Source organism: Artemia sp. Qi Xiang Cuo, chromosome 6, assembly GCF_049724085.1.
Source record: "Artemia sp. Qi Xiang Cuo chromosome 6, ASM4972408v1, whole genome shotgun sequence".
NCBI lineage: Eukaryota > Metazoa > Arthropoda > Branchiopoda > Anostraca > Artemiidae > Artemia > Artemia sp. Qi Xiang Cuo.
In genome coordinates this window covers 82502970-82791327 of record NC_142799.1, presented here as the reverse complement: position 1 = coordinate 82791327, position 288358 = coordinate 82502970, and the positions used below count along the sequence as shown (strand labels likewise).

Here is a 288358-nt window from a genome sequence, read left to right as displayed (position 1 = left end):
AAAATATTCTTAAGCACGATAAAAATATATTACTTTAGAAACAAATTTGGGCTATATATTTGCATAGTAGGAGGTGAGGGTAAAGTACAGTGGATCTGCATGCAAAATTTGTTTGCTATCATTATTTGGTACTTGTGCATAATTCCCACCCACCGCTGCATACTGTATCAAGGAAACAAGAGACGAAACCCGCCAAACGGGTATTTCAATAGAGGAATGGAATGCAAAGCGTGGTTTTCATTGCGTTTACGATATTTGAACTGTTGCTTTTTGGGGTTTAGGGGGGGGGGATGGTACCTAGGTACCCTAGGAAGGTCCCTAGGGGTAAGGTTACGTATTTAGTATCTGCTCTGCCTTACGCCACCCCCACCCCCGAATGTGCAATCATATAGCGCAAATTTGTTTCTAAACTATTATATATTCATCCTATTTTATTATATTTCATTAGCATTATCCAAACTTAACTTCTTTTGTGGGCCCGTATAATGCACAAGTACCCATTGTTTTGATATTAGGAAGTAAGAATTGTTTTCTAACTTCACACTGTCCAAATACTTTACCCCCATCCCTCCACCCCATAATGTGCAAATTTATAGCCCAAATTATATATTTCTCGTCTATCCTGTCACTTCTCTTTGTCTTTTCTCGTGCTAAGTCGAAAGAAACAAGCGAAAGAAACCGGTTTACAGTGCATCAATGCATGAACAACTTGAGCGGTAGGGAGTATATCATATAAGTGCTCTTAGTTGTCGCCACCATGATCATGACTACGAGCTTAAGACTGGATGAAGAACAAAGTATGCATATCGTAGTCTTATATCGATTTGGAGAGAAGTTGAAAAAATTGGAGAATTTTGAAGGATTTTGGCATTGAACACGGGGATTTCTAAAGGTTTTCTCCAGCTTCTCGTGAATTTTGAAGTAAACACTAATTTGAGGTGTTTGGCACAAGGCTTTATTTCAAACATGCGTGTAGTGGGAATAGAGGACCCTTACAAAGAGATTTACTGGATATTGATATTCTCTTTGTACAAGGGCTGGTTTATGTAAAAAAAAAAAAAAAAAAAAAATAAATAAATAAATAAATAAAATAAAAGAATTAGAATACTCCAAACACTGAAAAACGCGATTTTTTGGGATCTTTTATATGTTTGTTCTTTTGTTTTGGTTTTTTGTGAGCAGAGCCGGCCCGGATCGAATAGGTACGGGCCCCGATTGGATTCGTTTAATGGTGCTTTCCATATTTTAATATTTACATGAAATTCAAATTCAGCATATATATATATATATATATATATATATATATATATATATATATATATATATATATATATATATATATATATATATATATATATATATATATATATATATATATATTATATAAAGGGTTTATTTGAAAAGTATTTGAACAACTCTACAGAAAGTATTGTTTCAATACTTGTAAAATGGGTTTCAATCTTTTCATGCATATTAACAAGGTTATTATATAGAAAGTGTTTGGGCATAATATCATTAATGCAGTATTCCTTAAAGTTGATTCTAAGCAAAATTTGGGTTGAGACCTCGGAAAGATGTAGGATCCTTCCCGCCTCTTTTCCAAAGAATTATTAGTTTTTAGCCTGGAAAATTTTTCTCCAGAAACAACGCTTACTGGGATTGTTAAGCATATTTTGAACTTTTTCTGTTTGTTTTGATGGAAGTGCGGGGCCCAATTGAGCTCAATCGTTCGAATCACCCTTCAAACCGGCCCTGGAACAGAGTATGCTTTAGAAGGAAATAAATTAGCAAAGAACAACACAATCTTAGTACCCTCTATCAAGTACAATCTTTGCTCATAAAATAAAAATCCATTAAGATTTATATAAAGGGTTTATTTCAAAAGTATTTGAGCAACTCTGTAGAAAATATTGTTTTGACACTTGTAAAATGGATTTCATCTGTTTCATGAATCTAAACAAGGATAATAAATAGATACTATTTGTGTATAATATCATTATTGGTTAAAGCTGATTCTAATTAAAATTTGGGTCGAGTCCTCGGAAAGAGGTCGAACCCTTTTCAATTCTTTTCCGAAGAATTATAGGAAAGAGTCGAGAAACAGCTATCTTACAGCAAGTTTCGCCTCTTATTGTAATTAAATAAAAAAAACAAGTTTTTTAAACTGAAAGTAAGGAGCAACATCAAAACTTCAAACGAACAGAAATTATTCCGTACATGAAAGGGGCTGTCCCCTCCTCACCGCCTCGCTCTTTATGCTAAAGTTTTTCATTATTTAAAAAAAAGTAGAGTTGTGAGAAAGACAAACTTTAGCGTAAAGAGCGAGGCGTTGAGGAGGGGACAGCCTCTTTCATATACAGAATAATTTCTGTTCGTTTTAAGTTTTAATGTCGTTCCTTACTTTCAGTTAAAAAAAATTGTTTTTTTTTATTTAATTTTAGAACATTTTTGAAATAATACAGGTTTCGATCTTGGCTCACATTAAATGAATAATTAAAACAAAAATTTCATATTAATTTACTTTTATTTGGTTAAATGGCTTTCTCGAAACTCGTTTAATTTTATTTGCGAACGTTTTTATTAGTAATAAATATACGTAACTTACGAATTAAATTACGTAACAAACTTCTATATTCATATATTTTTAATACGCATATCGGGGGGTTCGCCCCCTAGTCAATACCTGGCTCTTTAAGCAAAATTTCGAATTTTGTTCCAATTCTTTAAAAATGACCACTTAATAACAAAGGCCGTTAATTATTATAAATAGCTCTTATGAAAGTACTAAGAAATCTTTGGCTTAAACAGCGAGACATTGACTAGGGGGTAAACCCAATCATATATATAATATTTTCTGTTCATTTAAAGTTTTGATGTTGCTGCTATTGCAGTTGAAAAACTTGTTTTTTAATATTTAATTTCGGATTTTTTTTTAAATAATGCTGGGAAGTCCGGCGTCCGCTTCATAGCAATGTCCCTTCCCCCATGAAAACTTCCCTCATGGAAAGATCCTCCCATATAACCCCCGACCCACCCCCTCTCCCCCCCACTACCAGGAAAAAATCTTCCCTGAAAACGTCTGTATACTTCCCAATAACCAATACTATATGTTAACATTGGGTAAATTTCATAAATTTCAGCCCTCCCCCCGGGAACTTCGGAGGATTAAGTCATCCTCAAAGACATAGTTATCATATTTTTCAACCATACTGAACAAAATGGCTATCTCAAAATTTTGATCGGGTGACTTTGGGAAAAAAATTAGCGTAGTAGGGGGCCTACTTGCCCTCCATTTTTTGGTCACTACAAAAGGGTACTATAAGTTTTAATTTCCTTTCCAATGAGCCCTCCCATAACACTCTAGGACCACTGGGTCGATTCAATCACCCCTGGGGAAAAAAAAACAAAAAAAAAAAAAAAAACAACAAATAAACACGCACTCGTGATCTTTCTTCTGACAAAAAATGTAAAATTCCACATTTTTGTAGATAGGAGCTTGAAACCTCTAAAGTAGGGTTCTCTTATACGCGGAATATGATGGTGTGATTGTCATTAAGGTTCTATAACTTTTAGGGGGTCTTTCCCCCTTTTTACGAAAATCAGCCAAATTTTTTCAGGCGCGTAACTTTTGAAGGGTAGGATTAAACTTGATGAAACTTAAATATTTGAAATCAGCATTAAAATCAGATTCTTTTGACGTATCTATTTGCATCAAAATACCGTTTTCTAGAGTTTCGGTTACCATTGAGCCGGGTCGCTCCTTACTTACAGTTCGTTACCACGAACTGTTTGATCATTATTTTTGCTGTGAAATACATCTCTGGCGTACTGTACTTTAGGGTGTAGAATCATGTAAATTTTGAATTTGAAGGTAAAGGAAAATTAAGACCCATAGTTAACGATTGTTGCATCCCGTTAAGCTTTCAGTAAAGCAGAGGTTATGCTTTAGCTTAAATACCTGGATTTATTTTAATACATTATTGGAATTAGCTTCTCTTTCTTTTAAGTTTTTGCTCCTTAATTTTATGTGAAAAACTTGTTTTATTTAATTTCCGTCCAGTTTGATTAATTTCAAGCTCTATAAGCTCTGGATATACCACCTAGAAACAATCATGCCGTAACTGACAACTCTCTTTACATATTAAATTCACAACGCCATGATGGAAGTATGGCCCTTTAAGTTTTATAGCACCATAGCACCGGGAAAATTTAAAATTTCAAAGTAGTTAGTTAACCATAATCCTATTTGTAGGTAATAGGAGACCAGTTGTTGCTGCAAGTCAATATGGATCAAGTTATGGCTCGGGAGGAGGCTACGGATTGAACACAGGTAAATTGAAAAGCAAGCCGTTTTTACGGACTCATCTCCTACAAAATTCTTGCTAAGAATTATTTTCAAGCCAGTCAATTATGCAGAAACTTTTGAAGAAGGGAGCAAATAAATAAAGACAAATTTTTTGAGAAATCCATAATAATCGTAACCATCTTGAAATTTGTAGAATCTAGGTCTTAAGCTGCCCCTCTTCTGCTTATGTACCACTTCTGAAGAATTCAAAATATCTGCTGTGCCTATCACTAGCTACTACCCTTTATAAACGTTAACCACGAGTTAAAAACATATAGGTAGTAATACTAATTAACAAAAATATCTTTCATTTGCTAATGGTATCGTTACCAAGAGGTGCCAATCGAGTTGTCACCAGGCTGATGAGCTTGTTTGGTGTTAAATAGATTCTTTACAGGTAACAATACGATTTTCGACCCTAACACTCCACAGACAGGGTTGCCAACTTTTTGGTCAATGAATATGTCTTTTGAGCATCCAAAAATGTGTCCTTTTTAGCCAAATTATATCCATATTTTGTCTGTAATATGTCCCTCTTGAAATCTCAGAAGCTAGTTTTTTTACGACTTGTAAACCTCGTTCAATGATCAGTTAACATCGAATATAATGAAAACGAAAAAGATCCATTTAGTTCACTCATAAAAAATGAACTAGTGTGAAAGCGCAAAAGTCATAAAAACATGTCAACAGTAAAAAACTAATTGCCGGAGCTTAAAGCTCATCTTCCTACGAATACAATCCAGGAGTCAAGCGACGTTGCGGAGTGCCAGGTAAGCTGGGTTGCCCTTCAATCAGAGGGGTGACATCCCCAAAGTCATAATTACTGGACCTTTGAACAATGCTGAACAAAATAGATGTCTGCAACTTTTGATTGGATGCTGGCTTTCGGAGCTAATAGGCGCGGGGGGGGGGTGGTTGCCCTCAAATAACTTTTTACTTTTATAAAGGGCACTCAACTTCAATCAAATGAGTCCCATCTGAATTTTATACGACTACCCTTTCCATAAAACCTTATATGCCCCTGGGGCATAACTTACAATTCTTACCCCAGGGCTCTAATGGGTTGTGTAAACACTAAGGGCATTGTTATAAGTTCCTTGGACCATTTTTAACAAAATTTATGTCTCAAAATTTCTGTTCGACGCATCGAAGGAAATGGATATGTGTGGGGAGAGGGGTGGCTCCGCCCCTCTCCACCAAGGGTGGAAGGGGGTGAGGCTTACTCCAAGGGTGGCACGGTCCTTGTGTTTCAAGAATCGCTCTTTAAAAAATAGTAGACAAAAAGTCGAACATTAGTATAGAGAGGGGGTTATTGAGCAGGGAGTAGACCCCGTCATATACGGAATAATTTCTGTACGTTTTAAGTTTTAATGTCACTCCTTACTTTCGGTAGAAAAAACTAGTTCTTTTTTTTATTTCTGATCGTAAATTCAGAAAATCCCAGGAAATCCACCCCCTCTGTGGAAAATTTCCCCTCGAAAAATTTTTCTATATAAAGTTCCTCCCATTTAAAATTCTCCCGCCGGGAAATCACCCCCGGACAATTCCATTACTGCTGCGAATCCTTCCCAGAAATTTTTTGCTTACGATTCTGACTGAAAAATACTCCTTACCATACTTTTATTTGAAGAAAAACTTATATTCATTTAGTTTCTAATCCTTTTTAAGGTCATTGGGGAATATCCCTGTTTTGAAAATACACCCCTCTGAAAAGCTTACCCCCCAGAAATTTTTCATGGAGGATTTCTTCGGGGGATAATTCCCCCATGGGAATTTCTCCCGTGGAAATCCCACCCCCCAAAAAAAAATCCCAAGAGAATTCCAACTGCGCTAAAAACTTCCCCTTGAGAGTTCCCTCAGAGTGTCTCTACATGTACAATGGGATCAACAACGAGAAAAAAAGACAAATAACTAACATACTGTCTTCAAATTCTGGTAAATTCTCCCCATGTAAAATTTCCTCTGAAAAGTTCACCCCCAGGAACTTCCATCCCAATGGCAAATTCTCCCCATAGACAATCCATCCCTAGAAGATCTCCTTCATCCCTTGGGAAATGTTGGTATACTTCCCTATAACAAATACTATACGTAAACAATGAGCAAATTACATAACTTGCGGCCCTTCCTCTTGTGGTTCTGAGGGGTCATGTTATCTACAAAGACATATCTATTGTACCTTTCAACAATACTGAACAAAATGGCTATCTGTAAATTTTGATCAGACCAATTTCAGGAAAAAAAGGCGTGGGATATTGTCTAGCTGTCCTTCAATTTTTTGGTCACTTAAAAAAGACAGTAGATCTTTTAATTTTCGTTTGAACAAGCCCTCTTGCTAAATTCTAGTACCATTGGTTCGATATGATCACCCCTGGAAAAAGCAACAACAACAAATAAACACGAATCCGTGGTGCTTCTTCTGGCAAACACTATAAAATTTCATTTTTATAGATAGGAGCTTGGAATCTCTACAGTAGGGTTCTCTGATGGCGTGACTTCCATTGAAATAATTTTACTTTTATGGGGTGTTTTTCACCTTTTTCGAAAATTTTCTCAGGCCCACTAATGGGTAACACTGTACTTAAAAAATATTATATATTTGGAATCAGCACAATAAGCTAATTTTTGGTACATCTTTTGATATCAAAATTGATTCCAGATCATCAAGAATCTAAATTTTTTTTTGCTAACTTTTCATTTTCAGTTAGTAATACTTGATAAATATGTAGATGTTTATGCCTGACTATTGGAAGCCGGAAGCGATTGTTGACTAAAAAGGTGCCTGCTTGACTGTTATATTAACTTTAGCGTAAAAGCAAGGATAAATAAAATCGTTTACAGATTATAGAATACAAACTTGTAAAGAATTTCAAGAGTATCTGCAGATATTTGTCTGCGGGAAAGATCAAGCAGCTCCGAAAAAAAATAACATTGGTAAAAAATTAGTAGAAAGTAAGCAGTTAAGTAAATTTAGTGCTAGACAAGTAGTTTTAATACTGATATGGTGAAAAATTACATTTTTTTTTTTTTACAAAAATATGTATCCAGCAGGGAAATATTCTATTTAATGTCATAAATTTGTAAAATATGTCCCTTTTATGTCTCAAATTTCTAAGATATGTCCCCTTTTTTGCCCTATTATGTCATTGTGTCCCGGCACACAGGAATATGTCCATTGGACATAAAATATGTCCAGTTGGCAACCCTGTCCACAGAGCATGATTGCGTTACGCTTATGAATCCTATTCATGAAGTCGCTGATTCAAGCGAAATCCAACGAGGATGTGTTTTGGTACGCATGACGTTTTCCACAGTTTAAGTTATAAAATATTCTTTTTATGTGTAAAATGTCTCATGTTGTATTAAGAAAATCTACATATCTCTTGTTTTAATTGCATTTCGCTGGAAATGTATGGTTATGGATCTCCTGATCACGGCCAAGGTTTCTTAAATGTATTTCTTCTTTTTACAATATTAAATGAAAAAAATATTTTTTTCAACGCTAAATAAGGAGTAACATTAAAACTTAAAAAGAACAGAAATTATTACGTCTATGAGGGGGTTTGTCCCCTCGTCAATACGAGGGGACAAATATATTTATTTATTTTTTAAATATAATATATTTTATTTTTTAATATTTTTATATAATAAATTTCTTATATTTTTATATTAATAATATATTTTTAATACCTATATTAGGGGGGACTCTTTACACTAAAGTTTCACTTTTGGTCCCAATTCTCTGAGAACGACTTCTGAAAACAATTGCCGTTTAATTAGGATTAAGTAAAAAAAAAATTTTTCCAAAAAATAGTTTTTTAAAATAAAATTAAATAACGCAATTAAACCAAAAATTAGCAAAAATAAAAAAAAAATCTACCAAGCGTGAAACTACCACAAAACAGCATCGATAAATAAATGAAACCCAGAACAAACAGAAATTACAATGAATAACCGAGTCAAACTCAAAACGAGCAGAAATTAACATAAGTTGGGTTCAAAACCCCTATGCTTTCCCAAGGCCAGAACAAAATATGCACTTTACTAAAAAAAAATGTAAATTTTTTTACTGTTATAAGTTTAATAAATAAAAGAATATTAACATTTTGATTACTAAATATCAGTATATGCATATTAAGCTGACCATGCACATTCATTTGTATTTTTTTTAGTAAAGTGCAAATTATGTTCTGACCTTGGGAAGGCATAGGGGTTTTGAGCACAACTTGTGCTAGTTTCTGTTTGTTTTGAGTTTGACTCGGTTATTTATTGTAATTTCTGTTTGTTTTGGGTTTCATTTGATGCTGATTTGTGGTAGTTTCACGCTTGGTAGATTATTTGATTTTATTTTTGCTCATTTTTTGTTTAATGGAGTTCTTTGCTTTTCTTTGAAAAACTTATTTTGTCGAAAAAGTTTTTTTTTAAATTAATTTCTGTTCGTTTTATGTTGACATAGTCTTTTCAGAAAAAAAGAAAATAATACTTTAAATCTTTTCGTTTTTTTAAAGAATTTATAGATTGGCCTGCTATTTGAATGCTGAAGAAAAATTTTCAGCAATTTTTAACAACATATGCCGTTTTAAAAATCTAGACACAAATAGATGTGTTTAATTTTGTCTCATACATTCTCTAGTTGAAATGAAATGGAAAACTTTATACCATTCGCAAAAGAATCTGTTTACTTTCTTTGATAGATTGGATACACTTACGCTATTTTGATTTGGCTAAATTTTAAGAGCAGAAGCAGCCCCGAAAGTTTTTTATTGTTTAAAAAAATAAGATTTGTAAGAAAGTTAAACTTTAGCGTAAAGAGCGAGGCGTTGAGGAGGGGACAGCCCCTTTCATATACGGAATAATTTCTGTTCGTTTTAAGTTTTAACGTCGCTCCTTACTTTCAGTTAAAAAAAAACTTGTTTTTTTTATTTAACTTTTGAACGTTTTTGAATTAATGCAGGTTTTGATTTTGGGTCACCGTATATGAATAATTAAAACAAAATATGTATATTAATTTTACTTTTATTTAGTTCTTTCTCGAAACTTGTTTAATTTTATTTCCGAACGTTTTTATTAGTAATAAATATACGTAACTTACGAATTAACTTACGTAACGAACATCTATATTTATATAATTTTAATACCTATATTAGGGGGCTTACCCCGTTGTCAATACCTCACTCTTTAAGCTAAAGTTCGAATTTTGGTCCAATTCTTTAAAACTAACCCTTAATCACAAAGGCCGTTATTTAGAATAAATAGCTCTTATGAAAGTACTCAATAATCTTTGGCTTCAAGACCGAGGTATTGACTAGGGAGTGAACCCAATCATACACGTAATATTTTCTGTTCGTTTTAAGTTTTCATGTTACTCCTTATTTTCAGTTGGAAAACTTGTTTTTTTATATTTAATTTCTGATCTTTTTTTAAATAATGCTGGGAAATCCGGCGCCCCCTTCATAGCAATGTCCCTTCCCCCATGAAAACTTCCTTCGTGGAAAAATCTTCCCACATAATCCCCGACCCACCCACCCCTTACTACCAGAAAAAATCCCCCCTGAAAACGTCTGTATACTTCCTAAGTACTATATGTTAACATTAGGTAAAGTTCATAACTTTCAGCCCTCCCCCCGGGGACTTCGGGGGATTAAGTCATCCTAGAAGACATAGTTATCATATTTTCAACCATGCTGAGGAAAATGAATGGCTATCTCAAAATTTTGATTAGGCGACTTTGGGAAAAAAATGAGCGTGGGAGGGGTTCTAGTTGCCCTCCGTTTTTTGTCACTTAAAAAGGGCACTAGAACTTTTAATTTCCGTTCCAGTGAGTCTTCCCACGATATTCTAGGACCTTTAGGTTAATACGATCACCCCTGGAAATAAAAAAAAAAAAAAAAAAAAAAAAAAAAAAAACACACGTCCGTGATCTTTCTTCTGGCAAAAAATGTAAAATTCCACATTTTTGTAAAGAGGAGCTGATACGTCTACAGTAGGGTTCCTCCAACCTCTACAGTAGGGTTCTCTGATACGCTGAATATGATGGTGTGATTTTCATAAAGGTTCTATAATTTTTAGGGGGTCTTTCCCCATTTTTCGAAAATCAGCCAAATTTTCTCAGGAGCGTAACTTTTAATGGGTAGGACTAAACTTGCTGAAAGTTATATATTTGAATTCAGCATTGAAATCTGATTCTTTGATGTATCCATTGGTATCAAAAACCCGTTTTCTAGAGTTTCGGTTACCATTGAGCCGGATCACTCCTTACTTACAGTTCGTTACCACGAACTGTTTGAAAATGTCAAGCCTTCCAATCACATTAGACTATTGAAAAGGGCACTATGCTTTTCAATTTCCAATCGAATGGGCCCTTTTTGAGTTTTTACGACAACACTTCCTATCAACCCCTTATATGCCCCCTGAGTATAAATTACAACCCTTACCCTAAGGGCTGTGAGGGTGGTTGTAATCGTTTAAGACCTAATTTCTCCAAATTTTTATTAGATGTGTTTTTAAAAATGGTAGGCGTGAGAGGGGCGTTAGTCTTTCTCCAATCACTTAAACTATTAAAAAAGGGACTAGCCCTTTCAATTTCTAATCAAATGAGCCCTTTTGAAGTTCCTACGACAACGCTCTCAATAAAAAACCTTATATACCCCCAGGGGATAATTTACAACCCTCGCCCTGAGGCCTGGGGGGTTGTTATCCTCAAAGACCTAATTTCCAGAACTTTCTACTACGTTGAACAAAATGGCTATCTGAAAATTTTGATTGGATGTGTTTGGGGGAATGGCGAGCGTGGGAGGGGGGTTAGTTACCCTCCAATCACTTTCAATTATTAACAAGGACACTAGCTCTCTCAATTTCCAATTGAATAAGCCCCTTTTGAAGTTTTTACGACATCTCTATCATTAAAAACCTTATATGCCCCCAGGGCATAACTTACAACCTTTGCCCTGGGGACTCTGGGGGGGGGGGGGTTTGTAATCCTTAAAAACATAATTTCCATAACTTTCAACTACGTTGAACAAAATGGCTATCTCTAAACTTTGATTGAATGTGGTTGGGGAAATGGTGGGCGTGAAAGGAGGTTAATTATTCTCCACTCAATTTCGACTATTAAAAAGGGCAGTTTCAATTTCCAATCAAATGAGCCCCTCTTGAAATTTCTACAACAACTTTCTATATAAACCTTATTTTTTCCAGAGCTTAACTTACAACCCTTGCCCTGAGGGTTTTGGGGGATGGGTTATTATCCTTAAAGACCTAATTTCCAAAACTATCAACTACGTTGAATATAATGGCTATCTAAAAATTTTGATTGGATGTGTTTGGGGAAAAGGTGGGCGTGAGAGGGGGGTTAGGGTTCCTGAAATCAATTTCGAGACTAGTGAAAAGTGAATTAGAACTGTTATTTTCAAATCAAATCAGCCGTTTTTCAAGTTTAGACGACAAAGATTTCAATAAAAACCTTATATCCCCCCAGGGTATAACTTATAACCCTTGCCCTGAAGACTGTAATTGTCCTGCTCAAAGGCATAATTTCCTGAACTTTAAACTGCGTAGAACAAAATGGCTATCTAAAAAATTTTGACTGGATATGTTTTGGGCAATGGTGGGCGTGGAAAGGGTGTTAATTGCCTTCCAATCACTTTCGACTATTAAAAAGGGCACTAGCCATTTGAATTTCCAATTTAATGAGCCCTTTTTTGAATTTTCTACGACGATGGGTTCTATAAAAACCTTATATACCCCCAGGGCTTAACTTACAACCCTTACCCTGAGGGCTATGGGGGAGACACCTCCTCAAAAAATATAATTTCTATCTGGAAATCAACTACGCTGAACAAAATGGCTATCTTAAAATTTTGATCGGATGTGTTCGGAGGAATGATGGGCGTGGGAGGGGCTAGTTGCCCTTCAATCACTTTCGACAATTAAAAAGGGGCACTAGCCCTTTGAATTTCCAATCGACTGAGCCTTTTTTGAAGTTTCTACGACAACGCCTTCTATAAAAACCTTATATACCCCAGGGCATAACTTACAACCCTTGCCCTGAAGACTGTTAGGGAGTGTTCTCCTCAAAAACATAATTTCTATCTGGAAATCAACCACGCTGAACAAAATGGCTATCTCAAAATTTGGATTGGATGTGTTTCGGGAAATGGTGGGCGTGGAAGGGGTATTACTTGCCTTCTTATCACTTTCGACTATTAAAAAGGGCACAAGGCACTCCAATTTCAAATTGTATGAGACCTATTCGAAGTTTCTACGACAACTTCTTCGATACGCAGTGCCCTGCTCTAAAGGAAAAAAAGTAATAAATGATACATTGTGCTAACATCTTTTATATATGCCCTCAGGGCATAACTTAAAATCCTTGCCCCGAGAGTTGTAGTGGAGTGTCCTCCTCAAAAATATATTTTCTATCTGGAAATAAACCACGCTGAAGAAAATGGCTATCTCAAAATTTTAAGTGGATGTGTTTGGGTGAATGATTGGCGTTGTGAGGATAGCTGCCGTACAATCAAATTTAATTAATATCAAGACATTAGCCGTTTGAATTTCACATCGAATGTGTCTTTTTTGAACCTTCTAAGACAACGCCTTCTATAAGAACCTTATATAGTTATGCCCCCAGGGCATAACTTAAAACTCTTGCCCTAAGGGTTGTTGGGGAGTGTCCTCCTCCAAAAGATATTTTCTATCTGGAAATCAACTACGCTGAACAAAATGGCTATCTCAAAATTTTGATTGGATGTGTTTGCAGGAATAATGGGCTTGGGGGGGGGGGCTAGTCACCCTCCAATCACTTTCGACTATTAAAAAGGGCAATAGCCACTCCAATTTCCAATCGAATGAGCCCTTTTTTTAGTTTCTACGACAACTCCTTCGATACGAAGTGCCCGGGTATGGAGGGAAAAAAAAACATTGTGCCCACATCATTCTTTATTTAGGCAGCGCTATCGTGCTGCCTATGATAAGAAGATTTTTTACAATTTCTATAACATTTTAGTGTGGAGAGTGACGTACTGAGTAGAGGATAACCCCCTCACACGCAGAATAATTTCTTTTCGTTTTAAGTTCTAATATTATTCCTTACCTTCTGTTTTTTGTGTTGTTTTTTTTTTCATTTAATTTCTGATCATCTTTCAAGTAATGCCAGAAAATCTAGCTTCCCCACCATGAAAATTCCCTCTCCTCACGCGAAACTCCTTAATGGAAAGTTTCTTCCATTTAAAATGCCCTCCGGACAATCCCATCCTCACTGAAAATTTTCCCCGTAAAATTTCTTACGTACGATTCCGCCTCAAAAATTTTCCTTAGCATACTTTCATTTGAAAAAGACTTTAAGTGCCTCCATGGTGAGGCACTTAGCAAAGAGCGATCTGGCTATCCATTTTTTTTTTTTTTTTTTTTTTTTTACCGGTCACTTCGTGTAAAAGACCTGTTCGTTGAAACCTATGAAAGGGCTCATTCAGTTGGAAACCAAAATTTTTAATGTCCCTTTTTAAGACTCGAAAGTGATTTGTAATGATGAAACAGGATGGTGAAAATTGACAGGTTTAAATAAAGCTTAATAGGTACATAAATGTAGAGGCAAATCTCGGTGCATTCACGGCCATAGAACTTTGCGTGAGGTCATTATTATATTCTTTGGTATATTAATGGATAAGAATCTTCCTTTAAAGAGCCATATTCTAGTTCTTCATACCTATGTCTCTCGAGATGTTCGAGTTTTAAAAAGTAGAAACACTTTTCTAATGGGTCAACTCTAGGAAAAAAAAATTATTACTAGGGAAGTATACCCCTTCCTCATCCATACCTACACCTCATGGTTGCAGAAACTTAGGAGGGTACTCATTAGATCAGACACTGAGAGTTCTAGTCCTTTTTTTATAAGTCGAAAGTGATTGGAAACCGACCAGCCGTGGGATGAGGGGGGTTAGTATTTTCCAAGGAGTATTTTTTAAGGAGATCTTGCACGAGAGAGTATTTTCCGTGGGAGGGGGATTTTACGGATGGTATTTTCCGGGGGTATTTTCTGCGGTGTTTTCGGGGAGGAGGGTCCTTGGAGAGGCGGGGGTATAAAGACGGCCAGCAATTGAAATTTGATCTTTGATAAACAATATAACATGATATATTCAGCACTAGTTGGGCGTAGAGGGCCCTAGATCCTCCTTTTCCTTGCAGATTGGACAAGAATATATACCTTTCTTCTCCTTCTTTCTCCAAGTGTCACAAAATTACCCCTTGATAACCTACCTTGTATCCACCCCACGAACCCCCATCTTGTCTTAAGGTCCTCTCCTCATGCCTGCTTGACCTCTACCTCAGCACCAAAAGACGCTACCTTCATCTGACTGTTTCTAATAACTGTATTTCTTATTTTTGCAGTACTATCTATACTATCTATGCTAGAAATAGAGTCTACTGCTCCTGCTCTGCTTACCCCCTGATTTCAAACTCCTGATACGCCAAAATTATTGGAGGAGATGGTTTAATTCGTATTTACGCTTTGTTTTGAAAAGCAATACACTTAATGAATTTTTTTCCGAAGCATTAGTGTAAAAAACAATAATTGGATTTAAAGAGTCGGGTTTGAGGGGGCGATAGCCCAGAAAGTATTTACGTTAACCAAAGGTATGCTACTAAGAACGAACAGAAACTAAAGTAAAAAAAGTTTTTTAAGTAAAAATAAAGAGCGTAACTATTTAAGCATGAATCTGTAACTTAAAACGCTCAATAGTAGCCTACTGATAACCTTGTGTGTGTTTTCGAAAAACTGGCCAGTACCGTACCTTCCTAGTTGTTTGAGCCTTTAAATCCTTTTTTGTATTAAGATGTCCAATTACAATGATTAAATTTGTCTTGGAATATACTTAAAGTTTGTTTTGAGAAAATGCTTCAAAGTAACATTTATATATTAAATTTTTGTCATCAAATTAAAAATTGTACTTATACATGTGGCTACTTGTGGGCCTGTCCACAGCACAAATGTGATCACAACCCCATCCCCTAATAGAGAATCTGAACATCTCCGAAGATCCTATTTGGGAAAAATATTATGGGATGCTACAATTTGATTAATCATTTTGAAAAAAAAAAAAAAAAAAAAAAAAAAAAAAAAAAACCTACAGCATTGTCTTGCCCTAAGTAGAAAATTATTTAGTCACTTAAATTAATTTTAAGTGATGGAATCACAAATTCAATGTAAAAAGAAAACTGCTTATTAGAATTCTAAAAGAACGTTGAATATCAAAGCACTAAGGATACAGTTCTATCCTGGCTGGACAGAATTGTATCCCAGTATGTATCAACTATGTATAAATCCTATCCCTAGTGTCAAATAAGTATCAGGGTTGCCAACTATCGCTCTCTCGTGTTTTTTGTAGTACTTTTTACCTCATTTTACTCTTCTCACTCGAGTGACGGGGAAAATAACTCTTTTTCTGATTGCAAGTTGAAATCACTATTTTTCATTCTTTTACGGAAACTTCGAAATTCAAATTAAATTATTCGAGTCAAAGAATACAACTGCTCATCGGTATTTTGTGCCCAGCCCGTACCTTGCCCCAGCCATCCGATTACCTTTCTGGCGTTTTCGTTTAAGAAGAAGAAGGTTAAATTATCAAGTGCAGAATCAAATTATCCACCGTCTTGGCATCTTATATAAATATTAAAGCATCTATTCTTCTCGATAATTGAAAAAGCGATTATGCCACCTTACTGAAGGAAGGTGAAGCAAAAGCAATAACAGGAATACAACTTTTGTAAGGTCTTTCTTGTTACTGTCAAAGCGATAAAATTTGCAAAAACGTTCTGCACCAGCCAGAAACACACCCAATGCTGTCAAAATGACCGAAAAAAAGATAAATTGTGTTAAATTTTTGTATTAGCCATATTGACCTCTGACAAGTTAAACATTGACAGCTAAGTATCGACAGAGATTTATGTTGGGTAAACGAAAACAAATCAAAAATTTTGAGATAAAAGTATGATATAAAAATAACATGAAGCCATACTTAAACATTGGATTTTTCTATATAGTGAAGAACTAAATATCCATTAAAATAATGTACAGGTACGGATTTATTTGCTGCAGAGCCTCAGATGGTTGGCTGAGTGCTACAGGCCCTTAGGCTATTAATTAATATGGTTTGTATTTCTGTTGTAAAAAAGTAAAACAAAGTAAACTTAAACTAAACTTAATTTAAATTTAAAATAAAATTAAAGATTTTCTTTTGTTCTACCCTTGCCAGTTCAGGACACTAAAAACACCAGGCTTTACTCTTCGCGAAATTGAAAAAAAAAGAAGTTTTATCTTTGTTCGTCTTTCAAACCAACGAATTGTATAAATACTCATAAAACAACCAATAATGCATTACGCGAAGGTTATAGAATCTCTTACTGCCTTGAGGATGGAGCAAAATATATAAAATTATACTAATAAGGATTTTAGTATAAGCTTTCGTTTAGAAAAATATATTTTTAAATAATAGAAGTCTCGTAAGTACTTTTAAACGAACATGCAGTTTTTCTTTCTATTTCTTTTTCTTACCAATACTAAAAAAGAACTTTGCTTTCAGGTGGTCTCGGAGGATCAGGGTATGGTACAGGATACGGCAGCAGTGGCTACGGTGCGGGCTATGGCAACAGTGGCTATGGTTTAGGCTATGGCAGTACTGGTTATGGCAATACAGGCTTTGGTCAAGGTTTGCTTCAGACAAGCCAAGTCAGTGGTTTAGGCGGGGGACTAGGCCAAGGCCTTGGCAGCTATGGTGGTACCAGTGGATATGGTGGTACCAGTGAATATGGTGGTCTTGGAGGCTATGGTGGGGCTGGAGGCTACGGTAGTGCTGGAGGATATGGTGGTGTTGGAGGCTATGGTAGCTCTGGATATGGTAGTACTTATGGAAGTGGCTATGGCACTGGCTATGGTTCTCAAAACGGACTAGGATATCAGCCAGGATCAGGGTATGGTACAGGATACGGCAGCAGTGGCTACGGTGCGGGCTATGGCAACAGTGGCTATGGTTTAGGCTATGGCAGTACTGGTTATGGCAATACAGGCTTTGGTCAAGGAATCAGTGATCAATCATACCAATCATGCCTTAGTTTGCTTCAGACAAGCCAAGTCAGTGGTTTAGGCGGGGGACTAGGCCAAGGCCTTGGCAGCTATGGTGGTACCAGTGGATATGGTGGTACCAGTGAATATGGTGGTCTTGGAGGCTATGGTGGGGCTGGAGGCTACGGTAGTGCTGGAGGATATGGTGGTGTTGGAGGCTATGGTAGCTCTGGATATGGTAGTACTTATGGAAGTGGCTATGGCACTGGCTATGGTTCTCAAAACGGACTAGGATATCAGCCAGGTCAAGGATATGGAGGAGCAAATGTGCAATTTACAAATATTGGACCAAATGGACGACCAGCACTTGCTTATGAGGCCCCGGGAATATCGATTTATCTTAGGGAAAAGAAGAAGGAGAATGGATCACCGAAAGAACTTGAAAAACCTAAAGAGTCGGAAACGAAGAAAGAATAGAACTTGCATGCTATTTATATATTTAATATTGTTATAAACTATTTTAAAAATGTTTTAAAGAATACAAACAATTTTAAAATACCGCGTTTTAGTAAATAATTTTTTTTTTTTTGCTTTGATGTTCTTATATTTGAAAACAGGAGATTTTGCTTCAATACTTTAAGACGGATGTTCAAGGTTGTACTGTATTTTTGTTTGAATTTCCTCCGAGGGATCATGGCACAGGGGAGGATCCAGGATTTTTTTAGGAGGGGGGGGAGCACAAAATAGGTTGATCCGATAAAAATTGTTTAGGGGGGCCGCAAAATAGGTTGATCCGATAAACTTGCGTTAGGAGCAAGTTTAATTAACGCACACTTGGGTTAATTAAGTAAATTACACTTCTTTAGACTACGCTAGGGGGCATGTGCTCCCCCCTAGATCTGCCACTGTCATCGCATCGAACTATTGGAATATAATACCTTGTAGGGACTCGTTTGAACGGAAGGTCAAAGTTCTAGTACCTGATTAAAAAGTAAAAGAGACTAACCTACAGAGAAGAACCATATATCCACTGGTTTGTGCTGAAAGACCAAAATACCTTTTATTATCCAAATTGCCAAATTGCCAGCAATGCCATTTGCCAAATTGCCTTTGCAATTGATTAATGCCAAATTGCCAGCAATAAAATTCTAAGATGGCCAATCAGCTATGAATTATAGCCATCTAAACATGGGTCCGTTTCAGGTCGTGTCACAAAAAGGTTTAGACTATTCTATTTTTGCCACAAAACAAAACTTGATATCAAGCCAAATACTATCCAGTATCAGAGCGCGTACTTTCACGGGGTGTGGCATTCCCGGAGTATTGGTGACAAATATACAGTGTTGCATATTTGCAAATTATTTATTAGAGAAAAGTTTGTATATTTTTCCTTAAGAAAGGACCTGTCCAAGTTCTTAAAAGGTTCCTTTTAGCCCCCCCCCCCTCCCCAAAATACCAGTTTCCAACTTCCACCAGGTTAATGTAAAAGGGGACATAATCTTTAATATCCTCTCATTGGAAATATTATATTTATTATTTTGCTTGCAATATGGATACTTTTGGTTAATTAATTTAAAAACAAAATTCCACAAAATAAGTTTATCAACGAAAAGTAAAGAACTCCAATAAACAAAAAATGAGCAAAAATAAAATCAAATAATCTTCCAAGCGTAAAACTACCACAAATCAGCTACGAACAGGAATTACAATAATTAACCGAGTCAAACTCAAAACGAGCAGAAATTAACATAAGTTGGGCCCAAAACCCCTATGCCTTCCCAAGAACAGAACAAAATTTGCACTTTACTGAAAAAATATAAATGTTTTTACTTCTATAACTTTAATAAATCAAATAATATTAACATTTTGATTACTAAATATCAGTATATGTATATTAAACTGACAATGCAGATTCATTTGTATTTTTTCAGTAAAGTGCAAATTTTGTTCTGGCCTTGGGAAGGCATAGGGGTTTTGCGCCTAACATATGTTAATTTCTGCTCGTTGACTCGGTTAGTTATTGTAATTTCTGTTCGTTTTTGGTTTTATTGATTCGCCGATTCAAATTTGTTACAATTTCATACTTGGTAGGTTATTTGATCTTAGGTTTGTACTTGGTTGCTTTTACGAGAGTCCCTTACTTTTCTTTGAAAAATTTAATATATGGAGATTTTGTTTTAAATTAATTTATGTTCATTTAGTATTGACATAGTCTTTTCAGGGACAAACAGAATAATACTTTAAATCTTTTCGTTTTATAAGACTTTATAGTTTGGCCAGCTATTTGTATGCTGGAGAAAACTTTTCAGCAATTTTTAACAACATACTCCCTTTTAAAAATCTGGACACAAATAGTACTGTTTAATTTAGTTTCATACCTCCTCTAGTTGACCTGGAATGGAAAACTTGATACCCTTCGCAAAAAAATCTGTTTACTTTCTTTTATAGCTTTGATACACTTACGCTATTAGTAGATTGTACATATGGAATTTGCTTACTGCCATAGCAATTTCTATACTATTTGCTTGCCTGTATAGGAATTGGGTCATTGACTTACCAAGGCCAACCAGACAGGTTTCTGGTGGGTATAGTCTGGTTTGGTGGGCATAGTCTGGTTTGGTGGCTATAATCTGGTTTGGTGGGTTTTATCTGGTTTGGTGGGTATAGTCTGGTTTGGTGGGTATAGTCTGGTTTGATTTTTCAAAGAGAGTGAGTATTACACTTTACTTTTTTGTTTCCAGGGGTAATTAGTGATTGGATAATTTTTTTTACCTGTGTAAAAATAATGTGATAATAGACAGTGAAGTTACCAGAAAACTAAAAAGGTCATTGGCAAAAAATATCACAATGGAATATAAGCATGAATTAACGAAATACAAAGCACCAGCAAACATTAATGCCATTAATCAAACAGTCAATGAACAAAATAATACCAAAGACAAAAAGCATATTGAGCCTGTTGAAGAGACACCAGTAAAAATTGTTTATGACTCAAAATGGAATAATGACTATTCTACTGATTACGAACTAGGAGAAGACAATAGCTACAATATCAAGAGAGAACATGGTGAACTATTTTATGGAACAGATTCAAAATGTTTAAAGTTAATCATTGATATTAATAATGTATCATAATATATTTTTTGTATTAATATTCTACATAGAATTATTTCATTAAAAATATTAAATTGTTATGTGTTCATTATTTTTAGAGTAAGCTAAGCTAGCAAATCAAACGTTTAGAATCTCTATTAAAACATTGGAGATGTAAGAAAAGGAATTTGCATACATCTATTGTCAGACACATGGGATAACATTGACAAAATCTAGGTGTGAGAATGAATAAATTCATTATCAACATCCTTTATCGGATATGTCGGATAAAATTGATCAAATATAAGTGTCAGAGTGAATAATTTTTTTTATCAACATCCTTTGTCAGATACATCAAATAAAATTGACAAAATCTAAATTTCAGAATGAATAAATGCTTTAACAACATCCTTTATCGAATATGTCGGATAAAATTGACATAATCTAAGTATCAGAGTGACTAAATTCTATATCAACATCCTTTTCTAGGATACATAGGATAAAATTGACAAATTCTAAGTGTTAGAGTGAATAATTTTTTTTATCAACATCCTTTAGCAGATACATCGGATAAAATTGACAAAATCTAAATTTCAGAATGAATAAATTCATTAGCAACATCCTTTGTCGGATATGTCGGATAGAATTGATAAAATCTGAGTATCAGAGTGAATATTTTTTTTAACAACATCCTTTGCTAGATACATCAAATAAAATTGATAAAATAAAAGTGCCAGAGTGAATAAATTTTTTTTATTATCAACATTCTTTGTCAGATACATCAAATAAAATTGACAAAATCTAAATTTAAGAATAAATAAATTCTTTAACAACATCCTTTATCGGATATGTCGGATAAAATTGACAAAATCTAAGTGTCAGAGTGAATAAATTTTTTTTATCAACATCCTTTTCTGGGATACATAGGATAAAATTTACAAAATCTGAATTTCAGAATGAATAAATTCATTATCAACATCCTTTGTCGGATATGTCGGATAAAATTGACAAAATCTAAATTTAATAATGAATAAATCTTATAACAATATCCTTAATCGGATATGTCGGATAAAAGTGACAAAATCTAAGTATCAGAGTGACTAAATTCAATACCAACATCCTTTTCTCAGACACATAGGATAAAGTTGGCAAATTCTAGGTGTCAGTGTTAATACATTTTCTTATCAACATCTTTTGTCATATACATCAAATAAAATTGACAAAATCTAAATTTCAGAGTGAATAAATTCAATATCAACATCCTTTATCGGATATGTCGGATAAAATTGACAAAATGTACGTGTCAGAGTGAATAATTTTTTTTTTCAACATCCTTTTTCAGATACATCAAATAAAATTGACAAAATCTAAATATCAGAATGAATTAATGCTTTAAAAAGATCCTTTATCGGATATGTCGGATAAAATTGACAAAATCTAAGTATCAGAGTGACTAAATTCTACATCGACATCCTTTTCTCAGATAAATAGGATAAAATTGACAAATTCTGAGTGTTAGAGGGAATAAATTTTTTTATCAACATCCTTTGGCAGATACATCGGATAAAATTGACAAAATCTAAATTTCAGAATGAATAAATTCATTATCAACATCCTTTGTCAGATATGTCGGATAGAATTGACAAAATCTAAGTATCAGAGTGAATATTTTTTTGAACAACATCCTTTGCCAGATACATCGAATAAAATTGATAAAATAAAAGAGCTAGAGTGAATAATTTTTTTTATTATCAACATTCTTTGTCAGATACATCAAATAAAATTGACAAAATCTAAATTTCAGAATAAATAAATGCTTTAACAACATCCTTTATCGGATATGTCGGATAAAATTGACAAAATCTAAGTGTCAGAGTGAATGAATTTTTTTTATCAACATCCTTTTCTCGGATACATAGGATAAAATTGACAAAATCTGAATTTCAGAATGAATAAATTCATTATCAACATCCATTGTCGGATATGTCGGATAAAATTGACAAAATATAAATTTCAGAATGAATAAATGCTATAACAAAATCCTTAAGTATCAGAGCGACTAAATTCTATATCAACATCCTTTTCTCAGACACATAGGATAAAATTGACAAATTCTAAGTGTAAGTGGGAATACATTTTTTTTTATCAACATCCTTTGTTAGATACATCAAATAAAATTGACAAAATCTAAATTTCAGAGTGAATAAATTCATTATCAACATCCTTTATCGGATATGTCGGATAAAATTGACAAAGTACAAGTGTCAGAGTGAATAAATCTTTTCTATCAAAATCCTTTGTCATATACATAAAGTAAAATTGAAAAAATCTAACTTTCAGAATGAATAAATGCTTTAACAAAATCCTTTATCTGATATGACGGATAAAATTGACAAAATCTAAGTATCAGAGTGACTAAATTCTATATCAACATCTCTTTCTCAGATACATAGGATAAAATTGACAAATTCTAAGTGTTAGAGTGAATAAATTTTTCATCAACATCCTTTGGCAGATACATCGGATAAAATTGACAAAATCTAAATTTCAGAATGAATAAATTCATTATCAACACCCTTTTTCGGATATGTCGGATAGAATTGAAAAAATCTAAGTATCAGAGTGAATATTTTTTTTTAACAACATCCTTTGTCAGATAAATCAAATAAAATTGACAAAATCTAAATTTCAGAATGAATAACTGCTTTAACAACATCCTTTATCAGATATGTCGGGTAAAATTGACATAACCTAAATTTCAGAATAAATAAATGCTTTAACAACATCCTTTATCGGATATGTCGGATAAAATTGACAAAATCTAAGTGTCAGAGTGAATAATTTTTTTTTTACGTGCGCGCACGTAACCTCGTCTAAATTAACCTTAAAAAATGAAATAAAGCTATGTCGACTTTGCATGTCTCTCTCACTATGTATGCGCCGTCGTGGTGTACACTCAATGTCTTTACAAGAGGTGACTTCAAGAAAGAGTTGTATTCATCGGGGGTGCACCTACGATCATGTAGACTGTCGTAAAACGATTCAATGCAAGGAATAGTTTCCTCGGCGAATCTCGACATGGAACAATAACGCCGGAGGGGGGGGCATTCCTGTCGACTTTTGGAGGGTGTTTCCCCATTTTTCGATAATCAGGCAATTTTATCAAGCTCTTTTCTCAAGCTCATAGCTTTTGACTGACAACACTAACATCAAAACTTAAAAACGGTCAGAAATAGAGGCTGTTTCCAAAGATTTAGAATAAGAAAAAAATTGTCAGGTGTGGGGCTCGAACCCACGACCTCGTATGGGGACCAGATCCTAAGTCTAGCGCCACTCAACCAACCTGACTTGTAAACAATTCTTGATCATATTCATATTGTAATTCAGTTTCATTGGTAAATTTCAGAATTGAGCTAACTTTTTTCTCTTCTTTAAGAAAATTCAGAAGTGAATTTGAACATTTTGCACTTTTCTAGTTTTTTTTATTTAATCTATTAATGGGCCTAACAATTTAGGCTCTACATAAATCCTTTTACAGAAGGTATTTAGTCAAATCACAAGACATGATGAAATAAAAAAAAGTACATAAGAAAAAAATTGTCAGGTGTGGGGTTCGAACCCATGACCCTGTATGGGGACCAGATCTTAAGTCTAGCGCCTTAACCACTCGGCCAACCTGACTTGTAAACAATTCCTGATCATATTCATATTGTAATTGAGTTTCATTATGTATGTGTCGTCTCTTTGTGTGTGCTGTCTCTGTGTGTTTGTCGTCTCTCTCTGTGTGTGTGTGTGTGAGTGTTTGTGTGTTGTCACTCTATGTGTGTCGTCTCTGTGTGTTTGTCGTCTCTGTGAGTTTGTCCTCTCTATGTGCAAGTCGTCACTTTGTGTGTGTCGTCTCTCTGTGTGTGTGTGCGTGTCGTCTCTGCGTGTGTGTCGTCTCTGTGTGTGTGTGTCGTCTCTCTGTGTGTACCGTCTCTGTGTGGGTGTCGTCTTTCTGTGTGTCTGTTGTCACTGTGTGTGTGTGTGTGTGTGTGTGTGTGTGTGTGTGTGTGTGTGTGTGTGTGTGTGTGTGTGTGTGTGTGTGTGTGTGTGTGTGTGTGTGTGTGTGTGTGTGTGTGTGTGTGTGTGTGTGTGTGTGTGTGTGTGTGTGTGTGTGTGTGTGTGTGTGTGTGTGTGTGTGTGTGTGTGTGTGTGTGTGTGTGTGTGTGTGTGTGTGTGTGTGTGTGTGTGTGTGTGTGTGTGTGTGTGTGTGTGTGTGTGTGTGTGTGTGTGTGTGTGTGTGTGTGTGTGTGTGTGTGTGTGTGTGTGTGTGTGTGTGTGTGTGTGTGTGTGTGTGTGTGTGTGTGTGTGTGTGTGTGTGTGTGTGTGTGTGTGTGTGTGTGTGTGTGTGTGTGTGTGTGTGTGTGTGTGTGTGTGTGTGTGTGTGTGTGTGTGTGTGTGTGTGTGTGTGTGTGTGTGTGTGTGTGTGTGTGTGTGTGTGTGTGTGTGTGTGTGTGTGTGTGTGTGTGTGTGTGTGTGTGTGTGTGTGTGTGTGTGTGTGTGTGTGTGTGTGTGTGTGTGTGTGTGTGTGTGTGTGTGTGTGTGTGTGTGTGTGTGTGTGTGTGTGTGTGTGTGTGTGTGTGTGTGTGTGTGTGTGTGTGTGTGTGTGTGTGTGTGTGTGTGTGTGTGTGTGTGTGTGTGTGTGTGTGTGTGTGTGTTTGTCCTCTCTATGTGTGAGTCGTCTCTTTGTGTCTGTCGTCTCTGTGTGTTTGTCGTCTCTGTGTGTGTTTGTGTGTGTGTGTGTGTCGTCTCTGTGTGTGTGTGTCGTCTCTGTGTGTGTGTCGTCTCTGTGTGGGTGTCGTCTCTGTGCATGTGTCGTCTCTTTGTATGTTTCATATCTGTGTGTGTTTGTTGTCTTTTATTCGATATATCTGGCAAAGGATGTTGTTAAAAAAAATATTCACTCTGATACTTAGATTTTGTCAATTTTATCTGACATATCCGACAAAGGATGTTGTTAAAGCATTTATTTATTCTGAAATTTATAATTTGTCAATTTTATCCGATGTATCTGCCAAAGGATGTTGATAAGAAAATTATTGACTCTAACACTTAGAATTTGTCAATTTTATCCTATGTATCTGAAAAAAGGATGTTGATATAGAATTTAGTCACTTTGATACTTAGATTTTGTCAATTTTATCCGACATATCCGATAAGTATCCGAGAAAAGGATGTTGATAAAAAAAATTTATTCACTCTGTCACTTAGATTTTGTCAATTTTATCTGACATATCCGATAAAGGATGTTGTTAAAGCATTTATTTATATTGAAATTTATATTTTGTCAATTTTATTTGATGTATCTGACAAAGGATGTTGATAATAAAAAAAATTAATCACTCTGGCACTTATATTTTATCTGACATATCCAACAAAGGATGTTGATAATGAATTTATTCATTCTGAAATTTGGATTTTGTAAATTTTATCCGATGTATCTGCCAAAGGATGTTGATAAAAAAAAATTTATTCACTCTGACAGTTAGATTTTGTCAATTTTATCCGACATATCCGATAAAGGATGTTGTTAAAGCATTTATTTATTCTGAAATTTCAGTTTTGTCAATTTTATCCTACAAATCCGATTGAGTATACTTATAACGAATTTGTTAATTATTAAATTTACATTTTTCAAATTGTATTCTATATTTCTGAAAAAAGATTTTTTTAAAAAAAAAATATTCACTATTATACTTATATTTTCTCAATTTTATCTAACATATCAGAAACAGGATTCTGATAAAGCATTTTTTAATTCCGAAATTAAAATTTTGTTAATTTTATCCGATGTATCTACCAAAGGATGTTGATAAAGAAATTTATTCACTCTAACACTTAGAATTTGTCAATTTTATCCCATGTATCTGAGAAAAGGATGTTGATATAGAATTTAGTCACTCTGATACTTAGATTATGTCAATTTTATCCGATATATCCTATAAAGGATGTTGTTAATGCATTTATTCATTCTGAAATTTAGATTTTGTCAATTTTATTTGATGTATCTGACAATGGATGTTGATAAAAAAAATTATTCACTCTGACACTTATATTTTGTCAATTTTATCAGACATATCCGATAAAGGATGTTGATAATGAATTTATTCACTCTGAAATTTAGATTTTGTCAATTTTATTTTATGTATCTAACAAAGGATGTTGATAAAAAAAATGTATTCACACTGACACTTAGAATTTGTCAATTTTATCCTATGTGTCTGAAAAAAGGATGTTGATATAGAATTTAGTCGCTCTGATACTTAGATTTTGTCAATTTTATCCGACATATCCGATTAAGTATATTGTTATAGCATTTATTCATTCTGAAATTTAGATTTTGTCAATTTTATCCGACAAAGGATGTTGATAATGAATTTATTCATTCTGAAATTCAGATTTTGTCAATTTTATCCTTTGTATCCGAGAAAAGGATGTTGATAAAAATATTTATTCACTCTGACACTTAGATTTTGTCAATTTTATCCGACATATCCGATAAAGGATGTTGTTAAAGCATTTATTTATTCTGAAATTTGATGTATCTGATGTATACATCAACTTTATTTGATGTATCTGACAAAGAATGTTGATAATAAAAAAAATTATTCACTCTGGCACTTTTATTTTATCAATTTTATTCGATGTATCTGGCAAAGGATGTTGTTAAAAAAAATTTCACTCTGATACTTAGGTTTTATCAATTCTATCCAACATATCCGACAAAGGATGTTGATAATGAATTTATTCATTCTGAAATTTAGATTTTGTCAATTTCATCCGATGTATCTGCTAAAGGATGTTGATAAAAAAAAATTATTCACTTAAAAACTGCGAATTTTCCAACTTTATCTTTTATTTCCGAGGAAAGGAGTTTGATCTTTAATTTAGCCACTCTGACGGTTAGGTCTTGTCAATTTTGGCCGTCGTGTCTGATGAGAAGTTATTTTAAAGCAATCATTCCTTCTGAAAATTCGGTTTTGTCAATTTTTTTTATGTATCTGACAAAGGATGTTGGTAAAAAAATTATTCACTCTGACACTTATATTTTATCAATTTTATCCGACATATCCAATAAAGGATGTTGATAATGAATTTATTCATTCTGATACCTAGATTTTGTCAATGTTATCCCATGTGTCTGACAATAGATGTATGCAAATTCCTTTTCTTACATCTCCAATGTTTTAATAGAGATTCTAAACGTTTGATATGCTAGCTTAGCTTACTCTAAAAATAATGAAAACATAACAATGTAATATTATTAATGAAATAATGCTATGTAGAATATTAATACAAAAAATATATTATGATACATTATTAATATCAATGATTAACTTTGGACATTTTGAATCTGTTCAATAAAATAGTTCACCATGTTTTCTCTTGATATTGTAGCTATTGTCTTCTCTTAGTTCGTAATCAGTAGAATAATCATTATTCCATTTTCAGTCATACACAATTTTTACTGGTGTCTCATCAATAGGCTCAACATTCCTTTCTTGTTTGGTATAATTTGGTTTATTGACTGTTTGATCAATGGCAGTAACGTTTGCTGGTGATTTGTTTTTCGTCGATTCATTTTTATGTTCCATAGTGATATTTTCTGACAATGCCCTTTTTATTTTTCTGGCAATTTCTATTATCACATTATTTTTACACAGGTAACAGTTTCGGCACGTAGACAAGATATGGTTTACGATATTAGTAGAAGAGTGGGCCTTTCTTTTATTGACCTTCCGTTGAATGCTAATACCCGAAAGCTGACGTTTGGATGTATCAGTAGGTAATGTGTTACCTGCACCAGTAGTAAGGAGTTGTTCTCTATCATCAAATATTATTTTTATGTTGTCATTCTCTTTGAGTACAATCATCTCTGGAGATCTCAATCTCGCATAACCACCAACATAAGAGTTGAATTTTTTCGGTATTCCAAAGAAATTTAATTCCTTACTGTCATGACAATGCATGCATACATTTCCAATAGTGTTTCCACTTGTACTTGTTTCATAGTTTAAATACTTCTCCTTGTCGACAATCAATGCTACAATAAAACTGTCATGTGAACACAATTTATTAAAATGCTCCATCTTCACTTTTTTTTAAGATATGACTAATGTGTTTATTGTTCCACTGCGTAAAAAATGCTGATTTAATACATGCAATAGACTAGGTAGTGTCGATAACCGGACATAGAATACCAGTGAGGAAGCCAAATCGTGTCTCTGACCAATCATAGTGAACAATTGTTAGAGCAGTAAGCATATTTTGTCATTTTATGATACGTAAAAAAATAAATTAAAAAATAAATAAAGTTGAATAATTTCGAAGTTTAACAAAAAATAGTTTGTTTTTATGAAAAAAATATTGTATTAGAACCATCAGTCTCATCATTATGAGTATCCAAAACTGGACTTAAGTTTCACATTTGACCTAGATAATTGTATTTTCAATAATTTTCATACAAAAAACTAGTGTTTACGGTTAAAAACCCTTATAGGCTCTGATTTTACGGAAATAGTTTTATTTTTCGATCCAAAAATAGACTTAAGTTTCAAATTTGAACCAGAGAATTGCATTTTCCATAATTTTCGTACAAAAAAATAGAGTTTACGGTCAAAAACCCTTATTAGCTCAGATTTTACAGAAATAGTTTATTTTTCGATCCATAACTGGACTTAAGTTTCACATTTGAAGCAGAGAATTGTATTTTTCATAATGTTCTTACAAGAAACTAGAGTTTACGGTCAAAAACCCTTATTAGCACAGATTTTACGGAAATAGTTCTCACCAATCAAGTTATCAAAAAATATTTGAATATATTAAGTTATAGGCAATACTGGTTTAGAAAAACTAGAATAGTAATTTAAGTTTGTTTCATCTGATTCGAAGACATGTAAAAAAAAAAGTTGAAGAAAATATATAATGTTAAAAAAAAAAAAAAAGAGGGGAGGGATGCCAAAAAGTTGGAGAGAGGGGGCGCCCTTCGAGTTTGGGGATAAGGGACCTTTGGGGAGTTGATGTCTCTGCTGGTTAGAGTCGTTGGTGCTTATGATACATTATTGTTAGTACTCACATACAACTTACCACATTATTTTAAAAGATTTCTAAGGTTTGTTATGAATTTAATTATTAAAATTCTTTTCTTACCATCTACATATCTCTTAGTATCAAATTTTTAGTATATTAAAACGTTAGACCATATTTTAAATTGACAACACTATTCAAACACCACTTGTGTATTATACGGAACATGTCGGAGAGGTAAAGCTAGGTCAACTCACAATGTCATTCTATCGTCGTTAGCCATTTTCATAGACTGATGTTGTTTCAAATTTATAACAAATTACCTGAGTTAACAACCCCTTCGGGGTTATCTTAACTGCTAATCAGTTTAATCCTTTTTTTTCTCCACCTTCATACAATCCAATCACTAATTAGAATCAATCACACTCCTATTATTCAAAACATTAATATTCCACCTCAAATACCTCATTCTTTCAAATTTTCAACTTGATATGCGTAGCCTATTGGCAGGAACCAATGGGGGAATCCTCGCTCGTAATTGCTAATCACCTTAACCCTTTTATTCATCGTCAAGTACATGCTCCAAAAATATTTTATTCAGAGATTTCACGTTAAAAAATTATCCAATCACTAATTACCCCTGGAAACAAAAAAGTAAAGTGTAATACTCGCTCTCTTTGAAAAACCAAACCAGACTATACCCACCAAACCAGACTATACCCACCAAACCAGATTATACCCACCAAACCAGACTATGCCCACCAAACCAGACTATGCCCACCAAACCAGACTATACCCACCAGAAACCTGTCTGGTTGGCCTTGGTAAGTCAATGACCCAATTCCTATACAGGCAAGCAAATAGTATAGAAATTGCTATGGCAGCAAGCAAATTCCATATGTACAATATACTGCTATTTTGATTTGGTTAAATTTTAATAACAGAAATGGGAGGGTGGGAGTGGAAAGGGGATTATTTGCCCTCAAATCACTTTCGACTATTAAAAAGGGCATCAGTCCTATCTATTTTCAATCAAATGAGCCCTTTTTGAAGTTACCACGACAACTCCTTCGATACAAAGTACCCTGGTCTAAACAACAAAAAATAATACATTATACCCACTTCGATCTTTACTATAAAAATGTCAAGCCTTCCAATCACTTTCGACTATTAAAAAGGGCACTAGGCCTTTCGATTTCCAATCGAAAGAGCCCTTTTTGAAACAACAATGCTTTTTATAAACACCTTATATGCCCCAGGGCATAAATTATAACCCTTACCCTAAGGTCTGTTAGGGTGGTTGTCATCCTCAAAGACCTAATTTCAAGAACTTTCAACTACGTTAAACAGAATGGCTATCTCAAAATTCAAATTGGATGTGTTTGGGGAAATGGTAGGCGTGAGAGGGGTGTTAGTCACCTTCTAAAAATGGATATCTAAAAATTTTGATTGGATGTTTTTGGGGAAAAGATGAGCGTGAGAGGGGGGTATTTGCCCTAAAATCACTTTTCACTATTAAAAGGGTACTGTCCCTTTGAATTGCAAATCAAATGAGCCCTTTTTCAAGTTTCTACGACAAATATTTCAATAAAAAACCTTATATACCCCCAGGGCATAACTTATAATTCTTGCCCTGAGGGTTTTGGGGGAGTGTACTCCTCAAATATATATTTTCTATCTGGAAATCAACTACGCTGAACAAAGTGGCTATCTCAAAGTTTTTATTGGATGTTTTTGGGGGAATGATGGGCGTGGGGGGGGGGGATAGTTGCCCTCCAATCAGTTTCGACTATTAAAAAGGGCACAAGCCCTTTGAATTTCCAGTCGAATGAGCTTTTTTGAAGTTTCTACGACAGCGCTTTTGAAGTTTATGCTGAACAAAATGGCCATCTTAAAATTTGGATTGGATGTGTTTGGGGAAATGATGGGCAAATCATTTCAAAAGCTACGAATGAGCTTTTGAAGTTTATGCTGAACAAAATGGCCATCTTAAAATTTGGATTGGATGTGTTTGGGGAAATGATGGGCGTGGGGGGGGGGGGGGGCTAGGTGCCCTCCAAACAATTTAGACAATTAAAAAGGGAACTAGAACTCTCAATTTCCAATCGAATGAGCCCCTTGTGAAGTTTCTACGACGACCCCTTCCATATGAAGGGCCCTGCTCTAAAGGAAAAAAAATAATAAATAGTACATTATGCCAACATCGTTCTTATATGCCCTCAGGGCATATCTTAAATCCATTTCCCTGAGTGTTGTGGGAGTGTTCTCCTAAAACATATTTTCTCCCTGGGAATCAACTACGCTGAGCAAAATGGCTATCTCAGAATTGTGATTGGATGTGTTTGGGGTTATGACGGGCGTGTAGGGGGGCTAGCTGCCCTCCAATCACTTTCGACTATTAAAACAGGCACTGTTCCTTTGAATTTCCAATAAAATGATCCTTTTTTGAAGTTTCTACGATAACGCCTTCTATAAAATCCTGATATGCCCCCAAGGCATAACTTAAAACCCTTGCCCTGAGGATTGTGTGGGAGTGTCCTCCTCAAAAACATATTTTCTATATGGAAATCAACTACGCTGAACAAAATGGCTATCTCAAACTTTTGATTGAATGTGTTTGGGGGAATGATGTGCGTGAGGAGGGGGGCTAGTTGCCCTCCAACCACTTTCGACTATTAAAAAGGCCACTAGCCCTTTGAATTTCTAATCGAATGAGCCTTTTGCCTCAGGGCAAGGGCTGTGAGTTATATGATTTATCCATTATTTACATATAGTATATGTTATAAAGAAAGGTGGGAATGTTTGACCTTTACTTTCCAAAACGACGAAGGTCATTCAGGTGAGCCTTTCAGAGAATTAATTAAAAAAAAACTTTTTGCACAAAATAAGTTTTTCAAAGAAAAGTAAAGAACTCCATTAAACAAATTGAGCAAAAAAAAATCAAATAATCTACCAAGCTCGAAACTACCACAAATCAGCATCGATAAATAAATGAAACCCAACACGAACAGAAATTACAATTAATAACCGATTCAAATTCAAAACGAGCAGAAATTAACATAAGTTGGGCGCAAAACCCATATGGCTTCCCAAGGCCAGAACAATATTTGCACTTTACTGAAAAAAAAATATAAATGTTTTTACTTTTATAACTTTAATAAATCAAATAATTTTAACATTTTGATTTCTAAATATCAGTATATGTATATTATACTGACAATACACATTCATTTGTATTTTGTCAGTAAAGCGCAAATTTTGTTCCGGCCTTGGGAAGGCATAGAGGTTTTGCGCCCAACTTATGTTAATTTCTGCTCGTTTTGAGTTTGACTCGGCTATTTATTGTAATTTCTGTTCGTTTTGGGTTTCATTTATTTATCGATGCTGATTTGTGGTAGTTTAGAGCTTGGTAGATTATTTGATTTTATTTTTGCTCATTTTTTGTTTAATAGAGTTCTTTACTTTTCTTTCAAAAACTTATTTTGATGAAAAAGTTTTTTTTAATTAATTTCTGTTCGTTTTATATTGACATAGTCTTTTCAGGGAAAAAGAAAATAACGCTTTAAATTTTTTCGTTTTTTAAGACTTTATAGTTTGGCCCGCTATTTCTATGCTGGAGAAACATTTTCAGCAATTTTTAACAAAATACACCCTTTTAAAAAAATTTTAAAAATTCAGTTTAAAAAACTTGTTTTTTTTTTTATTTAATAGCCCTAGAGAGCGGTACTGAACCAAATCTTTCGTATAGCCTATTGTTTGAAATACGGTCAGTCAGTCGGGTAACCAGAACAATCCTTAAGCAATTTCTCTGGAAAACATCTAGCAAATCTTCATCCACTTTTCGGAGAGCCCATGCTTCAGAGCCATATTTGATCACTGTCATCGCTGTAGATTCTAATATTCTAATCTTGGTTTGCAGACTTATCTTCCTATTTTTCCAATTTTTTTTTACTGTGAAAAAACACCCTCAGCCTTGGCTATTCTACTTTTGACATCTTCACTGCTCCAACCATCTTTACTAATAATACTACAAAGGTAAGTTAAGCTGTGCAACTGATCAATGTTTTCATTGCCCAACTTCACCTTTTCATCTCCACTTATTCCCAGCCTTAGTGACTTAGTCTTCTTAACATTAATTTCCAAACCTATTCTAGCACCCTGAACTCACAAAACCTCTAAAACTTCATTCAATTTGCTCACACTTTCATCTAAGATCCTTAAATCATCAGCATAATCTAAGTCCAGGAGACTTTTTCCTCCCCATTTGATTCCGTGGTCTACCAATGCCTTTCCTGTGCTCCTTAAGACAAAGTCCATCAAAATAATCCGTATAAAGGGGGATAGAATACAAGCCTGCTTAACTCCTGATTTAATACAAAACCAGCTGCTTACCTCATTTCCTACCTTAACCACACCAGTGTTATTGTCGTATATAGTACTAATCACTTTAATGTATTTGTCTGGTATACCATACAAGGATAAAACCTTTACTAAAGCTCTTCTATGAACAGAATCGAACGCTTTCTCATAATCTATAGAACTGAGGACCAAAGGTGTTTGAAAACTCAGGCACTTCTCAATTATTAACCTAAGAGTGAAAATTAGGCTGGCACATCCTCTACCTTTTCTAAAACCGCACTGTTCTTCTCTTAAAATTTGTCTACGTCACCTCTTAGTCTAAAAAGTATCATATTACTAAGTAATTTACTACCTACAGAGACTAGACTAATCCCTCGATAATTACCACACTCACTTTTATCACCTTTCTTATAAAGTGGATTAATTAAAGTTTTCCTAAAATCGTTAGGTACTTCCCCTTTTTCAAAAATCATATTCATAATCTTCAATAACTTAGTTCTAACCTCAGAGCCACCATATTTAAGAAACTCATTTACCACCTTATCAGCACCCGGAGCCTTATTAATTTTTAGTCCTTTTAGTACTGTCGCTAATTCCTCCTCACAAAACAAATCTTCCTTCACATCCAAGGTATCACAAACTTTTTCATTTTCCTCTATATCACTTCCTTCACATTTATCTCGGTTAAGCAAATTCTCAAAATGTTCGGCCCATCTCTCCTTAGTTTTTTCCCTATCGCTAATTGCGGCCCCATTCCTATCTTTAACTGGGCCAAGTCCGCATTGACTACTCCCTCTCAATTTGTTAACATACCAGTACAATATTTTACTATTATGCCGTCTTGCTGCATCTTCTAGATCCTCGGCATTTTCATCCATGGCCTCCATTTCACACCTCCTTAGCTCATATTTTAGTGCTTTCTTCACTTTCTTTACATTCCTTTTGTTTTAATATGATCTTTCACCAAGGTATTTCTTGTACAAGTCCTTTCTTCTTTCTATGAAACATAAAGCTTTTCACATTTTAATGAAAAAGTCCTGGAAAAGCAGTCATGCAGTGTTTAGTAGTAGCGGGCGAGAAATTAATAATAATAGAAAAAAATATGAATACAAATTTTGAACCAGAAGAAAGATCTTAGAAAACCTGAGCAGAGCAATAGATGGCACCTACAATTTACATTCTCTTGTCCAAACTCATATTTGATTTTGATCTTAACATTTTCTCTCCTCTAAATAAAAGAATCAAATAGGCAAACCGGGAAACAATAGAAATAAGGAGTAGGCCTATATATTCCTAAAAGTATCCGCCGGCTCCTATTACACTATCGCTAATATTCTTAGCTGCAGTTCTAGCTTTCTTTCCTAAGACACCTTCTGCAACTTCACAAATTATTTTCCTAAAATTATTCCAACCATCTTCCACATTATCAAATTTTAAACTCTCAAGTTTAGTAAATATACTACTAACTGAAATGGTACACAACTTAGTGTACTTGAAGCCGTGCATTAGCCATTCAAGCAGCTATCCACATTCTTGTAATGTGCCCAAAAAGGCTGCATGTATCATATCAAATTGAAACAAAAAATTCAAGAACATGAAAGAAAAAGAAAATTTTGTAGAGGTGGAAGAAAAGATTTTCTTGTATGACTAAGGTTTTGATCTAGGCGGGCAGAAAGTAAATAAAAATAATCACCAGATCGTCCAAAATTATCTACAGCAGGAGTCAGGGAATGCTTTTGAACCCTGAACTGCGGTAGTTGACTTGACTAAAAACAATAGTTATGACCTTATTTCAGTTCAAAACCTGAGCAATAAAAGCAAACACATGCAAATTTCTAGAAGAATATTACATTTTAGCTACAAGAACACTTAGATTTATTATCTAACTGATTATTTAGAAGTTTATTTAAGAAGCTAGCCCTCCTAACTTTTTTTCAAGTAGGCTACGTCTAAAAAGAAAATTTAAAACCAACGTTTTAAATGTTTAAAGGCTATAGGTTAAGTTATGGTAATTTCTAAATGAAGTGAAAGTGATCAGAAGATTGTGAGGGGCTGCGCGCGTGTGAATTTTCTGGCTTCATTCCTTTCGATTGAAATTCACTCTCTCGTTAATTTTCACTCGCTCGAATTGTTGTCAGTTGACAATCTTGCTATGCTTACATTTTTCGTTGTGTCGTTGATGGATATTTTTAAAAATAATTCTTAAAGGTTATGCTAGGAGATTTCAAAGTTAGTATTTTAGAAACTAATCATAATAAGACCCTAACACTCATAATAGAGTGTTAGCACACCTAATATATCGAGGACTGAAAGTATATAAGCAAATAGCTTAAATTACAAAATCATTTTTTTTATTCACGCCAATTCACAAAAATATAGGGCGAGGTCTCCCATATATGAAAAATATAGGAAAAATATATTCTCCAATGTTTTCTTGTCAAGATGCAAAAAAAGAATTATCAGGCGGTGGGCATAATTGTTCGATTTTTTAGAAAAGATACAAAAAAGGGTATTTTTCAAATATAGGGGGACCATTCCCCACCCCCACTCCACTTAATTACCATACCTTAATTCTCGTCGGTTCAAAAAACCGTGACTTCGGTTACATACTTTTGATACCACATAGTTAAAATCATTGCTGAAAAAATATATCTTAAGGCGTTGTACGAAGTGGTTTTGCCATATGTTGATATAGGAGCAAATCACACAGACTTCTGAAATTATGACTAAAATATATGTCTCCCGTATAAGCCAATTTTTTTTATGTTAAAGAAGCTAATCTTATTCCTTTCATAAAATTGTGCAACATTTTTAAAAGGTTAATGACACTATTTTTTCTACGCAAAAAAAAAGAAAAAAAGTGTCGTAAGCAAAAGACAATTACAGATTTTAAGAGCACAAAAGCCACAAAATCAAATGCCAAAACAAAAAAAATTTCAACAAAATACCAATGACGTAATAATTGATGAAGATGGGAAAATCCGTTGTTCTAAGCAAACGATTAATGGGTTTTTGTGGTAAGATGCTACGGTTGATCGGGAAAATTATTCAAAAGTTAATAAATAAATAAACATGCACGAATATAATCAAATTCAGTGTTCAAAGAGTAATAAGATGAAGAAGTTTGTTTTATTAAGCCTAGTAGCCACTGTGATAAGTGGTAAGATTTGAATTTTTCCAATTCTTTATAGATATTTCGAATTAAAAGGTTAATCAATCACAATTCTTATATGTTGGCAATTTTCACATTGAAATATTGTTGAAAAATATTTAAACACAAAATTTTATTATCTACCATTTTCAGTTTTATTCTTCTATATGCTCATAAACTTTCCATAATATTGAAACGAGGAAAAGGAAAATCTTAGAAAATTAGGGCTTTCAGGTATATTCAGACTCAGAAGAGGTCCACGGGGGCCAAAATTGCTCTTATTTGGGAGTCCTAAGTGCTTCAAATGGCGACCCTCAAGAATAATTATTTAAGTGAAGCCGTTTATTCCTCTAATATTCTCCTGGGAAAGCTGTAGTTTTTTTTAGATTTTTGGTGTTTTTTACTTCACACTTTATCTCTTTCTTTATTTTTTTTTTCGTTAAATTCTGCGCATTAAATGTGATTTATAAATACCATATTGCCTTATTCCTCCAATTTTAATTTTTATTTTTTATTTTTTATTTTTTTTTTTTTATTATTATTATTATTATTATTAAGCGACCTTTCATTTTATTAACGAAAATCACAGTTTAAACTTTTCCTAATTAGACCCTTTAATATTGGGTCCATGTTCCATTTTGGTAGACTATTAGCTTATTTCATACAATTTTAAATAATTTTTATTTCTTGTAATAAGCATTGGTACATTTTCTTGGCTTTTATGGCTCTTTTATAGTGTTTTTTTTTTACTTTTTTCTGCAAGATTTTTTAGAGGTCTATAACGAATCAATGTTTGAAATGGATTTCTTAATTTTTAGTCAATTAGAAAGAAGAGGGTGGATGAGAGAGTAGGCCCGCTCTCCAGCTCTATCCAATAAAATCAAGTATTTACTCTTTCCACCTCCATCCCCCCCAAAAAAAGTCAATCAGACTCGGTCCACAATCGATGAGTTTTCACTCTTCTGTTAGTAACCTAAAGCTCAAGTGTATATCTCTTATTGCATATTATTTTCTGTTGCATTCATATGTTGACTCAAACCACCATTTGCAAAAAAGAAAAAAAAAAAAAATACAGAAAAATCACTATCTTCTTACTGGAATAAATAGTGTATAATCTGAGCGGTACAGAAGCCAAACTGAATAAATACAACTTTGTATAGTTTGTTGTTTTTTTATGTCAAGTTACTTGATCTACTTTAACCTTCTGTTCCAAATAATGATTAAAAATACAAAAAAACATGAATAGATTAATTTTGTAATTAGCTCAAAATAATAATAATGACTGAATATACTTAATTCTATAAACTCAAACAAAATCTAAACAAGACAAAATCCATAATCAAATAACACTAGAGCCCTCCCCCTACCAACTTTTATTTTATTACTGGTAACTTTCACTTAATAAATTTGGTTTCAATTGGTTAGTATGTTGCGCTTTGACACACTTTTGACGGTACTTACTCGTGTTCAATGTCGCTATGCACATCCCCTTCTACAAGGATTAAAATTAACATAATAATTTATCAATACAAATATTATTTAAGCATAACTGAATCATTGGACGATTTCATCTAATTCTTTTCCAGGAATTAAATCTAATGATAGTAAGATATCTCAATAGACGTGTGTAGTATTTTATACACAAAACTCATTAAAAACTCAGAAAAACTTTTTTCTGGTAAAAAAAAGTTTGCTCTTAAAGTTTACACTTTTTTCACAAGTGTGGTAGAGGGGGGAAAAATACTTTGACAAATTTTCATCCGAGTGGGCATTGTTTGTATTTTGTAAGGGAATCACTTCATGGGAGGAAAGGCCGTACCCAGAGGGGAGGTTAGGGGTTTGACCCCCCCCCCCCCAAAAAAAAAAATGTTTGTTTGACTCGCAAAAACATAAAAGAAATGGAAATAAACACATTTTGTATGCGTTTTTTGAGGTTTGTTTTGTGTACGAAAAAAAAATCTTTGAGTAAAACCGCCTCCGAAAAAAAAATCCTGGGTACGGCCTTGATGGGAGGAATTGGGAGCAAAGCCTTTTGGAACCAACGATACTTATGAGCAGCAAAAAAAGCTTCCCATAGTTGATTTACCATATACATTATTTATTTACCATATTCTTTATGTAAGTACAGTATTGCAATTTTAGGCATTCTTTCATTTAAGCTCTCTAAAAACAATATTTCTTGAAGAAAAAACAAACAGATACAAACTTTATTTTATTCTCATGTTGAATCCACGAGAACTACTTTCTCTGGTTTGTCTTTTTTTCTTTTTTTTTCTTTTTTTTCTTTTTTTTGTCTTTTTACTGTCAAGAATGTTATTGCTGGTAGGCTCCTGGAAGTGAGGAATTTAAAGCAAGAATTTCTGCAGAAGAATTTTTCCTATTTTACTTTTGGATTTAGTTCACCAAGTTGAATAGAATATATAGTGTTTTTGCTGGTTAACTATATTTTTGACTTAGCAGACTGGGAAACACAAAGCAAAACACTTGATAAACAATCTAACAGAGCTAGCCATCAGTTTTTATGATTTTATTTACCGTTCTGTAGAAAAAATATACTTGAAAATTGCCTAAATGCCCAGAAAAAATTAAATTTTTCAACTTATGTTTTATTTTTATCATCAGAACCCAAAAAGCTTTCGCTTATCGCTGAAACATTGTTCTGAGGAAGCAACTAAAATAGATTTAATTATGACTAAGTTGCCATGAAAGGCGAATATTACTCCTGTGTGAACATTATTGTAACCTAAAATTACTTATCTGATCTTGTGCTTGCGAAACAAAAATTGTTTTATTTTGATTTTCAACTGTAGCTGAGTTTGCTCCAAGATCTCGTCGAGAAGATTCTAAGCTAGCATTTGGTGAAGAGGATAAAAATGCTGGATTGCCTCTAGTGCATGAAGAAGCAGATGAAAAATGGAGAAGTAAGAAACTTTTTGCTCTTATCATATATTTATAGCAAAGTAGGGGCTAATATGCCATGGAGGGTCAGTGTGGACTTCAAAACTAGCAGGATATTATGATTAGCTTTAGATATGACAAAAATGATCGGCTGTACCAGCTGTAATGATGGTGTTGCGGCCTAAAACGGCCGCATTTGTCCAGCAAGACAAATTACATCATCACGAATAAAAGTTGCAAATCTCTTCATTTAGAATTTATTCTAGACCAATTTTGTCTGTCAGTATTTCTATATTTCCGGTAAAAAGTATGTTATTAAGTGTTAAATGGTCTAAGAAATGGAAAAACTGTATAGCAAACTTGTTGTTGATAGCCTTGACAAACAAACACATATTAGCACCAGCATAATATTTCTGGTAGATATTTCTGGTAAAAATGGCGAACAAAAAGTCATAATGTTGGCCATATGCCTTGTTGGTGTTAAAAGGGATATTCATAATAATTACAGCATCAAGAACAAAAGTAGCAATATTTTTCATTTAAGAATTTATTCTAGACTAATTTTGCTCTTCATAATGTTTTCATGACATATATTTATTTGCTGTTAATCTTCTTATTGGCATAATTTTATCTGGTGTTAGTTAATGATCAATTCAAAATAAGTGCTGATAAAATTTTTCAAAAAAAAATAAAGACCCATGTTAATATCTAAAACGAGCAGAAATTGAGTGATATAGCAATTCAAACTACAAATGAATAGAAAGTGAATAAATGTAAGACGAACATAAATTAAGACGAATGATCACATTAAACATATTACTAACATATGATGCTCCGGAAGAATAAATAAATCCTAAAAGAAACAGAAATTCAAATGAATAACCAAGCCAAACTTTCAACAAAGAGAAATTACCACAAATGAGAGTAGAGGTACCACCACACCTTCTAAAGGCCAGAGTGGGATTTGTGCACTATGAAAATGATTTTTTATCTCTAGTAGTATGTTTTTTATTTGCCACAGAGTCAACAACAGCAAAACGACAAAATAATATCATATGGCAAATCAAGGTCCATAAATCAAAACTACCACAAGTAGAAGTGGGGCTACCTCCCACTCTTGTGCTATCTGAACAGTTTAAGTGTCATTCGCACTTTACGGAAAAATATATATATATATATATATATATATATATATATATATATATATATATATATATATATATATATATATATATATATATATATATATATATATATATATATATATATATATATATATATATATATATATATATATATATATATATATATATATATATATATATATATATATATATATATATATATATATATATATATATATATATGTATATATATATATATATATATATATATATATATATATATATATATATATATATATATATATATATATATATATATATATATATATTGGATGGCAAAGTTATTATTAGTCAAAACATCGGCGACAACAACAGTCACGATAACATCACAGAAGAGACCTAGTGAATATAGAATGATTGTTTCCTAAGAGCAAGGAAAAGGATAGAAGTTTCGAGCCGACCAGACAAATTTTTTTTTTGCCTATTTAAAGCTCCATTTTGGTATATTAGGTTCCCCTTGAACCAAGGACTTATGGTTTCAATTTTTAAACTGATCAGGGACAAAAAAATTTTAGGCTCATTCTTGGGCCACCTAGTGCCCTCCACTCTCAAACCAATTATGTATTTATTTCGGCTCAACGATCCCTGAAAGTTCCAGCGTAATCGGGAACTAAAGATCAAACATGCCCCCTCTCATTTTCGACTATAAAACTTATGTTAAAATAAAAGTTAATTTGCATTATATACGGCATTGGCTCCAGGGATGAGAGGAGGTTCTTGCCATACCTGGAACCCTACTTTTTGTTTTGTTTTTTTAACAATTTTGAGCAAAATGATTATTCCAAAATTTTTATCTTATGGTCTCAAGGGCTACGGGTGGGGGTAGTGAATAAAAGGCACGATTAGAAAACTGGCTGTCCTCCAATCATTTTCAACCCTTATAAAATGCCACTAGAATGTTCAATTCCTAATCAAATGAGTCCCTTTTACGTTTTTACGACTATTCCTTCCATATTCAGTGATTCGGGGGGGGGGGGGGAGATGATGCAGAGGAAGCACAATTAAGGCCCTTGGCTATAGGCTACGCTAGAGCGTTGCCTCTAGCAGAATTCCGATTTAGACTAAATTGAAGTTTTCTCTAAATTCAATGAGTAATTTTCATTATCCTAAGATATCCTAAACTTAAGATATCGTAAGGTATACGATATCCTAAGACGTTGATCTCCTCGTTTCTTTTAACTTCTAGTTCTTAATTTTTGGTGAAAGATAATCCAAAATTATTATCTCTTGCTTGCGGTACTCTTGTCGTTAATAACCAAATTGCATCAACGAATAAAAAACCCAGTGTGGTTTGCGGTTTCATGGAACAGAATCAAGGAATTGCCGTTGAATTAAAAGCAATAAAAAGGACTGGCAGAGTACCAGGGACTACAATTGTGAAAGATGATTTTGTGTTGCAATTCTACTCTTTAGTAACCTGCTGAACCAATGATACTAATATACCTTAACAGCACAAACACCCCAGCAACGCGTCAGGCTGAAATCATCAAGGATCTTCAACCCTTGATGCCCGTAGAATTTGTTTCCTAGTTTTGGTTTTGTATCCCCGACAATCTAGAATTTATTTACGAATTGTTTATTTTTATCTTTCATGAAAGTCCAGTTATTTGGGAAAGAATGTTTTTTTTTTTTTTTTTTTTTTTTTTTTTTTTTTTTTTTTTTTAGGCAGTCAATATACTGTAAATACCTCTTTTTTGCCACTATATTTTTGTGTAAGGTAAGAATAAATATAACAATGAAACTTTTAAGTGGAAACTTGTAAACTTATTTAGAAATAAACAAACCAGGAAAAAAAAAGATTGGATCATTCTCGCTATTATACGGACACTCTGTGTTTTGAAAATAACAGGAAAAAACACATATTTGAGGTTAGAGGAGTAGTCTGAGTAACACTGAGGCTTATACTTTACACTCTAAGTAAAACAACAGAAATAAATTAGGGCTTGTACGGTTATGTCCTTAGATACTACTCAATCATTAAAATAAGAAGAAAAGCTCTCTTAGGAATCTCCCTTCAACATTTTTATTTTCACGAACATAAGACCCCTGCGCTCAGGGCTAGAACGTGGGGAGGGATAAATCTTCCGGTATTACCGAATGGTCATTTAATATATATTCGACAAACTGATTCAATCTTTAGATCCACACATCAAAGTATCTTTTTTCGTAGAAGATATCTCAACAACATAGGAGCAACAACCTCCGACATAAAATCGGATTACTTCCCAAACTTATAATTTAGGCAAGAGAATAAAGGTCTTTCAAAAGAGTAAAAAACTTCCTATTCGTCTGCTCTGGGTACAAAAAGAACTGCATTGAAAAAGACAGAATGTAAAAAGAACAAATAATTGGGAGGATTGATAAAAACACAACTAAGGAAAAACTCCCAAAAAATCAGCAAAAAGTAATTGATGAAAATGAATACAAGGAAACCGAAATTTGAAATTAAAAGCCACTAAAAAAAAATTCATGGAGCTATAGTTTAATATTACTTCTTTACCACAGTTATACTAATAGCTGCAAGCTAGTAAAGATTAAACCGTGGCCCATAGTAAATGAAAGTTTAAAGACGCGTCCTGCAAAAAAAAACAACATTCTAGTGAGAAAAGTATTTCATCTAAAGCTGATTAAGTAATGGTAACTATTATCTTTTGGGTTGTCTCAATATTAAGTTTTATTGTTATAATAAAACAAATGTATCTAAATAAAAAAAAACACTTAAAAGTCCTCAAAAATTGATATGTGCCATTGGAATCAATAACAAAAAAAAACTACTGACTGGAAGCTTTCAGTCCCCATTTTGACATCCAGGGAATAAAACTGGTATTCTGTGCATCAATGATGTCTTTTTATCTTCATTATTTTCCTGCAGTGCTAGTGGGGTACAGCGCTGTACAGTGCAGCGCTGTACAGAGCTGTTTAATGGCTTATCTGAAAGCTAATGTTTATATCCACGTGCTTGCTTTTTATAAAATTACCATGATAATATCATTAAATAGTACCATTTGACAACCAGAAATGCACTTTTTAGTGTCATTTCCAAATAAAGCACAAAGAACAGTAAAAAGGATAACAATAAAATCTCCAGGGTTGAAAAACCGTTATCGGTGGCTTAAAATACCTCCTCTTGAATACTCCTCCTTACAAATGAAAAAATGGTCTTCATTCAAAATTGATTCGGAAATAATAACTATTATTTATGTTTGTCATAACAATAGAAGTTGATCCCGAAAATATTTTTTAAGGAATTTGGAAAAGCGCTTAAACACAGATGTCACTTTTTTCTGTTTTATTTCTCAAGCACAAGCGGGGAGCTGGAGTGTTGTAGAGAGCTGAGCTGTTTCAGACCTCATTTGAAAGTTATTGCTTACATCTGCTTGCTTTGTAATTATATTTCCTGACAACGCAATCACACAATGTTATATGACAATAAAAATGGGACTTGTTGTATCCCATTTGGGGAGGTACCATTGATATTTTCACTGTTAAAACTTAACCTCCTTACCTCCTCCTTGAATGAAACACCCTCCCAGTCCCCTTAGCAACTGAAGTTGCTAAGTTGCAACTCAGTTGCTGAAGTTGTTTACTCAGTTCCTGAAGTTGTTGACTTAAAACCAAAAATTTAAAGCTGTTTTTTTATGTTTATCACAACATTAATTAAAGTTAAAAGGGTACCACTAGGATCAACTTGGCCGAAAATCCTCAACCCGAGGTTTCCATCCCATTAAGAAAATTGCATGGCGTTAAAAATGTAGTGACACCTGTGGAATATCTATAAGCATAACAATACCCAAAAATATAAAAATATACCCAAAAAATAATACACCAAATGGAGGGGAAATTCTGGAAATGTGATTCTCTTCACTCATTCGTCCAATCAATTATTTGATGTTAGTTTTCAAAAGAAAACTAAAATGAGGTGCGTGCATTAAATGGCGAGAAATAGTGGCAATTAACTTGAGGAATGCGACATTCAGGTAGCCAAAATTATCATGGAGTTTAAAAAAGACAAGGACTCTGAAAACAAAACTGATTGTTTGAACTCATTTAGTGGAAACTCATACAACCATACACATATATATAAATACAAATATATGTATATATATATATATATATATATATATATATATATATATATATATATATATATATATATATATATATATATATATATATATATATATATATATATATATATATATATATATATATATATATATATATATTTATATATATATATATATATATATATATATATATATATATATATATATATATATATATATATATATATATATATATATATATATATATATATATATATATATATATATATATATATATATATATATATATATATATATATATATATATATATATATATATATATATATATATATATATATATATATATATATATATATATATATATATATATATATGGTGGTTTGTTCTAGGTGTCTCCCCCCCCCTCTCCTGGAAAATATCCCGGAAATATCCCCCGAGGAAAATACCCTCCTGAAAATATACCCCTTGAAAACACCCCCTCCCACTGAAATTACCCCCAGAAAATACCCCTCCCCGCGGAAAATATCCCCCGGAAAATACATCATCGCTGACAGGAGATTATTCCAAAAAATCTATTCTACACTAAAAATTCCCCCAGATAATCCCCCCTGCAGAAAACCCCCTTGAAAAATTTTCGTATGTTTTCTAATAATAAATAACATCTGTAAGAGATGAACAAATTACGAAACTTAAAAAGGCACTTAAACTTCTACCATGGGGTTCTCTGATTGTTTCGTAGTTTGGGAGGGATGGTATACCTCAAAGGGTGCATTTTAATGCCAAAATATCTCAGCTCTCATTGAGTCACCAGATAAATACAGAATTAGCATGGGTGCCCATCTGGGGGGGGGCAGTGGGGGGCTTCAGCCTCCCTGGATGAATGATACTGCCTTATATTTTATATTTTTGTTTTCATAATTCTATTTCACAGCACCAGAATATATATATATATATATATATATATATATATATATATATATATATATATATATATATATATATATATATATATATATATATATATATATATATATATCTTTCAAAGTTATGAAAGACCCGTATTTCAGTTTTTAATGAGAAAGATCATATGCAATTATACAATTTTTGTTAGTTGAGGCTGCAAAAAAAAAAAAAAAAAAATACACATGGGTAAAAAATCAGCAAAATAAGCTAAAACCTATGAAGCCAAACAGCTTAAAAAGATTTAGCTGTCGTTTGAAGTTGTACTTGTAGTTGTTCTGGGAATCGAAAATTTCTTAACGTTTTAGTGACGGACGAAAAGTCTTGTTTAAATATATCGAATTGTTTTTCACTGTTTAAGGTGGCAACACTGAAAAAAATTTGGTACAGCCCTAAAAAAATTCAAAATTATAAAACAATCAAAAGAAAAATCTTTGAAAATCAGTGTTTCAGAATTCAAGGTATGAAATGATCTAATTCTTTTTTGTGTGTATTTAGACTTTATGGTTAGAAAACGGTAACATGGTAACATATTTTATTAGCTTCAGCAAAGAAATAGTAATTTATTTTGCATAAAATATAAAATTCCCAGGGCTTAAAAATCAAAAATGATATCTGAAAGAATTCCCCTTATTCTAATTATAATTCCAATTTTACTGACATATGTACCTATATACAGACAGATAGATAAACAAATTTATTAATAGAACTCGCAAGGCAGTGTTTAAAGTCATTGGTGGCATGAATTAACAAAGAAACCGCTAAAACAGAATAATTTTAAAGCTCAAACTTCAGGCCAAGATTTCTATTCTAAACTTTGTCACATATAAGTCTTTAAAAGGTCATTTTGAGGAGTTTCCGGATTCCACATCAAAATAAACATAATAATATGCGTATGAAGTAGAAAATGTTTTCAGTTCATAGATCTTCATGTTAATACTGTTATTACCAAGACCGCATCCAGAGGGAGGGGAGCTAGGAGATTTGAACCCCCATTCCCCTGAATTTTTTTCCGAAACGTAAAACGTAACAAAATTAAATATAAACAATTTTTGTGCGTTTTTAGAAGTTTTTTTTACCCCCCCCCTGAAAAAATCCTTTTGTAAGTCCCCCCCCCATGCAAGAAATCCTGGAAAAGACCCTGGTCAATACCACACACGTTTCCCGGGAATTTTAATAGCACATTGACAAATATATCTCTTGGTGCTCAAAGAGGTAACAAACAAATCCTACAATAGATAATTTCAGTTTTTAATTCCAGTTTTCAACGGTTTCATCAGTTCATGGTAACGAACTATAAGTAAGGAGTGTTCATAAAAACAGATACATCAAAAGAATCCTATTTCACTGCTTATTCAAAATACATAAAATTCATCAACTTTAATGTTACCCATCAAAAATTACGAGCCTGAAAGTTTTGCCAAATTTTCGAAGGAGGGGGAAACATTCTCAAAACATCGAGCGATCTTAATGAAAATCACTATCAGATTCAGCATATCCAAGAACCCTAATGTAGAGGTTTCAAGCTCCCGTATTCAAAAATGTGGAATCTTGCTTTTTTTAAACAGAAGAAAAATTACGGATGCGAGTTTATTTATTTATTTTTCATTGATATTTTTTTGTAATTATTTCTCAGTGGTGATCTTATCAAACCAGTGATCCTAGAAGACTGGGAACGGGCTCATTTGATCGCAAATCAAACGTTCTAGTGCCCTCTTTAAGTGACTAAAATAGCGGAGAATAGCTAGACCCCCTCCCATGCACCCTTTTCCCTAAAGCCGTCGGATCAAAGTCCCCAGGGGAAGAGATGCAGGTTATTAACCTTGCCCAGTGTCTACATATAGTATTGGTTATCGGGAAGTATACAGATTTGGAGGGGGGACTTTCAGGTTGGAGGAGTGGTTTCATGGGAGGATCTTTTTATGGAGGAATTTTCCCGGGGGAAGGGAATTTTCCATGGAGGGGGAGCTAGATTCCCTAGCATTACTTAAAAAACGATAATAAACCAGTTTTTTTTTTTTATTTAGTCACATAACAGAGGCGCTGCTTTTAGGATATTTTGTGACTCTAGAACTTTTAAACCGAACAGCCATCAGTGAAATTCAGTTTTTGTTCTTGATACCGTCTTAAAATTTTACATAGGACACATGAGAGCCAATAATCAAACAGTTCGTGGTAACGAACTGTAAGTAAGGAGTGACCTGGCTCAATAGTAACCGAAACTCTAAAACACGAGACTTTGATACCAATAGATACATCAAAAGAATCAGATTTTAATACAGATTTCAAATATATAAGTTTTATTAAGTTTAGTCTTACCCATCAAAAGTTACGCGCCTGAAAAATGTGGCTGATTTTCGAAAAAAGGGGGAGAGACCCCCTAAAAGCTATAGAACCTTAATGAAAATCAAACTATCAGATTTAGCGTACCTGAGTGCCCTGCTGTAGAAGTTTTAAGCTTCCATCTACAAAAATGTAGGACTTCGTGTTTTTTTGCCAGAAGAAAGATCACGGATACGTGTTTATTTGTTTTTTTGTTGTTTTTCCCAGGGGTGATCGTATCGACCCAGTTTTACAAGAATATCGTGGGAGGGCTCATTCGAACGGAAATTAAAAGTTCTAGTGCCCATTTAAGTGACCAAAAAATGGAGGGCAACTAGGCCCCCTCCCACGCTCATTTTTTCCCAAAATCACCCGATCAAAATTTCGAGATAGCCATTCTGTTCAGCATGGTCAAAGATAAAATAAATAAGTCTTTTAGGATGACTTTATCCCCCAAAGTACCCGGGGGGAGGGCTGAAATTTATGAACTTTACCCAATGTTTACATATAGTATTGGTTATTGGGAAGTATACAGACGTTTTCAAGGGGAATTTTTTCTGATAGTGGGGGGGGGCTGGGAGCTATATGAGAGGATCTTTACAGGGAGGACGTTTTCATGGGGGAAGGGACATTGCTATGAAGGGTTCGCCGGATTTCCCAGCATTATTAAAAAAACGTTCAGAAATTAAATAAAAAATAAACAAGTTTTTCAACTGAAAGTAAGGAGCAACATCAAAATTTAAAACGAACAGAAATTATTAAGAATATGATTGGGTTCGCCCCCTAGTTAAAGCCTCGCTCTTTAAGCCAAATACTTCTTAGTACTTTCATAAGAGCTATTTATTCTAATTAACGGTCTTTGTGATTAAGGGGTTATTTTTAAAGAATTGGAACAAAACTCGAACTTTAGCGTAGGGTGCGAGGTATTGACTAGGGGGCGAACACCCTAATATACGTATTAAAAATATATGGATATAGAATTTCGTTACGTAAGTTAATTCGTAAGCTACATGTATTTACTACTAATGAAAACGTTCGTAAATAAAATTAAACAACTTTCGAAAAAGACATTTAACCAAATAAAAGTAAAATTATTATTCATGTACGGTGAGCCAAAGTCAAAACCTCCATTAATTCAAAAACTTTCAAAAATTAAACATAAAAAAACAAGTTTTTCTAACTGAAAGTAAGGAGCAACATTAAAACTTAAAACGAGCAGAAATTATTCCATATATGAAAGGGGCTGTCCCCTCCTCAACGCCTCGTTCTTTACGCTAAAGTTAGACAATTTCTCACAACTCTATTCTTTAAAACAATAAAATACTTTAGCGTAAAGAGCGAGGCATTGAGGAGGGGACAGCCCCTTTCATATACGGACTAATTTCTGTTCGTTTTAAGTTTTAATGTTGATCCTTACTTTCAGTTAGAGAAACTTGTTTTTTTTATTTAATGTTTTAAAAAGACATGTTCATTAAATGCCCCTGACTCTGAAGTTACTATCCAAACAATAGTTTTGTTGAAATTAATGAAATCAATTGTGTAAAATTTTTTTGAAACCAATGAAACTAAAGCATCCTTTTACCATTGGAGTTTTAGAAATATCTCCCTTTCTCATTGATTTCAAATTTTTGAAACCTACTCTATCAAAATTCCCCAATTTTTGTTCCCAACCCTAGAACAATTAACTAAATTTGGCATCCTAGACATCTATGAAATATTTTTATTTTTCAATCAGCTATTTTTCTAGCGGGCTACCAAAGTGGATTTGGAAATGGACTTCAAAGTGGATTTGGAAATGGACTCCAAAGTGGATACGGAAATGGACTCCTAAATGGTTATTACAATGGGATTGGGCAAACCGGTCTTGGCTATGGTGGCATTTCTAGTGGGTATGGCAATGGCTTTAACCAAGGTTTTGGCTATGGTTACCAGCCTGGATCTGGATTTGGAGGAGCAAACGGACAGTATAGCAACCTAAGTCCTCTTCGTAGACCCTCTCAGAGCTATAACTCATACGGTTTAAATGTTGATTTAAGGCAAAAAGAAGCAAAAAACAGAAACCTCAACTCGCCTGCGGGGGATGTCACAGAAAGTAAGTTTTACTGTATATTGAAAGGCACTGAATTTGATGACTGTTTCTTTTTCACATTAGACCCATTTCAAAAATAATATTTAACCTTACTATTCTGACTGCATTGATAATAATTTCGTGACGATACTAATATTACCAATGGATCGTTAAGTTAAAGTAGCAATGAAATTATTCATGTGAAACTTTTTTCTCGGAAACCTTGATATAATCCTAAAATATTAATTTCTATTCCACTTTTTTATGCAAACAAACAGGTCATATTTTCTTCTCTTTTTTTACTGTATCTAATATAAGAAGTGAGTTAAGCTTGACATGCTTTATGTCTCAAAAAGCTGGACATACAACGCTGTTTTAAGGACACGTTAATCACGTCGCTTTTAACCTTTTTATAGTTTTAAATAACAGCATTGGGGTATTAAATACATTGTAATTTGTTTTTACATTATTGTTAAAATTAAAGTATCACTAACGTTGTTCGAGTAGCTTCTCTAACCTGAGCAAATATTGGCAACTAATTTAACGATTAAAATTTTCATTACATATAGATGGAAATCAGAATCTTGACATCAAAATCTGAAAAATTGTCTAAGAAAATACCAGTAACACTGCTACTACTAAGCACTCACTGCTGTAACAAGCGTCCTGAGGCTAACACAGCTACGATACTACTATAGTACTCCAAAAAATTAATCGCAGCGTCAATTGACCATAGGTTAACACAGCTGCACACGATTCTTCTCAACCCTGATCTATCCAAAGCTTCACTCTCCAATAAACTTAAAAAAAATGTCAAATCTTTTTTAAGACATCTTCTCAACCCATATATATATATATATATATATATATATATATATATATATATATATATATATATATATATATATATATATCTCTCTCTCTCTCTCTATATATATATATATATATATATATATATATATATATATATATATATATATATATATATATATATATATATATATATATATATATATATATATATATATATATATATATATATATATATATATATTTATATATATATATATATATATATATATATATATATATATATATATATATATATATATATATATATATATATATATATATATATATATATATATATATATATATATGTGTGTGTGTGTGTGTGTTTGTGTGTGTGTATATCAAATGTGCCTTGATTCTATGTGCAGTCCCTAGGTCGTTTGCCCTAGGTATTGTGTCTAACGTCTTGAAGAAGGGAAAAATCGTAACCTCTGCTCTAGCTATAGGCCTATAACAGTTTCTAGTACATTAAGCAAAGTGTTAGAGAGACTTCTGTTACCTGAGCTGTTACGAAAGTGTAAAATTGACAATCGACAATTCGGGTTCCGTCGCCACCTCGGTTGTGCATTTGCACATCGCCTTCTTACGCGTATAGTATCGAAAGCTCAGAATCAATCACGGACTCTTTTAATTTGTGCAGTAGATGTGTCCGCGGCGTTCGATTCGGTAATTCATTCAAAGTTAATTTTGAACCTGCTGCACCAAGGTGTGAACCCACATGTAGCGGCCGTCCTATGGCACTGGTATTAGAGTAGCCTTATCCGTGTTAAGTTGAGTAGTGAACTCCTGTCGAAACCGATTAAGCTTCAACGGGGACTGCGTCAAGGGTCGGTTTTAAGCCCTGTACTCTTCAATTCACTAACCTCGTCGGTAACAAAAAAGATTAACGGTGGTTTTAACACTGAATGTATGGATGTGAGCCTACTGAGCACGCAGACGACATATTACTGGTGAGCACATCGCTTTGTAACCTTCAAGCTAATATCGATCTCCTAAGTCGAGGTTATACTAATATTGGTCTGGTTATTAACCCTGCTAAAACAGAATTTCTTGTATTTGAACCCCCGCGTGCGCCGTCTGAAGTTGCCCGTCGCGAGGCTACCCGTGTTACCGTTGCAGGGCAAGTAGTACTTCCAAGCCGCAAGTTGAAGTACCTAGGTATCACGTATGGAAGCGACCTCAGAAGCTCGCGTGCTCTTTTGTTGACCAGGTTCTGTCGGGTTTTCGGTCTGGGTATGCTAAACTTGCAGCCCTGAAGTTTAAATTTAATAAGCATATCCTTGCTAGGTTGTATCGTGCCGTCGCTCTTCCCTTTGCTCACTACATCTCACCCGTTTGGTATTGGCTATCGAATTCGGATATGTTGCGAATCCGTTCGGGCTTTTGCAAATATTTAAAGTTTCTGCTTGGTCTGCCACTTTACCTCCGTAACACTGGTCTGCTAGAAAAGTATCATATACCTGATCCTGCTGAGTTCATGCCGAATTTTGAAAAACAAGCCTCGTGAAACACAGGGCACTATTATTTGATTTCCCAGCGACTTTCTTGCTTGATAGTTGAAGTGTGATTTGTTTGTATTTAGTAGATTATCATGTTCGGTTGATTTGTTTTCGTCTTTATTTTCTCTTTCTTTTGTTTTGCTCCGCTTCTTCATGCTTCTTTTATAGCGGGTTTGTAATAAATTATTATTATTATTATATATATATATATATATATATATATATATATATATATATATATATATATATATATATATATATATATATATATATATATATATATATATATATATATATATATATATATATATATATATAAGTGCGCCGCATAGGAAACAGCTCGGCTTTTAAACTGTGCTTTCAAAGCGAATTGGACTATGCAATAGAAGCAGGATTCAAAATAGACTTCGACCACTTCCGTCTCGAGAAATATGTATTTATGCCTAAAAGGTGTTACCGATGTCAACAGTTTGGGCATATAGCGAAGATCTGCGGAAATGACGAGAAGTATTTCAAGTGGGGAGAGTCACATGCCTCAAGTCCACTTTCACCATGTACAAGGCAAATCAAATGGTCAAACTGCGGGAAACCCGGTCACGTGCCTTCAAGCTTAAAGTGTGAAATTGTGAGAAGTTTCATGTCGAAACAATATATATATATATATATATATATATATATATATATATATATATATATATATATATATATATATATATATATATATATATATATATATATATATATATATATATATATATATATATATATTTATACAGGATATATATATATATATATATTATACTGTTTATACAGGAACTCAAAAAAGTAAGCTACACTCCTCCGCATCAGTTCGGCTTCAAGCGAGGAACTGGATGTGCTGATGCCTTAACAGTGGTTGCTAATGTATTGATAGATGCCGAATCTTCTGGAGAGAGACTTTTTTTTGGCAGGACACGACATTAGACGTGCATTCGACTCTCTAATCCATGCTGCGATGCTTTTGAAGGCCGGTAAACGTGGGTTGAATCTAGCTGTCATTCGTTCTCTCAGGAATCTGTATTCTAGATTACGGATCCCACTGAAGGTACCTCCTGACAAGGGTCCATTCCGCGAACCCGACTAGTTCCAGTCAAGAAAGGAGCGCGTCAAAGAGCAGTCACCTCTTCCGACCTTTTCAATAACTATGTCCTTGATGCACAAGACCAATGTTCATCTTCTCTGATTCTGTCATCTGCTAACTTGTCTTTGGTATGTTACGCGGACGACATTCTGAATCTTAGCCAAACCCTTCAGTGGACAATTGATATCTTTAAAATCCTTGAAGCCGAATATCTAAAAGTTGGACTTCAGTTCAACTCTTCAAAATCGGAAATCGTCCTATTCAATTGGAAAACTGATTTTTGTGCTCCTACCATTGCCCTTGGTTCTAGCTCTGTCCAGCCACTGGATCACCTCATTTATCTAGGTTTACCCATAGGTTCGTCTATTCGTCACACCCGAAAACTTCTCCTCGAACAGCTTAAACGACGAATTTCAGCGTCTTACGCTTCAGTTGTATCGTGCAAACTCCGATTCAACCGGCTGCTTCTAGCAAGCTTGTATAACGTCATCGCTCTTCTTCACACTTTTTTATGCCACGCCCTTCAGGAAACTTCTCACTAAAACTGACCAGAATATGATCAGAGCGATGTATTTTCGTTTTGCGAAGTATTTGCTTCGTCTACCTCCGTGGTATAGGAATTCGTATGTAATTGAAAATTTTAAAGTCGCAGACCCTGACGTCGCCGTCGCTAGACGAATAGCGAAGCATAATAGAAAAATACACCAAAATCTACACGAATGGTCCCATCTGCTCATTCAGTGAATCAGTGATTCGTTTTCTTTGTTGGTTCAGTTTGTTATAATTTGTGTCTTCTTTTTATTTTTTCTTTTAAGTGTTCCGTCTTGTTGTATGTTGATTTGACGGGTTTTTCAATAAATAATATATATATATATATATATATATATATATATATATATATATATATATATATATATATATATATATATATATATATATATATATATATGTGTGTGTGTGTATACATATATGTAGTATCGGAAGCACGGCGGTTTAGCCAGCGGGCCCCGGCACTCGGCACGCGGTAGACTTCCATATATGGATTGTCATTGTCGCCTGTCTTCTAACCTCGACAACTTGAGCCTTTTCTTGATGTCATGACATCACTACAGGTTCGATACAACCACCTGAGAAAAATAAGAATTTTTTCTTAATGTTGTGACTTATTTAGATCGCTTTATGACCAGAAATATCAATTTGTCAGTTTCAGGAAGACAAAAACTATGTAGCCGACTTCGAGGCCAGGCTCCGTCATGGCTAAGCGACAGGCTTTCTAAACTGGTTTTCATTGTCACTGATCTTGTAACCGCAGGCAATTTGAGCCTCTTCTAAATGTCATGGCGTCAACAAAGGCTCGATACAACCACCCTGGGAAAAATACAAATTCTTCCTTAAAGCTCTGACTCTTTCAGATCGTTTTAGTGGCCAGAAATGTCAATATTCTAATTAAGAGAAAAAAAATATGTACCCGATTTCGAAACCGGGCCCCGGCACTCGGCATGTGGTAGGCTTGTTTATTTTGGTCTTCGCTGGAAGTAGCAACCTTTAAACGAGTCAGCTTTGCTTGCCGCTGTGTCCTCGGGAAAATGGAGGGCTCCCCGGAAACACATAGAACGTTTATGGGTCCCAGTAAGTTGCATTAAACAATTGCGTTGTCTATGACATCTTTGTAGGTTTGAACTGGGTTTTTCGCCACATTTTGTTGACGTCGAAGACTCTGATAGCGTTGTTCTTCTAACTTAATGTTTTTTTCTTCTTCACTTTCAACTCGTTCTGATTTTTGCTGTTGCTTGTCTACTAGGAGTACAATTCCTTCTTCTTCACTCCATTTGTGACACTTTTTGGTGCTAGTTTTTTCTCGATCGCTAGTCATTCTCGCTACCACTTATCTTTTAACCGCATATCTCCTTGTTCTCGCTGTGGCATATCTTTTAGCTGCATATTTCTTTGTTCTTCACTTTTGTTTTTGAGTAGTTTTAATTCTTGTTGCCGCTTATCTTCGAACCGCATGTTTCGTTGTTCTTCACTTTTGTTGTTGCCACGTTGTAATTGTTGCTAAAGGAAGTATTTTGACTGTATATACTTGTTCTTCATTTTCATTGATCAGTACTTTATACATTTTTTAAATACACTTTATCTTAGCTGCTCGTATTGGTCTTGTCAAGATTGATGGTCTAGGTTATTCATTTATCCTGTAGACATTATTAAACTACTTAAAATGCCTTTTGTAAATAGACTAATTACACTTATTATTTTATACTGAGCTATGCTCCTTTTTTAATAAGTAACTTATGCGTCATAGATATAAAAACGATGCGTTCACTCCTGGGGGGGGGGGATGGAGGCGATGTAATTTATTTTTTGAAATGTACTCATTTTTTTTTCTTGCCAAGTAATTACCTCTAAAACATAATATGATTTTTCTTGTCAATCATATGTTTCTTGTGTAATTTTGCCAACATCATAGACACTAAAAACGATAAAACCACTATCGAGGCAAATATCACGTATGTATGCTTTTCGAATGTATTCATAAATATAACGTAACTCTCATAAATCTTTTTTTTTTCCCAGATAAAGGGTCTAACGAATTTTCTCAAACTTCTGCCCAATATAGGTTGTTTTTTAGGCTAAAATATCCCGGGATACAAATTTTTCAGAAAAAATATGGAGTCGTTTTCGGGAAAAATAAATACAAAATTATTGATCGGTTTAAAAGATATTATTTGTTCTTCATAATTAATGAGGGCAGACGTTAAATCTGTAATCATCCGATTATTCATTCATTCAATCTATCCAAAGCGCTTCTCATACTAAGTTTGAAAACATGAACCTAAGACACTTTTTTATGCCCAGTTACCCTTCAATATCTCCGTAAGAGAATCTTTTGACCGACACACCGATAAATGACGTAAAACTATGCGATGCTTTGTAACTACTAGTTTTGTTGTATATATGGTGGATAATTACAGCTATTTCTTATGGATTCTATGTATGTGTAGGGACGACTGGTATAGTGCATGTAAGTTTGTCATCTGAGAATAAAAGGCAAAAGAAATACACTTTCATTAATTATAAGAATTTTTACCCGATAACACCTCAGCCCTCCTAGTAGCCCTTACCTCCCTCTCTCTCTCCTTTCCCTTTCTCTCTGCTTTAGAAATTTTTAACTGCACTCACGACCCCATTTGGTGCCGGTAAGCATATGGGTGTTATAATTTACGCTAGGCAGACAAAAATATTTCTGTAGTAAGACTAGGTCTAAATAGCACAGCACATATATTACTTGCTTTGTCCAAAAATGTTCTTTGGGTCGAAGGGGGAATAATATTTCAAGTCCTCCTTCATAATATATGATGCTAATTATATACCTCTGTATATAAGTTTATCAAGCCTTAAAAGAGTAAACTTATGGAGTTAGATTAATTGTTTCTACTAGCCTTTCACTTTGCAAAGGCTATGTGCATCTTCAGGACAAATGAACTGTATAAACTGCCTGTGTAACCTAACTAGGAAGTCAAATATGAAAACTCCGTAAATATTTCACATTCTTTCATAGCGTCAAACTTGTATCAACTTGTAGCAAAATTAAAACCTAAAACGAACAGAAATTATTCCGTATATGGAAGAGGCTGTCCCCTCATCAGCGCCTCGCTCTTTACGCTAAAGTTTTTATTGTTTAAAAAAATAAAGTTGTCAAACAAAGTCAAACTTTCGCGTAAAGTGGCGCTGAGGCGGGGACAGCCCCTTCCATATACGGAATAATTTCTGTTCATTTTAAGTTTTAATGTTGCTCCTTACTTTCAGTTAAAAAAACTTGTTTTTTTATCTAATTTTTGAACGTTTTTGAATTAATGCAGGTTTGGATTCCGCTCACCGTACAAGAACAATTAAAACAAAATTTGCATATTAATTTTACTTTTATTTGGTTAAATGGCTTCCTCGAAAGTTATTAAATTTTATTTACGAATATGTTATTTTTGTTTTTATTAGTAATAAATATATGTAACTTACGAATTAACTTACGTAACGAACTCTTTTAATACGTATATTAGGAGGTTCGCCCTCTAGTTAATACCTCGCTCTTTGCGCTAAAGTTCAAATTTTGTTCCAATTCTTTAAAAATGACCCCTTAATCACAAAGGCCGTTAATTAGAATAAATAGCTCTTATGAAAGTACAAAAAAAATCTCTGGCTTAAAGAAAAAGATATTGACTAGGGGGCGAACCCAATCATATACGTAATAATTTCTGTTCGTTTTAAGTTTTGTTGTTGCTCCTTACTTTCAGTTGAAAAACTTGTTTTTCTATTTAATTTCTGATCGTTTTTAAATAATGCTTGGAAATCCGGCGCCCCCTTCATAACAATTTCCCTTCCCCCAGTGAAAACTTCCTTCATGGAAAGATCCGCCCACATAACCCCCGACCCCCCACTACCAGAAAAAATCCCCCCTGAAAACGTATGTATACTTCCCAATAACCATTACTATATGTAAACATTGGGTAAAAGTTCATAACTTTCAGCCCTCCCCCCGGGGGCTTTGGGGGATTAAGTCATCCTAAAAGACATATTTATTATAATTTCGACCATGCTGAACAAAATGGCTATCTCAAAATTTTTGATAAGGTGACTTTGGGAAAAAAATGAGCGTGGGAGGGGGCCTAGTTGCCCTCCATTTTTTAGTCACTTAAAAAGGGCACTAGAACTTTTAATTTCCGTTCAAATGCGCCCTCCCACGATATTGGGTCAATACGATCACCCATGGATAAAAAAAAAATAAAATAAATAAATAGATAAATAAAAACAAAAATAAAATAAACACGCATCCGTGATCTTTCTTCTGGCAAAAAATACAAAATTCCACATTTTTGCTGATAGGAGCTTGAAACCTCTACAATAGGGTTCTCTGGTACGCTGAATCTGATGGTGTGATTTTCATTAAGGTTCTATACCTTTTAGAGGGTGTTTCCCCCTTTTTTCGAAAATCAGGCAAATTTTCCCAGGCGCGTAACTTTTGATGGGTGAGACTAAACTTGATGAAACTGATATATTTCAAATCAGCATTAAAATTTGATTCTTTTTATGTATCTATCGGTATCAAAATTATGTTTTTTAGAGTTTCGGTTACTATTGAGCCGGGTCGCTCCTTACTTACAGTTCGTTACCACGAACTGTTTGATTACCTATCATCTTTTCAACCTCTTTATTTATACCTAACCCATTATTCCACATTTCCCCCATTCCACCATCTTATAAAATACTCTTTACCCGGTCCTGCGGTGAACTCCCTAATTGTTGTAAGTATGGATGAGAGTGTGGGACACGTGATGTATGAGTGTGTAGAATTGAGTGATTTGAGAAATGAAGCGTATGGAAAGTGTAGGTTTGATGAGAGATGGCTGGTGAATATAATGCGGGATGAATGTTTCGCAACTGTTAAAAACTTAGGATGATTTCTCAGAATGGAGCACAGAAGCAGATTTTTCTGATTTGTGTTTTCCTTTATTTATGTTATGTTCATGTAATGTGGATTATTTAAATGTAAATTTTCTTTTTGGTTTTGTATTGCCATGATCCTAGGGCTCTTAGCGCAGTAAAACTGAAGTGCTTACTATGGTTTTTCTCTAATCTTGAATTGATTTGACTATTCATTAAATAGCTTTTTGCCTTTCTATGGGCCACAATTAATGCTTTGCGCCACAAAATGGCCGAAACCTTTACTTAACTGTGGTATAATCTATTTTGCTCCTTAAAAAGAGCACTCTAATTTCCAATTTTGGTTGGAATGATCCTCTCTGTCTATACTCTAGGACCATTTGTTCGATAATATCATCCCTGAAAAAAAGCCGAAAAAAACGAATCAACAAATGAATACCTGTCCGTGATAAATCCAACATCATTATTTTCGCTGAACAAAATTTACCATCTTGGGTCAAAACTTACCTTTTAACTCATGAAAAATTCTGTTAAAGCGACAAATAAAAGTTTGGAGAATGCTAATGAGCAGCATAGAACCTCAAATGATATTTTAAGTCTCTTAACACCCATCATGCATATGACAGAAATTTATATTTATTTTTAAAAATAAATTTTGTGATCTAAAATAAAAACTTTAAAAAACCAATGAAAAAAGCTGAGAATTGAGAAATATGCTCAAGTTTTCACCCACATACAGTAGATTCAGAAGCTTCTGGAGTAGCTAAGAACGGGTGAAACTTTTTCACGGTTAATTTTCGAAGACGGTAAGGTGCCATACTCTTTGCTTCGAAAAAAGCTAGGTTGGTAACGCTATAGCACAGGAGAGTTACGTTGTGCCTACGTTTGGAAAACAATGCAATAGCAAACCCTCGCACGGAAAAGCATTTCCCCCAAACTTCACTCCCCATCTACATTCCGGCCGCCTAAAACTGTTTCCGAACCCATTTCTATTTTGTCCTCCATTCGCTGTTTTACCTCCAGATATGAAAAACCTTTGTTCCTTTCACTAAAGAAAAACAAAAATATCCAGCTAGTTTCTTTTTTTTTGGACGATGGTACATGCAAGATTTTTGGTATTTATTTATATGTTTTGGTCCCCCTCCCTTTTAGTCTTCCTTTTAACAGTTTTTTTTCTGTTTAGTTTGACCAGTTTTTACCTTTTTAAGCGACATTTTCCAGTTCAATTATCGACTGACGAATGATTGTTCATTCTGATTTTTTTTCGTTATCGTTTTAGCATTCTTTGCCGATTTTCGTTTTTTTTTATATTTTGACTCCAAAATTCGGGCATTCCGGGCTTGTGACAGTTATTAAAAAATATATCTTATCTTACTAAACTGAATTTAAATTTTTCTTGTTTGATTGTCCTATGGTGGTGCAATGGGTTTGGTTTTAGCTTCGACAGAGGCTACGGGGCCGAAATTTCAAACTCAGCTGTACCAACCGACTGCAGGGCCCACTCAGGGACCTGATTAGTCAAAATGTGTCATTAATCCACAAACATCTAAGTGATTTCTACTGAATACTGATCAATATATTTCAGGCACTCGTCGACGAAGAAAAGCACCAAAGGGAAAAGCGATCGAAGCAGTGATTTCCTTTCCAAAGGAGCTTGGAAAGGAGAAACAAGGTAAACTGCTCTAAATCAATCAACATCTTCATGTATAGTAAGTAAGTAAGTAAGTATGACGGCACTAGACCCCTATGGTCCTCACCGGCGATACTCATCTCCGTTTCTTGTCCTTTCAGCTATGAAGTGTAATGGAGGGCTGGGGGCCAGCCATCCTGTACTTTCGCATACCGTTACTGCTTACTTTCCTCAGATTTCTCCAGGTACCCATTTAGAGCTGGGTTGACTCTGGCTAAGCTTACAGAGTCAAACCACTGACCCACGTCCCAAACCCAAGAAACTGGCCTCGCCAGGGAATGAACCCGAGCCCCTTGGGACAGAGAACTCTCAACCCAGCGCATGTCCACTTAGCCAGGACGGCTCTTCTTCATGAGCTACAAGACAAAAAAAAATCCGAAAGCCACCGTCCAGTGTTCCAAAAGACAAAACAAATGTGTAAATTTTCATTGATATTACTTTAATTCTCGACACTGCTTGTGTTTGCTGAAGAGAAGCATCTAGAAAATACTGACAATAATGGGAGGCGCTCTTTTTTAAAAACCGGCTTGAAAGAATCAGCAAAATTTCTTAATTCTAACTCTATATAACTCTTCATGTTTTTCTAACTCTATAAAGAATAAAATCCAAAAAAGTGAATAATGAAATTTAAAGTTACATAAGAGATTGAGCCAGCGAACGTCGACAGAGTTTGCCTAAAACTAAAGAGAGTACGTCACAATTACCAATCTTCAGCAAGCTCTAAAACCTCCGTAGTCTTTTTTTAGCTTCAGTAAAAGAGTGAATCAAGCAATTACGACTAAATTTACTCAGAAGCAAAACGAAATTTGCCAATACCTCCCAATTTCACAAAACCTTCCAGTTAACAAATTTCTTTAAAGGACATACATAACGCAGCGTACTTGTCTAAAATGTGGTGAAAATGAGTTTGGGCTGGGTCACTTCCTCCTGCGATGCCGGCGGCTTTCTCATATAAGGGGGGAGGTTTTGAAAGAGGGTAATGATTGGCTACTTCGGGGGATTTTGAGTTTGGATTCACCACAAACGGTAGTTGGTGTGGTGAATCTTCTTTTCATGATCTTCTTTTCAAGAAAATACACGGAAGGGTTGAATCCACAAATTTTTAAGGTCTAAAAAAAATTAGTACGAAGAGCGAGGTATTGGATGGGGGAACCCCCTCGTATACGTAAAAATTTCTGCTAGTTTTAAGTTTTAATGTTGTTGTTTACTTTCAGTAGAAAAAATTGTTTTTTTTATATTCTGATCTTTTTTAAGTAATTCCGGGAATTCCGGCTCCCCCTCCATGGAAAATTCCCTTCCCCCACATAAAATTTCTCAATAGAAGGATCCTCCCGCGTATTATTTTAATTAATTGCGGTATTTGCTACAACCTTTAAATTAGCGGCAGTGAAGCTTCTGTTCAAATATGAATTATAGACAGATGAAGATTCAGACCTTTCACGACCTTCATGTCAAACGTCATCAAAAAATGATCTTGGAGTCTAATACAAGATCAAAATATCAAAGTAAGCCTGTAGGGACTTTTACGCCCCTGTCTAGTATAAAAAAATATCACATTGAGACACCTTGTTTTTAATATTACTACAACTACTACTACTAATAATAACTCACCGCAGCACCAAGCCACCTGAGGCCATCACAGCTACGCAAACTCCTCCTCCATCCCAATCTATTTAAAGCCTCCCTTTTTACACCCGCCAACGAAGTTACCATTTCCTTTAAATCTTTCTTTATGACGTCATCCCACCCCAGACGAGGACAACCTGCTTTCCGTTTAGCCCTAGACGATTGGCCGAAAAGAACAATCTTCGGCAATCTGTCATCCTTCATCCGCAAAACGTGCCCTAGCCACCTCAACCTTTCTTTCATTATAGCCCTAGAGAGCGGTATTGAACCACATTTTTCGTATAGTCTATATTGGAAATTAATTAAAAAAAACTTGCCTAAAAATAATTTTTTAAAATAAAAGTAATGGACATTTTAAAATTAAGCTCTGTAGATACAAATACCTGTTAAAATTTAAAATAAAGACGACCAGAAATTACTATTAAAGAATGAATGAAACCGAAAACGAACATAAATTAAATAAACAATCATAGGAAAAACCATACCACAAATAATAATATAAATAAACAAATAGATCTTAACCAGATTAATTCTTATATTTAATATGAAAATCTAGCTTAAAAGTAAAATAAGTATTTTGCTATTAAAGTAAAAATGAAAATTAAAACGTACAGAAATTAAATAAACAATCCATGCAAACAAAACATACAATATATATAAATGTAAATGAATAAATAAATCTTAAAACGAGTGAAACTTAAATTGAATATGCAAATCTAGTTTGAATCGAATAAAGATAACTACAAACAAGAGTTTGGGTATCGTCTCACTGCAGGGGCCTAAAACCTACTGCGTCATTGGCGCTTTACTGAAAACAATTCTTTAAAATATTTTCACTTTTGTAACTTTAAGAAATCTAAAATTAATTCAGATTTTAGGGAATAAATATCAGCTCATGTATATTAAATTGACAATGCACATTCTTTTTCAGTAAGCTCATTTGAATTTGTTTTCAGTAAAGTACAAATTATGTTTTTACTTTTAGAAAGAATAAGGGTTTTGAACCCTACTCACATCAATTTATGCTCATTAATATAAGATCTATTTCAATTTTGATTCTGTTCGAGTTTCATTTATTTATTGATACTGATTAGGGGTAATTGTATGCTTGGTAGATTATATGATAGTCCGGACGCCATGTGTTGAAAGTATGAATCACAACGGAATGAGGCTGCTACGAGAATTAGTCTACCCTCTACCCCCCTAAATTGACCATGCGGGTTCAAAAATACCAATGGCACATGCTTCCGAGTGGTGTAATCCTCCGAAACTTGACAGTTTATCATATTTTAGTGTTTCATATAAGAAAATACATGTTCTACAAAGTTTGAGGTGCAGTTTTCCGCTCAAATAGAAATGCCTAGAAGCCATAAAATGTTTTCATAACAAACTAACACGATTAGTTAAAAAAAATGGCACAGTTAAAAAAAAAATGGCGAAACTTGAGTCTTGAACAGTCTTGGAAAGTATAAACAAAATCAAATTCAATATTAGATATATAATGATATTAATTGTTGAAAGATCCATCAGTTCAAGATTTTTTTTCACTGTAATTCTTATTTTCGTTTTCAATGCTGTAAGAACTGGAAAAATAATAAATTTGTAATGTACGAGTAATTTGTTTTCAGTGAAGCACCAATGACGCAGAGGGCTTTAGGTTTTTACAGTTAAAGAAGGGGGCAATATCCAAATTTTGCTTGTAGCGAAACTTTATTTGTCTTGACCAATCTTGAAAAGAACTAATAAATTAAACTGAATATTTGATGCATAATGATATTAATTGCTAAAAGGTTATCAGTTCAAAATTTTATTGTAATTTTAATATTCAATTTCAATATTAAATACAAAAGAAAACATTTGTAACATAATTCATTTTCAGTAAAGCGCCAATGACGCAGTAGCTTTTAGGCTTCTGCAGAGAGACGATACACAAACTCTTGTTTGTAGTTATTTTTATTCGATTCAAACTTGATTTGCATATTCAATTTAAGTTTCACTCGTTTTAAGATTTATTTATTCATTGACATTAATATATATTGTATGTTTTGTTCGCATTGATTGTTTATTTAATTTCTGTTCGTTTTAAGTTTCATTTATACTTTAATAGCAAAATATTTGTTTTCGTTTTAAGCTCGATTTTCATATTCAATCTAAGCATTAATTGCTTTAAGATTTATTTATTCATTTATATTGTTACTTAATGTATGTTTTGCTATTATTGTTTATATAATTTCTGTTCGTTTTGGGCTTCATTTATTCCTTAATAGTAATTTCTAGTCATTTTAAGTTTGAATTTTAACAGGTATTTGTATCTCCTGAGCTTAAGTTTAAAGTGGCCTTTATTTTTCTTTGAAAAACTTATTTTTCGGAAAGTTTTTTTTAAATTGATTTTTGTTCGTTTTTGATTGTAAAAAGCTTCAAGTTTTTTTTGGCATGGGAGGGGGGTGCATACTGTCCGATTATTCTTGACTTTAAAAAACAGATCTAGAACTTTCAATTTAAATCGAATGAGACTTTTATCAAAGTCTATACGATTACCTCTTTGATAAAAACCTTATATATGAACAATAGAGCTTGCCCAAGGACATAACTTACAACGCCTACTCCTGGGTCCTGGTGGGCTGTGTTGACACCGGAGTTTTTGTTATCAGATCTTTAAGTTACTTTAACATAATGTCCATCTCAAAATTTTTATCTGATGCAATGAGGGTATTTAGGAGAAAGTGGGGCTAGTTACTCTTCAATGTCTTGTTACTCTTAAAAGTGAACAATAACTTTCAATGTCCAATCAAACGAGCCATCTCTAAAGTTTATGCGAGCATCCTTCCATAAGAAATAATATGAAGGATTCGGAGAATCCTAAAATTACAACCCTTGCCCAGAGGGCTTTGGGGGAGTTGTAATCCTCAAAGACCTAATTTCCAGAACTTAAAACTACGTTTAATAGAATAGCTGTCTTAAAATTTTGATCGGATGTGTTTGGGGAAAAGGTGGGCGTGAGAGGAGGGTAAGTTGTCCTCAAATCACTTTCGACTATTACAAAGGGCACTAGCCCTTGGAATTTCCAATCGAATGAGCCTTTTTTGAAGTTTCTAGGACACCACCTTCTATAAAAAATCTTATATGCCCCCAGGGCATAACTTAAAACCCTTGCCCTGAGGGTTGTGGGAGATTGTCCTCCTCAAAAGCATATTTTCTATCTGGAAATCAACTACGCTGAACAAAATGGTTATCTCAAAATTTTGATTGGATGTGTTTGGGGGAATGATGGTCGTGGGGGGGGCTAGTTCCCCTCCAATCACTTTCGACTATTAAAAAGGGCACTAGCCGTTTGAATTTCCAATTGAATGTGCCTGTTTGAAGTTTCTACGACGACGCCTTCTATAAAAACCTTATAAGCCCCCAGGGCATAACTTAAAACTCTTGCCGAGGGGTTGTGGGGGAGTGTCCTCCTAAAAACATATTTTCTATTTGGAAATCAGCTACACTGAACAAAATGGCTGTGTTTGGGGAAATGATGGGCGTAGGGGGGGGGGGGAGGGCTAGTTGCCCTCCAATCACTTTTAAAAAGGGCACTATCCCTTTGAATTTCCAATCGAATGAACCTTTTTTGAAGTTTCTACGACAACGCCTTCTATAAAAACCTTATATGCCCCCAGGGAATATCTTAAAACCCTTGCCCTGAAGGTTCTGGGGGAGTGTCCTCCCAAAAACATATTTTTTATCTGGAAATCAGCTACACTGAACAAAATGGCTATCTCAAAAGTTTGATTGGATGTGTTTGGGGAAATGATGGGCGTAGGGGGGGCCAACTACCCTCCAATCACTTTCGACTATTAAAAAGGGCACTAGCCCTTTAATTTCCAATCGAATGAGCCTGTTTTGAAGTTTCTACGATAACGCCTTTTATAAAACCCTTAAATGCTCCCAGGGAATAACTTAAAACCTTTGCCCTGAGGGTTGTGGGGGAGTGTCCTCCTCAAAAATATATTTTCAATCTGGAAATCAACTACGCTGAACAAAAATGGCTATCTCAAAATTTTGATTGGATGTGTTTGGGGGACTGTTGGGCGTAGGGACGGGGGGGGGGGGCTAGTTGCACTCCAATCACTTTTGACTATTGAAAAGGACACTATCCCTTTGAATTTCCAATCGAATGAACCTTTTTTGAAGTTCCCACGACAACACCTTCTATAAATAACGCCTTATATAAAACCTTATATGCCCCGCGGTTATAACTTAAAACCCTTGCCCCTAAGGATCTGGGGGAGTGTCATCCTCAAAAAAGTATTTCCTATCTGGAAATCAACTGCGATGAAAAATATGGCTATCTCAGAATTCTTATAGGATGGGTTTGGGGAACTGAAGAGCGGCGGGGGGGGGGGGCTCGTTACACTCCACTCACTGTGGACTCTCAAAAAGGGCACTAGCCCTTTAATTTCGAATCGATTGAGCCTGTTTTTAAGTTTCTATGACAACACCTTCTATAAAAACCTTATATGACCCCAGGGCATAACTTAAAACCCTTGCCCTGAGGGTTGTAGGGGAATGTCCTCCTAAAAAATATATTTTTTTATATGGAAATCAACTACGCTGAACAAAATGGCTATCTGAAAATTTTGATTGGATGTGTTTGGGGAAATAATGGGCGTGGGGGGGGGGGAGGGGGCTAGTTACACTCCAATCACTTTCGACTATTAAAAAGGGCACTAGCCGTTTAATTTCCAGTCGAATGAGCATATTTTGAAGTTTCTACGACAACGCCTTCTATAAAAACATTATATCCCCCCAGGGCATAACTTAAAACCCTTGCCCCGGGGGGTTGGGGGGAGAGTCCTCCTCAAAAATACATTGTAAAACAGGGAATCAACGATGTGGAAAAAGCGAGATCTTACAAAATTTGTCGTGGAGGGATTTGGGGGAATTCGGGGCGTAGGGGGGGGGCTAGTGGCCCTTCAATTACTTTCGAATATTAAAAAGGGCACTAGCCCTTTAATTTCCAATCGAATGAGCCTGTTTTGAAGTTTCTACAACAACGCCTTCTTTAAAAACCTTAATTGCTTCCAGGGAATAACTTAAAACCCTTGCCCTGAGGGTTGTGGGGGTGGGTCCACCTCAAACATATATTTTCTATCCGGAAATCAACTACGCTGAACAAAATGGCTGTCTGAAAATTTTGATTGGATGTGTTTGGGGAAATGATGGGCCTGGGGGGAGGGGGGCTAGTTACACTCCCATCACTTTAGACTATTAAAAAAGGCACTAGCTCTTTAATTTCCAATTGAATGAGCCTGTTTTGAAGTTTCTAAGACGACGCCTTCTATAAAAACCTTATATGCCCCCAGGGCATAACTTAAAATCCTTGCCCTGAGGGTTGTGGGGGGGGGGTATCCTCCTCAAAAATATATTTTCTATCTTGAAATCAACTACGCTGAACAAAATGGCTATCTCAAAATTTTGTTCGGATGTGTTTGGGAAAATGATGGGCGTGGGGGGAGGGGGCTAGCTGCCCTCAAACCACTTTTGACTATTAAAAAGGGAACTAGCCCTTTAATTTCCAATCGAATGAGCCTGATTTGAAGTTTCTATAATAAAGCTTTCAATAAAAACCTTATATGCCCCCAGGGCATAACTTTAAACCCTTGCCCTGACGGTTGTGGGGGAGTGTCCTCCTGAAAAATATACTTTTTATATGGAAATCAACTACGCTGAACAAACTGGCTATCTCAAAATTTTGATTGGTTGTGTTTGGGGAAATGAAGGGCCTGGGGGGGGGGGGGAGGGGGCTAGTTACACTCCAATCACTTTCAACTATTAAAAAGGGCACAAGCCCTTTAATTTCCAGTCGAATGAGCATATTTTGAAGTTTCTACGACAACGCCTTCTATAAAAACGGTATATGTCCCCAGGGCATAACTTAAAACCCTTGCCCTGAGGGTTGTGGGGGAGTATCCTCCTCAAAAATATATTTTCTATCCGGAAATCAACTTCGCTGAACATAATGGCTTTCTCAAAATTTTGATTGGATGTGTTTGGGGGACGGCGGGGCGGGGGGGGGGCTAGTTGCCCTCCAATCATTTTGGACTATTAAAAAGGGCAATATTCCTTTAATTTCCAATCGAATGAGCCTGTTTTGAAGTTTCTACAACAACGTCTTCTTTAAAAACCTTATATGCCCCCAGGGAATAACTTAAAACCCTTGCCCTGAGGGTTGTGGGGGAGTGTCCACCTCAAACATATATATTCTATACGGAAATCAACTACGCTGAACAAAATGGCTATCTGAAAATTTTGATTGGATGTGTTTGGGGAAATGATGGGCCTGGAGGGGGGAGGGGGCTAGTTACACTCCAATCACTTTCGGCTATTAAAAAGGGTACTAGCTCTTCAATTTCCAATTGAATGAGCCTTTTTGAAGTTTCTACAGCAATGACTTCTATTAAAACCTTATATGCTCTCAGGGCATATCTTAAAACCCTTGCCCTGAGGGTTTTGGGGGGGTATCCTCCTCAAAAATATATTTTCTATCTGGAAATCAGCTACGCTGAACAAAATGGCTATCTCAAAATTTTGATTGGATGTATTTGGGGAAATGATGGGCGTGGGGGGAGGGGGGCTAGTTACACTCCAATCACTTTCGACTATTAAAAAGGGCACTAGCTCTTTAATTTGCAATTGAATGAGCCTGTTTTGAAGTTTCTACGACAACACCTTCTAAAAAAACCTTATATTCCCCCAGGGCATAACTTAAAACCCTTGCCCTGAGGGTTGTGGCGGGGTATCCTCCTCAAAAATATATTTTCTATTTGAAAATCAACTCCTCTGAACAAAATGCCTATCTCAACAATTTGATTGGCGGTGTTTTGGGGAATGAGTTGCATGGGGGGGGGCTACTTGCCCTCCAATAGCTTTCGACTCCTAAAAAGGGCACTAGAACACTCGATTTACAATCGAACGAGCCCCCTTTGAATCTTCTGCGACAACCCCTTTCATATGAAGTGCCTCTGGGAAAAAAAATAAATAAATAATAATAATAAAACATTGGAGCCGAATGGCCTTTACTATAGGTAACGCTACATCGTTGCCTCTGATACGGTCAGTCAGCCGGTTGCCCAGAATAGCCCTTAGGCAGTTCCCTTGAAAAACATCTAGCAAATCGTTATCCATTTTTCGAAATGTCTTTGCTTTAGAACCATATTTGGACCCTGTCATGTTTGTGGTTTGCTATGCGACAACCATGGTTAGTCTAGTTATTTTTCAGGCCTTCTATACTTTTTTTAACTGTGAAAAAACACCCTGGGACTTGGCTATCTTGCTTTTGACATTTTCACTGCACCCACCATCTTTACTAATAATGCTACCAAGGTAAGTGAAGCTGCCCACCTGATCAATCTTTTCATTACCCAACGTCACCTTTTCAACTTCACTTATTTCTAGCCTTAGTGACTTAGTCTTCTTAACATTAGTTTTCATAACTATTCTAGCACCCTGAACACGCAATACCTCTGAAACGTCATTTATTTTGCTCACACTTTCATCTAGGATGCTTAAATCATCAGCATAATCTATATCCAGGAGAGTTTTCCCTCCCCATTGGATTCCGTGGTCTCCCATTACCTTTCCTGCGCTCCTTAAGACAAAGTCCATCAAAATAATCCATATAAAGGGGGATAGAGCAAAACCCCGCTTAACTCCTGATTTAATACAAAACCAGATGCTAACCTAATTTCCTACCTTAACCGCAGCAGTGTTATTCTCGAACATAGCACTAATCACTTTAATGTATTTTTCTGGTATACCATACAAGGATAAAACCTTTACTAAATCTCTTCTATCAATAGAATCAAACTGTTGCTCATAATCTATACAACTAAGGACCAAGGATGTTTGACAGCTCAGACAATCCTCAATTATTAGCCTAAGAGTGAAATTTTGGTTGACGCATCCTTTGCCTTTTCTAAAACTGCGCTATTCTTAAAACTGTGTATACGGCAACTCTTAATGTAAAAGGTGTCTCAATGCTAAGTAGTTTACTAACTACAGAAATCAGACTAATACCTCGGTAATTACCGCACTCACTTCTATCACCTTTCTTATAAAGTGGCTTAATTAAGGTTTTCCTAAAATCGTTAGGTACTTCCTCTTTTTTCCAAAATCATATTCATAATCTTCAGTAACTTATTTCTGACCTCAGAGCTACCGTATTTAATAAACTCATTTACCACCCTATCAGCACCTGAAGCCTTATTATTTTTTAATCCTTTTAGTACTGTCGGTAATTGTTCCTCACAAAACAGATCTTCCTTGGCACCAAGGTATTACTAACTTTTTAATTTTCCTCTATATCTTTTCCTGCAACTCTATCTCGGTTAAGCATATTCTCAAAATGTTCTGCCCATCTCTCTTCAGTTCTTTCCTTATCGCTAATGGTAGCCCCATTCCTATCTTTAACTGGGCCAAGTCCGGATTGACCACTCCCCCTCAATTTATTAACATGCCAGTATAATATTTTAATATTATGCCCTCTAGCTGCATCTTCCAGATCCTCGGCAATTTTATCCATGGCCTCCACTTCACACCTCCTTAGTTCATATTTTAATACTTTCTCCACTTTCCTTGCATTCCTTTTTATTATACACTAAGTAAAATATTACACAGCACAGTTCTTTACATTTTATGTATTTTTAAAAAGAAACGCGTCATCCATTGAAACTTTGAGTAGGCTCTATAATCTTCGAGGCCTTTGAGCTGCAGCTTAGTGTTTTAATGATCACTGATTATGGGAAATAGTCTGGATGCATCTTTAGCTGTTCTGAAGAGTTTTCCTTTTCAAAAAAGCTAAAGATGTGTCTTAATCCCTGATCATCAAAACTATGATTTTTGTCACTATGAATCATACAAATGTCCTATGAATAGATTTCTCTTGAAATAGAGTCGTAACTCCCTCCAAACCTTCAATTATGAATATACAATATATGAGCAGTAATTTTTGCCATCATATTTTTTCCAAAAAAAAAATTTCTTGAACTAAGATTGTGCTTCTTATTTTCAGGTTATGAAGGATATGGAGGCCAAGGTCAAGGTCAACAAGGACAGTTTGGTGGTTCACAAAGTGGGTTTGGACAAAACAATGCACAAGGTGGGCAAGGTGGACAAGGTGGTTTTGAACAAAGTGGGCAAGGTGGACAAGGTGGTTTCGGACAAAGTGGTCTTGGACAAGGTGGTTATGAACAAGGTGGACAAGGCGGGCAAGGTGGTTATGCACAAGGTGGTCAAGGTGGACAAAGTGGGCAAGGTGGTTATGAACAAGGTGGGCAAGGTGGTTATGAACAAGGTGGGCAAGGGGGGCAAGGTGGTTATGAACAAGGTGGGCAAGGTGGTTATGAACAAGGTGGTTTTGGACAGGGTGGGCAAGATGGGCAAGGTGGTTATGAACAAGGTGGGCAAGGTGGTTATGAACAAGGTGGGCAAGGTGGACAAGGTGGTTATGAACAAGGTGGACAAGGTGGATATGAACAAGGTGGGCAAGGTGGACAAGGTGGTTATGAACAAGGTGGACAAGGTGGCAATGAACAAGGTGGTCAAGATGGGCAAGGTGGTCAAGGTGGACAAGGTGGTTATGAACAAGGTGGACAAGGTGGGCAAGGTGGACAAGGTGGTTATGAACAAGGTGGACAAGGTGGCTATGAACAAGGTGGGCAAGGTGGACAAGGTGGTTATGAACAAGGTGGACAAGGTGGACAAGGTGGGCAAGGTGGACAAGGTGGTTATGAACAAGGTGGACAAGGTGGCTATGAACAAGGTGGGCAAGGTGGGCAAGGTGGACAAGGTGGGCAAGGTGGTTATGAACAAGGTGGGCAAGGTGGACAAGGTGGGCAAGGTGGCTATGAACAAGGTGGGCAAGGTGGTTATGAACAAGGTGGGCAAGGTGGACAAGGTGGTTTTGGACAAGGTGGGCAAGGTCGCTACGAACAAGGTGGGCAAGGTGGGCGCTACGAACAAGGCATCATTCCTGAATTGGGAGGTCTTGGGCAAGGCAGTGTACTAGTTGGAAGTTATAGTGGAGGACTACTCGATGGAGGTTTTGGATCAACAGGCATTTTAAATTCACCATTGACCAATAGCTTTCCAAGTAACGTTGATCCTGTGGGTTTATTAAGCTCAGGAATTCATGCAGGACTTGGAGCTGGGTATGGCCTGCAAGACAGCGCGATTACATCAACAAGTTTTGTATCCCAAACCCAATCAGGAGCTAGCGGTCTCGGACTTGGTAATGGCATTAATTCAGGCATTTTGGGTTATCATCCTGGAGCAGGATTCGGCGGAGCAAATGTTCAATTTGCCAATGTTGGTCCACTAGGCAGGCCCAGTTTGGAGTATCATGTCCCTGGTTTCTCTGTAAGTTTGAGAAGCAATAAACCAACTGCAAGCAAGAACTCAGAACTCAAAAACAAGCAACCCAAATAATTTTTTGTGTCGACTTTATCGGACTTATTATACGGATTTGACTATTTATTTTGTACTTCGAACATCGAAAAATAAAACGGTTTCATTAATTTACGGTGATTATCTATTTTCTTCTGTTAATAGTCAGTTATTTTTTGTTTTGTTTTTGCCTCTTTTTTGAAAGATAGATTTTGAAGTGGCAATAGTTATGCTGGCCACATAACAGTAATTCCTCCTTTACTAGGTCGAAGCTTCTACTGCTACCATGAAGTAGGCAATAGGTTATTGTGGGATTTTTTTCGCTCTTTGACCCTCATACGCGCTAGAAATAAGCATTAAATATTTAGATTCTAATTAAAGCATTTATTCAGACAAGATTAATAGCTCACGTCTTTCAGCCAAAGGAAATGAATATTAGAAATCAAAACCCAATCAGCAAAACTAAAGTAGTGTAGAAATACCCGATTTATAAAACTCTAAAACAGTCGAAATGATACAATCACGACGTGAAGAAAAGGAATCAAATAAAAAACAGTTGAAAGACAGACTAGAAAAAAAAATTATTGGGCTAGAGGAAAATCAGCAAGGAAGGAATTGGCAAACACTTCGAAGAAATATTTATGGTTGAAATAAAAGTGTTGAAAAAAGTAAAAAAAAAGGACAATTACAACAGAACAAACATTACAATTACTTGACCTCATACAAACAAATCTAACCAAGTGATTTATTCGTCAATATAAATAACGTTTGAAAAAAACCCAAGAGTATCAAAACTTTATTGTAAGTCCAAATATTATCTAAAATATGGTCTGTGTGCTTATTACACATTGAAATACATTTAAATGTTTTCAAACACCTACTTGAAGGGTCATTATTCATATTAGTCAGATTCAGGGATGAAAAGATAAAAGACAGCCTAAAATCTGGCTCTGGACCAAACAAAAAGCATATCGTCCAAAAATTGGGTTAGAGGAGATAATTCTTTATGATTTAAAGGAAATCGAAACTTAAAATGAGGGAATGAAGAGTAATGCCTTCAAATGACTGATGTGGAGGAGGAACAGATGCAGCTTTGCCACACTCAAGCATCTTAATGCTGCAATAAGTATATATGTAAAACCCCCTAGAAAATACCCCCATTGACGACTCCCCTCTGGAAAATTCCTGATGCACACAAAATTGAGGAGCAGAAGAGACAGTACAACAAATAAAAATAATTTATATTATTTTTATAATACTCCATGAAAAAATAATTTATATTATTTTTTTACTCAATGGAAAAATAATTTTTCATGGAGGGGGAGCCAGATTTTCCAGCACTGTTTAAAAATGATCAGAAATTAAATAAAAACAGCAAGATTTTTAACTGAAAGTCAGGAGCAACATTAAAACCTAAAAAGAACAGAAATTATTGCATATATGGGGGACCCCCCCCCCCGAAAATACCTCGTTCTTTACGCTAAATTTTCCTTTAGTATTTTGAAAAGAGCTATTTGTTCTAATTAAACGGCCTTTGTGATTCAGAAGTCATTTTTAAAGAATTGGGACACAATTTTTAACTGTGTGGTATTGATAAGGGAGGGGGGCTTCATATAAGTAATAATTCCTGTTTGTTTTAAGATTTAATGTTGCTCCTTACTTTCAATTAAAAAATATGTTTTTTTATTTAATTGCAAAATATAAGCAGAACATACGGTGCAGAATATCATATACTATCTATTTTTACATTTTTATTTCTTTCAATTCTTTTTTTTTGTGTTTTGGGGGGTTGACTTATCGTAGAAGGATAACAAACGAGTTAAAGAAAATAATTTGAAATATGAAATCCATGGGAACTGTAGAAGGGTTGCCCTATGATTAAATTTTAAAAATGCTGGGCTGGGACTAAGAAATACTAGTAATTACTTCCAGTGGATTACTTTCCAGTGGATAGGTCAAGCAAAATTTTAAGTAAAGAGAGATTTCAATAGCAAAAATCCACCGTTAACGGTCAACTAATATTATAGACAATTGATTTCAAGAATGATAAGGGGGCCAAGGGGGATACATTTGAAAAACCTTTGAAATCCGATTTAAGGTCTACATAGGCTTTCTATGTTGAAGATGAGAAGGAGAAGAGAGTCCACAGGCTAAAAGAGTGACAACAGTACTCAAGTAGTTATGTTCACGCTTCCAGATTTCCAAGAATATCCATAAGTATGAATAGTATCACCTAATAGAGCCTTGCATCCAAGAGTGCCAGCTCTCCTGCAAATTGTTAGTTAGTGGAAGGCTATGGGAGCATCGACTGTAGCTATGTTATAGGTCAAGAGAAAATAGGGGCCACCTATACAGAAGATCTATATAGGTGGCCTCAAAGCAGTTCGTTAACTCACGAAAATCACTGTCAAGCTCCTCCTGAAAATCTTCAAAAGTTGACACAATGTCACTAGGAAGAAAAAGTGTCAGAGATTGTATTATAATAACTGCAGAGTAATCTTATGGTCATTTCTGTACCATTCCTGCAGCCCAAACTTTTGAGCCCCAGCTTTTCTAAGACACTCTGGCACAAGTGAAAAATTTTTTTTTTACCTCCCTTGAAGGACACATCAACTTTAAGGCATTAGCTGACGCAGCCTCAAAATCCACCATTAGGGACCATTTGTAAAAGGTGGATAAACTTATTCCTTTAACCTTTACCTAACCATACGATAATAACTCAACCACAAGCCCCGAAAACACGAAAAGAAGAATCAAAAGAAATAAAACATGAAAACAAATGCTGTCGGATACTCTACACTATTCTACATGCATTTTGGAATACAGGAAGAATAATTTCTTTTCTTCATTATCTTTATTTGTCTTACCCTTTTACTGTCCAACGTTGATTATTGGGAAAACTTTTCAAGGGGGGATTGTTCCGATGGAATTGTCCATGAGGGATAATTTCAATGGGGGAGGAAGAGATTTCAGAGATTCAATTTTCCAGAGGGGGGTAATTTATTCTCTGCGGAGACCAGTTTTTCACGGAGGAAATTTTTAGGGGGAGTACTCTGAGCCACGATTTGTAAGTGATACTAGCGTCAATTAAACCTGAATTCGATATTCTATATATGTTTACAATTGACTTTGAAGAGAATAATAAGAGGAATCAGACTCTGAAAAAGCGTTCGGCATGCTCTGAATTCGACTTCCTTTTATGACACTCCATTTGGTTTCTAAGTGAAAGAAAACTGGACTTTTGTGTGAAAACATATTTTATTTTAGGTTGTTGAGATTCTTTAGTGGCATAATGGTGCCAAAAGAGAGAAAGATTCTTTTTCATACCGCCATGAGTAGTCATGGTAGTCATTAGAAAGTCATGATCTGGTGCCTAAAGAGAGGAAGATCCTTTTTCATACCGCCATGATTAGTCATGATAGACATTAGAAAGTCTTGATCTGGTGCCAAAAGAGAGGAAGATTCTTTTTCATACCCCCATGAGTAGGAACCTGGCCAAGTCGCTTATATTGCATATTGATTCAAACAAAAGGAGTATATAACTGATTATAACTGAATTCCGTTTTTTAGAGTTTCGGTTACTACTGAGCAGTGGCGCCAATTCACAAAAATGTAGGGGGGGGCAAGGATTTTTTTTCGATTTTTTTTTAATTAAGATGCAAAAAAAAAGAACAACATTTAGAAAACATACCTAAAAAAGAAGGTAGCGGTGAGGTCGCTGCTTGGCAAAATTGTCAACTAATCTATCCAAATCCAGTTTCTTTACCTCTTCTTTTTCAACGGCCATTATCATGAGATCACTGAGTCTGTCGTTTCCCATTGTCGATCGCAGATAGTTTCTCACACGCCCTAATGCTGAGAAGAATCGTTCATTACTGGCAGTGGTCACAGGCAAAGTAGCAACTAGCTTCATTAGTTTTAGCACTGCAGAATAGGCAACTGGGAGGTCGGATAAGATTTCGATAGCTCGAAGAAGATCCATTTTTGAAATATCACTTTTTAACAGATGCAGCTTTGCAAGAGAAAGCTGGTATTCTATGGCATAGTCATCGGCACCGAGAATCTCTTGATAATGATACATAACTCTTTCCACTTTCGAAAATTCGAGAAAATTGGAACTTGAGGGGTCGAAGGCAGATAAAGCATCGAGCAGAGGCATATTCTGCATGAAACGTTGGTCCATCTCACTCGTGAAACGATCTATTACCTCAAAGTACAGAAGTTTACTGCAGTTTGATTCAACTGGCTGACTGATATTGCGTTTACCGGTTGTTGAGTTTGAAAGAAAGTCTTTGAGATGAATGGAATTGGCTTGACTTCTCTTGCTTAGAGCACTGGTTTTAGATTGTGGAGATTTCGATTCATGGATATCGTTTAAAGCCAAGAATTCAGATATGTTTTTGCTCAAGTTGTTCCATTCGTTTTTATTTCTCAGCTTTTGGATTGTCTCATATGTTCCAGAAATCAGTGCAAGTGCCTTATAAATCAACAAACTTCCACATTGAAGTTGCTCTGATAAACAATTTACAATGACTACTACTTTTTCCATTATGTGTAAAGTTGAAACAAAAGAGGCAGAGTTGATTTTGTCCAGTAGTCCTTTTGCTTCACACGCTGCCTTGCCGTTGGAACTATCAGAGACTGCGGCAAGCACAGCAACAAAACAATCAAATCTGGCCTTCACCTTCGAAATAGAGCGGACTGCGTAAAACCAGCGAGTCTGGACAGTCCTCTCTAGCTCCAAGACTTTTTGCCCGCTAATACGCTGGGATTCCACAAATAGCTCGTGACGAGTATTGCTGCATGATATAAATGCGTAAAGTCTTTGCACCACAGAGAAAAATTCAGAAAGTTTGCCGATATTTTGTAGGCAGTCAGTCAAAACCAAGTTCAGTCTGTGGGCGTGACAGTGTGCATAAACTACATGAGGCACCTTCTCCCTAAACTGTGCTTGAACTCCGTTAAAGTCCCCACTCATAACAGATGCGCCATCATAAAATTGGGCAATACACAGCATTGAATCTACACCTAGCTTTTCTATAGTTTCACAAATCGAGCTGGATAAGCTCTCGGCGTCTAATTTGTGCATGTGATAGCAGCCGATTGGTCGCTCCGCTACTTTTCCATTTGATATGTACCTGAGCAGGATCGCTAATTGTTCTTTTCAAGAAACTTCTTTTGTCTTGTCAACAAGAATAGCAAAGTAATTAGCTGATTTTACTTCTGAAATAATATCTTTGCACAAGGCATTTCCTATCAGTGTAACTGAATCATCGTGGTACTTATGACTGCAATAGTGACCATATCAGCGCTGTAACTTGGCTTTTAGCTTTTCGTTTCCTTTAGACATTTCCTCCATCAATTCAACCAAATTACCCCGGTTTGCAGAGGTTTCTGATTCGTCATGACCCCTCAAAGCAAGACCCTGGCGGCCAAGAAAGCAAATAGCGCGAAAAATGTACTTCACATGATCTCTATTTTCCTGAACCTCTTGAGATCTGGATTGAATTAAGGCCTTCGCTACAGATTTCGAAGTATCAGTACTCATTATCTTAAATTCCGTCCATGCTGACATACAATGCCTACGTCTTTCAGAACCATCATGTTGCTTTAATAGAGCAGAACCGTCTTTCCACTTGCAAAATCCTGATTCAATGAAAGCCCTTTTTCCAGCAGTTTCTCCAGCTCTTAGAGTCCCCATTGAAAAATGGCGGCAAGCAAAACAAAACACGGAATTCAAATTTTTTGAGTATTCAATCCATTCATAAGTCTTATAGTAATGTGCACTGAATTTCCTTCCGTTAGAAGTGGAAGCTGGATATCTCTCAAGAATAGGTTGAGCTGGTTTGTCGTGACGAGTCCTAGAGATATCTGAGAGAGTTTCTTGACTGCTACTGGAACCTGCAAGGGGTTCAGCGATGCAGACCGAACTTTCATGTTCATCTGAGCCATTTATTGTTCTGCTTGTTTCCGAAATTCTGTCACAAGTGGGGGAATTTATCTCAACTAACCCGAGACTTTGGGCACTGACACTATTGCCAGTTTCTTGCGCTAAAGTTTCTTCATTTTTCTTCTGCATTTTCACCGAAAAAAAATCCAAAGTGTGTTGTCGCTTTTTACTCATATTTAAAAGAATTGTAGACAAGGACTTCACTCAGACACGGCAAGAGAAGAACTGAAGAAACACGTATAAACTCACTTAGAAAATCACTCCCATACTCCACGGTGAAACTACCCCGCTTATAAACCCCATAAACCAATCACTTACATTTCCTGTTCACGACAGTCCCATACACTCCACTGGGACTAGTCATCCCATAAACTATTCAACAACGTCAAGAATCTGCTGACCAAAACCCCCTTGAAACCCTAGAACATATTTCCTTCCCCAGCTACTAAAAAAGGGAATATACGAAACTCATAGTTTACAACAAATTCTTCACAAGAACAATAACGAAACAGGTACTGACCACATGAAGCTTAATTTTGAATGAACCCTACTCAGAAATAAAATAGTGTAGACGCGCTCACTCTTAGATATTTCAAAACAAGATTATATAATTAGGGCACCAGTTTCTTGGTCGTATTTATTGGACCAGTTGTTGGTTTAATATAGCAAATAGCTAAAATAGAAAATAGCTGTCAAATATAAATAAGAAGGTAATCTTCAAAGTGTAAGAGGGAGCCATGACCCCCCCCTGCCCCCTAATTGGCGCCCCTGCTACTGAGCCGGGTCGCTCCTTACACACAGTTCGTTACCTCGAACTGTTTGATTATATGGTGCCAGAAGAGAGAAAGATTATTTTTCATACCGCCATGAGTAGTCATGGTAGTCATTAGAAAGTCATGATATGGTGCCAAAAGAGAAGAAGATTCATTTTCATACCGCCATGAGTAGTCATGGTAGTCATTAAAAAGTCATGATCTGGTGCAAAAAAGAGAGAAAGATCCTTCTTCATACCGCCATGATTAGTCATGATAGACATTAGAAAGTCTTGATCTGGTGCCAAAAGAGAGGAAGATTCTTTTTCATACCGCCATAAGTAGGAACCTGGCCAAGTCGCTTATATTGCACATTGATTCAAACAAAGAAAGTATATAACTGATTATAACTGAATCCCGTTTTTTAGAGTTTCGGTTACTATTGAGCCGGGTCGCTCCTCACGCACAGTTCGTTACCACGAACGGTTTGATTATATGGTGCCAAAAGAGAGAAAGATTCTTTTTAATGCCGCCATGACTAGTCATGATTAGAAAGTCATGATCTGATGCAAAAAGAGAGGAAGATTTTTTTTCATACCGCCATGATTAGTAATGGTAGTCATTAGAAAGTCACGACCTGGCCCCAAAAGAGAGGAAGATTCTTTTTCATACCGCTATGAGTAGTCATGGTAGTCATTAGAAAGTCATAATCTGGTGCCAAAAGAGAGGAAGATTCTTTGTCATACCACCATGAGTAGGAACCTGGCCAAGTCGCTTATATTGGATATTGAATTCAAAGAAAAGAAGTATATAACTGAATTGGTTCAGTCGGTATATATAATGAGTTTGTTCAGTTTTTATTAAAAGCATAATTGACACAAATGATTTTCTTTGAGTTTTTTTCTTTCAATTAAAGCAATTTTAGTATTTGCCTTTTTGGGTATTGAAAATCATGATCTGATGCCAAAAGTGAGGAAGATTCTTTTTCATAACGCCATGAGTAGTCGAGGTAGTCATTAGAAAGTAATGACCTGTGCCAAAAGAGAGGAAGATTCTTTTTCATGCAGCCATAATTAGTAATGGTAGTCGTTAGAAAGTCATGATCTGGTGCCAAAAGAGAGGAAGATTCTTTTTCATACCGCCATGAGTAGTCATGGTAGTCATAAGAAAGTCATAATCTGGGGCCAAAAGAGAAGAAGATTCTTTTTCATACCGCTATGAGTAGTCATGGTAGTCATTAGAAAGTCATGATATGGTGCCAAAAGAGAGGAAGATCCTTTTTCATACTGCCATGATTAGTCATGGCAGTCATTAGAAAGTCATGATCTGGTGCCAAAAGAGAGGAAGATTCTTTTTCATACCGCCATGAGTAGGAACCTGGCCAAGTCGATTATATTGGATATTGATTCAAACAAAAGAATTATATAACTGAATTGGTTCAGTCGGTATATTTAATGTTTTTGTTCAGTTTTTATTAAAACTATAATTGGCACAAATAATTTTCTTTGAATTTTTTTGTTTCAATTAAACAGTTTTAGTATTTGCCTTTTTGGGTGATGAAAGCCATGATCTGGTGCCAAAACAGAGGAAGATTCTTTTTCATACCGCCTTGAGCAGTCACAGTAGTCATTAGAAAGTCATGATCTGGTGCCAAAAGAGAGGAAGATTCTTTTTTGTGCCGCCATGATTATTCATGGTAGTCATGATCTGGTGTCAAAAAAGAGGAAGATTCTTTTTCATACCGCCATGAGTAGTCATGGTAGTCATTAGAAATTCATGATCTGGTGCCAAACGAGAAGAACATTCCTTTTCATATGGCCATGATTAGTCATGGTAGCCATTAGATAGTCATGATCTGGTGCCAACTTAGAGGAAGATTCTTTTTTGTGCCGCCATGATTATTCATGGTAGCCATTAGAAAGTCCTGATCTGGAGCCAAAAGAGAGGAAGATTCTTTTTCATACCGCCATGAGTAGTCATGGTAGTCATTAGAAAGTCATGATCTGGTGCCAAACGAGAGGAAGATTCTTTTTCATACCGCCATAAGTAGGAACCTAGCCAAGTCGCTTATATTGGACATTGATTCAAACAAAAAAAGTATATAACTGAATTGGTTCAGTCGGTAAATTTAATGTGTTTGTGCAGTTTTTATTAAAAGCATAATTAGCACAAATGATTTTCTTTGAGTTTTTTTGTTTCAATTAAAACAATTTTAGTATTTGCCTTTTTGTGTGATGAAACTTGAAATTGGCCAAACACTGCCTAAATAGGCATTTTCATTTACGCAAAGTTTGATTTCATATGATCTAAATTTCAGGTTCCGAATTTCAAAACTGAATTTTAGATTCCTCAATTCAAAACTATAAAGGGAACCAGTGTTGCCAAACTTAATTCTACAATTCCAAGTATGATACTCTCAGCTCATTTTTTATATTTTCAGTGTGCGCCTCAATGCTTATCGTTTTAAATAAAAAAAAACAAGTTTTTTTCCGACTGGAAGTAAGGAGCAACATTAAAACTTTAAACACTAGATTATTACGAATATGAGGGTATTTACCTCTTTTCTCCTCTTCAACATCTCGCTCTTCACGCTAAAGTTTTTTTTTAATATTTTCAAAAAGCTTCTTATTATTTTAATGAAACAACCCTTCTGTTTCAGACGTCGTTCTTAAAGAGTAGGAACAAAATTCAAACTTTAGCATAAAAGCGAGGTAAAGAGGACGGGGCAATTTCCCTCATATACATAATATTTTATGATTGTTTTAATCTTTAATGTTACTCCTTACTTTCAGTTGAAGAAACATGTTTTTTTTTTAATTTAATTTCTGATCGCTTTTTAAACCATGTCAAACAATCCGGCTCGACCTCTAGGGAAAAATCCCCCTCTCAACGGAAATATCTTCTAGACAATTCAACCCCGGTGAAAATTTGCCCCGTACAACCACCCTTAACATCTCCAAGCGTAAAATTGAGTCGGTAAAGAGAAAGTCAGACAAATAAAAATTATTCTGTTTAGGAATCCTGGCAAATTCCGCCAGCGTAAAATTTCCCCTGAAAAATTTGCCCCCAGAAAATTTCCTCCCAATGGAAAATTTCTCCCGTTGAAAATTCCCCAGTTGAAAATTCACCCCCCCCCCCCCTCCTTCCCCGAAAAATCTATACATAATTCCCAATAACAGATACTATACGTAAGAATGGGCAAATTTTATATATTAAGACCTTTCTCCATGGGCTGTGGGGTCATTTTGTCTCCAAGGCATAGTTATTGGGCCTTTCAACTATGCCGAACAAAATGTCTATCTCAAAGTTTTGATCAGGCAATTTCGGAAAAAAGGGATATAGGAGGGGGCCTAGTCACCCTTTAATCTTTTGTTCCCTGAAAACAGGCACCACAACTTTTAATTTCTGTTCGAATGAGCCCTATTTTGATACTTTGGCACCATTGGTTCAACACGATAGCCCCAGGGAAACATAAAAAAAAACAATTAATTAATCACGCATCCAAGATCTTTCTTTTGGCAAAAAATGCAAAAATTCCACATTTTCGCAGATAGGAGGCTAAAACCTCTGCAGTAGGGTTCTCTGATACGTTGAATCTGACGGTGTGATTTTCGTTAAGATTTATGTCTTCTGGGGGTGTTTCCGGACTTTTTTGAAAATCAGGCAAATTTTCTCAGACTTGTAGCCTTTGATGGGTAACACTAAACTTAATGAAACTTGTATATATCGAATCAGCATAATATGACATTTTTTTGATGTATCTATTGGTGTTTTTTGTCCATTGTCCATAGATAGTTGTTTTTTTTCCTAAATGTAAGTATCCACGAATTTTTGAATATTGTTTTTACTTCTTTGGAAAAGTTTGCTAATCTCGGATGCGTGATTAATTAATTGTTTTTTTTTATGTTTCCCTGGGGCTATCGTGTTGAACCAATGGTGCCAAAGTATCAAAAGAGGGCTCATTCGAACAGAAATTAAAAGTTCTGATGCCTTTTTTAAGTGAACAAAAGATTAGAAGGCGACTATGCCCCCTCCTACATCCCTTTTTTCCCGAAATTGCCTGATCAAAACTTTGAGATAGACAATTTGTTGAGCATAGTTGAAAGGCCCAATAATTATGCCTTTGGAGATAAAATCACCCCATAGCCCATGGAGAAAGGTCTTAATATGTAAAATTTGCCCATTTTTACGCATAGAATCTGTTATTGGGAATTCTGTATACATTTTTCGGGGGAGAGGGGGGGGGGAATTTTCATTTGGGGAATTTTCCACGGGAGAAATTTTCCATAGGGAGGGAATTTTCTGAAGGCAAATTTTTCAGGGGAAGTTTTACGCTGGCGGAATTTGCCAGGATTCCTAAACAGAATAAGTTTTATTTGTCTGACATTCTCCTTGCCGACTCAATTTTACGCTGGGAGATGTTAAGGGTGGTTGTATGGGGCAAATTTTCACCGGGGTTGAATTGTCTAGAGTTCCGTTGAGAGGGGGATTTTTCCGTAGAGGTCGAGCCGGATTTTTTGACATGGTTTAAAAAACGATCAGAAATTAAATAAAAAAAAAAACAGGTTTTCTCAACTGAAAGTAAGGAGCAACATTAAAGCTTAAAATGATCAGAAAATATTATGTATATGAGGGAAATTGCTCCCTCCTCGTTACCTCGCTCTTATGCTAAAGTTTGAATTTTGTTCCTACTCATTAAGAACGACGTCTCAAACAGAAGGGTTGTTTCATTAGAATAATAAGAAGCTTTTTGAAAATATTAAAAAAAAACTTTAGCGAGAAGTGCGAGATGTTGAAGAGGGGAAAAGAGGGAAATACCCTCATATTCGTAATAATCTAGTGTTTAAAGTTTTAATATTGCTCCTTACTTCCAGTCGGAAAAAACTTGTTTTTTAACTTAAAACAATAAACATTGAGGCGCACACTGAAAATATAAAAAATCAGCTGAAAGTATCATACTTGGAGTTGTAGAATTAAGTTTGGCAACACTGGTTCCCTTTATAGTTTTGAATTAAGGAATCCGAAATTCAGTTTTGAAATTCGGAACCTGAAATTTAGATCATATGAAATCAAACTTTGCGTAAATGAAAATGCCTATTTAGGCAGTGTTTGGCCAATTTCAAGTTTCATCACTCAAAAAGGCATATACTAAAATTGTTTTAATTGAAACAAAAAAACTCAAATAAAATCATTTGTGCTAATTACACATTAAATTTACCGATTGAACCAACTCAGTTATATACTTCTTTTGTTTGAATCAATTTCCAATATAATCGACTTGGCCAGGTTCCTACTTATGGCGGTATGAAAAAGAATCTTCCTTTCTTTTGGCACCAGATCATGATTTTCTAATGACTACCATGACTACTCATGGCGGTATGAAAAAGAATCTTCTTCTCGTTTAGCACCAGATCATGACTTTCTAATGACTACCATGACTACTCATGGCGGTATGAAAAAGAATCTTCCTCGTCTGGCACCAGATCATGACTTTCTAATGACTACCATGAATACTCATGGCGGTATGGAAAAGAGTCTTGCTCTCTTTTGGCACCAGATCATGACTTTCTAATGACTACCATGAATAATCATGGAGGCACAAAAAAGAATCTTCCTCTCTTTTGGCACCAGATCATGACTTTCTAATGACTACCGTGACTGCTCAAGGCGGTATGAAAAAGAATCTTCCTCTGTTTTGGCACCACATCATAACTTTCATCACACAAAAAGGCAAATACTAAAATTGTTTTAATTGAAACAAAAAAAAAACTCAAATAAAATTATTTGTGCCAATTATACTTTTAATAAAAACTGAACAAAAATATTAAATATACCGACTGAAGCCATTCAGTTATATACTTCTTTTGTTTGAATCAACATCCAATATAATCGACTTGGCCAGGGTCCTACTCATGGCGGTATGAAAAAGAATCTTCTTCTCTTTTGGCACCAGCTCATGACTTTCTAATGACTGCCATGACTAATCATGGCTGTATGAAAAAGGATCTTTCTCTCTTTTGGCACCAGATCATGACTTTCTAATGACTACCATGACTACTTATAGCGGTATGAAAAAGAATCTTCTTCACTTTTGGCCCCATATCATGACGTTCTTATGACTACCATGACTACTCATGGCGGTATGAAAAAGAATCTTCCTCTCTTTTGGCACCAGATCATGACTTTATAATGACTAATATGACTAATTATGGCGGCATGAAAAAGAATCTTCCTCTCTTTTGGCACCAGATCATGACTTTCTAATGACTCCCGTGACTGCTCATAGCAGTATGAAAAAGAATCTTCCTCTGTTTTGGCACCATATCATGAGTTTCTAATGACTACCATGACTACTCATGGGGGTATGAAAAAGAATCTTCCTCTCTTTTGGCACCAGATCATAACTTTCTAATGACTACCATGACTACTCATGGCAGTATGAAAAAGAATCTTCCTCACTTTTGGCACCAGATCATAATTTTCATAACCCAAAAAGGCAAATACTAAAATTGCTTTAATTGAAAGAAACAAACCCATAGAAAATCATTTGTGTCAATTATGCTTTTAAGAAAAACTGAACAAACACATTATATATAACGACTGAACCAATTCAGTTATATACTTCTTTTGTTTGAATTCAATATCCAATATAAGCGACTTGGCCAGGTTCCTACTCATGGTGGTATGACAAAGGATCTTCCTCTCTTTTGGCACCAGATTATGACTTTCTACTGACTACCATGACTACTCATAGCGGTATGAAAAAGAATCTTCCTCTCTTTTGGTACCTGGTCATGACTTTCTAATGACTACCATTACTACTCATGGCGGTATGAAAAAGAATCTTCCTCTCCTTTTGTATCAGATCATGACTTTCTAATGAATACCATGACTACTCATGGCGGTATGAAAAAGAATCTTTCTCTCTTTCGGCACCGTATAATAAAGCAGTTCGTGGTAACGAACTGTGCGTGAGGAGCGACCCGGCTCAATAGTAACCGAAACTCTAAAAAACGGGATTCAGTTATAATCAGTTATATACTTCTGTTGTTTGAATCAATATGCAATATAAGCGACTTGGCCAGGTTCCTACTCATGGCGGTATGAAAAAGAATCTTCCTCTCTTTTGGCACCACATCAAGACTTTCTAATGTCTATCATGACTATTCATGGCGGTATGAAGAAGGATCTTCCTCTCTTGGCACCAGATCATGACTTTCTAATGACTACCATGACTACTCATGGCGGTATGAAAAAGAATCTTCTTCTCTTTTGGCACCCGATCTTGTCTTTCTAATGACTACCATGACTACTCATAGCGGTATGAAAAAGAATCTTCCTCTCTTTTGGCACCAAGTCATGACTTTCTAATGACTACCATTACTACTCATGGCGGTATGAAAAAGAATCTTCCTCTCTTTTGGCACCAGGTCATGACTTTCTAATGACTACCATTACTATTCATGGCGGTATCAAAAAGAATCTTCTTCTCTTTTGGCACCAGATCATGACTTTCTAATGACTACCATGACTACTCATGGCGGTATGAAATATAATCTTTCTCTCTAGAAACTCTTTTTGCACTAGATCATGACTTTCTAATGACTACCATGACTACTCATGGCGGTATGAAAAAGAATCTTCCTCTCTTTTGGCACCAGATAATCAAACAGTTCGTGGTAACGAACTGTAAGTGAGGAGCAACCCGGCTCAATAGTAACCGAAACTCTAAAAAGATTTTGATACCAATAGATACATCAAAATAATCATAATTTAATGCTGTTTAATCTTAAATGAGATTAAACAACTTTCGAGAAAGCCATTTAACCAAATAAAAGTAAAATTAATGTGCAAATTTTGTATTAAATATTTATGTACGATGAGCCAAAATCAAAACCTGCATTAATCCAAAAACGTTCAAAAATTGAATAAAAAAAAACAAGTTTTTTTAACTGAAAGTAAGGAGCGACGTCAAAACTTAAAACGAACAGAAATTATTCTGTATATGAAAGGGGATGTCCCCTCCTCAACGCCTCGCTCTTTACACTAAAGTTTGACTTTCTCAAACCTTTATTTTTTTAAACAATAAAAAACTTTAGCATAAAGAGCGAGGCGTTGGGGAGGGGAGAGCCCCTTTCATATACGGAATAATTTCCTTGGGATAGGTCTTTGAAGTTCTTGGAGGGACATTTTATTGTGCCTAGACATGCTGTTTAACTTACGTTTCAAACGATGTTCTCACTGTCAGACAGAAATGACAAAGTTACAATTTTTATTTACTAATATCACAAGGAACAAAATGAGAAAACGGCATGCCCTACTGTAATCTAGAATTTACTATCATAGATGGCGCTGTAAAAAGATAAATGAAAATATACACATTTGCTATCTGTCTTCAGATTTTGTTATCTGTCATTTGCTATCAAAATACGCATTCTGTATTTTGTTTTATTCCTTCATTTCAAACACAACTTTATCCATTTTCTTGTAATGCCTTCTTGTCTTCACCTTCGTTTGCACCGAAAGCTAAAACTCTCCAAAAGCTACAACAGAGTAACAAAATAAATTCATATCCGATCTGAAAATCTGGAAAATAAATCCATAGTATCCCATTCCATTGCTCCCATTTTATTGGTTATTCAGTTTCTACATTTGGTTTTTATGGGAAGTTCTTCCTTCGAAAGCTACATATGTTACAACTGGAAACTGAAAAAACAACAACTATTTATTAAGATATGTCGCAGTCTTTTCTGGTTATACCTTCTAATTTTAAAAGCCAAAGCCACAGATCCCATCTTTAACACGCAATTTAGAGAAGTACTGTAACTTAACAGGCAGAATAAACATACTTCAGTAAAACTTAAAAATTAAACTGTATTGAATGTAATTCTTCATCAAATTAATCTCTTTGCAGAAATACGAAATCCCAGTTCCTGCATACAAGAACATATATAACTTTCTCAACAATGAAACAAAATGAGGCAATATTTAAAAACTAACACTATGTCCTTTCTGTGCCACATCTTATCCTATTAACATAGCCTTAATTATAGTGTAATCTGTAGAGGTTTCTCAATGATTACTAGAAAAAAAATGCATTTACATAAGTTGAACTTATTAAATGGTTATATCAGCTTGTTTTCTGTAGAAGATACACGATTTTAGAACATTTCGACTTCACAAGACACTTGAAAGACACGTCGCCGATGCGAGACTATATATTTACGAGACCGTGCGATCGGATATAGCTATTCAGAGTTACCAAGAGACGAGCCGAAGCCCGATTGGTCTTGATCTAATAAAAGCACCCATTCCATGAAGTTGGGGCTATTTCACAAGCTTAATTCTACTACCGTGACTACTCATGGCGGTATGAAAAAGAATCTTTCTCTCTTTTGGCACCCGATCATGACTTTATAATGACTACCATGACTAATCATGGCGGTATGAAAAAGAATCTTCCTCTCTTTTGACACCCGATCCTGACTTTCTAATGACTACCATAACTACTCATGGCAGTATGAAAAAGAATCTTCCTCTCTTTTGGCACCCGATGATGACTTTCTAATGACTACCATGACTACTCATGGCGGTATGAAAATGAATCTTCCTCTCTTTTGGCACCCAATCATGACTTTCTAATGACTACCATGACTAATCATGGCGGTTTGAAAAAGAATCTTCCTCTCTTTTGACACCCGATCCTGACTTTCTAATGACTACCATAACTACTCATGGCGATATGAAAAAGAATCTTCCTCTCTTTTGGCACCCGATCATGACTTTCTAATGACTACCATGACTACTCATGGCGGTATGAATAAGAATCTTCCTCTCTTTTGGCACCTGATCATGACTTTCTAATGACTACCATGACTACACATGGTCGTATGAAAAAGAATCTTCCTCTCTTTTGGCACCCGATGATGACTTTCTAATGACTACCATGACTACTCATGGAGGTATCAAAATGAATCTTCCTCTCTTTTGGCACCCGATCATGACTTTCTAATGACTACCCCATGGCGGTATGAAAAAGAATCTTCCTCTCTTTTGGCACCCAATAATGACTTTCTAATGACTACCGTGAGTACTCATTGCGGTATGAAAAAGAATCTTCCTCCCTTTTGGCACCAGACCATGACTTTCTAATAACTACCATGACTACTCGTGGCGGTATGAAAAAGAATCTTCCTCTCTCTTGGCACCCAGTCATGACTTTCTAATGACTATCATGACTACTCATGGCGGTATGAAAAAGAACCTTCCTCTCTTTTGACACCCGATCCTGACCTTCTAATGACAACCATGACTACTCATGGCGGTAAGAAAAAGAATCGTCCTCTCTTTTTGCACCCCATCATGACTTTCTAATGACTACCATGACTACTCATGGCGGTATGAAAAAGAATCTTCCTCTCTTTTGGCACCAGACCATGACTTTCTAATGACTACCATGACTACTCATGGCGGTACGAAAAAGAATCTTACTCTCTTTTTGCACCCGATCATGACTTTCTAATGACTACCATGACTACTCATGGCGGTATGAAAAAGAATCTTCCTCTGTTTTGACACCCGATCCTGAATTTCTAATGACTACCATAACTACTCATGGCGGTATGAAAAAAAATCTTCCCCTTTTTTGGCACCAGACCATGACTTTCTAATGACTACAATGACGACTCATGGCTGTATGAAAAAGAATCTTCCTCGCTTTTGGCACCCGATCATGACTTTCTAATGACTACCATGACTACTCATGGCGCTATGAAAAAGAATCTTCCTCTCTTGTGGCACCCGAGCATGACTTTCTAATGACTACCATGACTACTCATGGCGGTATGAAAAAGAATCTTCCTCTCTTTTGGCCCCCAATCATGACTTTCTAATGACTACCATGACTACTCATGGCGGTATGAAAAAGAATCTTCCTCTCTTTTGGCACCAGACCATGACTTTCTAATGACTACCATGACTACTCATGGCGGAAAAAAAAGAATATTCCTCTCTTTTGGCACCCGATCATGACTTTCTAATGACTACAATGACTACTCATGGCGGTATGAAAAAGAGTCTTCCTCTCTTTTGACACCCGATCCTGACTTTCCAATGACTACCATGACTACTCATGGCGGTATGAAAAAGAATCTTCCTCTCTTTTGGCACCGGACCATGACTTTCTAATGACTACCATGACTACTCATGGTGGTATGAAAAAGAATCTTCCTCTCTTTTGGCACCCGATCATGACCTTCTAATGACTACTCATGTCGGTAGGAAAAAGAATCTTCCTCTCTTTTGGCACCCGATCATGACTTTCTAATGACTACCATAACTACTCATGGCGGTATTAAAAAGAATCTTCCTCTCTTTTTGGCACCCAATCATGACTTTCTAATGACTACCATGACTACTCATGGCGGTATTAAAAAGAATCTTCCTCTCTTTTGGCACCAGACCATGACGTTCTAATGACTACCATGACTGATCCTGGCGGTATGAAAAAGAATCTTCCTCTCTTTTGGCACCCGATCATGACTTTCTAATGACTACCATGACTACTCATGGCGGTATGAAATAGAATCTTCCTCTCTTTCGGTACCCGATCATAACTTTATAATGACTAGCATGACTACTCATGGCGGTATGAAAAAGAATCTTCCTCTCTTTTGTCACCTGATCCTGACTTTCTAATGACTACCATGACTACTCAAGGCGGTATGAAAAAGAATCTTCCTCTCTTTTGGCACCAGACCATGAGTTTCTAATGATTACCATGACTACTCATGGCGGTATGAAAAAGAATCTTCCTCTCTTTTGACACCAGATCCTGACTGTCTAATGACTACCATGACTACTCATGGCGGAATGAAAAAGAATCTTCCTCTCTTTTGGCACCAGACCATGACTTTCTAATGACTACCATGACTACTCATGGCGGTATGAAAAAGAATCTTCCTCTCTTTTGTCACCCGATCATGACTTTCAAATGACTACCATGACTACTCATGGCGGCATGAAAAAGAATCTTCCACTCTTTTGGCACCCAATCATGACTTTCTAATGACTACCATGACTACTCATGGCGGTATGAAAAAGAAATCTTCCTCTCTTTTGGCACCCCATCAAGACTTTCTAATGACTACCATGACTAATCATGGCGGTTTGAAAAAGAATCTTCCTCTCTTTTGACACCCGATCCTGACTTTCTAATGACTACCATAACTACTCACGGCGGTATGAATAAGAATCTTCCTCTCTTTTGGCACCTGATCATGACTTTCTAATGACTACCATGACTACACATGGTGGTATGAAAAAGAATCTTCCTCTCTTTTGGCACCAGATCATGACTTTCTAATGACTACCATGACTACTCATGGCGGTATCAAAACGAATCTTCCTCTCTTTTGGCACCCAATCATGACTTTCTAATGACTACCCCATGGCGGTATGAAAAAGAATCTTCCTCTCTTTTGGCACCCAATAATGACTTTCTAATAACTACCGTGAGTACTCATTGCGGTATGAAAAAGAATCTTCCTCCCTTTTGGCACCAGACCAGGACTTTCTAATGACTACCATGACTACTCGTGGCGGTATGAAAAAGAATCTTCCTCTCTCTTGGCACCCAATCATGACTTTCTAATGACTACCATGACTACTCATGGCGGTATGAAAAAGAACCTTTCTCTCTTTTGACACCCGATCCTGACCTTCTAATGACCACCATGACTACTCCTGGCGGTACGAAACAGAATCTTCCTCTCTTTTTGCACCCCATCATGACTTTCTAATGACTACCATGACTACTCATGGCGGTATGAAAAAGAATCTTCCTCTCTTTTGGCACCAGACCATGACTTTCTAATGACTACCATGACTACTCATGGCGGTACGAAAAAGAATCTTCCTCTCTTTTTGCACCCGATCATGACTTTCTAATGACTACCATGACTACTCATGGCGGTATGAAAAAGAATCTTCCTCTGTTTTGACACCCGATCCTGAATTTCTAATGACTACCATAACTACTCATGGCGGTATGAAAAAAATCTTCCCCTTTTTGGCACCAGACCATGACTTTCTAATGACTACTATGACGACTCATGGCTGTATGAAAAAGAATCTTCCTCGCTTTTGGCACCCGATCATGACTTTCTAATGACTACCATGACTACTCATGGCGCTATGAAAAAGAATCTTCCTCTCTTTTGGCACCCAATCATGACTTTCTAATGACTACCATGACTACTCATGGCGGTATGAAAAAGAATCTTCCTCTCTTTTGGCCCCCGATCATGACTTTCTAATGACTACCATGACTACTTATGGCGGTATGAAAAAGAATCTTCCTCTCTTTTGGCCCCCGATCATGACTTTCTAATGACTACCATGACTACTTATGGCGGTATGAAAAAGAATCTTCCTCTCTTTTGGCACCCGATCATGACCTTCTAATGACTACTCATGTCGGTAGGAAAAAGAATCTTCCTCTCTTTTGGCACCCGATCATGACTTTCTAATGACTACCATCACTACTCATGGCGGTATGAAAAAGAATCTTCCTCTCTTTTTGGCACCCGATCATGACTTTCTAATGACTACCATGACTACTCATGGCGGTATGAATAAGAATCTTCCTCTCTTTTGGCACCTGATCATGACTTTCTAATGACTACCATGACTACACATGGTGGTATGAAAAAGAATCTTCCTCTCTTTTGGCACCAGATCATGACTTTCTAATGACTACCATGACTACTCATGGCGGTATCAAAACGAATCTTCCTCTCTTTTGGCACCCAATCATGACTTTATAATGACTACCCCATGGCGGTATGAAAAAGAATCTTCCTCTCTTTTGGCACCCGATAATGACTTTTTAATGACTACGGTGAGTACTCATTGCGGTATGAAAAAGAATCTTCCTCCCTTTTGGCACCAGACCATGACTTTCTAATAACTACCATGACTACTCGTGGCGGTATGAAAAAGAATCTTCCTCTCTCTTGGCACCCAGTCATGACTTTCTAATGACTATCATGACTACTCATGGCGGTATGAAAAAGAACCTTCCTCTCTTTTGACACCCGATCCTGACATTCTAATGACAACCATGAATACTCATGGCGCTACGAAAAAGAATCTTCCTCTCTGTTGGCACCCGATCATGACTTTCTAATGACTACCATGACTACTAATGGCGGTATGAAAAAGAATCTTCCTCTCTGTTGTCCCCCGATCATGACTTTCTAATGACTACCATGACTACTTATGGCGGTACGAAAAAGAATCTTCCTCTCTTTTGGCACCCGATCATGACTTTCTAATGACTACCATGACTACTTATGGCGGTATGAAAAAGAATCTTCCTCTCTTTTGGCCCCCGATCATGACTTTCTAATGACTACCATTACTACTAATGGCGGTACGAAAAAGAATCTTCCTCTCTTTTGGCCCCCGATCATGACCTTCTAATGACTACTCATGGCGGTATGAAAAAGAATCTTCCTCTCTTTTGGCACCCGATCATGACTTTCTAATGACTACCAAAACTACTCATGGCGGTATTAAAAAGAATCTTCCTCTCTTTTTGGCACCCGATCATGACTTTCTAATGACTACCATGACTACTCATGGCGGTATGAATAAGAATCTTCCTCTCTTTTGGCACCTGATCATGACTTTCTAATGACTACCATGACTACACATGGTGGTATGAAAAAGAATCTTCCTCTCTTTTGGCACCCGATGATGACTTTCTAATGACTACCATGACTACTCATGGTGTTATCAAAATGAATCTTCCTCTCTTTTGGCACCCGATCATGACTTTCTAATGACTACCCCATGGCGGTATGAAAAAGAATCTTCCTCTCTTTTGGCACCCAATAATGACTTTCTAATGACTACCGTGAGTACTCATTGCGGTATGAAAAAGAATCTTCCTCCCTTTTGGCACCAGACCAGGACTTTCTAATGACTACCATGACTACTCGTGGCGGTATGAAAAAGAATCTTCCTCTCTCTTGGCACCCAATCATGACTTTCTAATGACTACCATGACTACTCATGGCGGTATGAAAAAGAAGCTTGCTCTCTTTTGACACCCGATCCTGACATTCTAATGACAACCATGACTACTCATGGCGGTACGAAAAAGAATCTTCCTCTCTTTTGGCACCCCATCATGACTTTCTAATGACTACCATGACTACTCATGGCGGTATGAAAAAGAATCTTCCTCTCTTTTGGCACCAGATCATGACTTTCTAATGACTACCATGACTACTCATGGCGTTACGAAAAAGAATCTTCCTCTCTTTTTGCACCCGATCATGACTTTCTAATGACTACCATGACTACTCATGGCGGTATGAAAAAGAATCTTCCTCTGTTTTGACACCCGATCCTGAAGTTCTAATGACTACCATAACTACTCATGGCGGTATGAAAAACTGAAAAACATAACTTTATAATGACTAGCATGACTACTCATGGCGGTATGAAAAAGAATCTTCCTCTCTTTTGACACCTGATCCTGACTTTCTAATGACTACCATGACTACTCAAGGCGGTATGAAAAAGAATCTTCCTCTCTTTTGGCACCAGACCATGAGTTTCTAATGATTACCATGACTACTCATGGCGGTATGAAAAAGAATCTTCCTCTCTTTTGACACCCGACCCTGAATTTCTAATGACTACCATGACTACTCATGGCGGTATGAAAAAGAATCTTCCTCTCTTTTGGCACCAGATCATGACTTTCTAATGACTACCATGACTACTCATGGCGGTATGAAAAAGAATCTTCCTCTCTTTTGGCACCCAAACATGACTTTCTAATGACTACCATAACTACTCATGGCGGTATGAAAAAGAATCTTCCTCTCTTTTGGCACCCTATCATGACTTTCTAATGACTACCATGACTACTCATGGCGGTATGAAAAAGAATCTTCCTCTCTTTTGGCACCCAATCACGACTTTCTAATGACTACCATGACTAATCATGGCGGTTTGAAAAAGAATCTTCCTCTCTTTTGACACCCGATCATGACTTTCTAATGACTACCATAACTACTCACGGCGGTATGAATAAGAATATTCCTCTCTTTTGGCACCTGATCATGACTTTCTAATGACTACCATGACTACACATGGTGGTATGAAAAAGAATCTTCCTCTCTTTTGGCACCAGATCATGACTTTCTAATGACTACCATGACTACTCATGGCGGTATCAAAAAGAATCTTCCTCTCTTTTGGCACCCAATCATGACTTTCTAATGACTACCCCATGGCGGTATGAAAAAGAATCTTCCTCTCTTTTGGCACCCGATAATGACTTTTTAATGACTACGGTGAGTACTCATTGCGGTATGAAAAAGAATCTTCCTCTCTTTTGGCACCAGACCATGACTTTCTAATAACTACCATGACTACTCGTGGCGGTAAGAAAAAGAATCTTCCTCTCTCTTGGCACCCAATCATGACTTTCTAATGACTATCATGACTACTCATGGCGGTATGAAAAAGAACCTTCCTCTCTTTTGACACCCGATCCTGACCTTCTAATGACAACCATGACTACTCATGGCGGTAAGAAAAAGAATCTTCCTCTCTTTTGGCACCCAATCATGACTTTCTAATGACTACCATGACTACTCATGGCGGTATGAAAAAGAATCTTCCTCTCTTTTGGCCCCCGATCATGACTTTCTAATGACTACCATGACTACTTATGGCGGTAAGAAAAAGAATCTTCCTCTCTTTTGGCACCCAATCATGACTTTCTAATGACTACCATGACTACTCATGGCGGTATGAAAAAGAATCTTCCTCTCTTTTGGCACCCTATCAAGACTTTCTAATGACTACCATGACTACTGATGGCGGTATGAAATAGAATCTTCCTCTCTTTTGGCACCCGATCATGACCTTCTAATGACTACTCATGTCGGTATGAAAAAGAATCTTCCTCTCTTTTGGCACCCGATCATGACTTTCTAATGACTACCATAACTACTCATGGCGGTATTAAAAAGAATCTTCCTCTCTTTTTGGCACCCGATCATGACTACTCATGACTTTCTAATGACTACCATGACTACTCATGGCGGAAAAAAAAGAATCTTCCTCTCTTTTGGCACCCGATCCTGACTTTCTAATGACTACAATGACTACTCATGGCGGTATGAAAAAGAATCTTCCTCTCTTTTGACACCCGATCCTGACTTTCCAATGACTACCATGACTACTCATGGCGGTATGAAAAAGAATCTTCCTCTCTTTTGGCACCGGACCATGACTTTCTAATGACTACCATGACTACTCATGGTGGTATGAAAAAGAATCTTCCTCTCTTTTGGCACCCGATCATGACCTTCTAATGACTACTCATGTCGGTATGAAAAAGAATCTTCCTCTCTTTTGGCACCCGATCATGACTTTCTAATGACTACCATAACTACTCATGGCGGTATTAAAAAGAATCTTCCTCTCTTTTTGGCACCCGATCATGACTTTCTAATGACTACCATGACTACTCATGGCGGTATGAAAAAGAATCTTCCTCTCTTTTGGCACCAGACCATGACGTTCTAATGACTACCATGACTGTTCCTGGCGGTATTAAAAAGAAGCTTCCTCACTTTTGGCACCCGATCATGACTTTCTAATGACTACCATGACTACTCATGGCGGTATGAAAAAGAATCTTCCTCTCTTTCGGCACCCGATCATAACTTTATAATGACTAGCATGACTACTCATGGCGGTATGAAAAAGAATCTTCCTCTCTTTTGACACCTGATCCTGACTTTCTAATGACTACCATGACTACTCAAGGCGGTATGAAAAAGAATCTTCCTCTCTTTTGGCACCAGACCATGAGTTTCTAATGATTACCATGACTACTCATGGCGGTATGAAAAAGAATCTTCCTCTCTTTTGGCACCCGACCATGACTTTCTAATGACTACCATGACTACTCATGGCGGTATGAAAAAGAATCTTCCTCTCTTTTGACACCCGATCATGACTTTCTAATGACTACCATGACTACTCATGGCGGTATGAAAAAGAATCTTCCTCTCTATTGGCACCCGACCATGACTTTCTAATGAATACCATGACTACTCATGGCGGGATGAAAAAGAATCTTCCTCTCTTTTGTCACCCAATCATGACTTTCAAATGACTACCATGACTACTCATGGCGGAATGAAAAAGAATCTTCCTCTCTTTTGGCACCCTATCATGACTTTCTAATGACTACCATGACTACTCATGGCGGTATGAAAAAGAATCTTCCTCTCTTTTGGCACCCAATCACGACTTTCTATTGACTACCATGACTACTCATGGCGGTATGAAAAAGAATCTTCCTCTCTTTTGGCACCCGATCATGACTTTCTAATGACTACCATGACTACTCATGGCGGTATTAAAAAGAATCTTCCTCTCTTTTGGCACCAGACCATGACTTTCTAATGACTACCATGACTCCTCATGGCGGTATGAAAAAGAAGCTTCCTCTCTTTTGGCACCCAATCATGACTTTCTAATGACTACCATGACTACTCATGGCGGTATGAAATAGAATCTTCCTCTCTTTCGGTACCCGATCATCACTTTCTAATGACTATCATGACTACTCAAGGCGGTATGAAAAAGAATCTTCCTCTCTTTTGACACCCGATCCTGACTTTCTAATGACTACCATGACAACTCATGGCGGTATGAAATAGAATCTTCCTCTCTTTCGGCACCCGATCATAACTTTCTAATGACTAGCATGACTACTCATGGCGGTATGAAAAAGAATCTTCCTCTCTTTTGACACCCGATCCTGACTTTCTAATGACTACCATGACTACTCAAGGTGGTATGAAAAAGAATCTTCCTCTCTTTTGACACCCGATCCTGACTTTCTAATGACTACCATGACTACTCAAGGTGGTATGAAAAAGAATCTTCCTCTCTTTTGGCACCAGACCATGACTTTCTAATGACTACCATGACTACTCAAGGTGGTATGAAAAAGAATCTTCCTCTCTTTTGGCACCCGATCATGACTTTCTAATGACTACCATGACTACTCATGGCGGTATGAAATAGAATCTTCCTCTCTTTCGGTACCCGATCATAACTTTCTAATGACTATCATGACTACTCATGGCGGTATGAAAAAGAATCTTCCTCTCTTTTGACACCCGATCCTGACTTTCTAATGACTACCATGACAACTCATGGCGGTATGAAATAGAATCTTCCTCTCTTTCGGTACCCGATCATAACTTTCTAATGACTACCATGACTACTCAAGGTGGTATGAAAAAGAATCTTCCTCTCTTTTGACACCCGATCCTTACTTTCTAATGACTACCATGACTACTCAAGGTGGTATGAAAAAGAATCTTCCTCTCTTTTGACACCCGATCCTGACTTTCTAATGACTACCATGACTACTCAAGGTGGTATGAAAAAGAATCTTCCTCTCTTTTGGCACCCGATCATGACTTTCTAATGACTACCATGACTACTCATGGCGGTATGAAATAGAATCTTCCTCTCTTTCGGAACCCGATCATAACTTTCTAATGACTATCATGACTACTCATGGCGGTATGAAAAAGAATCTTCCTCTCTTTTGACACCCGATCCTGACTTTCTAATGACTACCATGACTACTCATGGCGGTATGAAATAGAATCTTCCTCTCTTTCGGCACCCGATCATAACTTTCTAATGACTAGCATGACTACTCATGGCGGTATGAAAAAGAATCTTCCTCTCTTTTGACACCCGATCCTGACTTTCTAATGACTACCATGACTACTCAAGGTGGTATGAAAAAGAATCTTCCTCTCTTTTGGCACCAGACCATGACTTTCTAATGATTACCATGACTGTTCCTGGCGGTATGAAAAAGAATCTTCCTCTCTTTTGGCACCCAATCATGACTTTCTAATGACTACCATGACTACTCATGGCGGTATGAAAAAGAATCTTCCTCTCTTTTGTCACCCGATCATGACTTTCTAATGACTAACATGACTACTCATGGCGGTATGAAATAGAATCTTCCTCTCTTTCGGTACCCGATCATAACTTTCTAATGACTATCATGACTACTCATGGCGGTATGAAAAAGAATCTTCCTCTCTTTTGACACCCTATCATGACTTTCTAATGACTACCATGACAACTCATGGCGGTATGAAATAGAATCTTCCTCTCTTTCGGCACCCGATCATAACTTTCTAATGACTAGCATGACTACTCATGGCGGTATGAAAAAGAATCTTCCTCTCTTTTGTCACCCTATCATGACTTTCTAATGACTATCATGACTACTCATGGCGGTATGAAAAAGAATCTTCCTCTCTTTTGACACCCGATCCTGACTTTCTAATGACTACCATGACTACTCAAGGTGGTATGAAAAAGAATCTTCCTCTCTTTTGGCACCAGACCATGACTGTCTAATGATTACCATGACTACTCATGGCGGTATGAACAAGAATCTTCCTCTCTTTTGGCACCCGACCATGACTTTCTAATGACTACCATGACTACTCATGGCGGTATGAAAAAGAATCTTCCTCTCTTTTGACACCCGATCCTGACTTTTAATGATTACCATGACTACTCATGGCGGTATGAAAAACAATCTTCCTCTCTTTTGGCACCAGACCATGACTTTCTAATGACTACCATGACTACTCATGGCGGTATTAAAAAGAATCTTCCTCTCTTTTGGCACCCGATCATGACTTTCTAATGACTACCATGACTACTCATGGCGGTATGAAAAAGAATCTTCCTCTCTTTTGGCACCCGATCATGACTTTCAAATGACTACCATGACTACTCATGGCGGTATGAAAAAGAATCTTCTTCTCTTTTGGCACCAAATCATGAATTTCATCACCCAAAAAGAAAAATACTAAAATTGTTTTAATTGAAACAAAAAAGACTCAAAGAAAATCATTTGTGCCAATTATGCTTTTAATAAAAACTGAACAAACACATTAAATATACCGACTGAACCAATTCAGTTATATAGTTCTTTTGTTTGAATCAATATCCAAAATAAGCGACTTGGCCAGGTTCCTACTCATGGCGGTATGAAAAAGAATCTTTCTCTCTTTTGGCACCAGATCATGACTTTCTAACTCTTGTAAAGACTTCATAAGGACATAAGTACCATTTGTATCAATAATAACTTCATCAGATTCTAGGAGTGGTAGCGAATCAGTAATTAATACAGGCCAAAAATATCTCGGAGCAAGCTCTGAAGACAACATCCTAAAATAAGAGAGCATCTTTTAATTTACAATCGACTTAACACTCTCAAACAACTGTGTTCAACTGTGTTCCCCGAACAACTGTGTTCTAAAAAATCTTACTTAATATAATTGGTAGGTGTGTGTAGCTCCCGGTAATTCATTAATCTGAATTGAAACACGTGATATTACTACCTGAAAGGTGTATTTCCCCTGAGTCCTCTTACAACCGAAGTCAGCTGGTTTCCGGTCTCAAATTTGGAAAGTCTCATTTTCCACGGGGGGGGGGGGTATTTTCCGCGGGGGGGGGGGTAATTTTCAAGGGCGTATTTTTCACAAAAAACTAAACAAAGAGAGAAAAAACGACAAACGAGACTGCGGCCAGTAGAGAGAAAAGATGAAAAACTAAAACAACTCGGATATTTCGCCTGTATGCAAACTAGGCGTGATCAGCATAAGAAAAAAAAAACTAAAAACGAATAAAACCACCACCAATAAAAATACAATTGTCGCGGCTGATCCACGTAAGGAAAAGAAGCTATTAGAGTTACTTCGATGAGAACACCAAAGCAACTGAACAAAATAAAAACCGCTACCGTTTATTTTCGGGGGTGTAACCAAACGGCACGAAGGAAAAGGCTTTCCCCAAAAAACTAAATAAATTAATCGGTGTTCACATGCGTGTCTAGCTAGAATCCCATGTCTAGACACGTGTCTAGCCAGACCTCAATGTCTAGGCAACAACCGTTCAAAATAGGCCACAAGTAAAATTCGGTGCTTAGCTAAAACTACAAATTTAGTTTCAAATAGATTACAGTTGTCATTTCTAGCCAATCAAGAGAGCTTATGCGAGCAAAACTTTCAAACTTGTAATCCCTATTTTTACTGTCACAAGATAATGGATGAGATAATCCAAACAATTGCCTTAGTGTGCTTCACTATTATGTCTGGTGTTGCATATTTGCCTAAAATGAAAAAAAAAATTATATTGCCTAAAAACAATTAAGAGAAAACAAAAATTTAATTTCAGTTTAAAAATGTAAACATAGACGATGAAAACAGTGGAACTTGACACATTCTGATTGGCTGTAATCGAAAATACCAGACATTGAGTTCTAGAGTCTAGAACTCAAAGTCTAGCTAAGCACCTTGTCTAGTGTGTCTAGCTAAGCAACGAACTTTACTTGTGAACGGTCGTCGCCTAGACATTGAAATCTGGCTAGACACGTGTCTAGATATGGGATTCTAGATAGACACGCAAGTGAACGCCGCTTTATGAAATATACGTAGGCGTTATAAATAGGAGCATCTAACAAAAAGTATAGGGGGTCATCTGGCTTCTTTCAATTCCAATCAAAACCGCAGACATTTTATATTGATCAGTTTAAAACTTTCAAGACAAAAATTAAGTATTAGCAATCTTAGGAAACAGCAGGTGAAAAAACTAAGCCATTAAATTTGAATTTAACATAAAAAAAAAAAATATTTCTAAAAGTACCAGAAACTAAAACTAAGTAGAAACGGAAATCAACAAGTAAATTAATATGTAACAGAAAAACAGAGATGTCGGGGTTAGGGCGGTCCTCCTAAGATGTAAGTACAACATTCATGATTTTATTGGTAATTAATGAAGCACACAGGGCAATATATATATATATATATATATATATATATATATATATATATATATATATATATATATATATATATATATATATATATATATATATATATATATATATATATATATATATATTCTGGTACTTAGTATATATATATATATATATATATATATATATATATATATATATATATATATATATATATATATATATATATATATATATATATATATATATATATATATATATATATATATATATATATATATATATATATATATATATATATATATATATATATATACAAGCCAAGGCAAAAGTTAAAGGTCCAATAAAAAAAAATTGTAATTTTGCAAAGGCGCTAATTCTAATTTAAGGTTGATTGATGAAAATGAAGCACGGATAAATGTGATTAAAAAACTGGCGAAAGTAAGAACCGCAACAGCTAAAGAAAATGGCATGGAACAAACAATAATGAGAATCACATTGAAATGTAAACGAAATTTGAACAGTGATCGGTGGTTAAAAACTGTGCCGGGGTTCGACGCGAAGCCGCCTTCTTTAAAAAAGAATTCGTATTTTTCAAAGAGTGGCTGTATCGAACCTGTGGTGACGTCATGACATCAAGAAAAGACTCAAATTGTCTGGAGTTAGAAGACAAGTGTTATCTCTTAAAAATTTTGCGTCGGAATTCTTTTCTGTCTTGAAACAAACGATGGTCTTTATTTAAATTATCTAATTGACTTAAGGCAAGGCGTGAGACAAGGGGGTTTACCTTTTTCTATTTTCAAATTGTGTGTGTCTAACGTATTGAGTAGTCTTCCAACTACTGGCATTTTTCAAAATTCTAACAACTGGTTTTCTGATTCTGTTAATTATGTTGTCTCTTCTCTTTCCACTTCCTAATTTTCCCTGAGTGTTTTAAAAGTGAGTTTCTCCTTTTTTCAAACAGTTCGTGGGAACGAACTGTAAGTAAGGAGCGACCCGGCTTAATAGTGACCGACACTCTAAAAAACAGATTCTGATACAAATAGATATATCAAAAGAATCGAATTTTTATGGTGATTTCAAATATACAAGTTTCATCAAGTTTAGTCTTACCCATCAAAAGTTACGAGGCTGAGAAAATTTGCCTTATTTTCGAAAAAAAGGGGTAACACACCCTAAACATCATAGAACTTCAATGAATCCCACCATCAGATTCAGTGTATCAGAGAACCCTACTATAAAAGTTTCAAACTCCTATCTGCAAAATCGTGGAATTTTGTATTTTTTTTTTTGCCAGAAGAAACATCACGCGTGCGTGTTTATTTGTTTGTTTTCTTCTTTTGATTTTTCCCAGAGGTGATCGTATCGATCCAGTGGTCCTAGAATATCGCGAGAGGGCTCATTTGAACGGAAATTAAAAGTTCTAGTGCCCTTTTTAAATGACCAAAAAAAAATTGGAGGGCAACTAGGCCCACTCCCACGCTCATTTTTTCCAAAGTCAACCGATCAAAATTTTGAGATAGCCATTTTGTTCAGCATAGTCGAAAATCTAATAACTATATCCTTGAGGATGACGTAATCCCCCACAGTCCTCGGGGGAAGGGATGTACGTTATTAACTTTGCTCATTGTTTACATATAGCCAAGTATTGGTTAATGGGAAGTATACAAACGTTTTCAGGAGGGATTTTTTCTGGTGGGGGGTCGGAGGAGGGGGGCACGTGGGAGGATCTTTCAATGGAGGATGTTTTCACGGGGCAAGGAACATTTCTATGAAGGGGGCGCCTCATTTCCCAGCATTATTTAAAAAAACGATCAGAAATTAAATTAAAAAAAAAGTTTTTTCAACTGAAAGTAAAGAACAACATTAAAACTTAAAACGAAAAGAAATTATTCCGCATCGATCGGAAATTAAAAGTTCTAGTGCCCTTTTTAAGTGACCAAAAAAATTGGAGGGCAACTAGGCCACCTCCCAGGCTCATTTTTTTCCAAAATCACCCGACCAAATTTTTGAGATAGCCATTTTGTTCAGCATAGTCGAAATATATATACCTTGGAGGATATAGATATATATCTATATCTTTGAGGAGGACTTAATCCCCCGAAGTCCCCGGGAGAAGAGATGGAAGTTATGAACTTTGACCAATGTTTGCATATAGTATTGGTTATTGGGAAGTATACAGACGTTTTCAGGAGGGATTTTTTCTGGTGGGGGGTCGGAGGAGGGGGTTACGTGGGAGGATATTTCAAAGGAGGATGTTTTCATGGGGGAAGAAACATTTTTATGAAGTATCAGGTTGCAGTATCAGGTTCTTGGCTAACGTCCTTATACACTCTAATGCCGTTATTTATAGCTATTTCATTTCATGGAGTTTTTATACAGTGTTGAACGTCAATTTTTGCCCCAGTTTGTCGTTCGTCATTATGAAATACATATTGCAGAAACTTATTTTTTTTTAACAAAGGCATGGTAACTTGGTTTAACAAAGGCATTAGTAAGTATTGATGGCCTAATCCATGTCAAAATTCTAAAACCAATTATCATAACTATCATTATCAATTTTGGCACGTTTTAACTTCGCTGTCGCTTATCTTTTAACCCTATTATTCTTTTTTCTTTATTTTGGATTTTCATTGGTTCAGACAATTTACCAGTGCCCTTTACTTTATCTGGATATGACAGTCCAGGTTGTAGTTTTGTAAATTGTTAGGTGGTGGGACAAAAACTTCTTTTTCTTCCAACGAATTATCATTTATAACACTTGTAAATTTTCGTTTTTTTTTTAAATGATAGCGATGATTATAAGGTTTTGGACTTTGACATGGATAAGGTCATCAATGCCAACCATACCTTTAAAAATCGAAAATCTAGACTAGATAAATCGTTGGAAGAAAAAGAAGTTTTTTTCCCACCACCTGGACAATTAAAAAAAACAAAGGTTCGGCGATATGTCTTTCATAATGATAAAAGACAAGCCGAGGCAAAAGGAGTTTTTGTCCAACCACCTGAACAATCAAAAAAAATAAAGGTTCGGCGATATGTCTTGCATAATGACAAAAGATAAGCCGAGGCAAAAGAATAAGTGTTTTTCCCGTAATCTCAAAAATTAAAATAAACAAAGCTTTATCAATAGTTTATTCATAATAACAAAAAAGACAAGCCAAGGCAAAAGAAGAAGTTTGTGTTCTTACACTCAAGCAATTAAAAGAAACAAAAGTCTAAGGATTTATTTGTCAGTATTACAAACGACAATGCTGAGTCAAAAGAAGAAGTTCATGTCCCCCCACCTGAATAATTAAAAGAAACAAAGGTTCGGTGAAATGTCTTTCATAATGACAAAAGACAATTTTACAAAGAAATCATATAAGCATTTTCTAATGTAATATAATGAATAGCACAAATAATATTGTTGAGTTTCCGACACAAAAGTAAATTATATAATATAATGTCTTTTGGAAGGCCCAAAAAAAACGAAAATTTGCAGTTGCAGTTACTATGAATGATGATTCTTTGGAACCAACGCCTGAACTATAAAACGTGATAAGATGTGAAAATAGACAACGTGGACCATCAATTACGACAATACCAATACGGGCAGCTAAAGCAAAGGCCATTGCTAAATTGTCTGAAGTAATTGAAATAAAAAAACGTGTCAAACATGAAAATGAAGAGCCAAGACACGGGCGGTTATAAGATCTGCAAAATGACAATTAGAGGGTGTCCAAAATGAAAACAAAGAGCAAAAACACACGTGGTTAGAAGACATGCAACACCGAGCAAGTCAAAAATGGAAATGAAGAGGAAAGACACACGCGGTTGGAAGAAAAGCGGCGGGGGGTCAAAATGGAAATGAAGAGCAAAGATACACGCGGTTAGAAGCTGTGCGACACCAGCATGTCAGTGAGTCAAAAATGAGAATCAAGAGCAAATACACACGCGGTTAGAAGAACAGCGTCGGCGTGTCAAAAATGAAAATGAAGAGCAAAGACATACACGGCAAGAAGAAATGCGACACCGAACGTGTGAGCAAGTCAAAAATTAAAATGAAGAGCAAAGACACACAAGGTTAGAAGACATACGACACCGAACAAGTGAGCGAGTCCATGAAAATCAACCTGGACAGCGAAAATCAAAACGTGTCAAAATTGAAAAGAATAGCGATGATGATGGGGTTTAGGATTTTGACATGGTAAGGTCATCAATGCCTACCATACCTTTCTTTAAAAAAAAAAGGTTCTGCAATATGTATCTCATAATAACGACAGACAAGCCGAGGTAAAACGAACCAAACAAATTGAAAATGATAGCGATGATGATTGGGTTTTGGATTTTGACATGGATAAGGTTTTCAATGCCTACCATACCTTTGAAAATCAAAAACCTGGACTAGATAAATCGTTGGAAGAAAAAGAAGTTTTTGTCCCACCACCCGGACAATTAAAAAAAACAGGGGTTCAGCAATATGTCTTTCCTAATTGCAAAAGACAAGACGAGGCAAAATAAGAAGTTTTGGTCCCACAACCTGAACAATTAAAAGAAACAAAGGTGGTCATCAATGTCTACCATACCTTTGAAAATAAAACCCTAGACTAGATAAATCGTTGGAAGAAAAAGAAGTTTTTGCCCTACCACCTGAACAATTATATGATACAAAGGTTCGGCGATATGTCTTTCAAATTGTCTGCATTTGTAAGACAAACGACAGTGAGAATCCATATAGAAGCCTGCCGCCGGCCGGATATATATATATATATATACTAGCAAAATAATGATTTTTTTATTTCTATTTTTGGAAATATAACAAAATTCCCCCTCTTTCTCTACCAGAATAAGTTCATTGAGCGAACTTTTAAAATATCTTACAAACCCAGATAACCGGGAATCTTTAACCCATCATTCTTTCCTCCGTCCTAAAATCATCATCTAATTATTTTTATTATTAGCCTTAGGAAGAATACTCTACCCCTCCGTTAACTTTCTGTATACATGATGGCTTATTGCGCGACCGATACAAAAGATAACTTACCAAACTGTTGGTAATTAACACCAGTAATTTACTTACCTGAACTCACAAGGTGTTTGAAAACCCAAGAAAAATAAGCCCGTCCGGCTACCACTGACTTGTTTCAGCCATTTTATAAAAATGGCTGGGAGTCTAACGTAGCCTATCAGGAAAAATCCTCCTTCCATATTGTTCCTCTTTCCACGATGGCAGAAAACAAAAGCAAGGGCGAAGAAAGAGACTGGATGGCGATTATGGCTCTCGCACAAGCTGTGGCACAGGATTGGCGGCCGTCCAGCAATTTATACCACGTTGGCCTTCTAGACCCCTCTCGGACTTTCAATAGACCGGTCTAAAACAAGTTGGGTTCTATTATAAATCGAATTATACTGGCTAGCCGTAAATCCTCATCCTTTCCCTCTGCTAGAATGTGCTAATTATCAGTAGTAATCTAACTTATACTTTGCGTACACATATAGGAATCTCCATGTTATTTGCATGCCCCTATAGGAATTCCCTCCCAATGCTATTTTAAGCGCTATGTTCCTTCCATTGTTATTCTATGGGACCTCTACACGTGATTAAACACGTCATGAAACTATGTGCTATTTGCTTATGTCCCCGTTGGTACCTTTCTAAGCGAGCGGGGATTCCCCTCACATTCCTAAACATTGCAAAAAAAGATAACAGTATGAACAGGGGATTCCCCGCACAAATTTGTTTCAACTCCAAGTTTTTCAACCAGTGTTTTTTTTTCAAGCTGACACCTGTTTTTTAGGCAGCCAATCAGAGAACTGCTTAACAATTCGTCATTGAAACCCCGTATAAAATGTTCATGCTTTGGAATTTAATTTTCATTATGTATTAGCATATTGAGCATAGTACACTGGATTTTATTAACTCTGAAACAATGGATATTTCTATTTTCAATGTGAGTACATTTTCATTCTTTATTTAAAAAAGAAAATCGTTTTACTAGTAAGTTAAAATTTCATGGGGACTTAGCCCCCCTCCCCTCCAACACTACAAAACTTTAAAATATAATGAGTATATTCGATAGAAATCGCTAATTATATTTTTTTCTATTATGTAAATAAAATCTCTCCTCCACAGCTATGTTTACAAGTTTTAATTGTTTTGAAACAATTCTTTTTTCGTTCAAAAATGTCCTTTTCCAATCGTGCGTTTAAAATGTACTGTCTTTTTCCGCTCTAAATAAAACCATCTGTGTTTAACCTGTTACCAAAGAGGAGATGATTTCAAAACAACATTTGGCATGCGTCTTATCGGGATTAAAAAAACAAAAAAGATGGAAATGTGCGATTCAACTCATTGACAAAAGAGTTTGTTTTTTGATCAAATTAGACAGATATTTTTTAATTGTATTTGATGAAAGCAAATGGATTTCACCGACGATTAAGAGGCTTATATAAAAATATATGACAGGGAAGAGGGCAATGAATCAATTCTAACACGTTTTTTTTTACTTTGTACCCATTAAAAACGAAATTTTTGTGTTAAATAAGTAATTCTTAAATTGTTAAATAAGTAAATAAGAAACCCCGTATAAAATGTTCATGCTTTGGAATTTAATTTTCATTATGTATTAGCATATTGAGCATAGTACACTGGACTTTATTAACTCTGAAACAATGGATATTTCTATTTTCAATGTGAGTACATTTTCATTCTTTTTTTCACAAAAAAAATCGTTTTACTAGTACGTTCAAATTTCAGGGGGACTTAGCCCCCCTCCCCTCCAACAATACAAACCTTTAAAATATGAGGAGTATATTCGATAGAAAACGCTAAGTATGCATTTTTCCATAAAGTAAATAAAATCTCTCCTCCACAGCTATGTTTACAAGTTCTAATTGTTTTGAAACAATTCTTTTTTCGTTCAAAAATATCCTTTTCCAATCGTGCGTTTAAAATGTACTGTCTTTTTCCGCTCTAAATAAAACAATCTGTGTTTAACCTGTTACCAAAGAGGGGATGATTTCAAAACAAGATTTGGCATGCGTCTTATGGGGATTAAGAAAACAAAAAAGATGGAAATGTGCGATTCAACTCATTGACAAAAGAGTTTGTTTTTTGACCAAATTAGACAGATATTTTTCAATTGTATTTGATGAAAGCAAATGGATTTCACAGATGATTAAGAGGCTTTTATAAAAATATATGACAGGGAAGAGGGCAATGAATCAATTCTAACACGGTTTTCTTTACTTGATACCCATTAAAAACGAAATTTTTGTGTTAAATAAGTAATTCTTGTATCTTTTAAAAGAGCTTTACGGGGTTTGAGAGAGACTCTGTTCCCTGATTCCGTGTGGTTAGAGGGGATTCTTTGTGCAGACTAATTTTTTTTTCTGTAAAAAGGGAATTGTTTTTTCCATGCTAAATTTTGCCTTCTTTTTTAAGGAAGAGGATTCCTATAATTACTCTTCCCCGGAAAAGAGAGCTAAGACTAACGGCGTCGCTCCAATAAAACAAGTGGAGATAGGCGGTCCATCGGGGGCCACTCACATCTATTCCAGACCGACGCTGCCTGCTCAAAACTCACCAGTGCCAACTCCTATGCAGCCAGGTAGAAAGCTGAAAAGAGAATGGATAGTTGCTCACATGATGGGGAGTCTCACTGGATCACCTGTACAAGCCAGTGACATCGCCACAATATCTATGCAAGCAACAGACGGCAATCAACAGCAGTCTGAATTTGGTAATGTTAGTATTTTCACCTCTAGATTCTACCTATTTCTATTCAACTTTTTTTATTTTTTTTAAGTATTTTCTTTTCACCATTTTTAAAAACCGTAAAAGTGTATGTCAGAGATATTAAAATGTTAATCTCCCCCACCCCCGACCATGGTTTTAAATTTCTATTCCCCCCTCAGAGACAGCTGAATATAATGTTTTTTTTTTATTAGCAAAGAAAGCACTCTTTTGCGTCTTTCTGAACTTTCTGTGGGAGGGGGGGGGTGGAGGCAAGTATTTAGTTTAAATAATTCTAGGAGGAATTGAGTTTTGAGGATGGGGTGAAAAAATGAACATGTTTTTTTTAACTTTATAAAATAATGGTTATTTCACATAGAAAATAAAACCTTTTTTCTATAGGTTAATGAATTAGCCTTTTCGACATTTTTCAACATCGTAAAAGTGTATGTCAGAGATATTAAAATGTTAATATCTCCCCGCCCCCCGACCATTGTTTTAAATTTCTCTGCTCCCCTCAGAGATAGCTGAATATAATGCATTTTTTTATTAGCAAAGAAAGCACTCTTTTGCGTCTTTCTGAACTTTCTGTGGGAGGGGGGGGGGGTGGAGGCAAGTATTTAGTTTAAAAAATTCTAGGAGGAATTGAGTTTTGAGGATGGGATGAAAAAATGAACATGTTTTTTTTAACTTTATAAAATAATGTTTATTTCAAATAGAAAATAAAACCTTTTTTCTATAGGTTAATGAATTAGCCTTTTCGACATTTTTCAACACCGTAAAAGTGTATGTCCGAGATATTAAAATGTTAATCCCCCCGCCCCCCGCCCATTGTTTTAAATTTCTCTGCTACCCTCAGAGATAGCTGAATATAATGCATTCTTTTTTATTAGCAAAGAAAGCACTCTTTTGCGTCTTTCTGAACTTTCTGTGGGAGGGGATGGAGGCAAGTATTTAGTTTAAATAATTATAGGAGAAATTGAGTTTTGAGGATGGGGTGAAAAAATGAACATGTTTTTTTTAACTTTATAAAATAATGGTTATTTCACATAGAAAATACAACCTTTTTTATATCGGTTAATGAATTAGCCTTTTCGCCATTTTTGAACATTGTAAAAGTGTATGTCAGAGATATTAAAGTTTTAATCCCCCCCGCCCCCAACCATTTGTTTAGAGGCATCTGCCCCCCCTAGATACAGCTAACTATAATGTATTTTTTTTATTGGCAAAAAAAGCAATCTCTTACAGTTTTGTTAACTTTTTGAGGAAGAGGGTCGGAAGAAGGTGTTTATCTTAAATATTTCTAGAACGACTAGACTTTTGAGGATGAGGTGAAAAAATTAACATGTTTTTTATTTAACTTTATAAAACAATGGATATTTCACATAGAAAATAAAACCTTTTTTTCTATAGGTTAATGAATTAACCTTTTCGCTGTTTTTTTCAACACCGTAAAAGTGTATATCAGAGATATTAAAATGTTAATCCCCCCGCCCCCCGACCATTGTTTTAAATTTCTCTGCTCCCCTCAGAGATAGCTGAATATAATGCATTTTTTTTTTACTAGCAAAGAAAACACTCTTTTGCGTCTTTCTGAACTTTCTGTGGTAGGGGGTGGAGGCAAGTATTTAGTTTAAATAATTCTAGGAGGAATTAAGTTTTGAGGATGGGGGGAAAAAATAAACATGTTTTTTTTTAACTTTATAAAATAATCGCTATTTCACATAGAAAATAAAGCCTTTTTTTCTATACGTTAATTAATTATCCTTTTCACCATTTTTTTTCAACACTGTAAAAGTGTGTGTGCGTGTGTGTGTGTGTGTAAGTGTGAGTGTGTGCGTGTGTGTGTGTGTGTGTGTGTGTGTGTGTGAGTGTAAATGTGTCTACGTGATAGTGTGTGCGCATGTGTGAGAGTGTGCGCATGTGTGTGTGTGTGTGAGTGTGTGCGCATGTGTGAGTGTGTGTGTGTGAGCGGTGCAGGCGCCGCGTCTACTCGATAATTCATGAAATAATGCTTATTTCACATAGAAAATAAAACCTTTTTTATACAGATTAATGAAATAGCAGTGCCATTGGGTGATGAGACATCAGCATTTACTGGACCAGTTCTATTAACACCATTGGAGTTCAGTGGTGAGCCTACATTAGTTCTGGATAATATGGAATGGCATAGAGGTTTCCTTAATGATGTTTTTGGGCAAATGGCTAGCCTATACGACTTAACTTGTGATATTGACATGTTTGAGGACCCGGAATGGCTAGATAGATTTATGCTTGAGCATTAGGAGATGTTACTAGTGCATCTGAAACGGGTCCTCATGAAGAAATTACGTCATAGGACAATATAGGCTGGCTCGATCACTTGTCCCCAAACACCTTGTAATATGTACTAACAGGCCTATGGGACCTCAGACCATCTTCTACCAATGCAATTCAACAAACTAGGAGTGGTTTTATTGACAATTCTATGTCACACCCCGCCATTCCGCTTAATGATACAGCAACAACAACAATGCAAATTGTTGGACCTAATTTTTCCGGGGACATTTTTGACAATAGTTTTATAATCAGTGAATTGGGTCCTGTACAAATAGGTGCAGGACATGAAAATAGTGTCACGTCCCCGGAATTACGTGAATTTTATTTGTTGATAATTTCTTAAACCAAATTGGCCTTACATAAAATAAATAAATAAAAACGAGCAAAAATGGGTTTTTTATAGGCAAAATGAAGATAATGAAAATACAAAGATAATATTTCGAGAGGACAAACGCCTCTCTTCTTCAGCGCGAAACGAAACGAAGTATCAATAAAAGCCAAAAATTAAAAGAATTAAAACCAACTACCTAACAACCATAAAAGCGAGTTATTTGCCAATATCCGCTATTTGCACAAAATCCAAAAAAAAACATGAACTGCCATCGACGGATACTAGCGAGCAACTGACAAATGAAAGGAATCAATTCATTCACTCGACAAAACAAAACGAACCAGCAATTAAATAAGTTGGAAAACTATGTCATTTGATTTCGGATTTTAATTAAGGCATTTCTTGCAGACACACGTTGAGACCTAAGGGGGTGTTCACGTGTTTGATTAGATGACTGGGAAAGTGGTTCAAGGTTTTATTTCAGGGATTACTAACGTATCGGCTTCTCTTTTGAGAAAACCGAAATATGACTCGTTTATTCTTAAATCACCGGAGTCTCTATTTAAAGCTAGACCTAAATGTTGGTATTTATAAATTTCAACAGCTTCTCTGTAGTGCTGGACAATACCTTTATCATGCGAAATAAGACTAGCTTGACTAAACAAAATAGTATGGTTTGGTTTTTCAAAAATGTGCTCTGCAAGGGCAGAGTCAAAATTTTCTGGTTTTTTCCGCTTTTTAAGTGTATTATTAATTGAACTAGAATGCTGGGTTAATCTATCTGTTAGATTCATCTGCCATCCGTCGATGGCAGTTCATATTTTTTTTGGATTTTGTGCAAATCGCGGATATTGTCGAATAACTCGCTTTTATGGTTGTTGGGTAGTTGGTTTTAACTCTTTTAATTTTTGGCTTTTATTGATATATCGTTTCGTTTCGCGCTGAAGATGAGAGGCATTTGTCCTCTCGAAATATTCGTTTTGTTTTTTCAGTATCGTCATTTGGCCTATAAAACCCCATTTTTGCTCGTTTTTCTTTCTTTATGTGATTTTATTTGTTAGAGTCTGCTCTAGGTCACTTACAAACATATAGGGTAGATTTTAACCCCCCCCCCCCCCGAGGAAAACGCGGTTGACGAGGGCATTATTTTAACAGACCCCGTGAATTTTCTCCAACGCTACATCGACAGAATTCAAGCACAAATTGAGATTCAGGTTCAGAAATGGGAGGGTCAAGGGGGGGGTTAAAGTATCAGTTAATCAAAAAGTTTATTTACAAAAGGGGACATCTGGGGATTTTTTTATTTTCATTTTTCAACTGGCAATCAGACTTTTTACTCTGGTATAAACGAATTGGAGGGAAACTTTTTCAACTCTGTTAATAAACTAATTTTAATTTTGGACAGGTTTAATGAGAGTGGAAGCGGTTCTACAATTTTATACATTAAACGCATTGATTTCGAATTCAGTAGATTTAAAAAAAAACTTTATTTTAAGAGGGGCGGGTAGTAGTCGACGAATAAATTGCCACCCAGATTTGTCGGCTACAGGAGGGGTTCAAGGTTTCGATTTTGACACGGGGCTGCATTGCTTTAAATATGCATTTTTAGCAGCAGCCCATAAAACATTAAAAAAAGATTCATCAGTGAAAAATCTCGACGGACTTGCACGTGAAGGGGGAGAAAATTTCCCTAAAGTACATTTTGACTGTTTGGAGGGGAAGTATCTGGTGTCCTTGAAAGAAATAGCCATATTTGAAAAAGCAAATGAAAATCTTGGGTTTGGGGTGGTTGTTCTCCAGTATGACACAGAATTTGTAGATGGGAGAAAGAAACCAAATAAAAAAGGGGTTTTGTATTCAGTTAGGACACCGATGGTGGATAATGTTAAAAATTCGGTTTGGGTTATTTACGAGCCTTCCAAAGATGTAAATTCCTATGGTCATTTTTTCCTCGTTACAGCAATAAGTCGACTCTTATCCCAAGGTGTAAAGAAAGGGGAACGTCTATATTGCCCCATGTGCCTTTCCCAATTTAGATCTGAGCGATCACAGCAGATCTGAGCAGATCTGAGCGATTCTCGGATCACATGGGGCATTGCAAAATTCATGGGAATCAACCAATTAAAATGCCGGCAGAAGGCAAAGACACTTTACAATTTATAAATATCCAAAATTTCTAGCTGTAAGCTGATAAAGTACGTTTAGATTGTAAAACAAGACTGGTTAAAATATCAGACCCATCATAGCAAAATATATTCAAACAAGACAAACTAGTTGCGTGTTCCTATGCACACACTCGTCACGATTCCAACAATAAAATGCACTTGGAAGAGGTTTTTTTTGGCTATGGATGAGGAGAGTAATATGGAAAAGTTATTGGTATCTTTAATAAAAACAGCAAACGCCGCAATTTCACGATTGCGTCACATCAACTACCCAATGACATTATCAGATAAGGAGAAACTGGCGCTAGAAAAGGGAACAATTTGTTGGGTTTTTAGAGATACTCTTACCCCAAAAGACGCCGTTCGGGATCACAATCACCTCATTGGGCCGAATTCAACGGGACAAATTTACTTTCAGGAGTGGGCTAACGCTTCTTGTAATTCAAAAATTAAACAAAAACTTTTTCTTCCAGTTTTTATACGTAACTCTAAGTCCGGTCTCAAATATGTGCTACCAGCCTTGGCATATCTTCAAAAAAATGGAACAGTGGATGATACATGGGTGATAGACAGCTTTTCCTACAAAATCATTCCTAAATCATCGGAAAAGTTGCTTGTTTTGGAATTTATATGGAAATTTGTTGAAGCCGATATTGAGTACACCAATAGAATTCGCTTTTTAGATTCCTACAGTTTTTTCCCTAAATCATTGAGCGAATTAATTCAGGTGCAGAAAAACGATGACGGCTGCAACGCTGTCCCGCTTCTCAAGCAACAATTTCCATATGATTTTAATGATTTGTTGTCGGTCAAGGGCATATATCCCTATGATTATTATTGTTCCATGTAGAGATTCGCCGAGGAAACTATTCCTTTGATTGAATCGTTTTACGACAATCTGCATGATCGTAAGTGCTCCCCCGACGAATAAAGTTTTGCTAAAAAAGTGTGGGCAGAGGGAGGGTATAAAAATGGTTTTGACTACTTCAAGATGTATTTGTCGAGTCATGTGATAACTTTGTTAGAAATTATGTGTAAAAATACGGACAAAATCTATGGGGAATTTAATCTTGATTTGGGCTATTATTTTTCATCTCCTCATCTGGTGATGGACCTCATCCTAAAACTTAGCGGGGAAAAAATCGGGCTAATCACAGACATTGATCAGCATCTGTTCATCGAAAGGTCAATGAGGGGTGAATTTGTTTTTCACGGGGATCGTATCTTTGAAACTGTTCCAACTGGAGAGAAGACGGGGACAAAATCGGATGCAGTTTTCCTTGATATGAATTCTCTCGACCCCTCGGCCATGTCCCATTATGCGCTACCTTAAGGTGACTATAAATGGCTCAATGACCCTCAAGCTCCCCATGTCCCTAACATTGACAACAGTGTTGAGAAGAATGGACCGGTTGGATGGTGTTTTGGAAATTGATGAGGAGATTACAGTTAAGCTTCACGATTAAGTAAAGGATTTTGTTTTCCGTCAAATCGATAGACCCGTGAATAGGGACTCTTTGAGACCATGCAATAGGCGTTTAGTTGAGGACGACGGATTGCATTGATTACCTTCAAAGCAAAAACTTATTCCTGACCTGCTACTGAAAAAAAATATTGTTGTACATCATGTGGCTTTAAAATGGATGTGCAACAACGGTTTCAACGTCACAAATGTTCACAGAGTGCTTCAGTTTAGCCAAAAACCATATTTAAAAATGTTTGTTGACACTTGTGTCAAGAAATGTTTTGAAGCGCAGATGAAGGCCGAAAAAGACATTTATAAACTCATTTTGAATTCGGCTTTCGGTAAAATGTGTGAGTGTTCGCAATAGAAATCGTTGTGACGTCGTGACCGACCCAAAACAATGTGCTCGAATTATTGCCTATCCAAATTACACTTCCTTCACAATCATTGGCCCGGACATGGTACTATTGAATAGGAAAAAAAGAAGCATTGTATTGAATAAAAATATTGCTGCAGGCAGTATGATCTTGGAGATCTCTAAAAAGCTCATTTTGGAATTCTACTACAATGTGGCTAGGGTACAGTGGCTGGAGAAGGGGCAAGTAGAGGTCTGCTACGGGGACACAGATTCTCTACTGTTAAAAGTAAAAACCCCAAATCTAATTGATGATTTGGCACACGGTGAAAATATTAGCTCACGGATGGACTACACCAATTGGAGTGGGCTATATCCAGAGCTAGTTAAACGTCGGGTGCCAAATCAGCTTTTATTTTTTAAATCAGAAACGGGAAGCGACATGATTTCGAGTGGTATGTTTGTAAGTCTGAAGGTGAACTTTATACAGACACACGACGAGGAAATCAATAAATGTTGCAAAGGAGTACTCAAGTGCTAAGTTGATAATAATTTCGACATGGACTTCGATAGGATTTGGATTTTTCAAAATACAATTCCAAGAGCCAAATTGCTGGCAATTCGTTTTGTCAAATACAGAAATTTTACTGTAAATGTTGAGAAAATTGCCATGAGTACCATCTCCGACAAGGTCTATGTTTGTCAAGACGGTGTGACTACCCTCCCCCTTGGGCATTATTTAACTTCAGACCGTGCCGAATGTGTTATCCATAGGGAAAGTCTCGGTTTGAATAAAGTCCAGTAAATGTTTTTTTCCTACAACCTTTGGGGGGGCCTCGCGGCCTTTGGGGGGGGGGGGGGCTCGCGGCCCGGGGGGGGGGGGTTCGGCCGCCAGCGGGGGCGCACCGCCAGCCACTACCAAAGTTATCTTTTTTTTGGACTTAGAGCAGATTTTTTTTTTGTGCTTTTGTACATGTTGCATTTAAATTTAAAAAAAGTGATATTATTTTAAGTGCTTTATTCTAATAAATGTTGTATTTTTTCTATAAATAAATAAACAAAAAAAAGTGTATTTATTTAAGTGTTTTTTTCTCTCTCTCTGTGCCTATGTAAATGTTATTGTTTTTTTCAAGTTTAATGTGCTTTTTTTTCGATTTAGTATTTTTTTAAGTATTGTTACTTTTTTATACATATAATAAAATAAAATATGATTCTTTTTTTTTCGTATTCTTCTTATTATTATTATTCTTGAACGGAGTAGTAGAAGAAATATTGACATTATTTAGTCATTAGAAATATATGGTCTACAGTTAGTTCTCTAGGTGAACTGTTGAACGGATCTTGTATCAATTTAAAAAATATTTTAGATAGTTTCTCTGTGAGCCCTCAATGTGGCGCAAAACAACACTTTTGACTAAAATAATTAAAAATTGCGGTAAAATGTTTTTAGAAAAGCCAAAAAAAATCTACTATTGTTACAGTATTTGGCAGGAGTCATATGATAAAATAAAAGCAATTGCTGCCACCACCATGGGATTGGTGCAGATACAATTCATACAGGGACTTGATGTTTTCAGCATTATTGAACCAAACTCTTGGTTGATCATTGACGATCTGGCTGAATCTATTGAACAATGGTCCCAGGAAATCCTACAATTGTTTAACATTTGCTCTCATCATGAACAGATTTCCGTTACTCTGGTTCTACACAATCTCTTTCATCAGAGCAAATGTATGCGAACACTTGCATTGAACTGCACCTATTATATCATCTACAGAGTTGTTCGTGATTCTAGCTCGCTAATAACTCTCAATAAACAAATCTATCCAGGCGCCCTTAAATTTCTGCTCTCAGCATACAATCAGGCAACTAATAAACCCCACGGCTATATCCTATTGGATCTTAATCAAAATACACCCGAGGATCTGCGTGTAGTCACAGATATTTTCAACAATGAAATTACAGTATATCTCCCCGGGAACACTAAAAAGACCTATTAGTTGCTATCATGACACTGAAGAAACTACATGAAAATAGACATCTGTTTTCAGTTCTAAGCAGTTCAAAACCCTCGCTTAGGAAAGCCATACTCAAACATGGTATTGACAATGATTTCATTAATCTAACATCTGAACTTTGTTTAAATTTGATCGAGGGTAATGTTCAACTGCCAGAAGTAGTTCAGCAGCGGGCAAAGCAACATCGTTCCATTGTACGTGCATTGGCTTCTAAAAACAAGGGAAAGAATTTTAAAAAGAAACAACTTCTTAAGGCGGGTGGTACCCTTTTCACACTTTTACTGCCAATAATTGCAGGACTTGTAAACAGTTTTCACTATGTAATGGCAAAACCCTATAAATTGACTCCAATAGAACTCACTCTCTCACCCGTGGAACACTTTGAGAACAATCTGAGTAAATTCCTTGACAACAAGAATATTGAGGATGATAAGAAACTGCTTTTACTTCAAGATGCACTTCGCCGAGTGGATAAACATAAGCCCTATCGTGCGAAGGCCACTGCTGCTGCTATTGATCACAAAAAAGAATCATCTCCTCAAGAGTCTGCTGGAACACAATTAAAGAAGGAAGAATTGGATTAAATTTTATTTAAAATTGTAAATCTATTGCCCAAATAATATCTTGAAAAAATAACATGACTCCTAACCTATCTCAAGTAAAATATTCAAGATCTTATTGAAGTTGAGAGCAATGGGAATAGGGTTTATAATTCAGGGCAAGAGATATAATCTACTTGATTAAATATATTATAGTTCTACCAATCATAAAGGACTATTATCATTTGACTCTCATCTATACAACTTTCTAAATACATCAAACTTCCCCAAAAGTCTTATTAGCAATAGACAAATTCTAAAAAAAAATAAATGAACATGCATCATTGTCAACACCTTTAAAATATGAACATGAAGAAGAAGAATATTTTAAATCAATTTTGGACAATTCTAGCACACCATTGATGGCTAGACAAAACCGAAGACGTATCAAGTCAACGTCACCACCATCACCATCACCAACGGTCAGTATACAAAAGGGCAGTGGTCGTTACCCAACGTGTTTACGTTCAAAATGGTTGAAGTTCTGAAAGGTGTTTAGAAAAATATTGGTGAAGTGGGGAGTTTAAGTTCCCTCACCACTCTTTCCAAGGTCACTGGTGTTCACACTAAAAGTGAACAAGACTCTCTACAAAATGAATCAAGTTACACTCTGCATAGAAATCATAGACTTCGTGCCAATCAATATCGAAAAACTAAAGCCTTTTTCCCACTATATATAATGCAAGCAGATCTCCTGACTCTAGATGAGGTTCAAAGACGTCACAATACACCGTACAAGTACATTCTTCTTGCAATCAGTGTTTTTAGTCGCTATGCATATGCAATTCCATTCCGACCAAAGAGAGGCGTTGAAGTTGCTCAGGCCATTGAAAGTATTCTCGAACAGGATTCGTATAAAAAAATTCCAACGGATCATGGTAGTGAATTGGTTCATCCCCATGTTGCAAAAGTACTAGTGAATTATAGTACACTGCTCTATCATAGTCATAGGCCTATAAAGGTTTTATTGGTCAGACGATTGATAAAAACTATTCGAATTTTAATTTCAAGGTATTTTACATTGAAGAATACACCTGCTTTTATTCATGATTTAGATACAATCATGTTGATTTATAATCAACGACCTCATCGATCATTATCCAACTCAACCGCAACGGAAGTTCATCATTCTGATCATGATACAATTGACATCTTTCTTAAACAGTATTCCAATGAAACGATTGTCAAGAAGAAAAATAAATTTAATGCTGGTGATAATGTTAGACTTAATAGGACAACTGATGTTTTTAAAAACGGGAATTACTTGTTGTCCATCAATCTTTTTAAAAGTGGCGGAAATCCTAGCCAATAAACCCATAGCTGCTCATTTGCGCGATACCGAAGATGAAGAGATTCTCAATGACTTTTATGACTATGAGCGATAAAATGTTAAAAATAATAGTGCAAGCCATCTAACTTAAAGAATAATAAAGACTCGTACTTGCAGGGGTAAGAAATAGTTACTTGTTCGGTGGCCAGGATACAACTCTGATTTTAATTCTTGGATGACTGTTGAATATATGGACAATGCCGAGTGATTTGTATTTATCATTTATGTCCAGTATTTCCGATCCTCTACAACAAAATGAAGACGAAAAATGATTTTTAGGCAAAACTGTCCCCCGCCGTCGAATTTGATGGTGCGTATGAAGTGGATCCTGTCAATTGTATTCTCAAAAATACCAATGACTTCCTGAGAAAGGATCTTGTGTATTATATAAAAGATATACCATTCGATTGGACACTCTTTGTCGACTATGAATGGGTTGAAGCACATAAATCTAGTAAATATGCACATACTAAATTGAAATATATTGAATACGATAATATGACAGATTTGTCTTACAATCAATAGAAAAATCTCATATCGTAGGAATAGTATATTCCATTTTAATTATTTATTGGAATATGATATGATTACATTATCTCACCTGTTAACACCAAAATAATTTTTCTAAATGATAATCTGAGGGACGTTCTTGGCTTTAAACAAAATATGATCAATGGGGAAAATGCAGGCGCCGTTTACGGGATGGATCAAGTTATTTTTGCTGATTATCCACCCCGTTTTGTCTAAGATTCTTGCATATTTCTCTATGCTTCATTTGTGGAAACGTCGAAAGCCAATAATTCAAATTTAGCCTTCCTTCTTGTTCTTGAACGAAAAACGTGTCATGAACTTGTTCATCACTACAATATAAAACATCTTCAGTATGTTCCTGTAAACACTTCGTATTTGGAACTCTGTCAGTTAACACTAAGAAGTGAATTGGGTGATCCTTTAGCAATTACAAAAGGCTTAGCAGTGATTACATGTCATTTTCGACCCATTGTCGGCGATAGCACAATCACCTAAAATGAACAATAGAAGAATTCCATTTGTCTGCCCCGATATCGATTGCTATGTTAGTGCTTTGAGTCCACGTCAAATAGGCAATGGATTGGACTACTACAAGGGTCGTACTATAATATCTGTCTATGGTCTTGGTAGCTGGTTTGCTAGGTTATTTCGTTCTGCACTACTCCTTGCCAGAAAATATCTTGTACCTGCTGCATCAAATTTTGCTGCCTCAACACTACAGGACTGGGGGTCGGGTAAGAATTTCAAGGCGAGTAGTTAAGAAAAATACTAGATCTTCAGCAAGAACCGTTGGTGAGCAACTAAAATCTCGACAAAATGGGGAGAGATTGAAAAAGATACTTGTACATCATTCACTTATCGGTGTCAAACCTAGCGTGAAGCAAAAGATATCAACAAGGACTTTGATGAATAAAACAAGGAAGACCAATAAGTAGAATAAGAGAAAAAGATTGGTATATCAACGAAGGATATCTTCTCATAAGATTACTTATCTCCCCCATAAGGAAGGATATCCATCAATTAGTTCCTCATTGAATCTATTCAATGCTGAAAATGTTTAAGTCAGTGTCAGGTACGGCTTCTCTGAACAATTTCATCCCCCACAACCCCTCTCGTACACCATACATTTTCAAGTATTTTCCAATGAAGACTAGTTCATGGGTTTGTCATCAACATCTATTGATTTAAATGTTGCGGTGAAGAAAAAGTCAGATAATACAACTCCAACTGCTGCCGACGGTCTCTCCTATGAAAACTGTATTCTACACAACCTATTCAAACAAATTGATATATTTATTAATGGAACATTCGTGAGCACTAGCCATAATTTATCCAACTATGCATGCTATATACAGTTTATGATGATGACACCACAGACGTACAAAGAGCGGAGAGGGCAACCATTGGCCTATGAATATCGATCAGGTGTTGATACTGACAGTGAGTTGACTACTGAAGTGGCCCAAGAGTATCATCTGGTTGGAAAATTAAATCATGAGAAATTTAATATATCCCAATGGCTACCCCCCCAATGTCTAGATTGACGTTACAGCTGGCCCCATAGAATTTAATTTTAGGAAAAAAAACTTCCTGCAGTACCCGATGCAAATGTCATTATCACATCAGCAATTCTCCACGTCCAAAAACAACAGGTTATGAGCTCTATTGAACTGGCAGTGGAAAAGCTAAGAGCCAATGGCAACAGCATTAAACTTCTTGTCCCCCATACGGTTACCAATCAACGTCACATTGCCACCGGCTCTCTTAGCTATAGCGATTCATCATTTATCAATGGATAAATCCCACCAAAATTGGCTTTGGCCTTTGTGAAGAGTGGCAGTGCTGTTGGATCCTGGACTGAATCCCCCCATGATTTTAATTTTTTCGGTCTATCTAGCCTTGTGTGCAAAGTGAATGGTATTCCACTGTACTCTGTCTTTTGACAAAAAATCCAATTGAACTCTGTACGAGTTGATCATGCAATGTCTATATCATGACTCAACTATTTGAAAATAGAATAACCGACTCAATGTTTTCAAAAAATCCAGGGGTAATTGTTATAGACTTTTCAGGGACTCAGGATATGAGCATAGTACGAACAGGGAATGTACGTTTAGAGTGTACATTTGCCGATGCTTTGACTGAGAGTATCACGCTAATATCACTGAGTCAATTTGAAACCTATTGGAAAATCACACCCGACGGCTGTGTTCTACTAGACCTAGAATCATGAACTCAAACCGAATAATCAATGTATTTAGTAAGGATCCATGCACTTCTCAGTACAAGTCCTATTGTGCACCTTCGGACTTCAAAGACAAAATTCCAAGTGTTAACAGTACCCAAATTATTGTTAATAGCAGTCCATCGACTTTGAAGACCGGCCATTGTCTATGCATCTTTCAAACAGCGAAGAATATTGAATTTTTTTATCCTCTTGGCCTATCGTATAAATTCTACACTCCATACATCAGCAACTTTATTGAAAGCAATGGGGAAACGATTATTCAAAATCAACGAAGAGTACAGGATTTAACGACTAAGACATGTGGCTTTCATGCACTACTCGTTTTCATGTTCAGATGTCGTGGCTACACCTACTAGCAGTTTCTCGACATCTACGTTGACTTACCTCGATTGAACGACTTTCTAGTGGAAAATATACTTACAAGATTATTTAATAGTTATTTTAGTGCCCTGCTAATAAAATGTTCTAAAAATGTATGTTAAATCGTTTATTAATAAAAACTTATATACATGATAAACCGACTTTTCTACTCTTTAGATTTCATCTTCTACTAGGTATAGGTATTTGTCGACAACAACTAGTGCAGGTAGATTATTTGAATTCACAGTGTACTGATCCTGATGTAGTGCAATGTCAGGGTCACATTTTCTGCAGTAGAGTGTAACTTCACTCTTGTCATATCTCTTTCTATAGTCAATGATACTATTCTCACTCTTTTTATAGAATTCACATGTTTCAATTTGTTTATTTGAAGTAATGTCACAAATAGTGTCCTCAAGCGGCGAATCACATTCCGTCACAGCCAAGTAAAAATCAGTGGACTTATAATCATAGTAGTCATTGTCTTCACAACGATGACGCAGAAACCAAATTCTTTTGTTGTTCCAGCAGTTGAATCGTTGACCCGTTTCCTCCTCCCAGAACAATCTAAAACCACGACGATACCAATCTCTTAGCAATAAACTAAAATCTCGATTATGATTCTTTCCAATCGTACCGAGATATGTATTCTCCCACTGATTACATTTATCGTAATGATTATTGGAACGTAGGTGACCTCTAGGAAGAGAGTCACACACCTCTTCATGACAGGAATTAAAACCTTTAATTTGTACAGCTTATCCTCTCTGCAATTTACATGGGTTGCATAGTCTACACTTTTCTTTATACTCGTCAGTAATTGTGCAATTCCCACATAATGACTAGCTGCCCAGTGTGTATATACATAGCGGGCATGTATAGAAAAATTTTTCATTTTTTGACACTCTAACTGCCACAATGAAACTGAGCTAGAAGCAGCAAAAAATTGTCTGAGAGAGAGAGAAGAGTAAATACCTCCGTTGTCTCTGATTGGCTCCCTAAAAAACAGGTGTCAGCTTGAAAAAAAAAACACTCAGGTTGAAAAAAAACTTTGAGTTGAAACAATTTTGTTCGGAAAATCCCCCGTTCATACTGTTATACTTTTTGAAATGTTTAGGAACAGGCGGGGAATCCCCACTCGTTTGGAATGGTAACAACGGGACATAGGCAAATAGCACATAGTTTCATAACGTGTTTAGTCACGTGTAGAGGTCCCATAGAATAACAATGGAAGGAACATAGAATAGCATGGTAATTCGTATAGCTTCTATAGAAATGTAAGGCCATGTGAGAGGATACTCACTCTCTTTGAAAAGGTGTAGAGCTTCTATAGAATAACATGGTAATTCGTATACACGCAAGCAAAATGGTACTTAGATAACTACTATTATCGCTATTATTAGTGTTAGGAAAGATCCCCCTCCCCCGTTAACTTCTTGTATACATGATTGCCTATTGCAAAACCAATGAAAGAGAGAACTTACCAGACCAGACAATTGGCCGCTCCTTTCACGTCACCAGCTGAATATAGTTTATGAAATTCTCTATATTTCCCGACGAACGCCAGTCTGTCACTCGTAAATATGGCTGAACCAAGGCTATCAAGTAGTTCCACGGTATTAAATTGGTAGTTTTTAGAATAGTACTGAAGGAATTGGTCCGCAATTTGGTTAGCTAAAGGTGTGTCTTGCGCTCTTTCAGCCCATCCAAGAGCTGTGCCCCATTGACGGTTGCTGACCGCTCTATGTCCCATGATACGACAAATTGTTTGTACTGTAATATTATCAGTAAATATTAGATCAATGGAAAGACGAGAAAGGCAAACAACAAAACTGCAAAAATGATAAATTAAAGTTTTTATGTACAAACGCATAAAATACGGCTCAAACTGTTAAGCAAAAATTGCCATAAAGCAACTTCCCGCTGAGTCCTTTAGACCATTTTAGCCCGGCTTTGAATCACATTAAATAAAAGAAAGGACTTCTTTAAATGAAAGTAAAGACTGACATTAAAGCTGAAAACGAACAGAAATTATTCTTTTTCTAAGGGAGGTTACTACCCTATTATCCCCTCCCCCTCTTTACGTTAAAGTTTAACTAGTACTTAACTGAAAGCGCTTTAGAGTGCAAAAAATAGCCAGTTCATAACTGCAGGTGTTTTATTTATTGGTTGCCTTTCAAAACTCCTAACGTAAATTCTTATTGTTTAAAACAAATGTACATGAATAAACCTATTCCATATATGAAGGGTTGCCCCATCCTCAATATCTTGCTCTTTACGCTAAAGCTGTTAGCACTTTTTAAACGGCCCCTGCGTTTAAGTAGCCGTTCTTAAAAAATTGGGACAAACAGTCAAACTTCATCGTAAAGAGCAAGGTATTTAGAGGGGGACAACCCTTCATATACGGAATAATTTCTGTTCGTTTTGAGTTTTAAAGTTACTCTTTAATTTCAGTAAAAACAAACTAGTTTTTTATTATTTAATTTCATCCAACGTAAAGTACACCTACCCCCGTCAAGTTCCCTCCAAACAGTTCCATCCTCGCTGAAAATCCCCCGTCCCCGTAAAATTTCGTATGGACAATTCAGCCTGAAAAATAAATCCTTAGCTTACTTTCATTTGAAAAAAGCTTATCTCTAATCGGTTATTCGATCACTCCGGAAATTAGCCCCGAATATTTCCTTCGGAACATCTCCACATGTAAAATTGAGTTGGCAAAAAGATTGTAAAGCAATTAAAAAGAATTTCGTATAGGAATTCTCTCAAATCCCCCCAGTGTAAAATTTTCCCTGGAAAATTAAACCGCCCCAACCGGAAATTTCCCTCCCCTAGGAAGATTCTCTAAATGAAAATCCACCCCAAGCACAAAATCCCCCTCCCCCAGAAAAATGTGAGTATACTTCCCAATAACAAATACTATACCTAAAAAAGGGCAAATTTCATAACTTAGAGGCCTCTCCCCACGGACTATGGGGGGTCATTTTACCCCTAAGGACATAATTATTTGATCTTTCAACAATACTGAACAAAATGGTTATCTCAAAATTTTGATCGTATAACTTTGGGGAACAAATGGGCGTGGGAGGGTCAGTTTCCCTCCAATCTTTTTTGTCCCTTAGAAAGGACACTAGAAATTTTAATTTCCATTCGAATGCACCTCTTCTAGGACTACTATTTTAATGCAATCACCCCTGGATCACCCAAATCCCTTCTGGCCAAAATAGCGAAATTCCACATTTTTACATAGGAGGTTGAAACTTCTACAGTAGAGTTATCATATACGCTGAATCTGATGGTGTGATTTTCATCAAGATTCCTTGGATTTTAAGGGGTGTTTCCCCCTATTTCAAAAATCAGGCAAATTTTTTCAGGCTCGTAACTTTTGATGGGTAACACTAAACGTGATGAATCTTATTCATTCGGAATTAGCATAATAAGCTGATTCTATTGATGTATCTATGGGTGTCAAAATTCCGGTTTTTAGAGTTTTGGTTACTATTGAGCCGAGTCGCTCCGTACTTACAGTTCGTCACCAGTAACTATTTGAAAGTCAAACTTTAGACAAACTTTAGTGTAAAGAGCAAGGAGTTTAGGTTAGGGGTTTAGAGTTTTGGTTACTATAGACACATGTCAGTCTTAATTGAGTTTCAAATACCAAATCATGTCGCTCCCCCTTCTTTTCGCTTAATTTTTGATTAATACTTCACTAATTTTTTGGAGTTTCACTGTGATTTACTGATTTACTAGATTTACTGACCATCCCCCTTAGTATCAGGATGTTGTATTGATTGACCCAAACCTTTTGCTGCGTCTTATCGGGTTTCCAAGATCAATCGGGTATCTAATTTCCAAAGTTACACCTCTTCGCTCATTTTGTGAAAAAATTTGAAATTTTGACTTTTGATTTGTTTTGTTTTGGTCATGGAGGCCAAAACTAAACCTTCTCTTATAAGCAATAAAAATAAATAGCGGTAGAAAATAAAAAGCGATAGAACATTGCAAAGATTTAGATCGAACTGTTTTTACAAGGAAGTCGAAAATGATGTCAGAAATTTGTCTTCACGGTCTTTGTGCCCAAGTACTAAAAAAAATGGTATTATAGAATTTTAGAATTTCAGGAATTACGTGATTATAGTTTTTTTGAAGATAGATTTTGAAAGACTCGTAGGTTTTCTAGTGTTTTTTTGTGTCCAAAATTTAAAATACATTTAAATCTGTTATGGTTTAGGTGTAATAGTTGTCTCTTGGCCCCCCTAGGCTCCTGGGCTCCTGACCCCCCCCCCTCCTAGTCCCCTGGAATAACTAAGCAAAAGGACACTTATTTTTAAGAGAGATGTTAACTTTGACGTTAAGTGTGACGTCCAAAAAAAGTTCTGTTCAGTCAATTTCTTGAAATCTAGACAGACGCGGCGTTTTTTCCAGCATTTTGTGACCGTGCTCGTGCAAATGATAAATATAATTTTTCTCAGAAAAAATGGCGTATTCTTGGCAAATAAATTCAATTTGAAAACATGGACGATCAAAGAAGAGAAATTACTAAGGCAAACAATCAAGTAGAATATTAAATGAGCTAGTAAGTTATATATTTCTGTATATAACTTATATAGTCAGTGAGTTATATATATTTATAAGTAGTAGGTTAAATATGTCAGTGAGTTCTATATTTCTGTATATAACTTATATAGTCAGTGAGTTATACATATTTATAAGTAGTAGGTTAAATATGTCAGTAAGTTATATATATTTATAAGTAGTAGGTTAAATATGTCAGTGAGTTCTATATTTCTGTATATAACTTATATAGTCAGTGAGTTATATCTATTTATAAGTAGTAGGATAAATATGTCAGTAAGTTATATATTTCTGTATATAACTTATATAGTCAGTGAGTTATATATATTTATTAAATAAAAAAAAAACAAGTCTTTTAAACTGAAAGTAATGAGCGACATTAAAACTTAAAACGAACAGCAATTATTCCGTATATGAAAGGGGCTGTCCCCTCCTCACCGCCTCGCTCTTTACGCTAAAGTTTTTTATTGTTTTTAAAAATGAAGTGGTGAGAAAGAGTCAAACTTTAGCGTAAAGAGCGAGGCATTGAGGAGGGGACAGCCCTTTCATATACGGAATAATTTCTGTTCGTTTTAAGTTTTAATGTCGCTCCTTACTTTCAGTTTAAAAAACTTGTTTTTTTATTTAATTTCTGATCGTTTTTTAGTTAATGCAGCTTTTATTTTGGCTCGCCGTCATTGAATAAGTAAACAAAATTTGCATAAAAATTTTACTTTTCTTTTGCTAAATGGCTGTCTCTAAATTTGGTTCTGACGTAATTTACAAATTAACTTACGTAACGAACTTCTATATTCGTATATTTTTCTTCTGGCAAAAAATACAAAGTTGCAGATTTTTGAATATATGAGCTTGAAACCTATGTTATAGGGTTTTCCGATACGCTGAATCTGACGTTGTGATTTTTATTAAAATTCTTTCACTTTTAGGGGATGTTTCCCCCCTCTTTAAAAAATCAGGTAAATTTTCTCAGGCTCGTAGCCTTTGATGAGTAATACGATATTTAATAAAATTCATATATTTAGAGTCAGCATTATAAGCCCATTCTTTTGATACATTTATTGACTTCTAAATTCCGTTTTTAAAAGTTTCGATTACTATTGAGCCGTATCGCTTGTTTCTTTTATTTTTTTTTTATTACGTATATGAGGGGGCTCTCCCCATGGTCAATACCACGCTCTTTACGTTAAAAGTTAATTTTTTTTTTAATTCACAAACCCCTGAATCACAAAAGCCGTTTAATTAGAATAGATAGCTCTTTTGAAACCATTAAAAAAACTGTAGCGTAAAAAGCGAGGTATTGACTTGGGGGAGTCACCCCTCATATACGTAATAATTTCTGTTCATTTTAAGTTCTAATGTTGCTTCTTACCTTCAGTTGAAAAAACTTGTTTTTTTTAGTTTAATTTCTGATCGTTTTTTAAATAATGCTTGGAAATACGGCGCCCCCTCCATAGAAATGTCCCTTACCCCAAAGAAACATCCTCCACGGAAAGATTCTCCCGAGTTACCCTCTCCTCCCGCCCCCCCCCCACCAGAAAAAAAACCATACTGAAAATTTAAGTATAAATCCCAAAAACAAATAAAAAATGTAAGCAAAGGGCAAACTTAAAAACATTCATCCCATACCCTGGGAACTGTGGGGGATTAAGTCATCGTAAAAGACATATTTGTTAGAGTTTCGACTATGCTGAACAAAATGGCTATCTCAAAATTTAAATTGGGTGACTTTGAGAAAAAATGAGCGTGAGAGGGGGCCTAGTTGCCCTCCATTTTTTTTGGTCACTTAAAAAGAGCACTAGAACTTTTAATTTCCGTTCCAATGAGTCCTCTTACGATATTCTAGGACCACTGGGTCAATACGATTACCCCTGGGGAAAAAAACAAACAAATAAACACGCATCCGTGATCTTTCTTCTGGCAAAAAATGCAAAATTCCACATTTTTGTAGATAGGAGCTTGAAACCTCTATAGTAGGGTTCTCTGATACGCTGAATATGATGGTGTGAATTTCATTAAGGTTCTATAACTTTTAGGAGGTTTTCCCCCCTTTTTTCGAAAATCAGACAAATTTTCTCAGGCGCGTAACTTTTGACGGGTAACATTAAACTTGATGAAACTTATATATTTGAAATCAAAATTAAAGTCTGATTCTTTTGATGTATCTATTGGTACCAAAATTCCGTTTTTTAGTTTCGGTTACCATTGAGCCGGGTCGCTCCTTACTTACAGTTCGTTACCACGAACTGTTTGATAAGTAGTAGGTTAAATATGTCAGTAAGTTATATATTTCTGTATATAACTTATATAGTCAGTGAGTTATATATATTTATAAGTAGTAGGTTAAATATATCAGTGAGTTCTATATTTCTGTATATAACTTATATAGTCAGTGATTTATATATATTTATAAGTAGTAGGTTAAATATGTCAGTAAGTTATATATTTCTGTATATAACTTATATAGTCAGTGAGTTATATATATTTATAAGTAATAGGTTAAATATGTCAGTGAGTTCTATATTTCTGTATATAACTAATATAGTCAGCGAGTTATATATATTTATAAGTAATAGGTTAAATATGTCAGTGAGTTCTATATTTCTGTATATAACTTATATAGTCATTGAGTTATATATATTTATAAGTAGTAGGTTAAATATGTCAGTGAGTTCTATAGTTCTGTATATACCTTATATAGTAAGTGAGTTATATATATTTATAAGTAGTAGGTTAAATATGTCAGTAAGTTATATATTTCTGTATTTAACTTATATTGTCAGTGAGTTATATATATTTATAAGTAGTAGGTTAAATATGTCAGTGAGTTCTATATTTCTATATATAACTTATATAGTCAGTGAGTTGTATATATTTATAAGTAGTAGGTTAAATATGTTAGTGAGTTCTATATTTCTATATATAACTTATATAGTCAGTGAGTTATATATATTTATAAGTAGTAGGTTAAATATGTCACTAAGTTACATATTTCTGTATGTAACTTATATAGTCAGTGAGTTATATATATTTATAAGTAGTAGATTAAATATGTCAGTAAGTTATATATTTCTGTATATAACTTATATAGTCAGTGAGTTATATATATTTATAAGTAGTAGGTTAAATATGTCAGTGAGTTCTATATTTCTGTATATAACTTATATAGCCAGTGAGTTATATATATTTATAAGTAGTAGGTTAAATATGTCACTAAGTTACATATTTCTGTATGTAACTTATATAGTCAGTGAGTTATATATATTTATAAGTAGTAGATTAAATATGTCAGTAAGTTATATATTTATGTATATAACTAATATAGTCAGTGAGTTATATATATTTATAAGTAGTAGGTTAAATATGTCAGTGAGTTCTATATTTCTGTATATAACTTATATAGTCAGTGAGTTATATATATATTTATAAGTAGTAGGTTAAATATGTCAGTGAGTTCTATATTTCTGTATATAACTTATATAGTCAGTGAGTTATATATATTTATAAGTAGTAGGTTAAATATGCCAGTGAGTTATATATTTCTGTATATAACTTATATATTCAGTGAGTTATATATATTTATAAGTAGTAGGTTAAATATGTCAGTGAGCTCTATATTTCTGTATATAACATAGTCAGTGAGTTATATATATTTATAAGTAGTAGGTTAAATATGTCAGTGAGTTATATATTTCTGTATATAACTTATATAGTCAGTGAGTTCTATATATTTATAAGTAGTAGGTTAAATATGTCAGTAAGTTATATATTTCTGTATGTAACTTATATAGTCAGTGAGTTATATATATTTATATGTAGTAGGTTAAATGTGTCAGTGAGTTCTATATTTCTGTATATAACTTATATAGTCAGCGAGTTATATATATTTATAAGTAGTAGGTTAAATATGTCAGTGAGTTCTATATTTTTGTATATAACTTATATAGTAAGTGAGTTATATATATATTTATAAGTAGTAGATTAAATACGTCAGTAAGTTATATATTTCTGTATATAAATTATATAGTCAGTGAGTTATATATATTTATAAGTAGTAGGTTAAATATGTCAGTGAGTTCTATATTTCTGTATATAACTTATAGTCAGTGAGTTATATATATTTATAAGTAGTAGGCCAAATATGTCAGTAAGTTACATATTTCTGTATATAACTTATATAGTCAGTGAGTTATATATATTTATAAGTAGTAGGTTAAATATGTCAGTGAGTTCTATATTTCTGTATATAACTTATAGTCAGTGAGTTATATATATTTATAAGTAGTAGGCCAAATATGTCAGTAAGTTACATATTTCTGTATATAACTTATATAGTCAGTGAGTTATATATATTTATAAGTAGTAGGTGAAATATGGCAGTGAGTTCTATATTTCTGTATATAACTTATATAGTCAGTGAGTTATATATATTGATAAGTAGTAGGTTAAATATGTCAGTGAGTTCTATATTTCTGTATATAACTTATATAGTCGGTGAGTTATATATATTTATAAGTAGTAGGTTAAATATGTCAGTAAGTAATATATTTCTGTATATAACTTATATAGTCAGTGAGTTATATATATTTATAAGTAGTAGGTTAAATATGTCAGTAAGTTATATATTTCTGTATATAACTTATATAGTCAGTGAGTTATATATATTTATAAGTAGTAGGTTAAATATGTCAGTAAGTTATATATTTCTGTATATAACTTATATAGTCGGTGAGTTATATCAGTCGGTGAGTTATATATATTTATAAGTAGTAGATTAAATATGTCAGTAAGTTATATATTTATATATATAACTTATATAGTCAGTGAGTTATATATATTTATAAGTAGTAGGTTAAATATGTCAGTGAGTTCTATATTTCTGTATATAACTTCTATAGTCAGTGAGTTATATATATTTATTAAATAAAAAAAAACAAGTCTTTTAAACTGAAAGTAATGAGCGACATTAAAGCTTAAAACGAACAGCAATTATTCCGTATATGAAAGGGGCTGTCCCCTCCTCAACGCCTCGCTCTTTACGCTAATGTTTTTTACTGTTTTAAAAAATAAAGTTGTGAGACAGAGTCAAACTTTAGCGTAAAGAGCGAGGCGTTGAGGAGGGGACAGCCCCTTTCATATACGGAATACTTTCTGTTCGTTTTAAGTTTTAATGTCGCTCCTTACTTTCAGTTTAAAAAACTTGTTTTTTTATTTAATTTCTGATCGTTTTTTAGTTAATGCAGCTTTTATTTTGGCTCGCCGTCATAGAATAAGTAAACAAAATTTGCATAAAAATTTTACTTTTCTTTTGCTAAATGGCTATCTCTAAATTTGGTTCAGACGTAATTTACAAATTAACTTACGTAACGAACTTCTATATTCGTATATTTTTCTTCTGGCAAAAAATACAAAGTTGCAGATTTTTGATTATATGAGCTTGAAACCTATGTTATAGGGTTTTCCGATACGCTGAATCTGACGGTGTGATTTTCATTAAAATTCTTTCACTTTTAGGGGATGTTTCCCCCTCTTTAAAAAATCAGGTAAATTTTCTCAGGCTCGTAGCCTTTGATGAGTAATACTAAACTTAATAAAATTCATATATTTAGAGTCAGCATTATAAGCCCATTCTTTTGATACATTTATTGACATCAAAGTTCCGTTTTTAAAAGTTTCGATTACTATTGAGCCGTATCCCTTGTTTTTTTTATTGTATTTTTTTATTATGTATATGAGGGGGTTCTCCCCTTAGCCAATATCACGCTCTTTACGTCAAAATTTAATTTTTTTTTTAATTCAAAACACTCTTAAACCCACCAGTCGTACAAATCTACGATGTACCACTTTCTACAGCGCAGAAAAAACTGTAGTGTTACGAGTGTTGTATTGATTTGGAGGCGAAGCCCCTCATAAGTGTAATATTTTCTGTTCATTTTTAGCTCTAACACTGCTCCTTACTTTCAGTTGAAAAACTTGTTTTTTTAATTCAATTTCTGATCATATTTTAAATAATGCCTGGGAATACGGTGCCCCCTTCATAGAAATGTCCCTTACCCCAAAGAAACATCCTCCACAGAAAGGTTCTCCCGAGTAACCCCCTCCTCCAGCCCCCCCCCCACCAGCAAAAAATTCTTCCTGAAAATGTCTGTATACTTCCCAATAATCAATACAATATGTAAGCAATGGGCAAAGTTTATAACTTGCAGCCCTTCCCCTGGGAACTGTGGGGGATTAAGTCATCGTAAGACATATTTATTAGAGTTTCGACTATGCTGAACAAAATGGCAATCTCAAAATTTAAATTGGGTGACTTTGAGAAAAAAATGAGCGTGGGAGGGGGCCTAGTTGCCCTCCATTTTTTGTCCACTATTGACCACTGGGTCAGTACGATTACCCCTGGGGAAAAAAAAAACAAACAAATAAACACGCACCCGTGATCTTTCTTCTGGCAAAAAATGCAAAATTCCACATTTTTGTAGATAGGAGCTTGAAACCTCTATAGTAGGGTTCTCTGATACGCTGAATATGATGGTGTGATTTTCATTAAGGTTCTATAACTTTTAGGGGGTTTTCCCCCCTTTTTTCGAAAATCAGCCAAATTTTCTCAGGCGCGTAACTTTTGACGGGTAACATTAAACTTGATGAAACTTATATATTTGACATCAGAATTAAAATCTGATTCTTTTGATGTATCTATTGGTACCAAAATTCCGTTTTTTAGTTTCGGTTACCATTGAGCCGGGTCGCTCCTTACTTACAGTTCGTTACCACGAACTGTTTGATAAGTAGTAGGTTAAATATGTCAGTAAGTTATATATTTCTGTATATAACTTATATATTCAGTGAGTTATATATATTTATATTCAGTAGGTTAAGCGTGTCAGGGAGCTATATATTTCTGTATATAACTTATATATTCAGTGAGTTATATATATTTATAAGTAGTAGGTTAAATATGTCAGTAAGTTATATATTTCTGTATATAACTTATATAGTCAGTGAGTTATATATATTTATAAGTAATAGGTTAAATATGTCAGTGAGTTCTATATTTCTGTATATAACTTATATAGTCAGCGAGTTATATATATTTATAAGTAGTAGGTTAAATATGTCAGTGAGTTCTATATTTCTGTATATAACTTATATAATCAGTGAGTTATATATATTTATAAGTAGTAGGTTAAATATGTCAGTGAGTTCTATAGTTCTGTATATACCTTATATAGTAAGTGAGTTATATATATTTATAAGTAGTAGGTTAAATACGTCAGTAAGTTATATATTTCTGTATATAACTTATATTGTCAGTGAGTTATATATATTTATAAGTAGTAGGTTAAATATGTCAGTGAGTTCTATATTTCTATATATAACTTATATAGTCAGTGAGTTGTATATATTTATAAGTAGTAGGTTAAATATGTTAGTGAGTTCTATATTTCTATATATAACTTATATAGTCAGTGAGTTATATATATTTATAAGTAGTAGGTTAAATATGTCACTAAGTTACATATTTCTGTATGTAATTTATATAGTCAGTGAGTTATATATATTTATAAGTAGTAGATTAAATATGTCAGTAAGTTATATATTTCTGTATATAACTTATATAGTCAGTGAGTTATATATATTTATAAGTAGTAGGTTAAATATGTCAGTGAGTTATATATTTTTGTATATAACTTATACAGTCAGTGAGTTATATATATTTATAAGTAGTAGGTTAAATATGTCACTAAGTTATATATTTCTGTATATAACTTATATAGTCAGTGAGTTATATATATTTATAAGTAGTAGATTAAATATGTCAGTAAGTTATATATTTATGTATATAACTTATATAGTCAGTGAGTTATATATATTTATAAGTAGTAGGTTAAATATGTCAGTGAGTTCTATATTTCTGTATATAACTTATATAGTCAGTGAGTTATATATATATTTATAAGTAGTAGGTTAAATATGTCAGTGAGTTCTATATTTCTGTATATAACTTATATAGTCAGTGAGTTATATATATTTATAAGTAGTAGGTTAAATATGTCAGTAAGTTATATATTTCTGTATATAACTTATATAATCAGTGAGTTATATATATTTATAAGTAGTAGGTTAAATATGTCAGTGAGCTCTATATTTCTGTATATAACATATAGTCAGTGAGTTATATATATTTATAAGTAGTAGGTTAAATATGTCAGTGAGTTATATATTTCTGTATATAACTTATATAGTCAGTGAGTTCTATATATTTATAAGTAGTAGGTTAAATATGTCAGTAAGTTATATATTTCTGTATGTAACTTATATAGTCAGTGAGTTATATATATTTATATGTAGTAGGTTAAATATGTCAGTGAGTTCTATATTTCTGTATATAACTTATATAGTCAGCGAGTTATATATATTTATAAGTAGTAGGTTAAATATGTCTGAGTTCTATATTTCTGTATATAACTTATATAGTAAGTGAGTTAAATATATATATTTATAAGTAGTAGATTAAATACGTCAGTAAGTTATATATTTCTGTATATAAATTATATAGTCAGTGAGTTATATATATTTATAAGTAGTAGGTTAAATATGTCAGTGAGTTCTATATTTCTGTATATAACTTATATAGTCAGTGAGTTATGTATATTTATAAATAGTAGGTCAAATATGTCAGTAAGTTACATATTTCTGTATATAACTTATATAGTCAGTGAGTTATATATATTTATAAGTAGTAGGTTAAATATGTCAGTGAGTTCTATATTTATGTATAGAACGTATATAGTCAGTGAGTTATATATATTTATAATTAGTAGGTTAAATATGTCAGTAAGTTATATATTTCTGTATATAACTTATATAGTCAGTGAGTTATATATATTTATAAGTAGTAGGTTAAATATGTAAGTGAGTTCTATATTTCTGTATATAACTTATATAGTCGGTGAGTTATATATATTTATAAGTAGTAGGTTAAATATGGCAGTGAGTTCTATATTTCTGTATATAACTTATATAGTCGGTGAGTTATATATATTTATAAGTAGTAGGTTAAATATGGCAGTGAGTTCTATATTTCTGTATATAACTTATATAGTCGGTGAGTTATATATATTTATAAGTAGTAGGTTAAATATGTCAGTGAGTTCTATATTTCTGTATATAACTTATATAGTCGGTGAGTTATATATATTTATAAGTAGTAGGTTAAATATGTCAGTAAGTAATATATTTCTGTATATAACTTATATAGTCAGTGAGTTATATATATTTATAAGTAGTAGGTTAAATATGTCAGTAAGTTATATATTTCTGTATATAACTTATTTAGTCAATGAGTTATATATATTTATAAGAAGTAGGTTAAATATGTCAGTAAGTTATATATTTCTGTGTATAACTTATATAGTCGGTGAGTTATATCAGTCGGTGAGTTATATATATTTATAAGTAGTAGATTAAATATGTCAGTAAGTTATATATTTATGTATATAACTTATATAGTCAGTGAGTTATATATATTTACAAGTAGTAGGTTAAATATGTCAGTGAGTTCTATATTTCTGTATATAACTTATATAGTCAGTGAGTTATATATATATATTTATAAGTAGTAGGTTAAATATGTCAGTGAGTTCTATATTTCTGTATATAACTTATATAGTCAGTGAGTTATATATATTTATAAGTAGTAGGTTAAATATGTCAGTAAGTTCTATATTTCTGTATATAACTTATATAGTCGGTGAGTAATATATATTTATAAGTAGAAGGTTAAATATGTCAGTGAGTTCTATATTTCTGTATATAACTTATATAGTCAGTGAGTTATATATATTTATAAGTAGTAGGTTAAATATGTCAGTGAGTTCTATATTTCTGTATATAACTTATATAGTCGGTGAGTTATATATATTAATAAGTAGTAGGTTAAATATGTCAGTGAGTTCTATATTTCTGTATATAATTTATATAGTCAGTGAGTTATATATATTTATAAGTAGCAGGTTAAATATGTCAGTAAGTTATATATTTCTGTATATAACTTATATAGTCAGTGAGTTATATATATTTATAAGTAGTAGGTTAAATATGTCAGTGAGTTCTATATTTCTGTATATAACTTATATAGTCAGTGAGTTATATATATTTATAAGTAGTAGGTTAAATATGTCAGTGAGTTCTATATTTCTGTATATAACTTATATATTCAGTGAGTTATACATATTTATAAGTAGTAGGTTAAATATGTCAGTAAGTTATATATTTCCGTATATAACTTATATAGTCAGTGAGTTATATATATTTATAAGTAGTAGGTTAAATATGTCAGTGAGTTCTATATTCCTGTATATAACTTATATATTCAGTGAGTTATATATATTTATAAGTAGTAGGTTAAATATTTCAGTGAGTTCTATATATCTGTATATAACTTATATATTCACTGAGTTATATATATTTATAAGTAGTTTGCGAGTTTGGGTACCTCCATAGGAGGCAAGGAGCAAGGGGAGACCTTGTCCCTGGGGGTCCAACATAGAAATTTGGACACCCTCACCCGGGGTCATGAATACAGGTGGAGGAGGAAGAAGGCCCCTAAACTCTACTCTCAAAAGGGCCCACTGGTTTGTCCAAATGTCCCATGAGTTGCAAACGCTCTCCCAGTAATTGGTTATATTGCATGGTGATGCAGAACACCATCGCGGGAGGATCCTCTATAGGAGGAAAACTGTGGTAGGGCGTAAGATCCAGATCTATGGACAACGGCCTCTGCAAAGGGTTGCCTCGACCTTTTCAGGGTACCTGCAAGACTGAGGACCTTGCGGTCAACTCTATTCCCACTTGAGGAGTGGCGCCCCTCAAGAAAATTATAGCCTAGTAAACGACACAGCATTCGCACAGGATTCTGATCAATAGACAATTCTTCTGGGCTTGGCAGGTTTTGATGGGTGGCTTTGGGCTGAAAAACCTCTTCCTAGATAATTTATCTATTATGGGTTACCTCCCCGTAGTAGCATAATATTTGTAGGAATGGATATACAATTAGTTGGAAGTAAAACGCTTGAGACTATCTGTGTAGTAGTTTGACTCTTTTTAGATGAGCATCACGAAGTACTGAAAACAAAGTTATGACCAAGTTGGGCCCAAGATTGCACAACACCCCCATTCATGGAACTCCAAGGGACTTCTTGCTGTCCGGGTCTAAGCTGACTTAAGCCCTTTGGCGTATACTTGAGAAGATATGTGATCCCCGTCCTGCACTGGTATCCGGGATCATTGCTTTTCCTGCGGCGAAAATAATTTCAATGATTTAAAGAACATTAAAATCGGAACTTGGAATGTTACGACATTAAGAAATGATTATCGTATCGACATTTTGACTGACGAATTCAGACGATTCGAATTGGATTTATTAGGAGTTTCAGAAACTCATATCCCAGGGGTAGGAAGCATAAAATTAGGTAATATAGAATTTGTTTACTCAGACAGGAAGTATGGGGTACATAGACAGGGAGTAGGGCTCATGATGAATAATGAAGCTGCTAAGTCTTGTTTAAGCTTGGGAGGTATTAATAATAGAATAATAATTGCTCACTTTATGACTAGAAAGTTCAGGGTATAAAGTACTACAGCGTGTGCACCTGTAAAGGCAACTGGCGCAGATACTAAAGGCTCGGATGAATTTTAGAGACGGTTGCAGGAGTAAACATTCAAAGTGCCAGGCAAAGATACGATATTATTGCTGGGAAATTTTAACACCCAGGTTGGTAGAAATAGGGATAGATGGTATCCCAGCCTAGGTAAATTTGGTTTTGGAAAAGAAAACAGTAATGGATACAGACCTTTGCAATTTTGTGGGTATAACAATCTAGTTATAACCAATACGGTGTTTGGTCATAAAATGGCTCATAAGTTAACATGGTATTCACGTGATGGTAAGACAGCAAACCTTATTGATTATGTTATAGTAAACCGAAGACTGGCAGGATAAATACAAGATGCTAGGGTATATAGGAGTGCTGTTATTCATATTAAAAATAAAGATCACCGTCTAGTAGCGTCAAGTGTTAATTAAAAACTGATATATCGGAAGAGTAGCTACTTCCCGGGAATCTATGATTTTGATAGAATCCAGGATGAGAGTTTAAGAGAAAACTCCCGGGGATATCTGCATACTAAACTCCTAAATCTAAAATTTGATGATATAGAAGATAGTTGGAATAATTTTAGAAAAATAATTTTTGAAGTTGCTGAAGGTGCATTAGGGAAAACAGCTTGAACTGCAGCTAAGAATATTAGTGAAAAGGCTTTATGTTTAATAGAAAGGAGAAAGGACTTGTACAAAAATTATCTGAGTGATAGATCATATGAAAACAAAAGGAATGTAAAGAAAGTGGAGAAAGCATTAAAATATGAACTAAGGAGGTGTGAAGTGGAGGCCATGGATAAAATTGCCGAGGATCTGGAAGATGCAGCTAGATGGCATAATAGTAAAATACTGTACTGGCACGTTAACAAATTGAGAGGGAGTAGTCAATCCGGACTTGTCCCAGTTAAAGATAGGAATGGGGTCGCAATTAGCGATAAGGAAAAAACTAAAGAGAGATGGGCCGAAGAATTTTGAGAACTTGCTTAACCGAGATAGAGTTGCAGGAGAAAATATAGAGGAAAATGAAAAAGTTTGTGATACTTTGGATGTGAAGGAAGATTTGTTTTGTGAGGAGGAACTAGCAACAGTACAAAAAGGATTAAAGAATAATAAGGCTCCAGGTGCTGATAGGGTGGTAAATGAGTTTCTTAAATATGGTGGCTCTGAGATCAGAAATAAGTTATTGAAGATTATGAGTATGATTTTTGAAAAAGGGGAAGTACTTGACGATTTTGTGAAAACCTTACTTATGCCATTTTATTTGAAAGGTGATTAAGGTGAGTGTGGTAATTATTGAGGCATTAGTCTGGTCTCTGTAGGTGGTAAATTACTTAGTAATATGAAACTTTTTAGACTGAGAGATGTCGTAGACAAAGTTTTAAGAGAAGAGCAGTGCGGCTTTAGAAAAGGTAGAGGATGTGTCGACCAAATTTTCACTCTTAGGCTAATAATTGAGAAGTGCCTGAGTTTTCAAACACCTTTGGTCCTCAGTTTTATAGATTACGAGCAATCGTTCGATTCTGTTGAAAGAAGAGCTTTAGTAAAGGTTTTATCCTTGTATGGTATACCAGACAAACATATTAAAGTGATTAGTGCTATGTACGAGAATAATACTGCTGCGGTTAAAGAAGGAATGAGGTTTGCAGCGGGTTTTTTATTAAATCAGGAGTAAAGCAGGGTGTGTTCTATCTCCCTGTATACGGAATATTTTGATGGACTCTGTTATAAGGAGCACAGGAAAGGCAAGTGGAGACCACGGAATCAAATGGGGAGGAAAACGTCTCCTAGACTTGGATTATTCTGATGATTTAAGCATCCTAGATGAAAGTGTGAGCAAAATGAATGAAGTTTTAGAGGTTTTGCGAGTTCAGGGTGCTAGAATTGGTTTGAAAATTAATGTTAGGAAGACCAAGTCACTAAGGCTAGGAATAAGTGAAGATTAAAAGGTGACGTTGGGTTATGAAAAGATTGATCATGTGGGCAGCTTCACTTACCTTGGTAGTGTTATTAGTAAAGATGATGGGAGCAGTGAAGATGTTAAAAATAGAATAGCCAAGGCTCAGGGTGTTTTTTCACAGTAAAAAAAAGTTTGGAAGAATAGGAATATAAGTCTGCAAACCAAGAATAGAATCTTAGAAGCTACAATGATGACAGTGGTCAAATATGGCTCTGAAGCATGGACGCTCCGAAAAGCGGATGAAGATTGGCTAGATGTTTTCCAGAGAAATTGCTTAAGGATTGTTCTGGGTAAGGCGGCTGACTGACCGTATTTCAAACAATAGGCTATACGAAAAATCTGGTTAAATACCGCTCTCTAGGGCTATAATGAAAGAAAGGTTGAGGTGGCTAGGGCACGCTGTGCGGATGAAGGATGACAGATTGCCGAAGATTGTTCTTTTCGGCCAACTATCTAGGGCTAAACGGAAAGCAGGTAGTCCCCGTCTGGGGTGGGAGGACGTCATAAAGAAAGATTTAAAGGAAATGGGAACTTCGTGGGCGGGTGTGAAAAGGGAGGCTTTGAATAAACTGGGGTGGAGGAGGATCGGGCGCAGCTGTGTTGGCCTCAGGCGGCTTGGTGCTGCGGTGAGTTGTTAGTAGTAGTAGTAGTAGTAGTAAGTAATTTCACAAATCTCAAGTCACAAATATTCTAACATACTGAGAATATCTCTCAAACTTAAAAAACGGTATAAAAAACGTTAGAATGATTATTAAACAAGACAGAAATTCTAGTTCGAAACCTGGCGTAAATGCGGACCATATTGAATAAATACAAGGTTTTTAGCTTTAAAAAACGCTATGTCTGTCCAGCCCATGCAACTTGAACAAATCAGTGTAAAAAAAAATAGCTTCGAAAACTACAGTTTATCTAGAAAAATTCTAGGTCAAAATCTGCAGTAAAATACCCCTGTATTGACTAATTATGGCTCTTTCAGCTTTAAAGACCCGTACGCCTGTCACCTATGTCATTCAATTTACTTCGTGAATTTTTCAAGATGTAAATGAAATGTTGCCATACGTACTTTCATGCTCGTTAACCCTATGTGGAGATCTGATTGTATTCCTTTCCTCCAATTCTTTCAACGTTCCCTAACAAATCAACACGAGTAATAAATATTTATAATATTTTTCACTCATTAATTTATAGGACTGACTAATTAAATATAAATCTTCAACAGATACAGGGCCATTTATCCTTTGGGACAAGCTGTGCTTATCAAATTTGCAAATAAGACATCTCTACGCAAACATCTAGTAAGATTGAACAAACAATTTTGACAATTTAACATGTATGACACATGACGCTGGCAAATGAGGTACGTAGGAGGGGGGGAGGGGAGCATAATCCTAGTTTTTCTTAAATTTCTAGGTAATTCTTAGCCAAAATATCAAATAAAATGTGTCTTCTTTTATGATTTGTCCTTCCTCCTCCATTTTTCTTTATCATTGCATAGATAAAGTCAACTACTACTACTACTAACAACTCACCGCAGCACCAAGCCGCCTGAGGCCAACACAGCTACGCACGCTCCCCCTCCACCCTAATCTATTCAAAGCCTCCCTTTTTACACCCGTCCACCAAGTTCCCATTTCCTTTAAATCTTTCCTTATGATGTCCTCCCACCCCACACGAGGACAACCTGCTTTCTGTTTAGCCCTAGACGGTTGGCCAAAAAGAACAATCTTCGGCAATCTGTCATCCTTCATCCGCACAACGCGCCCTAGCCACCTCAACCTTTCTTTCATTATAGCCCTAAAGAGAGGTATTGAACCACATTTTTATTATAGCCAATTGTTTGAAATACGGTCGGTCAGCCGGGTACCCAGAACAATCCTTAAGCGATTTCTCTGGAAAACACCTAGCAAATCTTCATCCACTTTTCGGAGCGTCCATGCTTCAGAGCCATATTTGACCACTGTAGCTTCTAATATTCTAATCTTGGTTTGCAGAAAGGCAAATGTAATCCCTTTGTTTAAGACCCAAACATGAAAAAAGCTAAGATTTTTAGGGACTACAGACCTTTAAAACTACTTTTCAAATAATACAAATGACAGTTAGTTGATTTGAATATCAAGCAAAACGATTGATCTATAGTTGTTGATTGATTGACTAATCAAGAAAATAACTTAGCGGAGGCAAGACCGTCATTTTCTTGGGGTGCTACCATTTCGGCAAACCACCCCGTCTAGGGCTAAACGGAAAGCAGGTCGTCCCCTTCTGGGGTGGGAGGACTTCATAAAGAAAGATTTAAAGGAAATGGGAACTTAGTGGGCGGGTGTAAAAAGGGAGGCTTTGAATAGATTGGGGTGGAGGAGGAGCGTGCGTAGCTGTGTTGACCTCTGGCGGCTTGGTGCTGCGGTGAATTGTTAGTAGTAGTAGGCACAAGTATGAAACGTCATAACATCGAACCGTCAGAACGTCGAAACGTCATAACATCTAAAAAAATTTATAAGTTTATATAATAGTAATAAGTATAGAATAGTTTAGAAACAAATTTTGGTTATATATTTGCACATCGGGGGGGGGGGGGGTAAAGCATAGAATATATTAAATACGTAACCTAACCTAGGTACCTTTTCCCCCTAAACCCCAAAAAACTATAGTTTTAAAATTTTCGATCGTAGGATGGTTCGAGGTTCTGACGGTCTTTTTGTCGATATTATGAAGGATTTTGTACTGCTCCTGACGTTCGTGCTCCTGACGGTTTGATGTCATTGTGATTGTGACAGAGAACCCACAAATCCTAAATCTGGAGTTTAGTCAGCACAACCTCTTTTACCCTGAAATAAGGAAAAGTAATCCAAGGTAGTTTTTACAGTTATCTGAGATCTTGAAAGTAATTTTAACGACACTTAGAGTCTAGTGAGTATAGTTCATTAAATATTTGAGGATTTGGATTCAGATTCGAGCAAATTGTCTTCCAATTTATACTAAGGTTGCAAGGAAAAAGAGGGAAGGTCCGGAGTCCGGGCGTAGTTGCTTAAGATGTGGGGAAAATGATTATGGGTTGGGCCATTTCCTCCTCCGGTGTAAGCAACTATCTCATTTAAGGGGATTAATTATCCAGGAGGGGGAAGATAGGCTGCTTGGTGAGTTAATCAGGTCTAGGACTCCCCGTTATATTGTGGCAGTAGGAAATTTTGTATTGATGGGAAGGATGTCAAATGAAGTGTAATTTTTCTTTAGTATTTGTTTTTTTGTATATGGCTTTAATTGGCTTTTAAATACAGATTATTATTATTATAATCTCTTTGACTTAAAAAGAATGTACAGCATTACATGACAGTCTTTAAAGTTTCCTGAGACCTTGACAGTGATTCTACGGACATTTCCAGTCTAGTTAGTAAGCTCTTTGACTGTAAAAGAATGTACAGCGTACCCGGGCTGTCTTCACAAATTTCTGAAAAGAAAAACCGGAAACGCGACTTAAGGCAATGGTCATAACACCAATATTCCACCAGGACATTAATCACTTATTTTGATACATACCAACACCATTCATTCCTCTCTTTTCTGCCATTGCTATAATTTTGTTGGCTTTCTTCTCTGACTGGATAGAGATCCTTGGGATAACCAACTCTAGAATATGCTTGCCATAATGACAATGATCAAGATACAGAACAGCGACACTCCAAAGACTGTGATGGCAAATCAATGAGGTTGCAAAATCTTGTACGAGGCTGTCTCGGAGGTTGAACGAGAATCTAAAAAAGAAGTGAAAGAGTTTTGATTACTATTACTTGAAAAGTTAGTAAATAATTATATTATTCTCCAGCTACCTGAAAACAAAACATATAACAGCTTCCCATTTATCATCTTTGTTTAGATCTCAATGTGAAAACATCTAAAATTGGATATTATTTTGTAATGACAATTGGCTTGTTGAAGCATAATCCTCTCAATTAATTCAGTGACCCAGTTGATTAAATGAATTTGATGAGAAGCGAAATACAAATCTGGATCGGAATTTTTGTGTGCAAGAAAATGCATAGTTGATCCTGTGCTGAACTACTTACGAAGATGCCGGGATAGCAAGGAATATTTGAAGGATGCCTTTGACGTAGCGTGTGATTTTTTTACTAAAACGGCTCTGCAGGGAGCTTGGAACAGGCTTCATGAAGCGCTTAAAGTGAATGTTCGTTGCAAGCACAACGTAAATAAAGAGACCATCCTTACAGAAATTGCTGACGGGTTTGAAAAGTTTGGCTCGGAGGTTTTACAAGAGCCAATGTTTGTAATTACTGATCCCGCCGACGTTCCGTTAAACCCGACGAAATCGAGAGCCGACGTTTCCCGCCGACTCAAAACGATCGAGAACCAGCTAGAACTACTGCTTGATTCGAACTTCGGAACCCTGCCAGCCTCTCCAGTCCAGTTGAGCACTGATTCAAATTCAGGTGAAAAGTCACTTTATTCTGTAGTCGTCAAAAACCCCCCTAAAGCTATGGGTCCCCGTGACCGCAAGGACTTAATTTACCGTGTCGGTGTCGAATTCAAAGTGACTGAAATAAGCACTTTACCAAAACGGTGGAAAATAAGATTAACAGACAAGGCGAGCACTGTAAAACTAGCTCAATCTCTAGCTTTTCCCTTGGAACCTCAAAGCAAGAATCCGCCTTCTTCTGAGGTGAAAATCCGGTCCTTCATGGCAATAGTGAAAAGAATACCACAAAGCGTAAACGAAGAAGATATTCAATCTGCTAACCCAAAGTGTTCCGAAGTGCGCCGCATAGGAAACAGCTCGGCCTTTAAACTGTGCTTTCAAAGCGAATTGGACTATGCAATAGAAGCAGGATTCAAAATAGACTTCGACCACTTCCGTCTCGAGAAATATGTATTTATGCCTAAAAGGTGTTACCGATGTCAACAGTTTGGGCATATAGCGAAGATCTGCGGAAATGACGAGAAGTGTTTCAAGTGCGGAGAGTCACATACCTCAACTCCGCCTTCACCATGCACAAGGCAAATCAAATGCTCAATCTGCGGGAAACCTGGTCACGTGCCTTCAAGCTTAAAGTATGAAATTATGAGAAGTTTCATGTCGAAACAATATATATATATATATATATATATATATATATATATATATATATATATATATATATATATATATATATATATATATATATATATATATATATATATATATATATATATATATATATATATATATATATATATATATATATATATAGGCATTAGCATGGGTGCTAATGCCTCTCCTAAATCTCGGTTTGCCCCTCTTCCCAGACCCCAGTTTGGTCCCCCAGCTGAAATTTAGTTTCTTCAAAAATCTTGTCAAAACCAAGATAAGCCTGCATAATTCAATCATCCACAGAAACGGGTCAGTTTTCTTTAGCATGTCTCTACCTTTTTTATTACTATATAGTTCAGTTTTCACTGTCATTTTCACTTGATTTGAGAAAATTGGCTACAACTTTGCCCCTCCCCCCAGAATTTTGACTAAATTACACCACTGCTTACACGTAGGTCTTAACCCACCCTACGCTAATTCTTAAATAGCAAAACTAAAATGCTTTACAAAATAACTTAAATTTCTTACTTGTCTTGGTTCGAATCGTATGCTCTCAATGCGCCGGCATGATGTAGAAGGTCCGCCAAATGAGTTGGGAACCATAGGTTATCCATTGCAGACTGAATTTCACTTAAAACCTTAAAACGAGATTTTACAAGCAAAACTCGAAGTACAATAAATAAGTCAAACATGGAAATAAAATTTATAAAATAGTGAATACAAATTCTATGAAAATTAAAAGAAATATTAGTTTTGATACACCATCAATAAGTTTTGTGGAGAAGAAAAAAAAATGAATTTTGCGGTTTATTAGAGTTAGGTTAGGTTTTACAAATGTACATATTCTATAAATTATGAAAAGCTTGTGATTTACTAGAGGCAAATTATAGTTTACAAATAGAAGTAATAAATTCATCAAAGGAATTTTGTGCCTTGTTAGAAGCTAATTATGTTTTATAATGAGAAGTATTATCTTATATGCATTCTATAGATTAAAGGCGGTATACGCTTTACTACAATTCGTAAACAGATATAGCAAGGAAAAAGATTTTTAAGACCCTCCAGAGACACTTATGGCGCATAGGGCGTCGACGTTCGAGTTAACGAGTCTTTTTTACACGGACAGGCAGCGAGTTTGTCGCACAGCCTTACGGCCTGGGATCAAACCCTGGCGCAGTATTGCCAAGCTGAAAATCACACTACCTTTAGTGTATGTCTCTACATCTATGAATCCGTATTGGTTCTACTGTTTGAAATTTTAAGTCACTATGAAGAACTTTTTACACTGGGGAAATTCCCCTGGGGAAGCCAGGGAAAATTTTACAGTGGGAGGATTTGACAGAAGTCCTATACAAATTCTTTTTAATTATCTTTCATTCTCTTTGCCAACTCAATTTTGCGGTGGCCGGCGTTTACCCTCCCCCCGAAAAATACCGGGGGTATTTTCCGGAGGGGGGGGGGTAACGCCTAGAACCCAATTTTGCATGTGGAGATGTTCTGGGGGCTATTTCCCACGTTTTTTGATTTCCGGGAAAAAATTTCCACGAAATTTCAGACTGAATTGTCTACAAGAAATTTTACGGGGAGGGGGATATTCAGCCAGGAATAAACTGTCTGAAGGGAATTTGATGGAAGGGGGGAGGGAGTGCACTTACGTTGGATGAAGTTTCTTTAGAGAAATTTTCCGTGAGAGGGGGGGGGGATATTTATTGGAGGATGAGCAAGATTTATTATACGTTGATAGTTAATTATATTATAGATTAATTATACGTTGGAATAGCTTCCAACGTATTGGAAATCAATGCAACATGCTACTTCCGAATTAAAATTCAGAATTGTTATAAAAGACTTACCGTCGTAAAGAGTCGAACAGACGGTGTCCTGTTGGCTAGACAGGCAGCTTTTACCCCTGAGCAACGCCAGGCAAGGCCGTACCCAGGATTTTTTTTGGAGGGGGTTTTACTAAAAAAAAAATTCGGGGGGGGGGGGTACAAAATTTGTTTATATTTATTTTGATACGTTTTTACGAGTCAGACAAACATTTCGGGGAGGGTTCAAACCCCCCTAACCCCTCTAACCCCCTCTGGGTACGGCCTTGACGCCAGGCAACAAATATAGCACATTAAAAAAAATGTACTTTTTTAGAAATATTTTGTGTATAAGAGGGACTCAATTAAGGGTATTTTAACTTAGGCATTTAGGGAATTGTCTGCTTTATTGAAGCTGCGGAATGCTTTATTTTTATTAGTTAATTAAATAAAAAAAACTTTTTTCAACTGAAAGTAGGAAGCAACATTAAAACTTAAAATTAACAGAAATTACTAGGTATATGAGGGGTCACCCCCTCGTCAATAACTCACTCTTTACGCTAAAGTTTGAATGTTTCCCCAATTCTTTAAGAATGACTACTGAATCACAAAGACCTTTTAGTTAGAATAAATAGCTATTTTAAAAGTACTAAAAAAACTTTAGCGTAAAGAGGGAGGTATTGACGAGGGGGTCATCCCTTCATATGTAATAATTTCTGTTCGTTTTAAGTTTTGATGTTGCTTCTTACTTTCAGTTTAAAAACTTGTTTCTTCATTTAATTTCTGATCGTTTTTTAAATAATGCTGGGAAATCCTCCCTCAATAAAAAATTCCTCCATGGAAAGATCCTCCAACTTTAACCCCCCTTGACCCCCCGACCCCCATCAGAAAAGTCCCCCCAACCCCCACCAGACAATTCCCCCCTGAAAATGTTTGTATACTTCCCAATAATCAATACTATATGTAAACAACAGGCAAACTTCCTAACTTGCAGCCTTTCCCCCGGATACTGTAGAGGATTAAGTCATCCTAAGAGACATAGTTGTTAGATTTTTCGACTATGCTGAACAAAATGACTATCTCATAACTTTGATCGGGTGACTTTGGGGAAACAATGAGCGTGGGAGGGGGGCTAGCTGCCCTCCAATATTTGTCGTCACTTAAAAGGAGAACTAGAACTTTCGATTTCCGATTAAATGAATCCTCTCACGATCTTCTACGATCACTGGTAAGATAAGATCGCCCCTGGAAAAAAAAACAATAAACGCGCATCCATGATCTCTTATCTGGCAAAAAAAAAGCAAAATCCCACATTTTTGCACATAGGAGATTGAAACCTCTACAGCAGGGTTCTCTGGTATGCTGAATCTGACGAAGTGATTTTCATTAAGATCACTTGATCTTTTGGGGGTGTTTCCCCCTTTTCAAAAATTGGGCAAATTTTGTCAGACTCGTGTCTTTTGATGGGTACTATTAAATTTGATTAATTTTATATATTTTGAATAAACATCAAAATTCAATTCTTTTGTTGTCTCTATTGTTATCAAGACTCTGTTTCTTAGTTCCGGATATATATATATATATATATATATATATATATATATATATATATATATATATATATATATATATATATATATATATATATATATATATATATATATATATATATATATATATATATATATATATATATATATATATATATATATATATATATATATATATATATATATATAAATAAAAAAGGAAACTCAATAAAACGTTGGATAAAACAAACGTGTTGACGAGCGTAGGTTATAGTTAAACGTTGTTATTTTTGTCAACGTCTATATTGATAAAGGTTGGTTATAATTAAACTTTGCCTATGATGTTTGTGTTGATAAACGTTGGTTATAAAAATTAAATAGATTTCTATTCGTCAACGTTTATGTTTGATAAACGTTGGTTATAATTAACGGTTGTTATGCTTGTGAGTGTTTGTGTTCATGAACGTTGGTTATATTTAAGCGACGACCTGTTTGTCAACCTTTTTGCTGTTAAGCGTTGTTATGTGTGTCAACGTTTTTGTTGTAAAAGTTGGTTATAATTAAAAATTGTCATTCTTGTCAAACGTTTATGTTGATAAATAGTGGTTATAATTAAAATCTACAAGGTCTGTGCCTCCCACGTTTCTAACTTACCAGTATAATTTCAATGCTGGGCATAGCTATGGTGACGCAATAGGCTTTAGAACTTCTAAGATTAGGGGAGGGGGAAGAGTCCAAACTCCTGTTTTTAGTAATTCTTATTCGTTTTAAGTTTGGCTCGAGTATTTAATTCAATTTTTACTCGTTTTAGCATATTTTCATTCATCTATATCAGTATCTATTATCTGCATGTTTCACATAATCATTCATTAATTTCTGTTCGTTTTGGGTTTCATGTATTCTTTAATAGTAATTCTTGGTCGTTTGAGTATGAATTGCTATAGATTTTTATTTCTGCTAATCTTAAGCTTAACTTGAGAAGTTAGAAGTTAGTGCCCGTCCTGCACTGGTTCTGGGACAATAGCTTTTCCTGAGGTAATAATAATTTCAATCATTTAAATAATATGGAAAATACAACTTAGAATGTTACGACGTTAAAAAAAACTACCATCGTATCGACATTCTGACAGACGAATTTAAACGCTTTGAACTGGACTTATTAGGAGTTTAAGAAATTCATATCCCAGAGGTAGGAAACATGACATTAGATTATATAGAATTTATTATCTCAGGCAGGAAGGATGGGTTTGCATAGGCAAGGAGTAGGGCTCATGATTTATAAGGAAGCTACCAAATCTTGTTTAGGCTGGGAAGTTATTAGTTAATAAAATTAATAAAATTAAATAAAATGAATAAAATAATAATAGAATGCTAGTCGCTGATTTTATGACTGAAAAGTGCAGGGTATACATCACAGTAGTATATGCCCCTGTAAAACCAACTGATGGAGGCAGTAGTGGCTCAGATAAATTTTACTTACAGCTACAGGAACAGATAGACAGGATCCCAGGTAGATATATGGTATTAAGATGGCAATTAATTATGGCAATAATTTGCCATATGTTATAAGCTTCTTTTTACTAATCTTTGATAATCCAAAGACAACTACACCTTCAAAAAAAAGGTATATCTTTTTAATTGTATTAAAAATATTTTAATACATTTTTAATGTAATACATTTAATTGTATTAAATGTATTAAAATATTTTAATATTTTAATACATTATTATGCATCGAGAAAGAAGAGGTCGTTACTTGACCATCTCAGAAACCACTTCAATTATGTCCAAAACTATTACCTAAATTGCTACCGAGAATGTCTTAAGTAATTTGATACCTGAAGAGACCAGACCAATGCTCCGATAATTCCCACACTCACTCTTATCACCTTTCTTATACAGTGGTTTAATTAAGGTTTTCCTAAAATCGCTAGGTACTTCCCATTTTTCAAAAATCATAATCATAATCTTCAGTAACTTATTTCTGACTTCAGAGACATCATATTTAAGAAACTCATTTACCACAATGTCAGCACATGGAGCCTTAATAATTTTTTTTATCCTTTTAGTACTGTCACTAATTCTTCCTCACAAAACAAACCTTCCTTCACATCCAAGGTATCCTTCTTAAGCATCGAACAGCTAAAGAAAGTGTTGCTTTCGTTTGAAGGTGTAGTAGTCTTAGAGAATCAAAAGAATGTTCATGTTTGAATTTTCACGAACAAAAAAAAAAGTGTTGTCAAATTAAAAAAGGTTGAATATTTCGGTGAAATATTTCTGCGACAGAGGTCTAAACCGATGTCCGATGTCTAAACTTTTTTTTTGTAGAGAAGTTTCGAATATTTTTCGCTCGTCCATCTCCATAGTAACTCGTGACAAAACTTGTAAGATTGTCTCAAAAGACTCTCTTTTTAAAGAGAGCTTTCATCGTGTTTTCCAGTTACAAATATTTTGAAAGAGCGTAACTTTCAATTTTAAGTATTGAGAGATCTACACTTGCTTTTGGCCTATTGAGCTGAATTTAAAAGCTATCATATACGTTCCTTCCCCATTGCAACTCGTGATAGAAAATCAGAAGCTTGTCTCAGAAAGCTCTCTTTTTTAAAGAGAACTTTCACCGTACTTTCAATTTCACATACTTTCAAAAAAAACTAACTTTCAATTGTAGGTATTGAAGGATTCACACTTACTTTTGATTCTAATCTTCTGAGTTACAATCAAAAGCTACCATAGAAATTCATCCCATTAGTAACTCACGACATCAATTATTAGGGCAACTTAAAGTGTAATGGCAAAAGGTTGCCTCAGAAGGTTCTGTTTTTAAGAGAGAATTTTCAACTTTTTTTTTCAATCTCAATATTTTCAAATGGCTTAACTTCCAATTTTAAGTGTTAAAGGATTTACACTTGCTTTTGCTTCTAGTCTCTTGAATTGGAATTAGAAGCTACTAGAAGCGTATTATCTATATAGTAACTCGCGACATTGTGTACCATTACAACTAACAGTCCAATGATAAACAGTTTTTCAGAAGGTTCACCTTATTTTAAGAAGTCCTTGAACGTTTTTTTTCAATTTCAAATATTTTCAAAGACCCTTACTTTCAATATAAGCATTGAAGGATTCCGCATGCTTTGCGTCCAGGCTTTCGAGTTCCAATTAAAAGCTATCATAAGCGTTCCATTCACGTAGTAACGCCTGACATCGTCTGCTATTGTAACTATAAGTTCCATGCCAAAAAGATAGAACTGCCTCTACGGTATACTGAGCTATCTAATTACCTGGTGATTATCACCCTCAAAAGCTGCAAGGATTATACGGTCCATAAGTGTCTCAACGTCTTGTTGATATTCATTTCTGCATTTTTCTGCTACAATCCCTATTTCTCGCAACTTCACAATTGGATCCGTGTATAAAAGCTTAAACACCATATATTCGTACCTAAAATAGAAATAAGCACAATATTCACAGAGAAACAGGCGTTGCAATAATTTTGTAATACTTTATCAATAAATTCATAACTATATTGGATAGCTGAAAATGGATAAAATTACAATCGATACAAAATCATTGATTTTGTGTCTTATCCTACCGAATTATCTATTTCCTCACTAAATTGATTATTTTCTAATCTAAAATAGAAATAAGCAAAGCATTGCCAGAGGAACCAATGCTCGAGGCCATATACAGGGGGGTTAGGGGGTTGGAGCCCCCCCCCAAAAAAAAACAATGTTTGACAGACTAGTCAAAATTTAACAAAAATCAATATAAACAAATTTTTGAAGCGTTTTTTAAAGTTTTTTGTAACCCCTCCCCCCCCGAAAAAAAATTTTGTACCCCCCCCCCCAAAAAAAAGAATCCTAGACACGGCCCTGTCAGTGTTATTATAATTCATTCAATTACAATATTTCATCAAAACAATTTCAAATATATAGCAAAATAATGATGAAATAGAACTTCTTTATAGAGCTTATTCGAAAAGGTTATACTCCTAGGGGGTTACAATAACAAGAGATGGCAGACTCACTTTTCAAACATGATCAGGCTCTTTTTTTTCTTTTTTATAGTATTTTGCGAAGTACCGCCCAGCTCGAACCTTTATAAAAAAAATTATTCGTCCTAAGAATTTATTCCGTCATTGTTTGTGTTTAATATAAGCAATGTTGTCTTTGTTGTCTGTGTTAATATAAGCAATGTTGTCTTTGTTGTCTGTGTTAATATAAGCAATGTTGTCTTTGTTGTCTGTGTTAATATAAGCAATGTTGTCTTTGTTGTCTGTGTTAATATAAGCAATGTTGTCTTTGTTGTCTGTGTTAATATAAGCAATGTTGTCAAAGCAGACAGTAATGTTGGTCTTTTTTGACCGCTTGAGAAAAGAAATCAATAGAATCTTCAATTACCGATTTTTATGTTGACCTTATACGTTGAATTTCACGTTTACGTTACACGTAAACGTGAAATTCGAAAACGTAAACACGTTATATGTACACGTTAAACATAAAACGTGAAATTCTCGTTTGGAAACGTATAAGGAGGTTTGTAATTCTCGACGGATGTTAAAAGCGACAAAATTAGATTATCACTAGATAGTGACAAAGTGTTTGGATTGCTCACTTGCACATTTCTTTCTCGCTACAAACTAAATTTAAAAGAAGGTTAAAAAATACTCGAGGGGGGGGGTAATTGACCCATGCTTATTTTCTAAATATACATCAAGGACTTTGAAGAGTAGACAAGAGGATTTGCGTATTTTTTGGGGAACTATGCAGGCCTAAGATCACGTAAAACAAGCAATCATTTTCAACAAACATATTCTTGAGATATAGGCTACCCTTTCTGGGGAAGCAAAATCTTTCCCATTTAAAACTGAATCCACTTTGGCATTTCTTTCTCAGAAAACCGGAATAAAATTTTTAGAACCTGTACCAAAAAAAGCGTTAGGAATTCCTACAATCGAGGGAAAACCTATGTCCCCTAAAACCCATGAAACCCTATGTCCTGACTATGTTACTGACTAAATATGGATCAAGGACTTTGGAGGGTACGCGAGAAGATTAGTGTCTCCAATTTGGCAACAATGCTTAAGACTAAACTTACGAAGATAAAACATGCAATTAATATTTTTATTCAGCAATTTGTAAATACTTCGAGATTTCGACGGATATAACTAGACGCCGTCTATTTTTTTTTTTTCTCTCTCTCTCTCAGACACGAACTTGAGTTTTTCTCTTTTCCATACGTTTTAAACTATCCGTGCCCCAGCTGAGGAAAGAATGATTACCCGTTAGAGCATGTCAAATAACTATTAGCTTAACCAAGACATTTTTTCGGCAGCAATATTTATTAGGAAACTTCATGTGATAACCATTTACCATCTGGACGCTAAATCAGTAGATGTAATCCAAAAAATAGTCACTCACCGTGTTCAACTATTTCAAACCGTAAAAAGAAATTTGCCGAGACTGCCAACATGTCCTCACTTTGCTTATAGAGAAGATCATAGGCAGCGCTATAACGCTGCCTAAGTAAAGAGCGATGTGGGCACAATTTTGTTTGTTTACCAAGGCACTTCATACCAAAGGAGTTGTCGTAGAAACTTTGAAAGGAGCTCCTTCGATTGAAAATAGAAAGTTCTAGTGCCCTTTTTAAGAGTCATAAGTGATTGGAAGGCAACTAGGCCCCCCATACCCTGTTTTCCCCAAATACGTCCGACCAAAATTTTGAGATAGCCATTTCGTTCAAAATCGTCCAAATAGCATATAACAATACCTCCAAGGTTGATACAAGCCTCCAGAGCCTAGGAACAAGGGTTGCCAGTTATGGTGGCCGGCGCTTACCCCCCCGCTCCCGGAAAATACACCCCCCCCTACTCCGAGTAAAATGGCCCACGGAAAATACCCTCCGTAGAAAATAACCCCCTCCGCAGAAAATATACCCCCCCCCCTCGGAAAATACCCCCCGTGGAAAATAAGGCTTTTCAAGTTAGAGAATTTTATTTGAGTTTTGTTTTGTGTTTTTTTCTGTAGGGGGAAGGAATTTTGGCACTTGCGTATTATACTCCACTCACTCAAGTTTACGCTGTCTAAAACGCAAGAACAAACTGATTTCTTTGTTTACTCCTTTTAACTTTTCCTGAGAAGAGACACAGCAAGTTGGCAGAACAGATGGGAAATATATAATTTAGGTTCTATATTTGCACATAAGAGGGGGAGTAAAGTATTTGGACAGTTTCAAGTTAGAAAACAATTCTTACTTCATAGTATGCAGAATAATTATACCTAACACATTTTGCATGCAGACCAGCTACACTTTACCCCCCCCCCCTAAAATGTATAAATATATAGCCCGATTTTGTTTCTAAAGTAACGAAGAAACTAATTTTTAGAAACCTTTTTTTTCTCGAGTTTTTCACGTGGTAAACTTGAGTGAGTGGCGTATAATACACAAGTACAGGAATTATTCATGGAGAGAGCCGGATTTCCCGGCATTATTTCAAAACGATCGGATATTTAACGTTTACGTTTGGATTCGGGCCCATTCATATTTTTCCGCTATGGTGGCGCTATTTGCAACTTTGATCATGTTCTATAGGTTTCACCCGGTACAGTTTATTGGTCAAAAGTAAGATATAGGGCGAACCCATGCCAACCAATGAAATTCATTCTCGTTTAACGTCTAGACTTGACATTTCGCCAAAGTACGAAATATTAGCGGAGATTTGACTATGATATAAGAGCCGGCGACTTTTGGATAAGGTATATTTTGAAGTAAGATTGAAAAAAAGAAAGAAATGAAGGATCAGGAGTTTCTAGTGCCTGGTATATTTTACTTGTTTAGCTGTAAATATGAAATGCTTATTTTAAAATCAAATTGCCAGTTTTTCCCCCTCGCGGATGCTTGCGCGATATAGTTGACTCGAGTAGGCTAGCCATCTCTGGGGTGATCAAAAAATTTCTTTCTAAAGAAAGAAAATTATTTCTTAGACCACACTGCCTTTTCATTTACAAAAATGAAAAAGATAAAAATGGGTTTAATTTAAATAAAGCTTGATCCCACTCAAGAATTACGCTATGTAAAATTCAAGAACAAACCTAGAACCGGTTAGTCTTGTGTCTGTATTAAAAGACAATTAGCTTATACTCAATGAAAAAAAAGTGGCGGGTGACAGAATACATGAGAGTTATGTAATTTGGGCTATAGATTTGCATATTAGGGGGGGGGCTAAAGTATTTGGATAATGTGAAATTAGAAAACAATTCTTATTTCATAATATGCAGAGTAATTGCAGGTAATACATTTTGCATGCAGACCCGCTATATCTTAACCCCACCCCCTAGTGTGTAAACATATAGCCAAATGTGTTTGTAAAGCATTATATTTCCATCCCGTTTTTGTTTTTTTTAGGAACTGCCTAACTTTACTTCTTGAGTGGGGCTGCTATAACAGAAAAGTACTAACGTGTTTTTTCTCTCTCGAGTTTTTAACCGGAGAAAACATTTTTCTGCAATTCGAAAATCGTTTCCTTTTGTAACATGAAATATTTTATTTACATACGTACCAGAACGAAAGTAATTGAAATTTGAAATGCTATTTTTAAGTCAATAACCACTAGGTTGTTTTCCCCGTCAGTTAAGCTTGTACCATATTGTTGCCTAGCTTTTTTGGGGGTGATAGGGTTCTTATTGCAAAAAAGTATTTGTTGAAACATTCGTACCAGAACGCCAGAAACAGATCATTGCTTTTTAGAAATATCTAGATTTAGAAGTGCAGACCTCAAACAATGTGTTAAAGAGGGATTGACCGCATGTCGTTTCAGTGGGAGAATTTTTTTATTCATCTCAAATCATTTTCGAAAATTCAAAAATCACCTTTGTATAGTAAAAAATTGTTTACTTCATAAGAAGACAAGCATAGACGATATTGCGACATGTTATGCCTGGGACGCATCAGAGTCACGTTTGTCAACAAAAAAGCCGAATTTCATTAATGACCAAGGCCGTATCCAAGCGGGGGGAATTACAGCGTTTGAATCTCTGCCCCCATTAAATTTTTGTCCTACTCGCAAAAAAGTAAAAAAATTGTTATATACTCATTTTTTTGTAACTCCTCCCCCCCCGAAAAATACTCTCATCCCCCCCCCTAACAACAAACCTGGATGCACCATTGTAAATCTCGTATAGTTTTTCTTTATTTTAGCGTCTAACTCGTATTTTAGAAGCAGAAACCTAATATCTAGATTTAGAAGTACTGATCCCAAGCAATGTGGTAAAGAGGGATTGACCACACGTATTTCAGTGGCAGAATATTTTTTTTCAATCTGAAATTATTTTTGAAAATGGAAAATCCACCTTTGTATCGTAAAAACTTGTTTACTTCCTAAGGAGACAAGCATAGACGATATTGCGACATTTTATACCAGGGCTGCATCAAAGTCACGTTTGTCGACTAAAAAGCAAAGTTTTATTAATGATCAAGGCCACATCCAAATGGGGAGATTTACCGGGTTTTTACCACTCCTTCGGCCAGTTTGTTTTGGCTTACTCGCAAAAATGTAACATCAATTTTTACAAAATCAATTTGAAAGTTTTTGTAACTTCCCTCCTCCAAAAAATATTTCAGCCCCCCAAACAACAATCTTGAATGCGCCCGAGTCAATTATATATGGTTTTGGTACTTGTCTAAAATATAAAGCACACTCGAGAACTTGTGTTGCGATTACCCGGTTTTTCAAGCTGTCTATACCAGACAATAACCTTCGGCTTGTTGAGAAACCAAATAATAGCTGTTATTTTAGTTTAATATTTAGTTGGTATTTTGGTTAGGTTAGGTTTTGTTAGGTTTTGTTACTAAAGCATTGTATTTTCATCATATTTGTTTTATTTCAAGCAGTCACCAAATTTCAATTCTCGAGTGTGTTTTATATAATAGACAAGTACCGTGGTTTTTTGTAATTTTAGCTTATAACTCATATTTCAGAAGAAAAAACCTAAAATGATTCCTAACGTTGAGAAGTTTCTCCACAAGATTACCCCCCTTTGGAGACACTAAGCGTAGACAGTAATATTATTTTTAGACCCAAGATATCTAGCTTCTCTAAGGGAGAGAGAGAAAGAGAGAGGGGGATTACAAAATTACTTTAAAAAAAGTTTCAAAAATTGATAATATAATGTGTAAAATTGTGTCGTAAAGCTATGGGAATCGCATAAACTCAGCATTTTCAGAACTAAATACAAAAGCTAAATAAATTTAAATTTGAAGTCTGACTCGATTCCGATAGCATTATCAAATAACCTGATACTAGACTGAAGGATAGCATGTAGAGAATTTAAACAGGATTCCAACTTAAAGATTTGTTTCTACAAAATCACCCCTTTCTTTTCATAAAGTTCACTGAAATCAGATATACAACTGGGGTATTGGGAGACGCGGCCTTAGTGGTGCGCAAGGCCTTGTGCAGCCGGCACTACGCGGGGCCTGACGTTATGGTCGTAATATAGCGGGAGCAATAATAATGTAGTCTCTAGCGGGACTGTTACCAATGTGATTCCTAGGGTTCAGCAGGAAAGTTGCGGTTTAGGGCCAAAAGGGTGTCTAACGAAGGAGGGTTTTGACAGTTTTAAAACCGCTGGCCCCGCTTAATATAAAAGGGGAGCGCAAATTTGGGAACTCAAGTCGTACATTCCACGGTTTTTTCTGTGAGTCCCCTCATGAAGTCACAAAATCACTCATGTGATTGTAATTCATAACATATTTGGCCCTGTTAGCGCGAGGCCCAGTGCGGTAGCACCACTTGGCACCCCCAAAGGACGGCACTGGCTATTAAAGGGGTTTGAATCGAAATTCCACACTAGATACTTAAGACCAATAATAATCTAGTATGAAAAAAAATTTTGAGTTATCAGATTGTCCAGCTGTGATACTAGGTAACTTCCTGTTGCTCCATACTTTCAGTTGAAAAACTTCTTTTTTAATTTAATTTCTGATTGCTTTTTTAAACAATGCTGGAAAATCCAGCGCCCCCTTCATAGCAATGTCCCTTCCCCCAGGGAAAGATCCTCCCACATAACCCCCGATCCCCCCCACTACCAGCAAACAAATCCCCCCTGAAAACATATTTATATTTCCCAATAAACAACACTATATGTAAACAATGGGTAAAGTCCATAACTTTCAGCCCTCCCCCGGGGACTTTGGGGGATTAAGTTATCCTAAAAGACATAGGTACTATATTTTCGACCATGCGGAACAAAATGGCTGTCTCAAAATTTTGATTGGGTGACCATGGGAAAAATGAGCGTCCGAGGGGGCCTAGTTGCCCTCCATTTCTTTTGGTCACTTGAAAAGGGCACTAGAACTTTTAATTTCCGCTTCAATGAGCCCTTCCACGATATTCTAGGACCACTGGATTGACACGATCACTCCCGGGGAAAAAAAAAAACAAACACGCGTCCATGATCTTTCTTCTGGCAAAAAATACAAAATTCTACATTTTTCCAGATAGGAGCTTGAAACCTCTACAGTAAGGTTCTCTGATACGTTGAAACTGATAGTGTTATTTTCATTAGGGTTCTATGACCTTTAAGCAGCGTTGCCATTGTCCGGGATTAATCTCGGTGTTCCGGGATTTTTTTTTGCAGTCAGGGATTTTTTGTGTGTCCGGGACTTTCGGGATTTCTTTAATAAAAACCGGGATTTTTTGCTAAAAACCGGGATTTTTGCTAAAAGCCGGGATTTTTTATTAAAAAGAGATTTTCAACGATTTTGGCTGATAGTCTACTTTTTTTTTCTGTACAGGATCACGAATATTCTCTGTTTTTGCTAGGTCCCTCTGGATTTGCGGTATTACACTGTAGAAACCATTTTTTCGTTCCGGATTTAACTTTTGAAAATTGGAGTCTAGCGGCGAATTCGAATTTTAAACGTGCTTTAACCTTGCAGGAAGTATTGAAAGTAGTCTCAACTGACGCCACCGTCAAGAGGAGACTTAAATCTCTCAGGTCAGTGCCCCGTGCAATGCCTCGGGCAAAGTTAAACTCAGAAAAGGTAAGTAAAAAGCGTACGGCATTCTACTTATTCTGTATATATATAAGTGGAATAAGTTTAAACAGGGATCTGAATCTCAAAGTAGAGTTTTTCCCCTCGCTGATGGTGCTATTCCCAAGAAGCTTAACTTTATTTTGTTAACTACTGAACTATTGTATTATACCACCTATAAAATTGATCTTTGTTAGGTTACCATGCATAGGCCTAACTTATTAGGTTTCTCCTAATTTTCTTGAACAAGTAGGCTAGCCTAGGCTATTTGATTAGGCTGATTATTTTAGCCATATGGATTGCTGAATGTTTTGAATGCATTGATAGTTAATAGTAGAGTCTAATGGCAAATACACAATTTAGTTTAAGCATAGCTTAGTCAAATTCAAGAAAATACTGCCCAATCTTAAACACATGATCCTATATGCCTTGTAGGATACAAAGCCACTCAAACAGAAATAGATTCAATCCCAGACATGTGCTGTAAAGAAAAATATGCTACTAGGGTTTGCTAACTTTTCTTTAAGCTTAATTTTCAGTATAAAAAAGTTTCTGAGATCACATTGAGCTAATCACAACAAGGTAATCTAAATCTATACATATGCAAGACTAAGAGCTTGCTTGGAAATGTAGGCTCTATTTGAATCAAATTATGCTCGTTTGTTTGTCCAAAGTTAGTGATTATCCAAACACCAGGGGTGCTTGGATAATATACCCAGTTCTTCATCAGCAGCTGATGTGTATTACCAAATAAAGCTAGTTTAAAGAAAAATCAAACTGTTTTGTTAAGCCTAAAGGTGTATCTGGCTTTGTGGGGGAATAGACAAGGAAATAGAAAATCTAATGGTATATTTCCTTTTTTTTTTATCTGATTTCTCCCCTTTAATAAATATTAGAGCTAAAAATATGTTTTGCTATTACTAGGCCTAGACTAGTCTATCTTTACAAAGCCTATCTTTAGTCTACTTAAAATTTCCTTTTCCTGACCTAGCCCCATTTTCCATTTCCTGACTTGAAGTAAAATCAAGTAATTGGAAGCATTTCATCAAGCCACAATGTCCATTGGGGTTGTATACATAATGGGCTGGGGGTTGATGGCAGAATTTGCTTCAACCAAATCATTTTTTTTTTTTTTTTTTTTTTTTTTTTTTTAAATTACCGACTGACAGGATCAATACAATATGCTAGGGTATATAGCAGTGCTGTTATTGATGTTAAAAGTAAATACCACCATCTAGTAGTGTCTAGGGTTAATTTAAAGCTGAAGTCTCGGAAGGGTAACTACCTCCCAGGAAGTTATGATGTTGGTAGACTCCAGGATGAGAATTTGAAACAAGCTTTCCAGGAACAGTTGAATACCAAACTTGAGAGTTTAAAAGTTGACAATGTGGAAGATGGTTGGAATAATTTTAGAAAAGCATTCTGGTAACATGAATTTGTGTGGGCTTTTCTACCTCCCACCACCCATTTCCAGACATATTGTAAGATGACCTCTTTTTTTAATTTCAAGGATAAGTTTTTTAGGTAGAGAGGAGGTAACAAGAAAAATCTTTAGTCAGAACTTTTGAGAATCTTTTAAATTTCTTTCTATAAAATGTCCATATAAATAGACTAGCATTAGATTTTATGATTTAGGGGGTCTGCAGTATATTATACTTCTAATCATGAATTATGATGCATATGCAGTGCTCTTTCTTTCTGGAGAAGTTTCTGTTCTCCAATACAGAAAATACCTATTAGGTTGCGATTCTGCGAACTCGAAATCACGATAGCTCAAACGTCAAAATCGCTGGATGCAAAATTTGACTTTACACAAAAGCAGCAAAAATAGAGGTTTCAGGGAAATGCAAGGATCCCTACAGATCCAAAAGTAGTAGAAAAGCCGAAAGTACTGCGATATGTCCTTTAATTTGAGTCAGAAAAGTTTAAATTGGCCACACAAAGTTTCTGGAAAGTGATTTTGTGCTTGATAGGCTTAGAGAAGTAAAAATTAAGTAGAGGAGAATGTTAGCCCATCAACTTTTTTTTGTGGCAGCAGATAGATAGGAATTTCTTGGCCACTCGAGTACCGAGTCTTTAGCATTCTGACTATGTTTCTCTAGCCTGACTATATTTGTGATCATGCATTGAAGGAATAAGACTTTGCAGCCAAAAATCTTATAAGGCTTTATTTCTACATTTAACCTTGGCCTAGGTGGGTCTGAATGAAACAGAAATTCCAGTATCTAGAAAGTATTTGGTAGAAAGAAAAAAGATCATATAATATTCCTCTGACTTATACAGTATGACCGGTGGAAGATGTTGGACAAGAGACAGCTAGTGAATCAGCTAAGCATTGACAATAATTGGTAGATCTGTAAATACTTAAGTCCATGGGCGTAGGCAGGGGGGGGGTTAGAATAGTCAGAATGCTAAAGACTAGGTACTCGAGTGGCCAAGAAATTTATAAATATTTAAAAATAATTAATATATATAAAATATATATTAAAATATAATATATATTAGTATAAATATTTAAAAATATTAAGAAAAAATATTTATTTTCAATTTAAAGGACATAGGAACGCAAAAATAATGATAATACCTTCATTCATGGTTAAAAATCTCAATTCATATCCACCAAGCCTTTTTTTTAACACGTTTAGGGATTTTCAAGATTTTGAGGCCAGACGTCATAATTCCTACACAGTGCTATCCGAGACCCCGGCCGCAAAAAATTTGAAAATCGTTGATGTAACTTCTTACCCTGGTTGATTTAAAATGAAGGAAGAAAACAGAAAATGCAGTCTCTCTGCCTGCATTCCCTTATAGCTTTTCGTTAGCTTCTTCTGTAGCCTTTCATCGGCAACTGAGGAAAAATCAGCCAAAGATGATTTCGTCGCAACACCAGAGGGACGCTGCAAGCCCACGGACCAAATAGTAAATTCGTAAATAACAAACTTTTTAAAAACGCTACGAATTTCAGTTTTTGATGGGAAATAGTGTTTTCTTGGGTCCCATAGAGCATTATATGTATATTTTTTACTTTTATTTGTCCTTTAACGAAACCCTAAACGACGGGATTGATTTTAATACTAATTTTAATATTTTTGGTTGTGTTTTTGCCCCCCCCCTTCCAAAATTCTGCCTACGCCCATGCTTAAGTCTGCTCTTTTACAGATGAAGGACATTCGTCTCTTGTTTGCGAAAAAGTGGAAAAGTCCTGAGACTACCCATGGAGAGTCAGGATTAGCTGCCACCATAGGTTCGTCAGATCTTGAAAAGGACATATTACTTACGAAACATCCACGTCAAGAGCCCGACGCTGGCTGTTCTGCCGACGTGGATTCGTCACATTTTGAAAACGAAGTGTTTACTACCGTACGCCCACATCGACAGTCCGACTTCGATAATGAATACTCCTCCTCTGAAGATTCAGAGGACGAACATTCTTCTGAAGATATAACCGAAGACTTTAGGAATAGTGACGAAGGGTCAGAATTTGATCCAAATCCTGTGTCGCCGTCGGAGTCTGATAATGCTGAAAATGGGCGGCATTCTTTGAATGAGAAGAACAGAAATCTTAGAAAGGATTCAGTGAAAACCAAAAATGCGTCATCTTCCGAAGAGATTGTGAAGAGAAGAGAAAAACGTGCAGTCCAGAAAAGCAAAGGCAAGAAAAATTATGTAGATAAGTTCACCAGCAAGTGGCTCCATTTGCCAGAATTTAAGGGCTGGCTTAAGGCAGATGAAAAAGATCCATCAAAAGCTTACTGTAGCTATTGCTCAAAACCACTCAAAGGAAATAAGTCTGCTATGAGACGGCATGCGTCCAGACCATTTCATGTTAACGCTGTCAAAGCTAAAATGAATCAAGTATCGGCTTTATCATGTGCTTCCAAAGAGCTCCAGGAGCAAGCCAAACTAAGAGACAGTATTTTAGGCCTTGAACTGGGATTGTGTGTGTTTATTGTGAAAGAGAACCTTCCGGTTTCTAAAATGGATCAGTTGCCTGACGTTTTAAAAAACTACATAAAAGACTCGCCGACTGTTAGTGGTCTTGCTTGCGCCCGGACTAAATCTTCAGAAATGATCAAACACGTGAGTGCGAAAGATGGGGACGAGGAACTTGCTACTGATCTGAAAGGATGCAAATTTTCGATAATCGTTGATGAATCTACCGATGTTTCGTGTACGAAGTTTTTAGTGATTCTAGTGCGTTATGCCAAGAAGGTCGAAAATGATCTTAAACTTGTCGAAGAATTTTTAGCAATGCCAAAAGTAAAAGATGCATCTGCAGCTGGGCTAAAAGCATTAATCGTTAATGAGTTTGTCACTAGGGGCATCCCTGTAGCAAATATTATTGGTTTTGCTTCTGACAATGCTAGTGTTATGTTAGGCAAAAACAATGGATTGGCTACCCTCTTGAAACAAGAGCTAGCATGGCTAGTGGTACATGGCTGCATCTGTCATTCTTTTGCCCTGTGCTCTGCTGCTGCTTGTGAGGCACTGGATTCGTCAGTAATCCAATTTAGTCATGACATATACAACTTTGTCGCCTTTTCACCAAAACGCAAAGAAGAGTTTAAGGAATGCCAGGCCTTTTTGAATATTGCCGAACATGCCGTACTTTATCCAAGTAAAACAAGATGGTAGGCCATGGAGCAGGTGGTGCAGAGATTATTGGAACAGTGGCCTGCATTAACCTTGTACTTTCAGTCGATGATGCTGACAGAAATACCAGCAGCCAACGCAATATTGAAGGGGCTACAAAGCCATGAGTTGCAGCTCTATTATATGTTTCTCGGGTACATTTTGCCTGTGGTGAATAGGCTGAATTTACAGTACCAGAGTGAAGATGTTAGGATTCACCTGATTTTGAAATCTGTGAGAGATACTCTGGGAGAAATTCTGAGAAACTTCATGAAAGAAAATTCTCTGCGAAATAAAGATCCCTTTGAAGTTGACGTCTTCAACCCTCATAACCTGAGACTTTTTAATGAGATTTACTTCGGTGCCAAATTTGATGTTCTAGTCAAGTCGGAAAACTTGCGTTTATCCTCTCATCAGGTGAATGACATTCAAGTCAAATGTGTCAAGTTCTACCAGATTCTTGTGAAGCAGATTCAAAAAAGGATTAACCATAGGGATCCTCTTTTGAAACAGTTAGACTGTATTGACCCTTCAATCGCTCTTTCGGGCCAGATCTCCTCTATAGCACCGCTGTACAGTAGGTTTTGTGCAACATACTCTGTTGACGTCGAGGAGCTTAACTCAAAGTGGATAAGACTGCCATTTGTGGATGAGATCTTTGAAGTGAAAGGTAAAGAAGGTCCTGTAGCGTTTTGGTCCTTTATGGACAGTTGTAAAGATGCAGGTGAAAATAAGATGTTCAAAGTCTTACCTTCATTTATGTTTAACATGATGAGCCTGCCACACGGTAGTGCCGGCGCTGAAAGGCAGTTTTCCCTTCTCAAGCTTATTAAGAGCCCGCTCCGGAACAGATTAGACAGCGAGATGCTGAGTGCCCTCATGCACGTCCACCGGTTCATACCTGATGCAAAGAAATGGACTGTTCCGGTGTCTATTCTGGCGAAGGCCAGAAAGTTTAAAAATTCCGCAAAAAATTTTGCCTTTTTTGTGCATCAGTTTTTAACCGCTGGTTTTGCATTTTTTTTTTTTTTTTTTTTTTTTTTATCAAACATCCTCTCCGATCCTTGACGTAACATTTTTTATAAAAAATTTTTTAAAATATACTAATTTAAGCGTCACCTAACTTCTTTATTATAAATTACCAGCCAAAGGTGGTCTTCCAAAAGGCTTACTCCTACAACTTTAAAATTTTTTAACACAAAAAAAAAAACTATTTGCTCTCCCGTAGACTGGGCGTCCTCCGTCCACAGGAAACCCAGTCTTGCGGTGGCACTGGTTTCATTCTTTTTTTTCTTTTTTTTTCAGCCCTTTTTACGACCTTTACGGTCGTAAACCCTTACGACCTACCGCATTGATTGGCTTATTCAATGTAGGCCTATTTTATTGTTTTTCTATTGATTTAGTGTTTGATTTAAATGGTATGTATTCCCCCTCTATGACAGGCCTAGGAGCCTTTGGGGGATTAGCACAATGTATTTTCTTGTATGATTAATTGATTATGAATAAATCTTAGCTATCTATCTATTTATCTTATCTTATCTGATTTGTAGACTTCCTGATTTGTGAAAGAATTTTGAGAGCCTGCTCAATTAGTCCTTTATTTCAGACTGGCAACTGATGGATTTTTTTGCTTCTGTGAGCACATTCCAATTTTTGGAAGGTTGATTTTGTGTTTTTAGTAAAGCCCTAGTTTTTCAAAATCCTAATATATATTAAAAATACCAGTTTATTTGTAGTCAGTTTGTTTGAGCTAGTTTTGCAGTTTTATCTTGCACAAATTGTGAAGCAATAATTTCTGTCGCTTTAAGTTTCAACTTAGACCTTTATTTCTGTAAGAAAAAATTGGGTTGACTTTTATATTAATTTTTTTAAAGAAGGGTATTATCTTCCTTAAGACCCTACGGTCGTTTAGACCCTACCGTCCTAAAGACCTTACGACCCTACGGTCGTTAGCCGACCCTACGGTCGTTACGACCCTACCGTCGACCCTACGACCCTACGGTCGTTAGCCCTTTTTACGGAACTTTTGCGAATTGCTTTGGCCTAAAATATTTTTCTTAGATCCTACTAATACACCAGAACGTTTTCACGTCGAAATAATAATAGGAATATTGACAATCAGTTGTTAGTTACAACTAGAAACCACGTTTCACGGTACTTCGAATTTCACGCCTTGCTTTTTACGTCATCACCTTGCAGCCCTATGTTGTATAACCTAAAAACCGTGTTCCGGGATTTTTTTTGAAATTTCGGGATTTTTTTTGAAGAAAAATCGGGATTTTATTTTTGAGCTGGTGGCAACACTGCCTTTAGGGGGTGTTTCGCCTTTTTTCGAAAATCAGGCAAATTTTCTTAGGCCCGTAACTATTGATGGGTAGAACTGAACTTGATGAAATTTATATATTGGAAATCAGCATTAAAATCTTATTTTTTGATGTATCTATTGGTATCAGAATTCCGTTTTTTAGAGTTTCGGTTACTATTGAGCCGGGTCGCTCCATACTTACAGTTCGTTACCACGAACTGTTTGACAATATGAGTTTCAGCTCGATGGGAAACTATCACCCCTGGGAAAAAAACATCACCCCTGGGAAAAAAAAACAAAAAAATAAACACGCATCCGTGATCTTTCTTCTGGCAAAAAATACAAAATTCCACATTTTTGCAGGTAGGAGCTTGAAACCTCTACACTAGGGTTCTTTGAAACGCTGCATCTGATGGTGGGACTTCCATTAAGGTTCTTTAACTTCCATGGGGTGTTTCTCCCTTTTTTCGAAAACGAGGGAAATTTTATCAGGTCCTTGACTTATGATGTGTTGGACTAAACTTGATGAAACTTATGAATTTGAAATCAGCATTAAAATCTTATTCTTTTAATGTATCTATTGGTATCAAAATTCCGTTTTTCCGAGTTTCAGTTACTATTGAGCTGGGTCGCTCCATACTTACAGTTCGTTACTACGAACTGTTTGACAATATTAGCTTCAGCTCGGTGGGAAACGCCATTGTAGCTATATTTTAATTAAATTTTTAGTTGTTTTTTTTGTTAATTTAGGTCGTATTTTATGTAATGCGTTCTGGGCGCCCCCCTCCCATAAGTTATTTTTGTATAATTTATTGTCTCCATAATTTTTTTACTAAACTATTATATTTACATCTTATTTTGGTACATTTCATTATGATTAACTCAACTTCACTTCTTAAGTGTGGTGGCTATAAGACACAAGTACCATAGTAACAGAGCAAACATTAGTTTGATCTGATTTTGATTTAGCTTTTTTCGCTTATATTGAGTCGGGAGGGGTGCTGTAATAAATTTTTCCCCCGAATCGCCAACCCCAGGAACGACTTTGTGATGGAGTGGGGGGGGCTGCGGTCAATGTTATTGGTCAAATCTCATGGAAACATCTTAATAAAATAACAGTAGTACTACAAAATGTATTTTTCCACCTAACATGGTAGCTTTTTATTAGCAATCCACCCACCCTCAGATGGTTACCGGTATAGTTCTAGGATATACAAAAAAAAAAAAATGGAACAAGGTAATTATTACTTCATAATTGCAGTAATTTTCTATTTATCAGAGTAGCATGCTTCCTTACTTTGTTACTCATATAGGATATATTGTAATATAGTCAAATAATATTTGGTACTTACGTCCGATAATGACACCACCAAAGAATTGAAATTAGTTTAATCATATTGAGATATACCAAAATGTGAATGAAAATATTATACTTCAGTAAAAAAAAAAAATTATGGAAAATACAACACAGAATTGTGGGAAGCAGGACGGCCAGAACACATTATATTTAATACCTAAATTAGCCGCCTCTATATATTAAATATTTAGTCAAAATATACCCCCAAAATTGTTTCTCTCGCTCAGGCTAAGCTGATTATCTCCGAGTGAAGACAGAGAACTGATTTCATTACAGATCAAGAATAAAGTGTGGTCGCTATAACACCCAAGTACCTAATATACTAATCTAGTAATTATATTGAAATTTTAGCGGAAATTGTTTCATCAGGTCAAGAATGTGATAATATTTTATTTATTTCGCTTTTATTGCTTTGACATTACGAACAAACTGTTGATGAGAAATAAGTGGAAAAAATATCAAACAAACAATATCTACAAAGTTAGTTTCTCAACTAGGACTGTAGCCAGTCTAGGCATTAGATCCCATTTTAACAGTAGTGATTATTATACTGGAAAAAGCTTGAATGGCAAATGTATAAGTATATTAATTTTTTTTGCAAGCTAACTTTCAAAAGATAGGCCGTGATTCGGTATAATTTGAAAATATATGAATTAAGAAGATTATATCGTTTCCATGCTGCGTTTTCATTACTTTTTTGTGGATTGGTAATAAATTCATATAGATAAATTAATGAAACGTATATAAATAAATTATAATCGGATTTGTTAAACAACTTTGAACAAAACGATATCCAAAGATATAATTTCTATTTTACTGAAGTCAAATAAATCGAATTGGATATCCAAAATTAGATACTTCTAGATTTGTCTTGAGTTTTGCTCTAGTTTATTAGTATATTTTTATTTACCAAGATGAAATTTCTTAAATAACTGAGTTTCATGTATTAAGGAGAAGAATATTCCAAAGTAGTCAAGTTAATAGCTTTTACTTGTGTTTTTTTAAGAGTGTAACTGTAAGGCAAAACGGCATTTTGTTAAACCACCCATAACCACCTACTCTAAAGGCATTACATTCACCCTTCATGACGGATCCGCCTTTATTTCTTTGAATGAGAAATAGCGAAGTAGAGACCATCTAGCGGTAACAATTAATGCTTTTTCAAGCAAGTTTACATTATTTTGTACAGAAAATTCAAAGCAATTTAAAAAATCTGGCACGGCGAATAAATAGATCTTAATCTAATGAACAATACGGTATAAGAACATTTTATTTTCGGTTTAAATATTAGCTTCAGATTAGTCGAAAAATTCCATATTAAAAAAAAAAAAAATTTATTAAAAAAAAAAACTGAATAAAATTTAAGAAAAGTAATCCGGTGAATTTATACATTTAATTATAAGCTATGTAATAATACCAGCATTTTTACCTTTCGTTGAAACTTGAAGACGGTACGCGATCTATTAAAAATCGGCCAAAAACATGCATGGTAAGCATAAACCTTAATTTTAAAAAAACAAGTTTCTTCAACTGAAAGTAAGGAGCAACATCAACACTTAAAACGAACAGTCACTATTACGTATATGAAAGGAGTTGCCCCATCTACAAGACCTTGCTATTTACGCTAAAATTTTGACGATGTCCGTTTAAATAGAATAATAAGCTTTGTTGTAAAATTCTAAAAAAAAAACTTTAGCATAAAGAGCAAGGTCTTGAGGAGAACCTCATAATTTTAAAGCAACAAAAAAAATTCTTAGCAAAATCGCAGTTTGTAGATACGAATCGACCTAAGATGGATCCAGGTGTGATAAAAAGTGCTTTTATTTTCATGTCCTTGGTAATTTGAAGATTTTAAGGTCTAGTACCCTGACACACCAGAGATAGGTATGAGAGTTTCCATGAAGATGTACTCGACTGGTTGCTTCAGTATGCCTAGTCCTCACTGTAGAACTGTAGCGTCTTTTTTTTTCAAACATGATACACATTTTATATCGCGCGTATCGTCCCTGGCAATATACGTCACAACCTTAGTTTAGTTGCTAGTGGTCGGAGAAAAAAAACCGGTTTTTCCATATGCTTATCGTGATGTGTAAATCGGAATCGCTCGTGCGCGAAGGCGAATTAGAACTCTTAGTTTCCATTAGAAGGAACCTTCTTGACCACCATTTCTAGACAAAGTAAGCAAAAAAAAAAGAAAAAAGGAAGCAAAAAAATGTATAGTTCTTTACCAAGTGCCTCCTACCTGTGGGCGCTTGGTAGCAAACTGTTAGTCGTAATTACTTACCATTTATTTGCGAAAATAAGGTTTCCGAATTTGTATTGGAAATACGCAACAAAGCAAGGAAAATAAAGTCTTATAAAAAAATATTATAAAAATAAAGTAAAGGTGACTAACGCTTAAAAACCCTAAAAAATCGCTTTTGTTACAAGTTTTTCTCTGTGTGACAAAGACAAGAACGAGTCGTAAGGCTTAAAACAAAACTAACATTCTCCTAATTTTACGGGGTGAGTAATTTTTAGAAACACTGACAAGATTAATACCCAGTGGTTTACCCTTTTGGCAAAAATGAGATATTTCAGCTTTGGCAGAAATTAAGGATAAAAATTACCATGTTGGGAAAAGAAATTTCAGTCGCAAAAAAGCTTCATTTTCCCCACACAAGACTTGCATCATAACCTCCAGGTTCGGAATATGAGAAAAAAGACCTTCATTCATTAAGTTTTGACACTTCTTCTGCCATGAGTCCCAACGGAAGTGAAATTCCACGGACGAAATAGATGAGCCAGCCTTTAAAAAATGGGAAATTCAGCTTTCAAAGCCTACATCCAACTGACAAAATTAATACCCAACAGGTTTTATCTAGAATTAAACGAGCAGTAATTATGTATGCACTCGCAATTTTTTCCCAAAAACGACACTATAACTTTTTCCTGAAAATTGACACACGATCATTTTCCGATGTGAAAAACACAATCTAGATAGATCCGGACTTCGGGAAAATTCGTTTACCTCTCCCAGCCCTGTTAATATAGTATGCTGACTGAAATTAGAAACCCCCGATGGTTAAAAGCCTTGTGCATGAGCAGGATTTTCAAAAGGCAACTTGTTTATTGGAAAATCAGTTGATTACGACAAAGTTTAGAAAAAGACGTCCCCGACTAATAGATGTGAAGGCAAAAAAAAACAGTAGCGCATGGTCTTTTGTAAGAATCGGAAATCGGAAACCTACTGACTGCATCATGAAAAATACTAAAAATCATGAAAAAAATAGAGGGCTTTTATCTGCTATTGACCAAGTGGAGACCCTTTAAATTAAACGTTTTAAATTTCTTGTATCTCCTAAACAAAAGCTCTAGGTCAACTGCTTGGACTTCCAATCTCTCCTCAAGATCCCCTCAATATACCTTGAACCTATTACCCTCAGCCGTTCTCTTGATTTTGCTGATATTCCTTATTGACAACCAGCAAGGATAATGTGTGCTTTGATGTGAACGCTGAGTCTTATTCGAAACTCATACTAAGACAAAGCGGGGGGATGTCTTCATGAAAATACCTAAAAATACTCATCGCGTTGGATGTCTTCATGTACCCATTCTATTATAATCGTCATGTTACTTTAAGAGCTGAGAGTTACCGATAAAGCCAAATATATATGTAGATATAGCTTTTTTTATTCTCGAATAAGATAAAAAAAAAATAAAACTAGTAAAACAACCAAAAAACACTTTGGAACATGCCCTAGATAAAGATTGTTGTAAAAGTCACTTAATCCAAAAAACTGTTTTGTTTCGTATAGAACTTAATTTGTTTTACAACATGAAAATTCGTACTCCTTTAATATGGACATCCAACCAACCGAGAAAAAACGAAACCAACTGATTTTATTTCAGATTAAATTTAAAAAAAAGGTTTTTTCAACTGAAAATAAGGACCGACATTAAAACTTAAACGAACAGAAAATATTAGGTATATTAGGGGGGGGGTTGCCTCTCCTCAATAGCTCGCTCTTACGCTAAAGTTTTTTTAACTTTTAAAAGAGGTTATTATTCTAATAAAACAGCATTTGTGATTCAGGAGTCATTCTTAAATAACTGGAACAAAAATCAAACTTAGGTTCGAATTAAAGTTCGAATTTTGTTCCAATTCAAAATTAAAGTTCTAATATTGTTCCAATTCTTTGAGAATGGCCCCTAAATCACAAAGACCGTTTAATTAGAATAGATAGCTCTTTAAAAAGCACTAAAAAAAACTTTACCGTAAAGAGCGAAGTATTGACGAGGGGGTGAACCCCCTCATATAAGTAACGATTTCTGTTCATTTTAAGTTTTAATGTTGCTCCTTACTTTCAGTTGAAAAAACTTGTTTTTTTTTTAATTTAATTAATTTCTGATCGTTTTTTAAATAATGCTGGGAAATCCAAGTAGAGGAGGGGGTACCAGCCCCACGAGAACACCGTGCTGCCATCTACAATTTAGTTTAATGCTGACGGGACATAATTTATTCAAGGATTATCGATCGAGTCTAATGGGGGTGTCAAGGTCAATCGATCTGTTGTTGTTGTTGTTTGGCCACGTGTAATGGCATGAGGGATGATTTACATAATCGATGGGGGATATAATTTATTCAAGGATTATCGATCGAGTCTAACGAGGGTCAAGGTCAATCGATCTGTTGTTGTTTGACCACGTGTAATGGCATGAGGGGTGATTTACATAATCGCTCAGGGAATTATTGATTTATGACACTGTGGGGTGATTTACATAATCGCTAGGGGAAATTATTGATTCACGATGGGGGAATTATGAAACAAATATGACTTCATTATTGTTTGGCTAACCTAACCTGTGAACTTGATTTACATAATCGGCGGAGAAATTGTTGATTCACGAAGAGGGAATTAAGAAACAATAATGCTTCTTTAATCTGTGATTTACATAATCGCTAGGGGAAATTATTGATTCACGACGGTGGAATTATGAAGCAAACATGGTTTCATTGTTGTTTGGTTAGCTTAACCTGAGAAATTGATTTACATAATCGGCGGGGAAATTATTGATTCACGAAGGGGAGAATTAAGAAACATTAAGGCTTCTTTAATCTTTAGGCCTGAGGGATAAACGTTCTTTAGGTCAGAGAGAAAAATTAATATTCTATTTTTAAATAGGGCTTCATTGATCTTTAGTGTCAGGAATTATAATTGACGAAGGGGAGAATTAAGAAACATTAAGGCTTCTTTAATCTTAGGTCTGATGGATAAACGTTCTTTAGGTCAGAGAGAAAAATTAATATTCTATTTTTAAATAGGGCTTCATTGATCTTTAGTGTCAGGAATTATAATTGACATCACTTGTTATCTTGGAATTATGCGGGAGTCTAAAGAGATAGAAATTCTATTTTTAAATACGGCTTCACGGAGCTTTAAGTCGAAGAGATAAATTGATATTCTAACGAAACCCTAATAGTTTAGCTAGGAAAATTTATGAGATGAAGAGATTAACGCAGGAAAGGGTTTCCTAGAAATTTGAAATGCGTTAGCGCAGAGATGCCAAACAAAAGGAACACGCTGAAATTACGTTTAGGGATTATTTGGGCGAAACGGTTTTAGATATTTTATGGGATTATTTCGGCGAAACAGTTAGAGACATTTTGAAAGAAGATTTTAGGAAAGGTTTTAGAAGAGAATTTGAGGGTGAAACTCTGTGGTCGTTATAATACACAAGTTCCATTTGAACAGTGTTGTGAGGTCCTCTACCCCAACCCCAAAGGGTTCCGATCCCCACCCCAACCCCGAAGGAAGCCCCCGGTACTCAAAGGCCCCCCAAGCTCCCATAGAGCCCCAGCCCCCCAAACGCCCTCCTCAGACCCTCAAAGGCCCTCCTCTGGTCCTCAAAGGGCCCCCGGATCCTCATAGGGCACCCCCGGGCCCCCCAAAGGCCCATCGAGCTCCCAAAGGACCAACGGGGTCCCAAAGGCCCTACACCGGTCCCCAAATGTCCTCCAGGCCCCCAACTGTCCCCCCGGACCCCAAAGGCCCTCCCCCCGCCCCCCAAAGGGCCAACCGGCTCCCAAAGGACCAATCGGTCCTCAAGTGTCCCCCAGACTCCCAAAGGCCCCCCCAGAGCCCCCAACGCCCGCCCCCGGTCCTCAAAGGTCCCCCCCGGGCTCCCAAAGAGCCACCCGCGCCCCCAAAGTTCTAGTTCAACTTAAAATTTTCTCAACGAAGTGAAGAAAAGTTCAAGTTCTCTTCTGAATTTTACTAAAGAACACAATTCATTTCTAATTTCACCAGAGAAAATAAAAATCTTCCGCTTCAGTTCTTTATTTCACAAAAGACATAAACAAATTTAAAGTTCAATTCTAAATTTTTCGGGGGAAGATAGAAAAAGTAATATCATACTTGTGAATATTTTCACGGAAGATAAAAAGTTCTAGTTCAATTTTAAATTTTCTCAACGAAGTGAAGAAAAGTTCAAGTTCTCTTCTGAACTTTACCAAAGAACACACTTCAATTCTAATTTCTCCAGAAAAAATACAAATCTTCCACTTCAGTTTTAAGTTCCCCAATGAAATAAAGAAATTTAAAGTTCTATTCTAAATTTTTAGATGGAAAATAGAAAAAGTAATACTATGACAATGATTGTTTTCCATGAAGATCAAAAGTTTCACTTTATTTATAATTTTTCTTAAATTCAGTTCTGATTTTTCTCAAAGAGATGAAAAATTTAAAGTTTATTTCTAAATTTTTCTCTAGAAGATAGGAAAAGTTATACTACGATTGTGATTATTTTTCAGTGAAGATAAAAAGTTTCACTTTAATTCTAATTTTCTTAAGTTCATTTTCCGATTTTTTGCAGAGATGAAAAATTTAAAGTTCTGTTCTATGATGATAAAAAGTTTCACTTTAATTCTAAATTTTCTTAAATTCAGTTCCGACCTTTCTCAAAGAGATGAAAAAATTTAAAGTTCTGTTCAATATATTTTCTCGGAAGAAGAAAAGTTCAACTTCGATTCTGAATTTTCTCATTGAAAATGAAATAAGCTATTGATCAATTCTATTTTCCCAAAATAATATAAAAATTTTCCACTTCACTTCAGATTTTTCTCGAAGAGATGAAAAATTTAAAATACTATTCCAAATTTTTCATAGAAGAAAGAAAAGTTCAAGTTCTCTTCTGAACTTTACCAACAAACACACTTCAATTCTAATTTCTCCAGAAAAAATAAAAAGCTTCCACTTCAGTTTTATGTACACCAAGACATAAAAAATTTAAAGTTCTGTTCTAAATTTTTCTGTAGAAAATGGGAAAAGTTATACTATGTTAGTGATTATTTTCCATGAAGATAAAAAGTTTCACTTTAATTCTAAATTTTCTTAAATTCAGTTCCGACTTTTCACATAGAGAAGAAAAAAATTTAAATTTCTGTTACAAATTTTTCATAGAATATTGGAAAAGTTATACTTTGATCGTGAATATTCAAGTTCTCTTCTGAATTTTATCAAAGAACACACTTCAATTCTAATTTCACCAGAGAAAACAAAAATCTTCCAATTCACTTCATTATTTCACAAAGACATAAAGAAATTTAAAGTTCAATTCTAATTTTTCGGTGGAAGATGGAAAAAGTAATATCATACTTGTGAATATTTTCACGGAAGATAAAAAGTTCTAGTTCAATTTTAAATTTTCACAACGAAGTCAAGGAAAGTTCAAGTTCTCTTCTGAATTTTCTCAATGAAAAAGAAATTAGTCATTGATCATTTCTATTTTTTTCAAAATAATATAAAAATTTTACACTTTAGTTCAGATCTCTCTCGAAGAGATGAAAAATTTAAATACTGTTCCATATTTCACAGAAGATAAAAAAGTTCAAGTTATCTTCTGAATTCTAGCAAAGAACACACTTCAATTCTAATTTCTCCAGAGAAAATAAAAATCTTCCACTTCAGTTCTTTATTTCACAAAGACATAAAGAAATTTAAAGTTCAATTCTAATTTTTCGGTGGAAGATAGAAAAAGTAATAGCATACTTGTGAATATTTTCCTGGAAGATAAAAAGTTCTAGTTCAAATTTTAAATTTTCTCAACGAATTGAAGAAAAGCTCAAGTTCCCTTCTGAAGTTTACCAAAGAACACACTTCATTTCGAATTTCTCCCGAGAAAACAAAAATCTTCCACTTCATTTCTTTATTTCACCAAAACATAAAAAAATTTAAAGTTCAATTCTAATTTTTCGGTGGAAGATAGAAAAAGTAATATCATACTTGTGAATATTTTCACGGAAGATAAAAAGTTTCACTTTATTTATAATTTTTCTTAAATTTGGTTCTGATTTTTCTCAAAGAAATAAAAAATTTAAAGTTCTGTTCCAAATTTTTCATAGAAGATAGAAAAAGTTATACATTGATTGTGAATATTCAACATGAAGATAAGGAACTCCACTTTAATTCAGAGTTTTCTCGAAGAAGTGCAAAATGTTCAAGTTCTCCTATCTATGGCTAAGTTTGCTAAAGACAAGCTATTTTCTTGTGAAAACACACAAAATCAGAAAAAATGATCAATTTTCCTCTAGTACCTACGCAATTAGACTAAAAATGAAGATATTTATGCAGAGTTTCAACTAGCTATGGCTAAGTTTGCTAAAGACAAGCTATTTTCTTGCGAAAACACGCAAAATCAGAAAAAATGTTCAATGTTCCTCTAGTAGCTACACAATTAGACTAAAAATGAAGATATTTATGCAGAGTTTCAACTAGCTATGGCTAAGTTTGCTAAAGACAAGCTATTTTCTTGTGAAAACCCACAAACTCAGAAAAAATTTTCAATGTTCCTTTAGTACCTACTAACTTAGACTAAAAATGAAGATATTTATGCAGAGTTTCAACTAGCTATGGCTAAATTTGTTAAAGACAAGCTATTTTCGTGCAAAAACACATAAAATCAAAAAAATGTTCAATATTGATTTAGTACCTACGCAATTAGGCTTAAATGAAGATATTTATGCAGAGTTTCAACTAGCTATGGCTAAGTTTGCTAAAGACAAGCTATTTTCTTACAAAAACACACAAAATCAGAACTAAAATGCTCAATGGTCCTATAGTACCTAAATAATTAGACTAAAACTTAAGATATTTATGCAGAGTTTCAACTAGCTATGGCTAAGTTTACTAAAGATAAGCTATTTTCTTGCGAAAACACACAATATCAGAAAAAATGTTCAATGTTCCTCTAGTACCTACACAATTAGACTAAAAATGAAGATATTTATGCAGAGTTTCAACTAGCTAGGGCTATGTTTACTAAAGACAAGCTATTTTCTTGCGAAAACACACAAACTCATAAAAAATTTTCAATGTTGCTTTAGTATCTACACAATAAGACAAAAAATGAAGATATTTATGCAGAGTTTCAACTATATATGTCTGAGTTTTCTAGAGACATGCTATTTTCTAGCAAAACACGCAAACAAAATCTGAAAAAATTTTCAATTTTCCTTTAGTACCTATGCACTTAGAATAAAAATGAAGTTATTTATGCAGAGTTTCAACTAGCGATGGCTAAGTTTGCTAAAGACAAGCTATTTTCTCACGAAAACACACAAAATCAGAAAAAAATGTTCAATGTTCCTCTAGTACCTACGCAATTAGGCTGAAATGAAGATATTTATGCAGAGTTTCAACTATCTATGGCTAAGTTTGCTAAAGACAAGCAATTTTCTTGCTAAAACACACAAAATAAGAAAAAATGTTAAATGGTAATCTTGTGCCTACTAATTTATGATTAAATGAATATATTTAGGCAGAGTTTAAACTATCTATGACTAGGATTGCTAAAGACAAGCAATTTTCGTTCAAAAACACACAAAATAAGAAGTAAACTTTTCAATGTTACTTTCTTAAATAATCACTTAGTCTTAAATGTATAACTTTATGCAGAGTTTCAAATAGCTATGGCTAAGTTTGCTAAAGACAAGCTATTTTCGTGCGAAAACACACACAATCAGAAAAAATGTTTTCTGTTCCTCTATTACCTAAACACTTAGAAAATATATGAAGATATTTATGCAGATCTTCACCTATATATGACTAAGTTTGCTAAAAACAAGATATTTTCTTGCAAAAACAAAAAAAAAATAAGGAAAAATGATCAATGTTCATTTAGTGACTACGCAATTAGACTAAAAATGAAGGTATTTATGCAGAGTTTCAACTAGCTATGGCTAAGTTTGCTAAAGACAAGCTATTTTCACACAAAAACACACAAAATCAGAAAAAAATGTTCAATGTTCCTCTAGTACCTATGCAATTAGGCTGAAATGAAGATATTTATGCAGAGTTTCAACTATCTATGGCTAATTTTGCTAAAGACAAGCTATTTTCTTGCGAAAACACACAAAATCAGAAAAAATGTTCAATGTTCCTATAGTACATACGCAATGAGGCTGAAATGAAGATATTTATGCAGAGTTTCAACTATCTATGTCTAAGTTTGCTAAAGACAAGCTATTTTCTTGGGAAAACACACAAAATCAGAAAAAATGTTCAATGTTCCTTTAGTACCTACACAATTAGGCTTAAATGAAGATATTTATGCAGAGTTTCAACTAGCTATGTCTAAGTTTGCTAAAGACAAGCTATTTTCTTGAGAAAACACAAACAAAATCAGAAAAAATGTTCAGTGTTCCTTTAGTACCTACGCAAATAGACTAAAAATGAAGATATTTATGCAGAGTTTCAACTAGCTATGGCTAAGTTTTCTAAAGACAAGCTATTTTCTTGCGAAAAAATACAAAATCAAATTCTAGATAAAAATTTAGAAATGAACTTAAAATTTTTCATCTCTTTGAGAAAAATCAGAACTTAATTTAAGAAAAATTATAAATAAATTGAAACTTTTGATCTTCATTGAAAACAATCATTGTCAAATCATTACTTTTTTCTATCTTCCGTCTAAAAATTCAGAATATAACTTTAAATTTCTTTATTTCATTGGGGACCTTAAAGCTGTAGTGGAAGATTTTAATTTTTTCTGGAGAAATTAGAATTGAAGTGCGTTCTTTGGTAAAGTTCGGACGAGACCTTGAACTTTTCTTCACTTCGTTGAGAAAATTTAAAATTGAACTAGAACTTTTTATCTTCCGTGAAAATATTCACAAGTATGATATTACTTTTTCTATCTTCCACCGAAAAATTTAGAATTGAACTTTAAATTTCTTTATGTCTTTTGTGAAATAAAGAACTGAAGCGGAGATTTTTATTTTCTCTGGTGAAATTAGAAATGAATTGTGTTCTTTAGTAAAATTCAGAAGAGAACTTGAACTTTTCTTCACTTCGTTTATAAATTTTTAAATTGACCTAGAACTTGGGGGGCGCGGGTGGCACTGGGGGAGCCGGGGGGGGACCTTTGCGGCCGGGGGGCGGGCCTTTGGGGCACAGGGGGGCCTTTGGGAGGCTGGGGGACACTTGAGGACCGATTGGTCCTTTGGGAGCCGGTTGGCCCTTTGGGGGGCCGGGGGAGGGCGTTTGGGGTCCGGGGGGACAGTTGGGGACCTGGGGGACAGGTGGGGACCGGTGTCGGGCCTTTGGGACCCCGTTGGTCCTTTGGGAGCTCGATGGGCCTTTGGGGGGCCCGGGGGTGCCCTTTGGGGATCGGGGGGCCCTTTGCGGACCTGTGGCGGGCCTTTGTGGGTCTGTGGAGGGCGTTGGGGGGGCTGGGGCTCTATGGGAGCTTGGGGGACCTTTGAGTACCGGGGGCTTCGTTCGGGGTGGGGGTGGGTATCGGAACCCTTTGGGGTTGGGGTAGAGGACCTCACAACACTGTTCAAATGGAACTTGTGTATTATAACGACCACAGAGTTTCACCCTCAAATTCTCTTCTAAAACCTTTCCTAAAATCTTCTTTCAAAATGTCTCTAACTGTTTCGCCGAAATAATCCCATAAAATATCTAAAACCGTTTCGCCCAAATAATCCCTAAACGTAATTTCAGCGTGTTCCTTTTGTTTGGCATCTCTGCGCTAACGCATTTCAAATTTCTAGGAAACCCTTTCCTACGTTAATCTCTTCATCTCATAAATTTTCCTAGCTAAACTATTAGGGTTTCGTTAGAATATCAATTTATCTCTTCGACTTAAAGCTCCGTGAAGCCGTATTTAAAAATAGAACTTCTATCTCTTTAGACTCCCGCATAATTCCAAGATAACAAGTGATGTCAATTATAATTCCTGACACTAAAGATCAATGAAGCCCTATTTAAAAATAGAATATTAATTTTTCTCTCTGACCTAAATAACGTTTATCACTAATACATAATATTAAATAAGCCTTAATGTTTCTTAATTCTCCCCTACGTCAATTATAATTCCTGACACTAAAGATCAATGAAGCCCTATTTAAAAATAGAATATTAATTTTTCTCTCTGTCCTAAAGAACGTTTATCCCTCAGGCCTAAAGATTAAAGAAGCCTTAATGTTTCTTAATTCCCTCTTCGTGAATCAACATTTTCCCCGCCGATTATGTAAATCAATTTCTCAGGTTAAGCTAACCAAACAACAATGAAGCCATGTTTGTTTCATAATTCCCCCATCGTGAATCAATAATTTCCCCTAGTGATTATGTAAATCACAGATTAAAGAAGCCTTAATGTTTCTTAATTCCCTCTTCGTGAATCAACAATTTCCCCGCCGATTATGTAAATCAAGTTCACAGGTTAGGTTAGCCAAACAATAATGAAGTCATATTTGTTTCATAATTCCCCCATCGTGAATCAATAATTTCCCCTAGCGATTATGTAAATCACCCCACAGTGTCATAAATCAATAATTCCCTTAGCGATTATGTAAATCACCCCTTATGACATTACACGTGGTCAAACAACCAAAGATCTATTGACCTTGACCCCAAAGATACTCTATCGATATTTCTTTAATAAATAATATCCCCACTCGAGTATGAAAATCACCCCTCATGATATTACACGTGGCCAAACACCAACAGATCGATTGACCATGACCCCCATTAGACTCGATCGATAATCCTTGAATAAATAATTCCCCCATCGATTATGTAAATCACCCCTCATGCCATTACACGTGGCCAAACAACAACAACAACAGACCGATTGACCTTGACACCCCCATTAGACTCGATCGATAATCCTTGAATAAATTATGTCCCCCCAGCATTAAACTAAATTGTAGATGGCAGCACGGTGTTCTCGTGGGGCTGGTACCCCCTCCTCTACTAATCCAGCGCCCCCCTCATCGAAATGCCCCTTCCTCCATGAACACATCCTCCATGGAATATCTTCCCACATAACCCCCTCCTCCACCCCCTCCCACGAGGAAAAATCCTTCATGAAAACGGCTGTATACTTCCCAATAACCAATACTATATGTAAACAATGGTCAAAGATCAAAACTCGCAGCCCTTCCCTCGGTAACTGTGGGGGCTGAAGTCATCCTCAAAGACATATTTATTAGATTTTTGAATATGCTGAACAAAATGGCTATCTCAAAATTTTGATCAGGTGACTTCGGGTAAAAAAATGAGCGTGGGAGGGGGCCTAGTTGTCCTCCAATTTTTTGATCACTTAAAAAGGGAACCAGAACTTTTAATTTCCGTTTGAATGATCCCTCTATTCTAGGATCACTGGGTTGATACGATCACCCCTGAGACAAAAAACAAATAAACACGTATCCGTGATCTTTCTTCTGGCCAAAAAAAAAAAAAATTACAAAATTTTACATTTTTGCAGATAGGAGGATTAAACCTCTCATTTAGGATTCTCTGATACGCTGAATCTGATGGTGTGATTTTCATTAAGATTCTATCATTTTTAGGGGGTGTTTCCCCTTTTTTCAAAAATCAGAAAAATATTTTCAGGCTCATAACTTTTGATGGGTACGAATAAACTTGATGAAACCTATATATTTGAAATCAGCATAAAAACCCGATTCTTGGTATCAAAATAGTATCCGTTTTTTAGAGTTTCGGTTACTATTGAGCCGGGTCGCTCCTTATTTACAGTTACCACGGGTACATTGGGAAATCCGGGTCTCTCTCCATGAGAGATTCCGGTACTTGTGTCTTTTGCGCAACTCATTTAAGCTTATGATGTGTAAAACTCAAGAACAAACCGGTTTCTTCGTTAGTTCCTTCGTTACTTTAGAAAAAAATTTGGGCTATATATTTGCACATTAGAGGGGGGAGGGTAAAGTACAGGAGTATGCATGGAAAATGTGTTAGGTATAATTATTCTGCATATTACGAAGTGCGAATTATTTTCTGACTTCAAATAAAATAGTCCTATTCTGAAACTTGTAAAACAAACGCTAAAGTGGTTCGGAACATGCCAATATACAGATTGTCCTAAGCCCTTAAAAAAAAAAAAAACTCGCAAGGTTTTGTTTTGAACTTATTTTGTTTTACAGAAAGAAAATTTGTACTGGGGCTATCAATTTTTGAACCGTTACTGAGATTTGTTCTTCTTCTTTTTTTTGATCAACTCATTTCTTGAATCATGATCACAACCACGCAAGGTTTACTTTCATAATGGCAAAAACAGTAAAACTAAGTATGTTAAGGGTTAATGGCTGTAAGGGTTAAGAAAGGCATGAGCCTTGAAAGTGTTAACTCTAAGTTTTGCCGTTCTAGCAGAGTTCTCGCTTTTACCCCATCCTCCTAGATTTGAAAAATAAATTTGCTGGTGCTTATATTAAAAGATTGCTTTTCAGGTATTTTCCTTGAAAAAATAAAAAAAAAATTCTCAATTTTTTTCTGTAATATATAATATATTATAATATATACTATAGTATATACATATTTTACCCCCCGCCTCATTTCCATGAATTGACGACGATGTTCTCGCCAGCTTTGTTATAACAATGAAACCATCAGGCGTTATACAAGGTCAACGGCGTTATACAAGGTCAGCCATCACGCGTTATACAAGATTTTGAAAAATAATTTTTTTGGCGTTTATATTGAAAGATTGCTTTTCTGGTATTTTCCTTGAAAATATAAAAAAAATTATCACCCTCCTAGATTTTGTTAAGACGTATTTTCACCCCCTCCCCACCCCACCTCACTTCCATGAATTGACAACAGTGTTCTCGCCAGCATTGTTATAACAATACAACCGTTAGGCGTTATACAAGGTCAACGTCACTGAAAAAGTGACTGATACAAAGCAAAGGGCAAAGGTCTAGAGTGGTTTATTTTTATTGGCAATTATTCAAAATAATAAACCTGAGCCTCTACAAGCTGCTCGAAACGATTGTAAAGCAGCTGCTAACAGGTGCAGAAGTCTCCCATCTGTAAAAACATTGTCGCAACTGTTTTTTTTAGAGGGGGGTTTTAATTTACTTCGATTTTTAAAGAAATGATGAGAAAGAGCATTTTTTTTCAATTGATTGAGTGATTGATTGAGAGTCAAAGAGCTACAGCCGTCTGTTATCATGCGCATTGTACTTTCCTTGGGCTGTTACTATGTTTAATGTTCATTGTATGTAAATAAACAGTTTCGTAAATAAAATAGTCAATAATATCATTAGTCTACTACTACTACTGTTACTACTACTAACAACTCACAACAGCACCAAGCCGCCTGAGGCCAACACAGCTATGCACGCTCCTTCTCTATTCCAACCTATTAAAAGAATCCCTTTTGCACCCTCCCAGGAAGTTCTCATTTCCTTTAAATTGTTCTTTATAACATCATCCCAGACGAGGATGATCTGCTTTCCGTTTAGCCTTAGACGGTTGGCTGAAAAGGACAATCTTCGGCAATATGTCATCCTCCATCCGCACAACGTGTCCTAACCATCTCAACCTTTCTTTCATTATAGCCCTAGAAAGCGGTATTGAACTACATTTTCCGTACAGCCTATTGTTAAAAATACGGTCAGTCAGCAGGGTACCCAGAACAATCCCTAAGCAATTTCTCTGGAAAACATCTAGCAAATCTTCATCCGCTTTTTGAAGCGCCCATGCTTCAGAGCCATATTTGACCACTGTCATCACTGTAGCTCTCTAATATTCTAATCTTGGTTTGCAATGCCTGGAGAGGAGGACGGAGGGTCGGGCACCATAAAAATTTTAGTGGCTTGAAAACCACGCACAATTTTGACAGTGTGCGCTGGCGTACCATGATGCAATAAAGACCAAGTGCCTTGAGCGTGGTATTCAGGTCTCATTTGCGTGCAATTCTGGCACACATTATCAGATTGAATTTTAAATAGCAAACAGCTAAGAAGCGTCACTACCTCAAAAACAAAATCAATATGTAGATGTCACTATAGGCTTGGACAAAGGACCAGTAGCTTTTCCAATATATCAAATTTACCATACAATAGACACACATAGAAGATTTATAATATATCCTTATAAAGTTACCAAGAACCTTCAAAGTAGGAAGATATAGATGCGAAATCCTTGTAGACTTGAGATGATTTTTTAAATAGCGACATGAAAATCGTAGAGGCTTAAAGACAAGGGGGACACCTCTAGAAAATTTTAACTACCATTATTTAGCACCTGAATTCCTTTCTGGTTCTTTTAATTATTTCTATTGATTCCAGAAAATTTTTTAACAGCTTGTTTGGGCAATTATCTTGAATCTCAACCCCCTACAAGTACTTTTTAGGATCGTAATTTTAAAAAGAAACAGCATTTAAAAATTTCTTTTAAGACAAAAGTCAAAGTTTTCTAATATACCATTTCAAAAAAATTGATAATTGGCACAATGAACTAGACAAAACAAGCCAAACGAAGGTTCGAATACAGAATGCTTGAATTTTAGAGATTGATGGGTGGTTTTTCAAAATATTTTTGCCCTATAGATCCCGTGTTTCATATTGGCCCTGTTTGGAGCCCATATGTTAAAAACCTGAAGTTAGAAAATTCGGCCTTACCTTTTGGGAAGATATGCTAAGAATTAAATTAATAGTTTCAGGGAGTTTCACAAACCAGGACATATGGAGGAAATTTTTGATTTTCGGTCAATAATTAGAAAAAATTGAACAGCGACTTTTTTAACATAAATTTGTACAATTTTAACAAATAAATTTTAATTCTAACAACTTCTTTTTATAGCTATGAATTTATGTACCGCTTTAACGATTTACTTACGTCATACGTTGGCATGGCTTTAAGCAAATCTGCAGCAGTGCTAAATGCACGTGTGTCTCGACCAGAATGAAGAAGAAGAAGATTTCTTGCTAAGTCCATTCTTCGCTGAAAAATAAATATACATGTAAAAGAAATAGTCATTATTTAAAAATTGGAATAAAATAATAACATACGAATTGTAAAATCACTATTGCACCTAAAAGTGGTAACTATGATTTCTTAAGCCAACTATCCATAGATTTTAAATGCATCAGAATATGTTCGCCAACCTAAAGTTAAATATTTACACTGTGTCAAAGTTACAGCCATCAAGTGAACGATAAAAACCATAAAGACCTCCAAGGGTCATTGCTGGCGCATAGGACATCGAATCGACGTTCCAGGGGGTGGACCTTTTTATAGGGACAAGTAGCAAGCCTGTCGCCCAACCTTGCCGCTGCGGGTATCGATCCCTGGGCCGGGTGCTGCCAATTAGAGCATCAAGCCAGTATATTACCATGGGGTATTTAGGAGAAAGAGGGATAATGCTATATGACATCGAGTGTGGTGTCTTTTTTTCTTCCAACGACTTTCAACAACAATAAATTGATGATATGTAACACTGATGATCGGTTGAGTTAATTTCCACAAAGAAAGGTCGCCACAATCTATATCGGTAACTGATTTCATTTCAGGGGATAATTCCAACTAAGATCAACTACGCGATGACACTTATCGTCCCAGATTTTGACGAAACTCGGTAGGTTATTCCTTTTATAATAATAATGATTGCAGCGTCCATTCTCAACGCGAATACGTCCATACAACCCATTGGGAAGACATTATGGCAGCAGCCCATTTGAGGGACGAAAGGCGTCTCTTCGTCGATGCCCTGGGTGCATCCGGAGGCACAAGAGGATCTAAGGTCTAACTTACTACAGCGGCAGTTGTAACCTAGCAAAGAACGAACCCCTACCCATAGTGACCGAAAATTTAAAATCGTGTTTAAAAAAAAAAAAAAAATGAGGAGGAATCACCATCGAAGTAATTATAATAATATAATAACAACAACAATATCAATGCTGATGTTGTAACCGTCTGTACGAAACAAGAATGCACTTAGAGGAGCATAAAAGAGAAAAAAGAAAGTGCTAAGAATAAATTCACAAGAAAAATAACAACCCAGCTGTTAAGACATACTTAAACTAAACAGTTAAGCGGAAAGTTGGTGATACTTTCGCGACGCTAACGAACATATCCACAACCTGGTTCATTTTTGAAAAAAAAACGCCACATCTATTGGAAGTGCATTGGTTGAGAGTTCACAGTGGCTGCAGAAGATATTTGCAAAAGCGGTAGAATATGGATCGAATTTTCTTCTTCTGTCAAAATGTGAAGAAATGCCATAGTTGAACCAGAAAGAAAACACGTGGGGCAAAAAAAAGCATTAGGCTCTGCCCAGGGTCCTCTTCTGAAACCTTTCATTAATTCGGGAAAAGACCACGTATGAGTTTCCGATCTTTCCTGTCAGCGCTGAAATAACAAGTGTTTTAATAGCCTTAAAAATTGCGCCAAACAGGAGACCTTAGTATTCAAGAGGAAACGTTGCGTAAATATTAGATGGGTCAACGTTCACAGTTATGGGAGGTCGCTGAGACGGAGTTTAGACGTGAAACTAAACCGTAGCAACGGTAAAATTTCTGGACCATCGTGCTTAATTCTTCTTCTTCTTCTTTGGATTAGTATGGAGACACTTCAACACAATCTGGTCACAGGAATAATATTCCGAGCCCTGCAGTGTGTCGCTGCAGCTGAGTTTGAACTCTGAGTCCCAAAGGCCTATTAAATTTGTGTTATCAAAAATACGGTATATTTGAATATGCTACTTCAATCACTTTCGGGATAATACGGGGCAACAAAACAACCTAGAGTCTTTTTGATGACGTCATTTCGTGAAAACATGGATGGAGGGGCTGATTCTCCGGAGACTAGTCCGTCACAAGAATATGTGGAAAGAATTTAGTCAGATTTAAAAATGCCTGTATAATGATGAAGATGACAAGATTTTACATCATGACCTACAAACCAGCCCTATATAGTAAATATTTGCCACCTATGGTTTGAGGATAGTATAACATGAAGTTAGATTATCCTCCTTTCAGTGCAACAGTCCTTTAAAAGCCTTTCCTTCAATTCCTTTTTAATCAGGGAAGGCCAGTGATCCTAATGACCTGCCCCTAACTACCTCAGATTACCCCCAACTTGTCATTGCGACAGAAAAAGACCAGGTGTCTTTTTATGTCTTGGTCAATTCTTAAAATAAGTTTAATCTTATTAATACCATTAATCTTATTGAATCTTATAAATATATCATTTTAATTGAATTAAAATCAAGTAGTTGCGGACGTAGAGCCATACGCTAATTGTAGAAAAAGCCAAGACATTTAGTCCTGGTGAGTGAGATGGCAAGTCTGGCATAAGCCCTTTTACGGTTTGTATAAAAATGATGTCATTTCATTTATTGATAGACAAGTCTATCTATCATCCGTCCATACGTCATTCCCAAGGCAGAACTAAGGTAAATAGTCATAGAACTAAAGGATGAAAGATTGGATCGATTTTTGGTTGACGCGTGACAAACAATGTCCACTGGACTTGTATGCAAAATCTGGGACTGAATTTGCTTGGACTCACGGGCGAACAAGTGGCACCTAAGCCTAATAGGCTTGGCCGCTTGTAGTCTAATCGTGGAATACCATGTTATAGGTTTCGACACATGACCAACAAGTCCCTTGGACTCGGACTCGCAGGCGAATGGTGAAACCTATAGTTTTCCATGTGTTTGGTTAAATGGCACGGGTAAACGCCGGGAATAAGTATGACTCTCTTATTGGACAAATACTTGTGTGTTAGAGTTTCACATAACAGCCTGAAACCCGTAAACATGGCATCAGATTGAAACAAAAAGTACACCATTGGAATTACCATGGCCGAAAACCCTGAGCACGAAAATTACTACCGGCTGGCTTGAACAACAAGGAAAATCACTTTTTTGCATGGGAGGCATTGATGTGTCCTGTTTTTTTTTTTTCTCCAGTGCTAGCTGGGAAATGCAAAATCATAGAGAGTGGTTCAAGGACTCATTTTAAGGGAAATAGCTACATCTACGTACAATTGGGATTAACAAAAGACAATATTTAAGATAAAATCAATCTTTTGACAAAAACTGCATCTTCGTATACAAGATGATGAATGACGTTATAACGTTATAATCGTAGGTTACAACCATCAATGACGTTATAGTAAAACTATATGATGAAGGCAGTTACAATGACATCAGTATCTGAGAAAACCAAGAAAAGTATCTGAGCTGAGCAACTGAAATATATACTGTAAGAAAACAGCACTACATTAAAAATAGACAAAGAATGTTAGAAATATGAAAAACAAATTTTAAAGGGATAAAAAGGCCACTGAAAGGAAAGGTTCACGAACCCACGTAAGGATGGTTACTAAGTTGTCTTGTAATTTCCAAGTGTAGAGATATTTTTCTTAGTCTTTTTAGAATTTGGTAAATGTTGTATGCATTTCTCACCTACAATTACTTTAATCGTGCCTCTTATCCATTCAACCATAGGCAGTACTATAGCACTGCCTAAGTAAAGAGCAAAGTTGGCATAATACATTACTTTTCTTTTCTTTCTTTTCACCGAAGTACTTCGTATGGAAGGACTTGTCATAGAAACTTTTAAAGGGGCTCATTTGATTGGAAACTAAAAGTTCTAGTGTAACTTTTTAAGAGTCAAGGGTCATTGGAGGGCAACCAGCCTCAGGCATCTTTTTTCCGTAAATTCATCGGATAAAAATTTAAAGATAGCCATTTTGTTCAGCATAGTTCAGAAATCCAATAACTATGCCTCTTTTCCCACAGCCCTCGATACAAGTTTTGTAAGTTATACAATTCGTCCATTGTTTACATATAGTGTTTGTTACTAGGAAAGGATGATATTTTTGGCCATGGGTGTTCAAAAAAGCAAAAAGGTTTCAGGTGAAGCTTTCAGAAAATGTTGAACTAAATCAAAACACGCCACATCCATGGAGGTTATCAAAAGGGTTTATCTCAGTAACGGGTTAGTCCTTACAGTTTAAGCATTAGGGCATTAAGTTGGAACTTTGACGGAATGATGAGGGTGATAATCAATAGACTAAAATGCAATATGGACACGCTAAAACTACTTCTACTACAGAAGGAATATTGAGGGAGAATTAAATCAAATCATTTCACATTTCGTGAATGCAGGTTGTCAAAAGGGCATATCAGCAATATCTCAGGAACGGCTTAGAGCATCAAAATAAAACTTTTAGAATATGTTGAGGCGGACTTTGAACTAATCAAAATTCATTTTGCACATACTGCTACTACAACTACTGCTGCTACTAGGGGGCTAATGTTATGAAGACGAAACTTTCAGGGATTGCTTAGGGGGAGTTTTAACTAAATCAAAATACTATACGCATGCAGGTTGTCAAAGGGCACATAAGTAATAACTTAGAATCAAATCATAATTGTATAAGACACCCTGAATTCGTCTATTTTTGCTTAGTTTTGGTCATTAAATCCTCACAAGTTAGAGAGGAAGGCTCTATCTTAATTTTTCGAAAGTGAAAGAATTTACTAGATGAATGGCAAAAAATCCTGGCTGTTGCTCAACAGAAAAGAAGAGCGTTTGTGTGAATACAGCTTTTCTTTGCCTTTCTATTCCTGTTTTTTTCTTCACATTATATCATATTCCAACGTATTCGTTATTAAGGCTATGGCCTTGTGCCTTTGACAGATTCATCATACAAATAGGAGAACGGCTGATTCGAACTTCAAGATTTTCCAATTAAAAAATCGGTTTCAATCTTCGGTCTTAATTACCAATCATAGAAATTACGCTTATACGATAAAATATCCGAACTCACCGAATTACACATGTAACATCTTATTAGCACATTAGTCCTGTGTATTTTTTTTTTATCCTTAAGCATGGCTTGGGCATAAAGTGGCTCCCAAACTCGTTTATTATTGATATAAATTTAAGACTTGAGCCCCTACCTTCAAAGGCAAACCGATCCCAAAGTTTAGTTTACATTTAGAATACGTCAGTTGTTCGTCCGAGTTTCGTTTTTTCGATGATTGTGAACTCATTTTTACTTTTTGAAGAAAGGTTCAAGGGAACACATTACTGTTGCATCAAATTCCTAGCTTCTTCTTCTTCCTCTTATTCACAGCAGGCGGGCTATTCAGTCGGTACTATTTAGCCCTCTTCTTTTTGCTTGACTCTGTGGGCTACAGAGCTACTGTCTTGGTTGTCTCTTATTTATTGGATATTCTAAAATATCTTTCAGTAGATCTTTTGACTCGAGGAGTTAAAATATAAGATGATAGATATTGATTTCTGTGCTCTGTGTGCAGGTATAGTTGGCTAGGCTGGCTATAGCAACCAATTGTTTTTTTCTTCTTCTTCTTCTTTTATCTTTTGACATCAGTTGAGCAGCTCATCTACGAAAACTAAATTATGTTCGATATTGCCATGCCCTTTCACGTAAGTCTGAGGGATTGAAGTCATCCGATTATTTTTTTTGGGAGGGGGGGGGGGTCATTGGCAGCTAGATTCGATTAGAAATAAAATTAAATAGGCACATTCGCCTTTCCTGAATAAAGGGTAATCATTGATAAGGAATCTGCTGGTTTTGCAACAAACTAATGTTCCCACTCTTCCCGGCGAGACCTATACTCTACAATTAATGACAACTCATCACAGCCAGAGGCCGCCTGATGCCAACACAAACGCACCCAATTATACAATAACCTCCATGATAAAGGGCAATGAGCGATTAGGAGTCTGCTGGTTTTGTGACACACTAATTTTCGCACTCTTTCCGGCGGCCCCGACATACTACTATTACTGACAACTCATCATAGCTAGAGGCCACCTAATTCCAACATAAATATACCGGCTCATCCACCACCCAACTCTGCTTGGAGTTTCAATTTTTATTCTATCACGTGAAGTTCCCTGCCTTAAACATATTCTTATAACCGCTTTCCAGCCCTTTCAAGGAAGTTCTACTTTTCGTTTGGCCCAACTCTGAATTGTCAGAAGCGTGATGTTTGACAACCTATCATTCTTATTCTGTAAAACGTGACCTAACGCTCTTGACTGTTATTTCATTATAGTTCTACAAAATAGGACAAAAGTACATTTTTCGTGTAAATTCTTGTTTGATAAATAGACACTCAAACTAGGACCTAAAGCTTTAAATTTAGACAATTTCTTTGGAAATCTTCCTCAGTACTTCGAAGGTAACTTGGCTATTGTCATTACCGAGGCCACTCGCACCCTAATCTTAGTTCTAAGACTTACCTTCCTATTCTTCAAAACTTTTTTCTACTCCCAAACAACAAACTACATTTGGGCTATTCTACTTTTTGCATCTTCACTGCCTCCAACACCCCTTACAAATAACATTGCCTATGGAAGTGATTATACCCATCCTACAAATGAATTCCTTCTTACTCTTTGTTGAATTATTATGAAGACGCTTTCGCATCATCTTATCACCGGGATTAAGTGAAGTGTCAGGCCCTGCGGCGGGTTGTTGCAGCCGAGATCAAACCTTCCGGGTTTCAATTATCAAGTAGAGACCAATATCACTGCACCATTTGAGGCAGCGCAATCGCGCTGCCTAAGTAAAGAACAATGTTGGCACAATGTATTATTTATTATTTTTTTTTCTTTAGATCAGGGAACTTCGTATCGAATGAGTTGTCGAAGAATCATCGAAAAAGGCTCATTCGATTGGAAATTGGAGTGGCTTGCGCCCTTTTTAATAGTCGAAAGTAATTGGAAGACAACTAACACCCCTTCAACACAGACCATTTCCCCAAACACATCGAATCAAAATTTTGAGATAGCCATTTTGTTCAGCGTAGTTGATTTCCAGACAGAAATAATGTTTTTGAGGAGGACACTCCCCCACAGCCCTCAGGGCAAGGGTCGTCAGTTATGCCCTGGGGGCATATACGGTTTTTATAGAGCGGGTTGTCGTAGAAACGTCAAAAAAGGCTCAATCAATTGGAAATTCAAAGGACTAGTGCCCTTTTTAAAAGTCAAAAGAAATTGGAGGGCAACTAACCCCCCTCTCACACCCACCTTTTCCCAAACACAACCAATTAAAATTTTGAGACAACCATTTTGTTCAACGTAGTTGAAAGTTGTAGTTGAAGGTTTTTATAGAAAGCGTTGTCGTAGAAACTTCAAAAAGGGCTCATTTGATTGGAAAATGAAATGGCTACTGCCCTATTTAATAATCGAAAGTGACTGGAAGACAACTAACACCCCTTCCACGCCCACCATTTATCCAAACACATCCAATCAAAATTTTGAGATAGCTATTTTGTTTAAAGCAGTTGAAAGGTCCGAAAAACTATATCTTTGAGGATGACATTTCCCCCACAGCCTTCATGGTAAGGGTTGTAAGTTATGCTCTGGGGGAAGGGCTGTATCCAGGATTTTTGTTCGGGGGGGGGGGGTTACCCAATTTTTTCCTGTGGACTTTGTCTAACATCCTCGAGCAACATTACGTTAGTTCGAGACCGTTAGTCCGCCCCATGCAAACGAGGACGCGTCCACTAGGCATACTTTCGTATCTCTAAGGGGCATTTTTTTTTTTTTTTTTTTTTTTTTTTTTTTTTTTTTTTTTAGTAACTCAAAAACAAGAAAAGTATTTACATACAGTTAAATATACAAGCTAAATTTTTTTTGGGGGGGTGGGGAGACAGCAAAAACAGTTAACGCAAAAAGAAGCCAAATAGTAGAAGTAGTCTTTTTGTTTATTTTTTTGTATAATGTATTTTGTTATTAATTTTGTATAAATGTATTTTTTATTTATTTATTATTTTTTTAGCTAAAAGTAAGGGCGAATATCTATAAAACGAAATCCAAGCGACGATTTTTCTTCCCTGCAAAAATGTCGTTGACCTTGTCAGGGCAGATGTCAACGTCCCTGCGGACTGCAAGCAGGGCTAAGCCATTCAATCATTCTTCCCTGTTGAATTTCTCAGCAAGGTTTTGAGCCTTCTGAGCGTTGAGAAACTTCTTTCCGAAGTAGCAGTGCTAACAGGTAACGTCGCAAGAACAGCCAGAAGAAAAACATTTGGAAAAAAGGTGGCCTCGCATGCCTGAAGCGAAGACACAGCACAAGTAGGCCTCTCTGATATCGGAACATTCTCCCACTTGATGCGCCATAGCTCAATTTCTTGCTTCAGACAGTCGGGCTCGGGAAGAATTTCGCCATAAAATTCAACCAATGACTCCAGGTTTAATGCCTTCAGATCGACAGAAAAAATTTTGGCAGGAGAAAGGACGCTAAGATTTGACAGCAGTTTCTGGTGAAGCACAAATCGTTGTTTCAGCTCGGAAGTGAAGTGGTCCATGAAAGGAATAAAGAGCGAGGTTCTATAGTGGTTGAGAAGGTCTAAATGGTCTGCATGCATACTCCGGCACCTCTCGTCCTTGGACGAGTCATCTCCAGTCCTAAGTCACTGGCAAAACGCTGAGCTTCGTCGAAAATAGACGTGAAAGCCGTAGCAGCATTTCCTCGTATTTCCTTTGTTTTTGAAAGGACAACTTCCACGTGCCTGCATGCAGCTGCCAAATCACAGTCAACTGACTGAAGAGTCTTGCACAGTGGAAGCGTAAGGCAGAAAAAGCTCTTTGACCACATGGAGACACACAACAAATTGCGACTGGTTCATCGTGTCCAGTAACTGCGCCACTTTTGCAGAAGTTTCTGCATTTCCGTTCTCTTCAAGAGCTTCCAGGGATCGCAGGATTGGTCGGTACAGCTCAAGAAAACGTAGGACTGAATCGTGGTGCTCCGCCCATCTTGTTTCGCAGAGTCCGGTTAAAGTATGTTTCCTCGAATCCGGTAGTATTTCGTTGATCTTCTCTTTTAAATTCTGTGTCCTGAGTGGGGAAGTATGGTAAAAACTTCAGACTTGTGAGAAGACACCGAAGAAATGCTTAAATGCCGGAATAGAGCATACAGAATAGATAACCAAGTTGAGACTGTGCGCACTACAATGTACATAAAGCGCCTTCGGATACTTTTCACGTATAACAGCCTGGACATCCCTAAGATGCCCACTCATTGCTGCTACACCATCATATCGCTGAGCAACTATCTTGTTCAGATTAAGACCAAGGCTTTCGAGAAATCGCAGGATTGATGAAGCCAGACCTTGCCCAGTCAAATCAGAAACTGGGGTAAAACCAAGGAAGTCCACATGCAGGTTCCCTTTGAAAGTGTAGGGGACGCAAACAGATAGCTGCTCGGTATTCGAAACGTCCGCCGTTTCAAAGGCAATCACCGAAAAGCATGGACTTGGGGTTTACTCTTTCCACAATAGACTGCTGAAGAAGCTCCCCGGATGCGGCGATAATACCATTCTGGATGATGGGAGAAAGAAATGTGGCATTTCCGGCCGCAGAAAGAAGATGGTTCTGCAGAACATCGTCACCGTGTCTCGCCCTCAGCCGCAGTAGTGCTCGGAAGTTGCCATCATTGTGAGAAGGTTCTGGATCCGAGACCAAAATGGGGCAAGAATCATTGGTACCACGAAGGGCAAGCTGTTGCCGCCCACAAAATATCACCGTATCAACAATTGGTCGCAACTTCTGGCGATTTTCTTGAACGTGCGATTTCCTCGCCGCGTCTAGTTGATGCACGATATTGTCCTGCCTTTTCTCCAAGACAGGAATGAAATTTTCAGCCGATACGATGCAGTTTCTATTAAAACTCTGCTTGTTGGTAAGCTGTGAAGCACCCTATAGCATCCTTCCAGTTCCCGAATGGTCTGGTGACTAGATTCCCCAAGCGCTGGTGGCAGCCTTTGCCAGCTATCTCTGACGAGAACAGAACGCAAAATCTGCAAAAAGCAGCGTCCTCAGACGGAGAGTTGGACAACCAACTGAAACGAGCGAGCGAAGTTCACTGAAACTTCAGCTTCCGTTTTTCGGATACTGGAAAAACGTAGGAGATATCTGGAGTCCAAGGGCTCTTCAACAAAGGAAGTTTAGAATTTGCATCGAGACTGGATGATTTGTTGACAAAACGACCGATGTCATCTGCAAACAACGACAGAGACTGGGTTGGTGCGTGTTGCGTCGTGGTTGGTTCCAGTGTGCGTGATTCAGAAGTTTCAACGATGGCTCCAGTGCCCTTCAGATCCACAGGTGTAGATGAATGCTCCGCAGACGTCCCGCTAACGCCACTTTCAGAAACATTTCTGGTCCGCTTGGGCGTGAAAAACGACGTAATGTCAAACTTCCTCTTCTTGTTGAAAATCGCTCTTCTCTTATCCAAGTTCGAAATTGAACTGAACTGACAATCTTGCACTCTCTTATAACATTTACCTCGAGCCCCCATTATTCCTAATTTACTATGCAAGGTCTGACTTTGCATAATAAGGCGAACATGGGGTTACCTAATTGCGTAGGCTGATCACAACCGTTTACCAACCAAATTGCAATAGGATTTTTGTATGCCACAAAATGCAATAGGATAATAGCGCATATTAACCTAATTTACTACGCAAGGTCAGGTGAACATGGGGTTACCTACGGTTACCTAGTTGGTAAGCTGATCAGAATCGTTTACCCACAAAATGCAATAGGATTTAGTGTGGAAGCATATTTTTTTCTGGTAAGGTTTTGTCTTTACAGGTATCTTTTAGACTAATTTTCAACTCGGTCAAAAATTTCGGGCGGGGGGGGGGTTCAAACCGGGTAAATCCCCCCCCCTGGATACGGCCTTGTCTGGGGCATATAAGGTTTTTATTGAAAGCGTTGTCGTAGAAACTTCAAAAAAGGCTCAATCGATTGGAAATTCAAAAATTCAAACTTCGAAAAGGGCTCATTCGAGTGGAAATTGGAGTGGCGTGTGCCCTTTTTAATAGTCGAAAGTGATTGGGAAGGCTACAAAGACCCCTTCCACGCCCACCATTTCCCCAAACACATTCAATCAAAATTTTGAGATAGACATTTTGTTCAGCGTAGATGATTTCCAGAAAGAAAATATGTTTTTGAGGAGGACACCCCCCCCCACAACCCTAAGGGTAAGGGTTTTAAGTTATGCCCTGGGGGCATATAAGAACGATGTTTGCACAATGCACTGTTTATTTTCTCCCTTTTAACCAGGGCACTTCGAATCGAAGGAGCTGTCATTGAACATTCTAAAATAACTGGATCGACCGGAAATTGGAGCGATTTAGGCCCTTTTTAACAGTTAATATTTACTGTAATTCGAAAAACACCCCTTCCACTCCCACCAGTTCCCCAAACACATCCAATCAAAATTTTGAGACAGCCACTTTGATCACCATAGCCGATGTCAGAATCAGCGATATATTTTTGAGGAGGGCACTTATCCACAACCCTCAGTGAAAGAGTTTTAAGTTATGCCCTGGGGGTATGTAAGGTTTTTACAAAAAGTGTTGTCGTAAAAACTTCAAAAAGGGCTCGAATTATTGAGAATTCAAAAATTCCAACTTCGAAAAGGGCTCATTCGATTGGAAATTGGAGTGGCTTGTGTCCTTTTTAATAGTCGAAAGGGATTGCAAGGCAACTAAGACCCCTTCCACGCCCACCATTTCCCCAAACACATCCAATCAAAATTTTGAGATAGACATTTTGTTCAGCGTAGTTGATTTTCAGGTTGAAATTATGTTTTTGAAGAAGGTAATCCACCTACAGCTCTAATGGCAAGGGTTGTAAGTTATGCCCTGGGGGCATATAAGGTTTTTATAGAAAGCTTTGTCGTAGAAACTTCAAAAAGGGCTAATTTGATTTGAAATACAAAGGGCTAGTGCCCTTTTTAATAGTAGAAAGTGATTGCAGGGCAACTAAACCCCTTTCACGCCCACCTTTTCCCCAAACACATCCAATAAAAATTTTAAGATAGCCATTTTGTTCAACGTAGTTGAAAGTTCTGGAAATTAGGTACTTGAGGATGACAACCCCCCACAACCCTCAGTGCAAGAGTTGTAAGTTATGCCCTGGGGGCATATAAGGTTTATATAGAAAGTTGTAGCAGAAATTGCAAAAAGGGCTCATTCGATTGGAAATTGAAATTGCCCTTATTAATAGTCGAAAGTGAGTGTAGAGCAATTAACCCCCCTCTCACGCCCATCATTTCCCCAAAAACATTCAATCAAAGTTTTGAGATAGCCATTTTGTTCAACGTAGTTGAAAGTTCTGGAAAATTATGTTTTTAACCCCCCAGAGCCCCTAGGCCAAAAGTTTTAAGTTATGCCCTGGGGGTATATAAAGTTTTTATAGATAGAGTTGTCGCAAAAACTACAAAAGGGGCTCATTCGATAGGAAATTGAGAGGGCTAGTGCCCTTTTTAATAGTCGAAAGTGATTGGAGGGCAACTAAGCCCCTCTCACGCCCACCATTCCTCCAAACACATCCAATCAAAATTTCAGATAGCCATTTTGTTCAACGTAGTAGACAGTTTTGGAAATTAGGTCTTTGATGATGACAACCCCCCCAGCCCTCAGGGCAAGGGTTATAAATTATACCCTGGGGGCATTTAAGGTTTTTATTGAAAGTGTTCTCGTAGAAACTTCAAAAGGGCTCATTTGATCGGAAATTGAAAGGGCTAGTGCCTTTTTTTAATAGTTGAAAGTGATTGGAGAGCGACTAACACCACTCTCAAGCCCACCATTTCCCAAAACATACCCAATCAAAATTTTGAGAAAGCCCTTTTATTTAACGTAGTTGAAAGTTCTGGAAATTAGGTCTTAGAGGATAGCAACCACCCTAACAGCCCTTATGGTAAGGGTTGTAATTTAAGCCCTGGGGGCATATAAGATGTTTATAGAAAGCAAAGTTGTAGAAACTCAAAAAGGGCTCATTTGATTGGAAGTCGAAAGTCCTAGTGCCTTTTTTAATAGTCGAAAGTGATTGGAAGGCTTGACATTTTTATAGTAAAGATCGATATGGGTATAATGTATTATTTTTTGTTGTTGTTGTTGTTGTTTTGACCAGGGCACTTCGTCTCGACGGAATTGTCGTAGGAACTTCGAAAAGGGCTCATTCGATTGAAAATAGAAAGGGCTGATGCCCTTTTTAATAGTCCAAAGTGATTGGAGGGCAATTAATCCCCCTCCCACCCTCTCATTTGCCCATTATGTTTAAAAACTAAATCTTGCCTTAAGATTAAATAAAATGCACTGTGTTAATGCTAATTCCCAATAAGGCATCTCAGCAGTATCCCAAGAACGACTGAGGGTATTGTGTTCAAACTTTCGGGGCTACTTCTGCTCTTAAAATTTAACCAAATCAAAATAGGGTAAGTGTATCCAAGCTATCAAAGTAAGTAAACAGATTTTCTTGCGAATGGTATCTAGTTTTCCAGTTCAGGTCAACTAGAGGAGGCATGAAACTAAATTAAACACTACTATTTGTGTCCAGATTTTTAAAAGGGTGTAGGTTGTTAAAAATTGCTGAAAATTTTTCTTCAGCATTCAAATAGCAGGCCAAACTATAAAGTCAAAAAAAACGAAAACGATTTAAGGCATTATTGTCTTTTTCCCTGAAAAGACTATGTCACTATAAAACGAACAGAAATTAATTAAAAATACTTTTTCCACAAAATAATTTTTTCAAAGAAAATTAAAGAACTCCATTAAACAAAAAAAAAAAAATGAGGAAGAAAAAAACCAAATAATCTTCCAAGCGTGAAACTAGCGCAAATCAGCATCGATTAATAAATGAAACCCAAAACGAACAGAAATTACAATGAATAACCGAGTCAAACTCAAAGCGAGCAGAAATTAACATAAGTTGGGCTCAAAACCCCTACGCCTTCCCAAGGCCAGAACATAATTTGCACTTTACTGAAAACAATATAAATGTTTTTAGTTTTGTAACTTTAATAGATCAAATAATATTAACATTTTGATTACTTAATATCAGTACATATATATTAAACTGACAATGCACATTCATTTGTATTTTTTCAGTAAACAAAATAATGAGAAATACCTGTGAAAGGAGGAGATACAATGTATACCAATATTCAGGATGATGTTCTCGTTCACCAGAATCAATGATTTCAAAATTTGACCTTACAGGAGCTTCATTGTGCGTAGCTATCCACTCGCAAAGCTGACTCACTATTGCAGAAGCTGAAGAAAAGAGTTTATGAAACCATGCCAGCCAAGATAAAATAAGGGAGATATTCTCCCATGATATTGGGCATAAGCTCAAAGATCAAATATAGTGGCCTGGAAATACACTTTCCGTTTGTTTTGAAAACACACTACAAGGAGAAGATCATCTGCCCCCCGACCTGTCTGTCCCTATGTATGTAAGGACTTGCGTAAATGTCAATTATATCACACCTAGTTGCTGTAAGGTCTTAAAAGAAATAGTAGACCTTGCTGTGTTTGTTTGCGGGGGGAGGGGCTCGAGCCTAAGAAAAATGCATTTTTAGGCGTGCATTTTGCAAGTGCATTCGATTTTCATTGTATTTGTAAGCTTACCTGCATAGGGGAGAATTTTTTCGGAGTTCTAATCAAATTAATTGTTATCGTCTTATCATGAAACCCTATTTACAATCAGATATTAATGGCACCTAGATTGATTTTGCCTCAAAACGCACTATTATCTGATGCTAGTGATTGGATTCTAATTTGAATATTAAGACTAGCAAAAAGACATTATTCTCTACCGCAGTTTTAAACATGGCAGCCAGCAGTGGCGGATCCAGGGGATGAAGGGAGCACGCGCCCCCCTAACGTAGTCTAAAGTAGTGTAATTTACTTGATTAACGCAATTTTGCGTTAACTAAACTTGCTTCTAACGCAACTTTATCGTATCAAGCTATTTTGAGCCCACCCCCCCCCCCCAAAAAAAGTCCTGGATCCGCCCTTGGTAGCCGGTCAAAATTTTTTGTTGAATATTTTGATTGGCCATCCTGAACTAACCAGCATACAGAGAAGGGGCAGATCCAGGGGGGGAGGGCTTACTTTCATTTTTTTTCTTTTTAATCTTTTTGAAATGACCTTGTCAATTTGGTCAATTATGGCACCCACGACACATTGCCCTCCCCCCAAGATGTTGCTCTAGACGCGCCTTTGCTACTGAGCTTGAGTTTGGTAAGTCCAATTCGGCACACATGCAAATATTTACGGGATTATCCTTTGTGAGTTTCCTTTGTGAGGCAAAGGATTATCCTTTGCCTCAATTAAAGATGAGGCTCAATCGCTTGACAACAGAACGAGGGGAAAAAATACGGCTCGAAGTGAGCTACAATCAGGCCCAACAAGGGAAGAGCATGTAGGCAAAACTCCCTGGCCCTAAGCCTCCAAGGGGCCAAGAGCAGTTTTATTCCTAATGCAAAAAATTGACGCTAATAATTGTTTTCCCCTTAAATAAAAGTTTGATAACATTATAACCGGGGACTTACCCCTTTATCGACATACTCATGTCGACTTCGTGCAATTACTCTCTGATTGCTATTCCAATAAAATCCCACCACAAACATCGATGGTGGACCCCATTGGATATACATATGGATCATTTATGACTAGATACAGGTGGACCACCCTTAAGCAGAAACTCTAAAAACTTTATTAGAGGCTAAGCAAAAGCTGGAGCCTCAGCAGCAATTGATTCGCAACAAAAAAAAAACCTCAGCCTCACTCAAAACATCTACCTATATATTTGCATTTAGTAGGTTTAACAAAAATGATGATGGGTTTTATATATATATATATATATATATATATATATATATATATATATATATATATATATATATATATATATATATATATATATATTTATATACTTTGGTCAGCATATCCTGTTTGTCTTATGGCTAATAAATCAGAGCCTTTCAAGTTTTTTTTTGTAAGGGAACTTTGAACTTTGTGTTGGAGGGGGGGGTATTTGCTTCTCGGTTCTCACAAAAGAGTGCAGCCTATATTTTTTATGCTTGTCGTCCATAATTTTCTACGGCTAATGGATTATTAACAAAAAATATTTTTGTAGGTGCAATCTGGCAAGATTGAATAGGCTTCAGTTATACTTGCGCAAAAGGGAGATTCAGGTACCTAGGAGCAAGTAGATTTGTTGATTTTTGTGTTTTTGTTGTTGTTTTTTATATATCAAGCAGTTCATACTAACGAATTGTAAGTAAGCAGCAACTTGGGCCAATAGTAACCAAAACTCTAAAAGACGGAATTTTTATAACAATTAATCAATCAAAAGAATTTGCTTTTTTATGCTGATTCCAAATATATAAAACTCATTACGTTTAATATTACCCACCTAAAAGCATAAGCTAAAAGCATTGTGGTAAAGCTTCTAATTTAGTCAATTTGAAATTTAGTAAAAATATATTAAGACGCAAATACAAAGTGTAGAAATGCCACTTTTTTATTAAGATAAGGAATATATTCTGTCAAGTTTCTGCATAACGGGAAATTGAGAAATCACCACTTCCTAGCCGATACGTGGATTGCTTAAAGGAAGGCGTGGTTGATAAAGAGTTATAAAAGATACATTTGATGGGAAGGGGTAGATTTAGACTGATAAAAACTTTATGCCGGACTGACCTCTGGTCCGTTGTTTTTAGAAATACCTTGGAATCTTGTCTTATCATTGTAAGTGTCTAAGTATTCTATTATATGTTATTATAGTTTTCCAAGACTTGTGGTCTACTTGGGACAGCTAGTCCCAATAGGAAATATATATCTAGTATTATTACATGTTAATTGAATAAAAGTATTGTATCATAGCCAACCTCTCTACGATCTACCTTTAGCCCCTCGAACATACCCAGTCGGTACGCCTCATTAGTTCAGTCATAGCCTAAGGCGCGCTACCAAGGTTTAATTACCTTGAGGCCAGAGTTTATCTCCCCTATAAAGGGAGAAATAAAGGCATCTACGACTACACCACCCGAAGACCATAAAATACACTTCACAACAACTGGTGGCATTGCGGAAAAACTGGGTCGAGGAGACTAAATAAGGTTGCAAAATACAAAAAAAAATCGAAATGACCGTATTAGAAGGGGAAAGTAAATATACTTCGCTTTTAGCTGCGCTCGAATTAGCAAAACTTCGAGCAGCTTTGCTCGAACTTTGGCTATTAGAAATACATTTGTATCCCCTCAAAGATTTGGGTACAATAGATAAAATGGAAAAAAGGCTCGATCAAGAATTGCAAAATAGAAAAAAATACAGTATCTAGTTTTTAGAAAGTAGAAGCAAGTGTATAATTAACAGTTTTTTTTAGTGTTAGTAATAAATTCAATATAGTAGTTCCGTATATTACTAAATAATAAAGTATTTGTACCTTGAATCGAAAGAATAAAATGAAAGATAATACGTAAAGAAAAACAAACTCTAGCTGGACCGATGAAACGTTGGTAGAAACAGAAGAATTTTAGGCATAATGGTAGCAAATAGGGTCCTAATTCAGCCTTACTACAGGTACAGGCTATAACCTTATTTTTCAAGGACAACACTGCTACAATTTAGCAAAGGAAGCACATAAATGGTGGTTCGAACAATCACATGTTAGAATATGACATTTCCGAGTGTTTTAGGAGTAGATACGCTTCGAATATATGGTATCCTACGAAGCAATAAGCAATAGAATTACCTTTGTTAAAGCTAACAAATACTAGGCTAGCTATGTATTTTCACAAGCAAAGGGAAGGAAAAGATTTATAAATATATAATTAAAGTACTTGAGGAAAGGGATGAAAAAAAACAAGGAAAGTAACCTTATAAGTAAGAAAACAAATGTGGAAGCTTAGCAAAAGTCGCCGAAGGAAGCAAAAAAAAGTTTTTACCCAGCTGTGATGGGAACTCTACATAAGGCGAGAAGTTCGGTGAAAGAAACCGTTAATCACAGAAAATGGAGGCAGGAGGATAGGTCTTAAAAGGGTCTCCTTTACCTACACAGAGGACCTTCATCTGAATAATAGTGTTAGAAAAAGTTCAAATTCTGAATTAACAGCACAAAATTTGTCCGAAGAAAGTTCAAATTTGAATTTTAAACCATGGCTGCTTTCGAGCCATGTAGATGTAAAGCTACCAGTGTATGAAAACTGTTGAGCTTGTTTACATAGAATATAAGCCACATTAGGACAAACAGAGAAGGCAATGCATCATTTTGGGATAGCTAATATTGGTAATTCTGGTCCACTCTTACGGTTACTCAATGACGAATAATCCTCAAGTCTAGTCTGATTATACATCAGTAGAGTTTAGTCAAATATCAGGTAGAGTGTATATCAGATAAAACACGGTCTGATAGTAGAAATCAAATAGAGTGAAGCCAATAGTCCCTTATATTCAAATTTGCCTACGAGTAGATTGTATCCAGGAACCAAATAGAAATAATATTCCGGAAACAATTACACAGGATGTTGCAGTTTATATTACAATAATTAATGTTCCAATTCCTAACTTTATACGGGTTAAGGTAAACTTACTAAACACTATATATTTATAATCAGTATTAAAAGACAATTCTTTTGATATGTACATTTAAAAAAAAAATTGGGGGGTTGTTGAAAAAAAACCAAAGGAAGCTTGACTACGGAAATAGGGTCATTGGAAGCTAGCAAATTTGGAGTTGAGCTCAATCACTGCTGGTCTCTCATCGTTAAGTAAAGGCAATGTATCTACTAACCTTTGACTCTCTGAGGTGACACTTTCAGTCGAATTGGAAAAAAAAAATGTTTTTTAAGAATTTTAAAAATAATAATAGGAAAATACAGCCAGGGTTTACATTAAGTGCCGGCTATGTGTAAAAGCTAGCTGTAATCTTATTGTAATTAGTTATAGTCTAATATAATATTTTTTTATTAGTTACAAATGGTAAAAAGAAAAAAACTAATTTTAAAGAAGCGCTATAAAGGTTTAAGCAAAACTTAGAATAAGCTTAGAAAGCAAAAAGAGTGCTTGGTAAAGGAAACGAAAAGCGATATAAAAATAAATTATAACCTAAAAACATACCAGGAGGTAAAAGCCAACGACAAATCCATTAAAAATAACCAATAAATCTCATCGTCACAAGCAAACCACAGTAGTTCAAGGTAATAATTTTAACTCTAGCGATGTATTGGATCTGAGAAAACGAATTGTCACAGGAGAATCCTAGTGTAAAGAATTGGTATTCACCTGTGCCAACCCAAACACCCATATCCCAATCCGTTGAACCCTAACAGAAACTAAACGTATCCACTTTTTCTTTGAAAATAAAATATAACATTACAGAACAAAAAAAACTCGCAGTAATGAACAGAAATTCATTCTTGTAATCCTCCCAGATTCAAGCTTATCAATAAACCACAGATAATGAGCACCGAATTCAAAGTTATTTAGCCTTGCAAGGGAATTATTGCCTCTCTTTCTTTGGCAAATAAAATAGTAATTAAAGCTGGGAAAAATTGGCAACCAGTATATCGTAAAAATTGCATTTTAGGAAGAAATGAGAACTAGCAAATACGGGGCAAAACTTAATTAAAAGTGTTCTAAAAATCAACTGAAGAATACAGTACTTTTCTAACACAAACACTTTTGGACAGAAAAAATTGAATTATGTCAAAAAAATACAGGTTGCAAAAATTAGAAACCCCCCCCCCACCTTTTAAAAATAAGGAGATAATGAATTTGACAATAGAAGGTCAATCAGCATAAAAACTTGTTAAGGTTATTTAAAAAAAATTAAAAATATAAATATAGGCTTAGAAAAGACCTATCTTACTGAAAAAAAACGGAATAAAACTTGAAAAAAACCCTTAGGCTTCGTTGAAGTAAAGAAAAAAAGGAGAATGGATCAAGTTGAAAATATAGCCAGACGAAATTAAAAGGAAAAGAAACTCAACGGAGTCAGCTAAACTCTGTTATACACGCATATTGAACTGACCGAACAAGACAAGAAGAAAATTGTGCTAAATAGGTACAAAATAAGTAGCATTAATTCTACGGAGCCACCGTTACAGTGGTTAATTCGGGCCGAGATTAATAGAAATATTGGAGAAATGCCCCAAGTAGACAGGAGAAAATTATGCTCTCTTATGTGGGAGTCGTTTTCAGAAAAATGACTAAATGGCATGAAAAATTAAAATAAGGCACATAATATCCGTAAGGACTTAAGTTGAAGTTGAAACCTAAGACAAGACCACAAAAAGTTGGGAAGTTAAAGTGAAAATAGTCATTGTCACTTGCATGTCTAAGAAAATAAATTACTGTGTGCCATGAAGGCCAGGTATATTTTTTTGCAGAAGGGTCACTTTATTTGATAACGGAATAGCCAAAGAGAAAACTGTGTCCACACATCAAAAAGTGTAGCAATACTATAGATAAGGAATTATTGTGTTTTCAAGTTCATAATAGTCCATTTAGCTGTAGCCAATGACAAGAGGACCTAGAAACGTTATAAGGAGTTACCAGATGGCAGCCCTGGTAATCAAACCTTCAGAGTACAGGCACAAGTCATTTGATAATAGCATAAGAGGTATAAGGTGAACAGCAAACTTTTTTAACGTAGCAGATCCATGCTGTAAATGAAGCATTAGCCCAAAAGGATACTAAAGCTGAAAAAAGGGAGATTACAGGCAAAAACGTTATTAAACTGTCTCAAGTACCAAAAATTCGAGAATTGAAAAGCTCAAAAGTCTGAATAAACAAACAGGCATATAGTAAGCTAATGACAGTTAATGAAACAAGTGGGTTCGAAATAGAACCAAAGTGGTAAAACAAAGATAAGAAAATGTATATAGTCGTATGCGTAAACGATATATAAATTTTTACTAATGCATTTGGGGAAATGTATAAAATTATAAACGTACTTTGAAAACTTTTATAAATATGGAATTGTTATCGTAAAAAAAAAAAAAAAAAATATAGAAATGTAAATAGCATAAGTCATGTTATATGAACTATTGCCAAGCCCATATATAGAGGCTAATCACAGTTATCAGTTATAGTGCATAAATTTATTTGTTGGAGTTGCTTTTGTTTTGTAAATATTTTAATTGCAGTTAGGACTTATCGTATAAAAGTCTTGACGGACTTATTTAAAGTTTGTACAAAGAATAAATATTGCAGTGATTAAATAAATTATTAGAGTACATAATTGTTATTTGTTTTTAACAATTAAGTTATGTATCAACAGTTATATATATATATATATATATATATATATATATATATATATATATATATATATATATATATATATATATATATATATATATATATATATATATATATATATATATATATATATATATATATATATATATATATGTATATGTATATATATATATATATATATATATATATATATATATATATAACCTAAACGATCCATGTAAATATAGTGAATTCAATGTTGAGTATTTGTGTTTTTTATTTTTATATCATTCAAGAAGTATTCTAGATTAATACTTCATAAGCAATTAACAAAACAATAATTGGAATTAATTCCAATGCTAGTTTATACCGTGTTTTATTTTTTTAAATGCTTCAAGTTTAACCAGTAGTTAAACTACTGGTTCATATCTAGTTTTGCGACTTCAAAAATTTTTGCGACTTAAAAAAAATACTTGTGTAAGTTATTACACAAGAATTGTATATATATATATACTATGTTTTAATTTACTTTAAGTTTTAACTAGTGATTTAATGTTGTATTTAAATTTTTGACTTCGAGTCAAAGTATAAATATTTTTATTTTGAAATAATCCGTTAAGAAAGAATAATCCAGCAAGAAACATGATATTTCGATTTAAGCGGGATATTATCTTTGGAGTAATTAAAAAAAGAGGAGAAAGTAATTAAAAGTAATTAACTTTCGTTATAAAAAAAGAATACAGGATATATACAAATTTTGAGTGTTTCTTTTTACTATATATAACAAATTATGCTTTATATGTATTCTAATGTGAATATTTATTTTAGATACAGCCTTTGCTATTTTTTGGAAATAAAATTTTCGTAGCATTCTTTTGGATACATTTTTTTTCAATCTTTTTTTGACACATTTTTGGAAAGTAACAAATTTTGAAGCCACTTCAAATGTATCCTAATACTATCATCTCATACCATCAGAAACCAAACCATACCTGATCAACTGATATTTTGGAAACTATTTTGGAAGTTTCTACTGATATTTTGGAAGCAGTATTACAGACTTTACTACAAGTTCATCAGAAAGTGAGATAAAATCAGAACTTAATTTAGGCCTAGATAATGTGCTACATAGCCCAAATGGCTTATGTTATTGAAATATGTGAAAATACTTTGTGCTGGAAAATTTTGTGAAAATTTAAAAATCAAAAATGTTATGTGTAATTTATCCAAGGCATTCCTAAAACGAAAAATAAACGGTATATCAACCACATCACACAGATAAATGAAATTATTAATGGGAATTAAATTTAAACTAAAATAATTCATAAACTTTTCAAATATAACTTGAAATCTAATTTAAGCAGAACCACTAATATAATGATAAAGCCGCTTGGGGTCAAGTTAAAACAGAAGATGCATGCGAAGAAGGGTAAAAAGAGTATTTTTCAGTCCTAGAGACAGAGGAAAAAAGAAACAAAGATGAATTTCAAATTGAAATCCTTCGACAAAAAAGAACATGGCCTATATTGGACCAGAAACATAACCCTAAGGAAACCCATTGAGGGTATATGCACATAATGACCCAAAGATGGCAGCATGATAGCTGTAAACGAAATTAAATTGTTTTAAAAGTAAAATCTTAGAATTGGGACAATTCTTCTTTAAATGGGGAGTATTGTGGTAAAGCTTCTAATTTAGTCAATTTGGAATTTAGTAAAAATATATAAAGACGCAAATACAAAGTGTAGAAATACCACTTTTTTATTAAGATAAGGAACATATCCTGTCAAGTTTCTGGTTAACGGGAACTTGAGAAATCACCACTTTCTGGCTATTACGTGGGTTGGGTAAAGGAAGGTGTGCTTGATAAAAATGTATAAAAGATACATTTTATCGGAAGGGATTTAGACTGATACTAGCTTTATGATGGACCGACCTCTGGTCTGCTGTTTTTAGAAATACCTTGGAATCTTGTCTTATCATTGTAAGTGTCTAAGTATTCTATTATATGTTATTATAGTTTTCCAAGACTTGTGGTCTACTTGGGACAGCTAGTCCCAGTAGGAAATATATATCTAGTATTATTATATGTTAATTGAATAAAAGTAGTGTATCATAGCCAACCTCTCTACGATCTACTTTTAGCCCCTCGAACATACCCAGTCGGCACGCCTCATTAGTTCGGTCATAGCCTAAGGCACGCTACCAAAGTTTAATTACCTTAGGGCCAGAGTTTATCTCCCCTATAAAGGGAGAATAAAGGCATCTACGACTACACCACCCGAATACCATAAAATACACTTCACAACAGCATTAAAAAATTTGCCTTATTTTAGAACAAGGGGAGAAACATTCCCAAAAGAATAAGCAACATTGATGAAAATCACACCATTAGATTCAGCATGTCAGAGAACCCTACTGTAGAGGTTCCAAGCTCCTATCTACAAAAATGTAAAATTATGAATTTTTTCCCAACAGAAAGATCACAGATGTATGTTTATTCTTTGTTTTGTTTTTCCCCAACGGGCACTCGCACTGAAACGATGGTCCTAGAATACCAGTCAAGGCCTCATCCATTAGAATGGAAATTAAAAGACCAAGTACCATTTTTAAGTGACCAAAAAAACTGTAGCACGAAAAACGTTGCGTTTCCGCCATGTTGTGCCACCAAACTACTATTCTGCCACAAGGAGGACCAGGTTGCATTCAATTGAAAATTCTGAGATAGCCAATCGATTTAAAAGTAGGAAAAAAGCAGGAAATAACCTTTTATATCCCTTGATTCAGAATAAGCCTGAATAATGGTGTTGCAGGATGATACATGCCTTCTTGGTGCCGAAAAATATTTCTAGCATTTATTTTAAAGCTTTGTTTAGCCAAAATATCTTGCTTTATATTTCATAAAATTATATAAAAGGATGTTTTCGGCTATTACGAAGCAGGGGCGGTGGACCATTTTGTACGGGGGGATGCTTCAAAGTGTCCATTTTAATACCCAATTATCCTCGAAAATGTTGGCTAAACATTATAAGTTTGTCCAAAATTCTAATTGCAATCCAACATTTTGATTCTCAAGCAGAAAAGCTGAAAAAGCAGGGCGCTACCACTCAATTGACAATTATTGATATATAAAGTTTAACAACAAAAAATCGGGGGTTTATGGGGCCAGTACTCCATATGATATCTTGCATAGGTCTGGACATGGTTTGAGTTACAATTAGTAATTGGATAGAAAAAAAGCAAGTTTTTTCAACTAATAGTAAGGAGCAACATTAAAATTGAAGCGAACATAAATAATTCCGTATATGAAGGGGGCCCCCCCCCTCATCAACTCCTTACTCTATATGCTACAGATTGACTTTTTATCAAAATTCTTTAAGAACAACTACTGAAACACAAGGGCTGTTGAACTGTAATAACAAGCTTTTTTAAAGCACTAAAAAAAAATTAGCATAACGAGCGGGGGATTGAGGGGGGCAGACCCCTAGTATACAGATAATTTCTATACGTTTTAAGTTACTCCGAAATTTCGGTTGAAAAAACTTGTGTTTTAAGCAGAAAGTTTGGATGTATTGTTTCATGGATTATGACAAGAGATGAAACAGTATCCAAACAACATGGTAAAAAATTGCCTCCATATATTCATAAAATGTGTAACATAAGATAGCTAAAAATTATGATTGCAAGTTCTTGCTGGTCAATTGGTAAAAAGAAAAAAAAACAAAACAATAAAGTGAAAGAAAAATGAGTATAAACCACCAAACCAGCTGTTTCTTAAACATATAACAATCATTTTTATTGTTTCTTTTTTTCAATTTGCTGTCTTTTCTACAATCATGGCCTATGTAGCTTAAGTGTAGAATATATCATAACATATCTTAAGTAGTCCCAAAGAGGAAGGGGGGGGTTGCTTTAGCCAACCTCAATAAGAGAAGATGCATCATGTCTCGAGATTATGTTCTGGGGTTCCCTGAAATACAAGAGGTTGAGCAAAAAGCCTATATCTACTTATATCTAAAAATTAGACCCAGTGAAGGGCCTTGTATACATCATCATAGGGGTCACAGGTCTAGACCTTAACAGGGGATCAGAGGTTTTTTTCTAGGGGGGGCAAAAGGATGGGTTTTTCATGATTTTTCAATAATTGTTAGAGGTCCATTAGATCAACCTTTGGAAGTGAGACCTTCCTCCTTTGGATTCTGGCATGTGCATCATTGAATGGCTAAACAAGCAAGAAGGCCAAATGTTGAAAATTTAGAATGTACTACAGACATGCACAACAAGGCAGAATCCATTTCTTTACATACTTTCTCTCGCACCTGAACAAAAGAAGAGTTGATTCTATTCTTACCCAAACAAAGATTCATCAAAAGACTCCCTCCCAGGAAAAGATGGCCTAAAAAAAAAATTCCCATCTCTTACTGACATTTAATATCAAAAACAAATACTGACATTAAAATTATCAAATTTAGTACAAAATTTTGGTGATAGATATATGAACCTGGGCAAATGTGTTTAAACTCACATGAAGGAGCATACAGGTACATTATTTCACAAAAGCTCCACATGTACTCTACTTGTTCCAAAAGCTGTTGCACTTCTACATCTTCAGTAGAGCCAGCAGCTTCTCTAGAATAGCCTTTTAGGATTGACCTAGAATAAGAAAAATATGCTAGATAAAGTTTATTACACCAAAGAAAAAGAAATTTTAGCTTAAAAAGGTTCTGAACTGTCATTTACAAGGTAAAAATTAAAACGAAAATAAAAGAAAGATAAACAACAAGTTGAATACAAAAAAATGGAGGGGGGAATAGCTTTGGATGCAATTTCTACTAGTTATAAGTTTGGAATCCACTTTTTCTTTCCATTACAAAATGTTACTTGGTAAACATTTTTAAATTAATTTCTGCTTGTTTATAATTTGACAGATCTTTACCATGCATTAACTGTAAAAACGTGTGTGTAGCTTTTTTGTTTAACAACTATACGATAGGCTAATCTTTGGTCATAATTTAAGCTTTAGGTAAAATTTCAATATTCAGTCAATATTCAATATTAATCAAAATATAATTTTTGTGCAATATTTGTTTATTAATATTTTTACTGGAAAATATGGAGTTCATGGAGAGGGCAATTTTCAATCATAAGAATTAAAAATCTGCACGATTTTTGGTCTTCTATTGAGCTAAAGCCATCCTTACCCCATTCTGTGAACATTCTTGAATATAGTCATATCATTGTCCATCATTTTATTAAAAGAATGTTTCCAGACTCTTTTTCGTTGTATCAAAAATCACTACAATCAAGTTTACTTCCTAAATCTGTTGTCTGTTGAGGTTAAGTTTGGTCTGCCTACATGCCCTGTAAATTTTTTGCAAAAGTTTGGTTGTATCAATTCTCTATATATCCAAATTTCTACTTTATGGAATCTCACAGAAGTAATGTCTTCACTGCGGTTCCTTTGGCCTGGTCCTTGTACCCTAAAGGTTTCAAGCTGATCAGAGCAAAGCAATTTTGGCTCATTTTATGCCATTACAAATTTATAAGACCAAAGCTTGTTTTTCATCTTTGCTAAGGTTCAACTTACGCAGACTACTTGCCTTGTAAATTACCAGCTGACTTCACAGTCCCTACCGGCGGTGCTGATCTCCGTTTCTTGGTAAATTGAAATCGCCCTTTTTCATAGTCGAAAGTGAGTGGAGAAAAATTGAACCCCCTCTCACACCCACCATTTCCCCAAACACATTCAATCAAAGTTTAGAGATAGCCATTTTGTTCAACGTAATTAAAAGTTCTGGAAATTATTTAATTAAGGATGACAAACCCCCCAGAGACCCGAGGGCGAAGGTTGTAAGTTATACCCTGAGTTATATAAGGTTTTTATAGATGGGGTCGTTAAAACTTCAGAAGGGGCTCATTCAATTGGAAATTGAGAGGGCTAGTGCCCTTTTTAATAGTAGAAAGTGATTGGAAGGTAACTAACCACCCTCTCACGCGCACAATTCCCCCAAACACATCCAATCAAAATTTGCAGATAGCCATTTTGTTCAATATAGTAGAAAGCTCTGGAAATTAGGTCTTTGAGGATGACAGCCCCAGCCCTCAGGGCAAGGGTTGTAAGTTATGCCATGGGGGCATATAAGGTTTTTATTGAAAGTGTTGTCGTAGAAACTTCAAAAGGGCCTATTTGATTTGAAATTGAAAGGGCTAGTTCCTTTTTTAATAGTTGAAAGTGATGGGCATGGGCGTAGGCAGCATATTGTCTAGGGGAAGGGGAGTCGATAGTGTGATGGAGGGCCTTTTATCAACTGCTTTTCCAACCATCTACTTTTTCAGCCATATATAATGTAAATTTGAAGGTCTAGGAGGGGGGAGGCAGCTGCCCCACGGCCCCCCCTCCTCACGCCCATGGTGATGGGAGAGCAACAAATGCCCCTCTCACGCCCACCATTTTCCAAAAAAATCCAATCAAAATTTTGAGATAGCCATTTCGTTTAACGTAGTTGAAAATTCTGGAAATTATGTCTTAGGGGATGACAACCACCCTCACAGCCCTTAGGCTAAGGGTTGTAATTTATGCCCTGGGGGCATATAAGGTGTTTATAGAAAGCGTTGTCGTAGAAACTCAAAAATGGCTCATTCGATTCGAAATCGAAAGGCCTAGTGTCCTTTTTAATAGTCAAAAGTGATTGGAAGGCTTGAAATTTTTATAGTAAAGGTCAATGTAGGTATAATGTATGATTTTTTTGTTGTTGTTGTTGTTTAGACCAGGGCACTTCGTATCGAAGAAGTTGTTGTAGGAACTTCGAAAAGGGCTCATTCAATTGAAAATAGAAAGGGTTGATGTCCTTTTTAATAGTTGAAAGTGATTGGAGGGCAACTAATCCCCCTCTCATGCCCACCTTCCCATTTGCCTTTATGTTTAAAAACTAAATGTTGCCTTAAGATTAATTCAAAATGCTCTGTGTTAATGCTAATTCCCAATAAGGCATCTCAGCAGTATCCCATGAACAACAGAGGGTATTATGTTCAATAATTCAGGGCTACTTCTGCTCTTAAAATTTAACCAAGTCAAAATAGTGTATCCAAGCTATCAAAGAAAGTAAGCAGATTTTTTTTGCAAATGGTATCAAGTTTTCCATTTCAGGTAAACTAGAGGAAGAAGGAAACGAAATTAAACACTATTATTTGTGCCCAGATTTTTAAAAGGGTGTATGTTGTTAAAAATTGCTGAAAATGTTTCTCCAGCATACAAATAGCAGGCCAAACTATGAAGTCTTAAAAAACGAAAAAATTTAAAGTATTATTTTTGTCAATATAAAACGAACAGAAATTAATTAAAAAACTTTTTCTACAAAATAAGTTTTTCAAAGAAAAGTAAAGAACTCCGTTAAACAAAAAATGAGCAACAATAAAATCCAATAATCTACTAAGCATGAAACTACCACAAATCAGCGTTGATAAATAAATGAAACTCAAAACAAACAGAAATTACAATAAATAACCAAGTCAAACTCAAAATGAGCAGAAATTAACATGAGTTGGGCTCAAAACCCCAATGCCTTCCCAAGGCCAGAACATAATTTGCACTTACTCAAAAAATACAAATGAACGTGCATTGTCAGTTTAATATACATATACAGATATTTAGTAATCAAAATATTAATATTATTTGATTTATTAAAGTTATAAAAGTAAAAACATTTATATGTTTTCAGTAAAATGCAAATTATGTTCTGGCCTTGGGAGGCAGAGGGGTTTTGAGCCCAACTTATGCTAATTTCGGCTCGTTTTGAGTTTGACTTGGTTATTTATTGTAATTTCTGTTCGTTTTGGGTTAGGTGACCCAGCTCAATAGTAACCAAAACTCTAAAAAACGGAATTTTGATACCAATAGATACATAAAAAGAATCAAATTTTAATGCTGATTTCAAATATATAAGTTTCATCAAGTTTAGTTTTACCCATTAAAAAGTAAGCACCTGAGAAAATTTGCATGATTTTTGAAAAAAGGGGGAACTCCCCCTAAAAGCTATAGAACCTTAATGAAAATTACACCATCAGATTCAGCATATCAGAGAACCATAATGTAGAGTTTTCAAGCTCCTATCTGCAAAAATGTGGAATTTTGTATTTTTTGCAAGAAGAAAGATCACGGATGCGTGTTTGTTTGTTTTTTTCTAGGGGTGATTATATCGACCCAGTGGTCCTAGAATATCGTGAGACGGCTCATTCGAACGGAAATTAAAAGTTCTAGTACCTTTTTTAAGTGACCAAAAAAAGGAGGGCAACTAGACCCCCTCCCACGCTCATTTTTTTCCAAAGTCACCCAATCAAAATTCTGAGATAGCCATTTTTGTTCAGCATGGTCAAAAATATAATAAATACGTCTTTTAGGATGACTTAATCCCCTAAAGCCCCTGGGGGGAGGGCTGAAAGTTATGAACTTTACCCAATGTTTACATATAGTATTGGTTATTGGGAATTCTACAGACATTTAGGGGGGGATGTTTTCTGGTAGTGGGGGGAGGGGTCTGGGGTTATGTGGGAGGATCTTTCCATGGAAGAAGTTTTCATGGGGGGAAGGGACATTGCTATGAAGGGGGCACCGGAATTTCCAGAATTACTTAAAAAACGATCATAAATTAAATTTAAAAAACAAGTTTTTCAACGGAAAGTAAGGAACAACATCAAATCTTAAAACGAACAGAAATTAGTACGTATATGATAGGGTTTGTCCCCTAGTCAATACCTCGCTCTTTACGCCAAAGATTTTTTAGTACTTTCATAAGAGCTGTTTATTCTATTTAACGGCCTTTGTGATTAAGGTGTCACTTTTAAAGAATTAGAACAAAATTCAAACTTTAGCATAAAGAGCGAGGTATCGACTAGAGGGAGAACCCCCTAATATACGTATTAAAATATATGAATATAGAAGTTCGTTATGTAAGTTAATTCGTAAGTTACGTATATTTATTACTAATAAAAACGTTAGTAAATAAAATTTAACAGCTTTCAAGAAAGCCATTTAACCAAATAAAAGTAAAATTGATATGCAAATTTTGTTTTAATTATTCATGTATGGTGAGCCAAAATCAAAACCTGCACTAATTCAAAAACGTTCAAAAATTAAATAAAAAAACAAGCTTTTTAACTGAGAGTGGAGCAACATTAAAAATTAAAACAAACAGAAATTATTCCGTATATGAAAGGGGCTGTCCCCTCCTCAACGCCTCGCTCTTTACACTAAAGTTTGTCTTTCTCACAATTCTATTTTTTTTTAAAAATAAAAAACTTTAGCGTAAAGAGCGAGGCGTTGAGGAGGGGATAGGCCCTTTCATATACGGAATAATTTCTGTTCATTTTAAGTTTTAATGGTGCTCCTTACTTTCAGTTAAAAAAAAACTTAGTTTTTTTATTTAATGTCAAGGAAGGATCCACTCCAACACCTATTGAATTGCTAGGAAGACTGAAAAAAGAACTTGAAAGGCTAGAAAATATTGGAATAAAAGAAAAAGCAGAAAAACCTACCAAGTGGGTGAATGCAATGGTGCTACTAGAAAAAAAAGATAGGGGTGTTAGACTCTGTGTTGACCCAGTTGATCTTAACAAAGCTATCAAGCCCCATATTACACCATTCCAACATTTGAAGCTCTAATTGTAGACCTAAGTGGCGCTAAATATTTCTCAAAGTTAGATGCTACCTCAGGCTACTGGTCAATGACCCTTTCTGAAAGTGCATCAAACCTTACCATATTCAGCACAATTTATGGAAGATATTGCTGGAAGCAATATCAATTTAGCTTGATATCTGCACAGGATGAGTTCCAGCAAGAGATCGAAGATACTTTCCAAGGGTTAGAGGGCTTTAATATACGGGTAGACGACCTTCTTATCTATGGAACCACCCTAGAAGAACATGACAGATTGCCTGGAGCTGTACTAGAAAGAGCAAAAATAAAAGGTGTGAAGTTTAATAGAGCAAAATGTAAGTTTTCTGTTCAATCAGTCAGCTATTTTGGCCACATTATTAGCAGTGTATATATTAGACCCAACCCTGAAAAGTTTTGAGCAATCAGTGAGATGCCTATACCAAAATCCAAGGACAAGCTTCTAACTCCCTAGGGTATGCTGAACTTCCTCTCCAGATATATCCCAAGTCTTGCAACTCACAGTCAACCATTGAGAGAACTGCTCATAACAACTGAAGTTGAATGGAAGGACTTTCACGCCACCAGCCTAAAGCATATCAGAGAATCTATAGTCATGAACTTGGCTTTCTTTGATAGTTCCAGCCAGACTCTAGAGTTGGAATTGGAACACAAATATCTACAAATAGGAAAATTTTTGCATATGCATCAAGAGCAACAAACTAGATCAGCTGCTACAGACAGCAAACTAGAGGAAAAATCATGCTCTAACACAATTGTGCCTTACTGGAACATTTGTCAGGACCTTTCAATACAGAATGGGTCAATCTTTGATGGGTCAAGAATTGTCATCCCTGCCATTTTACAAGTAAGTATTTTAAAGGTTTTGCATTCCACACACTTGGGTGCAGTGAAAACAAAGCAGAGCTCAAATGATAGTGTACTGGCCTAGTCTACTAGCATAGCCTAAGAAAAGACATTGAGATATTTATCCAGAAGTGCAATGTCTGCATTCATTCAAAAGCCAACAACCAAAAAGAACCAATGATTTGCACAACACTTCCAGTCCTACCCTGGCAAAATCTGGGGTGTGACCTGTTTGAGTGGAATAGCAAACACTATATTATAATTGTCAACTATTATAGCAGATACTTTGAGGTTGATAGATTAGCCTCTACTGCCACTATCCAAATGGTTACTAAGCTGAATGGCTAATTTACATGCCATGGTATACCAGCAATCCTCACCTCAGATAATGGGCCCCAATTCAACTCCGTGGAATTTCAGCTATTAATAAGATTGGGGTATCAAACACAATACATCAAGCCCCTACCACCCTATGGCAAATGGACTTATTGAAAAGATCATGCAAACCTGCAAAAAAATACTCAATAAACCTATGCTAAGTGGACATGATCCATACATTGGCCTGCTTGAATACTGTAACATGCCTATGAATAGAATGGGAGCACAAGCCCAGCTGCTCATGAGCTGCCAGTTGCAATCAGTACTCCCTGTCATGGAGAAACACCTAGAAAAACAACTAGTGCCTGAAAATAAGTTTCTGGTATATAGAAAACAAAGCAGAGCATGCCAAAAGGATTATTACAATATAACTGCCAAACCCCTGCCCAAAATACAAGTAGGATAAAAAGTACATGTCTAGACAACACCAAACAGTTGTAGGAAAAGAGGAACAGTAACTGAAATGTGTCCTCAACCACAATCATACAAGGCTCTTACTGATGACAGATCATCCATCTAACACAACACAGTTAAAATATATCATAGAAAAGAAGAAAGGAGAGAAGTACCTCAAAGAAGACATGAAAGTGAGCCTAACAAAAACTCTCAGCCTGACACAACTATAATCAAAACTAACATTTTCCACAGCCCAGCTTCCACCAAATTAACAAGCAAAGCTAATTGCATGCATTTCAATACAACATATGACAAAGGGAAAAATGTCTCTTTCCATGAAAGTGGAAGTGCACAACAACAGCCAAGAGCATCACCAAATATAAGTGGAACCCATTAAACAAGATCTGGCGGATTTCTGTAATAAGACCCAAGAGGTTGGATCTCTGAAGATAAATTACCTTAAATTACCTTAAATCGCACTTGCTAGCGATATGGACGAGTCCAGTGTACGCCAGTTAGTGATGATAGGGCCGCGGGACATCAGCTTCATCCCATTTCGTGAGCCATAGTTTGGTTTCCCATTCCTTATCGAGATTGGCTTTGAAACTGTCAACGGATGGTGAACTCACTGGCGTCGTTTCGCTCAGATCGTTCCAGAGGCTTATGATGCGGTTGGAGAAGAAATGGTTCCTCTTCCTTGTATTAGCACGCTTCCGAAAAAAGCTTCAGCTGAATGACCCCTGGTTCTTGACAACTGGGCAGGCTGAAAGAGGTCCTTGTCCTCAGACTTGAGCAGTTTGTAGGTCATTATCATATCACCTCTTTGCCGACGGTATGTCAGAGTTGGTAGCTTGAGGCTCTGCAGTCGGCATTCACACTCTTTGTCTCTGAGCCCCTTTACGCATTTTGACGCCCGTCTTTGGACAGACTCGAGAGCCATCTGGTCTGTTTTATTAATTGGCGTGGCGACACACATTCCAAATTCTAACCTTGGTCTCACCAGGCTCTTGTAAAGTTTTGTGATTATTGCAGGGGATCTACTTGTCATTGTACGTTTGATGAGACCAAGAGTTTGGTTCGCCTTTGCTACTGCAGCTCCAGGTGTGGCAGTTGAAATTAAGGTCTTCGTCTACAACGACCCCAGATCTCTTTCAGAGGGACTCTCAGAGAGTGGCTGTCTCACACCAGCATTTGCTGACATCGTGTATTGCCATCGCGGGTTATTTCTTCCAAAATGGAGAACCTTGCACTTTTCGACATTAAACTCGAGCCTCCATATCTTGGCCCATTCGCCAAAGCTGTCAAGATCTGACTGTATTGAGGTCACACCTTGCTGAGGTTCCGACAGGACCAATGAGCTTCGAGTCGTCGGCGTACAGGCTAAGCTTGCTTGTAACGGTTCTTGGAGCATCATTAATATATACATTGAAGAGTGTAGGTCCCAAAACTGTTCCTTGAGGAACCCCGCTTAAGACCCTCAGCTATTTCCCGGAGTAGTAAGCTCCTGCCACCTTCACCAAAAACTCTGACCTGCTGCTTTCTTCCCCTTAGGAAAGACGTGATCCAGTCCACCACTCCCTCTTGAATTCCAATTGCCTTCAGTTTCAAATGAAGCCTTCGATGGCAGACTTTATCGAAGGCTTTAGCAAAGAATCTAGCAAGATCATATCCACTGGGAGACCTTGGTCGAGGAGCTCAGTTATGTAATTATACGAGTCAATCAGATTGGTTTCGACTGATCTGCCTGGTCGGAAACCATGTTGTTGTTTCGATAGAAGGTTATTTGTGATCAAATGTCTAAGAACGGCAGTGTTGACAATACCTTCTAGGATTTTCCCAACAGCAGACGTAATACTGATTGGCCGATAACTGCAAGCTTTACTCTTGTCTCCTCCTTTATGTATTGGCGAGATATTGGCTACTTTCCAGTCCATTGGTATGACTTTAGTGTCAATAGATTTCTGGAAGAGTCTTGAGAGGGAAGTATTGCTAGTTGGGAATGAGCTTCCTTTAAGAGTCGTGGATGTATGCCATCAGGCCCAACAGGCTTATTTGGATTAAGCTTTTAAGCCGAGATTCGAGCTCAGCCTGATCCACTCTTATTGGTGACATTTGAGTGGTGATTTCGTAGCATGGTGGGGTTGGCAGGGGGCTTTGTCTGCGGGTGTGAAGACTGATGTAAACTGGTGGTTCAAGGCATCAGCAATTTCTTGGGGGTCGTTTGACTGGGCTCCATTACAAACCAGCTCCGAAACCGTGTGTCTACCAGGCTTATGTGCTGAGGCATAATTCCAAAAGTATGATTTCTTCAGAAAAGGGAAGATGTAGCATCCTGCTATGATCTGCTTGCCTTAGTAAACGAGTTATTACTTTGCTTATTATTTGCTTAAATTTGTTTGTTTGGTTGCTTACTTGTTGATTATATTATGTTTACAGGTGATTGGGTCATATTAAACAATTAAATATACCAGACTTCTACAGTATCACCAATGTCTCCAGCAATGCAGAATGCATTTATCAGGTCAGCTCTGTCATCCTAGAACTGAAGACTAGGTTACTCTAGGCTCAGCAATCTCTGGTGATATGGTAAATGTGTCAGATAATGTATGTGTTTGGTGATCTGCTGTTGAGTTTTTTTGTCTCTGCTCTATCTCCCTTGTCAAAATTCTTTATCATACTTGAGACTTTAACTAAAGCAAGTTATTCAGGTGTTACATGAGTAAATAGACTACAATGGAATTGTATAAGGTAAAAAGAAGGTATAAGATACAGCATTCAACTTTACCATCCCTATCAGCAGTGCTGATCTCTGTTTCTTGGCCCTTTGGCCAGGAAGTGCAATGGCATGCTGGGGCCCAGCCACTATGTCACTTCCTGTTTACCAACCTTAGATATCTACAAGGACCAACAGTGGCGTTGTTTGGGGGTGGTAAGGGGGCAGTTGCCCCTCCCAATAAATTAGGAAAAAGCTATTATATAGCCCATGCCCCTTGATTCTGTGGATGTGGACCTTTTTTCCCCCTCAATAAAAATGCTGGAGCTACACCCCTGAGGACCAATATAAAGCTGGATCAATCCTGGTGAACCTTACACAGTCACATCCTAACCCTTGTTCTAAACCACATAATCAATAAGACCAGAACTTAAATCCCTATCCCATATGACATAAGATTACAGGTCTAGTATGCCAACCACTCAGCAAGAATGGCTGAAGTTTCATAATGGAATTATGGATAAAAATATTATTTGTAATGATTTAAAAATATAGATAACTATGAAAAGAAACACATTAGTCTGATTAATAGAAACACACTGCATATTATATAGCAAGAAATCCATTGTTCAAGTGTTTTCAGTGTCATAGATGTAGTAGTTTACCCCTTGAGAAGGGAACACTATAAAATTCTGAAAACTACTTTAAAAATAATAGAATACGTGATCTAGGGTAAAAAACCAGTATCCAATTGAGCAAAATTAGGTAAAACTGAAACCCTCACATCTTGTTACTAAAGAGGAATTGAGAAGAATTGTATATATGAATAAATAGCTAAAAATCTAAGCTATGCATCAACATGGTTATTATTAAAATTATTTAAGAACAAACACTTGAAATTATTAGTTTATTGACTTACCTACAGAAGAACCTCTTTTTGGAATACTAATTATTGTATTTTGGGTAAATTTTTTGTTATTCATATTATTGACTTACAAATAAATTAAACATACCACCCAATGCCTTTTTTTATGCTCTTTACAAATATAATAATCATTTTTGTCAGAAATCAATTTTATCCCTACCCCTATATATACCAATTCAGGGTATATATTTGCACATTAGGGGGGGGGGGGGAGGAGTTTAAACTTAAGTCTCATTTACATCAGAAATAAAATTCATCCCCACCCACCTAATGTGCAAATATATACCCTGAATTGGTATATATAGGGGTGGGGGTAAAATTCATTTCTGACAAAAATGATTATTATATTTGGAAAGAGCATAAAAAAAGGCATTGAGTGGTAATATTTACTTTATTCATAAGTCAATAATATGAATAACAAAAAGTTTACCCTATTTTGATGTAGGCTATATATCCTTTTAGTGTTTCAGTTTTATTCACATAGCCTATTAACAGAAAGCTGATTTTCTTCTGATTCTAGAAATGTGTTTTTTATTGCTTGGTGTTTATTCTATAAATCAAAAATATTAAATATAATTTTTCTTTTCAATTGCTTTTCAAAACAGAGACCACATTTTTAATTCAGCCTATACTGACTAATTATTAGTGAAATTTGGGAAGGTGCCAAATGGATATTCTTTTAAAAATTACATTCTATAGAATGTAAAAATAATATCCAACTACACTTAGAATCAAGATAAAATATCATGCTAGACAGATAATAACATTTTTAAGACTCTTACACCTTTACCTACACCAATATTTGCCTATATACAGAATATCTACCTAGTTGGATAATAACATAGCTTAGTGTTTTGGATATATATCCAAATAGGCAGATAAGAACATTCTCTAAGCAGTTTGGGGTTAATATCCAACTAGCCAAATAAATTGTTTCTCTTAGGCACAGCAAGAATATCTACCTAGTTGGATAATAATGTAGCTTAGTGTTTCTGATCTATATCCAACTAGGCAGATAAGAAGATTCTCTAAGCAGTGTGGGGTTAATATCCAAATAGCCAGATAATTCCTTTCTCTTAGGCACAGCATAAGCATCTAACTAGGTGGATAATACCAAGTTTTAACACTCCTGATATATATATCCAACTAGGAGGATAAGTAAATTCCATTATACAGTTTTGGGATAATATCCAACTAGACAGATAAATTGTTTCTCTTAGGCACAGCAAGAATATCTAACTAGGTGGACAATAATGTAGCTCAGTGTTTCTGATATATATATATCCAACTAGGCAGATAAAAAGATTCTCTAAGCAGTTTGGGGCCAATATCCAACTAGCCAGATAATTCATTTCTCTTGGAGTATCTAACTATGTAAATAATCCTGAGTCTTAAATCTTTTGACATATATTTAACTAAGAAGGAAGCTACTTAACTACCTAGTTGGATTAATATCAGAAAGGCTAGGACAAAGTGTTATTTATCAAGTTATATGTTCAGGCTAAGTCTAAGAAAAAAATTGTCAGACTAGTTGGATTTTACCACAAGTTTGCATGAAAAATTTACTTATCTGTCTAGTTAGATATATATCAGAAGCATTAATTTAAAGTATTATCCACCTAGTTAGAGATCCAAAGTTGGCTGTTATGCTTTATTGTATTTGGCTAGCAAGATAAAACTATTTTTCTTTTAAATTTTAATTATTTTCCTTGTTGGATAATTTCTTATTTGCTTAAAATGATTTTTCAGATAGCTAACTAGTTGGATAATTTTGGCAATAACCAAGTATGGTTGGATATTATTTTTACATTCTATAGAATATAAATTTTTACCCATTGGGTAGGCCTATAGCCTACTCCCATGAAATTTGACCAAGAAGGTGGAGTTCTTGTTACTGCCCTAACATTGCATCATGCTGTAACAAAAAGGGGTGGTACAAAAACCCATTGCTATTTTTCTGGAATGCCAAAGAAAAGTGGTCATCCCAAAAAGTGGTCTTTTACTTAGGCTCTCCTAACCTGATGGGTTAGCATGCTAGGCTGCAAATCCTTGTCTGTGAGGACAGGGATTCAAGTCATGGTGTCACTGCTTATCAAAAAGTCATACCTGGGACCACCAAGGGGGGGGGCATTGTTAGAAATGCAAATACAATAGCCTAGCCTAATCTATTTGGAAAGAGCATAAAATCAGAAATCTAGCAGTGTTACTAGCCTATTATTCAATTAACCTAAGACATATCTTTCTGTGGAGCTGCCTAACTAGAAAATTACCATCAAAACCTACCGATATTGTCTACTAGCAGAAAGAACTGATAACTTTTTCCCAGTATTGGATTCTTTATTTAAGTTAAGAAAAACAGCAGAAGTTTCATTAATAAGCTTCCTTAAAATGAGAGATTGTCCCCTCCATTTATTTTCAAAGACAGACTTATTGAAAGCAAAAGCCAAACTTCCTCCAAAACCAAAGTCCAGAGCACGCTCTTGGCTCCCCTTGTTCATTTTAAATTAGCACATGTACAGATTTTAAATGAAACCGCTTAAAGCGGCGTTCACAAGCGTGTGTAGCAGTTCTTACCAGTGATGCCAAACGTGGTACAATTGTACCATTTTGGAACACTTCTCCCTTACTGGTACAATTTAGTACATTACCATAAACTCTGGTATATTTTACAAAATTGTTGTACGATTGAGTATTTTTGTACCTATCTCTGCATTCTTTGATCTAAAAATATTTGATTTCACCCTGATCTGTTCGGTAGTCAAGATAAGAGATAGACAAGCAGTCAGTCACCTATTTTCCTTTTTCCGTAAACAGGCACTTAACATCCGGTGCCCAAAGATCGACAAAAACATCTTTCTGTGTATCAACATCAAGTTTTACCAATAGAAACTGAAGGTAAGATGACACATGGATTCGTGATGGTAGGGAATCTAGTGGAATAAAAACATAAGCCAACCACCCAAGGTGAATCTCCTCAGTTTGAAAATTTTTATTAAGGAAGAAGGACCCTACTAGGAGAAATTTAAAGTAAGAAGAAATTTAAAATAAGGTGATCTAGCTCAACTATATATATATATATATATATATATATATATATATATATATATATATATATATATATATATATATATATATATATATATATATATATATATATATATATATATATATATATATATATATATATATATATATATATATATATATATATATATATATATATATATATATATATATATATATATATATATATATATATATATATATATATATATATATATATATATAGATATATATATATATATATATATATATATATATATATATATATATATATATATATATATATATATATATATATATATATATATATATATATATATATATATATATATATATATATATATATATATATATATATATATATATATATATATATATATATATATATATATATATATATATATATATATATATATATATATATATATATATATATATATATATATATATATATATATATATATATATATATATATATATATATATATATTGTGGTACTCCTTCGTTATACTTACTCTTTTATATACTGCTAGTTTTATATACTGCTTGTTTGGTTAATGCTAATGAAATAAAATAAGATGAATATATAATAGTTTAGAAACAAATTGGGGCTACATATTTGCACATTAGATGGGGGGAGGATGTGTGCCAAAGCATAGTATATATTAGATACGTAACCTTACCTAACCTAGGTACCTCCCCCCCCCAAAAAAAAACAACCCAAAACAACACTTTAAATATTGTATACGCAATTAAAACCACGCTATACATTGTATTTCTATGCAGCGGTGTCTTGTATCATTCCGTAAAAACGGGTTTTTCGTCGCGTCTCCGGTTTGAGATATATAAAAGAGTAGGTATTACGAAGGAGTACCTATATTACTATATATAACATAATATATTGTGCAAGGAAACCGGTACGAAAAACCCGCCAAACGGGTTAACTGCAAGAGACCGCTATATAGAAAGTCAATGCAAAACGTGTTTTTTATTGCGTTTACGATAATTAAACTATTTTTTTTGGGTTTAGGGGGGGGGAGGTACGTACGCTAGATTAAGTTAGGTTAGATATTTAATATATGATATTCTTTACGTATCACAACTCAACACGTTGCTCTTTACGCTCAAGTTTTTTAGTACTTTTAAAAATGCATCTTAGCCTATTGTTCTAATTAAACGGTCCTTGTGTTTCAGGAGTCATTCTAAAAGAATTGGAACAAAATTCAAACTTTAGCGTAAAGAGCGAGGTGTTGAGGAGGGAGTAACCCCCTTTATATACGTAATAATTTCTTTCTTTTTTAAGTTTTGATGTTGCTCCTCACTTTCAGTTGAAAAAACTTGTTTTTTTTCAATTCTGATCGTTTTTAAATAATGCCGGGAAATCTGGCCCCAACTCCACGGAGAACCCCGCTCCCCACGGAAATATCCTCTAGAAAATTCGATCCCAGTGAAAATTTACCCCGGACAATTGCTCTTAACCACTCCGCGCGTAAAATTGAGACGGAAAAGAGAAAGCAAGACGTAAAAAAAAACTTTGTATAAGAATTGTGGAAAATTCCCCCAGTGCATAATTTCCCCTGAAAATTTCACTCCCTGGAAAATTTCTTCCCCATGGACCATTTACCCGTGGAAAACCTCCCAGCAGAAAATTTGTCCCCCCCCCCCACCCTATAATGTATTCATAAATCTCAATAACACACCCTAGGCCCAAACAATCGCCAAATTTATAACCTAAACAACTAGCCCCGGGGGCCGTGTGGGGGGTGGGATCGTAGACCCGAACGCATGTTTATTGGGCCTTTTAACTCTGATTAACAAAATGCCTATCTCAAAATTTTAATCAGACGATTTTGGTAAAAAGGTAGATGGGAGGGGGCCTCGCCCCCTCCCACGCACCTTATTGTTATACACCTAATTGTTATACACCTAAATGTTATACAGATCTAAAGTTCCATAGATTCCCTGTAGGAATTTACTTATTATGGTGCCCTTATGATTATCATGATTCAAAGTTCCTCCTAAAAAAAGAGTTCTAATACTTTCAGTGAAAACAGCCACTTAAAACGGAAATGGTCTGACTTTTATGAGCGTACAACTTCATTTTTTGAGCTGCTGGGTTGTCTGTTGTTCCCCACTAATTAATGACTTTATCTTAGAACATCTGGCAGAAGTCAGTCTTTAAATTTATCCAATCAAGCCTTCGTTTATCCGGTTTATTTTATTAACAAATATGTGGAAAATCAACAAGTGCACCATACCTTTAGCATTTTGTTATGTTTTACAAAGTGTATAATGACTGAAAATATTGCAGGAAACAAATTTGGGCATGGCAAAAACTGTTAAGGTTAGTTTTAAAACCTTGAGGAGCATAAATGTGATGATCGATAACTTGATGAAGAATAGAGTAAGATTTAAGGTTAGACAAGATAGACTGAGAAACATAATCGAATTTCGTTTTCAGATGAGTAAAGATCAGCCGTCTATTGACAGTTTTTACAAGCTTATTGGAAGACAGACGCCTCAGAATAAAATTTTATGAATTGACAAGGATCAGTCTCCAAGTCCTACAGGCCATATAATTGAAATTTCTTGTAGCCAACAACCAACAACGAGCTCCCAGAATGTTAATGGTTGTCTAGTTAGGAGAACTTCAGAAACATAGAGAGAAAAAAAGCCTGGCCATAGTTGGTAATAAAACCAGTGAAAAAGAATCTCATACATACTCAACTATTTTGACCAATATTAGAGAACAGTACTCTGAAGTGGAAGATTTAGACCGAGACAAAAATATAAGAAGCAATCTGGCTGTTGGGAGTGTATTGCAGATTCAGAGTTGAGCCGGTCTGCGAGCACTGCTGTAGCAAGGGAAGAGGAAATTCAGTCTGACAGCTCAACTGTTATTGCTAGCTGTAGCAACAGTTTAGAAGATGACAAAACGCCTTTAGTTACTGATGAAGCAGAATCCCACGTTATAGCTGCCGGAGCTAAGAAAGCCACTAAAAGGAAGCTGATTGAACAAAGAAAACGTACCCCAAACTGGATTAGTGATATTGAGGGTAAACAGTACATCGCCCAAGGCCATACTGGGTAGCCTTGTTGTATTCTGAGTAATACCGACTTATCAGGTAATAGTTTTCATATTAGGCGCCACCTGAGAAATCCTACTCATTTAAAAAAGGTGTCTGCAACACTTAGTACTGCTCCCGTGGTACAGTTCTCAATAAATAGTATAGAAACGAATGACAGGCTTCTAAGAAGTCAGAAAATCAGGCAGGTCGAACTGATTTTAAGTGGATTTCTGGCAAGGCATAACTTGGCAATCAATATTATGAAAGAGCTTCCCGAAACCTTAAAAAGAGCATTTCCTGACTCGGACATTGCAAAGGGTGTTCAGTGTGGCCGTACAAAAACTACACATGTGATGAATAAAATTATTGGAGAAGTAGCTTATGTGGACTTGTGCAACCTGATGAGAAAGAACTGTTTTTCGGTAATCATTGATGAAAGTACTGATGTGAGTATTTCAAAAAGCCTAGTTGTTGTTATTCGTTATGTCAATAAAGTAAAGGAAGCTAAGAATTGTGGATGAAAAAAAGTTGTGAAGGACTCAGTCTTGCAATTGGTTGAAGCACAACAGCGCACAGCTAAAGATATATAATCAGTGTTAAGAAAACTTCTGCTTAAAGGGATTGGAGTGGCAAAGCAAAGTCTGATGGGTTTTGCATCAAATAATCCATCTGTGATGATGGGAGTACAAGGTGGTGTGCAAGCAAAGCTTTTGCTGGATTTACCAAACCTATTTGTTCTTGGGTGTACATGCCACTCCATCCATTTGTGTGCCAGTGCAGCAAGTCATAAGCTACCTTCAGACGTAGAAGAATTCTGTCAAGACCACTACAATTACATTGGCAGAAGCCCCAAAAGGGCTGGTGAGTTTGTCGAAATGCAGAAGTTCATGGAGCTTGAAGAACACAGAATTCTGCGCCATGTCACAACTAGGTGGCTTTCTCGACTTCCAGTTATTATGCGTTATCTCGAACAATGGGATTGTTTGATACTTTTCCAGACCAGACCATAGCCCCCAAAGTCATTTCTTTAATCAGTCTCAATTTAAAAAGAATTTTTTTCCTGTATTGTTTGTAGTCAGTAGCTTATATTAGGGGAAGGCTACAGAAACGATCCTCCCTCTATCGAGATCTTCATAAAAGGGAAAAGAGGGATTTTTATGCAAATTATTCAATGGAAAATCAGGTCTCAGCAAATGCTTTTCGGCAATATGCTGTAAGAATACAAGGTTAAAATGCAATTTTAGCCCCTGATTTGTGTTATAATCGTCATTTGGGATCAATTTCAAGCGGTACTATAAATGGTCGTAAATGGCCGAAACGACTTTTGTTGGCCTGTAGCAAAATGTTTCTATAGTAATATATGTTACTCCGAACAATTTCTTCAAGTAATGTCAGGAGTAATGTACTGTATTAGAAGAGAAAGAAAAACAAAAGAATGGAGAGAGAAAGTGAATGAAAATGTCTCATAAAGAAAGGAAAACTAGCAAAAATTGTGTTTTTAAAGGCCAAATGAAAATACTGAAAAAACACAACCAAGCGAATATTTCGAGAGGACAAATGCCTCTCTTTTTCAGCGCAAAACGAAATAATGTATCCGAGGAAAGTGCCGTAGAAAAAACCAACAAAAAACAAGCGCGGAAAATCAATGTGAAAAGAACCAAAAAACCAATGAAAAAACCAAAAACTTAAAAGAAGAATAAAATTCAAAAAAGCCAAAAGTTATAAGACTTAAAACCAAATACCTAACAACCATAAAAGCGAGTTATTTGCCAATATCCATGATTTGCACAAAATCCAAAAAATTATTCGCATTGTTCTGTGTTTTCAGTATTTTCATTTGGGCTTTAAAAACCCCATTTTTCCTCGTTTTTCTTTCTTTATATTATGACAGGCCAATGCGGTTCAAGAAATTATCTTTATGAAAATTTCTTATGCAAAATTTTCATAGATAGTACTTTATGTCACCGACGATCCACGTGTTACGCGAAGTGTAGCACCCGGAAAAAATTTTGGAAATGATAAAATAGTTTTGTTTTTCGTACATTTTAAATGCAATTTGTGGATCATTTTGTTTTGAGGTGTTGGTAACACTGGTCAGTATGTGTTTATGCTTTGGTCTAGCGTGTCTAGCTAAGCGCCGAATTTTACTTGTGAATGGTCGTTGCCTAGACATTGGATTCTGGCTAGACACGTGTCTAGAATAGGATTCTAGCTAGGGCTAAAGAGTGTTACTGAAAAGCCCGCCTGCTGTTAAATAGAAGAAGAAGCTAGACACACTTGTGAACGCAGCTTTAGGCAAACGTAAAAAGTAAAATAACTGTGGACTTTTCTTGAAGCGACAGCAGAGTATCCTTAGGTGCCATAACTCATACTTTCCAAATATCATGATCACTTGATAATACACCCCCTCTTGGTCTGGTAAATTTCTGCCAAATCATATTATTGAGTTAGGAATAAAGTGAATACACCATTCGATGCCTTTTTTTATGCTGATTACAAATATACTAATCATTTTTATCGGAAATGGGTCAATATCTACCAAATCATATTATTGAGTTAGGAATATAGTGAATACAGCATTCGATGCCTTTTTTTATGCTGATTAAGAATATAATAATCATGTATATCGGTAATGAATTACAGCCCCCCCCCCTATATAGGCTATACCTAATCCGGACGTGGTATTGATAGGGGGGAGGGGGGGGCTGAAATTCATTTCCAATAGTAATTATTTGCATATTTTTAACAAGCAATAAAAAAGGTATCAAATGATGTATTCACTTTAGTCCTAACTCAAATAATATGATTTGGTAGATATTGACCCGGAAATGAATTTCAGCTCCCCCCCTATATATACCTAACCTAACCCAGAATTGGCATATATAGGGGGGGCTGAAATTCATTTCCAATAGAAATGATTATTATATTTGAAATCAGCATAAAAAAAGGCATCAAAGGGTGTATTCACTTGATTCCTAACTCAATAATATGATTTCATAGAACTTTACCGCCTTTTTTATGCTGATTACAAATATAATAATCATTTCTATTGGAAATGAATTTAAGCCCCCCCCCCCTATATATGCCAATTCAGGGTTAGGTATAGAAATATATACCCTGAATTGGCATATATAGGGGGGGGGGGCTGAAATTCATTTCCGATAGAAATGATTACTATATTCATAATCAGCATAAAAAAAGACATCAAATGGTATATTCACTTTATGCGTAAGTCAATAATATGATTTGGTAGAAATTTACCAAAAAGGAATTAACAATGGCAGGTATGAACACTATCTGGTACAGTTTCAACCAAATCATATTATTGAGTTAGAAATAAAGTGAATACACCATTTGATGCCTTTTTTTTTATGCTGATTACAAATATAATAATCATTTCTATCAGAAATGAATTTCAGCCCCCCCCCCCTATATATACCCAACCTAACCTAACCTAACCCTGAATTGGCATATAAAGGGGGGGCTGAAATTCATTTCCAATAGAAATGATTATTATATTCATAATCAGCATAAAAAAGGCATCAAATGGTGCATTCACTTTAGTCCTAACTCAATAATATGATTTGGTAGAACTTTACCTGCTTTTTTTTAATGAGCAGTGGTGAAAATACCAATTATTAATACAACCTAACCTAAGTTCAATTCAAAACCAATGGACTCAACTGGGAACTTGTCTGTTAAAATTGGCAGGGATGAAAATGCTATCTATAAGAACAATTTATTTGGCAATTTCAAAAGTTTTATGCTTTGTATTTCTAGCATGGAGAAAATTGAATTATTTTTTCTTTTAAGTTGGGAAAAAGAGGAAAGACTTAATGATAAAGGTTCTCCCCTTGGATAATATGTTAACTAGGATCATTATACATATTTTAAAGCAAGAATTGTTTTCTTAACATGTCTCCTTATCAGGAGTACCAATTCTAAATTTTTACCAAAAAGGCATCAAGTGGTAGGCCTATGTTTACTTTATTTGTAAGTCAATAATATGAATAATCGCATTTTAAGAACTAAAGCCAAATAAAAAGAAACTAATAACTAAAAATTAGAGCAAAATTTCAATAGGTATAGACCTGTTATATAGGTATAGACCTGTTTCAATAGGTATAGACCTGTTAGGCAAATTTCAGGACCCTCTAAAGGAAGAAGGATTATAGATAAGTACTTCAAAATGCCTTCATAGGATATACTTTAGCCTGTAGGCTCATCCCTGAAAGTTTTGATTTCCTAACCTAACCCCTTTCCAAGAGAGCCAAAAGTAGCTAAAGCAGAATTTTATCATGTTTTTATTTATTTATTGAAAACGCCTTTACAAAAACTTGAAAAGGACAGAGCAAAATTTGAGAAAAAAGAAAAGAAACCAGTAGTACAAGACAAATATCAACAAAAGCAATAAAAATCAAATAAGAATGTCAATTATAAATAAATCAAGGATAAAGAATAAGAATAAAATCAAAACAAACCTAATCAATGGACAAAATAAGAACATATATATATATATATATATATATATATATTATATATATATATATATATATATATATATATATATATATATATATATATATATCTTCTAAATGCCCATGTCTTTGCTCTTTATTTTTGATATGTTTCATACTTGCTGTTGCATATCTTATAACCACATTTGTCTGTCTTCGTCATTTTGAATTTTGATTGCTTGAGACAAATTATCAATACACTTTGCTTTAGCTGCCATATTGGTTGTCCAGGTTGTTCATTTTCACCCATTATACATTTAATACAAACCAAAATTAAGGCTCTTAACAAAATTTCTCAGACTTCTGACTTATCTAGATTGTTTATGCAAGAATATCCCAAGATACCAATTTTTCCAAAAAAATATGGAGCTGGTTTTAGAAAAAATACATACATAAACATATACATACATATACAATTATTGCTTGTTTATAAAGATAGTATATAAGTTAAAAAGAAAAAAAAGGAAGTATGACAGCACTAGACCCATAAGGTCCAAACTGGCAGTGCTGATCTCTGTTTTGTGGCCCTTCAGCCAGGAAATGCAATGGGGGGCTGGGGGCCAGCCATCCTACGCTTTTGTACACCCTTCCTGCTTACAGAGTCACACCACTGACCAGCATCCCAAACCAAATAACTGGCCACACCAGGGATCAAACCCATGCCCCTTGGACAAAGAATTCTCACCCCAGCACAGTATATAAGTTGGTAAATATTGGACAATTCATATTAATGACCTATAAATAAAGTGAACATACCACTAGATGCCATTTTTTATGCTCTATCTGAATATACTACTAACAACTACTAATCATTTTCCTTGGAAATTCAGTTTTAAGCATTTTTTAGACCCCTAAAAATGATAATTTGTTTCTGTTTTTTTGGTATCAAAAGGGTTAAAATATTGTTTTGAAACTTACTACTCCATCATAAAATTCATTTTGTGAAAGTTATATAATCTGCAAGCATGGATTTGTCAAAGTTGGATAAAAAAAATTTAAATCCTTTATTTTTATATCCACCATTTTTCTTCTGTCAGCTTTGATATTTTTTTACATATACAAGAAACAACAGTTTTTAAGCCTAACAGAATAAGAAGAAAATATGGTGTTTGAATTTTTTTTTTTTATTCAACTTAATCTTGACAAATCAATGTTTATGAATTATACAAATTTTACAAAATGGATTTTTAATGAAATAGTAAGTTTGAAACAAATGTTATATCCCAATTTTTATATCCCAAAAATACAGAAGGAACTTGTTACTTTCAAGGGTCCTAAAAGGGCTTACAATTTAATTTGCAAAAAAGTGATTATTATATTCAGACAGAGCATAAAAAATAGCATTGAGTGGTATGTTCACTTTATTTGTAGATCAATTATATGAACTGCTCAATATTTATCCAAGTCTGTCATTGTCCATGGTAGACCTCAATTGGTTTTTTACCATTTTTATCTTATTGAAAATCTGCTCACCTTCAGCTGAAGTTGTGGGTATGGTTTTTGAAAAATGAAAGCTGTATAGACAAGTGGAAGAGCACACTTGTGTTCTTTGGCAATAGAGAAGAGCTGTCCAAAGTTCTGTTATTAGTCTGAGTCTGCTTTAAAAGTTCCTGGAAGATTTCTATTTCTGACTTTAGTGCTGTGGGTGGTATCTGCAAGTCAGAGAAGGCTGTTGCTAACTCACTACATTTTGAAGTGTCTAGCTTTGCTATACCCTCAGAAATGGGCAAAAGAAGCTGCTTAACCCTGTCACACAATTCCTGCAGCTCTTTACTTAATAAAGCCACTGTCATTTTGAATTCTGTGGTATAATAGCTGATCATGCCCTCATTAACTTACAGGATTAACTTACAGGATCCTTAGTGCCTTTAGGGAAACATCCCTGTTACAGCACTCTCTAGATGGCTGCCAGTTGGTTCGTCAAGTCTTGTTTCGCTGATACTTGGCTATCTGAAATTCTGAAGGTTTCCATGATGTGTTTGTGAGTGAAGTGTGGTGTATTTTTTGGCTTCCTATGTGTTAACAGTTTTAAGTCAATAAAGTCAGATGTTTAAGAGTCGTGTGTGTTCATGTGTTCTGTCCAGAATTGGTCGAGTCCATTTTTGAATGTGTTTAGGGTGTCTGTTTTCACAACATTTTCTGGGAGACTGTTCCAGTGATCTACAGCTCTTACACTCCAGAAATTGGCTCTTGATTTATTTGCGGCGTGGGGTTTGAACACCTTTACTGAGTGACCTCATGTAGTCTGGGTTTTGGGGAGCTGAAAGTAATTTTCAAAGCTAAGTTTTTCCAACTTGTTTTTCATTTTGTACATCTGGATTTGGTCTCCTCTTTTTCTTCTGTACTTGAGTGTTGGAAGTTGCAGTTTCTGTAACCTCTCTTCATAACTCATCTCTTTGAAGCCTGGAAGAAGCTTTGTGGCTTGTCTTTGAATTTTTTCTATCTCAACTGAGTCTGTTTTATAGTGAGGCCCCCATACAACATTACCATACTCAATAGTAGGTCTTACTAACCCTTTGTACAGTTTTGCAAAGGTCTGCTGGTCGAGATGCTTAAAGCTCCGCCTAATGAGCCAGTGAGTTGAGAGGCCTTTGAAACTATTTTGCTTGTATGGTTATGAAACTTGAGCTGAGAGTCAATAATGATTCCAAGGTCTTTTTCTGATTCCACTGTCTCTAATGGTACCCTTGTGCCTGTTCTACTTTTTAAAGTTAACTGTGGGGCTGTTTCTTTTCTCTTGCCAATCTGTATGACTTTTGTTTTGCTTGTGTTGAAGTTTAGCCCAAGGTTTTTCGACGTCTGCTTGAATGATGACTTCGTCCATGTGTGATGCCATTTTTCTGTAGAGTTTAGTGTCATCTGGAAAAGTTTTAGTAGAGCTTAAAATACTGCTGTTAATTTTGTTGATAGATAATATGAAGAGGAGTGGCCCAAGAAGACTACCTTGAATGGATCCGCTCGTCACTCTGACTGGTTCAGAAAAGGTCTCACCAACTCTGACTCTTAGCATTTAGTTTTTCAGGTAAGACTCAACCCAGTTTAGTAGTTGTGGCTGGAGACCAAAATCCTGTAGTTGTTCGACGAGATGTGGATGGGAGATGCCCTCAAAAGCTTTTTCAACATCAAACGATACTACCAGGATACTGTGGCCTTCTTCCAGAGCTTGGGTCCATTTGTTCAGTATGTCTAATAGTTGTGTGGTACAACTTTTGTTTGGAAGGAACCCGTACTGATCTTGGTTTATCAGTTTGTTCTCCAGGACATGATGTAGTATGTGGTCTCTGATACACCCTTCCATTAGTTTACCGACCAGTGACGTGAGACATACTGGTCTATAATTTTCTGCATTTGCCTTTTTAATTCTGATTCAAAATACCCTCTTTGGTCAGATGAAGAACTATTGACTTTGTCAGAGTGCCCAGAAGGATCTTTGAGAGAAAACAGTGTTGCTGCCATCTGTATAGAACCACCAACTTAACTATCAAGCACTGTGTTGCTGGGACAAAGCAGATCATAGGCAGCGAAATTGCACTGCCAAAGTAAAGAACGATGTTGGTACAATGTATTATTTTTTGTTTCATACCAGGGCACTTCGTATCAAAGGAGTTGTCATAGAAACTTCGAAAAGGGCTCATTTGATTGGAAATTGGAATGGCTAGTGCCCTTTTTAATAGTCAAAAGTGATTGGAAGGCAACTAACACCCCTTTCACGCCCACCATTTCCCCAAACACATCCAATCAAAATTTTGAGATAGCCATTTTGTTCAGGGTAGTTGATTTCCAGATAGATATTATGTTTTTGAGGAGGACACTCCCCCACAACCCTCAGGGCAAGGGTTTTAAGTTATGCCCTGGGGGCATATAAGAATGATGTTTGCACAATGTGATTTTAATAAAGCTTTTGATAGAGTAGATTTTTGTATTTTGTTGCAAAGATTGGAATGTATAGGTATATAAAAGGATCATGCTTAAAATGGTTTGAAAGTTATTTGAATGGTAGATTTATTGATGTTATGATTGATGATGCCACTTCTGTCTCTTTTCCTGTAGCTTGTGGGGTCCCACATGGCTCGGTGCTTGGCCCTCTTCTGTATTTGATATGTTGATACGATGAGATTTTAACAGCCAGATTCTTGTCTGACCTCATTTGCTGATGACACTGCTTTAAAGTTTTCTAGTTGATGTTTACATAACTTTATTTTGAAGGCTATTTGTGTTTATAAATTTCTTCGTGTTTTTACTTGTTGAAGCTTACTGTCTGTTAATATTTCGAAGACTAGGTTTATTTTATATTCAAGAGTAGGTGAGCCCTAGGATATCAATGGAAAAAATTTTCCATTGGTGGAAAATTTTCCATTGGAAACCTAGATTGTAATCTAGGTTTCTACCTAGATTACAATCTTTCATGGAAAGGACATAGTGATATTGTTGCAACGAAAATTGCAGGAGAACTTGATGCGATTGGACATTTTAAGAATGTTTTACCACTGCAAATTTTATTCCTTGTATATAATGTTTTAGTCCACCCTTATATTTCATATGGATGTGTGTTGTTGTCAAGCAACTTTTATTCAAATTTAAGCAAGTGCAAATTCGTCAAAACAAAGTGATAGGACTTATTGGTGGATACTGGGAAAAAGTTAATGACACTGAGGCGTGTTATAGCAAACTTAAAGTGCTTAATGTTGGGCAACTTCAAGAAAACCAAGCATGAATATTCTCGTATTGGTGTTGGAATTTTGTCAGTCCTGAGGTATTTCATGGTTTTTATGGAGAAACAAATCTCTTCATAGTTATAGTACCGTACCTGCAATGCTGATAATCTAGTCACTGAATACAGAAGTGGAACTAGAACAGGTTTTTCTATCAAACATCTAGATCCTAAGATTTGGAATTCTCTTCCAGAGAGCATTTGGGCGGTGGAGCAACTTGGTTTATTTAAGAGTAAAATGAAGAAAAATTCTTTTGGATCTTGGTTCATAAATGTTTTTTTTTTCTTTTTGTTTTCTCTCTTTTTTGCTTTGATCGTTTCCAATATTTTTGTGCATATTTGTTTTATTTTCATGATTAGAGATTGTTTTTTTTTTTTTTTTTTTTTTTTTTTTTTTATTGTACGTTAAGAGTTCTTTTGTTAAGCGTTTTTTATATATTTGGTTGCCCAGTATAAAGTGCTTTTATATATTTGTTTGGGCGGCCACTTGGATTAATGTTAAGTGTTATATCATTTTGTATTGAAACGAATTGAATTGAAAAAAAATGTGTCACTGATGCTTTACTGGAAACGAATTATGTTACAAATATTTCTTTTATATTTGCAAAATTGAAAAAAAAATTACATATTTAATAAAATATCGAGTTGCTGAGTTTCTAAGAATTAGTATAATCTTATATTAAATATTCAGTATATGTTCATTAGTTCTTTCCAGTCATGTTGATTATTATAGTTTTTTATTTTTCATTTGGCGTCTTTGTTTTGAAAACTAAAAGCATACTGTTCAAGATATAGCCTATATAGCAAAATAGATAACAAAATATTATAGTATCATTTTATAGACACATATAAATGTTCACATAAAATATTATTATTACGAGACATTTAGTTTGTTGGGTCTCTGAGCATGTACCCATCTGTGAAGACAATCCTGGGCTAAATCAGCGCTAATAAAGGTTCTTATTTTTACAGGTTGGAATTCTTTAAATAAATTGTTGCAAATTTGGACCACATCATGAAAAAAACAGAATTAAGCAGAAAGTGTCCCAATATTATACTTGTGAAGAAAGGAGAATGTGTGGAAAAACCAATTTGGGGTTCAACATGCTTCATTAGTATTCATGATATTGTTTCAGAAACTGTTAATACACAGTGGATCCGACGAACTACTGAAGCTAGTGAATATCTCCAAAAAGACTGCATTCAGTTAGTAATTGGAAATGGTGATACTAGCATTGACAGACAAATAGAAGAAGGACTTACCAGAATGTGGGTGGGAGACAAAGCTAGACTCGATTTAACTCTTTCTCCAGGAGAACTGAAATATATTTTACGTTCATCAAAAAAAGATGATCCTTTAGAATTGAGTATTGAATTAAAATTAGATAGGATAGATAATGGTGAACCCTTATGGCGGTGGAATAAAGATAGATTAATTGGCAGTGCTGCTGTGTCAAAACTGCGAGGGAATGAGTTGTTTTCAGCAAAGCGTTATGTTGATGCTTTTTTTCGATATTCGATTGCTGCAAAATATTTAACAATGGTTGACCCTCTTGGCACAGATAATGATGGTTTGAAAATTCAGCTTGCAGCTATTAGAAATAATATAGCTTGTGTGCAACAACTGTATAAAAACTTTGAAGAAGTTATCTTTATCTCTTCATTAGTTATTGATGATTTTAGTGATAATATTAAAGCACGTTTGCGAAGAGCTGCAGCGTCTATTGAATTGCAAGACTATGAAAGAGCTGCAAAGGATTTGGAAGCTGTATTTGAAGTTGAGAAAAGTAATAAAGATGCATTGCGTCTAGCAAAGGATCTATCAAAGCGCCAAAAAGAATTCGATCTAACAATAGCAGATAAAATGAGAAAGCTTTTCTCTTAATATTTTATTATAAAAATAAATCACACCCTATGATTTGGAAGCTGTATTCAATTGAGGAATACAACAAGGACGTGTGGTGTCTACCAAGGGACCTATCAAAGTGTCAAAAATCATTTGGCCTAACAATGGCAGCTACAATGAAAAAGTCTTTCTCTTAATTTTTTGTCATAAAAATAACATCACACCTTACAGTTTTTTGAATTAGTAAACTTAAACAATGAATTTTGACTTACCAAATACATAAACAATGCATTACCAAATACTGTCAACAGTTTCCTTTACTATTACTACAACAAACTCGTTGCAGTATTAAGCCGTCTCAGTCCAGCCCACCTGCAAGCACTCCTTCTACATCCCATCCTGTTCAAAGCTTCCGTTTTGACTATTTCCCAAGAGATCTTCACAGAGCTAAGTCGTATCTGATAGTTTCATACCAGCCTAATGTTTGGCATTTGTCCACATTGCAGAATATCTAGGACAGATATTCTAAAATCTTAAACGGCATGGTCGTAAGTTGGAATGCGGATACGTTTTTTTAAGGAGGGGGGGCACGCACACCCCACCCAATCTTTTTCAGCCAGTCGGTAGAATAGGGACGCAAAGCACCGCTATTCTACTGTTTCTTTTGTTGTTGTTTTTTTAGTAGGTAAATGGGCTGATGGAAATTTATGACGTAAAATCAATGTTGAAAAATATTGGCCTCAGTCACTCAAACAAAAAATTAAGTAATTTTAACAGCAATGTCGCCCAAATCAGTCGGTAAAATGGCCATCCAGTCCGTAAAGTTTATTGATTCAGTGAGTTTTATGGTTAACAGATACAACAGTTTAATAAAAATGAATTTTTAATAGGAACAGCCAATAAACTTCAAAAGACTTACAGGCTTTTTGTAAATATTTCTTAACTCATTTGACTTTTTACTATTTCATTTTGTTTTGCAGACAATACTTAATTGTAAATTTGAAGAAACAGGGTAGTCCTTTTTCTTTGATTCTTTTTGCTAGCATTGCGAGTCTAAATTAGTAGTCTGCTTTACCTTTCTTAATAGAATTAAAACAAAAAAACAAGTTTTTTTTTTAACTGAAAGTAAGGAGCGCCATTAAAACTTAAAACGAACAGAAATTATTCCGTATACGAAAGGGACTGTCCTCTTCCCAACGCCCCGCTCTTTCCGCTGAAGTTTGACTCTTTCTCACAACTCTACTTTTTAAATCAATAAAAAACTTTAGCTTAAACATTGGGGCGGTGAGGATTGGCCAGTCCCTTTTATATACTGAGCAATTTCTGTTCGTTTTAAGTTTTAGTGTCGCTCCTTACTCTCAGTTAAAAAAAACTTGTGTTTTTATTTAATTTCTGAATGTTTTTGAATTAATACATTTTTTTAAGATTGTTCACCGTACATGTAAAACCAAATTTGGATATTAATTTTTCTTTTTTAAACTAATAATAACCTAAGTTTGATTGTTGTTCCAGTTATTTTCGAAAGCTTCCTGAATCACAAATGCTGTTTAATTAGAATGATAGAATCTTTACAAAGTTTAAAAAAAGCTTTATTGCATAAGTAAGCTAATTAAGAAAGGCGACCCCCTCATAAAAGAAATACTTTCAGTTTGTTTTAAGTTATAATGTCACTCATTACTTTCAGTTGAAAAAACTTGTTTTTTCTATTTAATTTCTGATTGTTTTTTAAATACTGCTGGGAAATCCGGTGCCCCCTTCATGAAAAATTCCCTTCCCCCGTGAAAAATTCCTCCGTGGAAAGATCCTTTCACCTAACTCTCTCCCCCACGACCCGCCCCCCCCCATCACCACCACCAGAAAAAAATTCTCAATAACCAATGCTATATGTAAACGATGGGCAAAGCTAACAAATTGCAGCCCTTCCACTGGGGACTGTGGTGGACTAAATCATCCTCAAATACATAGTTATTAGATTTTTTTTTACTATGCTGAACGAAATGGCTACCTCAAAGTTTTGATCGGGTGACTTTGGGAAAAAATGAGCGTGCGAGGGGTCCTAGTTTCCTTCTAATTTTTTGGTCACTTAATAAGGCACTAGAACTTTTAACTTCCGTTTGAATGAGCCCTCTCGCGATATTCTAGGACCACAGGGTCGATACGGTCCTCCCTGGGAAAAAACAAATAAACACACTTCCGTGATCTTTCTTTTGGCAAACAATAAAAAATTCCACATTTTTGCAGATAGGAGCTTGAAACTTCTACTGTAGGTTTTTCTGATACGCTGAATCTGATGATGTTTCATCAAGATATCTGTGACTTTTAGGGGTGTTTCCTCCCTTTTTAAAACAAGGCAAATTTTCTCAGGCTCGTAGCTTGATTGGTAAGACTACACTTTATGAAACTGTTGTATTTGAAATGAGCATAAAAATCCGATTCTATTGATGTATGTATTGGTATAAAAATTCCGTTTTTTAGAGTTTTGGTTACTATTGAGCCGGGTCTTTCCTTACTTACAGTTCGTTACCACGAACTGTTTGATACCACCTTTACAATTATAATTTATACCTGAACTGTCGAGATCTTGAATGGTTTTAAAATAAGGATGAAAATGCAGTGTTCCCAAATATCTAGTACTTTTTGTGAGATTTATCACTGTCTTTTAAAAGGATTTATCCCAATTTGAACTGTTTATTTATTGTCATGGAAAGGCAGTGTGGTCTTCAATTTATCTATGTTTACAACAAAGAAGGGAAGTACCAAGCTAAACCAAAAGAAGAAGTAAGGGAACCAAGAATCATTGCTGCTTAGATGTTATCTCTAAAGATTTTGGCAGTCTGGACTAACTTGTATCTTAATTTTTTTTTTCTGATCCTTAATGAATTTTCCTGTAAAAGTTCAACTTTAAGGTAAAGAATGGGGGATTGAGGGGTGACTTCATCAAGGGTCATCTTCCGGAAATGGGGTCCAAGAGCTTCGGTTAAAAAATTAGCGAACTTAGTTCGCCCGAAGAAGAAGTTTTTCACCACTGTATCTCTGAACATTTTTCCAAATACATCTGCTATTCCGTCCGCGGATTTCCCAGAATAGTCAGACTCAGTGAAATATTTTACTCAATCACTAATAATTGAGCCGAGGAGTGAACGAAAGAAGAAAAATATAGGGAAGGGGGAAGAGGTTCCCAACAGGAAGGATACGGAGCTTTAAACCAAAGCAAGAAAAGGGACTTTAGGGACCTTTATCAATTTAAGGGACCAATAGGGACCTTCACTTGATTTTAGGGACTTTAGGGACTATGTGGCAGCCCTGTGTACCTAATCCGTCAATCGTTTGGTCCTTCACAGCTCTGAAGAATACCACAGGCTCATAATACAAGTTAACCTGTCGTGATGATGAGGTCACCTGTTGGTACAAGGTGTATTTCAGGGGACGAATGTCTTCTCAATAGATGTCGCTGTAAAACAAAAAAAATTTAAACTGACGTGAAACATCAAAGAATTTGACGCAAAGCAGTAAAGTACAATAATTTATCCTTTAAACTTTTAAAGTATTCAGTTCCGAACCACCATTATAAAAACCGACTTCTTACCTGCGCTAATCATTCATCAGAACACTAGCAGATTCACCGGAAAGTATTACTCGCCTGTTAGATGGCAGAATTTCGAATAAAATTTTTTCTCGGGGTAGATGGCGAATTTAAATAAAGGTTATGACTGCCACTGACCGGAACTAGTTTTCTACTCGACTTTCTGGCATTACTTGAGGTCTTCGTCTAATTGATTTCTCAGTCAAATCTTGGGAATAAACTTTGAAATCTTTAAAACACTGAGTGATGAATTTGACGATTTTCATTTTTATTGCATTACGTAGCCTTCGAAGTGTCTTATACTAGTGCCTAGTTCAGGTATTTTTACGAACAACCGATCATTTGTTGAATAACAAGTGCCGATTGATTGTCTTTACAAAAATTACCGCAACGCATATTGGTGATAGTGAATCTTTTTTGTTTTGCACCAGACACCTAGTCTGACTTCATTTTCTGTCTCAGCTTGTCATTCTGCATCAGAATCATACTTCATTTCAAGAAAAACGGTCGGATACTAAAATTATATTTTTTTTCGGAAAACGTAAAAAAAATCGCATGAAAAGCCAAAAAACGGTTATATTGCGTCGACTCAGAATATGCGAAAGTAGATATGTTGTTCAGTTTTTTTTTATCTACAAGATGGTGTAAGAATCATTTCTGTTGCAATTTGTTTTGGGTCAAACCTCCATTTGCCTGTACTATATAGAGACCAGACTAATGCCTCGATAATTACCACACTCAATTTCATCACCTTTCTTATAAAGTGGCTTAATTAAGGTTTTCCTAAAATCGTTTGGTACTTCCCCTTTTCAAAAATCATATTCATTATCTTCAGTAACTTATTTCTAACCTCACGGCCACCATATTTAAGAAGTTCATTTACCACCCTATCAGCACCTGGAGCCTTATTGTTTTATAATCGTTTTAGTACTGTCGCTAATTCTTCCTCAGAAAACAAATCTTTCGTCACATCCAAGGTATCACGAACTTTTTCATTTTCCTCTATATCTTTTCCTGCAACTCTATCTCGGTTTAACAATTTCTTCAAAATGTTCTGCCCATCTCTCTTTAATTCTTTCCTTTTAGCTAATTGTGGCCCCATTTCTATCATTAACTGGGCAAAGTTCGGTTTGGCTACTCCCTCTCAATTATTAACATCCCAGTACAATATTTTACTATTATGCCGTCTAGCTGCATCTTCCAAATTCTCGGCAATTTTATCCATGGTCTCCACTTCACACCTCCCTAGTTAATATTTTAATGCTTTCTCCACTTTCTTCACATTCCTTTTGTTTTCATATGATCTATCACTCAAATAATTCTTGTACAAGTCCTTTCTCGTTTCTATTAAACATAAAGCTTTTTCACTAATATTCTTAGCTGTAGTCCTAGCTTTCATCCCTAAGGCACCCTCAGCAACTTCACAAATTATTTTTCTAAAATTATTCCAACCATCATCCACATTATCAAATTTTAAACTCTTAAGTTTAGTATTCAACTGTTCCTGGAGAGTTTATCTCAAATTCTCATCCTGGAGTGTACCAACATCATAACTTCCTGGAAGGTAATTACCCTTTCGAAATTTTGGCTTTAAATTAACCCTTGACATTACTAGATGATGATATTTACTTTTAAACTCAATAACAGCACTCCTACATACCCTAGTATCTTGTATTGATCCTGCCAGTCTTCGGTTTACTTTAACATAATCAATAAGATTTGCTGTCTTACCATCACTCGAATACCATGTTAACTTATGTGTCATTTTATGACCAAACACCATATTGGTTATAACTAGATTGTTATACCTACAAAATTGCAAAAGTCTGTATCCATTACTTTTTCTTTTCCTACACCAAATTTACCTTGGCTATACCATCTATCCCTATTTCTACCGACCTGGGCGTTAACATTTGTAACTGTACAATCTGTAAAATCCTGTAACTGTAAGGAAAATTCATCTGAGTCACTAGTGTCTCCGTCAGTCGGTTCTACAGGCTCATATACTACAATAACTGATACCCTGAACTTCTTAGTCATAAAATGAGCAACTATTATTCTATTATTTATACCTTCCCAGCCTAAACAAGACTTAGCAGCTTCCTTATTCATCATGAGCCCTACTCCCTGTCTATGTACCCCATCTTTCCTGCCTGAGTAAACAAATTCTATATTAGCTAGGAAGAGGTTTTTTCAGCCCAAAGACGCCCGTCAAAACATACCGAGCCCAGAAGAAATGTCCATTAATCAGAATCCCGTGCGAATGCTGTGTTGTTTACTAAGCTATAATTTCCTCGAAGGGCGCCACTCCTCAAGTGGGAATAGAGTTGACCGCAAGGTCTCCAGTCTTGCAGGTATCCCGAAAGGGTCGAGGCAGCCCTTTGCAGAAGCCGTTGTCCATAGATCTGGATCTTACGCCCTACCACAGTTGTCCTCCTATAGAGGATCATGTCGCGATGGTGTTCTGCATCACCATGCAATTTAACCCATTACTGGGAGAAAGTTTGTAACTCAAGGAACGTGTGGACACACCGGTGGGCCCTATTGAGTGCACATTTGAGGGGCCTTCTTCCTCCTTTGCTTGTATTTATGACCCCGGGTGAGGGTAACTTGATTGGTAACTTGTTCTAAAATCACAGCTACTGAATTTTTTGTTGTGCTTTCTTTTCACAGTGACAACGTCTCCAAATCTATCTGTTATGCTCCTTTTTTTAAATTTGTTTTCGCTATTTGGCCATCCTTTACAATTTCAAAACCTTTTGATTCACTATTATTTAGATGTTTAATCAACTTTTGATTTTGGGTCTTATTAGAAATAAGGTTGCAAGAACTAATCAAATTGCATGTTGGTGCTTCAATTGACATTCTTGTATGGACATTTTCATTATTACAAGCTAAAAAAACTAAACATTCTTGACAGTTACAAGTCACCTGGCAAAGAGTAAGGCATTAAATAAGACTTTAACAACAGGTGATATAAGCCCCCCCTCCTTAAAAAGCAAGAAGTTATCTTACAATTAGACAGTTTTCCAAGACATAAAAAATAAACTTTTTTCTCTGGTTGGTTGTCCTCCCCCCATATCATAGGCGTAGGGAAGGGGGGCAGGGGAGGGAAGCTGCCCCCTCCCCTAGAACTTCAAATTTACGCTAGATATTAACGAGAACTTTTCGTATGTTGGAATTTTTTGTTGGATGTTACCTGGTAGATGGTTAAAAAAGCTGGAGACAAACAGAAATTTCCCAACATCGTTTGCAATATCAACATTTACCTTTCGATCTTCAATATTGATTTTCGGTCCGATATATAGATAGGAGACTGGCCCACAATCGGCTGGTTTTGACTTGTTGAATTCTCTATGAGTTGATTCAAGCGATAAGAAGTTGCTGAGCATGCCAAAGCAAAAGTAACTCATTCAATACCATCCTTTAAAAAGACAATTAGAAATACTCCGCCATTTTTCCACCTCCTCAGTTAGCGCAAAGTAACTTGGTACAGTCTCCTTCCAAAAGCGGACCTTAAATTCTTCAGTAGCTATTTTTTGATAATTACAATGTTGTGAACAGAATTTCTTTTCTTGCTCTTCAGCTCAATAAGAATGTAATCACCAGCCTTGACTTTCTCAGTTTCAGATCAGAAGTTGCTGGTTTGGGGCTCGTCTTTAATGTCTATGCTGGGGTCTGAAGAGTTGTTGTATACAGGAATACAATGTGAGTTTACAATGCGAGTTTTCTAGCATTCGTAATTAGGCGTAGGCTTTCAGACAAAATTGAACAAAATTCCAGATTTAATCACCATAAAACCTGATCCAGTCTGATATTTTTGGTAAAAGTATTAATTCAGGTCAGATATTTTAAAAACATACACTGCCATCTTTCAGAGCTTTTATAATCCACCAGAAGCCCCATAGGTTTTTATATTGAAAATGTTTGCTTTGGCTAAACGTGGGCCGGTCTCCCCTATACCAATTTTGATATTTAATTTTGCCCAACTGTAAACTTTTGAATTGAATTCTTAGAAGAAGCTGTTATCTAACCATAATGTGATTTGTGTCAAATCGCTTTTGTGGTGTTTGTGTTTTCTGGAAATTGGAAGTTGGGTCTCTTATATTATACTGTTGAAGGAAAAGTAGAACATGGAAAATGTTAAAGGCCGAGTTTTAGCGAAATATAGAATGACTAGCTTCTAAAGACCTATATTCAAAGGACATCGGGAAGTATTAGTAAGACCCCTCCCCCCTCCATCACAGAAGCGGCTGCCCCCCCTCTACACAAGATGCTGCCTACGCCCATGCCCCATATGGATAGATTTTTGTGTCCTCCCAATGCCTTTACTGTGCACTGTAAGACAAAGTCCATCAAAATGTTCCATATAACTTGGGATAGAACCAACCCTGCTTAATACCTGATTTGATACAAAACCCTCATTTCATGCATTAACAGTAGCAATGTTTTTTTTCCATGCTAAGTACTTATCACCTTTTCAATATGATTTCTGCGATATAAATCATCACTCGTATGTTTATTATAGCGAAGTTCGATATATTTTTTATGTTGAATTTTTTTTCAATAAAGCATAAGTTAAAATTCAGCGCAAAAAAGCCAGGTTTCTTATACTTGTTTTTAAGTCTTAATGTTGCTCTTTACTTTGATTTCAAAAATATGCTTTTTGTTTAATTTGAGCTCAAGAGAATAAATTGGGTAGATTCTAATTATCTTAATGTGTTAGAGATATTCCTTAAAACCTGAAACTGGTAATTAAGAAAGCAGTGGAAACTGTCAACCTCTCTGGTCGAGTGATAGTACCTATTTTTGATGTGTTTCAAATGTCACATGTGTTAATAACATTTCTAGGCATCATCGTCTATACATAGATACATAGGCTAAATGATGACTAACATATTTTTTTAGACAGTATCGAAGCAAGTTCATAAAGAGCTGCGGCACATATTGAACTATGAGATCATTTAAAAAAAGGTGCAACTGATTTGGGAGCTATATTGAAAGTTGAGAAACACAGTCCTCAAAATAAATTTGAGAAAAAAAATTTCAAATTAAACGAAAAGTGAGTTTTTCAAATAAGGGTTATGAGCAACATTAAAACTCTAAACGAATAGAAATAATCCTACCCATAAGAGGTATAAATAAGCACATGCACCCTGCTTTTGTGTCGAAGTTTTACTTAGGCTTTGTTAAGAATATTATAAATATCAAATGTCAGGAGATCAGACTGATAAGATTCCAAATATCTTGATTCGTTAGACGTATTCCTTAAAAACTAAAATTGGTAATTAAGAATGCAGCGGAAATTTTGGTATTGTCTGGTAGAATGATGGTAGCTATTTTAGGTGTGTCTCAATAATTACATCTGCTGGTAATAGTTGTAGGCATCTTCGTCAATATATAGGACCATAAATGACGACTAACATACTTTCTTGACAGTATAGAAGTGTGTTCAAAAAGAGCTGCTGCACATAATGAAGTACGAGATTATGAAAAAGAGCTGCAACTGGTTTGGAAGCTGTATTGAAAGTTGAGAAACACAGTCCTCGAAATCGTCAAATTAAATTTGAGAAACCAAAATTAAATAAAAGCTAATTTTTTCAAAAGAAAGTAAAAAGCTACTTTAAACTATTAAGCCTAAGAGCCCTGTTTTTTGTGTTAAAGTTTAACTTATGTCTTATTGAGTTTATTATAAATACCTAAAATATCAAGGGAGCAGATTATTGATTAGTAGATTGTAATTATCTTAATGGGTTCGAAGTATTCCTTAAAAGCTGAAATTTGTGGCTAAGAAAGCATTGGAAACTGTGAACTTTTCTGATCGTGTGATAGTAGCTACTTCAGGCGTGTTGCAACTGTCACATCTGTTGATGACAGTAGTAGGCACCATCGTCTGTATGTAGAGACATAAATGGTGACTAAAAATCTGCAACTGATTTGGAAGCTAAATTGAAAGTTGAGATACACAGTCCAGTTGTGTTTGTCAAGGGTCTTATCAAGGTGTCAAATAGAAAATGACAAATCAGATAAACAAAATTTCGTGAAAGTTTTATTATAAAAATACATCACATAATATGGCTTTCTCAATAAATAAACATTAAAAAATACACATAAACTTGGCATAGTAGTTACTGTAATCATTTTAAACTATCTTATGAGTCAAGATTAAGGACAATTTAGAAGAGTTCTCAGAATTAAAAAAAATATTTCCATGGGGGAGCAGGGGGGGGGGGGGGGCTAAAACATGAATTCAGATTCAAACTTTAAAGTACTTTTTTTGTATTATTGCAGTTTAGATTTCATGTTAAACTTGGAAAATTTTACCAAAGCAATGTGTTTGGAAAACAATACTCTGCTCTTTCAGGCTTAATGAGTTTCTTTGTTTTTTGTCTCTTTTTTTATATATATAAGATGATTAGTAATATCACTCTAAGTTATAGTTACGAAGAAATGATATAAAATTAAAAAAAAAACACTAAAATACTAGATTTTTAAAAAGTTTCTGGGGTTAATAAAAAGTCCTTTTCTTACCTCAGTAACTTAATAGCATACTTTTAAGTAGTAGATTCTAATAAAGTAAGATTTCATCAGCAGGAAATGCATATACAACAGAACTGATGAAAGTTAGAATTCGAAAATCGAGCGTTCGAAGTTAGTTCGTATATATTGTATTGCTTACAGTTCAATAAATTTCTTTTGTCTTTTCTCAACTTTGGATGTGTTCAAGAACTCAATCATCATTGATAATCATTAATTATTTTTTATTAATTTCTTTATTGTATTATATTTTTTAACCACAAGTTTATCCCCTAAATTCATTATAATACATAAAGGGGCTAGCATTGCGGTCCATTCTATTCTTATGGTAATACAAACTGCTTATAGTTTTTTGCTATCTATTGTCTTAGAACGAAAATAATTCTTTAAACCCGAATAAAAATTGAATTGTGGAGAAAAAACCTTAATCTGGGCAATTTAGCAAGTAGGATCGTTTCACGGATTCTGTTCTGGCATGGTAGGATATAGATGGCGGTACACTTAGGGTAAGTTCAACCCCCTTAAAACGTTTTAACCATTAAAATCAATGACAAACGAGAAGATAAGAAAATACAGAGAATTTCATTTCAAGAAATACTGCCTAGCATCTTATTAGGCTATTACTAGGGGACTAATACTGATAATAAGTACTATTACTGAGTCAATATTAGCATCTAGTTAGGCTAATATATGGCGGATACTACAGCCTCATACTAGGTCACCATTTCTTGAGTACAACTGGCCTACTTTCATACTCGTTAATCCCAGGGGTGGTTTTGGAGGCACGTGCCCCCAAGAAGGCTGAAAATAACTTGACCTCCCCTCTCAACAGCCCTGAGGGTATTAGACCTGAACATCTTAAAGTGCTCTATTCTAATTCGAAACATGTCATAGTTGTGAAGTGAAGAGTACAGTGTTTTTCTATGATCGTCTAAGACGGGTATATATTAGCTCAGGCTGAGAGACCGTGTTGCCTGTATGTCTGAACTTAAGTTGGGTATATATTGTGTATACTGCCATCTAAATTCTACCCTGCCCAAGGAGTAATCCATAGTATATATCTGATAGGTCGTATAGTTCAATCTCATGAAAGAAAAGACAAAGAATTATGTCATATTTTGTGATTTAAGGAGATTTCATCTCCGGGTTGACATATATACCAAGCTCAATCTCAGGAATAATTTACTTTCATAAGATGGCAATTTTAAATTAGACTATTTTGTCTAACATATTAAGACACTTGTCGTCGGGAAAAGTTGTTGTTTTACTGATAATAGGAAACTGGATGATAAGAAATTGTGACATCAAACAGTTTATAATTTTTTTCAGTAAAACTGAAGTCGGTACCCTGGTCGGGCCTCTTTGGATCTGAAATTTTGGACAGCAGCTTGCTAATGTCGGCCCCCATGAAACCTGAAGGTATTACAAAACAGGTATACCGATTATTAATTTCGGTCACGTAGTCCTGCAGACTCATTAGAATTAAACATTGCGAGAAAATATCATGGCTATCCTAATTTATATACAGGGGGATATTATTATCTCATCTATTTTTTCTATTGGTTTTCCACGGGTATCAAAATTAGCAAGCTGCCACCCTGAGTTTAGATCCAAAGAAGCAGCGATCCGAGTGCAGAAGAATCAGTTTTAGTGAAAACTAATTTTGTTTGGTGCGTTGTTCAGGTATCCAAACCCAAGCACATAAGCACATAATCTAAACTATAGGAAAGACTATTCAAATGTCTAGACTATCTATCTAGATAGAGACTCTAGACTATTTCAAATGTCTTGAAATTAACTCGCTGGATTTAGATTAAAAGTTCAGTCTAAGTATAAAGACATATATGTTTTTTTGTTTTTTTTAATTTGAAGGTACACTATACCTTCAAATGAAGTAAATTTTGTCTGAAATTCCAACTCAATGTCTAAGAAGAAAAAAAATTCTGAAAATTTCCATCCCGTCTTGTCTCTATTGCATTTAATTTGGATTAGAGACTTCCACTTTTATGCATTTTTCATTTCCGTTGATTTGATAATCTATTCTGACAAGTTTGGGTGGATAAACTTCATATAGAATATGCAAGAAAAACTATGCACAGCATAAACCATAAAAAACCTATCATAATCTATCTAGTATGAAAGATATGGCTCTGTTTGTAGACACTCAGTCTAAAATCACTGGGGGTCAAACTCAGTCACGGAATAATACCTTTCCAGTTGGAGCTCGCAAGTTTGCCGTAGGCTTTATTCCTGAAACTGGGTGTACTAGGGGGACTATCGGCTGTGCTGATGACAGTGCTCGAGCTCTTTGCTGTGAAATAGTTGGTGGAGCAGGAGCCCTGGCTTGTCCAGACATAGGTCTTATACCTTGAATAAGAGGTTGTGCAGCCGGTTGAATATTAGTTGGTGGTATTAGGGGTGATGGCGAACCTTGAGCCCGTGCTTTTCCTGCTAAATGGCGAATACCTGGAGTAAGATGAGGTGTAACCATTTGAGGAATAGTAGGCTGTGTAAGGGGTGATGGCGATACGGAAGCCCTGGCTTGCCCTGATGAAGGGCTCGCACTTAGGATAAAAGGGTTTGCAGGAGTTTGAAGAACCGTAGGCTGTGTTTTAAGTGATCTAGCTGGCAAAAGTTTATTGTTATAAAACACTCTTTGTGGAACAGAATTGGAAGGTCCATTTAAGAATCTCCAAGCCTCAATTTTAACGGTTTCAGGTATGCTCACGTGCTGTATATTCTGCAGGATAGCCTGAGGGTTTGGTTGAACCCAGCTTGCTCTAGCTGCTTGTGACGGTGGGGCGAATGCAGCTCTAGGAGGTCCTCTGTATTGGTTTGTTGAAGCTTGGGCTATTGATGCATCTCCATCATCAATAGCGTTGAAGTGGTCTGGATCTAATCGGTTTGGAATTCTTTGCCCAACCAATCTAGATGCTTTCAGTTGGTTTTGCCTACGTGACTCAAAATCGAAAAGGCTTGGGTCGAGTTCATCAGAGTCTAGAACTAGATCTTGTAGTGTAGGAGTTCCACCAATTGGTCTAGGACGTTCTCTTGTTCCAATCGCTCCGCGAATCGCATTGACCCCTCTTGTTAAAAAATTGCCACTTGATGGTGCACTTAAACCAAACGGATTAGAACCAGACGACGCAGAGCTAGGAACTTCTCCTAGACCAGCGGCAGAGAATAGGTCAAAAGCTGATGATGACCCTCCGCCACCACCACCATTTGTCCCCATGACCTCACCGATGCGACCTAAGGCTCCAATTATACCTCCATCCATGTTGTTAACCTAAAAAATTAAAATAGTTCACATTATGCTACGAACTTTTAAAGACAATATAATTTGCATTGAGAAAATAGGCTAATGAATTCGGACACATGAAAACAAAGAGCAATTGTTTAGGGAAAGAAAAAGCTTATAACTGCATGAGGATTTGGCCTTTTTTAGCTTTCTGACAAAAATGTGGCATGGTCCTAAAAATTTCATAATTCTAAATAACCAAAAGAACAACTTAGAAAATCGCAATTTTCCGGCATGAATACACCCAAGATGGGTCTAGGGAAAACAATTTTCTTGAGTTGATGTCCTTTCCTTGGTTTTTAAAGTGTAAATTTAAATAAATTGAAAAAGGAGATATCACAAATCGAAATTAAATATATACAGTTGTTTTGGAAGCCTGTTGTCCCGTCTCTATTCTTTTGTTTTTTCGCAGAATGGTACCTAAAGAAGCAAAGAAAATGGAAGATAAAAATACTAGTTTCATCACTTTGTTATAATTTTCATTTTTAAAAGGTTTAGAATTTGAAAAAGTAAAAAACGAAATAAATAAAAAGTACTGATACACAAAATCAGATATTAAGGTTTTGAATTATCAGGGTGTAAAATGTAAGTGGGGGTGTTTGATTAGAATGCATACAAACTTTAATGGATAATGAATCTGTAGAATATTTAATGTCCATAGCTTCCCATGTCTAACCAATATTAGAATATAATGCTTCAACTATTGTCAATAGCCAAAAAATAGCACAGAAAAATGGAGACTTTTCCCCCCGTTTCACCAAAATTTTAAGAAATTACCCCCCCCCCCTTCCATTTTACCATGAATTCCTAAAGACCCTCCGTGCACAAACCACAAGTCGTTAATAACAGTCGAAAAAACCGAAACTCATTTCTCTGTTTTTTAGCTCTCCGGCCAGATTGTACGTCGTATAACTTACTACTGCTACCACTAACAACTAATTGCTCTCCGAGGTAAACACAGCTACAGAGCCTCCTCTCCCATCCCAATATAATCAAAGCTTCACTCTTTACCCCCTACCATGAAAATCCAATTGCCTTTAAATCTTTTCTTGTAATCTCTTATCACCCCATTTGGGGACGACCTGGCCAGTGATGGATGGCCGAAAATTACAATCTTTGACACAAGTCTTCAAACTAAGATTAGAATATTGGAAGCAAAGTTCTCAAACGTGGGCGCTTCGAAAGGTTGAGGAAGATCTGTTGAATGATTTCCAGAGGAATTGCCTAATGATAATCTTAGGCACTCGTATGATTGACCGTATATTAAACAATAGACTCTACACAAATGTGATTCGTTCCCTCTCTCTAGGGCTATTATAAAAGGTTCTTTTTTGTATAATATAACACCTTTTCAGCGACCACAGACAAGAGCTTGAAAACTGATAAGAGATGCCACTTAACAAACGTTTAATAAGGCCTTTCTAGTGTAGCGTTACTCAGCAGAACCGAAAAACTTCAAAGCAAGCTTATTGTCAATTTATTGAAACCAGTAAATGAGTTTAGTTGTTGAAATTCTGTGAAAATGGGTAGATTCTTTTGTTTTTGATTGTTTTTATTGACCATAGTTGGGACTAAGCTAGTATTCAGAATATAGGTTAGTTTAGAAAATTGCAAACAAATATATCTATTCCACTCGTTTGGGAAAAAGTGCTCTTTCACCTAAAAGTAAAAAAAAAAATTAATTCTACTCGTGTTATTATATTTACGTTTTTATTTGCTCAAGCTAGATGTTGCTGGCAGTTTGCTTTCTGAGAAACATGTTTGAGTTCCCTCCTATGCTCTTTGGCTTGGCCAGCCGATCAATTACCAAAAACAGAAATTGGTGTTATGTGGTCAGCACCGGAGCCACTAGTAAATGAGTAAGATTCAATCAAATACATAGACGACATCTAAGATTGCCTTTCAGTTTCCATTAAAGACAGAATAATCGCTATGTAATTAATTTAAACTTAGTTCTTTTGGTAAGTGCTAGAATTCTTGTTAATACTATGGAAATCGGGAGATGACAATTAAGAGGTTTCCAAAATAATGCTTCATCTCATACTAGAACTATTTTTGTTTAAAACAGCGTTAACGGATGATATTGACAAAAAAACAAAACAAAGAACTTCAAATCTTCCGTTTTAATTTATTGAGGTACAATTTAACAGTAATCTTTAAGCAAAGGATAAACTATAGGTTTCTGGCACATAAGCGTTAATTCATGGGGGGGGGACATATCTTAAGTAAATTTGGTTTATTAAGGGGATTAATAATCAATGAGAATCTGCTGTTTAAATTATTAATTAAATTATGCCGTTCAAACTCTACAGTGTAAACGCTAGTTTTCGAACCAAATGTACTTTCACCTGATCTGATTTTCTAAATAGAAATGTAGGCTATTTTCTTTGGAAATAAAACATTTTGCAAATATTTTTTTGTTAGAAATATATTTAAAGTCAAAAGCAAGTAAGATTTAAAACTATTTTGACAACCTAATTTTGATAACGATATTTTAAGGAATCATTAATAACAATGAATTTGGAAATGATTCTTTATTATTGGCTATTAGAGTATAACGCGAAATATAAGCCCTTCTCCCATCTGTACTTGGGGTGGGTTTTGAATAGTGCTTTACAGCTTATCTGCCAGTGGGTAAAGTATAATCTATCCCAACAATATTGGAAAATATTTATCGTCTTATTTTTCCTTTTTAAAATTTGTATTTCTTTATTCTGATGTTTTGTTTCTTCTTCTTCGTTTTTTTTTACATATACGCTGACCTTGTTAGCAGAATTTATCATGTTTCAGAATCTCAGATCTGCATTTGAATTCAAACTTCTAATTCAAAGTGAAAACTTCATATTAAATTTTATTATATCACATTTAGCAGGTGCACTAATTTTGCTCTCAAGGGACGCTTTAGATTATTATTTGATCAGGCTATATACAAAAAAATTATTTAACTAAAAAATACAGAGTAATATGAATAATATATTATTCATTATAAAAAAAATTGTTTTTATATAGTCATAAATTACGAAATAACATCTAAAATAAAAAAGAAATATTTCCTCATTTTGTCTTTTTTTTTAAGAAAAATATTTTCTCGTTTTTACAAGTTTCAAAAACATTTTTTTACAATTTAAAAAAAATATATACAAATACATTCCCATAAACCTTAAGACAGCTACTTTTAGGATGTTCTTTTTCAACTTTTTTTTTACGTGAAAAATTATTATTAATCACAGAAACGCAGATCTTTTCAATTATAGGCCATAATTTGTATTGATTTTTTTGGAAGCAATATTTCCAGATGCCTGGTAATAAGATAGGGCAGCCGTTAAAGCAAAAATGCGCCAAAGTCACATTCTTTTCCCAAAAATGCTCCGAAGCTGCAGTTTTAAAAAACAAATCGTTTTGAAAAAATTGAAGGATTTCGTGTACAACCTAAAAACGTGCCTAAATAGAGCAATTGCGCCCTATCTGGCAACACTGATTATAATAATACTCACAGTATCCATAAATGCCTCGCTGTATGTTCCATTGCATTTGTTGTATTGACTAAGACAATCACTTCTTTCAGCTTTGTGGATACCGTACATCGCCGGACGCAATAAATGAAAACTGTTTGTCTGGTCAAGGTTAAGTGCCCGCAATAACCTAAAACAAATCAATACTTAACGACATACTAATCACACACAAAAAAATCTATGGAAGGTGTTATGAGTCCTAGGTTTGTCATTGCCAGTAATGCCTCACTTTGATCACAAATCGTTCATTACTGCGTTTCCACGCAAGAATGGCCGTCTTCGCGGTGTCCACCAAGTTTCATCCGTTTTTCGCTGCAAGTTTAAGCGTCATAACGGTTTGATAGCTGCGCCGAGAAATGTCTACTGAGCCGTTATGCGGGGCTCCCACGGCGTCAATAAAGTTAATAAGGTTTGTCATGAAAGTATGAACCATAAAGTTTCTCCCGCTCACACCAGGATTTCATCTTTTTGACTAAACAGCAGTTTTTCATAGAAAGTAACTGAAATACTCAGCCATGGAGCTGAGAAAACCACCTTTTTAAGCATTTTTCCTTTTAACAGTAAATAATATTTTTTGTAAAAATATTTAAACAAAATATTTTTTGTTTCTTTTACCAAGCTAAATATTTAATCAAGTATACACGATTATATTTGTTGAAACTAATTTGTATGTTGTTTATTTGAAATTTTCCCCAAATCTTCTGCTATTGGTTGAACTTTGCGGATTTTCTTGAAAAAGTTAAATAAATTTTAACTTCTTTCCGACTGCAAAAAAGTCAACAAAGTTATGCGAGGAAAACGGTTTATTAACTTTGCGGACAGCTTTATTGACGTCGTGGGAGCCCCGCTTTAAAAAACCCTTCCGTTATTTTTGAAACATTTTTTTTGAACGGAACAATGAAAATAACTGAGAAATGAGAAAAAAAACACTCGTAAAGAAGAAAAACGAGGGTATTTCCAGTCAGTGAAAATATTTTGGCGGAGAACTCTTCTCAACTGTCATCAGTCTGAAAATAGGAAAATAAAAACAAACCGTGAAAAACAACCACTAAAATAAAAGAAGACCCTCTAATGCAACGGTGAAAGAGTAACTGATTAAGTAATCCAATATTATTATGACAATTAGGATATGACAATTAGGATATGACAATTAGGAATGACAATTAGGATAATAAATCTGAGATCATTTTTTTTAATTGTTTTAAAAGCTAATCGCTTACTAGGACTGGTATCACCTTACATTTTGTTATTTGTTCAGCAAAGATTAGAAAAATATTCAACATCACGCAATAGCAACACAAAACACACTTAGATTAGAGTTTACATTTCTTCCAGAATTATTTGATTTTTTTTACTGGAATCCAGGGCCATATCCAGGATTTTTGTCGTGGGGGGATGCAAAAAAAAAACTTTAAAAAAATGCATCAAAAATTAGTTTATTTTCATTTTTGTTACGTTTTTTATGAGTCGGACAAACTTTTAAAGCGGGGGGGGGTGAAACCCCTAAACCTCTCCTGGATACAGCTTTGCTGGAATCTGATTTAGAAATTATTTTACTTGTTTTCTTATTTTGCATTGACACAGCGATTGTTGTAGGCCAGCTATAACATATTCTGTCAAACGGGATTTTTTAGCTACCGTTCTTAAACTTAGCACGTCCTATCCAGTAGTGTAATCCGTTTAATAATTTTTAAAAGTTTGTCTTGAATTTATTACATCACCTTTTCTCACTTCTAAAAAGAGTTGGATAATCGAACTGTTGGTGTCAAAATCAGTTTACTGGATCTTTGATTTCAACGGAAAGATCCTTTGAAAACAGTAGCAGTCAAAATCCCGAAACGTATATGTATGTTTTTTCATTATCCTCTAAGATTTACATTTTGTAACATGCCTTTTGAATTATCTTATTCGACTAAATATCTATACAGTTCATTATACAGGTTAACTACCATTGCGGCCAAAAGCACCATTTTTCAAGCAAAAAGTTGCTGAAGATGGAGTTTTCCAACAAAAAACGATTAAAAATTCACCAATCAGGGGCATAATTTGCTATGAAAAAGGGGGCAACTGCCCGCGTACCTCATTTTCCGCCTCCCCCAGAACCCAGTTTGCTCTCTTCCATCCAGCTGAAATTTAATTTCTTCGAAAATCTTGTCAAAACTAAGATAAGCCTCCACAATTCAAGCATCTACAGAAACGGGTCAGATTTCTTTACAATATTTTTGCCTCTATTGTACTATGTGGCCCATTTTTCAGTCTTCCCTGTCATTTTTGCTTGGTTTGGGAAAATTGGCTCCAACGTTTCCACCCCAGGATTTTGACTAAATTACGCACTGACACAGATCTTTCAAACAGTTCGTGGTAACTAACTGTAAGTATGGACTGACCCTGCTAACTTGTATTCGAAACTCTAAAACATAGAATTCTTATACCAATAGATACTTAAAAGGCATCAGATTTTAATCATAATTTCAAATATATAACTTTCATCACATTTAATCGTACCCATCAAAAGTTAAGCGCCTGAGAAAATTTGGCTTATTTTCTACAAAAAGGGGAAAGACCCCCTAAAAGTTATAGAACCTTAATGAAAATCACACCATTATATTCAGCGTATCACAGAACCCTACTGTAGCGGTTTCAAGCTCCTATCTACAAAAACGTGGAATTTTCCATTTTTTGCCAGAAGAAAGATCACGGATGCGTGTTTATTTTTTTTTTTTTTTTTTTTTTTTTCCAGGGGTGATCGTATCGACCCAGTGATCCTAGAATATTATGAGAGGACTCATTTGAACAGAAATTAAAAGTTCTAGTGCCCTTTTTAAGTGACAAAAAAAAGAAGGGCAACAAGGTCCCCTCTCAAACTCATTTTTTTCGCAAAGTCACCCGATCAAAATTTTGCGATAGCCGTTTTGTTCAGCATGGTCGAAAATATTATAACTTTGTCTTTTAGGATGACTTAATCCCTCGAAGCCCCCAGGGGGAGGGCTGAAAGTTATGAACTTTACCCAATGTTAACATATAGTATTGGTTATTGGGACCCGGCTCAATGGTAACCGAAACTCTAGAAAACGGTATTTTGATACAAATTGATAAATCAAAAGAATCGGATGTTAATTCTGATTTCAAATATATAAATTTCATCAAGTTTAATTTTACCTATCAAAAGTTACGCGCCTGAGAAAATTTGGCTGATTTTCGAAAAAAGGGGGAAAGACCCTCTAAAAGTTATAGAACCTTAATGAAAATTACACAATCATATTCAGCGTATCAGAGAACCCTACTGTAGAGGTTTCAAGCTCCTATCGACAAAAATGAAGAATTTTCCATTTTTTGCCAGAAGAAAGATCACGGATGCGTGATTAGTTGTTTTTTGTATTTTTGTTTTTTTTTCCCAGGAGTGATCGTATCGACCCAGTGGTCCTAGAATATTATGGGAGGGATCATTGGAACGGAAATTAAAAGTTATAGTGCCCTTTTTAAGTGACCAAAAAAATGGAGGGCAACTAGGCCCCCTCCCATGCTATTTTTTTCCCAAAGTCACCCGATCAAAATTTCGAGATAGCCATTTTGTTCAGCATGGTCGAAAATATTATAACTATGTATTTCAGGATGACTTAATCCCTCGAAGCCCCCAGGAGGAGGGCTGAAAGTTATGAACTTTACCCAATGTTAAACATAGTATTGGTTATTGGGACCCGGCTCAATGGTAACCGAAACTCTAGAAAACGGTATTTTGATACAAATAGATACATCAAAAGAATCGGACTTTAATGCTGATTTCAAATATATAAGTTTCATCAAGTTTAATCCTACACATCAAAAGTTACGCGCCTAAGAAAATTTGGCTGATTTTCGAAAAAAGGGGGAAAACCCCCCTAAAAGCTATATAACCTTAATGAAAATCACACCATCATATTTCGCGTATCAGAAAACCCTACTGTAAAAGTATCAAGCTCCTATCTACAAAAATGTGGAATTTTGCATTTTTTGCCAGAAGAAAGATCACGGATGCGTGTTTATTTGTTTGTTTTTTCCCAGGGGTGATCGTATCGATCCAGTGGTCCTAGAATATCGTGGGAGGGCTCATTGGAATGGAAATTAAAAGTTTAAGTGCCCTTTTTAAGTGACCAAAAAAATTGGAGGGCAACTGGGCCCCCTCCCACGCTCATTGTTTTCCCAAAGTCACCTGATCAAAATTTTGAGATAGCCATTTTGTTCAGAATGTTTAAAAACATTATAAGTATGTCTTTTAGGATGACTTAATCCCTCGAAGTTCCCGGGAGGAGGGCTGAAAGTTATGAACTTTACCTAATGTTAACATATAGTATTGGTTATTGGGAAGTATACAGTACAGACGTTTTCAGGGGAGATTTTTCCTGGTAGTGGGGGGGGGGTCGGGCAGGGACGTACGCAGGGGGAGGACCACTGGGCCCGGCCCCCCCCCGAAATCTCACGATTTTTTTTCATTCTCCCATAATTTTCTGATTTTTCTCACAGAATAATGGGTTTGAAGGATTTGCCCTCCCCCCGAAACAAATTGGCCCCCCCCCCGAAAAAAATTCCTGCGTACGTGCCTGGGGTCGGGGGTTATGTAGGAGGATCTTTCCATAAAGGAAGTTTTCATGGGGGAAGGGACATTGCCATGAAGGGGACGCCAGACTTCCCAGCATTATTTAAAAAAAAGATCAGAAATTAAATATAAAAAAAACAAGTTTTTCAACTGCAACAGCAGCAACATCAAAACTTTAAACGAACAGAAAATATTACATATATGATTGGGTTCACCCCCTAGTCAATACCTCACTCTTTAAGCCAGAGATTTTTTAGTACTTTCATAAGAGCTATGTATTCTAATTAACGGCCTTTGTGATTAAGCGGTCATTTTTAAAGAACTGGAACAAAATTCGAACTTTTGCTTAAAGAGCAAGGTATTGACTAGGGGGCGAACCCTCTAATATACGTATTAAAAATATATTAATATAGAAGTTCGTTACGTAAGTTAATTCGTAAGTTACGCATATTTATTACTAATAAAAACGTTCGTAAATAAAATGAAACAAGTTTCGAGAAAGCCATTTAAACAAATAAAAGTAAATTAATATGAAAATTTTGTTTTAATTATTCATGTACTGTGAGACAAGATTAAAACCTGCATTTATTCAAAAACGTTCAAAAATTAAATTAAAAAAACAAGTTTTTTTAACTGAAAGTAAGGAGCTACATTTAAAATCAAAAGGAACAGAAATTATTCCGTACACGAAAGGGGCTGTCCCCTCCACAACGCCTCGCTCTTTAAGCTAAAGTTTGACTTTCTCACAACTATATTTTTTTAAACAATAAAAAACTTTAGCTTAAAGAGAGAGGCGTTGAGGAGGGGACAGCCCCTTTCATATACGGAATAATTTCTGTTCGTTTTAAGTTTTAATGTCGCTCCTTACTTTCAGTTAAAAAAAACTTGTTTTTTTTATTTAATAGAATACAGAACGTAAACACAGCATAACAGCGGTCAAATGGCGCAAACGCCTCCCGTCTGCAAACACTGGTATACTGCTTAATGAAAGCAAGAAGCTTTTATTAAACCTTCATTCTCCTCTTGCTTTCATTATCGCCGATTTTTAAACTATTCAAGAGAAAGTACCCAAAATAGCGAGTTTATTCTACTTCCTCTTATGAAATTTGATTTTGCATATCCAGATATAGACACGTATTTACGCAATATTTTTTACACTCCATTTGTGGGATCTAACAAAAAATACTTCCTCAGATGGAAAGTAGATAATACAAGTTGATGAATCAGTTCAAGCGTCACACCCAAAGATTATTCAAACTACAAAAATTTCTTAAATAAAGTTTTACCTTATTTTTTCTGACGCTATATTTTTAAGTAACCTTAAGTCATGAATCTAATAAATAAAAATTATTGAATAAACTGTTTTGTATTTTAGTCTTCTCAGGTCTGGAACTAACGTTAAGATATACAGTCTATAGGCTGCATATTTTTAAAAACAAAATATAGGCTCATTTTCGTGCCTTTCTTATTGATTGCCGTTTTTAATTCATCCAGTGCCGAAAGGCAGTTTGACTTGGAACAGTTTTGAAACTGTTGTGTCCAATGAAAAAAGTCAACGAAAAAAGAATTATTGGGTCCAATCATGGGCACCCATAAGCTGAATTCAAGGGGAGGGGGGGAAACCTCGTCTAATTGGCACTTTTAATGTCATATAATAAAAATCTCAGAACAAAAATATGAAAATAAGGCAGCATCATTCAGCCAGGGGGGGAGCCCCCATGCCCCCCCCATATGGGCGCCCATGGGTCCAATAAAAAAACGTCCTCTAGGCATACATGGAGCTTATCTTCCCAATCTCCACTCTTTTCACCTATGTTCAACTTGTATGTTATTGAAAACTTAACGTAATGAAACTAATATAGTTAGTTGGTAAATACAGATATTTTATATAATTAGTGTCCTTTAAAGTGTCTTTACCAATTTATTATTTTTACCATTTATTATTTTTGTTATTTTGCCGTTTGGAGTCTTCCTGAAAAATTTAGCCTATGTTACAACGATTATACCTAGCTGAGAGCATTCCTTCTTGGAGAGTAGTTTAAAAAAACAAGTACACATTTGGAAATGTATGCTCTCTTTATTAAAGCTCAAGTCAAAACTAGTGGAATGATAGGGGAGGGAGTGAGAGGGTGGCATCCATTCGTGTAGATTAAATTTAAAACCTGGAGGGGCAAACTCTTTTCTAATTAACATCCTAATGCGGGATGAGTTTGCAAAAATCCAATAGAGTGCAGAGTTAGGCAATTTATACTGTTTGTATAACGAGGCATACAACTAAAAAAATGGTATAATGATAATTATAAACATGATTATAAAAAAACGGTTTATACTTTAAACTGTTTGAGTTGTCAAAGAAGCATATCAGGACTTGAAAGGGAAACTGCTGTCACGCCCCATCACAATCACACTACTGGTGGCACCCTTCCTCAAATTTAGAATAACCTCTATTTGTTTTAAGTTTTAACGTCATTCTTCACTTTCATCTAAAAAAAATATATCTCATGTATTTAGTTATGCACTAGAATATCATTAATAAAATGCAAAGGGTTTTTTCATCCCATAAAATCTTCAAGGTCAGCAATCTTCAAGGTCTGATTCGTCTGTAACATACAATAATCTGTTTCTCAAATATTAAAAAATAATGTTTTCAGCTTCTTGAATATAAAACCTTTGAATTGGATATCTCTAGCCGTTGTCCATGGGTCCATGGAAGGACCATAAAGCGAAAATATAAAGGCCAAGGAAAGTAAAATGAAATCTAATTGTTTGAATAGCTTAAGTGGAAACTTACACAAGTATAGAAATCTTTAAACATTAGGAAGAAATCTGTAATTCAATCTGTGAGGAAAAGTACCTCAATTGGCAGGTACCACACTTCAATGTTGCAACACTGACGAAAATGTAGAACTGCTCTAAAAAATTATAATATTGGAACACGTAAAGAAAAATCTTAGAAAATCGTGGCTTTCAGGCATAATTAGACCTAAGATGGGCCCAGAAGACAAACAACAATTTGATGATCTCGGTACTTTAAAAAAACGGTGAAGTGCAATACGAAGACTAATAATCATGGAAATATGTAATAACTTAACTTTATAATTGAGGCTATTGAAGCTTATTATAAAGAGTGCGGGATTAAGTTGGTGATTGTCATGCCCCCTCCTCTTATATTTAGAGGAACTTCTGGTCGTTTTAAAATCGTTTTTTTATTTCATAGGATAAGGTATTTTCTTTTATTTAAGGCAATGTGGTACATTAAAAGAATCGCCCTCTCTCGTCTGGTATGAAATTTTTTAGTTTGTGTGGCCAAGCTATTTAAAATTGATTTGGCGGTCTTGCCATAACTTGTAGAGCTTGGATAAGTGATCCGAATAGATGGCAGAAAACTAAAAGCTGATATCTACTTTTCCTGAAAACTTGTAACTTCTCTGGTTTTGTGCTGGAGATAGATATATTCAGATTTAACGAAACTTCGATCATTAGAAAGTGTTAATTCTGTCTTTTCGATTAAACGGAGCAGAATTTTCTCTTTAAAGTTCAGAAAAGGGCAGTCCCTAGAAATGTTCTAGCATACCTGCTAGTAAACGTTAAAATCATCCCAAAGGAAGTATCATTTGAACAATTTAAAAGTTTGAGAGTTCCCTGTGATGCTACCCGTTTTGATTAAAAACCTTGCCAAGACAGGAGACATATTATTTATGCTGTAGGTACATTGGATAGACAGCGATTCCCTGAACAATTAGTAAAGATTATATTTTTTATATTGTAAACTAGCCTATTGTTAGCTTTTCGAACTGTTGAAACCACAGTACATAAATTAAAGGCAGTATGATCTTTCCCTATCTCACCCATTATAAAAACCCGGAACCGAGGTGCGAGTGCTCCAGAGAACGTAGAAACATAAGCGACATTAGATCTTTTCACAGGTAGACAAGTCAGATTTCTCTTGAACGCGAAACTTGGTTTCAACGTTGTAATACTAAATTTTAAAGAGACTAACTTTAAATTAATTTATTCCATTACATATATGAAAATCGGTAATTAGTAGTACAATGTTATCATTAGATGTTTTTAGGAATTAGAAGTAGGTTTCGTAGTCTCATGTTGGTTTCAAAGGCATTTTCAGAAAGTTTCAGCCAAAATACGTGTTCCAGGGCAATTGAACCGCTGATGGCAGATCAAATGAGAGGAGCTGTTTGTACGCGCTAATGCAAGAAGAAATGGGAGGAGCTGTTTGTTCGCAAGGAGAATGCAGAGTCAGAAATTATCTGCCGTAAACTTACTGCTATTATCTTTATGCTGTGGTTGAAACATTCAAGATCCCTATCAATGTTTATTAAAGTCTTAAGATAATATCATTTGATAATTTGGAAGCTTTGGGAGTTCCCTGTGCTGCTGGGAAAATTCCCTAACGAGCCCTTTGTCTTTGAGATTATCAGTCGACGCTGAGGCTCGCAAAATTATTTTTAAAGTATAGAATCGCCTTCATTATGTACAAGAGCGCTATTGCATATGTACATTGCATATGTTGATATGTACAAGAGCGCTATTGCATGCTGGTTAGTAATGAGCTACAACCAAAGCACCTATCTTTCCACTGTTAGGGTTGTCCAGGCTTATTGTGTATTCAAGATGCAAATTCAAATAATAGAAGGGCTTTTTTCCTGCCAGAAAACCTGTCGTAGTTTTTAATTTTTTTTAATTGATCTTACTTTTTTTTAATTTTACTTTTTTTTAATCTTACTTTTTTTTAATTGATCTTCTATATTAAATTATGTTTGTTGAATATAAGAAATAGTATTTTCCAGTTTCTCGTCCTTAAAACCTTTCTAGATCCAAGGTAAATCACTCATATAAATGCTAATCATAAATCTAAAAATCACTTGTTCTGAAAACCCTAAAAACTAGTTTAATATAACTTATAAAGATCAGATCACAAATTATGATGAATCGGAACAAATTAAGGTTTTTAAACAAATAGCAACGGTATGAGGCTAGTAATCATGAAAAAACTACACATATTTCGAACCGCTATTTACAATTCCTTGTCAACATCGAAAAGAGAATAATTATTTTTTGATGAAATTTGAAGGGCTAACGAAATAAAAGAGACAACACAAAAAAAAATTGCATAACTTTTGAATTTATGTTATTCACAAATTATTCTCCTCCTGGACAACCCAAAAAGTAATTGTACTTGAAAACAAAAAAATATTCGACCGTAATTTATTTTTTCTGGTGATCCCTGTTACATTCCCTTTGACTTTTTTTTAAATAACCGACAATCTAAAATACCATCCTCCATGGGGAGGATATCCCCGTCCCCCATTTGCAAGGGATGTCGTAAAACCCACAAAATCTTACCCCTATGTTATGTTTTTTTGTTCTTCTTTTAAACAGGTGAATAATCCTATGCAGATTTTGTAAGTTCATGCGTTGGATTTAACCGCACACAGAGGGAGAGGGATAATCTCCCATCAAGATTTGTCGGAACAACCCCTCTCCCTTCCGGAAAAGGTTTGCCAATAAACACAGATGTTCTCTTGCATTGGTTTTCGGATCCTATGAAGTAATTCCATGCGAAATAAACTAAATAATATTTAATTGATTTAAACTCTGTTACGCTTAAAGTCATTCTCAAGTGTCCTACATCTATAATTACAGGCTTTCAGCTATTCAAAGGACAATTGCACAATTAAGGGGGTTCATTAATAAGCAATCTTTTAGACTGGTTTTTACCAGACGGAAAAAAGGAGATGACCTTGACATTACATCACTAAAGGATGCACCATTCAGTCTTGCCAAGCCGGACTTACAAAAGGAAAAAAAAACATTCCAAGGTATGATGAGTATAAACAACGAGATCGTAATTAGCTAAATCTCTTTTTGTAAAGTTGATTGGTCAGAAAACCGACCATCACGCTAAATTTCGTGTTGATCAGCGCAATTCGCACCGTCTTGCAGGAGGGAGGAATACCACAGTCATAATTAAAAATAGGTGATTGCCTTAGTTATGAGTAAAAACAAATAGAAGTTTTCGAAAGGGGGGGGGGAATTTTCTAGTGGTAACCACCAGCCTTAAGATCGGCCCAGACGATGTCAGGGTATTTGAAAATAGTGGCATCTCGTTCTCTTAATTTTTGATAGGGGAACCAATTATCTTCTGGAAACATTTTCTTTAGTATTAAAATATATTTAATATTAATGTTATTAATTTTTTTGAATCCTTTACCAGGATACAATATTTTGAGCTGATTACCGAAAGTTTCATGCACCTGACTCTGCTTCTTTCTTTCAAATATCCAAGAAAGTTTGTCAAGAAAAAATGTTTTTTACCCTAAATGTGATGAAAGTCCTGACAAAGAATGATTACTACCGAAAATACCACAATTTCAAATCCTATGAACGGATACCCCTTTCTGGGCAGGCATGCATAAATTTATCTTTGCTTCATTTTACTTTTTGGGGGGAGAACCAAAATTCACTCTCACGCGTACGCGTTAAGGTTGCAAAGTTGAAAAAAAAATTCACCGAAATCCGTTAAACTCCGAATTTACTCCCCCAACTTTTGACAAGTTTTTAATGGAAAAGGTTCTGGCTATGGAAACAAAGTTAGAAATATATCACGGTCACCATAGGTGGCTCTGTACATCGAGGGTTGTTTGTAGAGGTAGTAAAAATACAATGAATGAGCTGAGTATGCTGTTGCGTGCAAGTTGCTGTTGCAAAACTTAGTCTAAAGCTTTTCCCAAATATTTGGTTAGTCGAAAAGACAAATCATGTTTTAGTTTTGTAGTTTCGCCTGGTGGAAGTTGGGACAGAACTGATTTCTATTGATCAGGCATGTTTGTCGTCCAAAAAAATAAATTTGTTATATGCCTTGTAAATGGCTTTTCCTTCAACAAAGCCGATATAATCTTAGCACAGTCTAGATCTATAACCTTAGACACACTAACAGGGACATGCGTTGGACTGCTGGTAAGAACGCTTGGGTGCCTATCTGGTAGTACAGTCAAATCATACTATTTTTTTTCTAGATCAAGCAAGCGGAAGAATTTATTATTCCATTTTCTCCTCAGTCTTTGAAAATTGATCGGCATTTTAGCTTCGCGATATCTACTTACGCGATATCTAGTCAAAGATTTCGTTGACACTGGTTGACTATTTATTATTCTATAAAAGTCCATAATTATTATTTTTCACCCACTAAAAATAGTAATTTCATCCATCCGTTTCAAAATCGGTTCGAAGACCATGACTGAAAAGCTATTTATTCGCTATAGAGAAGATATGAATGTGCATACACCTCCTTTTATGTTTTTTAATTTACTGAACTTCTGATGTTTAATATTAGCATATCGACTAGCAGTGGCGTTGTTTGGGAGGGGCAAGGGGGGGGAGTTACCCTCCTCCCCCCCAAAAAATTGGAGAAAAAACTAGTATATAGCCTGTGCCTTTTGACTCTCCGGATGCACACCCCTGTCGCCCCTCCCCTCCAACAAAAATGCTGGATCTACGCCGCTGTGGACTAGCATACTAGTGTGCATCAGGCACGTACGCAGGAATTTGTTTCGGGGGGGGCCCAATTTGTATCGAGGGGGGCCAAATCCTTCAAACCCATTATTCTGTGAGAAAAATCAGAAAATTATGGGAAAATGAAAAACATCGTGAGATTTTTTTTTTTTGGGGGGGGGGCCGGGCCCCGAGCCCCCCCCCCCCTGCGTACGTCCCTGGTGTGCATGCCACTTATTAGGAAAATTATTAGCCCAAAAATAATTTCTCGCTAATAATTTTAATTAGGGAGAACATTTCTCCCTAATATTGGGCTAAATTGTCTAAAAAAAATTGAAAATTATTAGCCCAAAAAAACAACTTTTCCCCGGATCCCATCCTGGGGGAAAAAATCTAACTTTGTTTTTCTCCCTATGAAGTGGAACTTTGTGCGCCTATTGTTCGACACTGAAACGTTACAAACTTTCAACCATTTTAGGGGCCCCCCTGTGCTTAGCCTAGGGGGCCTCAATTTACTGAACTTCTTATGTTTATTAGCAAATCGACTAGTATGCTAATGCGTATGCCACATATTAGGAGAATTTCTCCCTAATATTGGTCTAAATTGTCTAGAAATAATTACAAACAAATAAACTTTGAAATGGGGATACGCCCATTTATTTACATAGCAAAACAGGTACCTTACTTTAATATTTCTTCTTTAATATTTCTGACAATCGCTGTATATGTGATTGAAATCTTGACTTTTGTACCTGTCTTCAGTGTCTAAATAAATGGACTTATCCCCATTTCAACGTTTATTTGTTCGTCATAGAAAGGCAGTGTGGGCTGGGAAAAGGATACCTAGTTTAAGGTATTACCTAGAAATAACTGAAAATTATTAGCCTACAAAATAAACTTTTCCCGGCCCCTCTCCCGGGAAAAAATCTGACTTTCTTATTCTCACTATGGAGTGGACCTTTATGCGCCTACTGTTCGACACTGAAATGTTCCAACCTTTCAAAAAATTCAGGGACCCCCTGTGATTAGCCTAGGACCTAGACATAGGCAAATTCAGCCCTGTGCGAAGTTCTTTTATATTTTCTATATTTGGGCTGTGGAGACAAGTACGCAGCGGAAAGAAGTTTTTTTTCTCATTGTTCCTTCCTGAAATCGCAAGATTCTTGTGAAACTTTGAGCCATTTCTTTTATTTTCTACAAAATTTGTCTATTCTTGTTTTTTAAGCAATCCCCCCCCGTAATTTCAGGCTGCCCTGGAACCAACTCCCCCATATGCTCATGTTCTTGAGCCAACGAAGGTTACCACTGATGGTAGCTCTGGTCATAGACTCGCCGTCCCGCCAAAAATTGTTTGTTCCGAGCGAATTCATGAAATTATTTCAAGGAAAATCATATTTTTAAAAATTGGGCTATAAAAATGTTGGGAAAATGTGTAAATTCTAAGTAAAATAAACCCTTGGGCGATTTGCATAACCTCCCTGTGTGATAGCAAATAGAACATTTTAATTCAAAGAACTGAGATGAATCAAATCTTGTATAAAGTTATGGGAATGGATTCTTTCATTGCCATCACCTACAACTAGGACAATAGCTAAAATAGCAAGTAAATTAATAATACTTTTCATTTTCGGCTTGGTTTATCTTTCATCTTTATATCGTAATAATGTGTTTCTCCTTCGTCCTCTTTCTCTCTATCGCTTTTTCTTTCTCTCACTCCTTAATTCTTTCTCTCTCTCTTTCTCTCTGTCTCTCCGGCTATCTGAGATGTAGTTGTCATTCTCGGGATTCTTATTGTCCGATCCTAATGATGAACCAGGAAGACATCAATTACACTGTCTGAATCCAATTGTGAATGAATTTTCCAATTCAAAGAGCCACGGCACATCAACTACAGTTAATTGTTATGATACATGTAGTTAAACAATAGCAACATACATTTCTCAAGGTTCGAATTTCTTTTAGTTTGACTTAAAGATGCAATTAAAAAAGCCTGTGTTGAATTTGCAACAAACCTGGGAAATTCCACTGAAAGACCTTTAATGGAATCCGTGAATAGTTGCTAAAATGATCTGTTGAAAAAGAAAAAAACATTGAAAGAAAAATTGCTGCAATCTGAAAAATCACTGAATCATTACATAAGTAAACTTCTTTTCTGGAAAAATCCTATCGGATTGACTTTATTCTTTAATGAAGCAAATTATGATTGCATGTATTCGCTCTTTTGGCTATTAGTAAGGTGATGCACATTGGAAAGCTATCTTCCTGCCTGTTAAACAATTACTTGGCCTGGAACAGCATTAGTGTTGACTGTTTTTTCAAATACAAAGGTCTTGTCAAGACCTTCAGCACAAGGTATAAAGGTATTACTGGCCGTTTTTCCGTTCTTCTTTTGCACATCTTAAACATCCCTTTCCTGAATTAACAAGAAAGAGCAAAATGGACTGCGGGGCAGTTGGAAGCAATCAAAGGATATGAGAAATCATTTCGGCATTGCTTCACATCGGATTCCTCAATATAGGCTACTGTCATCGGCTTCAGATGAAGAGAAACAACCCTGCCTCTTGACATCCTTATGGCACTGTGAATATGGTCTCCCAGTTGGCAGGAATAAGTGGCATGGCTTGTCAAAACATCACTATTGACCGTTGCTTTCAAGCAAAAAAAGAAATCAAGGTGACTGTCTTTAACGCTATTTTTACACTCATACAAGCCGGTCTATCATTACATTCAGTTACAAATTTTATTCTGATTTAAAAGTTTCCATCATATTTATTCAATATCAAGCCCCTTTGTTGCAGACAAAAGATCTGTTTCAACATTGTCTCTAAACTTACCTTAGCGATCATACCAAAGATTGTATCAAACTGCAATTTCTCCATGGTTCTACTTCTACAAAAAAAAAAAAAAAAAAAATAAATCCCCTTACAGAACGCGTTAAACTCTTATAGAACCCAGTGAAAGAACCCCTCTGAGGAAGTTGTGTTATGCCATTCTTATCTGAAAAATACGGGCTGTCGCTCGACGCTCGCTCTTTACCATGTTGCGGCTATTGTTGCAACTGTAATGTACCCAAAAAAACTGAAAAAAGCTGTATGCTGTATTGGAGTCAGGGAAACACATTTTCCTTTTCTACTTTTAATTACTGTATTAACACATTTAAATACAAAATAGACCCCCCGGGTCCATTTTATGCCTGTGCATACCTGAAAACCACAATTTTCTGAGAAATATCTTGGTTGTATCAAGATCATGAATTTTTCAAGCCAGCATCATATTTCTGTCAGTGTTGTGACGTTGAGCCATGAAAATTAAGAAGCAAAACTAATACGCTAAATTTGACAACACTGTTTATCCGTATCAATTCGAACATTAAGAATCGTTTGATTCTTAATGAAACGCTTCACAAAAGTTCAGAGCTTAGATTATGGTTAATATAAATTTAGAAGTTTTTGAATTTTAATCAAGGATCTAAATATCCTTGGATTCAATTTGAAATTTTCTTAGACTATGCTGATTGAAATTTTTTTATAGAATTGGGATAGTCTACAGAGCGTATTGGCTATTCTAAAAATATTTTTTTTTTTTTTGTCTCTGGTCCGAAGTAAAGCCAAATGAAAAAAAAGAGATAAGGGGTATACATAAAATACAACTATAATATTATTTGTGTTTTTATAAACTTCGTGATTTTTCTGGGTAACAGTTGGTGGCACTGACTGCTTTTTCCAGGAACAATCTGTTCCGTGTGAAAGTAGGTTTCTAAGATTTTGTTTCTATCCAGTTATATTTATTTTTTATTGCGAGAGGGTTGTTTTGTTAATTTTCGATTTGTATTTGTTGTATTTTTAGTTGGAAGCTAGGACTTTTTATTTGACCCTCTATGTATTTTCACCTCCTCCCCAACTTCAATTTTTAAATTTTCTTTTGGTGTTTTTATTTAAAAATTCAAAACAAACATAAACATTTCCTCCCTGACTTAGGCTAAATATTGAAAATCATAACTTACGTCAAATATTGGGGCATATTCTCTGGTCGAGGTGCAAATCTAGTATACCATGGTCTTAAGGGAGGTGCCGCAATAGTTTTATTTTCAGCATCTCCATCTGTATCTCGATGCTGGACTGCTCTCCTTCGTGTATTAGTCTGATTTGCTGTATATTCACATATTGCTCTTGGAACACAATCGAAGGAGTCGACTTCTTTCACAACTGCTGCGACTCTTTCCAGATAACCAAGTCCGAGTCCGTTACTGTAACAAGATCAAATTGATTTATCAAGATTTAGCCTTCGGCTCTTAAATGCGATCTTGAACGATTTTTGTGCGTTTTAAGTTTTAATCTTGCGTCACGCTTAATTTTTTCTTGGCAAATTTTTCATTTATTTAATGCCTATTTGATTCTTCTGTATCACCACTGTGGCAAAATAGGTTCCTGCATGTCACTTCCAGACCACTGAGATAATTACCAGAAACTGTTTGCTAAGCTTTTCTAAAAACGGGTTTGAATTTGGAGGGGAGTATTCTCACCCTATATTTTGCAAAATATCTTTTTTAAGGGAATTTTCATCGAAAAATTTCTTGTTTTGGAATTTCCATTCAAAAAATTGAGAAACGAAAAAATTTCCCCCTCCCTAGATTTTGAAAAATACATTTTGCCCCCCTCTCGAAATTTTGGGAATTGATCCGACTGTACTCTTGGAAGGAGAAGCAGCACGGCAATGTATATGCTCAGTTATAATTGGGACCTCCTTTTCTACATTATCCAGCTAATCCACCCTATGAGAACAGCCATGGACATGGGGTACGTAAATAGGGGGTTTGGGGTTCACCATCAGTCTGAAATCCTAAATTGTCCCAAGCTTCTTATTCAAATTATAAAATTAATTTCTTTTATTATTACCCCCTTCTGAATAAAGTTCATGCGTACATCCCTGAGAAGAGTCAATAAGCTAGCCCCTATATGGCAACCTTCAACATTTTTTAATAGATTATTTAAACAGTTGCGTACGCAAAAAAGTTATCTAGAAGGAGATAACATATTTTTGAGGGAATTCCCACAAACAGATTTTGAGGGAGTATGGGGAGCATAGGAGCGAATGTTTCCCGCATGCGTCAGCAGGATCCTGATCATACTGGGTTTTACATCGAAAACTGATGCAAAATCCCGCTGTTTTAAGCTCGGAAACTTGTCCGACTTCTAAAGCCTCACCATAAAGAGTCCAGTCATGTTAGGGACTAACTTATGGCTCATTAGTTTAATGAGTCCAAGCGTAGCTGTATACTATTAATGAGGCACTTAAGTGTATCACTAATTGTATATTACACAGCTATTCAACTGAAAAAGTGCGGTTAAACATAGAGTTTACAGTGGAGACAAATAATTTAAATTACTACTATTAGTTAACAGTTACTATAATTATACGCTATATTTAAACTAACTTCTTTGTTGCGAAATAGAACGCTTGTTAATCGCCAGTTTCAAGTTGCTGAACAGAACTACTTAGAAATTTTAAAGCACATTGGGATAATGCTTTAAATTGAATCTTTTCTGCTATTGATAAATACAGACAAAATCTTAGGGAAGACTTCATGGATCAAACCCGAGGATCCAGGAGGCAATGCCCCTGAGAAAGAGGAGAATAATATAAATAAACTTGAATTTGAGACCAAGAACCCAGTATCTTTGCCTGTTTTGTCCTCGGGTCTATTTAAAATCAAGTAATTTTTAGCTCAATAAGAATATCACTAAGTTCTATACCCACACCTGGTGAAGTATATTCCCTGGGTTGGGCACTGAGCTGGAAACTAAAATGTTACTACCTTATTATAGTTTTTTGGCCTTTTGCGATACTTCTTTCTCCAAAGTATTGGACTGTAGAGACCATAATATTCAATGTCAAAACATTTAAGAAAAAATACGAAATGCAAAAATCTTCTTTTGAGGTTTCGCTTAAGACCTAGGCAGCTGTGATAATTCAAAGCGCGACATACGCCATTTTGTACCTTTTCAAGAGAGCCAAAAAGCGGAAAAAAGTTTTCCCATGGCGTATATCTCTTTTTCATTCTCAAATTTTGTCCACGTACAAAATGGTGTATGTCTCTTTTTTATATTCAAATTTTGCCCAGGTAAAAAAGTGGCGTATGTCTCTTTTTTATTTTTGTAACGACGACACATACATAACTCATTTTTGACCAAAATGGCATATATCGCCTTTTTAATTATCCCAGTTGTCGGACGGCTGTGAGGTAGATTAAAAGTGATGCATATCTTTTTGTACCTTTTTGTATGAGATAGGACTATTCTGACTGCACCATTCGATTGCTCGTGCTAAGTTTACCAACTACACATACAGAACTCATTTTTGACCAAAATGGTATGTGTCGTCTTTTAATTATCACAGCCGTAGGGGTCAAGGGCATACAAAAAATAACTGAGAGATTTTCTATTTGCCAAAGAAACGCCTTGGTTGTTTAGTGACCGAAATATATAGCCGTGTCTTAGCAGTACCCAAATAGGAAGATTATTCTTTTTTATCAGCTTCATTCTTTCATTCATTCATTCTTTTATTTCATTTCATTCTTTCATTTTATTCATTCTTTTTTGCCAGCTTCATTTTTACCAGCCGTGTCTTAGCAGCACCTTAATCAGAAGATTATTCTTTTTGCCAGCTTCATTCACTCATTCATTCTTTCATTTTATTTCATTTCATTTATTCCTTTTTGCCAGCTTCATTTTTTCATTCATTCATTCTTTCATTTCATTTTATTCATTCTTTTTTGCCAGCCGTGTCTCAGCAGCACCTGAACAGGAAGATTATTCTTTTTTGCCAGCTTCGTTCTTTCGTTCATTCATTCTTTCATTTTATTTCATTTAATCTTTTTTGCCAGCTTCATTTTTGCCAGACGTGTCTAAGCACCACCTGAGTCGGAAGATTATTCTTTTTTGCCAGGTTCATTCTTTCATTCATTCATTCTTTCATTTTATTTCATTCATTCTTTTTTGCCAGCTTCATTCTTTCATTCGTTCATTCTTTCATTTCATTTCATTCTTTCATTTAATTCATTCTTTTTTGCCAGCCGTGTCTCAGCAGCACCTGAACAGGAAGATTATTCTTTTTTGCCAGCTTCATTCTTTCATTTTATTCTTTCATTTCAATTATTCTTTTTTTCCAGCTTTTTTGTTAGCTTCATATTCTTTTCTATTGCACTTCACTTCTATGTGTATTCAGATTTCCCAACCCACTTTTACATCCGGTAGCATAAGATCAAATCCTGGAACAATCCCCCTTTACAATAAAGAGAAACGTGAAAATCGACATAATTGGCCCCAACGATTATAAAATCTTTAATAATGGGGTGTAATAAAATTTAAAGCCTTGACATAATTTTGACTAATTATGAGAAAGATCGCTTTCTCGAAATGGATAAAGTATATAGTGTCATAAGTTAGACAGAAGTAATCGTAAAAATTATGTTTTTAACTACTTAATGCCATTTTGGGGATTTTAGTCAAAATTTAATTGTGTTCCTTAACTCACTTCTCGTTGTTTAAATAATTTCAAAATTAGTATGAGCTTAAAAACCTGTTGACAACAGTTTTTGTTAAATAAAAATCGGCGGAAAAATAAGCCTTTGAATAACGCAATCCAAATATTAAATTGATGACGCATGTGTTGTTTGACTGATTAATGACAGTGCAAAGTACAATCAGTCGTAGCTTTAAAAAAATGTGTAGTGCCTGCTTACGCTAGTGCTTCTGAAGCTATTTTGTTCCATGTCCCTACATCTGAAAAAAGATATCGTCTCTCTTTAAAATGCCCAGTAATAACAGCGACAAATAATATTGGGGGTATAAGGAGCCTGGGATTCCCAGGATGGAATATACTTATCCGGACTATCTGCAGTGGCGTCATTTGGGAAGGAAGTTGCCCCCTCCCAAATAATTTTGAGAAAAGAATTATTGTATATCCCATTCCCCTTGACTCGCCGGATGTATACCCCTCTTGCCCCCTCAATAAAAATGCTGAAGCTGAACCCCTGACTACCTGTGTTGTGCTCGTTGACAGGAAATGATGAACACACTCTTGGAAAATATTGGCTAGTTCTTAAAGCAGTGGCGAAATTTCGTCAAAGTCCTGGGGGGGGGGCGATTTCCCCACGTCAAGTTAAAATGACAGTGAAAAATAAAAAATGAGCCATATAGCCTAGTGTTATAAAGGCAAAGGTATACCAAAGTATAAACACATACTGAACTGAACGTTAAACGTTCAGTTTACAAAGTATAAACACATACTGAACGTTCAGTATGTGTTTATACTTTGAGGTATACTAAAGAAAACTGATCTGTTTCTGTGGATGCTTGAATTACGAAGGCCTTTCTTAGTTTTGAGGAGATTCTTGACAATGCTAAATTTCAGCAGGGGAAACAAACTGGGATCTGAGGGGGGGGGCAGTTGCACCCTGCCCCATAGCAAATTACGCCCCTGTCTTGAAGGTCTTAAGCATTCAAATGAAGCAGATCTTCATGGCTAATAAAGTTTAGGCGTTAAAAATTCTAAGATAGTTTTCTTGGTACTGGTCTATTAGCTGGGAGACCCCGCAAGAAAGATAAAAACCTGTTAGTCTGCAATGATAAGTGATTGAATGAACAAGGATGTTAAAATAACAATTTAGGATTTCCCAGTGACCAAAAAGATGCAGTTAAATTTTTGAAGGATAAAGAGTTGTTGTCCAAAACAAAACCTAACCTAAACTTGTAAATTTTATAATTTTGTTCATAAACTATTATATTTTATCCTATTTTGCTTTATTTTAGTACCCCTCTTTTATTCAGCGTCTCATAGGAATTACCGGGTATCTGTCTCGCGTGTTGCAGACTAACAGGTTTTAATCCTATCTGATCTTCACGTTCTCGCCTGGTCTTCCAGCTAATAGAACAGTACCGTTTTCTTTTGCTCAGCAGGGAATTTAAGACTTCCGTAGCTTCGATTGGGCATTCCCCCCTTCGATTTTTTGCCACTACAGATTTTAAAAAATAGCTTTTTTAGGGTATTTTGATTGAGAAAAAACATAAATTTGCTTCCCCAACTTAGATTTTGGAAATATATTTTGCCTCCTTTCCCCTAAATTTCTGTGAATTGGCACCACTGTAAGACTCCTCTTCTTTTTTTAGTGAGGGCCACTTAGCAGAAAAATTTGAAAAAAATTGAAGAAAAATTAAATCTCATGAGTCGCTAACTCTGTTTTTCAAAAACATAATTCTTATGATTTGAAGGGAATTTTAATTCATACTAGAAAAAAAAATTCTCACCTTAGAAGTCGAATGGTGTTTATAAGATTGTATGTATATCCTGGAAGTCCGAGAGAACTAAAGCTATTTCCAAATCCTTGCCTCTTTGTTCTTTTTCTTTCTCCATTATTACTAATCAATAAATCCTTCCAATCGATATTTCGTTTAACTCTTTTATCACCAAATTCATCAGCACTTTCGAAAACATCTCCGTCAACGTTAAACTGCCGCTGCAAAGTACCAGACCGTCTCAATTCCCTTAGAAACAATTCAACCCCCTCCTCAAGACCTGCTTCGGTTAGACTTGAATCTTCTGAGGATGAGAGGGCAAAGAGAAGAAAAAATAGTAGTCGCTTTAACATTATGCACGTATGTCACATTCGACTGATTATTTAACAGTGAAAGCATATAGCAGCACTTTCGTTTTCGTATATCAGATCGGGTACTTTTTACATATCAAGGTGTCAGAGGCGGCAAAGGGCTCGACGGGTCTTACTGGATTATGGAATGACCAGCATGTATTTAAGTAAATAAACACATGCTCCGGTGATTTGGTGTCGTTATTTGCTGCATGTGTCAGTATTTGCTAGCACTTACTGAATTATTGCAAGTTTTCGTGATTTGATGCACATATGCAAATATCGGGCTGAAAGTTACACTGAACGAGATGGTTGAGTCAGTTTGAACGCTGATGGCTGAACTTCAATACCAGAGCTAAAAAAATATTTCAATACATTTTTTCCATCAAAATAAAATGAACTGTCTAATTTTTGCGGTAAGTGGCGTTCACCCCTCCTCCCGGAAAATACCTCCCCCCACAGAAAATACCTCCTGGAAAACACCCCCGCGGAAAATAACCCCCGGAAAACACCCCCGCGGAAAATCCCCCCGGAAAATAACCACATACACCCTGTGGATCATATAGAAAAATAGAGAATGATGGAGTTTAATAGAAAAAACAAAACAAAAAGATGTAAAAAAAATCCGTGAAAGAGACTATGTTAATACAAAACGAACAGAAATTATTTTTTTTTTTTAATGTTTCAACAAAACAAGTTTGTCAAAGAAAAGTAAAGAGCTCGATTAAGTCAAAAATGAGTAGGAATAAATTCAAATAATTTGCCAAGCTACTACCACAAATCGGGGTTTTACCATTTCGACTAACCGTCACAAGCACTAAACGTCATAACATCGACAAAAAAATTTTAAGTTTATATAATGTAATAAGTATATAATAGTTTATAAATAAATTTCGGCTATATGTTTGCACATCAGGGGGTGGCAGTAAAGCATAGCATATATTAAATACCTAATCTAACCTAAGTACCTTTTCTCCCCTAAACCCCAAAAAACAAAAGTTTTTAAATTTTATATGTTATGACGGTTAGTGGTTCTGACGGATTGTTTTGTCGACGTTGTGACAGATTTTGACGATGTCCTGACGTTAGTGGTCCTGGCGGTTAGATGTTATGACGGCTTCCTCCACAAATCACTATCAATAAACAAATTAAACCCAAAACAAACAGAAATTACAATAAATAACCGAGTCAAACTCAAAACGAGCCAAAATGAGCCTCGTAGAATTTGACAACGTTTTCGACCGTAAAAACTAAAACAATACGGTAAGCCTTTCTTGGTTCCCAAAGCCAACTATGCTTTCAAAGGAAAGGTAAACCTTCTAAAACTTTTTGTGCCATATGTTTTTAACCTAATTTTGATGATTTTTCGCCCACTTTTTTTCTTCTTTTTTAAAATTTAATTTCAACAGAAATTTTTAAGATGCTTATGGTATGTAGATTCCTCTTTTTCCCTTTCCTTAGCACTTCTCAGCGAAAGTAAAAAAAAAACACAACTCAAATAACATTCTCAAATTTGGGAAGCCCAATTTTCAGTGAGGGGTGTTTTCCGGGAGGGGTATTTTCCAACGGAGGGGGGGGGGCATTTCCCGGGATGTATTTGCCAGAAGGTATTTTCCGGGGGAGGATATTTTTCGCAGGGAAGGGGTATTTTCTGGGGAGGGGGGACGCCTAGAAGTAACTTTTGCTATACTTACCCTTGATTTTTTTCTAATTGCTGGTTAGTCGAAACAGAGTTGAAAGTCTAACTTTAAACAGAATGACCGATTTAGTGGTAAGTTTGACGGTGGTAAGTTCAAAGCCAGAACATGAACGAGACAAATAAATTAATGAAATGTGACAACAAAACTTCTCCATGGTAATTCTAAGATGCTGCTTTATATGCATTTCACCTGTTCTAAATTTTGATTTTAGTAATTTTTTTCATAAGTCTTAAAAAAGAAGAGGAACCTTAAAGAAAAAGAAGATGAAATAGGTGTTATGAGAGGGATGAAAAAGTTCTCCGTAATCTTAGCCATTGTTTACATCGGACATCAGGGTTGTAAATAGGTGAAAATCAAGTTGTGAAGTTTGAAATCGAAATAAAATGTAGAGGGTATAATACAAATATATCACAGAAACTCTTCTTTATTTTTAATGGTGTAAATAAAAAATCAGAGAAGAAATATTTTCTTTGTAACTTGAAAAACGAAAGATTTGGCTTTTACAGATCTTTGAGCTTAGGTTTGATTTAAACGTTTTTAATTAGATTTATTTCTTATTTGATTTAAATTGATTTCATTAATTATGATGAACTATTTTGATTAATTTGATTAAGTTTGATTATTTGATTTAAATTCGATTTTTTTGATTGGTTTGATTTAAATCTATCTTAGGAATGCTCCTGAGGCAAAGACACTAAATTTGGACTGAAAAAGGATACATTTTGCAAGTTAACAATTTATATATGAATAAGCCAGTAAATTTTTTTGTACGATTTGATTTATCAACCGCTTAAGCAGAACAAGAGAAGGCTATCTTCAAAAACCGATTCGCAGTTAAAATAAAAAGGTTTAACAAAAATATATCTGTTCTTATTCAGCCACGGCCAGGAGTCACTTTCTTTTTTGTTGATGTTACTTTTATACCCTTGCAAGACAAAACTGGATCTATTCAGGGGTCTTAAAACCAGTGTCTCAAGTTAAGTTTTTTTTTCTTTGCCTAGGAAATTAAATACGGATTACAAGTAGTATGCGCCTTCTGGATTTGCTCGGGGGTATAGCAATTTCTACGTTATTCTATAGAAGCTCTACACCTTTTCAAAGAGAGTGACTATCCCCATGTATATAGGTAATACTTCTACAGGGCAATACACCTTTTCCAAAAGAGTGAGTATAACTTGATTGGTGATTGTATTGGAATAAAAGGAATAGTTTTCTTTACAATTCATATTAGTAAGAGACTTGAACTCAAAAAGAATAGTCTATTTGAGAAGATAATAGTAGAGAAAATGAGTAGTGCATTTATATTATTGGAGATTAATGATGGAGCTGACAACAGCAGCAACGATATACGAGTACCCAATATGGCTCTGGAAATAACCGCTGGTTGTAGACTACGCCTTGAATGGGACACTGTGTATGCAAGATACATGATATCATTAAGCAAATTTAAACAGGACGAGCAGCTATGTTTTGCTGGAAAAGTAAATATTCGCCATATAAATAAATTTTAGTCAACAGTAAATGTCCTATCGAAATATATTGCTGAGAACAAAATGCATCAGTGAATATTATTATTGTAATTATGTTCAATAAAATTGTTTCTAAATCAATGGTTTTTTTTTCTTTCTATAGTAGACTAGCGTATATTTTTTAGAGTAGAAAAAATTCTGGTTAGTCTGAAGTTGATTGTGAGTGTTAGGACCAAAAAAAAAAGAAAAAAAAAGAAAAAAAAAGAAAATGGATGGATTCGAGAAAGAGCGAATCATGGGGAATCTAGTTCTTATGGAAAAACGTTTGATTCTAGATGACGATTTTCTAGAGCAGACTATTCAAAGGAATGTATTCTCTCGGGGAATTCTTTATGGTATAATAAAAAGTGATTCTCCGTCATTAGACTATTGCATGAAGCTTCTAGGCCGTGGTCCAAACGCATTTACCCAATTAATTGATCTATTAATCAAAACATAGCAAAATGGTATTGTGTATATACTTTCAAACACTGTTTGTGAAATTTTGGACTTTTTGTCGTGATAAAGAGGGTGCTCAAGGATTGTTTACTCCTCTCTCTCTCTCTATCTCAGACAATTTTGATGTTGCTAGCTCAGTTTCATTGTGGCAGTGAGAGTGTTAACACGTGACAAAATGTTCCATACATGTCCGTTATGTATGTACACACTGGGCAACTGGTCATCATGTGAGAATTGCACAATGATCGATGATTATGATGAAAAGTGTAGATTATGTAGCTCGTGTAAATTGCATAGAGGATTTGCTGTACAAATTAAAGGTTGTAATTCTTGTCTTGAAGAAGTATGTGACGCTCATCCTAGAGGGCACGTATGCTCCAATTGTCACTATGATAAATGTAAGCAGTGGGAGAATACATATCCCGGTATGATTGGAAAGAATCCTAGCTGTGATTTTAGTTTATTGCTACGAGATTGGTATCGTCGTGGTTTTAGATTGTTCTGGGAGGAGGAACCGGGTCAACAATTCAACTGTTTGAACAACAAAAGAATATGGTTTCTACGTCATCGTTATGAAGACAATGGGTTTTATGATTATAAGCCTACTGATTTTTATTTGACTGTGACGGAATGTGATTCGACACTTGAGGACACTGTTTGTGAAAGTGCTTCAAATAAACCAATTGAAACATGTGAATTTTATAGAATGAATGAGAATAGTATCATTGACTATACAAAGAGATATGACAAGAGCGAAGTCACACTCCACTGTAGAAAATGTGACCCTGACATTTCAGTACATCAGGATCAGTACACTGTGAATTCAGATAATCTACCTGCACTAGTTATTGTCGACAAATACCTAGCAGTGGATTCAATCTAAAAAGCAGAAAAGTCATTTCATCACGTATATAAATTTTTTTTTATTAATAAACAATTTAACATGCATTTCTGAACATTTTATTCTTAGGGTACTGAAATCAATATTAAATAAGCTTGTAAGTATATTCTCCACTAGAAAGTCGTTCAATCGAGGTAAGTCAACGTAGATGTTGAAAAAATGCTTGTAGGTGTAGCCACGACATCTGAAAATGAAAAGAGTAGTGCATGAAAGCCACATGTCTTAGTCGTTAAATCCTGTACTCTTCGTTGATTTTGAATAAAGGTTTTCCCACTGCTTTCAATAAAGTTGCTGATGTATGGAGCGTAGAATTTATACGATAGGCCAAGAGGATCAAAAAATTCAATATTCTTCGCTGTTTGAAAGATGCATAGTCATTGGCCGGTCTGCAAAGTCGATGGCAACATTTCAGAATGTTGGGCTAGGCTTAGGCAACGAATAGGTACTATTTGAAAGATAAAAATGGCTTTAAACAATTGTTTTGCCTGTTATTTCAAGCAAATTTATGGTCCTATGTCAATTTTAAATTCTTGGTCAACCTTCTTAAGACCATAGGCGGGTCTGCCTTGTTTGCCTCTTGTTTGAATTCTTGATCAGCATGCCTAAGACTCTAGGCAGGGGCCCTCTCAGACACTCCAGAACATCATAGGATTGCATATTAGTGCTTATAAAGGTATTCCAAGCATGTACCTACACCTTAGCTAACGCTTTTTTACATTAGAGACAAATCTCTAACTTCGTGACAAATCTCTAACTTAGACACAAATCTCTAATTTAGAGATATGTCACGTCAACCTAGCGTGCCGAACATGTTCCCCCTCAACAGGGTCTTCTAGGCTCAAGGCTCTAGGCAGGCATGCCTTTCCAAAAACTAACCTGACAAGTATGTGTCCAATAAGAGAGTCATTCATACTCCTGCCATTTACCCGTGCCCCAGTCATTTAAACATTTGCCTCTCAATTACTTGGACTATCTGTCTTGGCTTTCTCTGTCTACAATTACCCAGCCAGTCTTGATGCAACCGATTGCCCAAAATACTTGGTAAATTCAATTCAAAATCAATGGACTCGAATTGAATTTATCAAGTATTTTGGGCAATCTGTGGCATTTCGCCACTGGTAAATGATGAAACAGCCAAGACTACGATAGTCCAAGTAATGAGATGTTAATACGTAGATGGTCTGGGGCACAATGAAGTATGAATGACTCTGTATTGGACACATACTTGTCAGGTTAGCTTTTGGAAATGCCATGCCAGACCTTGAGCCTAGAAGCCCTGTTGAGCGGACATGTTCAGACACTGATCGACGTGACATATCTCTAAATTGAGATTTGTGTCTAAGTTAGAGATTTGTCACGAAATTAGAGATTTGTCTCTAATGTAAAAGCGTTAGCTCAAGGTGTAGGTACATGCTTGGAACACCTTTATAAGCACTAATATGCAATCCTATGATGTTCATTGGGGTGTCTGAAGCCACCTGCCTAGAGTCTTAGGCATGCTGATCAGAATTCAAAAAGAGGTCAAACAAGGCAGACCACCTATGGTCTTAAGAAGGTTGACCAAGATTTAAAATTGACATAGGACCTAATTGCTTGAAATAACAGGCAAAACAATCGTTTAAAGCCATTTTTATCTTTCAAATAGTACCTATTCGTTGCCTAAGCTTAGCTCAACATTCTGAAAAATTTGAATTTTTCACACATTTTTTAAATTTTTGAGTCATTGCCGAGACTCTGGGCAAGTGAGGTGGGCACCTTCAAAAATTTGTCCCAACTTCCACTCTCGCCTTAGAACTTATTCACGGATACCTAAAACCGTGATTGTTGATTAGGGTATTGTTAACACTTGGAATTTTTTCAATGAAGTCCGAAGGTATGCAATAGGACTTGTACTGGGACATGTATGGATCCATACTAAATACGTTGATTATTTGGTTTGTGTTCATGGTGATAGGTCTAGTAGAACACTACCATCAGGCGTGTTTTCCCAATAGGTTTCAAATTGACTCAGTTATAGTAGCTTGATACTCTCAGTCAGAGCACCGGCAAATGTACACTCTAAACGTGCATTACTTGTTCGTACTATGCTCATATCCTGTGTGACTGACAGGTCTAAAACGATAACCCTATGATTTTTTGAAAACAATTATTAGGTTCTTCCATTTTCAAATAGTTGAGAGTCATGATCTCGCGATCGCATGGTCAACTCGTACAGACTTCTATAGGCTTTTTTGTCAAATGATAGAGTTTATAGTGGAATACCATTCACTTTGCACAAATGGCTAGATAGACCGAAAAAATTAAAATAATGGGGGGATTCAGTCCAGGATCTAACGGCACAGCCCCTCTTAACAAAGGCCAAAGCCAATTTTGATGGGATTTCTCCATTGATAAATGATGAATCTCTATAGCTACGAGAGCCGGTGGCACTGTGAGGCGGACTGGTAATCGTATGGGGGACAAGAAGTTTAATGGTGTTACCATTGGTTCTCAGCTTTTCCTCTGGCAATGCAACAGAACTTATAACCTGTTGTTTTTGGACAGGAAGAATTGCCGATGAGATAATGACAATTGCATCAGGTTCTGCAGGAAGTGTTTTTCTCAAAATGAAATTCGATGTTGCCATCTGTAACTTCATGTCAATCTTGATATTGGGGGTAGCCATTGGGATATATTGACTATCTCATGATTTAATTTCCCAACTAGATGATATTCTTGGGTCGCTTCAGTAGTCAAATCACCGTCATTATCAAAACCTGATTTATATTCTTAGCCTAACGACTGTCCTCTCAACTCCCTATATGCTCTTGGTGTCAGCATCATAAATTATATGTTGATTGCATAGTTTGATAAATTATTGCTTGTGTTCATCAATATCCCAGTAATAAATACATTAATTGGTTTGAATAGATTGTGTAGAATACAGTTTTCATAGGAGAAACCATCGCCGGAATTTGGAGGTATATTATATAACTTTCTCCTCACCGCAGCGATTAAATCAATAGATTTTGATGACAAATCAATAAAATATTCTCCATTAAAATAAATTTTAAAGTGTATATTCTTCAAGAGGTGTTGGCGGGTATGATAATATTCATACTAACAATACGTGACACTGACATCAAAATTTTCAACATTGAATAGACTCAATGAAGAACTATTTGATGGATATCATTCCTTATGGGGGAGATAAGTCCTCTTAAAAAAATAAATATTCTTTTTATGGAACAGCCATTAACTTTTTCTTATTCTGGTTATTGCTAATCCTTGTTTTATTCCTCAAAAAATTAGTTTATGTCCTTTTCCTTCCACTTGGGTCAAGATTGGTGATTGAGTGATGCAAAATCATCCTCTTCAATACCTTCCCATTTTGCCGAGATTTTAGATCCTCACCAACAGCTCTTGCTGAAGATCTAATATTTTCCTTAACACTCTGCTTGAAATTCGTGCCCGACCCCCAGTCCTGTAGTGTGGAGGCAGCAAAATTTGACGTAGCAGGTACAAGATATTTTCTGTCAAGGGGTAGTGCAGAACGAAATAACCTAGCAAACCAGCTACCAAGACCAGAGCCAAACTTTTTTGCACACCCGATGTAGTAGTCCAATACATTGCCGATTTGATGTGGACTCAGACCACCAGCATAACACCCGAGATTGAGACAAAAAATTCGAATTCTTCTATTACTCATTTTAGGTTATTGTGCTGTTGTTGGCAATGGGCAGAAAGTGGAATATAGTTGGTCGTAATCCTTAGGCTATTGCTAGAGGATCGCCCACTTCTCTTCTTAGTGTTAACTGACAGAGTTTCAAATACGAAGTGTTTACAGGAACATACTGTAGATGCTTTATATTATCGTGATGAGCAAGTTCATGAGTTGTTTTTCGTTCAAGATCACGTAGGAGGGAGACTGTTGAGTTAATGACTCTTGATATTTTTAAAAAGGATACTGAGAGATATATGCAACGGATTGAAGCAAAACCTGGTCGACAATAAGGAAAAATAACTTGATTCATCCCGTTACCAGTTTAGCTATTTTTTCCATTGATAATATTTTAGCTAAAGCCAAGAACGTCTCTCAGATTATCGTTGAGAATAATTACTTCCGTTTCAAGAGTTATACTAATATAAATCCTATCATTTTCCAATGAGTAATCAAGATATAATAACCCATCCTTAAGATATGACATTTTCCTATTGATTTTATGCCACAAATATGTTATATTATCGTATTCAATATATTTCTATTTTGTATGTGAATAGTTGCTAGATTTTAACGCTTCAACAAATTTATAGTTAAAATAGTTCAACGATTTCATAGTCCAGTCGAGTGGTATAGCTTTTATATAATACAACCGATCCTTTTTCAGGATGTAATGGATATTTTTTAAAATACAGTCAACAAGACCGACTTCATATGTATCATCGAATTTGATAGCGGGTGAAAGTTTTATCAAAGAATAATTTGTCGA

At 35.5% G+C, this 288358-nt stretch overlaps 5 protein-coding genes across 51 annotated transcripts in view; 3 read left to right on the top strand and 2 right to left on the bottom strand.

Annotated features, from left to right (window-relative positions):
* LOC148951671 (uncharacterized) overlaps window positions 1–17960 on the top strand; it is a 22156-nt gene extending 4196 nt beyond the window's left edge. Inside the window, exons 3-4 of the mRNA XM_089091302.1 lie at window positions 4253–4330; window positions 16924–17960. Of these exons, the coding sequence (XP_088947428.1) occupies window positions 4253–4330; window positions 16924–17879 (1034 nt within the window). The 3' untranslated portion in view covers window positions 17880–17960. The remainder of the gene's footprint in view (window positions 1–4252; window positions 4331–16923) is intronic.
* A 19035-nt stretch (window positions 17961–36995) lies between these two features.
* On the top strand, window positions 36996–73353 carry LOC148951670 (uncharacterized). Of its 43 annotated transcripts, none has more exons than XM_089091276.1 (8): window positions 36996–37083; window positions 39885–39995; window positions 50242–50598; window positions 61067–61153; window positions 71850–72359; window positions 72393–72491; window positions 72525–72617; window positions 72651–73353. In XM_089091276.1, exons 1-8 carry the CDS (start codon window positions 36996–36998, stop codon window positions 73262–73264), a joined length of 1959 nt encoding a protein of 652 aa, XP_088947402.1. In that variant the 3' UTR covers window positions 73265–73353. The 43 variants fall into 43 exon arrangements, with proteins under 43 accessions (XP_088947402.1, XP_088947401.1, XP_088947410.1 ...); XM_089091275.1 differs by having other exon boundaries at window positions 72393–72509; window positions 72543–72617; XM_089091284.1 differs by having other exon boundaries at window positions 72393–72533; window positions 72585–72608; window positions 72678–73353.
* A 27566-nt stretch (window positions 73354–100919) lies between these two features.
* Nup75 (nuclear pore complex protein Nup75) lies at window positions 100920–225975 on the bottom strand. The gene is made up of 10 exons (XM_089091303.1): window positions 225739–225975; window positions 213052–213179; window positions 201406–201548; window positions 187328–187432; window positions 172808–172986; window positions 154152–154311; window positions 148066–148175; window positions 145992–146206; window positions 125760–126048; window positions 100920–101248 (listed from the first exon to the last, which is right to left on the bottom strand). Exons 1-10 carry the CDS (start codon window positions 225951–225953, stop codon window positions 100999–101001), a joined length of 1794 nt encoding a protein of 597 aa, XP_088947429.1. The 5' UTR covers window positions 225954–225975; the 3' UTR covers window positions 100920–100998.
* A 5753-nt stretch (window positions 225976–231728) lies between these two features.
* Window positions 231729–241794, top strand: Bdbt (Bride of doubletime). Of its 5 annotated transcripts, none has more exons than XM_089090417.1 (2): window positions 231729–231894; window positions 239787–241794. In XM_089090417.1, exon 2 carries the CDS (start codon window positions 239830–239832, stop codon window positions 240697–240699), a length of 870 nt encoding a protein of 289 aa, XP_088946543.1. In that variant the 5' UTR covers window positions 231729–231894; window positions 239787–239829; the 3' UTR covers window positions 240700–241794. The 5 variants fall into 5 exon arrangements, with proteins under 5 accessions (XP_088946543.1, XP_088946541.1, XP_088946544.1 ...); XM_089090415.1 differs by having other exon boundaries at window positions 231729–231942; XM_089090418.1 differs by having other exon boundaries at window positions 231729–232004.
* Window positions 241795–250279: 8485 nt separating this feature from the next.
* LOC148951667 (uncharacterized) lies at window positions 250280–279420 on the bottom strand. The gene is made up of 4 exons (XM_089091255.1): window positions 278984–279420; window positions 273682–273924; window positions 257576–257723; window positions 250280–254069 (listed from the first exon to the last, which is right to left on the bottom strand). The coding sequence occupies exons 1-4, from the start codon at window positions 279322–279324 to the stop codon at window positions 252972–252974; spliced, it is 1830 nt and encodes a 609-aa protein (XP_088947381.1). The 5' UTR covers window positions 279325–279420; the 3' UTR covers window positions 250280–252971.
* Window positions 279421–288358: the final 8938 nt, after the last annotated feature.

What these genes read in the sequence shown, in the direction of transcription:
- LOC148951670 (XM_089091256.1), top strand. Translation starts at nt 36,996, where the DNA reads ATGCACGAATATAATCAAATTCAGTGTTCAAAGAGTAATAAGATGAAG. An exon ending in AGTAGCCACTGTGATAAGTG is followed by an intron (nt 37,084 to 39,884) that starts GTAAGATTTGAA and finishes TTTCAACTGTAG; the next exon opens with CTGAGTTTGCTCCAAGATCT. An exon ending in TGCGGGGGATGTCACAGAAA is followed by an intron (nt 50,599 to 61,066) that starts GTAAGTTTTACT and finishes AATATATTTCAG; the next exon opens with GCACTCGTCGACGAAGAAAA.
- Nup75 (XM_089091303.1), bottom strand. Translation starts at nt 225,953, where the DNA reads ATGAACAAGGGGAGCCAAGAGCGTGCTCTGGACTTTGGTTTTGGAGGA. An exon ending in TTGAGGGTGATAATCACCAG is followed by an intron (nt 148,176 to 154,151) that starts GTAATTAGATAG and finishes TCTCGTTTTAAG; the next exon opens with GTTTTAAGTGAAATTCAGTC. An exon ending in GAGAGGAATGAATGGTGTTG is followed by an intron (nt 126,049 to 145,991) that starts GTATGTATCAAA and finishes ATAATATTACAG; the next exon opens with TACAAACAATTTGTCGTATC.
- Bdbt (XM_089090417.1), top strand. Translation starts at nt 239,830, where the DNA reads ATGAAAAAAACAGAATTAAGCAGAAAGTGTCCCAATATTATACTTGTG.
- LOC148951667 (XM_089091255.1), bottom strand. Translation starts at nt 279,324, where the DNA reads ATGTTAAAGCGACTACTATTTTTTCTTCTCTTTGCCCTCTCATCCTCA. An exon ending in AACACCATTCGACTTCTAAG is followed by an intron (nt 273,925 to 278,983) that starts GTGAGAATTTTT and finishes ATCTTGTTACAG; the next exon opens with TAACGGACTCGGACTTGGTT. An exon ending in GCGAGGCATTTATGGATACT is followed by an intron (nt 254,070 to 257,575) that starts GTGAGTATTATT and finishes TTAATTTTTTAG; the next exon opens with GTTAACAACATGGATGGAGG.